The sequence below is a fragment of the Abramis brama genome, assembly GCF_963993115.1.
Source record: "Abramis brama genome assembly, chromosome: 24".
In the NCBI taxonomy this organism is placed as follows: Eukaryota; Metazoa; Chordata; class Actinopteri; order Cypriniformes; family Leuciscidae; genus Abramis; species Abramis brama.
Window position 1 is genome coordinate 17,368,623 of NC_139986.1, and position 286,324 is coordinate 17,654,946.

The 286,324-nt window shown below is 37.2% G+C and overlaps 20 protein-coding genes and 1 long non-coding RNA gene across 39 annotated transcripts; 10 read left to right on the forward strand and 11 right to left on the reverse strand.

The window, feature by feature from the left end:
- Nucleotides 1-4,379: 4,379 nt before the first annotated feature.
- On the reverse strand, nt 4,380-14,977 carry LOC311075403 (uncharacterized protein). 4 transcript variants are annotated; one of them, XM_084102795.1, is made up of 18 exons: nt 14,621-14,977; nt 13,671-13,714; nt 13,502-13,566; nt 13,292-13,407; nt 13,143-13,203; nt 12,680-12,881; nt 12,506-12,586; nt 12,337-12,417; nt 12,106-12,264; nt 11,582-12,021; nt 10,528-10,917; nt 9,766-10,347; nt 9,074-9,686; nt 8,796-8,854; nt 8,372-8,533; nt 5,502-5,662; nt 5,162-5,252; nt 4,380-5,077 (listed from the first exon to the last, which is right to left on the reverse strand). In XM_084102795.1, the coding sequence occupies exons 1-18, from the start codon at nt 14,627-14,629 to the stop codon at nt 4,983-4,985; spliced, it is 3,411 nt and encodes a 1,136-aa protein (XP_083958921.1). In that variant the 5' UTR covers nt 14,630-14,977; the 3' UTR covers nt 4,380-4,982. The 4 variants fall into 4 exon arrangements, with proteins under 4 accessions (XP_083958921.1, XP_083958920.1, XP_083958923.1 ...); XM_084102794.1 differs by having other exon boundaries at nt 8,781-8,854; XM_084102797.1 differs by having other exon boundaries at nt 8,781-8,854; nt 13,671-13,733; nt 14,621-14,975.
- Nucleotides 14,978-15,313: 336 nt separating this feature from the next.
- Nucleotides 15,314-18,297, reverse strand: LOC311075530 (uncharacterized protein). The gene is made up of 7 exons (XM_084103023.1): nt 17,955-18,297; nt 17,706-17,850; nt 17,496-17,609; nt 16,523-16,667; nt 16,281-16,429; nt 16,061-16,200; nt 15,314-15,956 (listed from the first exon to the last, which is right to left on the reverse strand). The coding sequence occupies exons 1-7, from the start codon at nt 18,052-18,054 to the stop codon at nt 15,802-15,804; spliced, it is 948 nt and encodes a 315-aa protein (XP_083959149.1). The 5' UTR covers nt 18,055-18,297; the 3' UTR covers nt 15,314-15,801.
- Nucleotides 18,298-20,425: 2,128 nt separating this feature from the next.
- On the forward strand, nt 20,426-21,517 carry LOC311074991 (cystatin-B-like). The gene is made up of 3 exons (XM_084102042.1): nt 20,426-20,606; nt 20,694-20,795; nt 20,964-21,517. Exons 1-3 carry the CDS (start codon nt 20,535-20,537, stop codon nt 21,090-21,092), a joined length of 303 nt encoding a protein of 100 aa, XP_083958168.1. The 5' UTR covers nt 20,426-20,534; the 3' UTR covers nt 21,093-21,517.
- An 877-nt stretch (nt 21,518-22,394) lies between these two features.
- Nucleotides 22,395-25,100, reverse strand: mix23 (mitochondrial matrix import factor 23). The gene is made up of 5 exons (XM_084103273.1): nt 24,649-25,100; nt 23,734-23,859; nt 23,434-23,580; nt 22,760-22,819; nt 22,395-22,671 (listed from the first exon to the last, which is right to left on the reverse strand). Exons 1-5 carry the CDS (start codon nt 24,697-24,699, stop codon nt 22,621-22,623), a joined length of 435 nt encoding a protein of 144 aa, XP_083959399.1. The 5' UTR covers nt 24,700-25,100; the 3' UTR covers nt 22,395-22,620.
- On the forward strand, nt 25,030-28,474 carry fam162a (family with sequence similarity 162 member A). Its single transcript, XM_084103272.1, has 5 exons — nt 25,030-25,279; nt 26,579-26,674; nt 26,998-27,109; nt 27,979-28,087; nt 28,163-28,474. The coding sequence occupies exons 1-5, from the start codon at nt 25,228-25,230 to the stop codon at nt 28,268-28,270; spliced, it is 477 nt and encodes a 158-aa protein (XP_083959398.1). The 5' UTR covers nt 25,030-25,227; the 3' UTR covers nt 28,271-28,474.
- Nucleotides 28,475-29,279: 805 nt separating this feature from the next.
- On the reverse strand, nt 29,280-40,800 carry kpna1 (karyopherin alpha 1 (importin alpha 5)). 3 transcript variants are annotated; one of them, XM_084103268.1, is made up of 15 exons: nt 40,669-40,754; nt 39,235-39,340; nt 39,009-39,145; nt 38,320-38,433; nt 38,127-38,226; nt 37,941-38,035; nt 35,775-35,906; nt 35,561-35,649; nt 35,385-35,484; nt 34,699-34,862; nt 34,116-34,194; nt 32,747-32,872; nt 32,526-32,653; nt 32,246-32,421; nt 29,280-30,964 (listed from the first exon to the last, which is right to left on the reverse strand). In XM_084103268.1, exons 3-15 carry the CDS (start codon nt 39,132-39,134, stop codon nt 30,777-30,779), a joined length of 1,617 nt encoding a protein of 538 aa, XP_083959394.1. In that variant the 5' UTR covers nt 39,135-39,145; nt 39,235-39,340; nt 40,669-40,754; the 3' UTR covers nt 29,280-30,776. The 3 variants fall into 3 exon arrangements, with proteins under 3 accessions (XP_083959394.1, XP_083959393.1, XP_083959395.1); XM_084103267.1 differs by lacking the exon at nt 39,235-39,340 and having other exon boundaries at nt 40,669-40,800; XM_084103269.1 differs by lacking the exon at nt 39,235-39,340 and having other exon boundaries at nt 39,009-39,142; nt 40,669-40,751.
- Nucleotides 40,801-42,014: 1,214 nt separating this feature from the next.
- Nucleotides 42,015-43,875, forward strand: LOC311075712 (thiosulfate:glutathione sulfurtransferase). The gene is made up of 4 exons (XM_084103271.1): nt 42,015-42,271; nt 42,958-43,080; nt 43,160-43,322; nt 43,450-43,875. Exons 1-4 carry the CDS (start codon nt 42,139-42,141, stop codon nt 43,502-43,504), a joined length of 474 nt encoding a protein of 157 aa, XP_083959397.1. The 5' UTR covers nt 42,015-42,138; the 3' UTR covers nt 43,505-43,875.
- A 1,574-nt stretch (nt 43,876-45,449) lies between these two features.
- Nucleotides 45,450-64,003, forward strand: drd3 (dopamine receptor D3). The gene is made up of 8 exons (XM_084103412.1): nt 45,450-46,066; nt 46,906-47,206; nt 51,168-51,280; nt 52,454-52,590; nt 55,782-55,972; nt 57,203-57,274; nt 60,470-60,827; nt 63,123-64,003. The coding sequence occupies exons 1-8, from the start codon at nt 46,056-46,058 to the stop codon at nt 63,317-63,319; spliced, it is 1,380 nt and encodes a 459-aa protein (XP_083959538.1). The 5' UTR covers nt 45,450-46,055; the 3' UTR covers nt 63,320-64,003.
- Nucleotides 64,004-77,184: 13,181 nt separating this feature from the next.
- On the reverse strand, nt 77,185-91,584 carry qtrt2 (queuine tRNA-ribosyltransferase accessory subunit 2). Of its 2 annotated transcripts, none has more exons than XM_084102537.1 (9): nt 91,512-91,584; nt 90,983-91,227; nt 90,545-90,600; nt 87,078-87,154; nt 86,641-86,850; nt 85,606-85,805; nt 83,903-84,054; nt 80,202-80,298; nt 77,185-79,774 (listed from the first exon to the last, which is right to left on the reverse strand). In XM_084102537.1, the coding sequence occupies exons 2-9, from the start codon at nt 91,180-91,182 to the stop codon at nt 79,537-79,539; spliced, it is 1,230 nt and encodes a 409-aa protein (XP_083958663.1). In that variant the 5' UTR covers nt 91,183-91,227; nt 91,512-91,584; the 3' UTR covers nt 77,185-79,536. The 2 variants fall into 2 exon arrangements, with proteins under 2 accessions (XP_083958663.1, XP_083958662.1); XM_084102536.1 differs by having other exon boundaries at nt 83,885-84,054.
- Nucleotides 91,585-93,971: 2,387 nt separating this feature from the next.
- On the forward strand, nt 93,972-102,361 carry ccdc191 (coiled-coil domain containing 191; the record flags this gene model as incomplete). The annotated part of the gene is made up of 14 exons (XM_084102675.1): nt 93,972-94,092; nt 94,191-94,349; nt 94,673-95,075; nt 95,790-95,934; nt 96,214-96,404; nt 96,602-96,845; nt 96,918-97,345; nt 97,902-97,993; nt 99,075-99,157; nt 99,232-99,333; nt 99,824-99,967; nt 100,533-100,685; nt 101,706-101,860; nt 101,987-102,361. The coding sequence occupies 14 exons, from the start codon at nt 93,972-93,974 to the stop codon at nt 102,156-102,158; spliced, it is 2,592 nt and encodes an 863-aa protein (XP_083958801.1). The 3' UTR covers nt 102,159-102,361.
- zdhhc23b (zDHHC palmitoyltransferase 23b) lies at nt 102,223-110,005 on the reverse strand. Of its 2 annotated transcripts, none has more exons than XM_084102682.1 (5): nt 109,722-110,005; nt 108,969-109,146; nt 107,541-108,233; nt 105,948-106,115; nt 102,223-104,713 (listed from the first exon to the last, which is right to left on the reverse strand). In XM_084102682.1, the coding sequence occupies exons 2-5, from the start codon at nt 109,103-109,105 to the stop codon at nt 104,440-104,442; spliced, it is 1,272 nt and encodes a 423-aa protein (XP_083958808.1). In that variant the 5' UTR covers nt 109,106-109,146; nt 109,722-110,005; the 3' UTR covers nt 102,223-104,439. The 2 variants fall into 2 exon arrangements, with proteins under 2 accessions (XP_083958808.1, XP_083958809.1); XM_084102683.1 differs by having other exon boundaries at nt 103,472-104,713; nt 105,948-106,106; nt 109,722-109,992.
- A 79-nt stretch (nt 110,006-110,084) lies between these two features.
- Nucleotides 110,085-122,572, reverse strand: gramd1c (GRAM domain containing 1c). 2 transcript variants are annotated; one of them, XM_084102676.1, is made up of 18 exons: nt 122,410-122,572; nt 121,590-121,688; nt 121,124-121,259; nt 120,879-120,979; nt 120,636-120,731; nt 120,471-120,551; nt 118,999-119,123; nt 118,739-118,898; nt 117,971-118,139; nt 117,756-117,893; nt 116,721-116,839; nt 115,589-115,731; nt 115,368-115,471; nt 113,947-114,117; nt 113,663-113,732; nt 112,599-112,718; nt 112,409-112,514; nt 110,085-111,552 (listed from the first exon to the last, which is right to left on the reverse strand). In XM_084102676.1, the coding sequence occupies exons 2-18, from the start codon at nt 121,677-121,679 to the stop codon at nt 111,484-111,486; spliced, it is 1,998 nt and encodes a 665-aa protein (XP_083958802.1). In that variant the 5' UTR covers nt 121,680-121,688; nt 122,410-122,572; the 3' UTR covers nt 110,085-111,483. The 2 variants fall into 2 exon arrangements, with proteins under 2 accessions (XP_083958802.1, XP_083958803.1); XM_084102677.1 differs by having other exon boundaries at nt 117,980-118,139; nt 122,410-122,555.
- A 1,593-nt stretch (nt 122,573-124,165) lies between these two features.
- atp6v1ab (ATPase H+ transporting V1 subunit Ab) lies at nt 124,166-130,351 on the reverse strand. Of its 2 annotated transcripts, XM_084102798.1 has the most exons (15): nt 130,235-130,351; nt 128,742-128,834; nt 128,434-128,562; nt 128,117-128,331; nt 127,761-127,898; nt 127,519-127,670; nt 127,089-127,251; nt 126,891-126,999; nt 126,681-126,803; nt 126,477-126,591; nt 126,282-126,345; nt 125,943-126,146; nt 125,702-125,796; nt 125,424-125,595; nt 124,166-124,833 (listed from the first exon to the last, which is right to left on the reverse strand). In XM_084102798.1, exons 2-15 carry the CDS (start codon nt 128,821-128,823, stop codon nt 124,741-124,743), a joined length of 1,854 nt encoding a protein of 617 aa, XP_083958924.1. In that variant the 5' UTR covers nt 128,824-128,834; nt 130,235-130,351; the 3' UTR covers nt 124,166-124,740. The 2 variants fall into 2 exon arrangements, with proteins under 2 accessions (XP_083958924.1, XP_083958925.1); XM_084102799.1 differs by lacking the exon at nt 130,235-130,351 and having other exon boundaries at nt 128,742-128,838.
- Nucleotides 130,352-133,075: 2,724 nt separating this feature from the next.
- On the forward strand, nt 133,076-138,894 carry naa50 (N-alpha-acetyltransferase 50, NatE catalytic subunit). 2 transcript variants are annotated; one of them, XM_084102800.1, is made up of 5 exons: nt 133,076-133,232; nt 136,055-136,191; nt 136,753-136,872; nt 137,097-137,163; nt 137,352-138,894. In XM_084102800.1, the coding sequence occupies exons 1-5, from the start codon at nt 133,225-133,227 to the stop codon at nt 137,527-137,529; spliced, it is 510 nt and encodes a 169-aa protein (XP_083958926.1). In that variant the 5' UTR covers nt 133,076-133,224; the 3' UTR covers nt 137,530-138,894. The 2 variants fall into 2 exon arrangements, with proteins under 2 accessions (XP_083958926.1, XP_083958927.1); XM_084102801.1 differs by having other exon boundaries at nt 133,084-133,232; nt 136,058-136,191.
- A 283-nt stretch (nt 138,895-139,177) lies between these two features.
- usf3 (upstream transcription factor family member 3) lies at nt 139,178-148,582 on the forward strand. The gene is made up of 7 exons (XM_084102879.1): nt 139,178-139,287; nt 139,983-140,067; nt 140,168-140,232; nt 140,550-140,581; nt 140,697-140,779; nt 140,884-140,980; nt 141,172-148,582. Exons 3-7 carry the CDS (start codon nt 140,186-140,188, stop codon nt 148,011-148,013), a joined length of 7,101 nt encoding a protein of 2,366 aa, XP_083959005.1. The 5' UTR covers nt 139,178-139,287; nt 139,983-140,067; nt 140,168-140,185; the 3' UTR covers nt 148,014-148,582.
- Nucleotides 148,583-149,442: 860 nt separating this feature from the next.
- boc (BOC cell adhesion associated, oncogene regulated) lies at nt 149,443-175,220 on the reverse strand. Of its 2 annotated transcripts, none has more exons than XM_084103090.1 (19): nt 174,794-175,220; nt 163,821-163,945; nt 163,130-163,411; nt 159,917-160,063; nt 159,027-159,170; nt 158,654-158,947; nt 157,593-157,865; nt 156,979-157,238; nt 156,696-156,861; nt 155,833-155,892; nt 155,424-155,633; nt 154,229-154,407; nt 154,018-154,117; nt 153,809-153,931; nt 153,513-153,695; nt 153,211-153,413; nt 152,991-153,079; nt 151,925-152,079; nt 149,443-151,600 (listed from the first exon to the last, which is right to left on the reverse strand). In XM_084103090.1, the coding sequence occupies exons 2-19, from the start codon at nt 163,927-163,929 to the stop codon at nt 151,464-151,466; spliced, it is 3,114 nt and encodes a 1,037-aa protein (XP_083959216.1). In that variant the 5' UTR covers nt 163,930-163,945; nt 174,794-175,220; the 3' UTR covers nt 149,443-151,463. The 2 variants fall into 2 exon arrangements, with proteins under 2 accessions (XP_083959216.1, XP_083959217.1); XM_084103091.1 differs by having other exon boundaries at nt 156,702-156,861; nt 174,794-175,005.
- Nucleotides 165,680-166,522, forward strand: LOC311075581. Its single transcript, XR_014604523.1, has 3 exons — nt 165,680-165,791; nt 166,069-166,169; nt 166,390-166,522. It is a non-coding gene; the product is annotated as an uncharacterized lncRNA (long non-coding RNA).
- A 26,918-nt stretch (nt 175,221-202,138) lies between the features above and the next one.
- LOC311075308 (uncharacterized protein) lies at nt 202,139-207,642 on the forward strand. Its single transcript, XM_084102610.1, has 7 exons — nt 202,139-202,455; nt 203,168-203,458; nt 203,553-203,591; nt 203,683-203,934; nt 204,068-204,172; nt 204,463-204,699; nt 205,528-207,642. The coding sequence occupies exons 1-7, from the start codon at nt 202,422-202,424 to the stop codon at nt 206,874-206,876; spliced, it is 2,307 nt and encodes a 768-aa protein (XP_083958736.1). The 5' UTR covers nt 202,139-202,421; the 3' UTR covers nt 206,877-207,642.
- Nucleotides 207,429-214,950, reverse strand: spice1 (spindle and centriole associated protein 1). Its single transcript, XM_084102611.1, has 18 exons — nt 214,826-214,950; nt 214,480-214,593; nt 214,251-214,298; nt 214,023-214,169; nt 212,838-212,940; nt 212,627-212,745; nt 212,470-212,552; nt 212,272-212,378; nt 212,041-212,160; nt 211,154-211,422; nt 210,937-211,068; nt 210,717-210,840; nt 210,466-210,579; nt 209,517-209,875; nt 208,354-208,534; nt 208,190-208,271; nt 207,960-208,023; nt 207,429-207,842 (listed from the first exon to the last, which is right to left on the reverse strand). Exons 2-18 carry the CDS (start codon nt 214,570-214,572, stop codon nt 207,789-207,791), a joined length of 2,199 nt encoding a protein of 732 aa, XP_083958737.1. The 5' UTR covers nt 214,573-214,593; nt 214,826-214,950; the 3' UTR covers nt 207,429-207,788.
- A 1,378-nt stretch (nt 214,951-216,328) lies between these two features.
- On the forward strand, nt 216,329-224,356 carry shisa2b (shisa family member 2b). The gene is made up of 2 exons (XM_084102102.1): nt 216,329-217,325; nt 222,488-224,356. Exons 1-2 carry the CDS (start codon nt 217,022-217,024, stop codon nt 223,066-223,068), a joined length of 885 nt encoding a protein of 294 aa, XP_083958228.1. The 5' UTR covers nt 216,329-217,021; the 3' UTR covers nt 223,069-224,356.
- A 4,268-nt stretch (nt 224,357-228,624) lies between these two features.
- atp8a2 (ATPase phospholipid transporting 8A2) lies at nt 228,625-285,736 on the reverse strand. 8 transcript variants are annotated; one of them, XM_084102094.1, is made up of 38 exons: nt 285,478-285,697; nt 280,465-280,566; nt 270,322-270,466; nt 267,284-267,383; nt 266,484-266,582; nt 266,300-266,345; nt 265,768-265,808; nt 265,419-265,492; nt 265,161-265,230; nt 264,079-264,206; nt 263,877-263,988; nt 263,324-263,492; nt 263,115-263,242; nt 262,625-262,702; nt 262,448-262,536; nt 262,254-262,298; nt 262,059-262,134; nt 261,853-261,958; nt 261,264-261,346; nt 261,119-261,168; nt 260,954-261,023; nt 260,481-260,565; nt 260,257-260,396; nt 258,595-258,733; nt 257,550-257,614; nt 247,871-248,043; nt 244,540-244,723; nt 244,212-244,322; nt 242,109-242,183; nt 240,779-240,901; nt 240,174-240,252; nt 240,015-240,076; nt 237,070-237,126; nt 236,073-236,180; nt 234,287-234,375; nt 234,047-234,151; nt 231,289-231,380; nt 228,625-229,822 (listed from the first exon to the last, which is right to left on the reverse strand). In XM_084102094.1, the coding sequence occupies exons 1-38, from the start codon at nt 285,518-285,520 to the stop codon at nt 229,728-229,730; spliced, it is 3,636 nt and encodes a 1,211-aa protein (XP_083958220.1). In that variant the 5' UTR covers nt 285,521-285,697; the 3' UTR covers nt 228,625-229,727. The 8 variants fall into 8 exon arrangements, with proteins under 8 accessions (XP_083958220.1, XP_083958221.1, XP_083958222.1 ...); XM_084102095.1 differs by lacking the exon at nt 280,465-280,566 and having other exon boundaries at nt 270,322-270,499; nt 285,478-285,680; XM_084102096.1 differs by lacking the exon at nt 280,465-280,566 and having other exon boundaries at nt 285,478-285,675.
- Nucleotides 285,737-286,324: the final 588 nt, after the last annotated feature.

Sequence of the window (286,324 nt, forward strand, 5' to 3'; positions counted from 1 at the left end):
ACTTTCAATAGGCCCACTAAGCTTAAGAAATATAACCAGTTTAGAAATGATCTCAAGCTGATTAGTGCTAAAACAACTATAATGAAATAATACTTCACAATAAATAAGTAAGGAATAATTGACAATGTGGTAAGGCGGCCACGACACAAAGCATTATTTTTCCCGGAGTCAATTACTCCGCTTATGGTTACCACACCTCAAAACATTGTTCAAATTATGTATTTCAAGACGTTTGTCAGGTTTTTGTCCTTCAAACGCTCTTGTGTGTGTGTGGACTAATTTCTTACGCATCTCATCCCAAGCCTCCGTTGTCAATTCCAAAACTTCATTTTAGAGTTAGTAACGGAGATTTGAGCCACTGATAGCAGGCAATGTCATTCCAAAAATTGCATGACTGACTTTCATCTGCGGAATATTCATTTCATGAGAAATGTTCATACAATGTGGGCTTTAATGTTGTTTTGGACCCCTTTGACTTTCATTGTACAGACAAAAACAGTTGAAACATTCAAAATATATTCTTTTATAAAACTAGCAATATGCATTGAGATACTAAATAGGCTCAATTTTCATGAATAGTTTCGTACTGAAATCAATTGATTGAAGAATGGACCAAAGGCTACTGGATATTTTATTTTATTTTAGTTTTTTTCCTTTTCCCCTTTATTTTTAAGTTAATAAAGGACCTTATTAACCTTATTTTAAGGTTTAGCTTCAGATAACCACCTCTATTTGGTGAAGAGAGAATCATTATTGCAGCTTTTGTAATCTGCACAGTTTGATGTCTGTATTATTGACTGTGAAAATGTGTGATAATTTCTTATTCTCTGGGTGTCTAAGGAGTTGAATGATGCTGTGCACAATCATGATATGCAGTGAATTATACATGTGTGCATGTAGCTCAGTAATTGACTTTGTTTCTGATAAGAGGTGGGTAGGCTGTATCTTGCTGGCTGGCCGAGGTTATTAAATGAATTTTAATATTTTTTCTTGTCTACAGGATAAAGAATTTGAAATTGAGGGGTGTAGTTTGTGCATCACCATAGGGTGCAATAATTGTATCGACAAGGACAAGGCTCATGTCCACTTTGGTCCAATTGCACCAAACATCAATAGAAAATCAATTGTCATCCTACAATACAAAGTCAGCATTTATCTGTTCAGAGAGCGAAGTATCCAGTGGCCTCAAATATCAAACAGAAACTATATGAAAAATGAAAGTTTGTGATTAAATATATATGCCGCTGAATGATCTCAAATCCTTGTCTGACAAGAAAACATGACATTTATGGAGCAGTTTTCAAATTGACGGGACAATGAACAATGAAAATGGAAGTTTTTTGGCTTTTAGTATGAATATGTTATCCTTACTTTCACCTATAAGTTAGTGTGCTCCAAAACAATGACAAAATTTGCATTTAAGAAGATATAAGCGATTTCATTCACAAATGCAAATTTACATATACAAGCCTCTTTCGGTGTTTGAGAAGAAGGTAAAATGTGTATGTAATTTCAAAATCTAAAAACAAGAAGTATTTATATATTTCTTTATTTATTGTTGTTATGTTGTAATGTACGTGAAACTTTCTACAGTTGTGTTATGATGATATGTTGTATATGCTATTCATTGATAATAAAAAAATGTTAATGAAGTCCTATATTTTACTGTTTACACTCACAGAGACTAACTATCACAAAGATCCATGTGATATGTGGGATTTTTCAACAGTTTTATCGTCCTCCAGGATAAAATCATAATAGCCCCCCTTAAAGACTTGAAAAAATATTTTAAAAAACTGACAATTTAAGTCTTAATTTGCTGTTATTTCAATACGACACATTTTTTTGTCACTGACAACAAGCTTTTGTGAATTGATTATTTGGATGTAAAAGAATGTGATTTGCAGAACACAAGATCATTTCCTGCAAATGAGGGATGACCATGTTCAAAACATGAACATTGTTCTGTCACACAGCAAGAATCTCATCAGATCAAAATGTTGCTGTGGTGTTGTGGCCTAAAGCTTCCTGGAACAAGAGAACATGAGAGACAAATTTGACAGTGTCCTACATACAGGTATATTTAAACAAACACAAGCATAAACCGTCATAGGCTTGAACAAGCTTGAACCTCATATTCACTGACTTTGATGCATTGCTCTGCTAGTTCACACAACTGTAAAAATAACTACATCCAAAAAACAGCAAAAGTACAATTCTCAGCAAAATTACATTTTTGGTACAAATTTTTACTTTTTCCTTAAAAGAAATCAACTGCAGCACAAAGAGCAGAAAGAATCAGCATTCATCTGGGTAACAGATCAGTCTTGATAAGTGTCTGACATTGGGAATTTCCTTGATTTGTTCAACGCTGCCAAGTCTGCCGTCGAGTTCTAAGCGACCGCTTTAGTAAAAGAGCCGCATTGTTTAGCTGATTTGATTTTAATGTGTTTAGTTAAAGCTAACAGATGTGTGCAGCACCAAGTGAAAATCTTCCAACAATGGAAGGAAGTTACATTATGCTCTGGATATCCTTTGATAACGTGCGGTGCCAGAATTTTGCTGTTCATAAAACCATCACACTGCGATTAGCGCCATCGTAGATACAGTTCTTGATAGACATTGGCATACAGAAAAGGAATGCATCATTTTAAACCATTAACTTGTCTAACTAAAGGTTAACAAAGTTGCATGACTTAGTAGTGACATATTAACTACCCCCCTAACACAACAAAACTATGCAAAACTCTCATCTAATGACCACTTTATTCATTTTATCAGGATTTTACCCTGCCAAAGTTGTACTTTTTTGGAAATGTTCTTTGGGGAGCAGTGATTTGTCCTCCTCCACATTTATAATTCACCCCCAGAATTTACAACTCACTGTCGCCTTGCGTCTGGTACCCTTTTAGAGCTTCTCTCTACCCTGAACCAAATCCTTTATCCATCTGCACTCAGGTTCACTTAGCACCACAAATGTGAGAGCACAGTAATCAATGTTACCAAGCGAAGGAAAGGGTTGCAGCGTTTTAATGCATTAAGCCTAGAGTGCCTCTACAAGCTTATGAAACTACTGAAAACTCACCAGCTTTGAGTTGTTTTCCCCTTTCAGCCCATGGCTAGTTGTCTTTGATTTAATTTTAGAGTTCCTCAGGACCTTAATTACAATTAGACTGTGAATACATGGAGAAAAGACCAACCCAAGAGGCTCTTCATGAAAGCCCTCAGTCCAGATTATAACTTTAAGCAATATTTTGCACACTGAAGAAAAGCACCTTACCTTTTTCATTCAGCTACCCTTGTGGGTCTCCATGCATGACCTTTACAGTGACACAGGAATACCAGATGTATGCATCAACAGCAGGATACAAACATTTGCCATTTCCAGTTAGCCAGACGCAAACGTCAATTAGAAATATGGAAAGTCATTCCATTTAACACTGCTAATCATTTAAGAAGGCATTGGTATGACATGCTTGCTCTTGACATAAAAAAGCTCACTGATGTGTTTATCCAGGAATATACTCATTCCTCTGGGAAAAATGATTCCCTTAAAGCAGAAAGACTGGATCCACAGGTGGACTTGTGAGATAAAGGTAATGAATTATTGATGCATGTAGCTAATGTTATTTCAGAAAGTTTCCAAGTGAGGCAGTATTTGTCGACCTGTTCACCTTTCTCCTGATTAGGGATTCAATATGATTAAACTGTAACAAAGTATGGTTTAGTGGTTAATTGAAACTTTTTTCAACCTTCACTATAGATTTGATTGGACAATGTAATCCTGAATTTACTGGAATTCGTGGTAAACAAACCATTTCTCTTCTTAGGCACACAATGAAAGAGGCTTTTGTGTACATTGGTTTGAAAATATCCGGAGAAGGATGGGGGCATCTTAACTAGAACCATATGGCTGTTAAAAGCAAAAATAATGTATTATCTTTATAAACAAAAAGTCTTTGTGTTATCAGTATCACACTCGTGTAAAATATTCTAAGTGGTGTCTTATGGCCAAGGGATAAATTTGTTTAAAGTGTCATGATTTGCTATGAAAAGCTGTTCTCATATTTTTCATGTTGTTCCTAATGCATGTCTGAGGTGAAAAGCATGTTGCATTATTAAACAATAAAAGGTCCCCAGGTCTTTGCAAAATGGGTTTAGAGTGAGTGACCAGGGGAAAAAATGGTGCGCAAAAGTGAATGTTAGACAAAAATGAGAATTAAAGTCTCAAGCATCTATCTATAAAGATAATTTAAATAAAAACTGAAACATCTGATAACTGATGGCATCCATTTTGCTTCTTTCAAGTAAAATTTTACTTAGTAAAAAAAAAAAAGCATATTTAGAGTGATATGAGTGATGGCAGCATCTGCACCTCATTGCTCAACATCAAAGGAATGACAAGCTTTAAACACAGCAACATTCAAACAAACATGTTTCTTGCAGGTCTATACATAAATACATTCCCAAATTGGGCTGAGGAAGAGTTCATATCAATATTACAAAAACGAATGCAGTGAAATCACACACACGAGATTACACTGATGGAAACTGTGAGGCTGTTACTAATGAATTGAAGGACAAATTTCAGTTTTTTCAAATAAACAGCACTACTTCTGAGTATAAAAACGAGTTGGACATGCAACAGCAATATAATATAGTAAAGGATCTGCTGACCCCTGCTGACCACCCAACAAATTTGCTCACAAAAACTAGTTGCATTCCGAGAGGAAACATGGAAATGAGCATGTATATTAATAAGACCATGGTTTTGAAAAGCTTTTTATATAGCATCATAAAATCATGTTTTACTGTCTCTTCAATGTTGAAATTTTCTTTAAGCTATTTACACACAAAAAAACAACTAGCTTTGTTTTTGAGCTTTGCCAAACAACTACACGTGTAAGACTTTTTGAAAGAAAATCTACAATTTTATCTTTAAAAAAATTCTGCCGCTGAATATTTCAAAGGAATCAGCCACATCATGTCAATCCGCTCGTCGCATCAATCGACAGTGTCCTGTGGTAAATCAGCACTGCAGGTTCCTGACACAGGTTGTGGATGCTATACGCTTGTCCTGTAACACAAAAATAAAATAAAATTGAGGAAATCAAGAACACATGTACAAGTAATTAATATTTAGTAATAAGTTTTCACTCACCAGAGGGTATCATAAACACTTCTCCACAATTGTAGACTGACTTTACACCATCAATATCAACACGCACACAACTTGAGATGATGCTGAATACCTTATTTAAGAGAAACACAGTAAGGTTAATATAATGTAAATGTAAACATAAATTACTTGCAGATAATTATTGATCAAACTGGGCAGCTTGGGATGATGATAAAAGTCAAATGGGCAGAAAGGGGTTTTAAACATGTCATGTAACCTTCTCATGAACTTATTTTTACAATTTAGATCTCAGACGGCTACAATACACTATTCCGGTTATGCAAATAACGGAGATAATAATAAAAAAACACTTTCTACTCACAGTAACCATATCACGATCCACCTGTGAGGGTTTCTTCATGAACGACCCCAGCAGAATCTTTCCGTGTGAGAAAGAGTGGCTCTGGAGGTCAACCGCGTGACCTATTGCTCGGCCTCCATGGGAGTGCCAGTGGAAGTCATCAGGACTAATAACTCGTCCGTCTAGAAAGGAAAAAAAAAACTGCATATGAACGAGCTATATAAAACATTTTTTTCATTGAAAACAAGCAAACGCATATGTAATTATATTCGATACAAACAACTGCCGACAGTATGATTGTGTCTTCGTCGCACATCCTGGGCTTTTATGTTTTATGTGATAAGCATTAAATGTGCTTCGCACCAAACCTCACAGCGAGCGAGGACCAATTATCTGTGTGGTGCACTGCATGACGCATTTGTATCCTACTGGGAATTTTCTAGTTTAATGCGCTGTGGAGGAAGTCAAACATATCAAGCAGCTGGACAGCCACAGCATCATAAACAGTAATGACAAGGAAAAGAGAAGAAAAAAGGTCACATGTAAACTCAAATGCTTACTACATAGCAACACCCTTTTTATTGACAATTTATAATGGTTTTACTGTGATAACACCTACAGTAGTAATTCGATTCGGGAAGAATACTTTGGTTATAGTTTCTAAATGTGTTTTAGAAACACTTAAAACCATAGTTACATTGGACGAGCAATGGTAGTAAGCCACCATCAATAAACTGATCTATGGTTAAGGTATTCGACCATGAAATCAAAATTGACCATTCTTTTTTTGTTATAGAACACTGCAGTATTCATTATAAATGATAAAATGAATGTGCCCTCGTAATCTTCATTCAAAATAATTTTCCCTCCCACTTGTAGCAACATCTCTTCTCTTCACATGAGATCACAGCAATAGCAAACCAGAACCATCCAATAATCCAATCAATTTTAGATGGACAAAATCAAATTCCACCCTACATTTTGTCTAGTTAAAAATAAACTAGATGCCTTGGCTATTATGTGAGTATAGGAGACCATAAGTCTGAGTGGACATCCATGACATGCGGAGTCCCTCAAGGCTCAATTCTTGCACCACTCCTGTTCAACCTGTATACAGTATGCTCCCAATGAGCCAAATAATGAGAAAGAACCAAATTGCTTACCACAGCTATGCAGACGACACACAGATCTACTTAGCCCTTTCGCCTAACGATTACAGCCCCATTGACTCCCTGTGCCAATGCATTGACGAAGTCAACAGTTGGATGTGTCAAAACTTTCTTCAATTAAACAAAGACAAAACTGAAGTCATTGCGTTTGGAAACAAAGATGAAGTTCTCAATGTGAACGCATACCTTCACTCTAGGGGTCTAACAACTAAAAATCAAGTCAGGAATCTTGGTGTGACACTAGAGTCAGACCTTAGTTTCAGTAGTCATGTCAAAGCAATAACTAAATCAGCATACTATCATCTGAAAAATATTGCAAGAATTAGATGCTTTGTTTCCAGACAAGACTTAGAGAAACTTGTGCATGCTTTCATCACCAGCAGGGTGGATTACTGTAATGGACTCCTCACTGGCCTTCCCAAAAAGACCATAAGACAGTTGCAGCTCATACAGAATGCTGCCGCCAGGATTCTGAGCAGAACCAGAAAATATGAACATATCACACCAGTTCTCAGGTCTTTACACTGGCTCCCAGTTACATTTAGAATTGATTTTAAAATAGTATTACTGGTATATAAATCATTCAATGGCATAGAACCTCAATACATTGCAGATATGCTCACTGAATATAAACCCAACAGATCACTCAGATCATTAGGATCATATCAGCTAGAAATACCAAGGGTTCACTCTAAGCATGGCGAGTCCGCCTTTAGCTATTATGCCAGCCGCAGCTGGAACCAGCTTCCAGAAGAGATCAGATGTGCTCCTACAGTAGTCACTTTCAAATCCAGACTCAAAACACTTCTGTTTAGCTATGCATTTACTGAATGAGCACTGTGCCGCTGTTCGTCCGACTGTTTGTACTGTACTGTATTTTATTTTTCTAAACTGTTTTAATTATTCTTATTTCTTTTTATTATTTTAATTTCTTCTATGTAAAGCACTTTGAATTGCCATTGTGTATGAAATGTGCTATATAAATAAACTTGCCTTGCCTTGCCTAGTTTGAGAAGCCAATTCACTTGGATATATATGTCACAATAGGGGAGAAAAGACTATTGCATCTTCCGTTTAATGCTGACTTTAAAGTATGGAAGACATGTTGTAAATATTCATAAAGCAAGTAAACAGAAGTCTGGAGTCCAATGAATTGTGGACCAAGCTATCACTTTTCATTATCTGTTCTGTTTTAATGCTTCCTGTACAAAAAAAACCCTGCTGACCATTAGATATTCAAATAGAAGATTTAAATCATTAATAATCTAGATGAAAAGAAAACAATATGTTAAGAGGGAGGAAAAAAAATATTTCCATAGAAGCACATTCCCAACTCAGTGAAGAGGTCCACTCATGGGTATAAGTCCCATAAACAAGCTGTAATTGAAGTTAGTTTCCAGCATTTTGTACTTCAGCACTTGGAAGTAAAAATCTGTATGGATTTCAAAAGGCTTCTAATGTTTAGACAATCAAAAATAACTGTTAAACAAAAAGCAAGTATGTTAATTAATGATTGTAGTTATGTAATCAGCCAACTCAGCCAACCACAAAGTTTCCAGGTTCAGGCCCAAATAAGGGGGAGCTCCTGTCCTGTCACTATCGTGCCCATGAATATGTCATTCAACACAAGGCTGTTCAGGCAATGTGTCCCTGTAACATGGCTACACCTGATATGTAAAATAGTCTTGCGTGTTGATTTATTTGTGAGTGTAATGTCATTACTTTTCGAGGCTGGGGGCCACAAGTGAGAGAACCACACATGTAGGTTGTCCCAGTCCTCATTTTCCAAGACAACTGGCTGCAACGGAGGCCCACAGAGATCACAGTGCGCCAACACCCGTGCAGCCTTTCGCACATGGGGTGTCACCCTAGACGATGGCAAATCTGAAAGAAAAGGAGTTAGTTACAAATCGTGCTGTTAAAGCTCTTAAATTGATAAGTGTAAAACGCATGGTTCTGTGGAACCTTTTAATTATTGTTTGTTTTAGAGGCACAACAGAGTAACATTGGCTCAACCGGTCGTGTGAGTTTGAACGCTTGGGAGTGTTTGGTAAACCTATTTTGCAATTCCATTTAGTGGCACAGAAATGACACACTGCAGATTTAAAATACATCGCACATGAATTCTCACCAATATCATCATCCCCTTCATCATGTTGCTGAAGCTCAAGCATTGATGACGGCCCACTTCTGAAAGCAACGTCACTACACAAAAAAAGCAAAAACACTCAGTCTTGAAGCACAGAATTTTAAACAGTGACTTTGTGCACTGACCTCACAACAGTTATTTTTATCCTAATGGTCTGGTGCAGGGGTTAGACAATACTGTATATACTGCAGATCTGCATCTTTATTATTAACACTCGGGTGCAAATAGCATTTGTTTAGGCCAGACATACATCTGCATTTTATAAATCAACTTACACATCAGATAAAGTGTTGGGTCCACTGGCTACTCGGACACTTGTTCTGTTTCTGGTCCCTGGCGGCTCCACGGTAACACCACTGGTGAAGCCAAAGGAGGAGCGTCTGTTTCCCTGCAGCTGATCATCACTTTGGGCCACGTTCTCACTCGAGTGATCTGACTGGTCCTCAAGAGAGTGAAGAAGGTTTCTGCGTCCCTGTTTTCTGCTTCTTTGTCCACTTTTTACCAAACTTTCAGGTTTTTCAGAAGCAAAAATTGCATTCATTGAGGCCAAAGATCGTTTAATTGACTTTGGTGTGTTGATTATGTTTCTTTTTAAGCGATTTTTAGTTTTTTGCAATTTTATTGAATTTCCCTCCTTATTACATGCACCACGAAGAGGAGTTTTTGATAGTTTGGACTTTTGTGGGGGGGGACTGCAAGGTGGTGGAAGACCATCAGCTGGTTCCTGAGACTGCGGCGCCTCCCACCAATTGGACGGAGCTTTTCTTTGTCTTTTCTGTGGAAAGTTGTCTGATGCAGAACTCTCTGGTCTTCTAAGAGAGGAGGAAGGTGGTTTCTGTGCAGAGCCATTTTCTTTTGAGTAAACCCAGTCAAACACTCTCTTCTCACCTGTTTTATTTATCGGAAGAAAGGGTTAGTTCAAAAACTTCAATCATACAAAGTAAAAGCTGTTTGGGAAAGAGTTTACCTGGTAGGACGTTGTGCAGTCTGTGAGGACTACAGAATTCTGGACTAATCTCATTCGGACAAGCTCCCACTTCCTCTCCTGACACATGAGCTGGTGATGCCACTTGAGGTTGAGTGGCTGCAGATTTTGTTTTCCTTCGACCACCTGTCTTCTTAGCGGTCTTCTGCTCAGCTCCAGTATCATGTCCATCGCTACCTGCAATCAACTTTTTCACATCGTTCAACACATTGAGAGTTTTTGGTTTCTTCTGATTACCCTGGGCAGGCCTGAGAGACTGTGTTTCTTCAGAATCAACAGCAGCTCCTTGCTTCGTTGACATTTTTGTACTGGTTTTCAGCCCTTGTGCCGTACCCAACACCTGCGTTGGCTGAAGCTCTGTGCTACTTTCATTTGGGCTGGAGAGCCACCATGCTCCTGGAGGTTTCCTTTTCCTCTTGGCAAACAGAGGACTGTCTGACGAAATGTCAGATGCAGTTGTTGGTGGATCCTTTGGTTTTTGTTCCCGCTTTTGCGTTACTTTTTTCTTCTGTTTTTTGGGTGGATCCACAGCATCTTCCTTGGTGGAAGATTGTTTATTCACAGCTACAATGTAAAAACAAAACAGAAAAGATTGTAAGTTTTCCGCAACACAGGACTGGTGGTTGTCAGGGATGCATAATCTGTGAGTCTGGAGTATTAGATGCCCGTCTAACCAAAATGACATAATTCTGCTTCATAATTATCGATGCACAGCATAATTAAGCAAAAGCCAGAGGAACTGACCTGTTCTTTGTTCCTCCTCTTGCTCATTGAGGGCAGGTGGAGGTTCATGCTCTTGCTCATCACAGGAAGGATCTATCTGTTCCAACTCTATTTGTTGTTTAGAAGTTCGTTTCTTTGCCTTAGAGACAGTTTCCACCTTTTTGCTGTTCTTTCTATTTTTATTGGATTTCACAGAGTTTGTGGAGTGAAGAGCTGCTGCAGCAGTGACTTTATTAGATTCCTTCTTCGCATTTGACCCTGACCTCTCCTGCTTAGATGATTTTGAGGATTTCTTTGTGGTTCTAGACACAGGAACTGGAACTTCTTGGTTGCCACCTGCATCCGTTTCATCTTTGTCAGAAAGTTCAGCTGGCTCAGGTGCTTTGCTGTTTGCCCGTTTCTTTCCTGTAACTATCACACAAAGCAATATTTCAAATATAACGACGTGTAAACTTTTTTCAATTTATCACATAATCTTCCATTTCCATCAATATTTTATAAATAATATAAATACTTCTCCATCAATGTTTTATGAATGTAAATATAAATGTAGTGATAAAGTATATGCACTAATACAGTATCCCCAAAATGTATTTGTGCACTTATGAATGTAATCTTTATGTAAAGTTTTCATAATGTAGATTACACGGGTTTGTGTTTATAGGTGAAAGTACAACAATTCTGATGAAATGTAAAAAATTAAATGTCTCAAATGACAACAATCATTGTGAATTGTGATTACAACTTTAAGCAAAATGATCATTATTATCATCTTAACCATTATGAAGCATGAAGAAAATGTGACTTCATTTGACTAAAACTAGACTAAAATGCCCAGACGTTTAGTCGACTAAAACTCGACAACAAAAACAGGTCAAGGTTTAATAAATATTGTAAAAACTAAAAAGTAAATTTGACACAGGACTAAGACTAAATTAAAAAATAGCTAACAAAATTAACACTACACTGCATGTGCACTGGCTGCACTGATCAAGTAGCCTATACTGCCTTTTTATACATCATAAGATTATAATATCATAAGATATTATAAAGATTTGGTAAAAGTGTGATTTACCTGCTTGTACTTCTTTGTGTTCCTGTACAGTTTGCGAAGAGGTCTGATCACAAACTCTGTCCTCATGTGCTTCGGTTACAGGGTCTGCTCCATCCTCTGCACCATCATGAGTCATAGAGTCTTTACCACTCTTTTTTGAAGCTTTTCCATGTTTTCCTTTCGTTTTTTGTTTACCAGACTCGCTTTGTGCTTTGTTTCTTTTAGCATCCGTCCCATGCTGATTTTTCGCCTCCGCTTCACTCTGCGGGAGCTGATCTTTAGAGTGCGTCTCTGTAAGAACATTCTCCTTTGCAGTGTCTGCTGGGACAGGTCTTTTGTTCCTGCTGACCTCTGCCTTGCGAGGGATGATGAAAAGAACAGGGGCCTCATCGTCCAGGATCATGAAGTCCTCCTCTAAATCTACAGGTGGAGGAGCTGGAACTGCTGCACGTTTCCTGGAACTTATCAATGGAATAAGAAATGTGTTACAAGAAAGTAACAACGGTGCATGTGGTTTATGTTCAGAACGTCACATTTAAACTCACCATGGGGATTTAGGCATCATGGCTTTTTTAAGCTTCTGCTGGAAAGACAATCCTTTGCCTGGATCCTCCATCACTTGATTTCTGCATTGCTCTGCCACCCGAAGTTTTTGTTCACTCTTCCGAACCAAAACAGGTGAAAGCTGACCAGGAACTTTATCCCTTAATAATAAAAAAAGTCAAAATCTGCAGGAACAATTCAGTTTTAACATTACAAAATTTAAGTTAACTTACATTGTTATGTCTTCCCTCTTTTCTGGAGGTGTAGACTGGGTGGCTTGCATTGACGTTTTAGTGTTTTTTGCAAGCTTCATACTAACAAATACAATTTAAGGTTATATTTCTTATTATAACAATAAAAGATGCAGATGTACAATACTGTTGTTATACATTAATAACTGACCTTAAAAAGGAACCCGCACTTGATTTAGCAGTTTTTCTAAACTCAAGCCTTTCTGGTGGTGATGCCAGAGACCCGCTATCCCTTTCAGAGCAGAAAAAATAACAGAACAGTTAGGTAATGAAAAAAAACAATACAAAACAAACAATACCAGCTATCAGACTCTTTTATTCTTACCCATAGAGGGATTCCTTCGGCGGTTCTGACTGCTGAATGCAGGACACCTTGCTTAAGTCTCCACCAATGGGCTCCTCATCCTCAACTCCAAAGAGAAGAGGATCAGCCACAGTTCTGACTCCATCCCCGGACTCATCCCTCTCTATTGCCAAAGCAATAGGGCTGGACGTCTTTATGGGAGCAATTCCTTTAAATGGACTCTCTTTGTAAGGAATGAAAGAAATATGACAAGAAGGTGGTGAAATATACAAAAACTAGCTCTATTACAGGGATCAAAAGTAAAGATGTTTTCTGATGATATCTTAATTTATACATGTTTTAAATTACCAAAATTATTAATTTATTTATTTCTTTTTTTTCAATCAAAAGTTTAAACATTCTTTAAAGATGATCGGTAATAATAGCAGGAAATTATACTCACGATAATACAACTGATAAGAGATTTTTGTGGATGTAGGGTTACCTTTGTCAATTATTTCATCCTCTTGAATGCCATTTTCTTGGATCAAAGAATCCTTGTGTACCTGACAATCAGAGTCATCTGATTAACAATCAACATCACATTGTGGCAATGAGAACATACTGATTTCTGATGATTCAATCCATGCGTACCTTCTTAGATGATGCCTTCATCTTTTTTGGATCACATGGGCTTTTTTTCTGACCATTTACACCAGTGCTTTTGGGCAATGGAGGAAGCAGAGGCAAACCCAGCTCAGAGTCAGCATCTACCAATAACAACAACATGGAATATGGTTTCACACAATGAATGGCACAATTCAAAATGAGATAGCAATGAGGTGAATGTAAGAATATAATTACCAATGTCATCGAAGAGAGTGTCAATGTCAGGCAAGGTGAAGACATCCTTGAGTTTAGAATGGGCTCTGAAAATCAGCAGCAACACGTAATGAAATGTGCCTCTTACTTGAGCTTGTTAAGATATTAACCTAATCCAATAGTGCTGTTTTGAAAGCGGCGCATTACTTACTTTTCCTGTTTTTGGAAATAATGCAGTTTCTTTTTGGCTTTGACCTGAAATAATTGATTCAAACTTCACAAGTTCATATGAAGGGGAAAAAATACATAAATAAATAACATATAAAACACATTAACATTTATCATAAAATTCACACACCTATATCTATCAATTTATCTACCATTCAAAAGAGTGGGGGTTTTGAAAGAAGCCTCCTATGTTCACCAAGGCTGCATTTATTTGATAAAAAATAAATATTTGTGTGATAATAAATATTTGCCATATTTGAGAAATATTATTACAATTTAAAAATAACTTGTTTTCTATAATATATTGTAAAATAAAACGTAATTTATTCCTTTGATGGCAAAGCTGAATTTTCAGCATCATTACTCCAGTCTCCAGTGTCACACGATCCTTTAGAAATAATTTATGCTGGTTTGGTGTGTAAGAAAAATGTCTTATTGTCAATGTTGAAAACAGTTGTGCTGCTTAATATTTTAGGGGAAACCGTGACATTTCAGGATTCTTCAATGAATAACAAGTTCTCAAGAACAGCATTTATATGAAATAGAAATATTTTGTAGCAGTGTGAACATATTTACTGCCACTTTGGATCAATTTAATGTCTGTGTCCTAGCTGAAAAAAGGTATTCGGTTTTTTAATCTTACTGGCCCTAGATTTTGAACGGTAATATACAGTGTATATATATATATAACAGATATTTTATATCAGTCTGAACTGTCACTTCACGCCTACTTTCGTTTCTTACTAGACATTGGCTCTGTCTCAAAACCTAGTGCACTGCTTACTCAGAGAGAATTTTGAGCACCTATGATGCCCAAAGAGCTGTCTAGGTAGGGAGCTCACTAGGTTTTGAACCGCAGCCACTGACAGACTCTGCTACAAACAACGATGATGATTTAGTTGATTAAGTACACTCGTAACTAACGTTACTGACCTGCGACATCGTGTTGAAGTCCACTCCCGGTTACAGAGACTGTGTGTCCGCCAGTGAAGCTCATAAACACGCAAATAGTCCAATTATTCGTTTTACTATCAACATGCCCATTACTGGTAAGTTAGCTGACCGCCATTCGCCGATTAGCATTACACTCTTCTTTGTTTACACAATTTGAAAGTCTCGATGCTAATGTATTCCTGTTACATTTACGATAGTTTTACGTTCAAAACAACAGAGAAATGAATTAATAAAATGTTAATACCCCACAAAAAGCATTAATATCTTTCAGAGTCCGTCACTGTATTTGGCCCACAACAACAACACAAATTCTCCCGCTCAATTTTCTTCCTGTGCGGGAGGAAGACACACAATGAAATGCTGCCACCTAGTGCCGTGGAGTGTCTCACAGCAACGCCACAGCAGTAGAGGAGGAATCGATACACGATCAAGGGGATGCCTTAAAAATAATGAAAAATAAATTAACAATTAAAATGGTCACTCGGATAAAATAAACCCTCATATATCTCAGACTACATTTTAAAATAATTTTTACATTTCTTAAAATGATTACAAATAAAAGTTATCTTTCTTTTTGCCTCCTTTTAATAAAAAAAACTAACATTTTAATTTATAAAGATATGAGTATACATTTAATATAAGATTTTAATATTTTAAATAAGATTTTCCGAATTTTTATAATATAATATTTTTTTATTCATCAACAATATCAATATTTTTTAAACAGATGTCACATGTAAGGATGAGTTATTAGACAAAACACAAACTGTTTTTACACAAAGCAAAACTCAATTCATTCATTTGATTGACATCTGATATAACAGCATTGTGATGATAGTAACTCTATATTCAATCACCCGACCAGCCTCTTGGAATCTCCTCTAAATCTTTACTATGATTCTCTAGTGAGTTTTATGATTTTATTGCTGTAGAAAAAAGTACATAACAGTGCACAGATCATGGTCACTGTACACCCCCTGCCTTGATAAGACTAATTCATTTTGTGTAACTCAGTTACACACGCTTTGTATTTTATTTTTTATTATTTATCAAAAGTACATATAAACAATGTACACATTTGAACAATTAAAAAAATAAATATCATTAATAAAAAATGATGATTACACAAATATACAATTCAATTATATGAACAGTTCAGATTAAACGAAGATCTTTTTTTGCTTTTCAGCGATTTCCATCGGTGACACGGCCTCGTCTGTATCCATGCCTCTGTAGAGAGGATATTTAATATGCCTCCATATGACCAGCAACACTTTGATGGCAAATAGTGTACAAGCCAACCCCAGTAGAACAGCTGTGGAATACAACACACAATATGGTTGTCATGAAATACACTACAGATTAAGAACATAACAGCAAAACTATTATGATGTCAATGCAGCACTTGTTCTGGCTCACCTATATAAATGCCATTGCGACTTGGATCCGCAGAGTTAAAGTTCTTCGTCATGTTTCCGCTCAAAGCCACAATGACAACAGGGTAGACTGTCAGAATGTATCGCAGGTGCTTCTCAAACACAAAGGTCTCAACAATAAACCTGTAAAAATCATTACGCATTAATCTCAAGATTAACATCTTTCATTTATTTCAAATAAGTTATGAGTTTTATGGTCTTACCAAGCAATAGCTTCACCCAAAAGAATTGAGAGAGAGACTGTTGCTGCATCTGATTGGGTCATTCCAGCGTCATATCTCAGCACAACAGTGAAGTTGATCAAGGTGGCAATAGTTGTCCATGTTGTGTATGTTGCAATGCCATTCTGAACCTGCAAGGTTGAAGATGCAACATTAAAAACTGCATAATGTTTTTAAAATGTAAGTTTGAGAAGCTGTTGAGTAATATTTCAATGTTATCTCACCAATATCCGAATGCACCAGAGGTCTACTTTGTGATATTTGTTTAACCAGGATCCATATTGTTTAAGGGCATGACAGGTGAAGATGATCAGCAAGTAGTTTGTGAAGGCAATCAAGACAAGGAACACAAATCCAGCAATCATCTCCCTTTAAATAAATGCAAGGAAATTGAGTTTTTACAAAAGATGTTCTTACTGTAGAAAAATGGAGCTTTCAAAAAAAAATTTTCCGTTAAATATACATGCAAAGAAATTGTATTTACAAAATGTAAAAATAAGTGCAATTACGAATATATATAAAGTATATATCGTGAATACATATATATAAAAAATTTATACAAATCGACTAATCGCATCTAACATGAAAGTTTTTGTTTACATAATATATATGTGTGTATATATTATTATAATTTTATGTATAAATACACAGACACGCAAACACACACACACCCAGACATATATATAATATAATAATATATACACACACACATATATTATGTAAACATAACAATATATATATATATATACACAGTAGCAGCCAAAAGTGATGTTCAGGAAAATGTACATCTTCACCCTTAATTTATAAATTATAAAATATGTTCAAGATTTTGTACTCGTATTGCGTAGTTGAGATTTGAGTCAATTGTTTTATTAGTGATAACGTAATGAAACAAGCCAAATCGTGTAGACATTATTTTTTGATTATGTAGTAGTCAATGTATGCTTTTCCCTGTGAGCTTTAGGTTTTTCTATGATTCCTTTGCATAGTAAAATAAAACCTTTAGCTGCAGTTTGCCTTTTTTGCTAAATATTGTTTTCAGATAAATACCTTAGTTTAGTGTTTTGTTTTACCTTTATATTTGTAAAAAAAAATCCTCATATTTTGATCGTTTAATCAAACTTGTAGGGGTCATAAAAAACAAATATCCCCTACGGACCGGACATATACAGTATATTTCAAAATTTTCCTTCTTACTCTCTGTCCCACAGAAGAAGCCAGCCTATATTCAGCAGCATGTTTGCAATCCAGGTGATGAAGAATCCATACGGCAACACAGCAGGACTGCAGTACATTGGACCATAAACAGTCCTGTGAGGACAATATTAAATGTCTCATGAACGTCAGCATATTATTACATACCACTTTATTTTTGGATATCATTTGATTCTAGCTCAGAGTTCATACCTCCTGCAGGTAGTGGAGAGGATGTAAACATGCATGAGGGACAGCCAGGTGTAGATGACACCCCAGATTGAGAAGGTCCATCCCGAGGGAGTGATTTCGGTATTGTACTTATTTGATATAGAACCAGTGGTGTTCCGAAAAGGACCTGTGGATGAGTAAAACTACATTGTAGCAATATATTCGACCAAAATGTACTTTTGCACCTATCATTTATTTAGAAACAGTATTCAGATGATCTGCTGTACGTACCTGTTCCCGGTCCAGCAAGTGCGTTGAATACGATGCAAATGATGTACATGACAACAGAAAGGACTATGAGTGCTAAACGGGCAGCGCTGTGATCTCCCATTGTGAGAAGCTGAAGTAAATAAAATGTAATGCGATCTTAAAATATTTAACAGAAGCGCACTCGACTCAGAAGCACTGCTAATAGTATTACTAGCCTATTGACTATAAACAAAAATCCACTAGAGTCGTATATAACCTACAGCTGAAAACACTCCCAGAGTCTGAAACCAAGAGCAAAAGAGTGAAGGAAGTTAACATAACACCCTGAGGACTGACTAACACAAATACTGTAGTACTCCCGTGTGACTGGTTTTATAATTGTGTGGGTTGTGTAACTGTACGAGTACACGTGCAGAGTATGACACAAACATACATGCGCACAATGGCAAGTTTTTTTCATTGCATAAATTTCTGATGGTTATGAAAAAGCCTTACACAACTTAGTGACCTTTACTTCCTTTACGAAAAATATTTTATGAAGTATACTTAAGTAATGTTAAAGTATATGTTTAAGTATACTGTATGTAGTAAGTATACTAATATCAATGTGTACTAGTAGAAAACTTGTAAGTGTACTATTTCAATACTGCTTGGGACTAAATTGGCCCACTTTTAGTACATAAAAGTATACGTTTAAGTGCACTATAAGTGTAAGAGTAGTAAACTTTAAGTACACAACTAGGTTTCTCATTTGTAATGCATCTGTACTACAAGTGAACTTTACTATAATTAGTATTTTTTTTTAGTTTATGAAAGTACACACTGAAGTGTACGCTCAGTAAACTACTAGTATAGTAGTTGTGTAATGTTTGATGATCACATTATTTTACATTTGAGTGAGCAATCTTCTATCACATGTTTCAGCTTCTTCTTCTCCTGTGTTTTGTTCCGGAGATTCTGCACTAGAAGATGAGTCATAGCGCCCCCTACCGTATAACAGTGAAAACATGGATAGCTGGAAAATTCAGTCAATGGTGGGGAAAAGGGAAAAGTAGAATTAGATTGAATTCCTATATACACTACCAGTGGACTAGCCTACACAAAAATTCAGATACGCAGAATTAGAAACATATCTGTTTTATATCAATATTCTAATCAATATTTTCAAACAATGTAAGTTTCATAAGACTGTATATGAAAAACTATGTAAAAAAAAGTATATTTAATTGGCTACTCGATCTAAAGAGTTAACACAACTACAAGTCAAGTATACTTTGAATACTTAATTATACTTTTAAGTATATCTCGAGTACAAGTACTGGCCAAATATACTTGGACTTTTCTCTCAGTATAAGTCAAGTACACTTAAGTTTAATTTTAAGTATATTTCTGAGAAGTAAAGTATATTTTTGAAAAGTATATAAAATGTAGACTGAAAGTATACTTTCTTATGTTTAGTTTAAAAGAAGTAAACTAATAGAACACTTGAATGAACTTCTTTTTCGTAAGGGTTTGCACACTCTGAATAAACAAAAATATTAATAGATGGAAGAAGGGTTTTATATTTCTTTAAGGTTGTTTCTTTAGTTTCTGAAGTAAAAACTAAACTTTTATCAAAGAGTACATGAAGTAAATGTTCTTTAGATAACATCTTGTATGGCTTAGTCATTAACCATGAGTGTTATGTATTTGACAGACAGTAAAGGGAACTGGGAGGGGATGAATGAACACATGCATGGACACATGATGTTGAGTAAATGATGGATAGACAAAAATGGGCAGAACAATTTCTCTAGACAAAATTTGAGGGATATCTATTACGAAATGAAATGTTAAAATATGAGTTGAAGGAGTGATGTTGCCATTTCTATAAATTTTAACAAGACATGTTCACTATCACGCTCCTGTTAGTGTTAGGGTTTTTGAGGTTTGGTTTGAGCTTGAAAAATTGCAGATTACCTTAGAGAACCTTGCAAAACTGGTTTGTGTGCTGGTTTCATTCAAATTAACTTTTAGGTTAGGTAAGTTAGGTAACTAAATTAACAATTAGGTAGATATTAAAAGGCAACCTCGCTGCGTATCAAGTTTCAGTTTTTGAACTTGAAATTTCACAATGAGTTTCAACAACTAAATTGTTTTCCCCAGTCATTTCAATGGCAATTGTGTCTCAATTCACGTATCGTGCTTTATCGTTATTTTAACTATGTTAAAATAATTTTTTTAATTTAAAATATTTCATTTTGTAAAAATGTCAGTGTAACTATCCACGCCCTAACCAGTAACATATGCGGTAATACGAGGTTCAAACCACTTTACGGGGGTGATGAACCATGAACAGAGATACATTAACATAAAGAAGATCGATGTTTTATATTTAAAGTTAAATAATTATAATGTTTAGATATATATTTAAGCACAACACCAGATTATATACCAGGTCTTTCTCTGTTGTTACACTACAACCCTCTTTGGTCTATTCCACAAAAATGGTCTCTTCCAATGTCTCGTGATATCCAGGAAGTAAACTTTCCAGTCAGTAAACCTTGTTGTGAGCAGACGTTCCCGAGTATTTTTTATTATTATTAACCTTCTGTATTCAAAATGCCTTTACTTTGTGGCGGAACATCCGAGGCGAAAGATGCCAATGAAGAGGTGCAGAAAATATGCGATGAGGTTAGTAACTTTACATTGCAGAAAACAGAAATAGTGATGTGATGTGTCATACAGTGACATTCACTGACAACTCCCTTTTTTCCTCAGGTAAAGTCTCATGCCGAGGATAAAGCTGGCCGCAAGTTTGACGCTTTCACCGCCAAATCTTTTAAAACGCAACTTGTTGCGGGGCAAAATTACTTTATTAAGGTAAGAGAAATGAATGAACTTATAGGCTGTATAAGTTCATTCGTAAAACCACACAGGGTTAGGGGGGACCCTGTTAATATACTGATTATATATGTAAAAGCAGATAACACTTACAGTCCTGAACTATAATGGTTTTTGAATGTACTGTTCTAAATGATCTGTTTTTAGGTGCATGTAGGTGAGGAGGACTATATTCATCTGCGTGTCTATAAAACCCTGCCCCATGCTGGAGAAAAGCTGGAGCTGCACAGCATACAGACATCCAAGGCTCATCATGATCCCATTGAATACTTCTGAAGTGAACCTCCAGAAAGATCAAATCATCATGAATATTGTCCAAAATACTCATGAATCCCACTGTTACCAGTTTTACACAGTAAATGTTATACTAACATCTGAAGATGAAACATGTTAACTCGTGTATGACGTGATGATCTAATCAATAATTGATTTCTTGACTAGTGTGTATAACTCATTGTGAATTAAGCAATCCTTTAAATACACGTCTCCATAATATTTTTGACATAATTGTACAATAACAGTTCGTTTTCCCTCCCTTACACTCAAAACATCAATTAACTCACATCTAGTTATCCATGCCTATAGTTTATTCTTCACATTTTGGGCTTTGTACTTAGTGATACTGATGCAGTAAATCGTAGTTTTATACTCGATTGCCTATAATGTATTGTATTTACATAAAATGCATTGATGGAAAGTTGTGAATGTTTTTTTGTTTGTTTGTCTTTGCATAGTGTACTTTTGGCATGTATGGATTTGTTATTCAAGTTATGAGTGCTAGGGAGTACATGAAAAAATCTAAAATATTTTGCTTTAATTTTTTAGAAGATTTTGGATTTAAATAAAAATGATTTTTAAAAATTTGATTAAAATAAACATGTCAGTCTAAATATTTTTTTTTAAAATTAAAAGTAATGTAACGAAATAGAAACAAAAGATTTTGATTTAAAAGATTTTAAATGATGCTAAAAATTTAAATTGATTTAAATTATAAATAAGTTAAATGTAATGTAACTGAATAGAAACTAAATATTTAAATTGAAAAGGTTTTAGATATAAATTAATTTTAAATGTTATAATGTAACAGAACAGACTAAATATTAGATTTAAGAATTTTTTTTAAATTTAATTTAAATAACTAATTTAAAAATAATTTGTCTGAATAGACTAAACATTTATTAAATGTAATGTAACTGAATTGAAACTAAATATTTAGATTTAAATAAGGGATTAAAAGATAATCTGATTTTAGTAACTAATTTAAAAAATATAAAATTAATCTAAATAAATACATAGACTAAACGTAGTAATGTAACTGAATAGAAGCTAAATCTTTTCCAAATAATATTTTGACAAATTTATAATATTCATTTTTCACAGTATAAATAGGGCCTTTATACAAGAACTGGTCTTTTACATTTTTAGGATGGATGTCATCGTGTGGGGGTCCGTGGTTAAACCCCTGCTTTAACCTTTGACACAAGTGGGCATGTCAAGGTCTGAGAACAGATCAAGAAACGTATCCTCCTCTTCAACTGAACATTCATCGCTGTGTTGCAAAGCAAATAACATTTCAGTAATTGGAAAACATTTCATTTTTAATAAAATCTTTTGTACAGTATTTATACAAAAAGGTTTACAGGACTAGGGCAACGGTAGTGTTCCTTCACTGTAGAAACACAAAGCCACAGACAGCACACTGGCGGAGGAGGGTTTGTGAGATGTTTGGGGTCAATGTCCCGGCTCAGCTCCAGGTGTGGTCCTCAGAACACTGTGTGGTTCATGTTGACAACAGAACTATCATTCACTTGATCTTGGGAGGGGTGTAGTGAATTCGGCACCTTTCGTTGAAAGCCTAGGGGGGAAATACCATCAGGGACATGTTTCTGAATGAAAACAGCTCATGTTCAATAGAATCAATAGAAGACACACAAAAACCTCACCTTCAGACTCCGGTCATTGACCACCTCTTCAACATTCAGCTCAGACTGCATGATTTTTAACTGTAGGCAAATTGAGAAGATTTTAGAAGATTTCGATTTCAGCCATTTGTGAACAGACTTCCACACAGTGCTATGTTAGTTTCATTATATAACTATTAATATTTTGAATTAGCATTTATTTTTATAGTTTTAGTTATATTCATTTAAGTTTAATTTTTAGAAATTTTGTTATGTGCGTTTTTCATTTTATTTGTTTTTTAAATACTACTGCTATTTAGGTTCAATTTGTTTTTATTTCAGTTGATTTTAGTTTTATTCTTTTCCACTTAATTTTAGTGCTTCAATTTCAAAATTTTCTAATTTTCGTTTAGTTTAAGTTTTTTATTTTATTTAACAGAAATGTTTTAAATAGTTTTAATTAACGATAATAACCCTTCTTTCAAATTATATAAAAGGGAAATTTAACCCATAGTGCAATATAATAATGTAAACAAAACTTTAAGCAACCTTGGATTTGAGAAGCACTTCTTCAAGTCTTCAGATTCACGTGGTTTCGCTTATTGTCTGTTATATATGTAAGTTGGGCAACGTCTATCGCTTTGGTTATGAGTCATCAGATAAAACTACATAACACTAGAGTTCATGGGTCCCCTGGTGGCAGACAGTGGTATTACCTTAGTTTGTTCTTTCCTGAGTTGCTTGATAATTGACAAGTTGTCACTATCTTTTGCTCTCTTTTCACGTAACTGTCTGACGACAGCAGAGGTCTCTGTAATACATGATTTTATTGCCTTATCTCTGGACAGATGGGCTTCCATGAGCTGAAAGACAGAAAATACAGGGAAAAAGCTTGTAATTAAACATCACATACTCGTGACAGTTCACTAAAATAAGTCATACATCAATCACAGAATTAGGGTATCTCTAATAATCATTTTAGATTATTTAAAAACACTTTGTAAGGTGATACATACAGATTCATAAAGTTCTTTGCAGGTCTGTGTGGCATCCACTTTGCCTGAAAAGGACACAGTGGGCACAGTGGTATTAAGGGCATGGACAATTCTGTCATCTATGGTGCGCATCCCTTTTAATACTTCCTAGAGGACATACGGAGAGATAGAAAAACAGCAGAAAATTTACTGTAAGCAATGCAATCGTTGTTCTGATGCCTTAATAATAATTGTATCCATTTAAGGAATATTAATATTACTGATTATTACTAATTTATCTTAAAGTAAAACCCCTCCGTATTCATCACATATTACCTTTATAATGTATACAATATAACTACACATGGATAGTTAACACCATTTCAAGCAGAGTCCTGCAGTGTGACATGTTATAGTTCATCTAAACCCACTTTTAAACTATGTTAAGTTATTGTATAATTATTATATATGCAGCTTTATAAGCTCATATTAACTGAGGGACACATACCGCAGACATAATTAACTGAACTGAAATAAATCGTACAATTGAAATGAAATAAGAGGTTATTAAAAAATTATTTAAAAAGGGAAAACTTCACCTTCAAATCAAATCCTGATGCAGAAAAAAGTTCACGAGTTCATGATGTCAACTACCCACATTTTACACATAAATATGTACTTAGTAGCTTTAATAAAAATAAAAAAAATTCTGTATATTGTTTTTGTGTATAAATTATAGGTCATTTAATGCATACATTTATATTTATAAAGAAAAGCAGTGTCATGTTTGCTCTGCTGCTTATTGAACCACACGACTGCGTGCATCAGATCAGAGGGTCATACATTTGTACATCTTTTCCTGTAAACATCATAACACCGTGCTCATAAAAATCAATGTGCGCTTAAGAATCCTGCATACTTTTTTATCCTAACCAGTGTCAAGTTCGCTCGTTTTACCTGAAACATTGAAAAGTCCTCACAGTTCAGAACTCCACCGGGCGCCGCCATACTGGACTCTGAAGAGGTCCTGCGCGCCGAGGGTGTCCAAATACTGCCTACATTATACTTACTACTAAAACTGTCGTCTTTGACACTAACTAAATAATGTTACAGATAATTACTGATTATTTTTCATACTAGTGTGAGACATTTTAACAGAGATTATGTGATGTAATTATTTCTCACTATAATCAGGATTAAACGTGAGCGTTTAAAATCCACAGGTGCTTTATGCGAAATATTATGAAGAACTTCAAATATTGTGCATATTATCTTATTTAACTATGCTTTTTACAACCACATGCGTGTTACGAACACATACGTATGTCCTTAACAGGCGCTCCTATGAGCTGTTTAGACTTCTCAGGGTCCTTCAAGTGTTCAGCTCTGCGTGCGCACTTTCCTATGGCTCTTTCAAGTACGAACTCGAACTGACTTTCATTCTGGTAGAGGAACTAAACCTAACGTTGTCATTTAGACAGGCTTTCATGCCTTAAATTTGGTATTTTTCTATCATTATATTTTTCTTCAGAAGTTATGATCTTCAACATGATCCGCGGGCCTCGCGCTGCCTTTGGCTCTTTAATAGGTCAGTATTTTCCATAAGTTTGTTTTGGACGCAGCATGTGATAACGTTAAGCTTTGGCACTGGGCACAGTGACAGTGAGCATTCTTGACACACTTATTAGCACAACACTAAGCACTGAACACATGATTATAAACGATTATGACGTAGTTTAACTTTTCGATACTGGCATGATTGGATTCATGAGGTTATTGCATGGATTTGATCATTTTAATTTATGTTTTATCTAATACGTGAAAACAGCCACACCTCTTGTGAATTTACGATTTTACAGCTGTATCTGATCTCTTTACTATAGTAAATAATTATTAGTAACAGCTGTGATAACTTGGTATTGCTCAGTATGTCATCAAAAAAAGAGGAATTGGAGCTCTATATCTAATCTCTTACAAAAATGTACAACTTACAAATGAAATATACAAAATACAACAATACATTTACAAACTTTTCTCATATATTAGTATGTATTATTAATATATATGTAATTGTTATATATATATATATATATATATATATATATATATATAGATCATATCAATATAATAATATACTAATAATATATTAATATAATTGTTATATATAATATTAATATATATTTATATTTATATATATGTTCAAACTATACTCAAAAATTAGAATATAGTTTCTTTCTATATTTACTTTATTCAAACTATATTAATACTCACCATAGCAATTATAGTTTCTGCCAAAATAATAGTTACAGTAGTATATATGATAATGACACAAAAAGATTGTGAAAGCTTGTTTGAAGAAGATCCCAATAAATAACAGGTTTACTGTAACTGAAATATTTTGTCCGAAACTATAATTGCTATGGTGAGTCTGAATATAGTTTAAATATAGTAAATATAGAAAGAAACTATACTCTCATTTCTGAGTATAGTTTGGACATTTAACATTTACAAAGGTAATGTTTTTATGTATGTTTATTTCTAACAAATTTGAAATGATAAATCAAATGTTCAGATTATCCAATAATTAATCAAATGATTAAAACAGCTGCTCAAATGAGAAATCAAATTCTTAAATGAAATTTCATGTCCTCATTTGGGGAACAAAAAAAAAGAAAGTGTTTTGGACTCATAATCAGAGCAAATGTAACAGGAAATAACATATTAGTTTTGTATAAACATCATCATACAGCCAAAATTGATCACCATGGCAGCCTTAAAGGGACAGTTCAGCTAAAATTGTCTTTATGTGTTCCACTGAGGAAAGAAATGTTGACAGAATTTACATTTTAGGCTGACCTATCCCTTTAATTGTCCCTTTCCCTCATAGGGCAGTGGCAGAGAGGCGTGATGAACACAGGGAGCAGAAGACTGTGCATCAAGCCTCAAGAAGGGGCATCTACACCCCAACAGACCACAGAACCGGGTCAGTTCTCTAAATATCCATTCACTTCTACCTGCCTGCATTAGAAGGTGTGGCATAGGACATGACACAGCACTCAAAATGACACAGCACTTTGATGTGCTTAATGAAATACGTCATTCCAGCACGTTTTGTCCCAGCAAAGCAAAACAAAACAAAAAGCATGTAGGCACACAACCACGTAATTACCTTGTAGAGCAAGAGAAGTTCCTGTTCTGGCTGTTCTACAAGGATCGGATTATACTAGAGGGAATTTGATCTTTTTCCCAACAGACCAACTTGTCCTCACTAACACCTTGTTTCTCATCTCTCGGTGTTGCCTTTAGCTCAACGGCTTGGGTTTAAAGTGCCAGGCTACCGCCCGACAGACTGGGATAAGAAGATGCTGATTTGGTCCGGGCGATTCAAAACCGTAGAGCAGATTCCAGAGTTTGTGTCGTAAGTGGGCTATTCCTCGAAACCCCCAGTTTCAGGCAATGAAACGTGTAGTTGGTTAATGAGGTCATATGCCAGCTTATTGGTGGAACACAAGAGCTGTCTGCTGTAAGGTTTAAATGAGATTTACTCCCAGTGTAATGACAGGTAATGAGTGTAATTCATGGTATCTGGAGGGAGATCAGAGTGGACTCTGTTTGTGATGGTTAGATGCAAAACAGAACAGGCACGTCCTTTGTGACCTTCCATACATACAGTTGCTTTTCACTAGGGATTGGTGAATATAATGATTTATTGATTAATATTTCGTTTTATCCTGATTCTTAAAATCCCAAGATCAGTATTTTTAGTGTATGATTATTTTTAGTAGCTTTGTGAATGTATATGTAAAGGCTTGTTCACACCAAGAACGATAACTAATACCGTAACTATATTAGCATCCACACACCAATGGACTATTATAAGTGTGCGCTGCAGTGATGTCATCTGGCGCTTTAAATGATTGGCTGTCAAGGTTTTATCGTTAATGTACCCCATTGACTTCCATAGTATGAAAAAAAAATACTATCAAAACATACAACAAAATCAGTGAAGCCCAATTAAAAAAGAAATGACTCTTGAACTTGTTCTTTTTAGTGAATCAAAAACATACTTTTTTTAATGATTCATTAAAAAATAAATAAGGTTTTTTGGGGTATTAACAATTGAATCCAATGAGAAAATCTGTAAATATGTCCTGCTCTAATCTTTCAATGTATTCCTTGTAAAATCACAGCATTATACAGTAGGACTTCACTTGTTTAAACATATCTTTGTGTGTGTACTATTTTATGCTAATGCCTATACTAATTAAAAAACGGTGCTGTTTTCAGTTTTGAGATGATTGATGCGTCCAGGAACAGAGTGCGCGTGAAGGCCTGCTATGTCATGATGGCACTGACCCTTCTGGCGTGCCTCGGTATGGTGATCTCTGGCAAACAGGTAATAAAACAGTGTCTAAATGAAATGGTGTCTTTTATGGCTGTCAGATTCTTTAATAAATGTCTTCTATGACAGGCGATTGGTCGGCATGACAATCTGACCGCTCGTAACATGGAGAAGAAGGCTCGATTGAGAGAGGAAGCACAGAAGGAGGCCGCTGCACTTGCAGAGAAAGCCCAGTGATGTGCGTTCAATCGAACGCCCCAAAAGCCCATCATTCACCATCCAGTTTTTCCAAATATCACATGCCACAACCCATGGGATCTCTAGTGGAGGTGGTACAGATGTTCCTCCACGACTTCTATAGTGTATAAAATAAAGATGTGAGATGTTCTCTGTGTGATTTTTGTATATATTCAGAAAAAATAAAATACTGGTCCAATGATGTTTATTTGCTTTACACCTATCTTTAGTCTCATTGTGAATGTCTTTTGTTTTTGTAGCTAATATTTAATAGTAATAATGCCAGAATTACATGACATGAAGGTAAAGATATATCAGCCGATATTAGAAATGAATTTATCAGTATCTGTCCATATTGGATATTTCCTATTTTTCTATTCAGATTAATGTAACAATATTATAATTTAATATCAATATTAAATCTTTGCAAAATCAAAATTAATATTATTTTTTCATACTGTACATTATAATGGTGTGATGGCTAAATTAAATTGTAGTGTTTAATAAACTTTTTTAATCAAGTTATACTGCAGCTCAAACAGAATGTTTGCTCACGATATCCCTAAATTATATAGAAAAACAATGAGTAGATGGTCAAAAAATAGGTTGAGAGTAGTTGAGAAAAACGTCAGCTAAACGGAAAGCCTGACTCAAATGCAAATTATAAGTGACTCAAACACACAGCACTTGCAGAGTAGCATTTACTGTAACAAAGTGAACACAGTGCTGTGCTTTACTCTGAAACATGCAGCACTATATATTTTTATAATTACATCACAACCGTTGATTTGATGATCGCACTAAGCCATATCACATTCTACAGTAATCAGGCCCCAACCAAACCATGTTTTTCTCGGATTTACGCAATTCACGTGGGTCATAAAACATGGAAATTCTTATAAATACGGGGAAAATCCCATCCCTGATGTAATGACTGGCCCTTTTGTGAATGAAGCAATGATGAGTGAAGTAGCAACAGATTTCATAGTAAATCACTTGACCACTGAGCTTCATGAAACAGCATTTATGCAAATGGCGTAACAGAGAACAGTTACACAATCTCAATACAACAGCAGTATTGAACAAAGAGCTGGTCATCTCTTGGGAAGAATCCGACAATGAAATAAGAAAAACAAAGTAAACAATCATATCTTGAGCTAATACCCATTGAATTTTATGTTTAAATGTGTTGATAAGTTTTTAGTCTTCTTTAAACTCCATTTGTTTGTCATTTTCCACCTCCATTTTTTAAAATGAGGATTATGGCACCTTCGGTATCAAGAGATTCTAACCCTCACAAAAACAATAAGATAAAACAGAAAACCAAAAAGTACTGAACAACTTTCTGCTCTGTATTTTGTCTTATATAGTTCTAGTCACATATGTTGTGTCTGAATGTGTGTGCGCATTCACCATGATTAGACATTAATATTAAAGTTGTCTCACAAACATCGGAAAGCTAAAGCCTTTCATCTCAATTTTCAACGGCTTGTTAAAATATGGTGGAAGCTTTGAAGGGGTCGTTTTCTCAGCACTCTTAAATACTTAGTGTTTACTGCAAATGAATCCCGTAATGCAGATACCATTCCTCTTCACCTTGATATCCTGAGAAGCGTTTCGAGGGACTAAAACTGACTACAGATATTCGAATCTAAACAAAGGGTCTGTTCTGAACGTAAAGTGCTGATGAAGATGATGCTCATGTGAAATTGTCCTTGAAGTATCAAATGGTTTTAATGCACAGGGTACAGGACCTGTCTTTATGTCTGTCCAGCAGTCTCAGTGAGCAGGAAGACTCCAACTCCCAGAATTCCAAAGGTGCAAACGTGTAACCCTAAAAGGAGAGGCGGAGCCTGTACAGTTCAGTCATTGTCGGAATGTTCAATGTGTGTCAAAAAGCAAAAGACAGTCTGACTGGCATTTTCAGTCAGAAAGCCCGGACCCCTTAGTCCGTCGTTGAGTTGTCTGGGTCAAATGGGAAGGTAAAAGTGCCTTGCCTTCAGCAGACGTCCTTCGGCGTACATTGGCCGTCACTTTTTTTTGGAGGGAGGGGGGTGGGGATTTTGGAGACATGCAAACACAGTCACATGGTCAGTCCAGTGTTTTACAATAGATGAAAAGTCAATATTGCAGTCACGTCACACAAGCTGTGCTTTTCCAGCTTCTATCAACTCATCGCTGGATGCAGTTTTCCTGAATCGGGACTGATGGGATACGCGTGCTTTGAAGGGCTGAATGAGAGTTTAATGAAGGAAGTGGGTTATTTTAGTCATAAGAAAATGTCTACTGGTCATGTTTTCTGCATGTCGCCATCGTTCCGGATCGGGCCAATGACATCAGGGAAGAAGGACAAGAGGGGGAAAATGGGTTGACCGGCAACACACGCTCTTGTATCACACTCTAATTGAAATGTTCATTTGTTAAATCCTTCGCTCTGTTGGGTCAGTGGGGCGTCTCTCACCCTACAGGGTGGATTGCTTGGAGAATAAGGGAGTGAGTGGAAGTGTTAAAGTTGGAAACCCTCCATGGGAGCCTCACACTGCTGGAAAAGGAACTGCTGCTGCTGGAGGTCAACGGCAGGTGCCAGAGCCGGATCTTCATCATCTGTGCTGAAGTAGCGTTCGATCAGGTCAAAAGCCTTTTGGTAGATCTCCTGGTTCTCATGACCCTGTAAGAACTCCAGTTTGTCCAACCCTGATGGAAAGCAATAGAAAAATGTTATCATAGTTTGTCTTTTTTTTGTCATATGTCTGGTCATATTTATTTTTAAAGTAATTTCACAAGGAGATGCAAAAAATAAAACAATATTTATTCAAACCTTTTATATATTAATATATGAACATCAAAATTTAAACATGAAATTGCTTGTGAAAATCTGATCTCCTAAAATCAAGTTTTCATCATTAATGACATTAAGATTTACACTGCTTAACATTAAAAATGATTTATTGTTGAAAGTTTGGGATTTAATGAAGCAACTGAAGAATGAAGATTGATGCTGGCGTATGACGTAGGACATAGCGTAGGAAGCGTCGTGACGTAGAACGAACGTAGAGTTTTGTTTTGCTCTGCTCTCTGACTGCGCTGTCACGTTCGTTCTACGTCACGACGCTTCCTACGCTACGTCCTACGTCATACGCCAGCATCCATCTCTGTGAACGCGCGTCGACCGCTACCGGAAGCCAGTTATTTTAGTTTATAAAGTTTTAAATATGTATATTTTTACGACAACACCGCACGGATTACCCTCAGAAGGCCTTCGTTTATCGCCCTGGAGCCGGATGGATTACTTTTGAGAAGGATGCATGCACATTTACTTGACTTGAAGGATGTGGACCCCATAGCTTCACATTATAACCACTGAAAGATCTAAGACATTTTCTAAAATAACTGAAAATATGTTTGTCTGAAAAAAGATTGACATATGGATCTCGAACGGCTTGAGGGTGAGTAAATCATGGGTTAAATATCATTTTTGGGCGAACTATCCCTTTAAGGACAAACAAATATGGAAAACTCTTTCTTCCCCCCCATTCAATAGAACGATACGTCAGAACACCGGCTCAGTTGAAGAACTGGCCAATAATGAGCCGGCGTTCTGACGTAGAACCCGGAGGCGCTGCACTGTGTTTACTACGTGAACAGCGTAGGAGATTGACAGGGAAGAGAAGAAATTGTTGAATAAAGTCTTTTTTTTTTTTCCCGCACAAAACGTTCTCATGGCTTCATAACAAAGGTTGAACTCGGGGGATCAGAAAGCTCTCAGATTTCATCAAAAATTTCTTAATTTGTGTTCCGGAGATGAACGAAGGTCTTGCGGGTTTGGAACGACATGAGGGTGAGTAATTAATGACAGAATTTTATTTTTGGGTGAACTAGGCTAATCCTTTAAAGCTCAAAGTATGTATACAGTTCACATTTCTTCATCAGCATAGTATACTTTGGTGTTAAACCAAAGTGTGACGGCTAACATACCATATGCCTCCTCAATGAGCGCGCAGTAGGGGTTGATTCCTCCTCCTCGTTTAGCTTCCAGCTCACCCAGTCGTAGGATGTTCTCCAAGCCATTTAGGGCCACCTGTACGATCTTTGAATCCATCAGAGTCAGAAGGTCACATAAGGGCTTGATGCAACCAAGCTCAACAAGATGCCTAAGGAGAAGATCAAAGCATTAGCCATCTTGGTTGCTGCTGCAGGAAGTGATCCGATCAAAAATGACACGTTAATACCAGGCTTAAGAAGTGATCTGTCTGACCTGATCTGCTCAGCAGAACCGCCAGATGTGGCGTTTGTGATGGCCCAAGCCGCCTCCTTTCTTGTGCGGAACTCAGCTACTTGCAGAATACTTATCAACGGGGGGAGCAAATCTGCATCCATCACCATCTACAAGTTACAAAGATCAAAAGAAAGAGTGTGAGAGAGAAAACGACACTCAAACTGAAGTTTATGTGTTGAACTGTTCAAACATGCACGCACCTGTATTTGTGCACGATTCCCAGCTGTGATATTGGAGATGGTCCAACATGCCTCTTTTTTAATGGACTCTTTCGGGCTACTCAGCAGGTGAAGCAGACTTTGCAGGGCAGAGCAGTTAAGAATCACCTGTGCATAAGAAAACAAATGAAAAGTTACATCCAAAGTATGTATTAGCTACAATAATATCGTAATTGCTGTTTTAACGATGTGGAAGCTGACATTAACACCTTGAGAGTGCTTTCACTGCATGATGTAGCCTAGTTAAACGCAGTTAGAACGCCCCAAAAACATTTTTAGTGTTTACACTAGGAAATCAATCCGGGCGAATGCATTTTCGACTACCTATGGAAGTGGTGGAAACTGGACATGTTCATAACGTTTTAGACCCCATTTACCTCTGTATTTAGCATTATACACTTGTGATCGGATTGATGAAAACGCTTCTTAATACCAGGTGTAAACAGGGCCTAGGTTACACCAACCCTGTAATCAAGCCATTCACACAGAATGCATTTTCAGCAGTGCTTTTCAAGGCAAACATGCTCTAGACGGGGATCTTTGACTGTTACACTCGCGTCTAACACAAGAGAGTCGCATGTTCAGAAAGCCATGTAAAGTTAAAAGAAGTTTAACTTTTAAAAAACATGTCTCAAGACTTTTCTTTCTAGTGATTTTACACAACAGCTCAAAAAACAAGAAGGGTTTTTGCTCTATTGCGACAACGAAAATTATTCCAAAGCCACAGAGGATCTGTTGTGAGTCTCAGAGCAACACACAGTTGCTTAGAGTTTAGTTCCTGAATGAATTAGCGTTTTTGAGCGAATGATTAAATGATCCATTCATAAAGGTGGTCACTTGCTTCGTTCCTGAATGAATCAGGAATAAATTACTCAACGACCTTCATTTTATTTTCATATTTAAAATTTTACATTTAAAAAAAATCATAGTTCAATATTCAAAATAAATTACATGACATTAATTTCATAGCATTATTCATGAAATTGTAACTGCAGTGTAAATACATCCAAATGCTTACGTTTAGATGGAGCTTATGTGCTACTGATACTGATTTCATTTGATTGGTAAAAGCCTAGTCTTGAAACTCTAATTGAACTTATTGATTTTGATTAAATGTAAGAATTTCACATGATGCATACACCTAATAAATTTAGAAATAATTGCCCATATAAAAGGTAAAACTGCCCCTAGAAATCTTTTTTTTTTAAACCAACAGGCCTAAACCAGCCAAGGTACCAGCACAAAAAAAAACACAGCAAAATATTGTTTTTATCAACAAAATGCCAGAAAATATTGAGATATCATTTTGTCAACTATAAAAAAGGAAAGAAAAAAAGCTCAATTATTTCACCTGAGTCTGTAGGTCATCTCCTGTGACAATGTTCCCCACGGCTCTTAGAGCAGGGGACACCACCTTATATTCTGCATGTCTGCAACACATGAAAACAACCTCAGAAAACTGTTTTCAAGTATCGACAATAAAAATACAAAGAAGAGAAGCCCTCTTAAAAGCCTAAGCCAGTGGTTCTCAACCCGAAGGGACTGGGGCCCAATGCAAACTTCAAGATGAATTAATCAAAATTAATTAAAATAATATGAATCATCATTCAAATCAACTAAAACCAAGATATTTCTCATTTTATTTTTTCTGTAAAGACCCCAGTCTTGGAAAATCTAGATACTGTATATGAGGTAGCCTAATTTTCAAAAATGAATGAAATACATTTATAATACACATTTTTATTTTTGGTTATGCCCAGCTCTAAAATAATTATTCGGTAGAAATTGAGTAAAAAAGAATATCTCTAATCCATTTGTAAATCACAAATGACTGTGAAAGTCAAGTCGACAATGGAGGACCTTTAAATCACAAAGGTTGAGAACCACTGACATAAGCTATTCATTATTCTTCCTATCTGTGTTTCATGTCTTACAGCAGCAGCTCCACTAGTCTGCGACAGACTCCTGAGTCAATAACAGCCTGGATCTTTTCATTGGGACCGTCGGACAGATAAGAAAGAGCCCAGCATGCATCAGCCAGAATGTCAGTATCGTTCACAAAGAGCAGCCAGGACAGAACGCTGAGACATGGTGACACCTGCATTAAAACGCAAATACAACTTAGATCTCACCTTAAGTTTAAAGGCGTGTATACTCATGTGACTTAATTATGTTTAAATAAATTACTTAATTATTAAGTTAATATTGATTTATATTTTAATATGTTAATCCACGTCAATATATTATAAAAGAAAACAAATTAACATTTTCATAAAATTATAAAATCAACATTAACTTAATCAAGATATTTAATTAACCATAATTATTGATAACATGTTCTAGTTTAAGCAAACATGACCATGATGACACACTCTAAAGACTAAAGTTAATCACTTTAAATATTTGAAGTGAACCTGGACATCCCACATTATAATGTACAGAATGAAAAAAAATTTTTTTAACAGTGTACATTATTAGTGTTTTCAAAATTAGTGTTAGATGATGGTAAAAATCATCAAAATGTAAAGATTAAATAATGCAAATAATATAATATTTTTTTTAAAGCACTATAGATATGAATTGTTTTTAATTGTGAGGAAATAGAAGAAGGAGATTTTACCTTGGCAAAATCTGGGGGTGGGTTTTTCCCTCTGCACAGGTTGGACAGAGCCCAGACGGCATTCCTCATCATAGTCAGACGATTTTGTTTAGCCAATAACCTGCAATGAGAACCTGCATCATTAGAACAACCATTCAACAGTATGGTTGTTTTAAATGAATGCTTGCATGACTTACTGTACTAGAGAGGGTAGAATATTGCAGTCCAGAACATAATCTCTGCACTCAGTGCTGTCCCCTGCGATATTGCCTAAAGCCCACACCGCCTGGAGTGAAAACAAAGACAATCACATCAAATTAAATATCAAATTACATCAAATTATGTCCTATTTTATTATACCTAACTGGGTCTATTTGTGCCCCTTCAATGCAAATGTGTACAGATGCTTACCTGCTCTTGTACATCCTCGAAATCAGAGCTGAGCATCTCAATGAAAATGGGCACCGCCCCAGCCTGGATGACCACACGTGTCTGGTGGGATGTTCCTGATGCGATGTTAGTCAGAACCCACGCTGCTTCAAACTGCACAGAGACAGAGTATGTGTCACCATACTGCAGAAAAGCATTCACTAATGCACCATTCAAAAGCCGAAGAGGATTAAATAAAGATCCCTATGAGACTTGCAAAATATACACATTCCAATAGTGCGAGCGTGTGCTGGGAGAGACTCATGCCGGATGACTCACTGTTGTGACTTAGGGCCTAAGACTGGCAAGTGGTTCTTCTGGCGCTAGACCGCATAGTTCATTTTAATTAGGGACGTGCACCACGACTTATTTCCATAATTTCCAGAAATTTTGTAAACGACTGGTCGTCTAGACTCTAGTCTAAGAAACCCCCACAGGACTGTCATTAAACAGTGTGTATAACTAAGCAATGCATTTGAAATGGGCTACTTGATCTATAAATCAACCAGTTAAATGCTGTACTGAATGCTGCTGAAAAATAGCTCATATGCTGTGCTTGTCTTGCATTATGATACAGTGTTAACTTAAAGGTAGGGTAGGCAATTTCAGAGAGGCTAGCAATAGCAAGTTAGCTTTGAAAGCATGAGATCCCACCCTCCCTTCAGAGAGCTCTCCAAAGAAAAGCTCAAGGTAGAACTTCACGGGTTGCCATCTCGTAATTACGGTTATGACATAGCATAAACGCAGCATAAGCTCATTGTTTTGGTTCAGGAGGTACTGTAAATGGCAGCTCAACGTCATCATACGTCATCAACGCATTCATGTGCAGACAGAGCGAGAATGGCAGGCAAACAGTTGTTTATGTTTGTTATTGTAGTACTGCTACTCACTGTACTTTAAAGTTTTCTCACCGGTGAATGACACATGATGTAATCCAATAACGTTGTCTCGCTTCTGGTCTGTGCACGTTCAAGTGTTTTAGAGGAGGCGTGGCTTTGGACAGCGATTTGCAGGGAGGGTGGGATCGTATGCTTTCAATGCTAGCAGGCTAAAGTTAGCATTTCCCAGATCACCTATTGCACCTTTAATATTTAGACCTCTTCTATTATTGATTGACCTTTAATCAACGTTAGCCAATATAGACATATTTATTAAAATCAACAATCAATTGGCAGTGCAGAACCAATAACTACAAACTCAATATTATTAACAGAATACCTGAATTAACAGTTAGTTTCTGCAACTAAGCAGAAAAATCAAAGACCAGAATCGAAACTAATCTTCATTAATCCAACGAAATGGAGCCAACCAACCCCATGATGTCACTGGTTGTAGAACTGCAAGATGGCAGCACCCTTTCTACAAAAGCTATAAAAAACATATTTTGGTCACACTTTTGTTTAGGGTCCAATTCTCACTATTAACAACAACTTTTTCCTCAAACTCCTAATTACTACTTATTAATAGTTAGTAAGGTAGTTGTTAAGTATAGGTATTGGGTAGGATTGAGGGATGTATAATATGGTTATGCAGAATAAGGCATAATATTTGCTTAATAAGTAATAATAAAGAGTCAATATCCTAGTAATATGCATGCTAATAAGCAACAAGTTAATAGTGAGAATTGGACCCTAAACTAATGTGTTACCAATCTTTTTTTCTTTTAAATGGCTACATTTATCGTGTTTGTTATATTATTTTTGATTAGAATGGAAATCCATTTACTAAATAATGTTAACCTGACTGACTGCTTCATTTCCACTTTAAGTGTATTCTATTCATTAGGATACCAATTTAGGATCTGTTGTTGTCAAGTATCATTCATAATTTTTCCCTTATAAAATTTCATACCAGTATTGACCCTTATAAACGGTAGTATAACAAGCCTATAAGCAAGCTTAATTGTTATACAGTTTGACATAACCTACACAATACTCCCATACAACACATGCAAGGTCTGAGGGAAAATCAAATTAACATGACAGTAATTTGAATGTAGCCTTTATAAATAAAATAAAAAGAGATAAATGTGTAAACTAAAAACAACTAGCATTTCCAATGTCGACTAACAGCAGCAGTATTGTTTAGTTGAATAGCCTCGCAAATCCCTAGTATTACTATGACCCAGATACAGCTTATTAAGGTCACCTGTAGCGTGCAGTTCTCTCTTCTTTTCAGGAACTCAACAAATCGCTCCACAACACCGGGGGTGGCAATGACCTCATCAATAGGGGGATTAGGCTCTAATGGAGAATTACAAAGATGCAATTAGCATCCTTTTATCAAAAATATGATTATGTAAATGCTAGTATTTTAGTCTTTGGGATCTTTCACCTTTAGATAAGAGTTTTCTGAAGCGCTGTGTTCCTATGAGCTGTTGTTCTGGGGAGCTAGAGAAGATCATCTGTATCATGTCCTCAGAAATAACATTTCCCTATAAAGAAGAAAAGACAAGAGGGAAAAAATCAATTTATTCTTTTCATCAGTTAGTAAAGACTATGATTAACTATTATTTTAACTTTCTTACTGTGATTTGGTCCATATTGTTGGCCTGTGATTCCAGGTATCCACTGTCTGACATCCCATCATCCTCCAGTGTTCCATCCTCCTCCACTGTGGCCACATTTCTGCGCTTGAACAGCTGTAAGAACACACAAAGTCTCAGATCACTGTGCTCGATAAAAACAACCAACATGTGCCGCATATCAGTCCTAATGTTGCATTTCTTTCTTTGGGAGAGGGAAGTGAGTTTTTTTTTTTTTTACATTCAAAAATAATCTCCAGCAGAATCAACTAGAAGTAAGGCATTTTTAGGCATATTTGCTACAAGCATAAATATTGTGGAGCTTTTAAAACATTACACTGTTTGAGCATCCTCACCAGTCTGACACAGCAACATTGTATAAATTATAAAACATCAAAGTATGTAATCTCTTAGATTTTTCAGATGTAGTTCAGTTCAAATAGTTAGGTCTATAAGTCTATTATGTCTATAATGTAACCCCTTCAACTATAAATTAATAAACACATTTGCTGGAAAATGATGGCAAAATATGGTTGGTTAATCATTTTCAACCCATTCTGACTGATGATACAAAGTTCTGTCAACTCTCCCAAAACTCCCTCAGTCCATGCTCTCATGTATCATATTTACCTTTATCCAAAACACCTAGAGAAGAATGAAATCATATGAACTCATATCTCCAGTTCTCTTACTTGTTCATCTTTCTTTTGTTTGCGAAGTTGCAGGCCTTCTTCCTCCCTCCTCCTCCTCATCTCATCTGTGTTGAGTGATTTGTTTTTATAGCTTTTGAGACGTGCATTGTCCTTCCCCTGACTCATGATGTTGCCTGCTGGAAAGACAATCAAAGCAAGATGAGCACAAAAGGAATCACCAAGAAATAGTGGCTTGATATCAGCTAAATGACAGGCTTTGACAGACCTCTTCAAAAGATCATTTAATGTCACTTGTTTCCTCAGCTGTGGACAAGTACACCAATCACAATGCCATATAAGCATTCATATCCACCGTTTGTGGCATAACTAATCTGACAAGATTAAGAAAACAAGCAAAATACACTGTTAAGGGTTTATTATTATTTATTTACACTTTATTCATTTGCCTCTGTAGATTTCAATTACATAATGTTTAAAGGCTATTTTCTCAAAATGAGCCAGAAATCTCCAGTTAAAGGGATAGTTCACTTTAAAATGAAAATTCTGTCATCATATACTCATCCTCATGTTGTTTCAAACCTGTATGAATTTCTTTCTTCTGCTGAACAGAAAGGAAGATATTTAGAAGAATATCAGTAACCAGACAGTTTCTGGTCCCATTGACTTCCATAGTATATTTTTTTTCCTACTATGGAAGTCAATGGGACCAGAAACTGTCTGGTTACTGATATTCTTCTAAATATCTTACTTTCTGTTCAGCAGAAGAAGGAAATTCATACAGGTTTGAAACAACATGAGGGTGAGTATATGATGACAGAATTTTCATTTTAAAGTGAACTATCCCTTTAAGTAGCACCTGCATACTTTCCAGTTTTTATTCCTATTTATACTCTTAAGGTTTTTAAAGAGGGGTTTGTTCATATATCATTTGCCTGATTTATTTAGCATTTTATTCCTATTTGTCCTGGTTGTTTTTCTGACCGTATTGTCTTATTTATGAGTATAGCATGTTAACATAATGAAACAAGACATTTGAACCTGGCTTTATCCAATGTTCAGATTTCTGTTCTAAAAATGTATGCAAATTTAATTAGATATTGCCCTAACTGCGTTTAATATTTATATTTAACATATTTCAGACCATTTAGAAATACAAAGCAATTGACCTAATGTACAATGATTAATCAACTGGGAAGGTTGTTGATATCTATTATTTAAAATTTGTACCCCATTCACTTGTGTTGTTATGCCTTAAAATACTAAAAAATAAGATAAGAAACAGCCAGATTGGAACCGAGCTTGTCATGGGCAGTGGCGCTTCAGCCCGCAGTGAAGGGTAGCGATTATCCAACCATCTCCACCAAAAAACACTCCGCCAAACACACCAATCCAACCGTACATAACGCCTATGAGGCGAAGACGGTCGATTCAAGGCAATAAAACGTAATTTTAGGTTATCACAGGGTAGTGATCATCGATTGAAGAGCAGGTTTGTTGGTAATATCGTCTTAACGCCAGACTCGCCTCTCCCTCCCAGATCTGCGCAGCAGCCTCTGTTAGCTCCCCTGCTAACCTACCCAATAAGGTTATCCGACAGCTGCTTTATATTTATGTTTAAACATTTATATCTATTGAATTTAACATAATATAGGAGTAATAAAACCAGTCACACACAAATAATCAACATTGGCGTACTGACCTGTCAAAAAAGTCTAGTTTATCCCTGTGTCGTTTAAGCTCTATCGTTCAGCCTCCGCCGGTATAGTGATACTGCGCATGCGCACTGGCAGAGGACATCGTGTGCGTACTGAAGCGCATGTCTAGTTCTCGGTGTTGCCAGTTTTGTGTAACGAACGGGGTTGCCATGTCCACTTTTTATAAGAAACCTGGGTCTTTTTATTTATTTAATAAAGGCGCTTATAAACATGGCCAGTAGCAGGGTGCAGTTTTTTTATAGCTTATTTACAAATAACAGTTGTATTTGGACTTGGTAATTATGATCTATTAGCCTATCATGCCCTTGAAAAAACACAACAACAATAAAACAGTACAATGACAAACTTGCTTATATTAAACAGAACGTTTATTAACGAAACGAATTAGCCTACCGGAGTTGGTTGTAACAAATAAATGAAAGGTCTTTAGATTTTTTCCCAAATTTGTGGTTCATTATTATTTTTCTGATGAAAACACAACAACAGTAAAACAAACTCAATCAGATTAAATTAAGAAATGCAACTTTTATTTAACAAAAGTTATATTGAGCTTTTGCCTCCTCCATCGTCCAGTCAGTCATCGCGCCTCATTCTCGTCACGTGACTCCAGCGCTGCTCCGTTGTCCAACTGAACTAAATGGATTTTATTTTTATAAAAATGCAAAACGAAAGTAATGGACACCATGTAACACCGGTAACATAATATTTCCTCCAGTTCCTTCAACTGTCAGATAGCCTCATCTGCTTCAAATGCTAACGTATATTTTTGAGCAGGTGTTTTTCCAGCAAGATCTGGCAACACACTGGTTAACGAGGTTTAGTTTTTTTTTTTTTTTTTGCTACACTGTAGGTTATCATGTTAAATGTTTCTCTTTTCACTACAAGGATATTATACGAAGATAATGGTTTAACCAAAATCTCCGTGTTGTTGTATAGCCTAGCCTAAATTAAGTGTAAAATAAAAGGAACCATTTAATAACATAGCCTAGCCTATGTAAAAGAATAAGCACACTATTGAATTTTAGCCTACAATGTAACGTTTACTTACATTATCGATATCGATATTTTATCTAACCAATTTAGAAAACAATCATTTGGCTAATGACTGATGGCAACCAATGCGATAATGCGATGCGCAACACTGTTGTTGTTGTTGTTGTTGTTTTATCTCATAAAAACCTTATACGCTGTTTTGTATAGACATCACATCATAGGCATATTTAATGACCAGGCTTAACGAAAGCACCCTAATATAGTCTCATTCTTCGTGAAAATGTCATCCAGGTGTTCTTTACCTGGACACGATCCTGACGCTAGAGGGCAGTTTTATCTGTCTAATCTAGATAATCTGTCCTATATCTTCCCGGACCCCAAACACACAGGCAGAGGCAGGTTACAGACAGACCAACATTTCATTTTCAGCACCAGTCACTGTGACTGTGCCCAGGTTAGAGATGTTATCTTTTCAGGTTTTACGTCGTTTGTGCCTTTTTGGAGTCACTAAACCGGTTTTCCATGGTAGAGTGATCTCAGCATGTGGACTGAAGACTTCCACCGTCAATCACAGTCACGGACAACCTGATCCAGGTATAGAGCAGCAAAAGAGGCACTTATCCTCACAAAATAAATAGGTGGATAATTTTTTTTCTAACTTTGTACATTTTTTGGGAAGATATAATAACTTTTAGAGGCTGTATTTCATTTAATCTGCAATGTCAGGTGAGTCATTTATTATAAGAACTTTGAACTTTGGTCCGTTGTTAATTATCTACTTGATAAAAAGCAATGATATTTAAGGAAAACACATCAAAGTATTCAATCTCTACACACTACACTCAAAAGTGTATGCCTACTGTACATATCTATTGTCATTTATTGGGATGGTTATATAATTATAAATATATAAATATAATTTCTAATAGCTGTTTTCACTTGGTTACAATGCATTATGCAGCAATTTTGAAAATGTCTAATTTAAAGGAAGAAACATGACTACTTCATGCTTTAAATTGTGGCTAATTGTACTGACTAAACCACTTAGCAATTGTTTTGTTTTTGTTTCTGCTGATTACAGCAAAATGATTGTTTGGCTCATCTTTTGTATCCCATCAGCCAAACAAGCAGCTTTATGTGTATAAAAACCATGATTAGCAGAATTTTTCTAGTAAAATGTTTTTTTTTTTTATCTTACATGATTTTCACTGACCTGAACATTATATTAATTGACAATAATAGAATTAGCAACTAAGATCAAATATGATCTTGCATTTCAGTGTCAGTTGTGACATACGAACAGCTCAAAGCTATGCTGGCCAATCACAGCGTACAGTTATTTGACGTCAGAAATCCAGATGAATTCCAGGCTGGTCGGATTCCTGATTCCATCAACATTCCATGTAAGTCGCTACTGAAGTGTATAGAATCAGTGTTTTCTTTTTTCTTTTTTCTAACTCTCGGTTTTAATGTATCTCTCAGTGGGACAGCTTGAGGAGTCGCTAAAGCTCCCACCACAACAGTTTCAACTGCAGTTTAAGGTGAAAGCCCCCCAAAAGGAAGATGATAACATAGTTTTCCATTGCCGAAGTGGGAAAAGGAGTTTGTCTGCTCTCGAAATTGCTCATCGTCTAGGATTCTCAAAGTAGGCTACTGAAAACATACACACACACACATACACACACTGATCTCATTATAAGCCTATACATAATATGATCAAATTAATTAAATATTCCTTGTTAGAGGTACTACTTGTTTTCTTCTTTTTTCAGGGCACGGCATTATGCAGGCGGATACATTGATTGGGAAGAGCATGAGAAAAAGTAACAGTACTAACTGGGCAGCATTTTTAATTAAATCAACTTCATATTACTGTAATATTCATAGATCTGGACCATTAATCTGGAAATAGAAGATAATATTAATTACTGACATTTGAAACTGATAAAACTGACAGCATATTTTGATGTGCATTTGAATGACTTAATATTAGTGTCATTATTAATATATGTTTAATGGTTCATCTATTGTTATTATTAATCAAACTTAATAAAGCCGAATATAGAATGGATGGAGCAAAATACTTGAAATAATTGCTGCTTCAGACTGAATTAGAAGAATTTAAAAGGCATTTGACTGTAAAAACCAGTGTGAATATATATTTACAAATCTGCTTCATTAAAATATTTTTAAAAAGACTTGGACATTTCTTAATACGTCTCACTGTAAAAAAAAAAAAAATCCACCTGTTTCGACTATGAACTTGCTGCCTTCATTTTTAAGTATAATCAACTTGGTTGTACAAGTCATTTCAAATTGAATTGTATTAAACTGACTTGGATCTCGAATAAATAAACAGCAACAAAAAAAAGTTGCTATGACTTACTGATTATATGGTTTTAGTTTGCCCTTCTGCATTCTGTGGTTGTTACCACTTGGTGGCAGTAATGCAATTAGGCAAAATAAGGGAGCGTTTAATGGCCAGCAAGCAGGGTTTCACGGTCACAGGTGCTCTGATGCTCATTTCACTGGTGGCTGTTTGGCTGTTTGGCTGTTTGGATGTGGTCGGCTGCATCTTAGTAAATAGCTGTCAGACTGATACTGAACACAGATCAAGGCTGGCACATTTTTCATTGGACTGCAGTGCAATCAAATCAACACCTTCCTTCATCCATCCTGGAGAGAATTACTTGAGTGTCAACCCATAGAGCACTGTTATTGAGGAGTTACAGGTAACAGTAATTGGTAGTTCATCAGATGTAAGCAATAGCTGTCCAGATATTGGATTTGGCACACGTTATCTGAGCCTTAGCCTTGTTCTTCCCTGAACGATGAGAACAGTATGATAAATGTGGCCGTGCCACTTTCACCCTAGCCATAATGGGCTCCACACCACTGAGCCGGTTTATAAACTAAAAAATCTAAAACTAATTTCTTTGTTTGCCACAGGGGACCTAAATATGCCTGGGGTTTATTTGCTTTCATGTTTTCTCCATATTCCAAATCTCGATTTCATTTTAGTTTCTCTCCTTTGCTCTTGTTCCTGATTTTCTGACCCCTTTGCTTGCTAAAAACCTCCCCCATATCAAATCAGTATAAGAGAAGATACTGAGAGTTGTCACATCTTAGTAACTAAAAAGTTTTGAGTCAAAAATACAATTTCACAAATGTGTTTTCTAGCAGTGGTTTTGTATGCTGGTTTTAAACACCAAGGTGAAAACCTTTTAAAAATCAATTTTAAAATATGTTTTCGAAGGGTCAGCTGTACGAATTTTAACTGAAGTGTTGAACTGTGTTATCAGGAGAAGGGTATTTGTCATAAATATTTGGTAGGGGTAAGTTGTCACATTTTAATGAAGTTATGTGTTTTAAATGTTATACATTTGTACAAATAAATAATTAATTACAATAATTTTTGGCCAAAATAATAGGCTATAAATGTAGGCTATTATTTGTTGTTTTGTTTAGGTTTAATGGCAGGTTCCATTGTGACACATTTCTATTTGAGATTAATAAACCCTCATTTATATCAGGTTAATGACAAATTACCCCATATTGACAACATGCCTAATTAACAGTATGTTTTTTTCCCCTCTGGGCAATAACGGTGAAAATATTGAATAGCTTTTTGCCAAGCCTAAAGAAAATGCCTATAATTTACTTTCAATAATAAACCTATACCTTGAAAATATTCAATAGTAAAAAGTGCGACCACTAGTCTCTCCAAAATCCCATAATTACGCAATTATTTTCTCAGTAAGAAATAAATTTGAACGTGCTATTATCAGGTGAACTATTATGTGCTATTATGTGGCTCTTGTGCTGTTAACAGGTTTGCTGAGTCTGTCACAGGTAACTGCTATTTTCAGACAGTCGTTATGATCACAGCCTGAGAGGGAACCGTGTAGGCTATAGACATCCTTCGAATCGTCAGCGGGACGCGAATACCGTTAGAGCTATGCCATGATTTGCAATTGGGATTTTTGAGATGTTGTTTTATTCTTTCACCTACCTGGATTCACTTCAAAATATATTTGATCTACCATCAAGCACTGAACTAACGAAAGCAGATGCTTCGTGCGTAAAAGACCTCTTGGAGATGGAATGAAGCTCGTCCCTCGGCTGTAACCAACCATCCGAATCAAGTTCTGTGCGAAACCATTTGGGTGCTGGTTATTCAGTGAACAAAAGCAACGAGTGGAAGTATTTATTGGAGCTGTGGTTTAATAAGTTTCACATATTGCGCTCGCCCGGTGCGCGTTAAGGATGGAGTCCCTTCCTCAGCATCAACGGCTTGCGCGAAAAGCGACAGGACGGATAACTTTAATCTCAGGGAAAGTGCATTCTGAGGTGGTTCTGTTTCGGTTCTTCGCTGGAGATGCTTAACAGGTAGACACATTGTAAATCGTGTAATCTGCCTCTGGAATGCAGCACATAAATGGATGTTATCCATTAACTAATTAAATGCATGCGTTAACATTTGTGCAGATTATCACCATGATTTGTTTCCCCTTGGAAATGAGTGTGCCTTTATGAACCAACATTGCAACTTTTAGATGTTTTTTTTTTATCTGCAATTCATTTTGGAACATCACGTATCATCCATGTTTAAGATTTAGTTAAATTTCGAGATTAATAAATTTAATTTTTTTTATAATAAATTTTATTATAGCTATATTTCTCTGACCTTCATAAGATTTAACATTGATCTAGACTGACTATTTTTTACTTGAATACATTTTCTGTATTATTAGCCATAATTTATTACTGAATTCCAAATGTAAAGGGTTGCATAATATGAGCTGGATGAGACTGGATGAGCAGGTGTACATTGTGGCAATACAATACAAGTTAGGCTATAAAGAATGGCTCTCCAAATGAGCCTTCACAATATATATATATATATATATATATATATATATATATATATATATATATATATATATATTTATATATATATTACAATGTCTTGTTTTTTATTGCTGCAATAAATAAATAGAAGTTTCAAAGGTATAAAATCTGCACTGTGAAGACACCAAGCAGCCTGTCATGTCTCAAGCAGTGAAGTGTTACCAAGTCTCTTTGCAGAATATAACATTCAGGGATGTCAGCATATAAACGCAAGGTTTCAAAGAGTATCAAGTCTCAATAGACACCCTAGAGATGCTACAATACATGTTGTCTATGTTTTTGATTCCCAAAAGTGAAAAACTGTTCTCTCTTCCCAGATCTTCCACACTCATGGCAATGTTTAGCAGCAGTGAATGGCTGTGGAATGAGTCAGAACATTATCTAACTTCTGGAGGAAACTACAGCCTGGTATCAGGCGTTGAAGATGGGAAGAGGAATTACCTTGCCATGCTCTATTCCCTACTTATCCTGGCTATTGTATTTGGGAATGTTCTAGTGTGTATTGCTGTGCTTCGTGAGAAGGCTCTCCAGACCACCACCAACTACCTGGTGGTCAGTCTGGCAGTTGCTGATCTCTTGGTTGCTTCACTGGTTATGCCCTGGGCCGTCTATTTGGAAGTGAGTACACACTTTGGGGGGGTTGTTGTTGTTGGTATTAACAATAACAATTACTAAATGTAAATGTAGCTGCAAGCTATATTTCAGGGTTCGAGGCCTTTAAGCACATTTGTAAAAAGATATTTTGTTTTATTTAGCAAGCATGTAACCTCTTAGATCATATGGAAAAGACCATTTACAGCCAATACAGGCAATTTATTAAGGAAATGTATGTTTTAAAGCTTTTTAACAGTTATCGACTTTGAGCCCAAAACCTAAGACTATAGTTTGCAAAAGTAGGTTTTTAAAATAATTTCCGATATTTAAAGGGATGGTATAATGCCCTTTTCACAAGATGTAAAATAAGTCTTTGATGTCCCCAGAGTGTGTATGTGAAGTTTTAGCTCAAAATACCCCACAGATATTTTTATATAGCATGTTAAATGTGTCACTTTTTGAGGGTGAGCAAAAATGCACCATTTTTGTCTGTTCCTTTAAATGCAAATGAGATGCTGCTCCCAGCACAGAGGGCAGAGCTTCAAGAGCTTGCACTCAACACAGACATGCACTGAAAATTTCAAAAACTTTTAGCCTTTTATGTTCAAACCAGATTCAGACAATGATTGATAGACTCAAGAAGAAGTGATAACATGTAGAATGCAACATGACATTTCTGAATGGTTAGTTGATGAATTTATGTAGCTTATGTGTAGTTATATTCTTGTCATTGCTTAGCATATTCTGTCTTGATAATCCATTAAATGCGTTCCTGGGGTCAGAGTTTATGTAAATGATAGGGTTGGTGATGTCACTAACCATGGAGGAATGTCATGTAGTCCCTACCATAGATATCATATAATAAAGGCTAGATGTCTCGTCCGCGCTGCTGGCCAATGGAGGTCGACGTCCGCACACGGCGGCCATCTTGCCACAGGGAGCTCGCTCACTCGTAACATGGTGCATGTACTTTTAAATAACCATAACTTGCTCAATTTTCTACCGATTTTCAAACGGTTTGGTTTGTTATAAACATCAGAGATGTAGTTATGACACTGCATACATATGAATAATTATAACAATGGACTTCCATATGAAAGAATTATAGCCACGTTAATAACGTTTGTAAGAAACCAAACCGTTTGTAAATCCGTCAAGATTTCAGCGAGATAAGAAGATTTGTGTGCGTGCTGATCACTCACCTTAATTCACAGCTTCCCTGTGGCAAGATGGCCGCCGGTGATGCCGGAAGTGACTCCACCTTAAAACATCTAGCCTTATATGGATATCTATGGTCCCTACCAGCCGTTTGTTGTAGTCCTTAAAAAGCAATTTCTTTAAAAGCAAATATCTCCCTTTGCTTTGAACTTTGAGCATTGCAACTTTGCAGATGTTGTTTATGCTCAAACAGCAACATTACACACTAACTAAAGTTAGAAAAGTTTAACCACAATCAACCACAGGTTTAGCTATTTTAGTAAAAGTGTCCACACCCACTTCAAACGTTTTGGCATCCTGTCGTGGATGTGAAATTTTGCCTTTTTAAAAAAAAATAATTATTGACAAACAGACTCCAGAGAATCTTTCTGCACTGGACAAGTTTGCAATAGTTTTTTAGAAAAATCCCAAATACCAGAAAATTTAGCGAATAGGGTGGGTCCTACCATCCCTCAAAAGTTTCAAGTCTCTACGATGGTTTGGTCTGTCCGATCACTTTTAGGGGAGAAATTCTAACAATTATAATAGGGTTTCAGTGCAAAGTGCTTGAACCCCTAATTAAAAGAAACTCAACAAATAAATTAGATAAGGTGTTTTTAAGTATTGCCTGGTAACTTAATGGCATGTGCAAGGAAATAGATTGGAATTTCTTGGGGAATTTCTTGTAGGCATTGTTTGTGGAAATTAACTATTCTTTTAAGCAGTTTTTTGATCAAGTGAGTGAATAATGTCAATTTGGGTGACAGTGTCAATCTTGAACAGGTAAATTTACAGCGAGTTGAAAACATATTCCAGGGACTCAAATCTGTGAATAATGTTTTTAATCTGTTCATTTACATGAACCATCCGAACAAACTGATTCACTAGAATGAATCTGACTTTCCAGCGTTACATGAGACATGAACATTTAGGATGAGCCGATTCACTAGAATGAACCAGACTTCCCAATGTTGCATATGAGACAGAGGGCTGTTTAGGATGAACCGATTCATTCCCTCAACTCAGAAATTAAAAATACATATGTAGTTATTGAGATCCACTGAACGTGGGAAACTCTGTACTGGAAAAGTTAAAGTACTTTAAAAACTGTTTTTTCATCACCATCACTTTGTGCCTTACACATAATGATTGAATGGACAAAGCCATGTTATGGTGCCGTCACATTCGTGAAATTTCATTGGCAAAACCAGGACAATTGTCTATTGGCAATAGTGTAGCGATGTGAAGCTCACACAGAAGTTTGGGCATTAAGCTCACACAGAAGTCACTTTCAAACCAAGCAGCTTTATGTTGGTCAACACGGTGAATCGTTGTGAAATCTGCTTGGGGAAATCTTACGTCCTCAAGAGAAATTCCAGATTGTGAGGATTCCTGTTGAAATGACTGCATTTTGTCCATGAAAATTCGCCAAACAATTAATTAAAAGTAATTAAAAAATAATTAAAACAAAAAAATCTTACAATTTAATTCCCACTGTCTCCATGTCTTAAGGGACACAAATCTGTGCTATAATCAGTTAAGACTTCCAATTATTTTCTTACATCAATAGTTGATTACTTGACATTGACACAAGAAACGAGACTTAAATCAATATTATCAGATAATGGTTCTCAAATCTGTCAAGTCATACTTCATTCAATATGTCCTCTAAGTCATCAATAATTAGTTACCCTTTGCTATGGTCAAAGGGTTAAACTCTTTAATCCATCAGAAACATTAACAGTTTTACTTTCAGAGCTACAATCCATTAAGCATTTGATCTACACAGTAAAGAGTTGTTAATTAGTATAAAATATTTTAACATTAAATGTTAAATTAAAGGTATAATTCACCCCAAAATGAAAATTCGGTCATCATTTACTCACCATCAAGTTGTTTCAAACCTGCATGAATTTCTTTCTTCTGTTGAACACAAAAGAAGATACTTTGAAGAATGTTGGTAACCAGAGAGTTGACTGTGCCATTGACTTAGTATTCCTACTATGAAAGTCAATACCGTCCACTGTCTGGTTACCCATATTCTTTAAAATATCTTCTTTTGTGTTCAGCAGAAAAAAGAAATTCATACAGGTTTGGAACAAATTGAGGGTGAGTAAATTAAGACAACATTTTCATTTTTGGGACCCAAATGAAATTGGCAAATCCCTTTAATTGACAAACGTTACACCTTTTGTTTAAATATTATTTAGTATGACTAAATCAACCTGATTAATTTTACAGTTACAGCAACTACACTATAATTTTCACAGTGTAATATCAAATTCCCTTCACTCTTCCCTGGGTTTGGTGGTTCACAGTTAAAAACATTCATTCAGACTGCATTCCTACTCGATTAAATTTGGCAGCACATCTTGTGAATGGTTGCAGTAGGAGGCATTGTGCCGCTCTTGATTAGTGCCAGTAAGGGAGAAAAGACGATTCTTCCTGTCGTGACGTTCTACACATACCTAGCATGATTCAGGAGCATGCAGCCCATTCATCTCTGCCGGAGCTTTATTATCTCTCTTGCCACCCGGATGGACACTATATCGTCGTAGAGATGGACCAAGAGTCTGTTTGACTAATGGAGCACTCATTATTTGCAAAGGGAGTTTGGAAAAAAAAACTGATATTCTCAAAAAGAGTTCTCTCCTTACTCGCATTGGAGAATCAGTGAGGCAGTGTGGCTAGAAATCGCTTAGTTAGACATATTTTATATGTATATCCTTTTCCTTTCAATTTTTTTGTGCATCTAGTCCCTTAATATGACCATGTTGTACCTGTGCAGGTGGTTGGCGGAGATTGGCTCTTCAGTCGCTTGTATTGCAATGTCTTTGTAACCCTGGATGTGATGATGTGCACTGCAAGCATTCTCAACCTGTGTGCCATCAGCATCGACAGGTAGGGGGATAAAAATAAATGTATACTTCATTTTTTTTTTTCTTTATTAAAAGAATATTCCAGGTTTTGTGAATAATATATTACGGCCCTTAACCAACTTTAGCTCGTTTAAAACCGACAAAAGGTAAGGACCGAACATATAAAAAATCACAGACGATTGATTGCATTTTTGACGTCCAATCACGCCATAAAGTTTTAATAGGAAAGTCAAACGAACAACAATTACACATAAGATAATAAACAACATCAAAGATTAACATTCAAATGTAATCAAATACTGGATCGCTCCAGAGGAGAGGCGGTGAGCGATCTCGCCATGAGGTGAGATACACCCGGCAAACAAAGAGGAGAAAGTGAATATTCATTTTTGTGATTATCAACAAATGCTGTTCGAGCTTTCAACCCCAAAATATTCCTTTAATATGGTATCAGCAAATCCCTGCAGTGACAGGTGCGTCATTAACACCTTCATAGATAGAGCAGGTAGGGGCCTATGTTTTAATTTTGACTGCATGGCATGAGTGTGAATACATATAGAAGTTTAATTAGTTTTGGGGGTGGGGGTGGGGTGGGGGGTGTAATGGCCTGATCAAATAGGACGAAATGGAAAGGCTGTGAGAAAACGATTCAGTAGAAAAGACAAAAAGTGGTATGATACAGAGTGCAGGGAAATGTATTCAGCCAGGGGGAGAGAAAGGCATATATTTAGGTTGATTATGCCTTTCAGACTAGCCTGGTTCTCCCCCCTCTTTCCTCTGGTATTCTACTTATAAAAGCAGTGTGCTGCTGCAGATATTAAAAAAAACTATCACGAAAAGCTAATACAATTGCATATCATCCTGCTGATAGGGGTTGAGCATAATTAATCTCTCTTCATTGCAAAGATGTTGCATGTTCTCTTTCGTCCTGACTTATTAATTTTTAATCCGATATTTTCTTTTTAACGCTTCATGGCAGATCCAGAAAACAAGCATTGCAGTGAAAGTTTATCTGAAATTGACTTTGATCTTTTCTTTCATATCAGAACGGATGTATATTCAAAAATATTTTGTGGGGTCATTTAAAGGTTTTCATTTAATCTCATAACTCACACTTTCGTGCTTCAGTGAGTGTGACCTTTTCCTGATCAGTATTCCCAAGACTTCTATGAGATTAATTCTTCCTTCTGTAAAGGTATACGGCTGTGGTGATGCCCGTGCTATACAACACCACTCACAGCTCCCGCAAAAGGGTTTCAGTTATGATTGCCACAGTTTGGGTCCTCGCCTTTGCAGTCTCCTGCCCTCTACTGTTTGGATTCAACACTACAGGTGAGCTCCAGGTCAACTGGTGGGCTGTGACTCAAGGGTCATTGGTGCTCTAATTAATAATGCTAAATAAAATGCAAACAAATGCAAATGACCATATTATTGTGCATAGTTAGCTTGCCCAATACAATCTGCTTCCTGAAGCAAAACCAGTTGAGAACCACTGCACTTGTCCAATAGTGTGAAATCATTGCTTCCATTGCTTGCAGGGATGAAATCTTGTACAGGCCTAATTCATAACAAATGTTGTTGGCTAAATATAGCTGTGGCCAAAAGTATTGGCAGTGGCATAAATTTGTGTTTTGCAAACACTGTTAAAAAAAAAAAAAAAAAAAAGTTAAATTAAGTTCAATCAACTTGAATGTTTAAGTAATTTCAACTTAAATTACATTAAACTGACTTAAAATGTTTAATCTTGTATATCTTATAAAAAAAAAAAAATTGCTTAACTTATTTTGATGAGTTAAAGCAATGTAAAAACATTTGCTCATTGATCATGTAATTTTTTACAGTGAAGTTTGTGGCCTCAGTATTTGTAGATAATTTTTTCACGTTTCTATGGTAGGCTATATATACACGATATTAGCTGACAAATGCACTTTTATCCTTGATTTATTGAGACAGGAAGGAAGGAAGGAAGGAAGACAACATAATGAAGGAATATGTTCTGTAATAGCCAATAGTTACCTCAGCCATTTGCTACTTGTTAGTACTTGTGAGCATTTGATTGGACAAAAATCTGAATCTAAAAAAAGTCATTTATGCTCACTAAGGCTGCATTTATTTGATCAAAATTACAGTAAAAGCAGTAATATTGAACAGCAGTTTTCTATTTAAATATATATTAAAATGTAATTTATGGCAAAGCTGAATTTTCAGCAGCCATTACTCCAATCTTCAGTGTCACATGATCCTTCAGAATCATTCCAATATATTTTTTAAATATACTAAAATAAAAAAATATTTTCAATTGTAATAATACTTCACAATATTACTGTTTTTATTGTATTTTTGATCAAATGCAGCCTTAATTGGTGAGCATAAGAGTTTAAATACATTAAAAAAAAATCTTAGTAGTAGTGTCATTTCCATGAACTCAAAACAACTTTAACTCAAATTTTAAGTTCATGGAGTTTTTAAATAGCTTTAGTCTAGTTTGCATCTTGTCTTTAATAGTTTGTATCTATTTTTTAAAAGGGTAGCTTGACTGTAAGTCACCTACTTTACACGCTTCCATCAGATGTCAATAAATTAGTTTGCAAAGAAATGAATCATCCATTTAATTAGAGTAATCAGTTAATTAGTTTCACGGTGGGATATAATGAATGTCATCTCTCACACACACGCAAGCCTCCTAGATATGCATGCGATTTGTTCTGCTTGGGCTGCATGTACTGCAGATGGGAGGGAAGGACTTTGAGGGTCTAATTATGTTGGCGCAGAAACAATTTTATACGTCGCCGATTACTGCTGATAAGAGTATTGATTATACTGACACAGCTGGCATCATTGCATACATCCACACAATTTATTATTTCATATCTGTGATATTCAATCTTAATTACATTGCTATACAATGGAATATTTTACAATAACAGCAAACAAAAGAATCACAACAAAATTCAAAATGTATCTACTGTTGCGTCGCTATCACGGAATGGTGGAACGTTCACGTCCAACACAAACAATAAAAAGGGCTGAACAGAACAGGAAGAATATATACACATAGTAATTGAGGAAACTAAACAGGAACAGCTGGACAAAGATGAACTAATCAGTAACCATAGAAACTAACGAGAACTTGTACAGACATGACAGGAACAACTAAACAGAACATAATCGTGACATTACGCCTCCCTCGGAAAGGAGCGTCCTCGCAACGTATAATGTCCAATAGAGGAGGGAGGGGGCTTTGGAGGTGGGTGTGGAGCTGGTGATGGACAGGGATGACCAGGAGAAGTCGGAGACAAACACCATGGTGGAGCCGACAGTGGGAGGAGCCAGGGTGGAACTTTGGCTGCAGAGCTGGGCGGCGGAGCAGAGAGGCTGAAGGACCAGGGCAACATCCACGGCTCGGAAGCCCAAGGTGAAGCTGCTGGCTCGCGGAGACAAGGACTCAGCTGATCAGGGCGGCGATGGAGCAATCAAATACGATGGAGAAGCCAGAGGGAAGGAGAAGCCTGGTGGAGCCGAAGGGATGAAGGGTCAAGGCACAGGCTGAGACCTGGAAGTCCATAGCGGAAGCTGTGCGCCGACCGACCGGGAGGGAGCCCAGAGGAGTCCTAGGGCAGACAGGCAATGGTAGAGATGAGGAACGCAGAGCTGGGATGCAGCCGACGGGCTGACAGGCCAAGGTGGAGACGAGGACTCGGCCTCATGCCGAGCTGGTGGAGGAGAAGCCAGATGCGAAGCTGACGAACCGCAAGGAGCTAGCGGCAGGGGCAGAGCCGAGGAACTAGACGACACCAGTGGTGCCGACGGATCCAGGGAACTGGCCATAACCAGCAGAGGAGATGGGACCAGGAAATCAGGTGGGAACATCGGCGGAAGAAGATTATCTCCGGACAGGAACGGCGAGGAAGACGAGGATTCGAGGGTGGGGACTTGATCCGAGGACCACAGATCTATAAGGTTTAGATCCGCTCCTGGCTCTGAGATGGACTGATCGGCATGTGTAGACTCTGGGGCTTTGATGTAATCCGGCTCTGGTTCTGGGACAACCTCTGTGGCTGCATTGGTTTCGCAGGCTGTGAGGGAGAGGCCGCCATGTCGTAGCATCCAGCTCAAATACCCCAACATATTCCGGAGGGGGGTGGGGGGGGGGGGAACGCAGTGCTGTTGATTCCATAGTTTTTTTCTTTTTACTCGTTTTCAAGTGGTCGGTTATTCTGTCATGGAATGGTGGCTGTAAAAAGCGCACAACAAAGGATATGATGAAATACACAGTCTTTACAAGCAAACTCAAGAGTAACATTCACACAAACAATAACCGACCAAGGGCTGACAAGAACAGGGAAAACATATACACGTAGTAAAATGAAGGAACTAAACAGGAACAGCCGGTCAAATATTAACTAATCATTAACCATAGAAACTAACGATAACTCATACAAACATGACAGGAACAACTAAACAGAACATAATCGTGACAGTCGCACTTTGCAGTAATGATGTGTCGCATGTGTTTCTTGCAGATGACCCTGCAGTGTGCTCGATTTCAAATCCCGATTTTGTGATCTACTCCTCCGTGGTGTCGTTTTACTTGCCGTTCGTGGTGACCCTTCTGGTCTACGTCCGCATCTACATCTTTCTCAGACGAAGACGGAAGAGAATCACCTTCCGTCAAGGTGGCAAAGTTCAGCCAGCATCCGCGCCACCATCAGCGGTAAGAGTAGATTTTCTCACATTTCACATCTACACATAATCTCCTCAAGCTGTTTTGGATTCTCTACTCTACTTAAAACACACATAATCCACCAATAACAGTGCATAATGACTAGAAGTATCTGTTACCGGTGGTAAGTATAGATTGGAAATGCATTTAAGCTCCAACTCTGGCTATCTTGGATCGAAACACCGCATTACATTTCACTTAAATTCAAAGAAGCTTGGAATCCAGTCTGTCTTTGTTAGGAAACATTACTGGGTTGTTTTATTCAGTGAAACAACATTCCAGATCAGCAGATAGGACCTTTGCATCATTGGCTTCATATGAAAGTGAGATGCACATCAGGTCTTTGGAAAAGTTCCAGCAAAGCCATTCTGCTGCGCGCCCTAGGAATTTTATTGCAAGATTTAGTTCCAGCTAACTGGAGCAAAATTTGATATGGAGAAAAGGCTTTGTAGACTGCCCTGAATATTTTTCTTCCTGTTAAAAAGACTGTTATCATCTTTTTTCCCTGTCCTTTCTAATTTTAATGAAGAAAATTACGTCCAAGCATAGACTTAAAGTATTTGAGCTATGAATAAAACTTGATTGATTTTGTACCATTAAGATTTTAAATTAAACAATCAGCTTTCAGTTTTTTTATTTTTTATTAAAGAAATAGTTCTCTCAAAAATGAAAGTTCTGTAATTTACTCACCCCGATGTACAGCAGTTCCAAACTTATGACTTTCTGTGGGACACAAAAGAATGTTTGGAAGACAAACACTGGACAAACTTGAAAAATGTCTCTCTTTTTTCATATGAAAAATGTTAATGGGTTCCAAGGTTATTTAAAAAAAAATAGGTTCATGGACTTTATAGGCATAACTTATAATTAAACAGGCGGACAGTACCAATGTTCAAATAGTTTCAAGGTTGCGGTTGTTATTGTGAACTAAAACTAATTAAAATTGTTGTCAGTGACTGAAATATGGATGAAATATAAAATAGATGATCCATTCCAGTCATATAATGAGCTTTAGTGAAGCGTCACAGCCTACTATTGGAATCCGGTGAAAACTGATTTTTCTGATTCTTTTTCCATAGTGCCCTACTTCATTTTCCCTGCCTTGCTTCAGGCATCTTTTCCTGTCTTTTTACATTTATAAAGCTGCTTCTCAAATTTGTTTTGCATGCTTTTGCATTGCCTTTGTTTTCCACCCGCTGACTCTTTAACATCTCTCCACAGGAGACGTGTTTACAAGATGGCACTCACAAAGAGAAAAGAGACCTTTCCCCCATCAGGATCAATGTGATAAATGTGCGTATACCATTGTGTGCCTGCATGCGTGTATAGAAATGTGTGTGTTTACTCTAATCTTGCATGAAATGAGCCTTCTCAGAGCAAAAGACTCTGTGAAGAAATCCTACAAGGTATTTTGAGATTGCTGGCAGCATTCTCCTTCCTGATTTAGCATAGCGGGTGTGTTTCTGTCGACTTATCCCTGCTGGCTGTAAGCTATGAACTGGAAATTTGTGGCTCTGACGTTTGGCCCCCAAGTTGTTCTGCCTGGTGCTTTACTCCCTTTACTGGCACTTCTGTTTGTTGAAACTGTATCCACAAGAGTCACTTCAAAGTTAAGGAGTAACAAGCTTTAGTAGAGAGCCATAGGAAATGCTGTCAATTCGGGTGCTTTTGTTCCGAATAGCACAAGTGCAAATGTGATGTTGATTTTAATAGTTCAATAAATAAGGAGTAAATATTGTGTTATGTTTTAGACACAATATTGTCTGTTTTTGCTCAATTTTGCCAACAAAAATATTACCTGCTAAAGCCAAAGCAGAACCAGCAGTGTTTTGTTTCTGAATGTATTCGCTTTTTGATCGAATCAATTGGGTGAACCAACGATTCAATGGCCCATTCATAAAGGGTGCTTCTCAGTGTCCCTCCTCGTCCCTCCGTCCTCCATCCTATGACCCGGAAACCAATCGAGCTCAGCCATCTTGAAGAACATCTCAATTCTCTAAGTGCACCGCGAGGAGGAAAGGGTCGAGGAGTGAGGAGGCTTCCGCGAGTCATAAGCGAGGATACACGGCCTTTTGTGGAAGAGTTTTATCGACTAAACGTGACGCACGTATAAATTCTCCTCCCCCTTCACATTGGTCACAAACATTTTAATTTATACTTTACCTTTGAAGTTCATATAAACCACACATCTCACATATTTCAACAGGGTATCTTGCTTTATTAATATTGATTATGAATTTCTTAAATAACCAAACTTTAACAACATAAGGGCAGATCCTTTGAGCGCTGCTGATGACGCTATGAAGTGACGCTCGAGTGATCAAGTATTCCAATGTATAAAAAAGCTTTCATTCGATTCCTCCGTCCTCATTTTCTTTCCTTGCAATCTTCCCTTGTATCCTACAGGGGGAGTGGAGCTGAGGCACGAGGAAAGGAAACGAGGATGCACAAATAAGAATTGAGAAGCACCCAAAGAGAACCATTTATAGCCTACTTCATTCCTGAATGAATCTGTTTGAACGAATCGAATGAATGACTCAATGACTTAGACCTACTCATTTAGACATTTACCGCCACCTACTGGCAGTTTTAGTTTCTTATTTAGAGTCTCATTTCATTAATAATAATATCGTAGTTTGCCCCAAAATTGTTTATTCTCACCCTTAAGTTGTTTTAAAATTGTATAATTTTATTCTTTTGTGGAACAGAAAAGATGATATTTTAAAGAATGTTTGTAACAGTCCAAACAGTTTTGGTCTATAAATCCAATGCTATCTCACGGCCAATTCGAACGAGTGAGTACGATTGTACGAATTCATCAGATTTGTCTAAAATTCAGTGATGTCAGTGATGGGTAGGTTTAGGGACTTGGTCATTCGTACAAATTCATACGAACTGGGCAACTCGTAAAATATGTACGATTTAGCAAAAAATCATACAAATTCTTACGAGTGAGGTCATTTGAATTCGTACGAATTAGCCACCTCGTAAAATCCGTACAATATGCTGTGAGATCGGGTTGATAAATCTACATAGCAATTCAGATGCACCTTCTGAAAAAAAAGAAAGAAAATATGGCCGTTGTAGACTAAAAGTTTGTGTAATTATCACGAGTCTTAGAATTCAAAGAGACTTGAAACAGATGATTTCACAAAACATCGCTTTAATGGGAAACTCAGATACTCAGGAAGAAAGCGGATAACTTAAACACGACTAACATAGAATGATCGACCTCAAATTGAACCAAACAAGAAGTAGGCTATTTATACAAAAGAAAAAATTATGGAAATAAAAAGGAACAGCTGGACAAGTTAACTAATTAAATGACAACAGGTGAACGAAATAACTAATTAAACAAACTGAAAGTCCATAATCATGTTAGTAAAATGTTAAAAGTAAAAAGTAAGAGTAAAAATGTTAATTAAATAATAAAGCTACTTTTTGTAATGTCTATTTAATGCTGTTCTCATTTAACACAACAATGGCTTGAAATTATCTTTTAGGAATAATTTCTCAGCCAAATTTGATGTGTGAATAATTTATGATTATTAGATTAATTAATTGGCACATCATGTAATTAATTAGATTTTAAAAATATAATCGCTTGACAGCCCTATTAAAAATATATAATAGAATAATATAATTTATAATGAAATAATAAAATAATATAAATTTACTTTAAATATTAAAAAGTTTTATATTCAGAAAAAAATGCCTAAAAGTGACTACATTTGTTACATGTATGCTTAAAACAAAAACTATTTATCATTAGGATGTGAAAAATTCAATAAACCTAATTTATTAGGAAAAATTTATGATATATCTGGTCAATTTATCTTGTTTTAGAGAGGTGTTAATATTTTTACTAGAAAACAAGACAAAATACTGATTAAGAAACATATTTTGCTGTGTGTTTTGTTGATTTAAGACAGACAAATGGCCACAAACACAAAGATATTTAAGGATAAAGATTTGTTCAACAAGTTCTTCAACCAGTTTTTTATGTTTTTCAACTAGTCCAGTTAATATAACTGTCCATAACACAAATCAGCTGAAAGACTTTCTATCCACTGGGACTGAAACTCAAAAAGCCTTTTAAACATTTAAAAAGTCTAATAAAAAAAGTAGTATATTACTCAATATTTAATGCCAATGCTGTGTTATAGGAAAGTACATGAGAGAATTGAATAAAATATGGCTGTAAAAACAACCTGAAGGTTACTGGCTCATTGCCCTTTCTTAAGGAATTGCAATCAAAAATAAAAGTGATCCAAAACTACTGCAATGTGTAAGGCGGTGTGAAATCAGCTTTGCATTGATAACAAAAATACTCAGTAGTCCTTGAGACGATATCATTCTATTCGAGGAAATGAGGACAGCATACCTCCTTGTGCTAATCAATTATAGTACAGACATGCTAGCAATTATAAAGATGTTTAGCACACCTTGAAGTTTGCATGCTTACATTTCATCTCCCTATGTGTTCAGGAAAGCACGGAGCAGGTGATGCGTCCGCGGCTCCTCTCCAGCTGCCTGCGGCGTAAGAGGCCTCAAACCGCCCCTGCCGAAAACTCACTGCTGCCCCCTGTGATCACGCTCAACTACTGCAGTATTAGCCAGGCGTCCTTTGCTCGCACTGAGCAAGATGGAAACCAATTGGAAGAGGGAGGTGGGGACGAGGAGCAGGTGGCAGTTAGGAGTTGTGAGGTGAAGAAGTTGTCAAACGGGCGGACACACACCACACTGCGTCCGCCCGGCAGCGTCATGGTGTGTCCCAGTCAGGTCCGGTGTAGAAGTATGCACTCCAAGGAAAAGAAAGCCACACAGATGCTGGCCATCGTTCTGGGTGAGATGTGATTCATGTACAAAATCCAGACTCCATTATTCCAGACTCCACAGGGTTTGGTTTTTCATTTTGCAGTTATTTGCATAATAAAATGTCATTGTTGTTGTTTTTTTACTTCCATTTGTCGCTCCGAGCATCATAACAACAGTGACTCAATTTAACTTGAAAATGGTCTCACTTTACATTCACCTTGTTACATCTTGATTTGGCCCAAAGCCATTTGTGTACATCATTTGGAAGGTTAAACACATATGTTTTCCCTTGGTGGCCTTGGCAAGATCATATATGTATTATAGAATACATTGCAACGAATTATCACTTAAAATTAAAAGGTCAAGGATACACATGAAGAGCTCGCTTAAATACCATTAAAAATGTTGGGGTTGGTAAGGTTTTTTAATGTTTTTTTCTCATGGTCACCAAGGCTGCATTTATTTGATAAAAAATACAGTAAAAACAGTATCATTGTAAAATATTACTACAATTTAAAGTAAGTTTTCTACTTTAATATATTTTAAAATGTTGGCAAATTAGAATTTTCAGTATCATTACTCCAGTCTTCAGTGTCATGTGATCCTTCAGATATCAGTTTAATATGTTGATTTGGTGCTCAAGAAACATCTCTTATTATCGTCAATGTTAAAAACAGTCGTGCTGCTTAATATATAAATCAGGATTCTTTGATGAATAGAAAGAGCATTTTATCCAGTGAATGAATCCCAGGTGAAGGTAGCATTTGGTTGCATTTTATTTTGTTATTTCATTGACTTGATTAACTCGACCTCTGTCGTACGTCATTATCAACACTGATATGAATCCCTCCTTCACGTCTAGCAGATGAGGAGACTTTTTCACGGACGTTGAGACAGACAGCAGCAGAAGTGAGAGGAAGTGGTGGGGGACGGACACGTAATTTAGGAAATTCATCATCTTGCTGATTGCTTTCAGCAAATTGATTTTCGCGATTTTTAGCTTCACTATTTCAAAATTGTTTTCCTTTCGTATTGGGTGTCCTGACAATTCCACCCACTCAACCCGAGCACATACCACCGTACTATTTTTTCAAACAATGATTCACTTTGTTTTTCATTTGACATTTTGAAAGTGGGTTGCAGAGTCGCTCCATGGAGCTCAGTCAGTCTGTGCCTGGCATGTGCAACAGTTTGTCAGATTGCAACCTGGGGAATAGTGAGGACTCTGAATGCCAGTAGCTTTATACAACACCTACAGACTACAGTAAGTCTCCAACATTTAGTTTTATAAAACATCAAGTACCAGACAACCAATTAGGCTCTATTAGTGTCAACTGATGACCCATGAGTCAGCGTTCTGTAAAGTGATAAATGACAGTGATGGTAATCTGAGATGTCTGCTTAATTGAGGAGGAAATTAAATCACACTCATGGAGACAGATGTCTTAGATCAAGTGAATGGCTCAGCTGCCTCAATTGGTCAGGGTTGTCACATGACCATTTTGCCTGTGGTCAGTTCAACAAAGCTATTTGTCATTTGCAAAAATTCCTACATGTAAAAAGACTTTATAATTAGAGGTTTGATGAGTAGTTCACCCAAAAAGGCTTTATTTCTTCTGGGCAAAAAAGCATCACAAAAATCTGCTGAAGTTATTGAATAGTTTTATGTGAGCAACAGACCAAAATTCACAAGTCATTATATACTGATACAGTTTGCCACTGCAACCGGTTCATTGAGTCAGTGAGAACTCAAAAATATTGACAATCTATTTCATATTTATTTTAAATACCGTAAATGATTTTTAATAGTTTTAGTTAAAAATAAAAGTGAATCGCTACCTATTTCATGAATTCTTAACATACCTAAACGTGGTCTGTTTTCACGGAGCCCCTAAAGGGACATGGAGGTGGAAGAAAAATATGAGATGGGAGGAAAAATAATAAGTCAATGCTTTTGCTTTCTCTCGCAAATGTTTTGCGTTCCCCCGAGAAATCTTGCGTTCGCTCGCATAAAGAGCTCATAAGGTTTACCAACGAATGCAAAATCTCTCTGGGGAACGCATTTGGGAGAGCATTGAAAAGCTCTCAAAAGCACTGACAAATTTTTTTTTCCTCCTCATATTTTTTCCCTTCACCATGTCCCTTTAGGGGCTCTGTATGTTTTTCACACGAAGCTTTGCACTGGTTTCAAAAGACTTAGGAATAAAGTGATAGGCACATTTATGATATTTCTGGTGCATGGAAAAGATCGACCAGCACCCTCCTCAATTTCCACTTTTGTATTCCACTGAAGAATGCTTTTCTTTTCTTTTTTGTCTCGCAGGGGTTTTTCTTATTTGCTGGCTTCCCTTCTTTGTGACCCACATCCTAAACACTCACTGCAGAGCTTGCCATGTTCCTCCTGAGGTCTACAGCGCCTTCACTTGGCTCGGCTACGTCAACAGCGCTCTCAATCCAATCATCTACACCACGTTCAACACTGAGTTCCGCAGAGCCTTTATTAAAATCCTGAGCTGCTAAAACCATTGGCTCCACTCCCATTATAATGCTCAATGCAGCTTCCAGACATTATGGATTCCAGTTTTGGATGCAAACTGCCATATATGCAGAGGATATGAATAAAGGCCTTGAATAATCTGAATGTGTTCAAGGTTATTTTACTTTCGCTACAAAGTACATTACGCTTGCAATTGGTGGATTAGCATTCATCCAAATTCTATAGTTCACTTTTAGAGGATGGACCAATCTGGAGTTCCAACTGCGGCTTTGCATCAAATAAAAAAAGCCTAGAATATATTCTAGACCTTTATCTCCATCTCAACACCTTCTCGCATACAGGCGAATTCTGAGGTCATCATGCGATTGCATGATTGAATTTAGCTGAGTTGAGTTTTGCCTGAAACTGAAACTCTTCTGTTTTACAACTGAAACTCTTCAGTTGTAAAACAGCTAAGAAAACAATTTATGTGGCAGCAAAGGCTAGTGATTTGTCAAAGGGAACATAAAGCAGGTGGACCAAAGGAGCGTGAAGTATAGGTAAAAGATCGAAGACTGTGTTGTACCTTTAATGGTTTCTCCCCTCTAAGGCCGGTCGGTGTCGTGATCCAACTGCATATCAGGAGAGAATGAAGAAGAGATGGTCATGATTGTTATGGATGAAATATGGTTTTGTGCTGTGAATTAAAGCTACATTGAATCTCCATGAGCCCTGGTGTCATCTGAAATATATACACAGAAGCATTATGCCCATTTTGCATTTGATTTGTGATAATAAATAATATAACTAACTATACATAAATACAAATACACATACACTAATGTTTCATTTGTATGGGGTCAGTAAGATTTTTATGTTTTAAGTCTCTTATGCTCAACAAGGCTGTATTTATTGGATAAAAAAAATCCATAAAAATTATTTTAAATTATTGTAATTTAAAATAACGTTTCTATTTTAATCTATTTTACGGAATTTTCAGTATCATTACTCCAGTCTTCAGTGTCTCATGATCCTTCAGAAATTATTCTAATATGATGATTTGCTGCTCAAGAAACATTTTTTATTATTAATTTTGTTGAACTGCTTAGTATTATATGTGGAAACCGTGATGCATTTTTAATGATTCTTTGATAAATAGAAAGTTCAAAAGAACAGCATTTATTTGATTTTTGTTGTTGTTGTAACAATTAAAGTATTTACTGTCACTTTTGATTAATTTAATGCATCCTTGTTGAATATAGTGGTAACTATAATATGGATAACTGTGTATTTGTATATGCAGTTATTCAAATCTCATAAGTCTTTACCATACCAACAAAACCTGTACTACTAGGAAAAAAAACATCTTGCACTATATCTTACATAGTATTGAAGTAATTTAAAAGTGATTTTTCATCTACCCTCATATCTTATTCATGCCTAAGAAAAGAAATGTGCCAGGACTACAATTGATGCCTCTCACAGAAAAAAAATAGATGCATGGCGCCTTTATGTGAACAAATACTGGATTGGGAAGATAGAGTATACGAGAGGTTGAAGGAGAAATATGAAGAACATAACCCAAGGAGATGAGTGTGTGTGAAAGCAGATAAGTCAGTTTGCTGATTTGAAGGAAGTGAGTGAGTGAAAAGGTGCGAGTGAATTGAAACAAACTATGAGAGCTTGAATGACAAAGCTTTAAACAGACAAGGAAAAAAAGACACTTTCAATTTCAAGCAGCATTCATGGAAAGCTCAGCTGGAATCCAGATGATTATTTGGAGAAAAATGATGAGTGAGAGAGAAAAAAAGTGTCATGCTCAAGTGTGACTTGACCCAAATTGTTGCTTTTCAAGACACACATGCGTGTGTACCCTAATGAGTGTCAGTGAGAGCTGGTTCAATAGAATGACAATGTGAGTGATGGATTCTTCTCACTAATTACTAAACACTGGTGAGGATCCAGGCCTCTCCTGAGCTCCGGCTTTAACGGTTGTGATTTGCACACACTCAGAATCATGGCTCTAACTTGCTGTCAGAGCGAGTGACAGCTAATGAATTCAAATTGGCATTCCTCTCACAAAATCCAGCCCTCTTTTGTTCCTTCTGTTCTGGACCCCTTCGTATCTGTCGAACACACTCACTTTCCTGCTGCAGATCCTGATCCGGCTGCATTGTGCGCACAAAGGGGTCCTGCCAGTTTGCAAATTGTTTCTTTATGAGAGAGTGTGCGCATACATGTCTTTGTGGCTGAACCCTGCTGGTATTCGTTCTAAGCTAAGCTACATTCAATAACGGCTCAAAATGGAGGTGGGCTGTTGGAAAGACGTGTGTAATGTTATATCAGCTTCTAACTTTCACAGTATGCCTCTGTCCACCCACCAGCCCATCACTCAAGAGTAGGCTCAATCACACCTGGAAAACAGGTCCATATGGGACCTCTCCATGTCACACACACACAACATAAATTCCATAGACAAAAGGATTTTTATACTGTACAAACTGTATATTCTATAACTTAACCCTAATCCTACCCATCACAGAAAACTTTCTGCATTTTTATAAAAATGAAATAAAAACACCACTTTACTGAATGATTTATAAGCTTTTTTCCCCATGGGAACCAAAACATTTCAATTTCCGTCACATAAGAAAAAAAATACTTTGGTAAATCATAATTGTGGCATTAAGTCATTACATTTACATTTAGTCATTTAGCAGACGCTTTTGTCCAATGTATCTCATTATAATGCATCTCATTATAATGAGATGAAAAGTAGAAACTATGACAAGTCGAAATTACGACATGAAAAGTCATAACTATGACTTTTACCTTATAAATTTGACTTTTTATGATTTTTTTTTATCTCAACATTTTTTGTGATAATTTAAAATTTAAATCTAAATTTGACTATCTCCTAATTCTTATTTAGTATCTAATCATTTCACTGTTTTATATCATAATTATGACCTTCTATATCATTACGATTTACTTTTTTTTCTCATATGGCGGAAAAAGGCTTCCATACCAATTCACACCCTAACAGAAAACGTTTTGCATGTGTAGAATAATAAAGAAAATTTTACTTCATATTTATAATTTAATTAGTGCATGACGCAACAATATACAAATTCTGCATGGCTGATACGATAAGCCAATACTTACCATCATCGATAAACGCTGATATTAAAATTGCATACAGTTTTGTCTAAATAAACTAAACATTTTAAATGCTACAAGTAAATGTATGCATCAAAACATAATTTTGATTATGGTAGAAATAATTGTGCATTAATTTTAATTATCTAATATTTAAATCCCTAACCCTCATTATGAGCAATAGTAATAAAAGAACAGCATATGTCAAAAAAGCACTTGACATTTTGACCGAAAAAGAAAGACAACATACATGTCTTCATTACTGTGTGGTTTGATTTAAAATTAAAACAGACACAAACAGAGGATTCATCTCACCAGTGGCAGTTAAATGACTATTGGATTTATGATCCCATGGTGCGTTTATACTGTAAATCTGCGCAGTTGCGAGACGGGACTCTGGTCGTTCGTTACCGTTATCTGCAGCGGCAGTGTTGTGTGAATTCTGATAATTATGCAAATCTCTGCCAATCCCCAGGAAAACTGTGAATGCCTATAAATAAACTCAGTTTGATGCCCTTGTTAACCCGAGAGATGCACCTTCACGACCACACCACCCGTCCCATTATCTGTCCCGCTTTATCCTGTATCTATCGTGCGATAAAAAGTGTAAAGAGTTGGAACTATACTTTCCTTCCGTGACTAACATATGAAGCTCCTAAAACAATGCATTTAAAGTGATTCACTGGTAGCCGAGTGGAGAGGAGAATTTAAGGGCCCATTTATCTCTGCCTCAAGGTCTTCTCTGACAAACCACACTGACTGCACGTTCTGGTGAGCATACGCCCTTGGATTTACTACCGGCATAATGATCATGTTCAAGTCTTCGCCATAGTGCATTTTATATTTGCCATTACGCATTTGGCATAGCTTGAAAGGATCATTTGCAGATGACAATGTATGTTGTGCTGACAAAAGGGAATGAAATGAGATGCTGTCAAACACAGTTCAGCTCCAAACTAACAGCGCCACAGGCTCTTTTCCACGCACTGCAGTTCTCAGTCAACCTTCTTTGCAGATCCGTTTAAGCGTTGCTACTGCAGCAAATAGATCTGCATTAGAATTGGCTCAAGTAATTATAGGACTAAATGCCCTAAGAGTATGGGAGGGAAATCATCAGTCAGCTATAGAGGAAGTGCAGAAAAACAGCAGATTTTAGCACTGCAAAAAGTTAGTACCATGGTAAATTAATGGTATTTAAAAACAAACTATAAAACAAACTCTTTTAAATCCCTCATATTTTCCCCTTTTCCTTATTTTGCTCAAAACACATTTTTTTGCCCAGTGTAACATTGCAAAGCATGCTGGGGACTGGTAATTCCTTGCCTGGACGAATTATTCATGTAGTCCCAACACAGATAGATTATGTCAACTATAGCTATATTTTACAACGTACAATGTGATCGCATGCAATGCGGTTAAACTCTGAAATACACTATAACTTTTGGCGAAGAGGAGTCTGGAGTCAGACTCAGATGTTTTTATATTCAGGCTATGGTTCATGTTTGATATTTTGAGCTGATTTTATGACACATTGTTTTTGTTTTTCATGTGTTTCCTAGCAACAAGCGCATGTTTCTGCATGAGTTTGCTGTGTTCGGAGCAACTTGAAAGTCTAGTGTATGGCCAGATTTTTCTGGAACCATTTACAATGTCTGTTGTAGCAAGTCGCAACATTTATTTAATTTTTTTTTCTTTCCATGCATGGCAAAAGACTAACATCTATTTTTCAAGTCTTTCTGGAGGAGTTACATTAAGACCATCTTTTCAACATTTTCTTTTTAAGGCTTGGTTTCACAGACAGGGTTTTGATTAAGCCAGAATTAGGCTTTAGTTCAATTAGGACATTTAAGTAGCTTTTATAAACATGCCTTACAAAAACATTACTAGTGTGCATCTTAAGACAAAACAATAGCACTGACATATTTCAAGATATGTTGTAACATGTATTTTAGTCTGGGACTAGACTTAAGCCTTGCCTGTGAAACTGTCAAAAATGTTGTAATATTTATACATGCTCTGTAAATAGAGCACGTTCTTCACCCTTGGTCCTAATTTCCTATGCTAACCCTCATTCTGTCAATACATCTCACCTTCTGAACGTAGGTCACCTCTGTCTTCCATGTGAACATGGAGGGATCAAAGGGAAAAAAAGGAAAGAAATGTGTGTTTGTAAATGAATGCAGAAGCAAATGCATCTTTAAGCAGTTCTGACGAGGTCCAGGCACTTTCATTTTCTCACCTATATCTCTCGTGAACAAATCCTTCATTTTTTACAGGGAACAAAGCGAATCCATAACTCAAGTAATTACCATATTCAAAGTTTTCATAATGCTGTGTTAATTACTCCCACGTTCATCACTCATCATGATGAGCCTGTCATTGCTCTGACAGGAAGAGGTTTATTTTACGAGTCATGATGACATATTCTACCATACAAAAACACACTAACAATCTGTTGAAATAAAAGTTTAATTTAAAACTTTATATATATATATGGATAAATATTCATGGACAGCATCACAGCTCTGAATCAGCAGTTGCAGGTTATTTGAGGAGGTCAAAGGTGCTAGTTTCTTCAGGCTGTCCATTCTGAAATTTTATTTATTCCACGTCAGCATATTGCATTTATAAATGACAATATAAAAAAAACCTACTTTAAATTCAACCTATTGTTTCAAAGCCAACTGTAAAAAGGCTAAGCGTAAGTTTAGCCGGTCTAGACAGACCATACTGAATCTGTACCCATCTGTAACAGTTTATCTAAGTCTATCTGCCCTTTTGTTCAAGGCCCTGCTGGTTTATGGAGAACCGGGACATTGTAAAAAAAAATACAAAGTGAGTTGATGAAATGTGGAAGAAAATCAACAGATAGTGATAAAGCACCTCTCTCTCTCTCTGAGGGATGATTGTTAATGGAAGTTGTAGATAAGGAAAATCAAGGTCTGGAAGTAAATCAACTGATCAGCAGCTCCGATCTCTTCACCATCCGCAATAATCTAATTATAATAGATCAGTGCCATCTCAGTGCACCCAATTTTGGGTCATTCCCAATTTAAGGAATTATTTCTAAAGGAATTATTTTCTTAAAAGGGTATTTCAGAAATGCACCAGACTCAGGCACTTAATTAATTAGAGCTCGATTAATTAAACAGGATGGAAATAAAGAGCGAAAGTTAGTTATGTCAATTTGATATTCCTTCTGGAATTATTTTTTCAAACAGGATTGAATGTTTTAAATTGAGGCAGACACATTTATACCAAGTACTAAACTAAAACCAATTAATAATTTTAATAATTTTCTCATCAAAAATTATATCACTTCCTGAGGGACGAAAGGGTTGTTACAGGATGGCAAGTGAAATTAAGAATGCAAGAAAAATTAATGAATGATAGAATGTTTTTTATATAAAAAATTCATCCTTGAATTGGGATATTGTGATTAAATAAAACTAAATGTGAGTTCAATATTATATACGCCACGGTACAGTAGTGGGCAAAAGTGATGTTAGCCTATAGGCTTATAAGCCTAAACGTATTAAACGTTTTATATGTTATCACAAATAAAACAATTATGTTATATTCCTATAGGAAACTTGACATTTTCACCTTTTATTAGTTGTGCTTGGTGTTTATTGTTTTATTTGTGATAACGGAATGAAACATGACAAATTGTGTGGACATAATTATTTGCCAGGTTGTCATACAAAGAAATTATGAAAAAAACAAAAAAAGAGAGAACCAACAAAATATTAATAAATGATTATGTTGTAGTAGCCTAGTCATGGTATATTAAAAACCTATGTGTGTTAGATAAATAAGGTTTAGTGTTTTCTTTTCCCTTTACATTTAAAATAATTAACATATAAATATTTTCTTCATATTTTGATCATTTAATTGAACCAAAAAAATAGGATAAAAAAAAAAAATAGCCACATTTATTGTTTTTTATATTTAGCTACAAATACTATAACCTAACCCTAACAGAAAAAAATTATTTTTACCAAAAATGTCCCCACATGGGAAAGGAAAAGGACATTTTGTCCTCATAACGTAGGGTTTACCACACACACGCACGCACGCACACACACACACACACACACGCGCGCGCTGCCTTGTTCTAATTTTCACTGCTCCCTGTAGTCAATAAGTCAATAAGTCTCTCTAGCTCTCTCTTCTTCTATCCAGGTAATGGAATCTTACAATTCCAGGCCAGTAATGGAAATTTACATTAATCTTTATTCTAAGGATAATGGAGGTAATGCTGAGTGAAGCACTCTAAGGATGAAATTACTGGAGCACGAGAAGAAGATATTGCAGGTATTTAGAAAAGAAAAGCTCAAAAGAGAGATCATAAAGGTCTATTTACGATGACACTAACAGAAAGTGTCATGTCAACACAGCTTATTTAATTTGACACAAGTGATAATGACACTGTGAGGAAACGCTGTGCACAGTTCAATTATATTCAGCCAAAGAATTATTTTGAAATGAAGATGAGAGCAGCAGAAACACATACAAAAAGATGGTATAACGCTAATGCGGCAACAAGTCAAACAACATACAATGCACACTTTTTCCAATATATTTCCAACTCGCAACCAAACATTCACCTGCGGCATTTCATTTCAGATTCAGTTCATGCCTGTCCTCATAAGATTAAAGTAATGAGGTGAGCATCAGGCTGTAGGCAATAGAGGATTTAAGCCTGTCTATCAGGCCGACTCCAAAACAGAACCAATAGTCTGACCTGCTCCAGCTCCAACTGAGTAACCCCATATACTGTAGTCCTACATCACTCCCTTCAAGTTCACTCTTTCCAAGATGAATGAGGAAAATGTTCATCCCTCCAACGACCAGGGAGACATTCATTAACTGGCAGATTAAACTGTTATGACACAGACACGCCAGACTTTACTTGATGTTTTGCAAAACAATCTTTATCTGGTGTGAGTGAGATAAGGGACATTAATGCCTATTTTAATTTATAATATTATAGACTCAAGTAATTTAGTAGTATATCTGGTTCCACTTTATTTCGATAGTCCACTTTAGACATTCTACTAACTATAAGTAACTTTACAACTACGTCAACTAACTGTCATTAGAGTATTAGTAGCCTGTTAGTAGACTGTTAGGGTTGTAGAAATAGTTGGCAAGTTACTTTATAGTCAGAAGAATGTCTGTTGGGGGACCATCAAAATAAATTGTTAGCAGATATTATGCAGAGAGTCTATTAATACTCTAATGACTGCTAGTTGACATGTAGTTGCAAAGTTACTTATAGTTAGTAGAATGTCTAAAGTGGACTATCGAAATAAAGTGTTACCGTATATCTAGTATATATTATATTTATATCTCACAATTCTGACGTTTTCATCAGAATTGCAGGTTTATATTGCGAGACATAAACTCATAAAATGTGATTGCAAGTGTTAATCTCACAATTCAGAGTTAAAATCTCTCAATTCTGATTTTATTTCTCACAATTCATGACTTTTTCGCAGTATTGTGAGACATAAACTCGCAATTGAGAGAAAAGTTGTCAGAATTGTGAGATAAAAAGTTCTCCGAATTTTTTTTTTTTATGGTGGAAACAAGCATCCATACTGCCTCAAATAAAACAGTAAACATAAGCTGTGAGCAACTTAATATAATATATACATATGTATATGGATTTTTTCTACCAATTTTAAATAAATTAATCAAAAAAACAAAAAAAACAATTAACCATTTCATTATTGAAAATTGTCCAATAAAATAAAATAAAAAAAGTTTATAATTTACATTATTTTACTTTTCACACTGCATCATCCCCATTTCCCTGCAATTAAAAATAAAAAAGGAATTAATGATTTGAAATTTCATTTTCACAGAGTAACTTTATTGATCCATATGGGAAAACTTGCTATAGAATGCTGCAAATTTACTAAAGCAGTATGCCATGTCTAATCTATTCACAAGAATGCTGCACAAATCAAAACAGGGTCTTACAGTCCTGGTTTCAATTTTATTAACATCGTCTAGAGAATTTCCTTCATGCTTTAGTTTGGCCAAATACCATGTTTTTTTATCTTTCCCTGGTTCCTAAATCCCTTATTGACCCTCTTAAACTTGAGTGAATCTTTTCCTGTCTAAGCCCTTATGAATAACATAAATTCACCTGTTCTGCCAGATAAAAGTAGTGAGGGGATTATTTCAAACTCATTTTCTATTCATAAAAACTCCAGCCAGAAAAACTATCCCTTTCCCTAACTAAACCTTTGGTCCTTTGGTGTTAAAAACCCCACAACTGGTGAACAAAAAGAAGAGAGGGAGAAAAAACAATGGCAGAAAGTAATGTAGAGGACTTATCGTGGAGAATGTACTGTTCCATTTTTTTGCAAAAAAGTGGGGCGCTTCCTACAAAGCTTCAGGTTCAACGTTACCCATATAACCCCACTGTCTCACAGGAAATGTGTCCAACTTCACCTACATTTTAACTCTTCTATGTGAAATCTATTCATGGCAAGTGACTTGAAAAATCCCAAGCCTGGGATATTTCAAATCACTTGCCATGAATATGTCACAAAATAGGGCTTCTATTCAATAAATGTACTTCAGCAAATGGGCAGTGGAAGGAGGTGATTTATTTTACATGTATAAATTAACTGAGAATTTTTAATCGCTGGATACGGTCAAGAAGATCAAGACCTCTGATGTAGGACAGGCCAAATTTTACCATTTTAAGGGGGAATACAGACATCTAATGTGTGTAACTATCTAGATTAAGTTTGTTATAGTTCAACTAACGCATCTAATAGTTATTTTAAAAAGTATTTTTAAAAACATCTGACTCTAATGTACGAGTAATGGATTATGGGGACATCCATTTGTATGTGAGAACAGTGTTGCCCTTTTTAAGGTGCCCGAGTGTGCGTGATGTGAAAGAGATTGAGTAATTTCCAAGACAACATTGCCTAAATAATTATCTATATTTTCTGCCTGGACGAACCGCTGATGGTGTTTAACCAAAGCATCAACATGAGACAGAGTGGCCGCAAAGTCACAGACTGACTGACCTTTTTTGATAATGGTGTCCTTCCAAAATTAAAACTGGCCCAGAGAAACCAGCTGAATTTCTAAACAAATATACAAAATAACTCACTAGAGGACATCAACAGAGCTCTCCGCCAACCACGCTATCAGTTAGCAAAAAGACATCAGAACATCACCAAAATTATTTCAGAGGAGGTCATAATTTTACTCAAATGATAACCCCCATGCTCAACAACTCTCTTAGACACTCCGAAGGACATAAGACACATTTGTTACCTGTGGAAGTTCAGCGTTCATCACCTGTTATCATTTAATCAAAAGGAATGTCCTGAAAACTTGCAGGCTGGTACAGATAAATCATTTTGCACCAAATAACGTTAAGAGATGAATGATGGATTGAGAGAGGTCATTTCTTCCTGTTAGGCCTTTTAAGCAACACAGACAATAATGACCTTTACCTCAACTTTCCCTAACCTTCCAGAAGTTCATGGGAAAGTGAGACAAGCAAAAGTGGAACAGAACTTCTGTAACACACTACTTACTCTGGAATACTCAATTTGGCATCCATCATTCCACTTATCAGGCACTTTCACAACTTACTAACTTCAGCTATAACTAGCATCCACACCAGCGGACGATATCATTCTGGTTATTCTAAGCAAGTGATGCAGGTTTTTAACGTAAAAAAAACTCACTGCTCTTGACTGAATAACTTTAATAAGGATTAATCGTTTAATTTATACAGTGAAGACTATCCAGTGTTATTTTACATTTGATTATTAAATTTATCTAGGCCCTACCTGAAAACTACTGTTAGATCTACCTGAAAAGCAATTTTTATTTAATTTGCATCATTGCATTGTTTGTAAAATCATTGTATTAATTTGTGCCATTGCTTGTAATTTGATTATTTGTTTTTATGTTATCCCTGTCTGTTTACTTGTCTTTAATAATGTTTGAAATGTATTAGTTAGGCTGGTAGTTTTGAAATCGGAAAAGAAAACTGTGAATTTTCACTGGTGTCTAAAATTTTGGTGTCATAACTGACTGTTTTTGCAAAAACAGTTTGATGGCCACTTAAAACTCTAATTGGCCCTGCTCATAATATTTAATCAAAATAAGTTCCCCTCCATCTTGCAGTGACATCTCTTCTCTGATGACGCGTTTACTGGCGTGAGGGTGGGACAACCTGTCAATCACATGACATCACAGCAATAGCAAACCACATTGATCCAATCAATTGCTGACGGGCATTTTTTTCTTGTTTTAGAAGCCGTTTCACTTGGACATACGTCACAAAAGGGAAGAGAAGTCAATAATAAGACCATCTCTGGAAAAGACTATTGCAGCTTCTGTTTCATGCTAACTATCCGGCACTACTTTCATGTATCTTGTATCACACTGCGGACTCTGGCTTGTTTCATGAATGCGATATCTCTGTTATTGAGGTTTATTGATGTTCTGTTTATTGTGAAAATTACTTCAGTGCATTTCAGTATTAACATTACTGTAATATTGGTGTGGTGTTTGTCTTGTTGCTAGGTCAAATGTTTTGTGCATTGTAATTGTATTTTTAATGAAATCTGAGAGCTTTCTCAGACTATAATTTTAGCTCAATATTTCATGTCCACATATTTATTTATTTTTTGGTGAGTAGAGAGATAATGAACAGTGAGGCAGTCATTAGCACAAAATATGTGATAATTTTTGGATAGTGACCTTCAGACTGTATGACCTTCTTATCCCAATAATAGGCTATCTGATTGAATAACAATGGATTAAATAGACACTTGAACTGGTGAAAAAATTGCCTTCTCTCCACTTTTCTTATAAAATTCAGTGAACTCACAAGTAATGTGAGGTGCCATGGGATCACTTCATCCTAAAATCCCTATGCTACAGTTCTCTAACCTCTTCAATAATTAAATCAAACCCTTAAATATACATATAGAATTTAATTCCCACTGACACTGCTCCTGATAAAATATGTAGGAAGAGACTGAATTTGACAAGATATGAGGTGAAGGGAGAATCTGAGCAATGCTTTAGAATAACTGCGTTAGCTCTGTGCCGTCAATTTGACAAATATATGTAACATCATAAGCCTTCATATATGTATAATTCAAGAAACAAACCATGTGGTGAGCCAGAAGACAGGATTTGCACTTAATAGAGCAGTTGAGAAGACTGAAAGGTCAAGTTTTCCCACAAGAATAACCCTTCAGTTTCATTTCATAGCTGTCTCTTTGCTTTTGAAGTAAATCTGACAAGGATCGCAACTGCCATTCGACTAAAAAAAAGAGCAAGATTATAGATTGAGACATACTGAACACTGCATTAGATCACTGATACTTGAAGATGAACAGTGAAATTCAAACACGATGAGATTTGAATGGAAAGAAGCTCTAATACTCTCACAACCTCTTCATTTATACATTGTACATACTTGAGTGACCCTTAAAAGGGCACAATTCTTCAGGAAATATCACCTTGGGTCTCAACAAAGCCGTGGAGAATCCATCGCAATCAAGCAGTAAATCTAAAAAGAAATTGAGTCGGGATTCTCAAGTTAAGGTTTCCCAAAGTCATTTCAAACTCTCCTGCTATTCTAAATGGGTCACAAAAAATATACAAAAAACATTATTAAAAAAATATCAAAAGGTACAAGTAAGTTTCATCAGAGAGAAGGCTAAAAGTACATCTTAATGTATTGGTTCAGATGGTCTATAAAATGCTAATTACGCAAAACTTAAAAGTTGGCTGTCAAGTTTATGATTAATAGGGGAGACTGGGGCTAGTTGTCACACTTTTTACTCCAGTGAATACTTTTCTATCATTGAAAGTCAGTTTCAAAGTCTTAGCTACATTAGCTTGAACATTTCAACCATTTTAGCTTATAAAAACACATTTGTGTAATTGACTTTTGCCTCAAACCCTCTGAGATAACGCCCTTGTGATGAGTGGAAGCTGGGTTTGGATAAAAGTGAAGTCTAAATCAAGTGCAGAGACTAGCAGTGGAAAGTAGTCCAACAGCTCAAACTTTTTTAATGACCTCTCCTGGCTCTTCGGAAAAGGTAATTGGCTAAAACGTGGGGAGGAACCACCTGCTGGGAAAGTGTCGCTCTGCTTTTAAATGGAAATGCAACTTGCCGTCACTCATACGAGCACACACACCGGGTTGATGTTCAAAAGTGAACGCGGGGTGCCAAACATATATAGTGGGTTTCAAAAATATGGGATCACACTGAAAATGTAAATCTGGAAATAATCATTATAAAGTTATATAAATTAGATATTCTGAAATTAATGTTTAAGAGGACCTATTATGCCCTTTTACAAAGTCTTGATTTTGTTTTTGGGGTCTACTAGAATCAGTTTTCATGCTTGAATGCATATTTTATATTATTGCAGCACCTCGAGAGTTCCCAGTCTGACAGTAACACTCTGGGGGTATAGATTGTACCGAATGTCAGTTTGCTTATTTTGCTCAAGATAAAGATTTATTAAGTCCACATCATGCAAAGAAGAAACTATGTTCATAAGTAACTACAGGTTGTGAGCTTTCGTTTTCAATGTTTGTGAATGTTCATTGGAACTATGGTTTTAGGAAACACAGACTTGTTAAACTATGCTGATATCGACTGAAATTGCAACCACAGTTGGCTAACAATGCTTTTGGGAAACACTTAAACAATGCTTGGGAAACAATGCTTTTGGGAAACCCATTTATTTTCTGTCTCTAGCCTTTCCATCCGAAAAGAACAATATGCTCTAACAATATGCCCTTTCCCCTTTTTTTGGTTTTGTCTTGGGCAGAAATTATTTTAAAGAGGATTGAGGAATATTGTGACGTGTGTTCCAGGAAGAAATCTCATGACTAAAATCGAGGCGTTTCAGGGAGTTCAGAAACAGTGCTTACTTTGAACAATTCCCTTTGGAGTGACTTTGCGCTTTGTAACTTTGCAGATCTGTTTAATGCTTAAACAACAACATTACACACTAAAGAAGTTAAAAATGTAAAAAAGTATAATGGGTCCTCTTCAATGCTGATATTATAATTTGCATTGAAAAAAATAATAATTATGTCTTTTTGTAATTATGTAATTATAGACTTTTGAGCCCCAATGTTTCTGTATATGGGAAACAATAGCTTTAGTTAGTAACATTGCAAACCATTGATTCCCTCTTTGATTTCCAATTTCTGCAGCTTGCACCTCACCAAAGATTTCTCACTTTAATGCTTTAGCACAATCTCACTCCAACACTCTCCCTTAAAGGGTTAGTTCATCCAAAAAAGAAAATTCTGTCATTAATTACTCACCCTCATGTTGTTCCAAACCCGTAAGATCTTCGTTCATCTTCAGAACACAAATGAAGATATTTTTAATGAAATCTGAGAGCTTTCTGTCCCTCCATTGGCAGAAACATCATTGTTAAAATCAACAGACATTGTTAAAATAGTCCATGTAACTACAGTGGTTCAACCTTAATATTACGATGCGACGAGAATACTTTTGTGCGCAAAAAAACAAACAAATAACAACATTATTTCGATATTACTAATGACGTTGTGTAAACAGTGCAGCGCTTGTGGGTTGTACGTCAGAACGTAGGCTCACTATTGGCCGATGCTGGTCATGTGTGTGATGCTGGCCAATAACGAGCGGACGTTCTGACGTAGAACCCAGAAGCGCTGCACTGTTTACACTACGTCAACAGCGTAGGAGAATGACATGGAAGAGAAGAGATTGTTGAATAAAGTCGTTTTTTTTGGGGGGGGGGGGGGTTGCGCACAAAAAGTATTCTCATAATATTAAGGTTGAACCACTGTAGTTACATGGACTATTTTAACGATGTTTTTACTACCTTTCTGGGCCTTGAAAGTTGCAATGACGTTGCTGTCAATGGAGGGACAGAAAGCTCTCAGATTTCATCAAAAATATCTTAATTTGTGTTCTGAAGATGAACGAAGGTCTTACGGGTTTGGAACGACATGAGGGTGAGTAATTACTGACAGAATTTTCATTTTTGGGTTAAGTATTTAAAGGAATATCCTGTACTGTTGCTCTTTTACGCCTACATCTCAGTACTAGATTGTACATGGTCAACTTTTAAACTTTGTATTGCTCCACTTATGTTATTGTCTCCTTAAGAATTGCTTGTTGCAGCATTCCTTATTTGTAAAAAGGTCTACCAAATGAATAAATGTTACAGTACTCACTTTTTAAAAATGCATGCATACATCCTTAATTAGGTCATAAAACAACAATTAAAATGGATTGTTATGACCCTGGAACCTGATTGGTCAATACAGCATTTTAGCAGTGCTAAAATATACACAGACATAACATTAAACTGCAATATAAAAGCAATAAGGCACTTTAGGCTGTGTTATGTTGTGGATATAGTCACAGCTAAAAGGTTTACAAGCACTCTCCTGTGCATTTATTGCAAAGTTAAAAATACATAATGAATAGGAATGTAAAGATCGGGAAAAACAAATACAAAAAAGTCAGTACGTTAGATTTGCATTGTGGTTTAAAGAAAAAGGTTTATAACTTAAGGGCAAAATGTTAATATAATCTAAACATCACAATTATATACAATAATAATAATGCATAATAATAAATATTACTATACAATACCATTATTGTATGAAAGAAAGAAAAAAAAGAGCAGCATTTTTCCAATATTAAATATGTAACTCGTCAGACAAATTTGTGCTGAGCAAAACAGCAGGTGGACATTTTTTCAGGGCTTGAAAAAGTGAGAATCTGAGCATGTGCTGCTCTTTTAAAAAGATAATTTCACAATTATGTATGCTCCTAAGTTAAATGGTTCATTTGATGCAAATTTAAAATCCATAAGAGATCTGTGTAGAGCCATGTGAATTTTAAAAGGTTTGCTGTGTCACTCACAGTAGCACTTATAATTTGCATGGCAAGAGCATGAGCATCAGAATCCAGCTTTATATTCATGAGACAACATATTTAGAAACCAAAGCCCTAAGTATGCTTTGATGTAGGGGTTCTTTTGTTCATTCTTTTTTGTTGTTGCCTGAAGTGCTTCAATCACCTTCTCTGCACTGAAGCACTCTATTTTTAAAGTCCTGCAGACGTTCACTGGCTATCGCCTCCCGCAGCGCTTTGAAAAAGCCTAGGTAATGTGCCATGTTGTGCAGCATGAGTAAAACACCAGCAAGCAGCTCGTTGGTCACCAGTAAATGATGAACATATGCTCTCATGTGCTTTTTACAGCAGTAGCAGCCACAGCCTTCCACAAGTGGGCGGAAATCATCTTGATACCTGAAAGTCAAACACAGTGTTATGGAGCTAATTTTCACACTAGGGAACCTGCACGTTTAGGGATTTTAAAGGATAAAAATGTATTTAAGTACAAATAAAAGGCAGTGGTTTGAGACATGGCTGTGGGGGTTGGAAAATCCTTTTGTTTAATATCCTTCATCGCTCCTTTTACCACTAATCTGATCTGACTCTAGTGATAGGAGCAATATTATGGAAATGCCCTCAGAAGCGAGAATGAATTACTGACATATAAAATGTATTAATTCTCATATACAAACTGAGGAGATTGAGATTATGAAAGATGTGAAAGAAAGCATTAGTAGCCTCATCTGATATGAGCAATGAAAACATGGATAGCTGTATGAGGGGGTGAAAGAGTATGTCCTTGTCTCCCTTCACACACACACACACACACACACACACGCACCTTTTATCTTTGAGGTTCATTTCAAAAGGCGTCATATTTATATCTCCATTTCCATTCAGCTTCTTGACAGCAGGCATGTCTCCATTGAGTTCCAGCACTGGGTCAAACATGTACATATGATTAAACATTCATCACAAGGCAAAACCCATTACATATACATTTCATGACAAGATAATGAAAGTGGTGCATTTTTTCATGTCTTGTGTGTACATGACAAGGAAATGTAATTTTCAAATTTAATGAAATTCTGGTAGTCTAAAGGCAGTGGCGTTTCTATTAAAAGAACACCAGGTCTCATTCACTAATAATTGCATGGATTATATGCATTTAAATGCACAAGAGCGCCTCTCACAAAATTATTTATTAAGTATTTTATTCTGAACCTCATTCTAATATTAATGAATTTGTTGCATTCAAAATGAGCTATGTTTGTAATTTACATAAAACACGTCCAAAAGTATCCATATAAGCACAACCGCACAACCGTTCATCACTCTCTAAAGACATGCTCTTGCCCAAGCAATGCCAAGTGTGTCATCCTCAAAACCAGTTCAAACTAAATAAACACCTTTTATAAAGACCAAGATTATAGACCTCTCTGCTCTAGTATAAAGCACATTTTCTGACTATTTTATTGTATACATGTATAATGAAATATTTATTATGAAAATCTCCTATACATTTTTATTTTAACATGTTTATAAGGCCACCCAGAATAGTTTCAGTTGTTCCTATATTTTTTTGTAAATTAAGAATTAATTTTAATATGAAAGATTAATCATGATTTGTTCTTGAAAGCATTTATATGCCGATTTCACGCACAAATTTGTGCATATGCATGGTTAGTGAATGAAAGACTGAAGGCCTTTCTCCCTTAAATTGTAGTAATGAAAATAAATATATTTTTTACAACATAATAAAATAATATTATCATCATGAAATCACCATGAAATTAAAATTAAATCTTAAATGGAATATTGCAGTATTTATTATAAATTATTTATTCGTGCACAATTATTGTTTTTAATTCATGTGCCCTCCAAATCTTTCATCAAAATAAGTTCCCCTTCCTCTTGCAGCGACATCTCTTCTCTGATGACGCGTTTACTGGTGCGAAGGCGGGACAACCACCTGTCACTTACATGACATCACAGAAATAGCAAACCACAATCATCCAATCAATTCCCGCTGGACAAAATCAAGTCTGTCCCGCCCTACATTTTTTCTTGTTCGAGAAGTCGTTTCACTCGGATATGTCACTCATTAGGGAATAAAAGACCTATTGCAACTTTTGTTTCATGCCGACTTAAAAAATAAATAAAATCTTACAGCATATCTAAAGCCATATGGCTATAGTCACGTGATCTCAACATGGCAGCCTCCATAAGGCTCCATGTTTTTAATAGGCTATTAATATGACCAGAATGTGAGTGATTTTAAACATTTATTTAACCATAAGATTTTAAACATTTTTCAGAAGTACTATAGTGCAACTAAAATTACTGAGTGCATGTTTAATTGTATATAATCATAGATGCCTTTCATATTCTATGAACAAATAAAATAATTCAAAATTTGCATAAAATATGTTCAGTGATGTAAATGCAAAAAAATGTACATGGAGCATGACGAAGAGAAACCAGTAAAAAGAGAAGAAAATAAGGGAGTAAAGACACATATAAGAGAGAAAGAAGAGAGCTGTAGAGAGTGTGCGAAAGACAAGAACAGTGTGAATTAAAACTTGTGACCTGTAGTGACAGAAGGCGGCAGATCAGGGTGAGGTTATGGCCAGTTCCCCTGCAGAACTCTCTAAGTGGCTGAGAGGATATCTCTTTCTTTCTTCCCTCTGCAAGTGCCTGTCCTGAACTCTATTACCATCCTAACACATCGATTAGCTTCTTCTTAGAACAGACTGCTGCACACCTAACAGCCCAAATCAATTATTTATGCCCTATAGTGATTTTTTTATGTCTCTTTATGTGATCCAGATACTTGAAGACCTACACTTGCATTGTTTTTCTCACAGAATACGCTTTTAAAAGTAAAAAAGCAACACAAAATTGTGAGAAACCATGATAAGGTTTGACTTCATTCAGTGAAGGTTTGACTCCTGCTGACAGTGAAGACGGCAAGACGGATTCCCAGGGCTCCGGTTCTGTTAGAAACGAGCCAATTATTTAATTTGACTGGGGCCTGAACAAACACACTCTCTCTCGAAGACTTGATTCTCTTAAATCAAACTTAATTATCTGAAACGGCTAGAAGAAGCACAGCTCCACTTCCACCAAGCCATACTGTGAAAAACAGCCTCACATGCAGCTCTTAGTTCCTGCTGACACTGATCTGGTAGCAAACACTTGAAATATGACTTTATTCATTCATATTATTGTGCTAAACAGCTCGTTTATATAATAATCTGAAACAGTCATCTCTTAAAATTAAAGTTTCAGTGTTGACATACAAAGGCAAAATGCAATAACTATGGCAATGTTGAAACTGGAAAATGCTATAAAATTTTTATTGATTTATTATCAATTCTCAATCTCAATCTCAATGTTCTCTACACAGAATCTGTTTAACCCTGTGAAGCCTGACATTTAAATAGTCAGAAAATGGAACAGTTAATAATAATAAAAAGATGTGCATGCGTTTTTTGAAGTGTAATTTTTGATGGATCAGGCTTTTCGCAGGGAGCTTGATTGACAGGCGATCTAACCAATCATAATCCGCCATCCGCCATTTTGTCCGACAAAGCAGTCAGGAGAGATAGCAGATTAACATAGGCAGATTAACATGGGAGGATTTGAATTTAAAAAACGGAATGTACTGACGCCTTTCCGCGGTTTAAAACAACATTCCTTCTTATGTTCATTCATGTTTATTTGATGCTATAAATGAACTAGAAGGAAGAGATGATCGGTTCACGAGCAGCTTTAACTGATGCTCTACAGCGATCTGTCAGACACATTTAAGAGCCACAAAACGGTATGTATCGTTTAAATTTCTTTAAAAAAAATGACCAAATTTGAAAGGTGAGACTTTGTTTAATATGTTTAATATCAAAAGTTACCGAAAAGTAACCTGGTCTGTCCTGTCTGTCAGCGTGTTGTCAGTCTCCTCTCTGCTCCGCGATGTATTTTTCACTGCGTGAGAACATGGTGTGGCGTGAGAGTAGCGTAGCTTGTCGGACATAGCGACAGTAACTAAGGGGGGCGGGTCTTTGCGAAGGGTCAATTTTATTCAGAATCCCAAACTATGTGCAATTTGGTGCAGTTGTTGACATTTAAATGGCAAAAATGTAAGATGTTGCCGAAGTTGCTTCAGTTCAGTAAGCGTTCATCTTCAAATATTACTAACAACATAAAAGTTATATTATTACGTTTAGTTTATAAAAATCACTAAAGATTCCCCATCAAAAAGAAATATGTACAAAAACCTGAAGGTGGACGTTTTTTTGAATTATACTAAAAAGGCCTTTTACTTGCTAAAAAAAAGTATAAACTATCAATCAGATGGCAGTAGGCATGTAATAGATTATGTACAACAGGTCTTTCATCAAAGTTTTGATCATGATGATAATTTAGAGGACTTAGAAATGTGTGTATCAGATGTGATACAGTAAGCTTTAAGTGTAGGAAGCCTGTAATATCTTTTGAATAGTGTAACTATGGGCTTCTGCACACCTGTAGGAGCTGATGTACCTGCCGTCTCAGGGTCGGGATCAATGGTGTAGTCGAAGGAGAGCGCGCAACCCCGCTCTGTCACCTGGAAGGGGAAGAAGCTCTCAAACAGGTCGACTCCTGCTTCAGCACAGCTGATGACCTCATCAGGACGGCCAATCCCCAACACCAACCTGAAATAAATGGCAAAAGCTTAGATGGAAAACCTTTTTTTTTTTTAGGCTTAAAGTACAATATACCAGTCAAATACAATGCTTTTCTTTGCCTTAATGGGAGTTATTATTAATCATTGATCATTGATCAAAAATTGATCATTTTTACATATAAATGTCAATTAAAGGTCATAGTTGTCTTTGCATGTTAAGCTGAGATAGGAAAAGGTATTTAAACATTGAATAAATTACACACTTCAGCAGGAACACATAATTCTAAAGCTTTGGATCTCACATTTTGGATCTTTCTGTTGGTTAGTGAACACTTTTCTCAATGTTCCTGAGAAGACAGATTATAGTAATAAATCAAAGCCAAGTTCAGCCCAGGGTAAATTGTTAAGTATTAATACAAAACATAAAGGTTCAACAGAGATCCAAAAGCTATCTCATAAAAACAATTGTTAATTGGTTAATTTGGGAGTTTGGATAGTTGAAACAAACAAATGAGGACCACAAGCACATCTACAAAAAACAAAAAGACAATTACATGTTTGGGGTCAGTTTTTGCTTTTGAAAGAAGTCTCTTAAATTCATCAAGGCTGCATTTATTTGATCAAAAATACAGTAATATTGTGAAATATTATTCAAATTAAAAATAACTTTTCTTTACTTTCATTTACTTTTATTTATTGTAAATTTTCATCATTACTCCAGTCTTCAGTGTCACATGATCCTTCAGAAATCATTCTAATATGCTTATTATTATTATTATTATCAATGTTGAAAACAGTTGTGCTGTTTAATAATTGAGGAAATCACAATTATTTTCTTTGATTAATAGAAAGTTTAAAAGAACAGCATTGATTTCAAATATAAATATTTTGTAACATTATAAATGCATATATTATAACTTTTGCTTATTTTAATGCTGAATAAAAGTATTAATTTATTTTAAATAGATAATTTTTTTATACAGGTATATATATATATATATATATAGTTTCATATATATAAAAAACAGCATATATACTGCAGCACAAAAACATCTTGTCCTGCTCTAAATCTAAATTATGTATCCTGTCCTCCAGCCTTTATGCCTCACAACCTTCTCCAGCTCCAGTTATTTGTGACCTGAGATACACCCAAGGGAAATGTCGGTTTCTGACTGTACAAGCCCAGTGGGAAGCAGCCCTCTTAAGACCCCGCTGAGTCCAAGGACACTTCCAGATCCACACTGCCTTACTTTCTGCCATTGTCTTGCTGTTTCTGTGTGATTCTGTAACCTCCCCGTCAATCTCCAAGAGAGGGAGATCAGAGAAATCAATCATTACAACACTAGGAATTTAAGATGAAGTTTCTTCCTGAACCATTTCTAACCCCAGCACTTCCATCTCTCCAAAAGGGTGGGGTGGTTGCTATGGGCTCGTGGTGGGATGGAGTGTTGCTATGGCTGCTGAGAATCGAGGTGCATAATCAGAGAATGATAAGATGGGGACGATTTATCCTCTCAATCTCCAACTGAAGAAATGTCTGAGCCCGTGAGGCAGAAATTTAAATAGACTCCTTTTTTACCTGGGTTTTTCTTGGGGAAGTTCTGCAGATGTCGCTCTAATCAGCTGAGCCCTCACATCCTGGTCCATGGCAGCAGAATGAAATCCATCCAGTACAAACCCGCCCACAGGACGCTTGGCAGTCTCTCGCGCCGACCGGAGCCTCTCCTCCATAATGTCTCCACCCTCCACAACCCCAAATATCTCTGCCTGTTTTAATTCCTGTGGACAAAGACAGTCTGTTTGCAAATAGTTTATATTTTAGTTTTATTATAGTTTCATGAATTAGCTTATATTTTTTATTTTATACATTTCTTTGAATTTTTAGTTATGTTCATTTCAGTTTACTTTTTAGTCCTTTCGTTATGTGCTTTTGTCATTTTATAAGTTTTTTTAATACTGCAATTAAGGTTTAATTTATTTTTTATTTTATTTCACATTTAGTCTTTACATTTTTATTTATTTCTAGTTAACAATTTTAGTGCTTCAACAAACTTATTTCAGTTTATTTCCAAGGCAACATTTCTAATGTTTGTTTAATTTTTCAACAAATATTACATTTTTATTTCATTTGAATTAACAGAAATGTTTTTAATAGTTTTAGTTATAAATTATATAATGATAAAATATATATATATACACGCATATAATAATAAAATATATTATGTATAACAAAATGTATACATGACATCCTTACTTTTTACTTTCCACTACATACTAAAGTGATTGAGACAAACCATGAATATATTTAAATTATGTAAACATATACATTATTACTTTTTAAGTAATAAAATGACATTGCATGTTATTGCAAGGCCATTTAGACTAACATTGTCCCTAAAATGGAGTTTCCCACGATTGTGTGCCACGTTTGCAATGTAAAGTCAGATTTAAAATCATTTTCTCTTGTCTGACTTTATTCTGTGGTTCTCTCTGAAACACTAAAGTTGAGCCCTGAAAACTATAGAACGATGTGGCATTTGCCAGTTTCATTGGAAATGTATCCTGCAGTCACTGACAGGTATTCAGAGCTCAGTCTGTGTTTTTGTGCACTGACCTGTGATTTCTGGTGCAACACCAGACATTCATCCAGATGGGCCAAAGTCCTGTCCACTGCTTTACGGACTCTCTTGCGAGAAGTATTGGCCTGCCAGGTCTCTCCGTCCGCCATGCTCTGATAGCAGTCCGGCTGAATAGCTGCCTGAATCGCCATGAACCGATCCGCCGTCAGCTCTATCCTTCCACCGCTGCCCCACACCGACACTGTCTGTTAAATCACAAACAAACCATTAAATTCCTAACAATTAACAATAAAGGGATGGCATAGCTTTAGAGGACACAAAAGCTCCCTCTCTAAGCCAAAATGGAGCAGTTGAAAACCAATTACATTTTACTAAATTGCCCTTTTAGACTATTTGTAATGATTTAATTGAATTTCAGTCCATCTCAGGGACAAAAGAGGTTGAAAACAATCATGCGACATAGTTCGCTAACCTTGTTGGTGACGTGACCGGCAGGGCTGGTGTTAGCAGAATCATGCAGAGAGCTGAAAAGCACAGTATCATGAAGACCTGCGTAAGAAAACCACGTTAGAGTAATAGCAGATCAGATGTCTATTGTAATCAGCACAACTCGAGAAACTACTTTGAATCAAAAAAGATGTCATTCATCTAAAATTAATCTAAAACGTTTTAACAGAAGTTTCAAAGACTGCAATCTCAAAGATATAAATGGTGCCAACACACACCATACGACAAACTGCAAAATACACTTGTTATTCATCCATCTAAATCCTCAGAAGTGATTGGCTGCATGAGAACAGTCCAATGCAATCAGGCAGAACACTTTTTGGCAACACTGTTTACTGGCGAAATAAACAACCAAGTGCTCAACTCATTATTCTGAAGATATAAAAATGCATTTATATGGAGATTAGGACAAATTGGAGCAAAAGTATACATTTGCAGAACTTGTACAAAGTAATTGCCAACTGTAGATAAGGTGAACGTGCACATGTACGAAAGGAACACGAGGAGGAATCTAAATTCGGTGGTACTGTGTGGAAATGATGGAGGTGAACTTTGGTGAGCAACATTATCATGTACACCAATTTTCTTTTTGTAATTATCCAAATGGAGCACTAGCCTCAAGTCATCCTTTGAAATGTTTCACGGTCACACATCTTAATATTGTAAACACAATTACCTTTCTCATTTCTGGTTGGATTGCAGAAGGCAATGACTGAAACAGTGCCCTTCTTTTCCAAAATGAAAACTGAAAACTAATTTTTCAAAAATGCAAAATGGTATGCAACCAAGAATGAATGCATAATTATTTCTAAACAGTCACTTAGTAGTCAGTGAGAGGAAGAGAATCTGTAAACATGCCTTCAGAACTAAAAAAATTAAGACAACACACACTGGGATTTGTTTTCTTTTTATGGTAGAAAGCTAAAAGAATATTAAAACAAAATCAATTTGATTGAATTTTTTTTAATATTTATTTTATTTTATTATACAATGACTTAGAATTTTTGGGATATTGAAGGTGTAATGGCACCAAATGGAATTGCAAACTGTTTGAGCAAGAGATGTGTGCTTAAAACCTTCTTAAAGCTTATTTTTGCAATATTGCTATATGCTATTTGTGCTGAAATTACACATTTCACCTTCAAGAGGAATTAAACCATAACTCAACTTGTAGTACTGAGAGTAAAAGAGATAATTGAATAAAATCTTTTTGCATAAAGTCTTTAGTCGCCATTAAAAGAAGTTGTTATAATTTTTTCATCCCTATTGGGACGTATATCCGAGTGAAATGGCTTCTCAAACAAGAAAAAATGTAGGGCGGGACTTAGTTTTGTCCATTGGGAACTGATTGGATTGTTGAGGTTTGCTATTGCTGTGATGTCATGTGAGTGACATGTCCCACCCTCTTTGACTTTTCAATGATCTTGAACAAACTTCTAAAGTGACAGTATAGGTGCTTCTCAATCAGAAGGTTGCATCCTAGTAAGGCTGCATAACTCAGCTATCACATCATTAAGCTCTGTCAAAGGACTTTGAAGGCAGTCTTCATTTCGCATCCTTCTTTCGGCCTGTTTTGAAGAATGCATCAAGCGTATCCTTTGCATCCTCCAATCAACCACAATCCTTTGCACACATTCCAATTCACAAAAAAGAACTAGGAGAAAATTAATCGGCACTAAGCTTGTCCAATTTCACTACGTAATACAAGACAAAAAAAAATATTTTGAAGATAAAAGGAACATGTGTGACGTAGCCATGCACACACTTACTAGACAGTTTAATGTTGAGGAGGACTCTAGACTACAAGCCTCAGAAGGACCAGACTAGGAAGAAACGTCGCCTCACTAGGATGCAGCCTTTCCGTTTGGGAAGTACCTAATGATTCTTGAGTAGAATCTGCAATGCCATTTATCTCAATTGCTAGACCCACTTGAATTTTGTGATTTGAAATATGCCATCTTTGGCATGGGACCACAAATGTTTTCAATCCAGTCAATCGCCTGAGCTGTAAATGCCATGTGACTATTCGCTTTAGAACCACAGGAAAATGATGTTGACAACAGTGGCTGATGGCACCACAAGAGCCCCAAACTATTTATCAATAACTATCTTCAGTTAAAGGGGTGGTTGATTATGATTTCACTTTTCTAACTTTAGTTAGTGTGTAATGTTGCTGTTTGAGCATAAACAACATCTGCAAAGTTACGACGTTCAAAGTAAAAAAAAAAAAAGGTGCTTTTTAAGGACTACAACAAACGGCTGGTAGGGACTATACGACATTCCTCCCGGGTTAGTGACATCACAAACCCTAAAATGTACATAAACCCCGCCCCCGGGAACACGATTTATAGATTATCATGACAGAATATCCTAATCAATGACAAGAAGATAACTACACATAAGCTACATAAATTCATCAACTAACCATTCAGAAATGTCCTGTTGCTTCTACATGTTGTCACTTCTTCTTGAGTCTCTCCATCATTGTCTGACTTGAAATTTTCAGTGCATGTCTTTGTGAGAACAAGCTGTTTTAGCTCCGCCCTCTGTGCCGGGAGCAGCAGCTCATTTGCATTTAAAAGGACACACACAAAACAACGTGTTTTTGCTCACCCTCAAAAAGAGACAATTTTAACATGCTATATAAAAATATCTGTGGGGTATTTTGAGCTAAAACTTCACATACACACTCTGGGGACAACAGAGACTTATTTAACATCTTGTGAGAAGGGCATTATACCATCCCTTTAAAAAATAGCCGACAGGAATAATAAGTCCATTTCACACTTTAAAAAATTATTCAGCCATCTGTACTTATAATGAAATATTAGTGATATATATGTTGCTTAGTGCTGTGATATTTAATTATTTATTTCATATACACACGTAGCAGGTTTTAATGGCCATCAAGGTAAGAAGATGCTTTTAGAACCAGATGGCCAAGATAAAGCAACCAAACATTGATCCCTTGGGTCCACTTACCTTATAAATGTGATATTTTTAAAGAAAGACATTAAGATTGGTGCCAGCACAAGCTGAGATATTATTACAGCCACGCTAACCTATAGAAGCTGGTTTCCACCACAGACTAAAAAAGTAAAGATAACTGTGACTTTTTAATCAAAATGTTTGTTTGTTTTTCTCACAATACTGTTTACATCTCACAATTACAAAAAAAGTCAGAATTGCAAGAAATAAACTCGCAATTGCTAGTCATAAAGTTGGATTTGCGACATATAAAAATCACAATTGAGAAAAAAAAGTCCAAATTGTGAGATATAAACTGAGAAAAAAGTAAACTGTCTGATAAAAAGTCAAAATTACCTTCTTTTTTTTTATCTTGTGGCGGAAACAAGCTTCCATACAACCTAACATCTTTTAAACCAAGAGAAAGCAAGAAACAAAAAGTTAGTAAAAGAGTGAACTTCTAACCTGCAAACTTTCTGACACCCTCTTTGAATTCCTCGAGAACCTCTTGATGCTCTGCACTGAAAAAGAAAAAGGGCTGAAGAACTGAAACTGCAGAAAAATTTCAGAGAACAAATCACACCGTTTCAGTGTGAAAAATATTTGCAGAACTTCAAGCGAGATTCTTCCATATAGCAATTTAACAATTATATTTATTTTATATTATACAGTGCAGTGCCTTTTAGAAACTCAAGGTCACTTTAAAGATGGCAAGAAAAATAATCATTACTCTCATACTTCCATCCACTATGAAGATTCAAGTTGTCACAACATCAAATGTTGTGAACCGAACCCAGATCTGTCAGCAAAATATGCCATTTTACAGACCGACATGTTTAGCTAAAAAGTAAAAATATTTGCCAAATATTTAGTGAATCCCTGAATGTATAACTACAATCTTACAGGCTATCCACAGACACTTGTGTGACTGAAGGCAGGTCTCTTAAAGTGTGTAATGTGTCCTGGGTCAGATGGGGAACAGTTGCACAGCGAGTGTACAGGAGACAGCCAGGCAACTCTAATGAGTGCTGCCCTGATTTTCCCAATCCAGTCAAAAACCCCAAGCGACATCCCTGTACCACTCGTGACAGTTCCAGCTTCATCCCACTTGTGGAGCTGTAGCTTCCTAATGTGAAGGTTTCTCGGATCTAAAGGGAGAAGAAATGACAGCTCGTTAACTGCAGAAATAATACGTTCATCATCCTTATTCTCCCATTTTCCAGACGGATACAGTGCTTGATATGCAAATATGAGTGAAATATATTAGACATTACTGTCTAGTTTTCATATTTGAATGTAATGTTCAATATATATGTAAGCAAGTACACAACACAGTCAGAACAGTACGCCGCGTCAACTTGTTAGCATTGAATAAAAAAAATATGTCATATGCGACAATACATAAAACGTTGTAACAGGCTCTCAAGCTTACCAATTTGCTCTTAGCTGCTTCAGAAAGCAGGACATGTGAGAACTTCAAGTCGCAGAAATATTTCGTAGTACTTTGACTTGCGTCTCACATTTACGACGTCATAACATTTCTACAGCATAGAGTTGTTCATTTGATTTACATTTTTCTAAGTCAAGAGAGCTTGTAAAACAGAACGCTTTCAGATCAGGGTTATTATAGTTAACTGATAGTTAACTAAAACTAAAAATTACATTGTAGCTAATATATATATATATATATATATATATATATATATATATATATATATATATATATATATATATATATATATTAGCTACAGTGGCCAAGGCAACGTTTTAATTTAACTTGATGTAGCCTGCTAAAATAAATAAAACTGAAATAAAATTAATAAAAACTATATACGTTAGACATATTAAAAAATGACAAAAAACATACAACAAATTACTAAAACTTTGAATAAAGTTAAAATGTTAACGGAAAAATATAAAATAAAAAATAATTCAAAATGTAAACTATTATTGTGGACTTATAAGCAGCTTAATTTACTGATATTTTTATAAAGGATAACATTTTACTTGTCATATATAAAGATGAAGATGAACATGTTTAAACACGCTATTTATCTGGCCGTGGTTGCTTAGTTGGATCTGATAACAGACGTAACAACTGTCTCCATGGTTTCAAAGTAGACGCTTCAGTCCTCATCAGCTCTTGTTGGGATAAGTAGTTCTTTTTAGGTACCAACTCATGCTACGTCACTTTGCGCAAACTACAAATCCCACAATTCCATTGCTGTGTGAAAAGTTTCTCACTGAAGTAACTTACATGAATGTTTTGATGAAGCTAAATTTTGTATAACCCATACTGTAAATTGCTGCTATATATACTTTGCAAACATGTTATAAAATATATTATATTATCTTACAATCCAAACGCATGTACAAAAGACCATGGCTCTCAGACCGGATATTTTTCGTTGGAAAACAACAAAGACTAAAACACCAAGCAGTAATAAGGCGAGTAAAACCTGCTTCCTCTTTGCTCACACAGTTCTTCACATTTAGCTTCTTAGTGGTGTTTCCCTTTTTACAATATTCAGCCAGAGGTATTAATCTAAATAAATGTCACACTCGGGTTATCTTTGGTCATGCACATTGGTTATTAGTAATGAAGGAATGTATTTGTAGCTCAGCAGAAAGATTTAGCTCAAATGTGCAATGCAAACCCATTTAACCCGCAAATAGAGCCAGTTTAAGGTGAGACGGCATATTATTAGTCAGGGAGGCCAGTGTGACAAAATATTCAATTTATGTTAACTTCAGGCATCAACAAGGCTGGAAACCTCTTGATTCAATGATCAGCTTATGATAAATTTTGATGACTCAGTCTATTTTGAATTGAAACAATGGTCATAGCTTCATATAAAATTCATATTTTATATTGCAGGTGCAGCTGAATGAGAATGACATAAAACAGTGGGTGAAGGTACATTTCAATCATTTAAATACATGTAATGCAGACAATTAATGTGTATGTATGCCATCCCTTGTGAAAAAGAAGTGTTCTTGATATTGAATGTGTACTTACATATAATATAATATTAATGAAAATCACATCAAGGGATAGTTAACTCAAAAATAAAAATTCTGTTCATTTTCTCACCCTCAAGTTGTTCCAAACCTGTATGAGTTTCTTTCTTCTGCTGAACACAAAAGAATATATTTTGTAGAATGTTGGTAACCAAACAGTTAATGGGCCCCATTGACTTTCATAATATGAACACTATGAAAGTCAGCTGCTACCGTCAACTGTTTGGTTACCGACATTCTTCATAATAGCCTATATTATTTTGTGTTCAACAGAAGAAAGAAACACATACAGGTTTGGAACAACTTAAAGGGTGAGTAAATTAATGCAGAACTATCCCTTTAAGTGTACTTAAATAGGATGCACTTTCATGGCTATATTTCTTAACGTACCCAAGTACACTTTAAAAAGTGCCCTCCGTAATATTTTTGTTTCAATTGCAATTAAAATTCCGAAAGTTTCCGAAAGCATCACATTCAGTTTGAACTTATATTATTTTAAAGTAGGCATGAAACTTAAGTTGCAATAGTTATTTCTTCCCTATTGTGACGTATCTGAGTGAAAAGGCTTCTCGAACTAGAAAAAATGTGGGGCTGGACTTGATTTTGTAAATCGGGAATCGATTGGATCATTGTCATTTGCTATTGTTGCGATCTCATGATGCCACTATCATGCCAGTAAACACATCATCAGAGAAGAGATGTCTCTGCAAGATTATCTCCACTTATAGTATATCATTTCTGTAATAAGTACTCTTTTTTTAAAGTATGCTAAAGTGTACTTCTTTTTCACAAGAGATGCAGTGTCTGTGTTTATGTATATATATTGTAATTAAAACTTTTGTTGTATTCTCATTCTCCTCAGAGGGTGGAGATGGCTTCAGAGTTCGCTGTAGCTGAGGTGTTTTCCATGAAGAAACCACGTGGTGGTAAAAACAGTATGGCGCTGCAGAGCGTAGAACAGCTACAGGATCATGATGATGCATACAGTGAAGGTAGTCTTTAACTTATTAATAATATTCAGCACTACACACATATTCAGATTTTTTAAATCAGAATCACACTGACGTGTCCTCATTCTTGTATTCCACAGCTCAGTCTATTCTAAGTGAATGGATGAACCAGAAGTTACGTCTGGAGCTTGAAATGGATGATGACGAGGAGGAAGAGGAGATGAGTTCCAGTAAAAAGGATGATTCAGAATCCAAACAACTTGTTAAGACTTCACAGCCTAGTTATAATAACTTTGATGGTACAAATGAACAAATGATCTGCCTTGTTTTCCTTGAAGTTTACCTTAAAGATCCTAAATCTAAACCAATGTTATTTAGGTATTATTTATTTAATATTAGTGTATTTATAAAAAAAAAAAAATGAATTGGCTTTTTTTTTCCAGAGATTTTGTTAGGTCCTTTTAGGTCATTATTTTAATTTATATATAGCTTTAATTTATTTTTATTTAATTTTTAGTAAAAAAATGTAATCTAATATTTGTATTTTATTTTATTTATACAGAAGATTTTCATAGTTAATAATAATTTAATACTAAACTGGAGTTTCTCTTTTGTTTTTTAGACATGTACTTTCACCTAGCGCAGGAAGAGGACAACTCTGTAGTGCACAATTTCCTCCAGGACCTGATGGACACAGAGGTGTTGGACTTTGGAATAATGGAGAACCTCAAAGTCGACTCTGACCTGAGTAAGAAGAAATGGAGGAACCCTAGCATCACTATGGAGGTGCGTCACAAGCAGGTAAAGGAGAGCCGCATGCGCCGAGATGCAGAGCGTGACAAACTGCATAAAGAGAAGGAAGTGCTAAGGGAGGCGCGAGAGGAAGCCTGGCAACTGGAACAGGAGAAGCAGAGAAAGAAGAGACAGCAGGCTCGCAGACAGGAAGAACTGATACAGCAGGAGATGATTCGCTTGCGCAGAGAGATGGAGGAGAAGAAGAGTGTGGAGCAGCTTGCACGAAACATGTACAACAATCACAAATGTATTTGGACACCCTAACCACCATTAAAAATGTATGAATGTCAACATATCAAACAAAGTGGCATCTACAAACAAATCTAAACCCTTTCTCAACTAACTTCACTTGTCATCTTTACTGATCACACGGTTATTTTTTGTGGTTGTATGAAGTCAGTTCCCCTTAAGTTTATACCAGGGTCTGATCAAAGGACCATGGTGCTTTGGGGCACAAATGTCCCACTATATCCACTGCAGTTGTTCTATGATATGCATGATTATTTAATAATTTAATGATATTTTCCTCAATTGAGGTTTTAGGACAAGACCGGTGGTGATCTGGAAGGATCTGGTTGTACATTTAAGGAGAATAAATATCTATATTTCTCACTGCTTGGGGCGCCTTGGAATCTGACACTAACCAGAAAGAGTCTAAATACATTTGTTTTAATTTTAAATGTAGTATTATAGTTTAAACCCTAACAATTTTTTTTAATACTTTAGATGTTTTATCTTGAAGAGTGTGCTTGTACTTTTTTTTAAAATAAATGCCACTTGGTTTGATATTTTCTTGTTTAATGAAATGACATGAATACATTTTTAAGTGTGTTTTAAGTGTCCTGATACTTTTGGGGGCCATTATCTATAATCCTTCCAATTGAAATGCCATTTAAATTTTTGAAGAGATGATTACATGACATTTTTATTTCAATCTTACACAGGGAGAGGGAAAAGCTCCAGAAACAAAGGGTCACTGAGTGCTCTGTCATTTCAAAATGTCATAATTCCGTACAGAAGAAACAGAACAAAGACCTCCAACTTAAGCTGAAGAACCTGGAAGCCAAAGTTCATCTTCTCAATTTGCAGGTTAGAAGATATTACAGATTAATTATATTGTATGCAATGAACACTTATGTTTTTTGGGTAGTACTTTATTTTACAGCCCTATTCCACATGGACATACTATGTACTTATTATAGTAATTATAATAACTGGGTAATAACTAGGTACTAACCCTGAACCTACCTCTAAACCTAACCTTAACCCATGCAGTTACCTTGTATTGCCCACTACTTTCTAAGTACACTGTAAGTGCAAGTACGGGACTGTAAAATACCGTTTTGTGACTGGTTGCATTTGTTTTAGTGCATGCACAGGCATTTTACGGCATGGTACTCTGTGATAATGGAGAGGAGGGTGCGTATGGGCAAGGCAGCGGCGCTGTGTGATTGGAGGAGGCAGCTGAGGGCATGGCGGGCATGGCGGGCTCTTGTTTGGGCCAGAAGAGAGGAAAAAGAGGCTGAAAGGACTGAAGAAGAGCTGAGACTGGAGCACAGGCAGGAGAACTCAATTTATAAAAGCCTGTCATTTAGGGCTTGATAAACATCTGGAAGAAAAGCGATGGCTCTTTAACTAAATGTTTAGACTAAAAGAGCATATTAATTGCTTAATTAAAGGTTAATTAAAAGCTTTCATTCATCTTGGCAACCTTGGCAGTCAGACTGGTTTTAAGTCATATCTGTCGTTCCCACAGGCGCTGTCAGCAGGCGGTGGAGAGTGACCGCAGGAGGCTTTTGAGGCGCTGCCTCAGTGATTGGCTTGTGTGGTGTCGGGGAGAATGTCATCGCAAGGAGCTTCTCCGACAACAAGAAGAAACCCGATGTAAAATGGCTGCCTTGATCAGTGCGGCTACTTCTGGGAAACTAGGGGCGGAAAAATCTCCACCGATTACCAACCCACCTGAAACACTCAGTCTTACGGAACACATCAGTCATCAGGTAAGGACATATACTGAAATATTTTTTTATTCTGATGAAAGTATTCCACAAACTATCTTCATCCCACCACAGGAAGTGCCAGCAGCTCCAGAAAGCAGTTCACCCACTGCACAAGCCACTAAAAGCACTGGGCGTTCAGAGGCCCCGCCCACCCAAGCATGGCAGGTTACGCGACGTCATGCCGCTCTCTCATCGGCTGAGCAGCGACGGGCCCTTCAGGGGCAACAGCAGAAGACCACCCGGAGTGGAAGCGCAGAGCTTAGCGGTGGACAGATCAAACACGGCCATGTGGACCTGCAGCAAACCGTAGCAGAGCAGAGGCGCCTTCTGAAAGAGCAACAGGAGCATATTCTGCATCTGCAAGAGAGACAGAACATTCTGGAACTGAGACATGAGGCAGAGAAATCGGCACTGTTAGCAACAGGACCTCCTGAAGCTATAAGCACATGCTGTCCACCTAAACCCAACACAAAGACTGCAAGAAGTACAGAAAAACCAAGGTACCCTCATATGTGTGTGGCATATTCCCAAAATCAAAAGAATTGTTTGTTTGTTTGTTTGTTTTTTGCATAAAGGCAATCCAGCGCTGGAAAGCTTCTCCGATATTAAAGGTGCAATAAGTGATTCTCTACAGAAACATTTGTTATTATGCTGGTTAAAAGTCTCCTCATATCCTGATAGCAATCACTGTGTTAAGCTGTATAAATGTAATTTTATGATTAGCTACAAGTGTGTTTTGGTGCTCGGTCCGATTCACTTTTCAATAGCGTTTTTAAAAAACCTGCACCTTTAAAATAGGCTTGATTTTATTTAATTTTTTGTGAGATTATTATTTGCATGGAGAGGACAGAATAAATATACTGTAAGAAATCCACCTTAGACACCAGAGTGGATCAGAATGTAATATTTGCTTATTTCAAGTGCTTAATGTAATCCCTCTAGATTTTACCAAAGGGTCACTTCCCACTGCTGTTCTATCCGTGTATTTGTGTGTGGGAGACAGAATGTTTGTTAGTCACAATTTCACAAAGATATTCATGATCCTTACAATCTCAGAACAAAGAGTGCCTCAAGAGAAAACGCCAGCAGCCACACCGACCAAAAATCATCTCTGCTTCGTTCAGCGCTTCCCCATCCTACAGTACAAGGTCAGTCGTACGCACACACAATCAAGCAGTTAGAAAAACTGTCACTATGATGGTTCCAAGCATGGAATATTAATTTCATGGCCATGCCCTAGATTTAAACACTCTGATGCTGAATGCATTGAATACAGATGCACATAATCGCTATACACTCATAATCCACTTTGCAAGCCCAGAACAATACCAAAACCACACAATACCTTTCCCATGTGCTAAACCTCAAATTTCATTGTTTTTGAACGCAAAGTCATATTTGTTTGTTAATCAGGGTTGTTTGAGAATCTGAGTGGGTTGGCGCACATGTCTGCGTGTCTCAGCGGGAGGTTGTCAACAGCCCCCTCAACTCAACATTCTGCTGAGTAAAAGCCCCTACCGACATCCAACATTTATGAGATTATTTATCAATCTGTGAGGCTGACTGTCGTGGCCTTGGCAAAACAAGACGACCAATGAGATGTTTCTCACACTGAAAAACTGACAAGTTATTGTCCTGCTCAGGGGTGCGTTTGCCAAAAGTATCGTTAAACAAAATATGGTCGCAAGTTCCATTGACCTCTGTTGGTAACAACAAAGCTTGTGACCATTGCTTTTGGGAAACGCACACCAGGTCTGATTCAAAATGTTCCTCGCCTTATATTCCAAACCCAGACTTTTGTACATGGTAATTGTGTTACCAAATGTTTTTCCACCTCCTATACTTAAAATAATATTAAAAAAAATGTATAAATGACAAAAAAATTATAAGAAAAGCTGTTGTTGAGTATAATTTTTTTTAATTCAACTTTGTAAGTTTCTCATTCTGGTGAACTTCACATTGGTGAGCTTGTATTTTCAAAACGGATATACTCCGTATATACAGAGGGGGGTAATTTCCCCCCCCATATTTTATATACCTGGAACATTTTTGTCAATTTTGTTGCCATTTTTGCTATTTATATATATTTCTGATTCTGGTTGCAATACGACTCATAAGATCAGAAGAACATACTGCAGAACTTCACAGTGACCCTTTATTCTCGCCCTTAACTGATGTCTCTGTCACCCCAACTCTGTCTCTCACCTTCCTTTCTTACGTTTCTTTCAGCCATGGAGGAACGAGCACGCCAGCGCGCCGAGCGCAGGAGAGAGATTGAGGAGCAGAGGAGACAGAAGGAGGAGGAGAAACTGGTAAGACTTGCTTCTCTTGAAGGATGGAAATAAGTGTATGTGATGACACAAACCTCTCCTTTTTTGTTCTTTAGGCTCAAATGAAGGCAGCTGAGGAGGAAAGGCTCAGAGCTGAGGAAGAAGAGAAACAAAAGGAGGTAGAGAGGAAGAAGGAAGAGAAAAGGCAGCAGAGGAAGGTCTGTGGCGAAACACATTATCATGGATTTATAGGCTTTACATAATTAGATTATGTAATTATTAATGGCGATTATTTAAATGGTAGCTGCTCTGCATGTGTTCCATACATGAGGGATATCTCAAATCTTGCGGCTTGTTAAGGAGAGGTGCGTTTTCACTTTTCTACAGGTAAATAACTGTAATTCAGCTCGTTCAGGTGATTTTCAGCGTTTAGGGATGATGGAATTGGTTAAAAATATCCCACGCCTCATCTAGGGACCAGAATGCCAGTGTGCAACCAACTGGAACGCCCTAGCAACTGATTAGAGTATGCTAAAAACCATTCAGAATAACTTAGCCACATTCAACATAGCCAACGAGTTTTGCATAAGAAAGCGCATCTAGAAAATCTAAACAAAAATGTATATCTAAATTATTCATCATGTTTATGCACACAGCTTTTTAGTTTATTCGTTTTAAGGAACTGTGTTTGTGTTTATGTGAACTTAGAAAGAGCTTGAGAAGCAGAAGAGAGCAGAATGGGAACAGGAACTGTCAAAGCGGGCGGCCCAGCACTACCTCAGAACCCTGTTACTGCACCGAGGCCTGGCACCATGGAAACTCCTGCTGGAGCAAAGCCATGTCAACACACAGGTCAGCTCTGCTGCAGACACACACACACACACACACATTCATGCCCTACAGTAACAATGCAGGCCATTCGTCTGCTTTCCAGACAGATACTCACACACTCAATTATTCATCCAAAGAGTTATGGCCGCTCACACAGACAAGAAGACCAGCTGTTGCATTGCATTAACTCTTGGCCCATTCCCCAAATTTTAATGATGTTTACAGTATACTGTTGCGTTTCCACCTGGCTAACCACCTGTTTTCAAAATAAATGACCAGAGCGGATATCTGAGATGCAGGATGGAGCGACTGAGAGGGAGAGACAGACAGAGAGAGAAACGGATGACGGAATGGCTTTGAATTCAGAATTTGCATTGTTGTTTAGATATTGATTCACATCCATGAGAGCAGAAACCTCAAGGTCCAATTAGTTGCATGTGCCTCTATCTTTACAGTTCTCACAGGAAGTCAGCAGGGAAAGTTTGCGATCCATATAAACCATGGGAGTACATGAGATGATGACACTGTTAATTAAAGCTGACAGTTATTTATGTTGCGGTGCTTTTGGCTTTTCGGTCTCCTCCAGAGAGCGGCGGATCATTACTCTCTGGCTCTGCAGAGAAGCTGCTTCTGCTCTTGGCGGCAGTGTGTGGATGAAGCCCACGCAGAGAGAGAGGCCAGTGCCAACCAGCTGTATCACAGGATCCTGCTTCAGAGGGCCGTGTGGAGCTGGACAAGGGTGAAACGCCACACACACGCATTACCTGTCAATGATTAGAAAAGATTCAGATTTTAAGACAGCTTAATTTGGGATAGCCACAATGTGTGTCTTATCGACTTATTATAAATAAATAATTTAGTTAATTTATAATAAATATGTATTATTTAGATATTAATTTTAGTTTTTTTAAATAGTCTTGTCGATTTATTATAAATAAATTAATAAATAATTAATAAATGTATTCATTCATTATTTTAATATTAATATTTTTATAGACATAAATAAGTGTATTTTTTTGTAATAAATTAAAAAAAATTCAGGCATATTATAATTAAATTTGGTACAGCCACAAAGTGTCTTATCGTCTTATAACTTTATTAAAATGTTATTTTATTCATAATAAATTAAATACATATTTATTGTTTATTAATTTTTATATTATTTTAATATTTATATTTATTTGTTAGTCTAAAAAGTCTTAAAAAGCTAGAAAGCTTTAAAAAGACAGGCATTTATTTATAGGCATATAAATAATTGTCTTGTTTATAATAAATTCAATTAAAAATGTGACTTATTTTTTTTTATAATAGCCAAATAGGCAAAAATTGTATTATCAAATTGTTATAAATATATTTAAAAGTATTTATTAATTTTAATACGAATATTTTTTTGTTTGTTGTAAATATATATGAAATTATATATATATATATATATATATATATATATATATATATATAATTTATATTGTATTATTTGTAATAAAGGAAATTAAAATTAATATTAATGAAATTAATACATTAAAAAAAAAATCTAATGTACTATATTTATTATCTTTACATTTTCTGAAGAAATTATCACCAGAACTCACCAACAGGGGAGCCATGTGGTTACTAATGTTTTCTGGGTAGTTTTGGCCCAAGCCAAAAGAGCTCATCGCATATTTATGTGCCTTAGTTTAATATTTAGGGTTAGTAATATTAATAAACCCCTATCCTTAAGTATGAGCATTTCTCTGCCTTTGATTTCAATACTTACCAGTTAAAAGATCTGCGCTGTATACTGGAAGCACGAGCCGAGCGGTTCCACAGGATACACACCCAGAGGAAGGCGTTCACGGCACTGCTAGATCACGCTACAGAAGGGCGAATAACAGCTTGGGACAACGAGCAGCGGGCAGAGGAACACAACAGCAGGTCTTTACCTCGTATTAGTGTGAATGTGACCGTTTACTGCACCATAAGGCCAAATCTAAAGATGAACTTGTGTAGTTATAAAAGAATTTAAAGTTTGCTCTGACTTTGGTTCTCTGGGCTTTGTAGGAGAGCTGTCAAGAAGTGTTTTGCTAGCTGGAGAAGTCTTCCTGTTGTCTTGCGAGAGGAGAAAGAAAGAGAGGAACGCAGAGATCAACTCAGACGTAAAGTCTCGGAGATTTTGCCTGACTTCCACGCCTCCCCTATTAACTCCCTGTGGCGTTCCGTAAATCCTCTTTAACCAGCACACAGGCTGCAACTACCAAGCTTTACATCACATCATTAAATGACATTGACAACATCTGCAGCTTGATGAGCCACCGTGTTTAATCTTTTTACGCTCGTTTATTTTTCCATGGTACAGTTTAATTGAACAACTTTTAGAATGAAATGCATTGCATTATAAAACCGTCTCACATGAGACAAATAAACATCCGGATTTTGAACAGCTTCTTTATCTGCTTCTGTGCTTAGAAGGCATTTAATGGAAGGAAACCAACTTTGATTCAAAAACACTGAAATGTAGCAGGATGGTAAGCAGCATAGATTTATGCTCAATTGAAGCACAAGATAAAGCTTGAAGAGCTCTATACGACATTAAGAAAAAAATCTTTGATAGTGTAATTCAGCCCATTGTGCTGTATGGAAGTGAGGTTTGGGGTCCACTCAGTGATCAGAGCTACACTAGATGGGACAGACATCCAACAGAAGCCCTACACACAGAATTCTGCAAAATTATTCTAAAACTACAAAGGAAAACACCCAATAATGCATGTAGGGCAGAATTAGGCCGATTCCCATTGATTGTTAATATGCAAAAAATATCAAGTCCCACAGAATTGCTACATTTTAAAGCACTTCAAACCCAAGAACTGAACACCGAAAAAAGTCCCCTCAGTCAGCTGGTTCTGAGACTTACTAACCGGACTAACTCTACTAACACTAACCAGTCTCAGACCAGCTCTGCTTCTCACAAACATCAAAATAAACCAAATTATCAAAGTGTCTAAAAATACATATCAGGAACATTGGGATCAGGAAACGCATAGTAAATTACAATTCTATCGAACTCTGAAATCAAATTATGAATTGGAAGAATATCTCCAGAGTGTGAGAGATACAAAGCAGAGACGGATCCTGAGCAAGTACAGGCTGAGTGAACACAGTCTAGCCATCGAGACCGGCAGACACAGAAAGAGCTGGTTACCCCGAGAGCAAAGGGTGTGTGTTTAAAGCACTTTACAGCCATGACTGAAGTAGAACAGATAAAGATCATACTAGGAGAGGGACAAACAGCAGCACTTGCTGCCAGATACGTGTGTGTGTGTGTGCCACAGCCTGAGAGACAGCAGGTGAATGTGTGTGTTTGACCTCTATGTGTTTCCCTACTGTCCACCACAGTGACCCTCAGTTATGTGTGTGTGTGTGTGTGTGTATGTTAAAACACTGTGGTATCAAATGTTCACACATATTTTAATTTGTTACACTGTTAATTTGATTTGTATAAATAATTTAATTTGTACATTTAATTATTTTGATGTCTTTATAATTATTCTATGTATTCCAAGCTTTGGCAATATTGTATTATGTACAGTCATGAAAAGAAAGAAAGGGAGGGGGGGAGGGAGAGAGAGAGAGAGAGAGAGAGAACAACAAACATGAAGCTCACCATAAAAGATTCATACTGAGATGACAGTTTCAAAGCTGTGTGATGTCTAGATATAGATGAATTGTTGCATCACTTCTGATGTCCCAAAAAATGTTTGACATTGAATGTGCATTCACATATTGGAGTTGAGAGATCAAATATTAGACAGTACAATCCATAATTGATCCAACTAGCAGTGAATGCAATCCAGAAATGCATATTTGTGGTAACAAATACTCTCATTTGTTAACATTAGTTAATGCATTAGCTAACATGAACTAACAATGAGCATTTTTTTTACAGCATTTATTCATCTTTGTTAATAAAAATACATTTGTTTACTGTTTGTTCATACTAGTTCACACAGTGCATTAATTAATGCTAACAGATCATTTTGATTTTAAAATTATATTAGTAAATGTTGAAATTAACATTAACAAATGAAACCTTATTGCAAAATTGTAAAAACTAAATAGAAATTCAAGTTTCAAATAGATCCTTCTGAGTGAAATAACTAAAAAGAATTTTGGATTAGAAAAAAGAAAAAAAAGTATTTAAGGAGACCTTCACATATTATCTGTAATGTCAAGTCAAGTGTAAACACTATCCACCGCAAATCATCTCCACGCCTGAGTAGTGAAGCACTCGATGATGAATTACACTAATAGAGATGTATTATACTACAACACTGCCATCTACTGATCCACAACATTCGCCTGACTCTTGATGAGACCTTGACCACAACGTTTCGAGCCATAAAACTGACTCTGGAATGGATGTTGAAGGCATTAAGTAGCACAACATTATACTTCACTGAGTGATAATTCACTTTAAAGACAGACTTTTCCATCAGAAGTCACTGCCAGTTTAATGTCTACACCAGATCTGATGTTTTATCGTTTGACAGCTCTGAAGCCTTGCTCATGGTTAAGAATTCAGTCCAGTTACTCCAGAAACCTCGGGAGTAGGTGCCGGTGTCGATGACCAGACCCCAGAGACGTCTGCGACCGGTTTTCTCTCTCGCAGCCAGGCGTGCCTCACGTTCGGTCACATTGAAGCTGACGTTGATGAGCTGTAAGATCAGCAGGTGCAGCAAACCTCCCGTCACAAGACTGCTGTACCAGGCACAGGTGAAACACAGAGCAGAACTGACCAACACAAAGACATACAAACGGGTTGATTATTATTAATACCTTAAATATGAAAAATGCTGCTATAAATCTTGTTTTCTTTAATGGAATATATGTATTATAAATGATTTATCCATGCACAGATTGCACAGCTTTTTTTAAAAGTCATATACCCTCATTATCTTTAATCAAAATAGCTTCCCTTCCCTCTTGCAGTGACATCTCTTCTCTGATGGCGTGTTTACTGGCGCGAAGGCGGGACAACCTGTCTTTTCTTCATTAATGATAACTTATAAATCTTAAAAGACAGATTGTTGCGAGCTACGAGGTTGTTAATCAATGGTATTAGCTTCTGTTGAAGCCGTCAGCCCATAATTATATATAATTAGTAGTTTTATATTTCTCCATTGTTTTTAATATGATCATGCTGTTCGCAATGCTTCATGGGATTGTAGTTCTTTCCCTCACTAAAGCCGTTAAGTCCACAGTCTAGTCCCTTTGTATTTTTGTCCAATTTTCAAATGTTTTTTTGCTTCAAATCAAAGTTTGTAATGTTGTAATTCACCTCGTTGCTGGTTGGGTTTGGGTCATGGCTTATAGCGCGTTAATTTGTGCAATTTGTTCCATGTTAAAGAAACTTTTAATTTGAGTTGTGTTGTAATTGTTAACTACAACTAATCCTAAATTATTACAAATCTTTTTTGTTACATATATTGTTTTACAATATAAAAATTAAATGAAAAACAAACTTAAAAAACGTTTACAAAATTAGAAATGTAGAGTTGGCAAAAAACTAAAATACTAATTCATTAAGTTTAAGTTGAGAAGTACTAGAATTATTAAAACTGAAATAGCTAAATAGAAATGGGGAAAAAAAAGACAAGATTCCTAAAACTTTAATTAAAATTAAATTAAAAAAAGAAAATATAAAATAAAAGCCAATTCATAATATAAATAAATACTATTATAGTATATAAAAAAAATATCTTAAATATTTGGGAAAGCCAGATTTTTGTTCTCTTAACCCTCAATGATTCTGCGAAACACTGATATGGTGCATTTGGAGCAGTTTACACAAACAGAAAAGCAACAAAATTGAAATTCCATTCAATTTACTATTTTAAAGTGACTTTCCAGAAAAGAAAATCATATTTTTCCATGAATAACTAATGAACTGGAAGGAACTGAAGTGGTGAATAGAAAGGCTTAAACAGCAGAAGCATTTGTGTGTGTGTTGTTGTTGAATCCACACCTGTACTGCTTGTAGACGTCAGGACAGTAGAGCAGTGCCGTCATCACACTCTGATGGGGACACACGCTTCGAAGAACCAAACTGATCCCGTACAGCGACGTCAGCAGAAAGAAAACAAGCATCAGAAGGAAACTGGGGTGATTGGCCTGTCCCACACAGCTGTTGATCCTACCACAAAAACAAAATGACCGACAAGACACCGAACTGAGACCTGGAGATTCACTTACACATATCAGTTACACAGAATAAGAAGAACGCAGAGGGCGAGATCAACTCACTGTCTCCGTTACACATATGTTTACATGAAGAACAAGATATTTCACAGGACACAAAAAACCTGATTGACTCGACAAGGAACACAGAAACATTTTTGAACACAAGAGGGTAATATGCAAACAAGACACACCTGGGAATGATCACAGAACTAATCAACTAGAAAAACTACAAAAGGACTACGAAAAAGACACACAGGACAGGGAACAGGAACAGAACCATGTCAAATGCAAACTAAAAGTCCAATTAACAAAGCACAAGAAACACAAAGCCGGGTAATACATAACAATTTCTCAGAATTCTGGTAATGCTAATTTTGTATTTGATAGGCTTGAAAAATATTGCATGAAAATTTACCATATTTTTTTGCACTGGGACATTATTTTCATGTGAAATGAAATTAAAATATTTTCAAAAATTCTTATTACATTTAAAATGTCTAATTATAAAACGATTAATTATAAAAATTATTATAATTATATTTGATGAATTGCAAAAACGTTTAAAATTAAATGTAAAATAAAACGTATATTATATGTACACATACATTACAATCTTATAAAAGCAGAAGCCAGTTTTATAAATACAAATAAAATTAATTAAATTACTAATTTTTTAAATTAAATGAAATTAAATGTACAAATTACTAAATACTTATTTTTCCTTTTTTGTTGTAAAATTATATATTTTTCATGCTGCAATAATGAGAACTTTGGGAGAAAATGTGTTGAATTTTATGTTTGTGTTTAAAATATTATTTTGACCTTATTTTTATTTAATTTGACATGAAAATATTCTCATATTTCTAATTATAAAATTATTATTAATTATAAAAACATTATAATTGTAAACAAAAAATACATTTACAAAAAATGTATTTGTAAAATTATGCGTAAAATAAAATGTATATGTACACATACATTACAATCAGCATAAATTAAAGGCAGAAGGCAGTATTATAAATACAAATTAAATAAATACACACAAATTAAATTACTTTTTTATTAAATTAAATGTACAAATTGCTAAATACTTTAAATGTAAAAAAGCACTTTAAATAATATCTTATTTTTCCTTTTTTTTGGTTGCAAAATTAGATCATTTTCATGCTGCAATATTGAGAACTTGGCAGAAAATGTGCTTAATTTTATGTTTAAAATAATTTAATACAAAAATACTAATGATGCTAATCACAGGCTTTATTTTCTTTATGCTTAGTTTTGTCTTTTGATTTTTGCATGAAATATGACCCAAACGTTACCTGCAGATGAAATTTACTCAGATAATAATAACTAAGACCCTCTTGAATAAGGAACCCACCAGACACAGTGGTGGTCCAGACGCAGGATGCAGACTCCACAGATCCTGCAGTGTCCGGCTCTCGGGGGACGCACCACTTTGCATACTGTACACCAGTTCCTCCTCTGAACACTCTCCAGTGCTGTCCCAGATTCATCAGTTTGTTCAAGAGGACCGGCATGATTGGCTATCACCACCTGGTGCTGTTCTCCATTTAGATAGGCAGCATCTACATCAGGTGGTGGTTTGTGATAGGTCACTGTACTATGAGTGTCAGATGGACAAGGCCTGACGTAGCCTGGCCCCCTCTTAGTGATTATGAGAGAAATGACCGTGAGAGCAACACCCGCCGTCACAGCGCACAACTGAAGATGATTCACATCACCGCGAGGGACGATTTCGGTGATGAAGAGGTAGAACATGTAGAAAAGGGAGAAGAGGGCGAGGCTGAGGAAGAATAAAGTGCGTCCTTTCTTTCGGTGAGTAAAGTAGTAGTACCAAATGACCATGATGGGCACTGCTGTTAGCACTACAATACCCAGCAGGTAGTGCAAAGCTGCAATGTGCAAAAAAACAGGAAGGAGAATAAGAGGAGGGATCAACGACAGATCAACTTGTCGGGCACCAGATATCCAGGGCACCCGCAGACGATCACTGATCGTGGCAACTACCCGAGACAGAGAGCCTGGATTTTGAGACTCCTTCTTCATCCATCTGGAAAATAAATGATTCGATCATATTCTTAACACATTTTACTATATTTAAGGGTGTGTTCACACTTGGCAGGTTTGGTTTGATATAAATGATCTCTGGTGCGATTGCTCTGATAGTGCAGTTCATTTGAATAAGCATTAAAAGCCGTCATCTGAACCTTGGCACGCACAAAACAAGTGGACCGAGACCCACATTTTCAGGGGTTCCAAATGAACTCTGATGCAGTTCGACTGAAATATATATGCAACATGGACCAAAGACACTCTCAAAAAAACAAAAACAGGACGTGATGTCACAAGATGCGTCCCTACAAAGGACAGAGTGCTCGAGAATATCAGATTTTTCTCGTAATAAGAGCCATTACAGTTTGGTACTACAGGAGTCAGGAGTACTGCAGCAGATCTTTGTGTGTGCAATGGAGGAATTCCTGCCACTGTTTTGACACCTTTACACATTTTATAAGCTGTTTGTTAAGATGCCATCATATAGGACATACAATGAGTGCATTAAACCCAGAACACAGCATTGTTTTGGATGTTCGGAAAGTTCTGTCTCAAATATATGTCATAAAATCTGTCCAAGCAGGTTGTGACCGTATCCTTATTCCTTTTGTTTAAATCTGATGTTAAAAAATTACAATGTGAACCAGGTGTATTTTCTTTTTGATTAAAACAAGAGAACCGAACTACAAGTGTGAACAGACCCCAAGTAGAAATCTATGAATCCCTCGCTCACCTGTCACAAGCCTCATCCAAATCCTCACAGTCACAGCAACATCCTGCCATGTGACTGCGCCCGCCATGGCGATCAATGTACTCACAACAGCACAGAGGATCATCCTGATCTAGTGTTCGACGGGATCTCTTCGTCATGACGTCAACTTAGAAAACATAGGTGAGGGCAGGTATCATTCCTGTGAGGGAAACAAATTGAAAATTTTAGATCTCATGTCTCGATTTATTAGACTTAATTTCCACATGCTTTTATCCAAAGCGATATATACGGGTACAATACATACAAGATAGGCCTATTCAATTGATCTCTTCATGCATTCACTAGGGATTGAACCCATGACCTTGTACTACATACATACATACATACATAAATGCATACACATATATACATTCACACACACCATAGACTGTAAAAAAAAAGATACATACATATATACATACATAAATGCATACATGCATGCATACACACATATATACACACACCATAGACTGTAAAAAAAAAAAAAAAGATACATACATACATACAGAAAGACATTTTGAATATATTTTAAATATTAACATTTAATAAACACATTTTTGTACGCGCAGGTTACGAGACTGGAAAGTTCGTCGGATGTAAAGCGATGGTGTTTAAACGACACACTGCCGTCTAGACCACGTCGAACAAAAGCACTCACTATAATACGTAAATAACCTCATAGGGACATAACGTTACTAAACGTAGCATATGTGGCATGCGTTGTTTCGTACTTACAGCACAAAACAGTCATATTGTAGTAGTTCCTTTCGGAAGTGCTGTCAGTATAAGCGCCAGCTGTAGTCTCATTCTCGGTATCGGAACGTTCTAGTCGGTTTACCACTCTACTGGTAAGCCGTTTTAACATTTAATCATTAAAAGAAGCTGCGCAAGAAACACTAAAGCAGTCTAAATCTACGAAGAGCACCAGGAAGTCGCGTAGCATACACAGCAACCGCGAACAGACAGCACGCGCTGTGTGTTTGCGTGTGTGTCGATTGTCGAATAGACTGCCTTCATCTTCCTGACGTCAGTGCAAACTTTTCATTTCCTCTGATTATAAACATTACTTAATGAACAGATGTTTTAAACAACAAAATATGATTTTACTTTATTTTTATTACAAGTTCATTGACAGAATATTTACGCCGCGTGACGTCATTGAGGACATCTGCACATCCGCAGCCTTTTAAAACACCAAAAAAGCTAGTTTTCTGTCATTTAATTCTGCACACATGAAATAAAACAAACTATAAAGTAATTTAAAATGTAAATGCACACTTCTTTGGGCATGTTGTCACAACCTATGGAGTAAGACAGCATCTGTTTAATCTGTTAAAGTCAATGTAATAATGTTGTGATATTTGATGTTACCAACATTAACAAAAATTGTTCATTAAAAAAAAAATCTCAAAAAAAAAAAAAAAAAACAATAAAATGTAAACTTCACAAATTGAGCATTTGAATTTTATTTATAAATAGTTTCAGAAGAAATGTCTTAATATATTCAGAGAAAAAATAGACATCTATACACAATCATCCACCTAATGTTTTTCTGTTTGGAATGCTTGAGTATTACCACACAATTTTTTATTTTCCCAAGTAAACATTTACATGAATGCGTCACAAATTTATTTTAGAGACAATACAGTCCCTAAAAGCTGTTGAACAACCAAAAGTGGTATTTAAAGACATGTAAACAATTTATAGGTAAAACATCACTCATCATTTACAGTAAATGTCAGAGATTTTATCTTCTCCATATGAACCTGTACTGTAAGACATTATTAAAATCCCGATGAGCATTCAGAACTTAAAACATTCTACAATTTTAATATGCACAATCATTTGTCAGTAGTGATCCCTGCATTAATAATGTTTTAAGGTGCAATCATTTACAAATTCTTAGAGGTATCTAAAGACAAGAGCGCTGTCTAAATCAAGGCAAAAAAGCCACATGAGGAATTTTAGGCAGATCTTTAACATGTGAACCGGAGGCAACGGGCCTGCATTGCCCCCTCCATAATCAAAATGAAGGACATGTGCAACTGCACTGAATCCATTACATATCTGAGAATTAAGGCTTTTGTTGTAGTCCAGAAAAAAATGGACATCAAATTAGCATCTGGCAGTTCAGAACATGAACACGAGAACCTTTTGTTTAAACCTGCTACATTTGCTGTTACCTTCACTTTAGCAATATCAACTCTGAAGGATAAGCAAAAGACACTTTTCTCCTACAGCTTCAAGTTCAAGTTTGCAAATTCAAGAGGAAACTCGCAAGATTTAGTGTGCTAGTGCGAAGATCCCATTCAAGACAAAAACAGCTTTGACAATTTAAAAAAACATCCAACCACAACAAAAAAAGCCCAGAGAGAGATGAACAACATGGCTACGAGTCTGCCCTGGGGTGACTAGCCCTATGGCAACACTCCTCAGCGAGGACAGGTCTTATGGGAAGAATACCCTTGTGTTGTCAGGTCGCCAAACCCAATGCCATTTAAAGCTGAGAGGAGGACCTGTTGTAGACCTGAAAGTTCTGCTGAAGCACCATTAGAGAACTGCGTAGCTGTGAAGAAGGAAGCAGCAGAAATATAAATAAATAAAATTACATAATAGACCTCTTATCCAAAAGAGATGACAAATGTAAATGTAACCCCTTCATATAGCAATAGTTTTGACTAACATCGACATTTCTGGTCAAGAACTGCCAAATTAGACAGGAAAGAAGTCTCACTGATGAGTAACTGTGAACAACCACAGTTTGTGTCATTGAAGGATGGGTTAAAGGAACACTCCACCATTTTTTCATATTAAACTATGTTATTCCTTTCATTAAGACGAGTTGATACATACCTCTCTCGTCTCAGTGCGTGCACTCAATCGCTCTGGTGCACGACGACACTTTGATAGCACTCTGCTTAGCCCAGTTCATTCATTAGGGACCAAACAGAGATAAAGTTAGAAGCAACCAAACACCTCCACGTTTTCCCTATTTAAATACAGTTACACAAGTAGTTACAAAATAAAACGTGGTGCTTTTCTAAGCGGGTAAAAAGGGTAACTATAATGTATGGCGGAATAGCACTTGGGAGCACTTAGACTCGGCGCAGTAAAAAGTCACGCCTGAAAAATCCTCTCCACCTCTCACTTCTGTCATTAGAACCAACATGACTTTTTACTGCGCCACGTCAAAGTGCTCCCAAGTGCTATTCCGCCAAAACGTGGAGGTGTTTGGATGCTTCTAACTTCATCTCTGTTTGGTCCCTAATGAATGAACTGGGCTAAGCGAAGTGCTATCAAAGTGTCGCCGCGCGCCAGAGCGATATGCATCAACTCGTCTTAGTTAAGGGAATAACATAGTTTAATATGAAAAACGGTGGAGTGTTCCTTTAAATAAGAGACAGTATGGCACCCAAACATACTTGTTCAAGAAGGTTAATGGAGTCCTGCAGTACTTCTTTCAGTAATTGTGCTTCCTCTCGACTTCTGAGTGGCATACCCTGTCTGGGCCCTAGGTCAGGTGCCAAACTACATAAAAACAGTTAGTAAGTCAATGTTGTTCATAAAAAATTACCAAAAACAAAATACAATGTCTTTTGAAAGAGCCTTTACCTAGACATTACTCTCTCCTCCATTCTGTGCTTGGTGTTCAGATACATACGATGAGCGACATCTTCCATGGCCCAAAGTTTAAAGAACAGCCCCAAGTTCAGAACCACCAGAACGAAAAGTCTGAAAGGCAAAACAATGTCACATTAAGTATTTGTCTCATACATAATTCTAAATGACCATGGTTGAAATGAATAGTCTTCCTTCCATGTTTCACACCACAGATGTAAGCAGTGCATATTTATGTTAACAGGTTACAGAAATCTCAGATTCTCTATTTCTATCTCTATTTTTCTATTTCTGAACTAAGCAGATAACGTATAATATATAATTGTATAGTATATAATCTCTTGCAATTTATGCTAATGTAGTGATGGATTTTTTTTTTTTAGACAATATATCTGAGGTGCACAGTGAAAGTTCCTGGAATTTTGGGTTTCAAACAAACACTTTCTATTCATTAAATCTGACTGAATCTAGATCGTTTAAGCTGTTTATCAAGTTAAAGTTCTGTTCCATGTAGATTTTTTTACCATTTAGGTGTAAATGTGGTTCCCTTCAAGTTTTTAATAACTTTCAATAGGCAAATTCTAATAGCCATTTAAGGATTTGAGATTTTTATTAAAGAAGAACTGTAGTTACGTATAGTAGTAATGTTTTGTAGCTCTGTTACACAGCAGAAACAGTGTTAGTATCAGAGCTCTAAATCCCAAAGCATACCTTTCTTTACACGTACGCAAGTTGTATGCATAGCCTTTCAAAGTATACTCCATTTCACGTTCATGCGTACACAGGCGGTCGACAAAAAAAAGGCAAAAAATTATAAAAAACATTTCTTTAACTACCTTGTGAAATTATGGCCCTGTAGCACTGTTGCCACCATTTGGACAAAAGAATCATTGCGCATGTGTGTGCGTTTAGAAAAATCAGGCTGCGCATACTGTAATGATATGGTATTTTTGTCATGCATACTGTACACAAACCCTAGAATACCTGTAAAAACGGCTTAATCTTACACTGCTTATGTATGAGGTGTGAAACAGGCCTTAGAGTAAATGAAGCCTTACATTAAGCTCATCCCAATTACAATTGAAGTGATGTTCCATCTGTGTGGTGTGTTCTTTATGGCCATGGCACCTGTAATGTAAAATGCAATGCACACAGAATTGTTTTAAGTCTAAAACACAATATATTCATGTTTGCTTGAATATAAAAAAGCATAGACCACCAAATGAGCACATCTGATTAGTATGAGTATCTGTTTCTAGGGTTTATCAGTATTTTATGGCCAGTAGCAGAGATTTTGGGATCAGATATTTAAAAAAAAAAAGATAGATAGATATATTTATACCCATGGTGCCGCCTCTCTGCTGATCAGAGTCTGCGCTGTACTGCTGCCCCGGCTTCATGTGTTCCTGTAGGGTGCGACTGTAGGTTCTTCGCCTCCTGCGCAAACCACTCGTCTTCCCAGCATCTCCGCTTCCTTGAGTCAACTCTGCCTCCTCTTCAAGCAGCTCTGCCTCTGGGATGTGCATTGTGAGGTAAAGATCATTGTAATTGCATTAATATGAGAGCCTGGAGGTCACTGGATTGGTTAGGGATCTGGCTTTTGGCATCCCTGTAGTTTTGCAATTAAATGGAGAAAATGGCCTTGCAGGCAATGGATCCAACTAATGCATTTCACCAATAGGAAATGGACACATCCATGCTGCTAACAGTGCTCCCAAGACACTCAGAGCAAGTCACTAATGTTCATTACTCATTTGATTCCCTAATCCAACATCCCATGGCACAGAAGCGATTAGCCAGCTTTCTTTTCCCAGTCGATAAGAAAAATATTGTGCAGTCTGCTGTTCTGCTCACTTTAATGAAACAAGAAACACTTATATATAGATTTAATTAGTGACATTAGGACATGTAGAAAATGGCCACATCCTACAGACCATGAAGTTAAAGTCCCCCTGCTGCAGTCAATTATTTTATCCCTTAAAACTCATCTTTGATCATCAAAATGGCATATTAAAAAAAAAAAAAATCCTGTGAAAATGTATTTTTATGCTTTAAAACAGCTTGAATGTAACACCCTTGCTTCACTTAGTATACGCAGAACCATGAATATGCAAATTAAGCCCCGCCTCTACTCAATCACACCAGCTCGGACTGCCTGATCCCATTCGGTCAACTACAGTAAACGCCACACAATGGCAAGGGGGAATATTGGTTTAATTTAGCCATATACATTTCAACCAGGAACTTGATTCGGAAGAAGAATAGAAAGAGCTAAATATACAGGGTCGTCTACAAGTTGATGTAATAGAATGTTAATGTGTTGTATATATCGCCCTCTACAACGTCGGGTGTATTAGCCTTTGGCTTGACTACATTATCAAACAGCTGATAATGTGTTGCTAATGTTACACAAACCATGTTCCCGTTTGCCATCTCAGAGTCACACAGCTGCCTTCTAAAAATCAGCATTCTTAGAAACGCTTTGAACAACTTATAACATCAGTGTTTTTGTGCTCACTGATAGGAAAAGCCCCACCCGGGATTTGTTACATTCTTGTGACAGTAGGAAACGGGTTCAAACCACATTTTTGAGACTGTACACTGCAGTTTTAAGGAGAAAATACGTAGCCATGGGTTTGTCTTAAAGCATACTGAAAACACCACATGGACATATAAAGAACAATAAAAACTTGGTTTTCGATATATTTTTTCAAAGAGGTAAAATAGAGTGTTAGGGCTAGTTAAAAAAATCATCATACTAACCAAGATGTCTAAAGTAGTCTTCAATGCCACTCCAGGAGTTTTTGGTGATAAAGGATTTAACAAGACCCCAGGGCTGCTTTTTGTATTTGACATCAGTGTAAATCCTGAACAGAGAGAGATCACAAGTTCAATTATTTACTAAATGGCTCTCACATCAAGAGATTTCAGTGCCATAGTCAAAACGAAAGAGGTTAGACACACAGATATTAAGACCAGCTCACCTGAGTCTGCACTTGTGCTTGGAGTTACGGATGATACAGAAGCGATTCTGAGTGTAGAAGTAGTCATGATAAGGGACATCATGTGTGTAGACCTCCGCATCTATCATGTAGTACTGACCCTCTCGTGACTCTTTATATAGTGTCTAGAATGCACAGAAATCAGAAAATATTCCACTTACACACAGAGGCTGCATTCACACAGCAGCACAATACAGCTGTCAGTCCTGTTTGGATTGCTAAATATGGTTCTGTTCATACACGGTTTAGTAAGGCCAGAAATACAATATCTCTTTTAAATTTTGGATAAAGTGATCCTTAAATATTTATGACTTGCAAATAAATATTTTTCCAAATATAAAAATTAAATCTTTAAAGTCACCTGTATGTCTAAGTCTATATTGACTAGCACTATCTGTCACCGTGTTTACATTCATTATATGAATGTAGTCATTAGGCCAGTCACCATTATTGCATTTAAACCTTATTGTGATAATTCAATCTAATTGACTGCATCGACTTTAAAGTGCAATCAACTCAGTCACAATTAGATCAAATAATTGGAAGAAGGTGGTTTTGTAATTACGGTCATTTTCTTATAAATGTTAATTGTTGCATAATACAATCAAACCAAAAACTGTCTATTGCCTAATTAACTGTCTTACAGAGAACAGAACAGTAGTTATATACTTTGTCATTCTATGCGTCACAGAACAAGAGCTGAATATTCTTTGCAGTGGAAATTACACTGGCAAACTGCTCTATAGTTTTAAGTTGAAAAAAAACTGACAAAGCACACACAACTAACTTGGATGTGGCGGTTTGTCAGATTTACAGGAGTGACAGATGCTAATATCACAAAAATAAACAAAGCACCCGTAACCCCTCAGAACTTGACAACCACAGCCACAGCTCCTTCCTGCCATCCATGTCTAAATATAAATGTGGCATAACCAAATACTGCACTTTAACTGATAGTGCAACCAAAGAAATGCAGCCTTTCAATAAGGTTGTTAAATCGTTTTTAATATTTGTTTGACCACAAACCGGTCACTTTTGAGGCTCCTGTGTAGGAAGTAAATAGTGGTGCAGCTCACTAGGTTTTGTGACAGAGCCATACAGTGGCGAATCTAACCTGGTACTCTGTGGCAGTGGAGAACTTTCCGACAAGGGGGTTAGAAATAGTGATGGTGTAGTTCAAAGTCCTTTTCATACCGCCAGAGGCCTCTCTTTGCCAAGAGGTAGAGCTTACACCTGTCAGGCAATATGCTTCCGTTACTATAAACAGTATGCCAAAACAATATGTGCAAAATACATTGTTTGTTATCATTACAGGTGCACTATGCAGGATTTATAAACTCGTACAAATAAAAATAATACCTCTCAATCATTACTTATGGCCCCCTAGAAATGTGTGGTGCTTTTATCTATAGAGGCAATGCCCTGTGCCTGCATTTTCAGATTTTCTTCTTGAACTGCTACGTTTCTGGGCTGCAACCTTTGGCCAGTGGGTGTGTAGCCCTAACTAATAACATTGTGCAGAGCAAGTGAGGGCGGGACTGTATCGTCTGTGTCTGACGCTTGGGAAGTTCTGTTAAGTTGTCGTGTCTCAACACAAAAACAGTTTGCTAATGTTGCTACTGACTTATTGACTACTATCTGTAACTTGACAGATTACTAGGCATTGTAATTAGATTTTTGTGATGACATGTAATTAATGTTTATTAGCGAGCTAGACTGAAGATGGCTAAATTTGCTCGCAAACAACAGCCAGTCATCTAACTATTAGCATAACTGCTCTTTCATATAATACACAAAAAAATGCTATTTATGCATGATGATAAGCACAATAATTGAAAACAATATTTGCAAAATAGCTCATCACTCATTTTCCTGCTGGTAGTTTCTTGAGTCAGTTGGGCTGCATGTGCAACTGATATTAGGGGACAGGGCTTGCGCTTTTGAGGGGCCAAGTGTGAATGTTGTGTTTACCAACAGTAACTGAAAATCATGCAGAGTGCACCTTTAAAATAATACTAAAACCATTAAAAATTGTTTTGGTAACTGAAATAAAAAAATATATAAATATTAGTTTAAAAATAAACTTTCAAAACTTAGAAAAGCACATAACAAAACTACTAAAATGTAAACTAAATTTAAAACGAAGTACCTATGATCTTCCTGACATCCATAAACCTCCGCATGAAATTAGAATCGGAGAAAAGCAGGTCAAACATCTTCTCAGCGCTGATGTGAAAGACCCGGTTCACATACAGCCTTCCCTGAGACACAGTCTCACATTCTTCCACTACAAGAAATCAATACTAATGTAAACTAAAAATGCATCAACACAGCCATGGAATGAGAAACAGGCAACATACATACTCATCTCACCCTCCTCCATGCTGTCAGATCTGCTGTTATCAGAGAGCTGGTCTTCATTGGCATTTAGATCCAGAGAGAGAGAGGAGCGTTTAGACACTCGTTCAGACCCCGAGCGGTTTAATGACAGATTTGGACTGCGCTGATGGGACGGGGTACTGAGAGAGTCGTCCTATTGAGGGTTTAACACAAATATCAACAACTATACATGTGCTCTACTTTAAAGACTTTACTATAAAATCTACTTTTCTTTCTTTAAAATAAAATAAAATGCTGACTACATAGCTTTATATTCAACAATTTAACAAGTTGACCATTTGGTAGGGTTGGGTAATATATTTAATATTGACAATATATTCACAAAGACTTTTCTGGCAATATAAAATTAAACAACATCAAGAATATAAATTATTTTATTGTCTTTTATTATGATATATTTTAAGAATTTAAGTTTCTTAAAGTCTGTTTAATTACAAAAATTTACACTCAAAAGCATGAACATGTTACGAGTTGGTAAGTTCAATTAATTTCAATGAAATCAATGCAAAACGTCTGTTTACCTCAATTGGTTCAAAACTCAGATTCATTGATTCTTTTTTTGGTGTGTGTGCGCGCGTGTGTGTGTGTAATATATATATATATATACATATATATATATATATATATATATATATATATATATATATATATATAACCCCAGCCATATGGGTCATTAGACAAAGCATTTTAGGAAGAATCCATCTGCCAAGGGAACTATATTTATCGACGTACCCCTCCATTTGCTGAGAGCATGCTTTGCAGTCCAACTGAAGACTGTGTGTCGTCTCCCTGTGTTGTGGTGGCCTCATAAGAATTCATCTCCCCTTGGGGAAGACGAAGCGATGTGGGCCTTTCTGGCCTCCCGGTGTAATCTTCTCCACGCATATTCAGACTGCAACAGAGAGATGAGACCTGAAACCCAAGTAACTGATCTCTCATTTGTCTAAACAGCTGTTGACATGTGTAGATGTGAATGGGTGTGTGTAGTTAACCTGGGCAGGGTAGGTGTGACAGTATCTACTGATCTTTGAGAGCTTTCCATTTCATCATGACTGAGTCCTAAATCGTTGCCATAATGCTGCCTTATCATCTGCAACAGCTCCAACTTGGTCAGTTTCTGCAAGAGAGGAAAGTTACATTGAGCAACATACACTTACTTATTTCCGTCCCTCCTATGTGCACTTTTTGTCTTATAAAAACTGAAACTATTTACTTAAGCATTTCTATTCAAGTTCCTGTGGTGATAATCTAAACCAGCACATAACAGCCCTAACCTGCTCCACACCTCAATGACCAAAGATCAAATCTGTTGGAAGGGCAAATGACAAGCAACAGTAACGTGAAAGATAGAGATTTATGAAGAACATTTCATGATAATGTATGGTTTCGCAGTAGCAACTATAAGTTTGCAGAAAACTACGGTTACCATAGAAATAAGGCGTAGAGACGTTTCAGCGACACATGTAAATACGTTAGACAGACCGTATCAGCGAACATAAGCAAGAGTTTGTTCGACAAAAAGCAACCGGAAAACTTCAACAAAAGCCATATGAAAAAGATGCATATAAAAAATTCTTCAATTCTCACCCGCGTCGTGTGAAAAAAAGTTTCTAAACAATGTTTCAAGGCCGTATGGCACGGACACAATCACACAACAAACCGAAGAGAAAACATTTTATGGATGTATAAACCTCCAAAAAGCCCCCACCTATTTAGAATAACATCAAATTTTCAAAGAAGCAGCTAAAACTAGAATATGTTCTTTAATCATACGCTAAATGATACGGTCAGTAAAGGCTCCCCATAGGGTCACCTACCTGCTGAACGCCAGTAACCTGTGCGCTTCCAGCGAACGACTAATGCTGAAATCAGGAAGCCACGAAAGGCCACCACTGCGCCGCCTAGTGGTGAGCTATTCATTTACTTTACCGGTAGGACTATATCTGGTTTTAGTCGTTTATCTCCATACTAATTTTCCTCCTATCATTTCAGCACTGTAATTCCGCGTGTATGAGAGGCAGCATTTTCTCTGTGTAATGTTTTCAGACGAAGAAAATCATGCCTCAATGGAGGTCAAAGAACTATATGTTCATGCCCTACTGGTTTAGGTTGTTTACACTGAAGCACATCCCTGAGCGTAGGTCTATAGGGTATTATTCTGTCTGTTTTCCTCGCATGGTATTAATATGCCACATTATTAATCACCCTAGGTTACCTAACACAAATAAATAGTTTGTGTTGGCTATGAAGACTCACTGAACACTAAAATTGATAATGGAAGGGTTTTTAAAACTATTTTATATTTGTTTCAGATCATATTTGAGAATAGGCAAAAATTGTTTTGTAGAGTAAAAACATACAGTAATTTACAACCAAGATGATATGCATATTTTAAGGAATTATTAGCTAACTTATCGGTCACAACAACACATTTTTGAACAGTACTGAAAAAGAAAGAAATTACCTTCTCCATTAGAATATTCTGCCAAAGCCGAAATATACTCTGGTAACTTTTCTCCCTTGATGGGAATGAGCTGAAGAACAGCTGTGGAAAATTCCAAAATAAATCTTTCCGTCTTCATAAACACAACAAAATTAAGAATTAAAAACATTGATCGTTGACCTTCACCTTTTCTGAATTAGTACTGATCTGGATAGCATTTGGTATCCATTTCGCTGTCTTCTCTCTTGACATTGAGGTGACATCCTTCATATTTACCATGATCTAAGTCAAAATCAGGTTTATTGTCATTTTTTGCAGAGCAATGGAATCTATAAAAGAAATTCCTAATAAAGCATATCAGATATGCTCACTATAGGTAATGGCATGATAATAATTCATAGATTGACAAAGTTTTATTGCACAACTCACTTTTGTACCACGAAAAACATGACTGTAGAAACAAAAACAATTCTCTGTAAGGTAGATGCGGCCTTGTAACAAGATGTCCTTCTGGAGAGCACAGGTGTAGTCTAGGAAAAAGATGGATCATTCAAACCACATCTAATATGGTTACACAAATATTGTATAAAACAAACATTTTGAGTTGACTGCATTTAAAAAAAAAAAAAAAAGTGTTTGTTTATTTTCTCTCTGTCTCCCTCTATCAGTCTTACCTGCAATTAGTTTCTCAGACTCAGGCACCTCTCTGAATAATTTCCGAAACTCGTCACTCCTCTGTTTATAACTACTGTAAAGCAATGCTTCAGGTGACTGAGGTGCAGCTATGCCCTGCCCACTGACTTCTGGAACCTGTGAGGTAAAATCACAGCAAGTAAATAAATAAAAATTAAAAATAATAATAATATTGTAATATTATATTAATAATATTTGTGAATCTGTGTAATACATACTGTAAAATCAGCAATAGCTTACTAATATCTCACAACATTTAGCAATCAATGCCAGTTGCGTAATCTCATCCTGATACAGTGTCTGTAATCTTTTGCAGGACAAAGTACAGCAAACTGTACAAGATAATTCTGCTTAAGATCATATCTATAAATTGAAGTTAATACAGTGTTGCCATGGGACTTCTACCAATGTAATCTGTATAAGTAAAAGCAGCATGTTAAATCTCACCTCTTTCTCTTCTGTCCATCTGACTTCCCCAGACTGACTGTTGTCCTGTGTGAGCTCATTGCCCATCTCTTGCTTTGGTATTTCGGTCATGCCTTTCGCCTGGTGAAGTAAACTTGAAGGTAATGATGTTTTACCAAACCACTTTTTGAATAATAATGGTCCGATTGATCTACCAGCTTTTAGTAAAACCAATAAGCACACAAAAGTATTTTATTTGAATCTGCATTACAAATGATCTAATTATTTAAAGCTTCATTCTGAAAAACAAAACAGACTATTGTGTGAAAAAAGTTTCCTTTTTTAGACATTGTTCACTGTAAATAAATAAATATAAAGTTGCTGCCTTCAATTTTTAAGTACAACCAACTTGAATTACATTAAACTGACTGAAAACGAGTTGAATCTTGTATAACTTATTTTAAAAAAAAGTTGAAAATTGCTTAACCTGTTTTGAAGAGTTAAAGCAATATAAAAACATGTTTTCATAGATCATATAACTGTTTACAGTGTTCAGTCTTAAAAATAAAGGTTCCAAAAGGAGGGTTTTGCCACAAGGAAGATCCATTTTAAGTTCCGCAACGAAGCTTTAAGTGAACAGTTCTTAAAAGAACCATTTTTCTTAGGACATTTTAATAATGTGAATCCTTTTTCTACTATAAATAACCTTTTTCAGGGGTTCCATATGGATGTTAAATGTTCTTGGAACCATTGATGCCAATAAAGAACCTTTATTTTTAAAAGTGTTGACAGAAACATTACAGAACTTTGAATGTATAAATAAAAGACTTCAGAAACTTGTTCTCATAGACAAAATACATACCTGAGAAGGTCGTGTTCAGTATTAGTCCTGGTTACATCCAGGTGTAAGAGCGTTACCATAAGCTTCAACCGTCGCCGATATTCCAAATGCTTGCTCGTAAACTTTCGACAGCAGTGTGTCGTCTGCGTGCTGCGGTCTTGTTGTCTGTCTCGTTGTTGAGAGTGAGACCGTCCTTACTCACACCTGGCAACCTGTACAGTCAGATTCCACCAGCTTATGAAGCAACATTCGACGCTGAGAACAAGCACACTTTTGTATTTACATATTTTACGTATGACAAAGGAGACTCCTTTTTTTGTGAAGTCAAATTCTAAGAAAGTTTAAATTAAGCATAACGCTTAAACTGGGACTCTGTAAAAAAGGAGTTGACAAAACATTATATTTAAAATTATATTTTATTTCTTTACAGATTAATAAAAGTTTAAATGTAGCCTATCATTTTGTATTAGTCTTTATTACTTTAGGATATTTGCAGTGTCTGTTCAGTTTAAAATGCATATTTAATAGCCTATATATGTTTCTGTTTGAATCCTATTCACCTATTACAGACACCTAGCAATTTTGGCCGCACTGTTTGTTAGGCTATCCTATCATGCTCGGAAAATCGGAAAATCAAGTTGAAATGACAGATATTGGCGTGACATATTTTCATGGGTGATGGATAAGCAAACATAATGTGGTGTAACATTTTATAGCGCTTTTGCTCCGGTTGAACAGTTTTATTTTAGGCAACAATTTTAAAATCATTGATCTTTTAACTATCATTAAAAGATCAAATATTATAGAATTTCTTTAATTAAATAGGTTTATGAGGTTGAGGCACTTTGGACATCTTTATTAATAAGGTTAGATTTACCTGTGGCATTTGATTTGAGTTCTAACTAACAAGATAGTAAAGTCAAACCTAATCATAGACAAGTTAGTTATGGCTATTTATGTAACACGTGGAGATAAGACTGGAAGATAGAAAGTGTTAGAAATGTATCGACAAGAACTAAGACGAGAAAATGCAGTAAGACCAGTTATGCAAACTGACATCACGCATAAGTATATATCCTAAAGTAAATATGGCATAGTAAAAGAAGACACCTCTGCTTAAACATGACATTCAACCTTTGAGAACATACCAAACTTGAAGGGTAAGAAATTGCGCAAGTAACATTGCCAAGAATACTGATCCATCGATATTTGGATGTATTGTATAGTTCTTATCTTAAGTAATGGCTACATTTGTAACCTACACGTTAAAATGGAGTTTATAGGAGCAAACGGTTTCTTTTATTCTATAGAATGGACAATGATATGGCATTTCATATCACACCATATGAAAATGGTAAGAAGTGCATTGTTCTTGGCTGCACAGTGACTTGCACCATGCTAGAAATACTTGAGGAACTACTCCCTACAGAGTGATGCAAACACAACACCACACAATTTATTTTTAAAGAACTATTTACACAGTAAATAGTGTAATAGTATTAATAGTAATCACTATTAATAGTAATAGTGTACTTCAAAACATGTGTAAAATGATGACTGCCTAAAAACCTTCCATGAGTAAGACGAGGGTGATAGTGGCAAGGAATATATTTTCACATTTCATTTTCAGAGATTATCACTTGTAGCTATGATAATCTTTCTTGCTCAAGTTTTATTTAGCAAAATGGCTAAAAGGCTTAATTTTCATTAAAAGAAACTACTACAAGTATTCTATTTGAACATGCAAGACCCAAAAACGCAGCCAGAAATACTGTAATTCACAATACTTGTAAATTCATTCATATTTATTTAATTTTTCAGGACTCAAACACATTTTCATGTGAGCAGTGAAGAGGAAGTGTACTGCATCCTCCAAAAAAAATATACAGGACAATACTGCAATAAACAGCCATACCAAATTTTGTAAACCATTAAAACTGTAAATATACCAGCTTTAAATATATCGAACCTCTGAAGTCATGTCTTTCAATCTTCTGTACAGATACAAATATAACAATAATTACATCAAATTATTTAATAACATCTATATCTATGGAGAGGATGGTAATATATAAAGAAGAACTCGGGCAGAGCAGAAGATTTAAAGAGGAAAATACAGATTGCACATATACACAAATGCGCACACACACACACACACACACACAAAGGTATTGGGCGGTACCTCAAGAACACTGGAGCATTTATAACACCACAAGATGAATGTAAAGCAGTGGAATGTATTAGACAGAGAAAAGGGACACTGACTGTGGGTGTGTTGTGCGAATGGTGTGGGGGGATTGGTGGTTTCTGCTGCCCTGCCCTGAGAATGATGGCTAAGACAAGACTCTTTTTTTATTCTTCCAGTGTACGGAAGGAGTTCTGCATGTCTTCATGGAGTTGGCCGTAATCAGCTTTGATTTTCTCCTCACCCTCTTTCACAGGGTCCTGAAATGCAGTTACAGACTTTAAAAAACATCTTGAAAATGGAATATAATGAATTTTTTTTAAACTAAAATAAAACAATTTAAATATATAAAAGAAACAGTCTTTTAAATTGAGTCTTGTTTTTATGTTTTATAAATAATTACAATTATTCAAGAAAATAATGACTCTTTCATAGTGGTTTCTCTAACAGTCCAAACCAATGAATGGTTTACTTATAGTTGAAAGCATGTTAAGCTCGGATAGCAGAAAGTATTTTCAAATAATTGTAAAATTTTAAAAAAATATATATATTAAAAAATATTTAAAATAATTAAAATCATTTTAATATTTTAAAATAAATCACTTCAGCTTAAAAAAATAAAAATAATTACATAATATTCAACCTCTGGCATGCAATATGATTAAATTGCACTGTTTGGCTTGTTCCTGATACTTGTGAATAATCAGCATAAAAGAGGAACCGAACTATTGACAAACCAAGATAACAGAAGTTCTAATAAATCAAGTGGCACAGACTATTTGGACACAATTAAGGTGTGATTCATTTCATCTGGGACGGCTCAAAAACAATCAGTGTTTGCATCATGTACCTTAAATTTCATGGCACTGATCCTGTAGAGAATTTCTCCCATGTGCTCCCGGATCATGGACCAGGTGATCTTATTGTCGCTCTGTGCAGTGGTCTCTACGGCATGACGTGCCATATCATAAAACGCAATCATGTTGGACAAGATACCTACTGTCTTATAGAACGGACAGAACCTGAAAATGAAATATAATCTTTTAGTTCCACACTATCCCATTAACCCGAATGCGACAAAGCTAAATAATCATCAGCTTATACACATCACAAGCATGTGTTCACTACCTGTCATAAGGTGTGTATCCATTTTGCTGTAGGAAATCATCCTTGATCAATTTGGCAACTTCCAGTGTGATCTTATCAGTTTCAGCCAATGATGCCTATAATATAAATAACATGTGTTGTATGTTCCAATTTAACTTACTGAATAATAATAATAATAATAATAATAATAATAATAATACAAAATCAATCAAGTGTAAGCGATGTGTACAAACAGTAAACACACATAAACCCACAAACTCACCTTCCCCACAAGCTGCACAATCTCAGCCAAGTCCTCCTCTTCCTGCAGGATCTCTTTGGCTTTGGTACGCAGTGGCACAAATTCAGGGAAGTGCTTGTCGTAGTACTCATCCAGAGCTCTTGTGTACTTGCTGTAACTAATGAGCCAGTTCACTGAAGGGAAGTGCTTTCTCTGAGCCAGCTTTTTATCCAGACCCCAAAACACCTGAAAAGACAGAATAAAGAGATAATATGAACTTTGAGACAGTTTACCCCTAGAAGAAAAAAAATTGTTTTTTTTTTTTCACCATAAGCAAGTATTAAGAGAGCAATGAGAAGAAAATCTAGAATCTTCACTTACTTGTACAATACCAAGTGTAGCAGAAGTCACAGGATCTGAGAAATCTCCACCAGGGGGAGACACACTGTAATTAAAACAAAAGATATAGCATATTAACAGTAACATATTTTGTTAAAAATATATCAAATATAAAAGAAAAACTTTACCAAAGTAAAAAAGCAAATGAAGAAAAAAAACATGGAATCAAGTACTTACGCTCCCACAATGCTCACACTGCCCTCTCTCTCTGGGTTACCAAGACATTTAACTCGTCCGGCGCGCTCATAAAATGAGGCCAGACGTGCTCCGAGATAGGCAGGATAACCGCTATCTGTGAATGAGAGCACACACACAAACACAAATTTAGTTTATAATTTATAATATTTTCCGTGGTGGCTGAGATGGTCACAGCACACATACCAGCAGGCATCTCAGCCAGACGACCAGAGATCTCCCTCAGAGCCTCTGCCCATCGAGAGGTGGAGTCAGCCATCATGCTCACATTGTAGCCCATGTCTCTGAAATACTCAGATAGCGTGATTCCTAGATGGAATAAACACCCATAAATGATGAGAACACAGCCGCTACATTTAAAGTGCACATTATTTCTATATCAAATATTCTTCAAACCTGTGTAAATAGAAGCTTCTCTGGCAGCCACGGGCATGTTGGATGTGTTGGCAACCAAGCCCGTTCTCTTCATGATGCTTTCCACCTTACCATCCACCTCCATGGTCAGCTATAGGACAAGAGAACTGTCAATCACTCTACTGAACCTTCTATTATAGTTTATGTGCTGTTGGTTCAATAATAACTGATGCTACTCACCTCAGGGAAATCTCGAAGTACTTCAGACATTTCGTTACCGCGCTCCCCACAGCCCACATAGATGATGACATCACTGTTGGAGTACTTAGACAGGGACTGAGAGATCACAGTTTTACCACAACCGAAAGCACCAGGGATGGCTGTGGTTCCTCCCTGCACACATCTGTCGAATCAAACAGGGAAAACTAAAAGATCTGTTGAACCAAAACTTCTTAATTATTTAAACCAATTATTTAACCACTCCCATTTCTGTTGATTGTCATTTATGAAGTCTTTCATTATTGTAAAAAAAACAAAAAAAACAATTTGGAGAACATTGGGCTAGATCCATGATTTGTCCATTATTTGTCATTTGAAAATTGAGTCTATTTTGGAAAATTATGGAAATATTAACATTTATTATTGAATTATTTTATACAACATGACTCACGGAAAAAGGGCGTCCAGTACTCGCTGACCAGTCAGCAGAGGGTGATTTGCAGGAAGCTTCTCAGTGACAGGCCGGACCTGACGCACGGGCCACACTTGCACCATGGTGAACTTCTCTTTCACTCCCTCAAACTCCAACTCCAACACCACATCCTGACAAACACACACAAGCACATTGACTTCCATATCCAAATAATTAACATTTTACTGTTCTTCACAAATTTAACCTGTTACTAGGCTCACCGAGACATCATAGTTTCCAGGTGGAGCCACATACGAGACAGTTCCTCGGCTTTTTGGCGGTAACATTATTTTGTGTTTAATAAGAGAGTTTTCAAACACCATTCCATAGATGTCACCTCCGGTGATGTGACTGCCAACCTGTGATGGACACAGAAACAGCTTAAAATCACTCAAACATTTGATTTGATTGATCACCTGACAGCACCTGTTGGAGCCATTTTAAAGTGGTCATATCATATATTTTCCACTAATAATGTTATTAAAGTATATTTGTTTGTCATATTTCACATCATAATATTGTGATTCCTCCATAATTCAGTACCTTAACTTAAAACTAAAACTAATCATTCACTTACACGCAAGCTCTTGATTGGAGTGAACTCCCATTTCAGATCACGGTTAAGGGCACCAATGTTGACTCCTCTGGGAATGTAGATACTTTGAGTGAGGTCATTGATGTCTTTGAGGGGACGCTGAATACCATCAAAGATTGAACCCATGATTCCTGGTCCTAACTCCACAGAGAGAGGTTTCCCTGTGCGCAGGACAGGGTCACCAACGGAAACACCAGCTGATGAAAGCTCAGGAAAACAACTAAACTATATAATAGATTCTACACCGCATAACAGCAACCGTAGAAAGCGTGTCCTTTACTAAGGTAAGAATAGGATACATGTCTCTTCATAGACCTGGATGGTGGCCATGTCACCCTCCAGCCTGATGATCTCTCCCACAAGCTCACAGTGACCCACTCGCACCAGCTCGTACATGGCAGCTCCTGCCATACTGGAGGCCGTCACCACTACAACACAATTAGAGAGTCAGTAACAATAAATAGAACCTTCACAATGACTTATGGACAGTTTAACAATAATAACAAATTAAATACAATAGAATAAAGCATCAAAAGCTCTGTTTAGTCATGACATAATAATACAAATAAAATAAAATAGAATTTAAGACATCTGAATTTCTACTAACCAGGTCCAGATACACCATGCACATATCCAAATTGTCCCTCACGCTCCTCATCTTGGATCTTGGGCAGCTTGGAGAAATCCATTTTGAGTGTGTCTAACACAAAATAATGTCAAAATTTAAATAAAAATACAATACAATCAAAATTTAAAAATCAGTGTAATTATAGAGATTACTATCTGGATTATTTCATTACTTTCTTATTTTTTTTTCCTGTCATCTTTTTACATATTTATATCAGAATATTTTTATTATTTGCAGTATTTATGTTATCCTGTGTAAAAAGCCCATCTATATTTATACAAGCAACATTTATATAGGCATACTGTGAGACAAAACATGTAACAGCGTCACATGACCAAGGGCACATGACACTGACTGTAAAAGAAACCATGCGAGGAAGTGGGGAAAATACAGTTGAGCAAATCTGGAAAATTTGTGTTTCGTTGTGCCATTTTTGGACAAACTGAACAAATCGTTTTTAATTTGAGAACTACAACTAAACACCCCAAATGGTCTATAAAAATAATGCATTACACTGACACATTTATTCATAAAAATAACCATCTATTCCTGTTATTAAACGCCTCAAGAGGAACCAGTCGAACTTCCAGGTTTTTGTGAATTTATAAATCACATGATGCTCCTATGACATCTGGGATCATTGTTGACGAATGATCCATTTAGTATGAAGTATGTTCTCTACAGCATTCACAGCATATATGAGCCCAACATTGAGGGGAACAACTATGAATTTGAGCAACATTCCTGCATTAAAAATAGGATTAAAAAAACAGACAGAGCTGACTTTTGAAATCATGAAATAATAATAGTAAAGTACTGTCAGTAAAGAAAAAAGGACATGTGGTGTGCAAACATAGAATGCTGTTGTTGACTGGAGAGAGAGAGAACAGCAGACAGTGGTTGTCTCATAGTGGTCAAAAACAAAAAACCTCTGCAGAGATAACGATTTGAAGATTAAATATTAAAGTATATTAATATTCTATAAACATTTTAATGCTTGTAGCTGTTGTATGTTGCAATGGAGATAGCGCTGCGAAGATGCTGCATGATCACATGATCACGATGCTGCTGATACGATTTGACCTTTGCTGAAAATCTAAGGTATTTTTTTTTCCTCCCAAAGCGCTACAAAATCTTGATATTCGGAAAATCTATCTAGATGATATATTGAAATCTCCCACAATTTGTTTAGCATTCAAGTGGGATATTCCTAGTGCTGCAGGGGAAAATAAACATGTCACGAAAGATGACTGAGGCGCGCGCAGATGCGAAGCGAACAGTGATTCAGCGACACAGTGTACACAACAGCACAATGCACTGCTAAATAATGGTTATTAAAGAATAAATAAACGACAAAGAAAATCTAAGAAAAAAATCTTATGATCATATTTTCAGCTTGATTAACCTAATAAGTACGGTATAATGCGGTCTCAGCACTAAAAAAAAAAAATGATAGTAATTTCCAAAAATACCTCAGATAATGAGACGGTCCTGTGTCCAGATCCTTTGGTGAGAGATGAGACGAGAGAAACGAGAAAAGTCAGCTGACTTCATTCAGTTGAGAGCTGACGTCACGGCCCGTTCTCCCTCTGCAGAGTGAAGAGTCTTTTGCTTTAAACTTCACATCGCCCCCTACTGTGTGCGCCGTTGCTTTCTATCGTTCTCTGGGTCACAAATATATATCATTTTATTTCTAAAGGAATTCTTCACTTGAATCCAGCAATCAAAGTAAACAAAGCGGTTTCTCTTATTAATACATTTCTCCGTTTTCTCACTGTTTTCTTTAGACTATGCAAGAAATCAGAAACTAACATATAGTGTTCAAGCAAAATGTTAAATCTTTTCAGGGATCATTTTTCTTGGCACAGATCTTTACTTGAAACATATGGGTTCTCAACTCTGGCACTCAAGGTCCACTTTTCTGTAGATTTTTGCTCCAACACTAATCATACACAGTGTAGATTACTTACTGTAATCCATTACTGAATACAAATTAGCCTATATATGATGAAATTATAGTAATACAATATCTATTAAATGACACATTTTAGGTAATATAATCTGGTCACTTTTTTATTACTTTTGACCTAACTCATTAATCACATTGTTTTGAATAAAATAATCTCATAGCATAGTGATGTAAAAATGCAAAGGGATATATTTTTTTTTTATTCAACACTTTATCAACAACGTGAAGTGCATTAAGCCTATATGCTGTTTATTTATTTTTGCTCTGGTTGGTTTTGTCTAGATTCAAATGGAGTTAGGCTATTTGAAAAAAAGAGAGACACAGGGCAAAGAGGGTATACTATATGTAAGTCTCAAAATAACAAAAATAAATATAATTATATAATATAGAAATGTGTACTACACATTCAAAAAAGTCAGTCAAAATGATTGTGGAGTTGTGTGCAACCATGCAGTTAATGCAGTATCTTAACACACAAAACCAGATCTCCTTCTCTGTGGATTTTATTTTAAGGGATCACAAGGCTGAAAAGTCTAGGCTAATTGCTGAACATCCAAACAGTAAGTCAACGTAATTCAACTAGATTACTTAAATATGAATGCTATTATGAGGTATTTGGTACTTGATATTCTCACATTATCACTATTATGTTCGTCTTATGGGAAATCTGGTTGTTAATTTATTACATAGAGTGCGTTGCGAAGGTATTCATACCCCTTACATTTTTTCCCCAAATTTAATTTTGCAGCCTTATGCTAAACTGCTTTAAATTACCTTTTTCCACATAAATCTACACTCCACACCACATAATGACAAAGCAAAAAACAGATTTGTGATAACTTTGCGAATTTATTAAAAATAAAAAACTGAAATAATTAAATTGCATAATAGCCTTTTCTGGGACACTTGAGCTCATGAGCATTCCAGTTTCACTGGATCATCTGAGATGTTTTCTACACTTCAACTGGATTTACCCTTTGGCAATTTCAATTGAATGGACATGATTTGAAAAAGGCACACACAACACACCTGTCAATAAAAGGAGCAAAAACCAAGCCATGAGGTCAAACAAACAGCCTGTAGTGTTTGGGAAGACTACAAAAAAATTCTGCTGCATTAAAAGTTCACAGAAGCGTGGTGTCTCCACAATATTTAATGGAAGATGTTTTGAACAACCAGGACTCTTCCTAGAGCTGGCCTCCTGGTTGGCCAACTGAGCAATCGATGGAGACAGGCCTGGGTTAGAGTGGTGACCAAGAAGCTGATGGTCACTCTGGTTGAGCTCCATGATGATATAAGATGGGAGAAACTTACAGAATGACAAACATCACTGCAACACCCAAACTCCATCGGTGACAGAATAGAGAAAAAAACCTTGAGCCAGTCGCACACTACAACACTTAGATTTGTCCACCTTTAAAGGTTTCGGTCTGTGACTATCCTGCAACAAGAAACTTAAGTGCACGGTTAACCTTCATCTCCCTCATCTAAAGACATTTTAAACATAACACTAATCTAAAGTTGTTGATTTTTAAAGGCTTTTGTGTCACAGTCCCAAACCCTTAACAATCCTGATGGCCGTCAATAGTGAAGGATATGCTCTTTCTTTGCACCCAGATGGTGTGGTTATGGCATCTAACACCCAGGTCTAATAGGGCCATGCTAGTCAAACCTCGACCTCTTGGATGTATCCATACTTTTGAGGTAGTTTTCACCTAGTAATACTGTGGTTACTGTGTAAAATTGAATATAATGTAAAAATTATTTTAAATGTAAAAGTCACCTTGACTAGAGTTCAAATATAAACAGTAAAATGTTTCCTTCAATTTCTTTTTTTAACACATGATCTTATTAATTTGTGTATTTTTCCTATTCTTAATGTAATGAATCAACTGGGGAAGTATAATGGTGATATCTATTAGTTAGTTTTTTTTACCATAGTCACCTTGGGTGTCTTGCCTTAAGAAACATTTTATTTTGTCGATACGTTATTTTATTTGGATTAAAATAATAAGACGGGACTTGTATTTTCAGGGCACAAAATTACCTAAACGTAATTTCCCGTTTTTCTGTTTCCTGTCGCTTGTTGTCAGTGGTGAAAGTTGACAGCAGCAGCCTCCCAGAACTAGGGTTGCCAAATCCTCTGTTTCGACTAGTCACTGATGTGAGATCGTTAATTTCCAAGGATTAAACGCGTGCTCATATCTATCTACATTACATTAACTGTTATAGTAAATTAGGAATATTTCAAAACAACTATAAAATCTTTTAATTTGGTCCTTATCCTGATTTAAATTGTTTGCGGCGATTTATTCGCAAAGATCTGGCAACCCTCGGCCACAGCACAGAGGCAAATGCGGACTGCTTAGCTAGTGTGCTAGCAGCATACATGTGGAGGGGATCACATCCCAAACTCTGCCCAAATTCCCCTTTAGACTGCCAAATACCGCCAACTGCCCCTGTATCCCTCACAACAAACGTGTTTTCTTCAACATGAAAGGGTGAGTAAACAGCTAAGAAGAGTCTATTCATTTCAAGTAAAGTTTTCCCCTCTATTCTCTCTTTTTTCCAGTAGGGGGGCAGTGGAGTTGGTCTAATGCTAGCTGCTAGCTCTCTGCGCGCTTAATGTGGAGAAGAAATATTTGCGCCGCATTTTCACACCCAGCCTTTAGTCATTGCCTTACCTTTTTCACCAGTTGTCCGAAAACGCCTTAAAAATCCCTTATATAATCAAGCGTCAGATTTATCAAAATGCCAGTACAAATGGCACGAGTTAAGTCCGTGCCAAACTGGATCGTGTGTCGAATCTAAATCCGAAAATGTTGAGTCAGTCTTCAAGTTGCTATCTTGGTTAGCCAGCCACGCTTAAATATTCCTCTGAAATGAGCTCTCATGGATCCTGAGGCCGTTAGTTTGACATTAAAGCTTGTTGTCATGTTGATTTCTTTCATATATGTGAATATTTTGATGTAAAAATTGAGAGATGTGACACACGTGATGGAGTGAGCTTAGCCACATAGCATATCCTCTTTGGAAATGTCAGAACACGTTTAGAGGGTTTTAATCACTTAATGAAGGCTGTTACTTTAATTTTGGTGGATGAAATTATTGTAATAAATATATAATGGTGCGGCATGATAGTTTCACTGAAGTGATGCTTTGATCAGGTATAAAGAAAATTAGTGAAATTATTGCCTTTCTAATTCTCTTTAAATACTTTTCATTTTAAGTGTCACATTTTTTTTAATTTTTACATGCACATCTTAAATACAGTGGTACCCAACCCTGTTCTTGGAGGGCCTCCAACAGTAACTTGCACACATATCTGACACACCCATTACAGGTCTCTGCTATGGTGCCGATGAGAATCAGGTGTGTTTGATTAGAAAAACATCTAAAAATGTGTATTTTTAAGGGAGCCTCCAGGAACAAGGTTGACCATAGCTATAACAGTCCCCGATTATGTTTAGAAGGTGATTTGATAGTATTTGAATGAACTGTCATTCTTGCTTAACGACAAAATGGGAGACTTTATCTTCACTCAAGCTTACTATTTGAAACCAGTGCACTTTGATGTGATGTTTGGGAATCACAAGGTTTTGTTTTGTGATAGTAATGGTCATCCGCCAGTATGAGGCGACAGGAGAAAACATGGACACTAAATATGGGTTACATATTTAGTATCCATGTTTTTCTCCTGTCACCTCATACTGGTCGTTCAAGTGGCAGCGGTAAGCATGTGACCAGCAGCTGTTGTGTTGGTGCTAGGCTTCAGCATGCTGCCTTCCTATAAATACCTGCTTTATACACTGCTGGTTTACAGTGATCATACATTGATCCAATACATTTTTGGTCAGACTTTAGTTTAGGGTTCAATTCTCACAATTAACTAACTATTAAAGGAATAGTTGACTTAAAAATGAAAATTCTGTCATCATTTACTTACCTTCAAGTTGTTTCAAACCTGTTGAACACAAAAGAAGATATTTTGAAGAATGTCGGTAACCATACAGTTGATGGACCCCATTGACTTCCATAGTATTTGTTTTCCTACTATGGAAGTCAATGGGGAACATCAACTGTGTTCCTTTTCAGCAGAAGAAAGACATTCATACAGGTTTGAAACAACTTGAGGGTGAGTAAATGATGACTTAATTTTCATTTTAAGTGAACTATTCCTTTAATATGACTTTTGCCTCAATAAACTCCTAATTACTGCTTGTTAATAGTAAGGTTGTTAAGTTTAGGTATTGGGTAGAATTAAGGGATGTAGAATATCGTCATGCAGATTAAGGCATTAATATGAGCTTAATAAGTACTAATGAACTGCTAATATGCATGCTAATAAACAACTAGCTCATAGTGATCATTGAACCCTGAACTAAAGTGTTGATTTTTGGTGGGTGCGCTGTTTGGATGGCACCAATTTAAAAAAAAAAGTAAAAAGACAGAGACACACTGATACTAAGGATGCTTTCACACTGGCAGTTTAGTTCGAAACGGGGCACGGTTCACATGAAAAATCGGTGACAGCTGTCATGTGGTTGTGCTGGAACTGTGGCGTGATTTGCATGAATGTGAAAGCATTACGGCTGAACACTTGTTTAGGAAGTTATAACACTTGTTTATAAGTTAAAAATAAACCGCTAAATAAAACAAATCAGTCGCTTAAGCCATCAAAACATGATAGAGTTTTTTTTTTTTGGCTGCAGGGTGGCTCAGTGGGTAGCACTGCTGCCTCACATTGAGAAGGTCTCCGGTTCGAACCCCGGCTGAGCCAGGAGTTCTTTCTATGTGGAGTTTGCATGTTCTCCACGTGTCAGTGTGGGTTTCCTCCGGGTGCTTCAGTTTCCCCCACACAGTCCAAAGACATGCAGGTTATGTGGGTTGGATATGCCAAATTGACCGTAGGAGCGTGTTTGTCCCTGGGTTGCATCAGGAAGGACATCTGGTGTAAAACCTGTGCCAAATCCAATGTGTGTGTGTGTGCGCGTGGATAATTCAGATGAAGCAGACCTTGCAAATAAGCGGGATTAACACTAGGAAAAAATATATATTTGTGTTTTAAATTTAAGTGAGCGTTACATGACAGAAAAGAAAATCAAAATGTTCTGTAATCTGTAAAATGATATACATATAGCTACTATTTGTGTGTGTATATTATATGTATTGTGTGTGTGGGTATATATATAACTATTTCTGCATTCCTAATGGTAAAGCTATAATACAGATATTTGTAGAGACTGAATGCTCTCCTGACATGTAGAGAGATGGAGTTAGTTTTTTTGTGTACAGCTAGTTGACCATTCTGCTTTTGTTCTAGTAGCCGGATCGAGTTGGGGGACGTTACACCCCACAACATTAAACAGTTGAAGCGTCTGAACCAAGTGATCTTCCCTGTCAGCTACAATGACAAGTTCTACAAAGATGTTCTTGAAGTAGGAGAGCTCGCCAAGCTAGGTAAGAAACAAAGCTTCTGTGACCTCCTAATGATGCTTTTGTCATTATATGTAAACTACCGTTCTAAAGTTTATGGTTTGTAAGATTTTTTCACACCAAGGCTGTAATTATTGAAAACGCTAATATTGTGAAATATTATTACAATTTAAAATGATTCTTTTCTATTTTAATATATTTTAAAATGAAATTTAGTCCTGTGATGTCAAAGCTGAATTTTCAGCATCATACTTCAGCGTTCAGTGTCACACAATCATTCAGAAATCATTCTAATATGCTGATTTGGTGCTCAAGAAACATTTCTGATTATTATCAATGTTGAAAACAGTTGCAGCTTAATATTTTTGTGGAAAGCGTGACACTTATCAGGATTCTATGATAAATAAAAAGTTCAAATCAAAAGAATAGCATTTATATGAAAGAAGATTTTTGTAACATTTATAACTTTTGATCAATTTAATGTATCCTTGCTGTCTAAAATGATTAATTTCTAAAATCGTATTGGCTTAAACTTTTAAACTGTATTGTAAATAGATTCCCACTAACCATTTGAACCTTCTACAGCGTATTTCAACGACATCGCAGTTGGTGCCGTGTGCTGTAGAGTGGATCACTCTCAGAACCAGAAGCGACTCTACATCATGACACTGGGTTGTCTAGCACCTTACCGCAGACTTGGCATAGGTAAGATTCGTTTTCTGACCGTTTGTAGGTGCTTGTGTGTCCTCAGTTATTTCAAAGGGCATTCAGGAGTCAGATTCCCTGCGATTGAATGCATGGTTGCATAATCAGATTATTGTCTTTGAGCGATGCCTGACTTGTGTAATCCACTAGAGCAGTGATGTTTGAATTTTGTTATTTGAACATTTTCCAGTTACTGATATGTATCTTGCCATGTTTGTTTGAAGGAACAAAAATGCTGAACCATGTGTTGAACATTTGTGAGAAGGATGGCACTTTTGACAACATTTACCTGTGAGTCTGAAAACGGTCTTGTGCTTTATTTGTTGTGAAACATCCATCTGTCTCACATTCATATAATGTTTAATGTTGATACTTGAGTAACTATGTAAAGTCTGCTGCAAAATGAATCACTGAATATGTAAAGAGTCTTCTATATACTAAAGTCACATGGTTTCCGTTTCTCTTTCATGTCTTCACAGTCACGTGCAGATCAGCAATGAGTCTGCAATTGACTTCTACCAGAAATTTGGCTTTGAGATCATTGAGACAAAAAAGAACTATTACAAGAGGATAGAGCCAGCAGACGCCCACGTTCTTCAGAAAAGCCTGCGCAGCCCATGTGCGCCCCCAGCAGGAGAGCTGCAGAAAGCCAACTAGGGGTCGAAGCGCAACACCACATTGGTTTCTTCCCCAAATGGAACTGTAACAGATGCCCCAGGGTTGACACACTCACCACTTTCTTCAGAGGACATTTTAGACAGAAAAAAAATCAATGACGTATTTGCTGCATTTATTGTGCAAAAACTTTAGTCCCCCTTCAATTTTTTGTTTTTGTTTTCATCATTTAGAGTTGAAATTACATGGAGGTTTTCAAGCAGAATTCATAAGTGCTCCAAAAAGCTGCTGACTTCTTATTGATCTGACATGGTGAAGGTTGTTTTCAAAGCATACTGTTTGCATTTTTTTTTTTTTTTGGATTTGTTTAAGATAAGGGGACATCGCTTTGCTTGGACAAAACAATAGAACAAAAGAGGTAAAGTCTTTTTAAAATATGACTCGATACGCCCCAGCTGGCAACCTTGGAGGGATTGTTTGAATCGTCTTAGGGGCACTTGGAATCCGCAGAACTCAATCACCCCGCCATCTGAGCCCTCGGACACGCGGCAAGGGGATCTGCAGGTAGCTGAGACCTCCTGTTTCACCATACAGGCAATATGCAATGTCGGAGGGTTGCATGTGATGCAATGTCTCCTTGTGATGTCAGCCGCCTCAGTCTGTGTTGAGGCTAACCCAGTGAGGAAATGAAGCGTAGAGCCCCCTCGAACAAGAGAGTGGTACTGTTTTAGTATGGAGGAGGTTAAGGGGAGTAAACTCCACTTGTTTGTGAATGTTTTGTTTTTCAGCCCATTATTTAATATCCCCATCTTTTTTCTTTCTTTTTTTAATTTGTGGATTGAGTCTGGGCTTTTTCTGGGGTTTACAGTGATGCTGCCGGTGAGATGTTACAGCTTCAGATAGACAGATATGGCTTTTTATAGGCCTTGACGGTTGCATTGTTTATGGTGGATGTGGTTCTCAAATAATTTTTAATCCACCAGGACTTAAGTTAGAGTTTAGTAGTTGTTGTTGTTGTTTTATTTGAAAGAAGTTTCATTTCCCACCACTCATTACCTGCCTGACTGTTTCTAAATTTAAATCCCAGCTTCTCACTTAACGCAGCAGAAATAAATCCTCCCACAATGCAACAGTTACATTTCAGTGATGTTCACTGACCACCACCTATTTCCCATATACAATGTGGGAGTGTAAAAGGTTAGTTCTACAAGTTATTGTATAGGACTTACAGAACCAGATCCCAGGAAAAGCCTTGACTCAGTGCATGCCCAGGGAGACATGCCCTCTCCATTGTAGTAAAAGCATGTTTTTTGTTCCTCCTTTCTTTGGAAAATTTTATCTTTTTCTGGAGCTCTATATTGTATGACTTTTAAACCTCTAAATAAAAAAAAAATACTATTTGCATTATTTTTCGTTTTTCATTATTTTTGTGGACAACTGGGCCTAATCGTTATGCAATATACTAGTAAAAAATATTTTTTTTTTATAAAATAAAGCTTTATTTTATTTTACAAGGTTACAAAGTCCACTCTACTGGGGGACAATAACAACAAACATTCACCTCTCCTGCGTTGTGTGCTTTTTCCGATGACCTCATCAACAATACGCCCCTTCAGCACGGACTCATGATCTGATTGGATGCAATCTCATTCGTCTTTACTGTGATTGGACCAAACGGAAATCCCGCCTCACTGTTTTGTGACTGGCAGGTTTATGCTAGGTCAGAGATGGAGTAAATTGGTCAGGATCAACAAAGTTTTGACGAGGATATCGTCAGCTCAAAGAATGGACAAGCAATCGGTAGGTCCTTGACAGTTGACAGAACTGCTGACATGTTGTGTTAAACAGATTAGTGATGCAGGTAATAATCGAAAACCATGGTGATGTGTTAGCTGTCGTGTTAGCTCAATGCCAGTTAACCACTCAAGCTATCTTTGTACCTTAAGGGCGTGCAAAAGGAGACACTTAAAAGAGTTGTACCGTAATGTGTGTACAGTCAGCTATATTTTCATCAGTCTGTGTTTTATATGTTCAGTCTATTCAGGCTTTGAGCTCAATACACATTGTTTAGGTTTCAAAGCTAACAAGCTAAGTCTGTTAGCCAAGTGTTAAAGAGCTTCACATGCTCGTGGTGACAGGCGAGTCAAACGGGCTTTCTTGTATTATATTTACATGTATTAAAATTTAGATTTAATAACCAAGCTCAGTTGGCTGCAATCTGTTGTTTATGTCTGTATTGCTAACCTCTGACCTCAGTCAGATTCCTCCTTACTGCTGATGACTTGCAAGTAAATACAGTGTCCATTTCATTTCATGTAAATGCGTATAACCTTTCTACATATGTCAAAACTGTCAGTGAAACTCTGTACATAATATAGTGAACAAGAAGTTCATTGACAATGCCTCACAATCATGTAATAGTGTTTGATGTAAAGTTATGTCATAATTTAGTATTAAGACTTAAGAGCATTTATTTTCCCTCTTCTTTACTACAGTTTTTTATGGAGCATAGAGGTGCCTGGATCTATGGTCTTCAACATTGAGCTCACACATACTTAGCTGCATGCTTAGTGCTGAAAGGTAATATTGCATTTACCTCCAACCACAGCATATCCCCTTACATATTATACTATGAGTTGCATCCTTTTCAAATAAGATTTTGTTTATGTGTTATTAACAGGCTGTACAGTGTGCCAGGATGCCGGAGATAGTACAGAATCAAACAAATAACTCAAAACCGCCACGGTACTGATCAATTTTTGCTTAAAGAGTATATTGAATATAAAAGTAGTTCTGACTGAACCCAATTGTTCTTTCATTAAATTGATCATTTTTGGGCTGTTTGTTTTATAGGTGACACTTTACAATAAGGTTCTATTTAATGTTTAAAATACTTCGATTTAATTATGCGTATGTATTTGCTAATTAATAAATTGTGTAATACAGTGTGATATTTTTTTATTTATTATTAGCTAGGTAGAAGTGGGCTAATGTGGACTGTTATTTCTTATTTACTTGAGTTCAAGTTGTATACCATTTATTCATTTTCTGTGAAATGTTAGGCGGAAGAAAAACAAGGAGATTCATAATGCAGGTGAGAAAGTTTTATGGTAAAAAACAAAGTATGAGTGTGAGTAACTGTTTTCAATCTTTGTTTTTAAAATGTAATAATTATTTTTATAAGTAATATTTTTTCCCTAATACATCAGTGGAAAGACATCGTAAAGAGAAAATCAATGCTGGTATAAATCGGATTGGAGAGCTTTTGCCTTGCTCTCAGGCCTTGAAACAGGTAAACCCATGTAATAAAAGTATAAACTAAGCACAATTTTAAAAGCTGTTTTATTATTGTTCTTACAGAATTCTCTGTCTGTAATATTTTGCTTTTCCTTATAGAGTAAAAATATGATTCTGGGAGAGGCTTTTCGTTACATCACTGATCTAAAGCGACAAAGTGATGAAATGCTGCTTAATGGAGGAGACAAAGTCCAAGGTGAGCCATGATCACAAAATGTAATTGTATAACTTGCGTGAATTTAAATATGATGAATTAACATTTTACTTATTCCTTATGGGACATGGTTTTATTAAGACAAGTATTGAATTAATTTCCTGCCAGTGCATTCTTTGTAGGCTTTTGTGCAGTCATTCATTTTGATATCTATGTTAAATATGTCTCTGCAGCAGAGGAGATAAAGCGCTTACGGCACCAGGTGGAGGACCTACGCAAGGAAAGCGCTCATTATATTGAGCTCCTCAAAGCTAATGGCATTAATTTCCTTGATGACCCCACTATACACTGGAAAGGGAAGCAGCGCAGTGCAAAAGTAGCCAAAGTCACTCCAACGCACTTAATGTCAAAGGGAATAATCGTATACTCCAATGGCAACAACTGTCCAACAAGCAAAATCTCCATTCCACAAAATCCAGTTTCTCATCTTGATAAACAACCGGCAAATGCTGTAACAGTCCAACCATCATGTGATATTACATTAGGCACGGGCCAGACTGTTGGTATTATGAATGGAGCACCAGTCAACAAAGTTGTAGTCACTTCTGCATCTTCCCACATACCTGTAGCAACTATTATTCCTGCTGTATCCAAGTCATGTCTTACAGTTGTGGAACAATATTCTCCTCTGGCACCTACTACTCCATTAAACCCTCCTATGAATTATATTACTGTTCAAGGTTTATGTCCCCAGCCTGCTGTCAGCACCCCACTCCCTCCACAACTTCAACCAGATAACCCAACCCCCAGTCTCACTTCTGCTACCTGTCCGGCCACGCCTCTCAGACTTCAGCATATGCTTAACCTATCTTCTCTGCCTCAAGTTGTGATCAGTAACTCAGTGGTTCCTGTTGCTGCAGCCCCCACCATGCTCTCACAGAATTCTGAAATCCAATCTGTTAGCACTATATTACCAGCAAGCTCTACCCTTCTTAGAACCAGTCCAACTAGTAGCACACAGACTACATGGACAACACTACAACTGGCAGGAAATACAGTGCAACCTGTCTCCCAGGCACTCATCACAGATGGTGCCAGCATTTCACATAACCCTCAGCAACTTTCTGTATGTTCAGTGGGGACAAAACACCTTGATGAGCCCACTTCTATCCATTTGCAACCACAGGCTCCTGTTCAACTGCAAGCCCCAACTTCAACTTGCATTCCTGTTCAGCCATCTGGGCCAAGACCTCCTCAGATATATTCAGCAGTTGTGCCATGCCCTCAGACAGCCATAGCACAACAGTCATCAATTTTATCGGTGCCAAGCATTGTATCCCAAGCTATAGTGGTCCATCAGCCATCTGTTGAAACACAGACAGCACAGTTGACCCATCCACAATCATCTGTTCGAGTGCAACCTGCATTATTACCAAAACCTCAACGCAGCTCAGCTCTAATGACCACCTGCAACCCCAACCGGCAATCTAAAACTCCAGTTCAGCCTGCTCTGCCATGCCAGCCTCATTCTCAACCGACAGTGGTGCCCCAAGCCCAGTCTGCCGTTGTGCCTCAACTGCATCTCAGTGTGGTGCCTCAAGCTCAGCCAATCATAAATCCACCAACTCAGCCTGCCCTTGTGCCTCAACCACAAGCTGCCACACTGCCAGTGTTACAGACGATGCAGTTATTGCAGGTGAATTCTGATGAAACACCAGTTGCTGTGACCTCCTCTCCTCCAAGTAACTCGCATGTTGTTATTCTGCAACAGGGAAGCTCATGTTCAGCACCACAAGTTCTCAGAGAAGATGTCACTAGTCAGACACCCTGCCAGCACATTGTCATTATTCAGACACCTACTATGACTCCTGCACCACAGAGTCATCACACTGCCATTGTGTCAGCTGCAACCCCGACTTTATCCAGTCAAACGACCACTTTGAACCCTACCTGTACAGCTAGCATGCAGCCTGCTGGGACGAAGCAGTTGGTACATATTCTTCCACGTCCATCAACCCAATTGCAAGCACAAGCACCTCAGACTATCACTGTGAATGGACAAGTATATGTTTTGCAGCCTGCAAATTCACCAGAAAAGGGAGACTCTCAGTCTGGACAAAGTGTAACTCAGATCCTTCAGCCCACCTGTGAGGAACCCACGGCCAATGTTGCTATGAATTGTTTAGGTGCTCTAACTAGTCTTAGTCAGAGCATTTCAAAGGTTTCAAGTCAAAGCAATGTGCAGATATACACCATTACTCCACCTTCACTCAGTACTGTGCAACCTCTTCCAACGTGTGCTTCAGAAGTCAGCACTGCTACTGAAACTTTTCTTTCTTCCTCTGTTCCTGTACCATCAACTGCTGCTGGCAGTGCAGTTAAAATTCTGCCAAAGAAAGGTTGTGGGACCTCTGGAAATCAAACCAGACAAAATTCAGTCAGGAGAACCAGACTGGTTAAACGAAAGGAACCTAAACCTGGGCGAAGTTTGCGTAGACTTGCTGTCAAGAGTAAGGATTTTGTTGCAGATGATACTTGTTCTGAGATGTCAACTGCAACAACGGGTGTTAATTCTGTAAATTCTTCAAATAAAGATACGGTTAGTCATGATGCTAATACGCAGAGTACACCTGCCTCCGATAGTGTTATTTCCACCAGCAGTAGCCCAGCAATCGTTAGTATCAGTTCCTCCAGTGAAAAATCAGCAGACAGTTCTGTCACGGCTTCAGTGAAGGGATCCATTGTCAAGTCCCCAGTTGCTGGTGGAGAAATTTTAAAGACTAAAGCAAAATCTATGGATGATGTCAGCATGCATAACAATGTAACAGTTAGCAGTGTATGTTCAGTAAGTTCCACTCAGGGTAACGTGGTCGTTTCTACAAATTGTGGCAGGATGAGTAAAGAAATCTTTACTCCAGATATTGGTCCCCGGCTTAACTGTTCAGCGGTTAGTGCTGATCTCTTATCACAGTGTAGCTCTGTGGATACTGTTGTAACTATGTCAGATGCACCATCAAAAGTTCATGTTAACTCTTCATGTAGTGCAACATTTTGTAGTGAAACTACTGGTCAGAACAAGGCGAGTAGCAGTAATGTTTGCACCAGTAACGAAGGCAGATTAACAGAATCAAGACCCAGTTTTACAGAGAGTTCCACTCTGCTGACCACTGTAACCTCTATCCAAAACAATTCAAAAGTTAAATCTGTTAATTCGCACCCAGCACCAAGTCATATATCCACACTAAGTCAACCATTGGGCATCAGTACTAATTCAGTAGAGAGTGGGCCAACAGTTTCCATCATGACAAGTCAAGCCATTTCACAAACACAAGATAAGTTCGCTAGAAGAGAAGAGTTGACTGACTCTCCTCAAATTCAGGCATCATTTAGTGTACCCTCAACGTCAACTCCTGGCTCAAACACCTCTATGTCCACTCAACCTGTTCAGCTTCCAGAAACTTCCAGGATTTCAGACCCTTTCAAGTCCCTAAAACGACCATCCTCAATGAATTTGTCAATGGCAACCAATAACCAAGGGAACTGTACAGACTTCAAGCTGCCTGAATCAAATATGAACACACAACCTGTCAAGGATGGACAGTCTGATGGCACCACAGAAAAGGCTGTGACAGAAGAAGGTGCTTTTGCTCAGAAAGTTCATCCACAACAAGTATGTACATTGGAAAATGATTCTTTTGAGCCTCCACTGGGAACTAATAGACAGACTGATTCACCTCTGGCAGGAGGTTCAGGCGGGAGAGGGTTTTCTGTTGCATCATTGCTTCCAGCAGGCCACAACATCAGTGCCTCTTCAAGTACATTTGGTGCATACACCTTCACTTCTGAGCAGGCAGAATTATTAGCAATGGCTGCAAGAGCCATATTTGAACAGGACAGTCCAGGCAAGAGGGCTGCTGGATGCAGTGTTGACAACCCAACAAGTACTGCTGCTACAGGGTGGGACCTTCCAAAAATGCAGCCAACTCCTTCTAACAAGGAGATTGTGACTGACCATCTGGTAAAACTGACAAAGCAGGCTGATTTGCCCATGTCAAAACCTTCATCTCAGGTCTCTACTCGAGTTCCTCCAGGTGAGCCTTTAGCCAGTAGCACTGCTGGCATCAGACTTCCTCAAAGCATAGCTTACTCGCAGTCTCAGCCTAGTTCTGTCACTAGCCTTAATGTTAATAACCTCATCAGACCAAGCTCCAACCAACCTTATCCAGGATCGCCCAATCTTGCACAGCAGGTCTCTGCTCCCTCGTCAGGAGTTGCTGCCGTTATGGTGTCTCAGTCTTCCTCACAAGTTCCCCAAACCTGTTCTGGCCCTGCTCAGCCTAATGAATATACACCTTTAAAGAATGCTCTGATGCGAACCCAAATTGGTGTTGGAATGGTTGAACGTCATCAGAAGGAAATGTCAAAAAGGTCTGCCCGAGATGACCTTGTTCTTCCAAATAAGCGTTCAAAACAGTGCCCAGCAGGGAATGTTGCAAGAGTAGACATCAAGGCTACAGATCACGTGCAAATGATGATTAATCAGATGCCCTCAAGTACTTCTGCAGTTATGCCAAGGAATCACTCTGATGGTGTTGGGGCTCTGTTTTCTGGTAATACATTCATGAGCACTGTGCTCCGCCCTACAGAAGGACACTGTTCTATTCAGGTGCCAACACATGAACAAACTCAGCCAAGTGTGGTGCACCTGCAGCAAGGACATATACAACATAATGCTCCACAGTCTGGACAGAACTTGGGTGGAAACCCCTACCTCAAACATCAACAACAGCAAGAACAAAGACACCTTTACCAGCTTCAGCATCACCTAACACAAACAGAATCTCAGATCCATGGCATTCATCAGAGGAACCTGCTGCAAGACCAGCATGTGCAAAAAAAGAGAGGAGTGGTACGTGGTGGGCAGACAGGACCAAATATTGGTTTGCAGAAGCAACATCATTTGGAAAAGAGTGGTGTGCAGCATCAGCAACAACAGCCTCCTCAGCAACACCAACAGCAACAGCAACAGCAGCATCCACAACAATCCCAGCAGCATCAACAACAGCAGCACCATCAACAGCAGCAATCACAGCAACAGCAGCAAAAGGCACAACAGATTCAACAGCAGCAACAATCACACCAACAACAGCAACAGATGCCACCACAGAACTCACATTCACGTCATCAGCATCTTCAGCAGCAGATTCAGCAGCAGCACTTTGGGGCTAGACAGGACAAAAACTGTGAGGCTCAACAGGCAGGTCAGAGGGCACATCAAAACAATCATTTGGGTCAGCAGGAGCGTCCACCTGGACAGGATCATGGGGCTATGCAAAGGCTAATGGGGTCTCGTTCAATGGAGCAGCAGTTGACCTCTCAGGCTAGCAATTCATCACGTCAGGAGCGACACCGTCTCTCTAGTTACTCAGCAGAGGCTCTGATAGGGAAGTCTCCTGCTACTGGTGAACAACGTATGGGTGTGCACCTGCAAGCACCTCGAAACAATGCACAGGACCAGTCAGAATTACGAGGCTATGTAGACTCGTCACGTAGTAAAGGTAACATTGCTCATAATCCTCAGAGCAGGCTACCACCTGATCATGCTAATACCACGGACACCCAAAGAATATCAGATTGTGGACCTTTCAAGGCTTTGGTTAGTGGGCATCAACTTAGTAACTTTGAAGTGCAAGTGTCTCGAAGTGGTGATATGTCCAGTAAGTCTGTACCTCAAATCCAGAGAGGTCCTCAGCAGCAAACAGGATTCAGAATGGGTACAGGGCCTACAGGGGATGTGCGTTCACGTGGGACATATTCAGGTCCACATCCTGTTGCTCAAGGCGTGCACATAGGAGCAGGACTGACAAGAGAACAAGAGGGATGTCACCAGAGCTTTATGCAAAGTCTTTTGGCACCTCATATTCCTGAACAAAATGTGCACCAAAGGGCAGCCCAGGGCTGTACCCCAGGGAGTATAGAATACAACTGTGTTCCCGGGACCTCTGCTGGAGAACTTCAGGCTAAATCTTCTAGTCCTAATTTGCACCCTGCACAGAAAGCTGCTCCCATACGTCTAGGGGACAACAACAAAGGACATATTTCTCAGGTCAGTGCAAATTTGCATGGTCCACCTGTGAGAACAGGTCCACCCCATCCCCCAACACCACACAGCAGTTCAGACACAGGACGCACTCAAGGCTCAACCAGGTCACTCTCTGTTAGTCAACGCCCCCATCATATTGGACCAGATCCACAAAGCACAAAGATTCGTCCAGGAGATCGACCCCGGTCAGGGAACTTGAGACCTGGAAATCCCTTTGAACCAGAAAGCTCTTTGCCTCTTCCATCAGGTGGAGGTGTGATACTTGGCCGTACTCAAACAGGAAGTGAAGCTAGACGAAGTAGCATTGTGCGCTTCATGGCAGATAGTGCACAGGTCAGCAGTGACAACAGTTTGGTGTCTGATCGCTGTGCTGTGTCTGATCTCACCCAGAACTTTGGCTTTCCTTTCATTGCTGAAGGAGGAATGAACCCACCACCTCCCATTAATGCCAATGCATCATTCATCCCACCGGTCACACAGCCCAGTGCCTCTCGTACCCCAGCCCTCCTTCCTGTGGAACCTCAGAACACTCTGCCTTCATTTTACCCCTCATATTCCCCTGCAGCTCATCCTAGCCTTCCAAGTGATATCCCTTTACAGTATTTCCCTAACCAGATGTTTACAAGTCCAAGCACTGACAAGAGCGGCAGTGCACCCCTGAACAATCGCTTCGGTTCTATTCTTTCTCCCCCTCGACCTGTGGGCTTTGCACAGGCTAGCTTCCCGCTTCTCACAGATATGCCAATGCCAATTACAAACTCTTCAGGCATCACACCTCATTTATCCAACTTCAACCTGACCTCTTTGTTCCCTGAAATTGCCACAGCAATGCCCCCGGATGGCTCCTCTATGCCAATGTCACCTTTATTGTCTCTTGCCAACACTACTTCCTCAGACTCAAATAAACAATCTAATCGCCCAGCCCACAACATCAGTCATATCCTGGGACATGATGGGACCTCTGCTGTTTAAGATTACAAAAATTAGAAACACTTTTGTGTTTTTCTGAGAATTGTATTGCCCTCACCTTGCCGTAGATTTTGTAGTAGATGGCCATGGTGTAAAGGCTTTTATTTCCTCAAAGAAAAATAAAGCGTGGAATGTTCTCAGGTCCCAAGTCAGGATCACTCTGTGAGGAAAGTAAAATATTGCATTATGTCTGTTAGCCTTTAGTAGGTCTCCTTTGCTTGGGTTTTTTGCTGATAATTTGGTCTGTCATGGTTCTACATGATGTATAACTTGTCTTTATTTTTCTTAAGAACAGCTCCCATTGTTTAATAGAAAAATGAATAATGTGTCTCTAAGTTTTTACACTGTAGCAACAATAATAATGTTACAGCAAAAAAGTTTATAATTTTGCATTTAATGCTACAGTAGATATATCTGAGCTGTTTTGTTGTTTTTCAAATGTTTATAAATATTTTCCTTCTCCTGCAGAATATCATTCCAGAAGAATTTTTGCTTATTTATGAAAATGGATGTGTGGTCTGTAGATATTTGTAAAAATGAAAAGCTATTAAAGTTTCTATCTAATCTAAGAAGTTGAAATGTTTTTTTTGTGCGTCTGACTGACTTTTATGTCATTGATTTGGAGGTACTTTTTTTTCTCTCCCAGATGTCTTGTTTTAGCACGGTAAATCCACCAGATGTCAGTGCCTTTCAAAGATTTTGTCATACCTTTGATTTTAGGCTAAAATAAAGCCTTTGTGTCACTAGATTTAAACTGCTGCTTTTAAATGCTAAGTTCTGTTCCAAAAACAAAATAGTTTTCTGCACAGTTAACAATTTAAATGTGACAAAATTAAAATGTGTCAATTTCTTTAACTACATTCTGTGGCTCAAAAAAGGCACTGGACTTACTTTATGCATTTAGTTAATACAATGAAATACACCAGTGGTTATTTTTCTAGTTATTCTACTCCTGTGAATTTGAAGGGAGCACGACCTTGAGAACAGCTGATTACCCACATTTTTTTTTATATCTAATGCAATTCAGACATTTTTAATTGTGACTTAATGTGTCCAAAAGTTTCGGGGGGAACACTGTACATTTCCTTTCTAGCTTTTGGACTAGCCTTTGATATTTAGGAAAGAATTTACACTTTATCTCAAGCAATTTTTTAAAATTGTTACTTAATTAGTTTACAGACCGTGTTCGTGTCCTGGATAGACAATAGACATGGATAAATATTTGTGTGTGGGTTATGTATATGTTGATCTGCATATGCTATGATTAATGTTTGTTGTGCCTGACTAAAATATGCAATTTGGCAACACATTACATTAGAATTATAACCATAGAAAAATATGCATCTATTCTACACAAACCATGCTCAAACAGTATGCCTTCAAATATGCTATTAGACGCACAAACATAAAAGATAAAAACAACAACAAGAAATATGATTTCTTTAGCTTTATTTACAGGCAATAGTGCTCAATCCATGTAACCATGCAGCTACACTTCTAGAATATGTTAGAGATTGATCGTTTCCTTCATATTTGGGAAGAAGCTAATACTGATGCAGGAGAACTGCAGGTCTCCAAAAGTAAAAGTACAACTATACAAGCTGACTACATCAAACCAGTTTTAGAATATAAAAATCAGCATATTCCAGGTAGGCGTGTTTATTTTAAGAATGTCTCGCATCCAGGCTACTGAAAAACAATAAATACCTACAATATGGTCTCTTTTTCATAGTCAATATTACTACACACAGAAAGCTTATACTTTGCATATATTTGTTAACGTTTTTGTTAATGATGAAAATAGATAAATCTTAGTAACATATGTACAAAGCTGTAACACACTGCATCTCCATTCAAAAACCCTTACAACTGAGGACGCATCTGGAACAAGTTACAATCAAAAAGTTCTAAAACTGTTTATTTGTTGTGTGTATCTGAGTGTTAAAACCTCACAGTAGCATCTACATGCCATAAAGCTATTAAATGTTCGTGGATACAACATACTGTGCATAAAATATGTATACATATAAAGAGTACATATACACACAATATATTGCCAAAAGTTTTGGGACGTCTGCCTTTACAAGCACATGAACTTTAATGACATCCTATTCTTAATCCGTAGGGTTTAATATGGAGTTGGCCCACCCTTTGCAGCTATAACAGCTTCAACTCTTCTGGGAAGGCTTTCCACAAGGTTTAAGAGTGTGTTTATGGGAATTTTTGACCATTCTTCTAGAAGCACATTTGTGAGGTCAGGTACTGACGTTGGACGAGAAGGCCTGGCTCGCAGTCTCCGCTCTAATTCATCCAAAAGGTGTTCCATCGGGTTGAAGTCAGGACTCTGTGCAGGCCAGTCAAGTTGGAAAAGGAAAGGGCCATCCCCAAACTGTTCCCACAAAGTTAAAAGCATGAAATTGTCCAAAATGTCTTGGTATGCTGAAGCATTAAGAGTTCCTTTCAATGGAACTAAGGAGCCAAGCCCAACCTCTGAAAAACAACCCCACACCATAATCCCTCCTCCACCAAACTTTACACCAGTCAGGCAAGCACCGTTCTCCTGGCAACCGCCAATCTCAGACTCGTCCATCGGATTGCCAGACAGAAAGCGCGATTCGTCACTCCAGAGAACACGACTCCACTGCTCTAGATCTTAATTTGAAGGCCACACAAAGTTTGGAGGTCTGTAGCTATTGATTCTGCAGAAAGTTGGCTGACACCGCTCTGTGTTTTTACTTGGCCTACCACTTTGTGGCTGAGTTGCTGTTGTTCCCAATTGCTTCCACTTTGTTATAATACCACTAATAGTTGACCGTGGACTATTTGTGGAAGGAAATTTCACAAATGGACAATGCACAGGTGGCAACCTATCACGGTACCACGCTTGAATTCACTGAGCTCCTGAGAGAGACCCATTCTTTCTGCATGCCTAGGTGCTTGATTTTATACAACTGTGGCCATGGAAGTGACTGGAACACCGGAATTCAATGATTTGGAGGGGTGTCCCAATACTTTTGGCAATATAGTGTACATCGGCGTACAAATAATTTTAAAGTCAATTGTCCCAAAGCACTGCAAGTTACAACATTCTTAATGAATGGATCATTATCATAATGCCCAAAAAGCATTACATTTCCCACCAGCTGTACTTCAAACATCAAGAGATGCTTGCCAGTGGAAAACCTGGAGCTTATTACTGATACTGTATGATGTTGAGGTGTCAGGTTGTTCCTATCTCACATGAGGATCAATTATACAGCATACTTATAAAAACGTCCTGGTGGTAACAGACAAACATACCAAAATATGTATAACATCTGATATAAACAACCAATATATACATTCTAAAAAAATGTACTATGTACAAACATAAATATATAAATATAGCATCTGTTATACAAAAATAAATATTTTCTCTTCCCCCCCAAAAAAATCCCGACTGTTTTTCTAGTTTCATCCATCTTTTGAATCATCCCTGGTCCCTTGTTCCTCAAGCTGCTTCATGTTCTGTGTTGTTCCCACTTCCTGTTGCTCAGCATATAGGAGCAACTGGTTTATGCCCGCATCAACTGTTGTTAACAGGGGCAAGTCTGTGGGGAGAAATGCATTCAGATTACTCATCTACTCTCTAATAAAAAAGTATTAGGTGTATTTTCGAATGCTAAATTTGATCATGTTTGACAATTTTCACCCTCTGCATAATTATCAATTATATGCATTTAATTAAATACTTAATGTACAACAATTTTTCTATAACAATCTAAAAAGAAGAGTGGCGAACGTGTGTAGCTGCAGGGTGCAGCGGCCCAGGCCAGATAGTATTAATTCATTCACCTTAATTCATTTTGTCTCATTTTAAAATCACAGTTATTTTTGACATTGCTTTTGTTGTAACACAAAATAACCAAACGCACCAGCAGTGACCTCCCCTTCCAAATGAACTGCTTCAGTCAGGGAGTGATCGGCCTGCATGGAGTCAGGAGATGGATATGTAGGTCCCGATAAGCTGAGGACCTGCAAGGGGGAACCATCAGACACATAGCATCCCTCTTCAGGACAACCGGAGACCCTAAAAGTAAGAAAAAAATACTAAGTTCAAATTTAATTTCAGGGTTTCCCTAAAAAACTTAAATGTCACAGTATAACAGTCACCATGAAACAGCATTCGCAACCCATTTTGACTCCATAACGTGACAAACAATCAATATTCAATGATGAATAAAAATGTAGGACAGGACTTGATTTTATCTATCAGGAATTTGTCAGATCAAAAGCACGTATTTTGCTTTTTTATTGTACCTTTCCTTTAGTGTGTGATATAGCTGCATGTGCATGTAAACGATCTGTAAAGTAACAAAGCACATAAAATGGAGTTCATCTTTCCAACAGAAAACACTTGCTGCCTCATTTGTAGTCTTGCTGAATTTGCTGTGTCACACATTTGCATACTGCCCGCCAACTTGCTGCTTTGGCCTGCCCTCAAAGAACAAGTTGGCTGATTTCACTTTGTCTTATTATTGGACTCTGAAACAACAATACGGACGCCACAGTTACCATAGATATAATACGGTTTACAGCTACTATGAAGTCTCAGGAGCTGAAACTCGATTATGGTAAGTGGTTGAACAATCACAACAGACTAGGCCAGCTGACCAATCAGAGCAGACTGGGCTTTTCGGAAAGATGGGTTTTAAAGAGATACGATCTAAAACAGAGAATTTCAGGCAGAGGGTTGAAAGAGGTTCTGCAGCAATGTACAGTATGAGACTAATTTTCTTTTAACCGTTTCCTAGTTTCACAGACAGGGCTTAGATTGAACCAGGGTTAGGCCTTAGCTCAATTAGGACATTTAAGTAGGCTTCTGTGAAATGTATTCAAGCAGACCCCAAGAAATTAGATTATTACCTTTAAAAGAGCACAATATGGGCACTTCAAAGGGGTGATTTCTATAATAAAATGAAGCAATAGTACAATTCTTACCCGTTACAGTAATTGTGGATATGTGGTTGCTGATTGGGAAGTTTCTGAGGTAACAATGCATCACACTCCAACTCATTGTCAGCATCCTCCTACAAAAGAGACAAGAGATTGAACATCAATGCAATACAATACCTTCCTTCGCTGGTCTAATTCAGCAGGCCAAGAAGTTTATTACTGTGCTGAACATCACAAAACATTGAAGGTCAAAGTGAAAACTTACCCGGTGTCCAGGGAGGCGCTGTGTAGTGTATTTCCCATTGGGAATGTATTCTCCTTTAGGAGCATAGACAGTGTGGGCAGATGTCAGGTGGGGGTCTAAAGGACAAGGCCGACCTAGAGCCAATCCTTGCAGGGGTACCATGGTGTACTGGCATGGAGAAACTGTAGCTGCCAACGTTGGAAAGCGCATGTCTAAAGTTTGTTCTGAAATAACGAGAAATACAAAATTCATCCAGGGTTCCTTGTCTTAACATATCTTTGAATCACTAATGACTGTTTTAATTTTTCTAAAACGGCACTCACTTTGTTTGGCCCAGACTCTCCATAGACAGATTGGGATGAAGGCTACGATGATGAAAACGAATGCTCCGAGTACCACACCCACAATGAGGTAAGGCAGATCACCAGGCCGAGGAACAGGGTTTCCTGGATGGTCGGGTCTGGACGATGAGGTCTCTGGAGGTGTGGTCCTCTGGTGAAGGCGAGCTGTAAGTACACAGATGTTCACACTTAAGATCTGTGTTGTCAGAAGAGATCTTTGTTCTAGAAAATGGCTGAGGTGCGGTTCGGAATGTGAGTGTGAGGAAAAGGAAACGAACCTTTAGTTTCTAAAATGACGACATTTCCGAACTCGCTCTCGCCCCCTTCGTTGAAACACTGCATCTTAATGTCGTAAGCCGTCTCAGGCTGTAGGTCAGTGATGGAGTGCCAGTAGCGGTCACCTAAAAAGAGCGCCAGACCATTACATTTTATATTCCTTTAATATATAGTTGAGAAATTAAAAAATAAAAGGAAGGACACGACTAACCTTCCACTATATCCTTTTTGTAGTCACTGTCATTGTCGCTATCGGTGGGTCGGTAGAAGATGTAGAAGCCGTAAATGGGGGTGTTATTGACTGCTGTGTACTGCAGAGAGAAAATAAATATTTATTTCAAGGTCTGATAATCTTGTGACAACAAACAGGTTGCATTTCTTGAATTTGACAATGTAAAAATGTTTAGTGAGGAAGTGCTTACCGTCCATTTCAGGATGACTGTGGTCTCATTGATGGCTTCAGTGTAGGTGATGTAGGGTCCGTCGATAGGACGTCGGTTTGGTGGACCACTGCCCACCACTGTGTAGGCTTTAGAGGGAGCGCTCGCTGGACTCTCTCCCAACACGTTAACGGCCAAAACTCTGAACTTGTATGATGTTCCTGCGATGCAATGGAAAGAACAAGAAATAAGTCAACTGCAAGTGAATCTCAACAGGTTTTTAAGATCATGGAAAACATGAGTTTGGTCTAGTGTGGCAAACTAATTAGGAAAAGCTACTTGCCAAAGTTTTGTTTAAAAAATGAGTTATTTAAAAGTGACAGTTCACCCAAAAGTAAAATTCTATGATTAAATACCCTCATATCGTTTCAAACCCGTAAGACTTTAGTTCATCTTCAGAACACAAATGAAGATCTTTTAGGTGAAATCTGAAACATTTCTGCCCCTCCATTGACAGCTACGCAACTAACACTTTAATGCTTCAAGAGTTCATAAAGAGATTGTAAAACTTATCCATATGAATTGAGCAGTTTAGGCCAAATATTCTGAAGAGACTCGATCACTTGATATGATGAACAGACTGAATTTAGGCTTTTATTCACATTTAAACATTGATCAGCGAACAAGCTCAATTAAACCTGCTTGATGGGCAAGAACAAATTTCATTGGTTCTCACATGTCCAGCAAACATGCGTGAGCTTCCGTTTACCACAACTGATGTGTGAGTTGATGAATGTTTATATGTGAATAAAAGCTTAAATTCAATCTGTTCATGATATAAAGTGATCGTGTCTCTTCAGAAAATTTGGATTAAACAGCTCAGTTCATATGGATTAGTTTTATGATCTCTTTATGAACATTTTGAAGCGTCAAAGTTGTAGTTGTGTAACTGCCAACAACAGGGACAGAATTTTTTTGGGTGAACTATCCCTTTAAAAAATTTGATTTTGTTACATTTAACTAACATTAAAAGTTTAGAATTCAAAAAAATGTATTATCAACTTTTTTATTACATTAAATTAACTTTTAAAACAAATTAAATAAACACTTTCAAATATGCCGATTTATTTGACAATTTTAAAGCAATATATTAGTGTGACACTCCTGATTCACCATATTTTTGTCATACCATACTATCAGCATGATAGAACTTATGTGAAAATGATCTAAATCTCACCTTTCTCCAGGCCTGTTATCTCGACTGAGAGGCGAGAGGGAGGGATATTGTTTACAGCCACCTCCCACTCTCCACTGCCTTTCTTCATTTTCTTGTACTCCACACGGAATGACTGGATGGGGAATCCACGGTTCCCGCGAGGGATCCACGTCACATAGGCTGAGGTCTCGGTGGCCATGGAAACAGTGGGTCTGTCTGGAGCTTCTGGAGCTGAAAAGACAAAAAAAAGTTTTTCAATAGAGTAACAGTGATGTTAGCATAATTAATAATCATAATATTATTAATCAGAACAATGAATGACATATTTTAAGCTGTATTTAATGTTACAGTTCCTCAGTACTTTACTGCAGCCTTAAAGAACTACAGCAAACTCATTATATTATAATCATAGGGGCAAATGTATACTCACGTGTGAGACGAGGTGGCGCATCTGGTGTTTTTGGAGGCCCTACGGGTCCTCCTCTTCTCCCTGCAGACCAAAATTAAAGAGACACTTTAATTCACCATTTCACTCTTTTTTTCATATTACAGCTCAGATATTTAAAAAAGTGTAATTTGTTGCACAACTCTCTGAATAATTGATTCTGATTGGTCAATCATTCTGAGGTGAAATATTTTTGTATAATGACCACTAAATTGTAAATGATTAATATAACTGACTACCTTTTTATAACAAATTAAATAAACAGTTTTATATATGCATATTTATTTGTCAATTTTAAAAGTGATTTATTAATTTTACAGTTACATTCGCTCTTTTACATACCACTATCTCTTGATTATGGATCCTGATTGGACAATCATGGCATTCTGCAGTGAAATATGATTGCTAATGCTACTAAAGCACTACTTTAAACAAATTAAATAAACCATTTTAAATATTCATTATTCATTTTTAAGCAATAAACAGTTGAAATATGTCTCTTTTTTCAATCTGATTAACTTATTTACATTTTATATATTTTTCTTATAAATAAATTGATAATTGCTCTTTTTCATACTAATATCTCTGGAATTCTGATTGGTCAATCATGGCATTAGTCGGTCAAATTAATTTCAAACCCATATTTCTTGCTAATTAATTTTGTTATAACTTAAGTAGACAAGTATTAGGTGGGATAAAATGGGTCATTATAGAAAAATAAACCGCTTCAAGAAGATGCACCTCCTCTAAACATTTGGGTCTTGACCTTGAGTTTATTTAACATTAGAAACACAAATTTTCAAATGTTGATGCAGAAAGGTAATCTTAAAGTAGCTGTATGGCTATACATTTGCCTGTTCTAAAAGTCATCATCGCGGGCTGCCCAAGTCCAGCGCAGTTCTTAGCGGCCATCTCCACTTCATAGAGGCTGGCAGGCAGCAGTTTAGTAAGAGTCAGCTTGTGCTGGAAGCCTGAAATGGTGTTAGTGGTCCACTCTCCGGGAGATTCTCCAGCCTGCCAGACAGAAAGAAATACACACAATGAATCAGAGGAGTAGAATCACATGACAAACAAATTGTAGAGTGAAACGAGGCAGATCACACTGTACAAATGAACTGGGCAGTGTTGTACCTTTCTGTACTTGATGACATACTCCAGCACAGGTGTTCCTCCATCATGACGGGGTTTCCAGGTAAGTTCATAGTAGTCGGCCTTTCCTGTGCGTGGCTGACTCAGGATGACTGGAGCTTCGGCGGGAGAGACTCTGACCTCAGAGCAGTCGAAAGGCAGCACTGCACTGGTGGCCACAGGCTTCAAAGGTGGCTGTTCCCGCAGCACTTTATCTGGGCTCATCGGTCGAATCATGGGCAGCTTACCTGACCGTGACGGCACTGAAATAAATAACAAATTGATTAATTAAAATGGAAAACACACACAAAAACATGATATATATATATATAAAAAATGGGTTATAAATTAAAAAAATTAAATACAACTGAATAATAATTATTATTATTATCATTATTGTTATTCCCTTTTATTATTTATGTACGTATATACTATTTTATATTTATACTTTAATGTTATTATATTGGGGATTATTATATTCTATTCACTTTTGTTTATTAATTATAGCATAATAAATAACTACTACTATTATTATTAATAATAAAAAGACAAAAGTCACTTTTTATCTAATATAATAATATACTAAGTTTTATCATTTTCAATGAAGTGTTTTATACCTGTTGGGACAGTGAGAAGTCTTGTGGCTGCCTGTGAGCTGCCCACGCCATTCTCCGCCATGCACTGGTACATGCCATCGTCCTGCGGCCCGACTTGGAGCACGCGCAGCACCTGTGAGGACATCCGATGGCGTGGTGACGGGCTCAGGGGCTGAGCGTTGTGGAGCCACACCACAGTGGGAGTGGGCTTGCCACTCACCTGACAGCTTAAACGCACCGTGTCGCCCCATGCAACGTCTTGCTGCTGGAGCTCGACACGCACCTGAGGAGGTTCTGAAAGACCAAAGAAGAGAATTTCAGAAAGATGTGTCAAAACATCAAAAAAAATTGAAAAGCATAAAACAACAAGCATTTGGATGGTTTAACAGCACAAAACATGAGTGCTGTTTGTGATGGCATGCTGCTGCAGAGGAGTCTGGGATAGACTGGGTTCTCACCCTCTCCAAAAACTTGATGGTTGGATGCTAGTGAATCAGCTCGAGCTCATTAGAGCAACAGCCAGAGCGGCTTAATTAATCACAGCTGCCGTGAGACGAGCCCACAAAAACAACCTCATCAATGTCTCAGAAACTCAATCCTTCTCACACACACACTCTTTCTGTTCAGTAAATGTACTGTGGGCTCTTTTAGATGCTTATTATCACATTTATTCACTAAGCCCTCTGGTTCTGATACACGCTTTTTAGCTTGAAGCAGGATTAAATGACTGGAAATCGAAATTTCCACACACGTAAAATGTTCCATCACTGCCCTGGTTCCTGCTTTTCAAACCCCACTACACTTGAACAAATAATCAAATAAATAACCTAAGGGCCACTAGCCAGATGATGTTCTGCCAGTTGAACAGCTACAACAAATACAAATGTTTTTTTAAGAACCATGAATTTTAACATTACACAGTTATTAGAGCAATTATACAATATTTTAAATGGATAGAACAAAATAAAAAAGACTTTAATGCACTTTTGAACTTTCTATTCATCAAAGACTCCTAAAAAAAGTATGATGGGCCATACACAACTCTTAGTGTTATAGTCTTTCTCTCTTGAAATCCTACTCACCAAACACCTGCACGTCGTACAGCACCCTAGCAGAACTCGCAGAGTCGATGCCGTTATCAGCGTTACACACGTAAGTGCCCGAGTCGCTCTCGCTTGCTGCATCAATCAACAAGTTGCTCAGTAAGAAGCGGGTGTTGTTGAGATTTCGCAAGTCCAGACCGTCCTTAGCCCATGTGACCTGTGGAGTGGGAATACCGCTGGCCACACACTCAAGCACAAGTCTCTGGCCTTTGTTCACCATAATGGACCGAGACGCAGGTGGATAGATGATACGTGCGGCCTCGGATGTTGAACCTAGACAAGATAATACGTGTCAATTTTATGTCAACAAAATTGACAGAATGTGTTCATTTTATGCTTTGTGTTCACTTACGTCGTATTCGGAGACGATCGGTAGAGGTGGAGGTTTTAACTTCCTGGGTGACAGGGTTGTAAGCAGCACATATATAGGGACCCTCATCGTCCTGTGTAGCATTAGCTATTTGAAGGTTTCCTGATGGCATGATCAGGTAATTCCCTAGGACACAATCAAAGAACCAATGATTAGCATCTTTAGGCCAGGCTAGTATTTTTCAACAGAATTTAATTTAAGAATCTAGAACATTCCTTAAGGTAATTTCCTTAAATCTAAGCTGTGATCTTCCCCATCATTAAACTGAATATTTGAACAGCTAGAGTAATTGCATGAAAGACAATCATGCTAACAGGCAGCACTTTGTTGAGTGGACAAGACCAGACAACACGCAAAGACTTGATGTCTCTCAACAAGACAAGAGCTGCCAAACACTCAAATACCAGAATCGGCTTGTGTGCATTTAAAAATTTAGAATAAATAATTGAAGCAAATCATATTTGAATTCAAATGATGTGGCTTGTAACAGATCCAATGATGTAATGATTAATGATGATAACAGTGGGCTTAAATTTTAGCCATAAATCAGGAGAGACAGAAGCTTACTTTCTACATAGTATACTACAGAGTTACAATGTCTATGCCAAGCCAATAGCTACCGGAGTACTACTTAGCTCAGTAGTACCTAGGTAGCGAGTTAGAAACATGCACAATTCTAAAACTTATTTGCTCAGCAAGATCAGTAGTTAAAATGAAAGAGAAAACTGACTGCACAAAGACATTAATGGCCATTACATAAAATATTAAGCCATCTTGTACCCCCCTTAGAAGTGGGCTAAAGTGGGCCCACTAGTGGGTCACAGGACCCTTGGCTGAGAACCACTGGCGTAGAGTATGTTTGTAAAACGCACCTTTAGATGTCTCCAGCCACTCCTGTTTGACACTGTAGCGGACCTGAGCTTTAGGTTGACTCTCAGGCAGATGACACTCGATCACAGCTGTGTTCCCTTCATCCACCTCAATTTCCTGCTGGTCATCTGGCTCAAAATCTCGCAGTTCTGCACGGAAACAAACAAGAGTTATCATACAAAGTTTCTCAAACATATAGCATATTTAATAAAATAGGAAAAGCAATGGAAATCTCAAACGTCCAAATGCTGGTTTTGAGCATTTCAAAGCTGAAAGCCTCTTTGTATTCCATTCAGGAAACTGAGAAGCTTTAGAGTGCATATGCTTAGGACTTTTACTGGGATATCGAATGGGCAGACACCCAATAGCTCTGAAAAACAGAGACAGAAAGTCTAGCTTCCTTAAGCTCAAGTCAGCCCAGGCTAAAATGAGGTCAAAGGCTAAAGGTCACCCATCTCTTGAGTTTCAAGAGAGGAAAAGCAGACTGGATTGCAATAAAACAGAATAACTCTGTCTAAGCGAGTCTGTGTGTCATTCTGTGAAGGGAATATTTTCCAAAGGCAGACAGGGAAAATTGCTCAGCGCTGTCCTGAAAACCCCCGAACTTAATCAAATATCTCCCCAACTGTTCATTACTCCTCTCACAAATCAAATTGTTTCATTGTTCTCCAGAGTTTAGTTATATTCCTTGGCGTCTGAAATGTCTCTAAGTTATGTACAACAGAGCCAAAAGATCCGTGAGGTAAAGATTAAAAAAGCTCTTTGTTAAGTATTCCTGGAAGCAAAGACATACAATGATGAATGAGAAGAGCACTTAAATAATCACCATCTGATAAACTCTCTAACACCAGCTGCATCTGTAATCTCAAAGTCATAATCGCCTGGTTTTTTGAAGTGAAATGGTTTTTGAAATAATTTTTTTGGGAGATGAGAATTCCAGGATCCATTTGCTAAATCAATCAGGGTCTTTTTACAGCCCACCGCCCCAAACCTCTCCTAAATTCCTCAGTACACAGCTTTTACCCCTCCTCTGACTGACTCCCCCATTTACCTCCTTCTCCTCAAAACATTCCTCCTCCCTTCAGGTGTGTGAAGGGGGGAAAAGGAGAGGAAAAAATAGGGAATTAACATCTTGTTAAGTTTAATGTAATAAAAACTAAATAAGCCATTTACGCTTTGGGGTCAGTAAGTGTTTTAATACTTTTATTCAGCAAGGATGCATTAAAATGATCAAAAGTGACTGTAAAGACAATGTTACAAAAAAATGTATATATGTAATCATAGAACATCAGAAGACTTGGAATATAGCACGTGAGTCAAATGGACTACTTTTTTATGTTTTACGGTGAACAAATGAAATAAATTGAAACAACAGTGGCAGACTATAAGTAAAAACTGTGAAACACACGTTTATATGTTTCTAATATGTTTGTATTTATATGTGAGGAGGTAAAGGGTGAATATGTGATTTTTTTTGCACGTGTGCGGTACATTATACGTCTCCTGGAGGCATGGAGAGCAGGGAATGCTGGGAGCTGTGCAGAATTAATAGTATTTATAAAATAGATCAGATGAGTTTCCAACTCCAATGCATGCTGCACGGTTACTTAGCATTCATCATTTTTATGTCTGGGGCCGCAGAGCCTGTGCGTATGAGCGCTCATGTTTATATGACATTTAAAACTCATACTGGGATGATACAGTAACTATTGTGTGGAATATCACTGGTCAGACTACGCGTAGCCCTAAAAGATGATTAAAAAAAACAGGTTCGGCCAAGAGTTTATTGAGAACTTGTTAAGCCATGTATTAAAAACATATGTGAAGAGGTGTGCTTTTTGTGTGAGCAAGAAAAAAAATGGGAGAGAGAGAGTGTCGAAGGAATGTTTCTTGGCTCGAAGGACACGGGAGGCTCGCTTGTCTTTGGAGGAATTCAAGAGGAGAGTTTGAAATAATGCTCAGGCAGGCAACGGCCTCCCCGGTGGGAGACGCTTCAGACAGGATTCCTACAGAGACGGATACCAGGGAGAGCCAAGCTCTTTCACAGAGCAAAAACAAATGGGCAGACCTTTGAAATATGGAGACATGAGACAACTTCAGGCTCGCGATCACACGCAGCGCCCTCCCAGAAGAACCGTCCAACCCCTGGCAGACTAAGGGAGGAGGTCTTTATTAAATTAGAGTGAGGGGCCAACGTGGGATCATAAGAGACGAGGGGCCCCAGCTAAGAGCTTGCATCTGTAAAGCCCCTAGCTCTCGACTCCCAATTCATAGACCTTATCAATTACATCTCACACATGTACGAGAGTCAAAGTAAAACAAGGCTGAAAGTTAGAAAAAACAAATGAGCAGTGAGAGGACTGAAATCCAATGCACCATTAAATGCCATGAGTAGAAACGCAGATAGTTTGAGAGAGCGAAGTCACGGGGGTGAATGATGTCTGCTTTGTGAGGTGAAAATGGTGTCAAGAATCTCATGTCGCGTCTCATCTTGACAGAATATCCTGCCTCGACTAGTCTGCCAAACCTGCGCTCCTCATACTATCACACAAACAAGCATGCATCCGCACACAGTTCTTTAGAATCTCGTGTGTGGCACATATTCACAAACTGGAAAAAAAATTAGTTTCTTTGTACAGACAGTAAGATGTTCTCACTTCCATTTAGGTTCAAGACATTCTTTGGGTCGTTCTTAAATCATGCTGGAGAACATGATCATAAGCCATTCAATTTACTGCATCCTTGCTGAAAAGTATTTTGAACGGTAGTATATGCATGCACAAACTCACATTCGCCTCATTATACTAACAAAAAGTTGCTCAGTGTTTCTTTTTCTGTCTTTCTTTTTCCGTTCTGTCTCTGTGTAAGAAGACAGAAGCAGTGGAGAACAGGGAGGAGGCCCTTCATTAATGGGGCCCGTGGTTTCACCCGTACACACACGCACAGGCATTATGGTGGGTCACATTACACACCCCTTCCCGTGCTCCAACACTGACTTAGGACAAACACACACACACACACACACACACACACACACACACACACACACACACACACACACACACACACACACACACACACACACACACACACACACCAGCAGTAGAACTTGGCCTGGAACACAACCGCACACTGTACAGCCCTTTGAATTCAGCACAGAAAATGTTCAAAGTTCATACCAAGTGACTGGCGCTTGCAAAAGTGTGTGTACTCACTAGCTGCAGTAACGTTGGCTGGCACACTAGCGCAGGACCCGACGCTGGTGGTGGCCACACACTGGTATCTGCCTATGGTGAGGTTTGTAAGGGAGGGGATGTAGAGAGAACCAGGCCACACCAGCACTCCCAGCTCCTCGTTGCCCCCAGCTGGCAGCTCTCGACCGTTTAGACGCCAGCTGATGTTGGCATGGTTAGGCAGGGCGCTGCACCGCAGGGTCACGCTGCCCCCCAGTTTCTGTACCACAGAAAAAGGCTCTTCTGTGAAGACTGGGACATCATCTAGAAGAGAAAGTGGAACACAAGTATGGTGAATATATATTTTCATTTTACATTGCTAAATGATTAAATGTAGATGCTTTTATCCAAAGCAATTTACGAATGAGGAGAAAAATAGAAACAATCAAAACAACAGTAGGGCAACAACATGTAAACGCTGTAACGTCCCAATTAGTCTAGCACAGTACACGTAGAACCACAAGGTGCATTCACTTAAGTCTGAAGTAGTGAGTTTGGGTATAGGGGTGCAAAGCTAGTGGTTGTTCTGTAGGCAAACATCAGTGCCTACAGAACAAGTATATCAGTTATAAAAAGGACTATAATAGGTGCTGGATTGGAGTCCAGCTTGTTCCGGCTCAAATTAAGCTTTATAAAGTTTTAATGAAGCAGAACCAAGGTGTGAGAAACCCACCTCTAACAGCAGCACTATCCTGCAGGCAGCACAGCAGAGCACCCAAGGCACACAGCGCTCGAAACTTCCGCTTTCTTTCCCATGGTATCCAGTCCAATATCCCAGACATCTTCCATGCACTACCCCTGCGAGAGAGAACGAGAAAGAGGTTATCAGCTGAAAATGTCGATTCGAAATTGCGAATAAGGAGAATATAGTAGTGAGCCAACAACACATACACATTCATATAGTTGACAAAACAAAAGACTAAATTCAGAGCAAAATCCATTTAAGTCAAGAATGCTATGCATTACTTACTTCAAAGGCCAATGCAATTAAAGTGAGCACTTTTCAGGGGAGCTCATTTGGAGCACTCTACATGAAGACACACACCAATTCAAATGTTGGGGGTCAGCTAGTTTTTTAAGGAAATTGGTATTTTTATTCAGCAAGGATACATTACAATGTTCAAATTGACAGTAAACATTCAAAATGTTACAAAACATATTTCAAATAAATGTTATTCTTTTAAACTTTTTATTAAAAACATTATGGAAAAAAATTATATATATCATGGTTTCCACAAAAATATTAAGTAGCACAACTGTTTTCAACATTGTTAATAATAAGAAATGTTTCTTGAGCAGCCAATCATCATAATTATAATGATTTCTGAAGGATCATGTGACAATGAAGACTGGATTAATGATGCTGAAAATTCAGCTTTGCCATCACAGGAATAAAAGGCATTAAATATATTATAGGCTAATTTGTAACAATATTTTGCAATGTTATTGTTTTCACTGTATTTTTGATATAAGTAAATGCAAACAAAAAAATTGACCAACCGGAAACTATTGAATGGTAGTGAACATGACTGATCACAACACTAATCACTTCTGAATGAAATGCAATGACTCTGAATAGCAAAGTTTACCTTTAAACATCATACAAATTTAAGTTTACAGCTGTTAAAATTGTTGTGAAAAATATTGGTAAAAATTATTCCCTCTAGGTACTCTTTCAGGGAGATTTTAAATTGTGCACCGTCTCAACAAAAAAAAAGAAAACAAAAAAAGAAAAAAAAAAGAATAAAAAAAGGTGTGTTTTAAGATCCTATGTCAGGTCTTAAGCTTTAAATGAATATCACTCAGGATCATATGATCATTAACCGCAAAATTACTTTCTCAACGTGATGGCGCTCTGTACACTTAAAGCAGGGAACTTTGTGAAGGGATTCTCTTGCTCACTTTCATTTGGAATGACCCTATGAATAGCTTTCCCATTGTGCCTTCAAGAGCGCAAAAATGGCGTTCTGCTACTCCTGAATCAATCTTTCCTTACAAGCTCACAGAACTCATGCTGAAACACACATCCGCTGGAAGCCACATACAGCAGGTCGAACTGTTGAGACGGGTGCCCGGATAAGAAGAGGGGGAAATCTGAGCCCCCTCACTCAGGTGTAACCGATACCGGCGGGTTCAAAAGAAAAAGACCTGCACACAAAGAACAATGGTGTGGGGGTGATATCATTTGTATTTTCTGGAAATATTGAGTAGTGTGGTGTGTTCTCTACAAAGACGCAAACCGAGAAAGAAAGAGAGCGAGTGGAGAGGGAGAAAAAGAGTAATGGTTAGTGTATTAACAGTTAATGCAGGAAAGGGAGCATTTCTCTCCCTCGGCTCTCATTGCCAAGTTTCCCGAATTCTTTCCTGTCAGGTTAAACTAACAACTTCCCGTCAGGAGGAGGAGGGTGGTCCATTGCTCCCAGACTGCAAATCTCTCCCTCTCTCTCTCTCTCACATACACAAACACACACACAACTCTACTCCCATCAATTGTAAGTAATGATTAATGAAAGCTCACAGAAAGATTGAGAGCTCAAACATGGGAGGGAACCACACGACGCAACTCCAGAAAAAAAAAAGAAAAAACTCTACAAAAATAAATGAAGTCTACGTCTTGGGATTCAGAGTTGTTTTCCCGGAGCTGGTAGGTACATAGCCGTTAGCTATTAGCCAAACTCTGCTGACGGAATAGAATGTGTGCCATTTACAGACTTTGGGGTTGGCCCTAAATAAATGTTTTTCCGTTTCCAACACCAGAAATAAACAAGTCTTGCTGTCTGAATAACGCTGCAGAGAGATGTTATTTAGTCTGACTGATCTGGAAATGTTGGACTAATCATTTTAATTACCGTATGTGTTAAAACGCTGATGGATTTTGCTGTCCGATACAACATTAGCCTGTTTGTTTTTCATCTCTGAAGTAGAAAGGGCATGACGCTGATTCCAGGCACACCGGGGAACCTCACTGGGTAGATCATCCTGACCCAAGCAAACACTCAACAACTAGTTTCTACAACATTAAGTGAGCACTTAGTCAAGTTAGTCTATGTTAAGTTTAAGCTCTGTCACGATTCGTCAGCTTTAATCAAGTCAGTGATAGGCTCATATTACTGCTGTTTTTAATATTACAGCTAAATGATTTACTACCTTGTCTGATGCTATCAAACTTACTAAGATTAGTAATACTACAACTTGTGACATTGCTACTAATACTACAACTACATCTATTACTTCTTCTGTAGGTGCAGATGATTGTTTCAGTTGTGTTTTGACCCACAGTGACTGTGAGGGATGGAAGTACAGTCAGTTGCTAAACATTCAGCCAATGAAACATTGAAAATATGTCTTTCTACAAACTTCCAATGGACAAACACCCAGACAAAACATAAATAAATTATTTTTTTCTGATGGGCTGCTCAAGAACAAAGTTCAGAATCGTTCAGATTTGTAATCGCTCTGCCAATATTTACACTAGCACAAAATAAATGAATAAACAAATAATAAATGAATACATTTTAGCAACATTTTTTATTTTTTCAGAGAGAACCTAATGTTTAATGAAAATATTTTTCTTTGCAAATAACTTACTCAAAGTGATGACCATGAACATTATTCTCACAATAAAAAAAAACTCATTTAAGTTAGCCAGATATAGCATTGCCTTGACCACATATTTAAATCCATAGTCAAGTTCTGTTGTGTACCAGCTGGGTATCAATCATTTAGCCAATGAAATCTTTAAAAAAAAAACTTCTTTTCCTAGGCTGGTAGAGAAAGTAGTACATAATTGCCCAATGCCCAGCCAATATTTTTGTTAGCTAAATAAATATATATATAACAAAATGTATATATATATATATATATATATAGACATATATACATTGACAAACACACACACGCCACAGAACTGACTCGATTAGGCAAGACAGCTCTGTTATCCAACTTGAAACTCTGGGCCATCCTTATTGATGAGCTCTACTGAATTGTGGAAATTAGACTAGATGTTTGCATCAAAAAAACACTAGAACTACTCAGACTATCAGGCTCTTTGCAGCCAACTAAGCTGTGCTGTCAACAGGAACAGGACAGCTGCCCTATAGGTTTGGAAAAGGCAACAATAGTCTCTCCTTGGCTGTCAAGCCACCTGTCTCAGGCGTCAGAAGTTATCCCCTTGAACACACTTGCTTTATTCAGACACACATGCGCAATCCAGCTCATGTCATCGTCTTTGAGACAAACACTTCACATTCATATCAAGTCGCAACTGTAATGGAAAATAATTTATAGCACAGTCATTTTTTTTTTTTTCATTCTTCACCAAAGGGCACAGGGGCAGGGGGAGTCAAATGATACTGTAAGTGAAAAATGTGATGCTGTATAAGTACGTGACCCCTTCAGAGAACCAAGATCGCATTGATCTGAGCATCTGGATAAGGGCTGTACAAAGGCATGTGCATTTAGACTGTTTATAGGAGAAAGAAAGAGAGACAAAAAGCATAATACTGAAGTGACTTCATAATGCCTCTTTGTCACTAAATGGAGTCCTTTCTTCTAGGGCCACTCTGGTCACTATTGTCCTCCAGCCTGTGTGAAATTCATTTTGACAACCCTACTAATTGGATAAAACTGCTCTCTGCCGACTGTGGGCCTCCCTCATACCGTTCACATTCCATCTGCTTTCCACACAGAGGGAGGAGAAGAGTAACGAGGAGGTGAGGGGAGGAGGTGGGGTCTAGCTCCTTCTGAATATTTATCACCCCGCTCCCTTCACCCTATTTATGTCCTTCAGACCCCCCCGACCCATCCTCGATTCTCCAAACATCACAATACCCCCCCTTTAGATAAACACATGCGGTGTCAAGTGTGAGGAGTGCTGGGTTCAACTGCCCGCGCGGGCCCATGGCCCACAATGCCACAGCACATATCTACCATGCGGGAGGCCCGTTGCTCTGGGCGACGGTAACAGGCAGAACGCACCTTAATAGAGTGGAGAGTCATTGTAAAGCAGTGAGCCGGCGCACGGACAATAACCCCACGGCCCCCTGTGAAAGGAGAGACGTTTCTCAGAAGGACCAGAGGAAGAGCTGATGGGGGCTGCTCAATGGACAAGTAAGGGCTGCAGTTTTGGGCTGGAGGAGGAGGGGGGGGGATAGCCAACAGTGGTTAGTGGGTGTAGGGGGGAGATCTAAGCTTTAGGGATCCAAATTAGAGAGTGGATGTCAACTGGTGATTGACCGAAGAGGGGGGGAAATTGAGATGGTGGATAGTTAAAGTTTGCTGGCCATTTGGCTGAAGTAGCCAAAATGGAGAAAGTACAGTTCAGAAGGAGAGCACACTTAGCACTAGGACTAAGCGATACAGCTAAAAATGTATCTTTCACTATTTTACACCCCTTTATATTCTGTACACAGAACATCTCAAGAAAGATTTATGCTCTGCATTGGCAGAAAATAGATATTTTTCCAATCAGAGGAACCACCATTTTGACCAAACTTCCACTGATGTACAAGAGTACAAAAGTTTGGGGTCGGTATGATTTTTTTAATGCTTTGAACGTTTTTTCTGCTCATCAAGGCTGCATTAACTTGATCAAAAAATACAATAAAACAGTAATATTGTGAAATATTATTGCATTTTAAAATAACTGATAAAATGCTATTTATTCCTGTTATGGCAAAGCTGAATTAGTGTCACATGATCCTTCAGAAATCATTCAAGAAAGATTTCTTAGTATTGTCAGGTTGATATTTCATATGATCAATATCTTAATATTTTTGTGGAAACTATGATATTATTTGTATTAGTTTGTTTGATGAATGGAAAGTTCAAAAGAACAGCATTTCTTAAACTTTTAAAACATTATAAATGTCTTAACTGTCACTTTTGATCAATTATGCTGAATAAAAGTGTTAATTTCTTTAAAAAAACAAAAACTTTTGAACGGTAGTGTAAGTAAATTTAAACATTGAAACAAATTTTAAAAATGTTCCACATTGTTTTTTTAGTAAATGAACAGAAGGAAGAATTTCATTTCTTTGAGTTAATCTAAAAAACACCACAAACAGTACTATTTACCTGCATATGGATTAGGTAAACATTAGGATTTGATGATGATCCTAAATCATTGTAATAAATGAAAATGTAGTGCAGAATCTTCAGTAAAAAAATGTTTTAATTGATTATGCAAACAAATAATTTAATCAGAGCTCTGAATTGATTCACTAAATCATTTAAACTGATTCACAGAAATGAATATTTTTTTTATTAAATCAGGGACACAATTAAAAGACAAAGAAGGACTGTGAAACTAATCTAACAGCATGGTCTTTAGGAACTTTATAGCCAAATAAAATGTGCATTGAAATCATTGCAATATTTTAAAGTGCTGATTCACTATATGTCACCAGCAGATTCATCATGAATATCCTTAACTCTGGGCACAGTTCACCTGCTGCCAAAGCCATGACTTTACCTTCAGGGCTCTTCACCATCACTAATCTTCTGGAACATTCTCATGGCTCTCAGAACAGATTAACAGGTGTAAGCAAAGTAGAATCTTTTCCAGTACTGCCTAGACTCCCACAATACACCGGAGAGACATCAGTCGTTCCCATGCCGGAAAATTAAACATCAAAAGCCACTAACAAGGCCAATACCCCCGCCATCACCGTACCCTTCAGTGTATTAATGAGCAACATCCACCCCTGCCCAAAAAATACAATAATGAGACCCACTCAAGGGATTAACGAGCAAAAGATCGAGCCAAGTCCAGGGGCTCTAATCAATTAAGCACCCTGATATTTGCATAATTCATATAACAAGGCAGCATTAACTAGCACACGCTAATTATTGAGTTCGGGCACTAGGATGTGAGCAGGATGGTCACATGACCGCATACCTCCGCTTGGCCAGACGATGGGAACTGTCAGTTAGGATTAGACTGACTCTGTTTTCATGCTGCTCCCCACCAAGGCAGGTATTATAAGAGGTTCAGTTCACAAAAAAAATCCATTTACAAAACTGCCTTGGAGATGCTTATTAGAAAATATTGTCAAGTCAGGCAATCAGTAAACAGGTTCAATGAACTTTCACACGCATCTTAATACAAATGAAAAAAGAGCGATTGGCTCAAGAAAACAGTTGGTTTTAACAAAATAGCTAAAAGTTGATTGTGTTTAACTCCTGTGTGAAGGAAAATATGCCATGAGGATATATCAGAAAAAAGAAAAGTCATTGATGGATCTGAAAATAAATGGTGTGTGTTCATGTTTTTCTATCCCGTTGGGGACTTTAACCTAAATGCACACTGACTCATGGGGACTTGTGTCACCGTGGGGATCTAATTCGAGGTCCCCATGAGGAAACAAGCTTATAAATCATACTGAATGAGTTTTTTTGACAATGTAAAAATGCAGAATGTTTTCTGTGATGGGAAGGTTTAGTGGTTTAGTGTAAGTGTAAGGGGATGGAATATACAGATTGTACAGTATAAAAAAACATTAAGTCTATGGAGAGTCTCCACAAAGATAGTGTTTGTGTGTTGCTCTAATTTAAATAAATAATCACTTTCATAACTTTTAAATAGCTTAAATACAGACAAAACTACAACATATTCAAAAATCCAACATAGACCTTTCGACTTTTCAAATTATGACCAAAAACTTCACAGGGGGAGGACAAATGTTCTGGCTCCACAAACACTATATAAAGTTCTTTACAAAATAAAGAACAGCTATTAATACAGAACATATTTTCTCGTAAAATCAGACAAAGCTTGTAGCTGTGCAGATGAGCGGTCTGAAGGAGAAGAGAGCAGAAAGAGAGAGAGAGTGAGAGAGAGAGGGAAGAACGGAGGGGCCCCTGTTGCTCTGGCAGCTTTTCCATCATAGTGAATGGAACCAATTATAAATCTAAAGCAATTTCTCCACATTATTCAACAGGAACTCAGTGAGCTTAGACTGCTTGCGTGCTCGCCAGCAAGAGTCCAGAGCCAAAGATCGGGGAAAAACAGGCAGAAAGGGAGAGGAAATTAAAATATGCAATAAAAATCAAATGTACTAATATTGTTTGTAAAGTACTCATGCAATAATGCTCTGTTGCTTGAGTGAATGGCTGTAAACAGCACTGATTCAAGCAAAACAGTCGATAAGCAAACAAACTAGGACATTTAAAGCTGAAAAGTGTCTAAAATGCCTTTTAAAAGGTTTATTATGGTTAAGGGTCAAAAGACTTTCAGAGCCATAGGTCTGGCTTTGGCAGAGGAAGCCCTTGTCAACTGTAAACACCTGCAACATTCATGACCACACAGTTTGCAGACACATCAAAAGAAACACCAACCACATAATAAACAAACCCTAAACTGCAAAACAATACAGTAGCTTTTGGATTTTGAAAATGGCGTCCAAAAATCATGAAGATGAAGAAACAAATGCTTTTTTTAAAAACTCTTGCTGCAAAACAAAACTGCGGTGCTGATGGATGTGTCACCGGCATCAGATACACAACTTTTCAAAAGTTTGGGGTTAGTAAAACGTAAGTAAGACTAAACAGTTATTTTACTCTGTTTTAGATCAAATAAACCTTGGTCAGCATATGAAAAATGAAAAATGTTACCGACCACTTTGAATGAATGTAGGCTAGGCAGGGCAAAAATCATAATGCACACGTATACAGGCCTCCCTATGTTTAACACAGACAATTTTGCTTTGGTAATTTGAAAGTACATTTTCAGATTAGCATTTTGCATCAAAAGTGATTTTGACTGATTTATAAGAATTATTCAGAACATGAAAGTGGCGTATAATCTATACTCGACAGATAATGAAGACAACTAACAGAGTCTGTGTGTGTGTGTGTTGTTTCAGAGCATGTGTGTGACTGACAGTGAGCTATAGCTCTCTGAAGGCGAGTTATCGAGAGAGTGTGAACGGTCTTGTGAGAGCGTCTCCATTACTCCGTGCTTGTCAAACGATCCTTAATCTTTGTACAAATATCAGCTTTACACACACTGAGCTGTTTGTCTGCAAACAGTCGCTGCTTACTTACCAGGGTCTGGAGTTTATCAATGATCTCACCGCCTTGCAACAGACACACTGACACAAACAGCAACGTGCCGCTATGTTTGTGCGTTTCCTTGATGTCAGAGACAACTCTGGTCAAACAAGCGCTTGACACGACACAGTTATAACAATGACTGGTGAAATGACAAGGTAACACATTAGCGAGATTTCATAGGTTTTAGAGTCAAATTAAACATACGACATGCTCGGGTTTTTCCAAGAAAACATCAACCAAACATGAGAAAGTGAGAAAGCCAACAGGATGTCCAGGTGTTATCATGGGCCTAACGAAATGGAGAAAGCCCTGAAACTACATTACCTCGGCCAGGTGCGGTCCCAAAAGAGACTTTATACTTTAGAGGCAATTATTCTTCACTGCGGGCTAAAAATTGCCTCTTGACAGCTGCCATACTTTTGAGCTTTGGATAATTCAAAGAGCGTTTGGAAATAGCAAACTGACACCCTGTGCATTCCACTATGAGAAGATAATCCTGATTGGAGAGCATCACACACACACAAACCCGCAGATTGTTGCCTTCGGGCTGTTATGACTGCATGAATAAACCCGCTGAAACAGACACGAAAGCCGACCTGAAGGAGTTTTTTTTTATTACGTAGCCTTCTTCTGCAAATTAACAGAAAAGTTACACCCTTTAAGCAAACAATAAGTCTGTCCAAAAACCTCTGAGGCAACAATAAACGTTCACGTCCAACAAGACTAATCAGCTCTCATTTGGTCACACACTAGAAATCAGTTCATTATGCTGATGATGTCTACAGCCCCGTTGTCTATTTTCCTATGAAAACAAGACATATGTCACATCCCTGACATCTCTACCACGCTTGATACCCGATCAGCCTCATCCCTCCCATCTAATATGCCTTTATCAAGCTTTCCAAATCCCCAGACGGGCCTCTCTGGCTCAGCTATGGGATACCTGTTACACTGAAAGAATGCGGAGCAGTGAGGGCATGTCATCTGAAATCTGTGCATCCATCTGTGCATAGCTAATAGGCCTTCCCAGCATTATAACCAAATAAGGTCAGAGGCACTATGAAAGCCAAAAAGATAATCAGACTGGAATCAATTATGGAACAATTTTGATCCACCCGACCACCAATCATCTTGAGCAAAAACCAGCTACCACAGTTTTTCCTCAGATTGAATTCTTGGCATCCGATTCTGAGCAGAGTGATCTGGCTCACAATAATCTATCAAACTAGTTTGAAACAAACGCAAGGTCAGCCAGCATTCCTCTCAGTTGGCCAGTTTTCCTTCTTTTTCGAGAACAATGCAGCACCTGGGCTCAAACATTTTGAGGCGCTGATAAACTTCATTACCAGCATTGTAACTGTATCGTCTTGTTATGACTCTATGACAACCATGACGGACTGTATGAAGTTTTTCACGCAGAAGAGGTGTGCACAAATAAATGAGAAATCAAACCTCTAGTGGTTCATCTCAATTAGGTTTGGTTTCATTCCCACATTAAAGCATATAATGAGCAAATTACATTTTATAGACCAACATTATAGTTTTGTATGGGCTGTGTTGATCATTTTCATAATAACCAAATCATTAGACTACTAGAATAAAACACAATATGCATTTGGGGATATTTTGTTAAATATTATTTATGCATTACCATTTATTTATTATGCATCTATTATGTGCTTATTAAGATGTTTTGCAATCTAAATAGTGGCAATTTTATTTTTGTTCTAACAGTTAGCTATGTCTGACAAATTGATAACAGATTAAGAAGAAAATGTGTGAATATCGGTAAATAATATCGGTTAAAAATAATAATCGCTATTTTAGCCCTTATGATGTTTGTAACTGCTACAACACGATTTGTAATTGTTTACAATGATATATTTGACCAACAATCATCAACATTAAAAAACATTTATTCTGAAAATAAGATATCCAGACGTCCAAATATTAATAGAATAACAAAATATATAGAATACTAAACTTTGAGTTATTTTTTCAGTGTAAAATTGCGTTGAGCACAGTAAAGTCAACTACTATACAGCTGAATGAGGCCTGTAAAACTATGCCAAAAGTTTTCATGTAACGTAGAGATGCTCTTACACATCATAATACTGACAATAATAGCAATAATACATCGATATAAGCATACAATATGAGCTTATAAATACAGACAAATACAGAATTTTGCTTATGATTAGCATTGGGGAACAATGAATATTACACCCGCATCCAAAGCCCATTTAACTAACTTTTTACTGAAATACCGTCACGAATACGATTACTAAACCATTTTCATAGAAGAAAAAAATAGCAAACATAACCTCGAATCTATTACAGGAATCTGATAAGAGTACGTCGAAACAAAATAGCTATTTTGCTAACACCCGCATGCTTTTACAAAAAATATGTAAAAATGCATCTTCTTGAGATTAACAACACGCGATCATTTCTACAGGTAGAGTGTTCGCAAAAGTACAAAATGTAGGAAATTTTATGCAAAGTGAAGAAAACTCGAGAAATCTATTAGAATAGCATGGTGGGGTTCCTAAAAACAAGAGATGTTTTGGGGGGGAGGAGAGAGAGACTTACCAAAAACGTGCAGTAGTTTGCAGTTGAATCCACTAGTTTTTCGTTGGTCGACTTTTCCCAGTGTTTCTCGCTGTTTAATCCAAGAAAACTGCAATTCCTCTCCTCCTTTTCTCCGCAAACCGCTACTGCTTTAGTAATTTACTACTGCAGCAGCACCGACATTTTCTTCGGCTCCCCAACTTCTTGCATTGAAAGGACGTTTTTGGATGACTGAGTCTTGGAACAATTCTCCCTTTTGCGAGCAACTTTTCGGGTCCTCCCACTTCCCAAGAAGGAGGAGGGATCAGAACAATAAAGATTCCTTCCCAAATCTCAGCGCAGTTCACGCTTGTCTCGCCTAAAGAAATACGTTTTAAAGCCTGAGTGGAACGTTCGTAACGAGAACTTTGCGTTATCTTGCGTGCGAAACCTGAACGTTCACAAAGTTACGTGCGCAGGATAAGGAGCCCCTCCCCCTCCCGTTGCCTCTCTGTTCTCCCTGATTTGGTATGCGCTCGTACCCGCAGGGCTCGCATTGACCCCAGTCTATTGAAGCGACAGTCCCGCAGGCGCAGCTGTGCCGTGTTGTGCGGGAAAACCTCACGGTGAAACGTGAGGACCCCCGTATGGGTCTCTCAGAGCCACTGGGTTCATTAATAACCGGCCATTCGGGCACACATCACACGAGAACAGACGCGGTCGGTGGTAACGGCACTAAAAGACCTCCCACACTATTTACCTGAAGGGGCATTTCAGCATTGAAAACTATGGCAAACAGTTTTAGTAGGCTAGTTATTTCTTAAAACTAAAATTATAAATAATTATTACAAATGTTAGGCTTACTTATAATTATTAGTTTTTAAAATGACTATAGATAGCCTCTTCTTACTGTAATATTCCTATAGTTCTAGTTCTTATTAATGAGACACAAGTATAGCCTATCCCAAAATAGCTTAAAAATCACTTTACAACAATTAAGTTACAATAGCTTTTTTTCTAATCAAATAGCTTAAAATCACAGTTTAAAAATGAATAGATATATTTTAAAAAAAATTTATACAACTATTCTTTTTTTTAATAGACTAGCCACTATTGGAATAAGTAGCATCTAATGCATTATTATAGTTTCAATAAAACTGAAAAAGATACTTCTGTATTTCACTGTAAAAAAGACATGATCAAATAGTCATGATAATATGATTTTATGAAGTTAGGCCATTTTAAACTTTATTTTAAGTTATACGAGATTCAACACATTTTTTAAATGACTTACACAGCCATGTTTATTGTACCTAAAAAGTTTTTTTTTTTTTAACAGTGCACTTAATCTAGTAACAAGATACTACGAAGTAATTAAGTCTAAAAAAAATATACTAAATTCCTTGTTTGCGTGTCACCTGTTGCTCCTCAGGTGAAAGTTGACGTGCATGAGCCTGTTATATGGCGATGTGTGTGGTTGGTCTTGCCTGGTTTTTTGCATGCCATGTCAGAGCCACATGTTTTTCTTTTTGGTTTGCTTGGCATGAGAGCTGGTGTTATAGCAGAGGATGAATTAGACTTGCATGCTTATTAGCTGTGCAGGCTCTCTGCCCATGTGGACACAGCTGCAGTTGACACACCAACAATCAGACCCTCTCCAATTTACACACACACACTGCTGGCATGCACACATGCTGTAATTGCTCCAGTAATTACAGGAACCTCAATACTGCTCATTGTTCAAATCATGTCATCAGTCTTAGTATGCAGGTGGGTCTAAGCTGTTACCACTAATAATAAAAAAGTATTAAGGACCTATGTGTAATATACTATGCCTGTCTGCACAGTTTTTAAATTCAAGTTACTGTGGTGATAGAGAACCCTAGTTATAGCCTCACAAGTCATCTCTTGATTAAAAATAATTGAAAAATGTAGTATACAGTTATGAGGAGTTGGATTCTAGACCAATTAGATGTCATAGTGGGCGGGGCTACTCACAATGACTGCAAAAAATGAAATTAAGCAGTCAAAAGATGTGCTATAGTCCAAATAGTAGAACTAGAAACTCCAAGATGGGGGGATTAAATACAATAAAAATATAGAGGATAAAGTGTCTGCCAAATGCATAAATGTACATTGTTCCAAAGTTGTTGTGTTGTCAAAATTTAGACAAAATAAAATAAAAAATTGTTTTTGCACCAATAACATAAGACACTAGAAATTCAATGACAAGATGATAAGATACACTGTGGAATCACACATCTAAACACATATGTTTGCAACGGAATTTGCATTGCACCTTTTACTACAGGTAAAATAAATGGATGGCATGGGTTCCCACCACAGCCTCAAAATTGTACTTTATTTTATTTTACTGGTTCCCTCTGAGAACATTCATATAATTTGAATATAGCAATCAAAAGTTCAAATGAATACGCATCAGTACAGAATTTCGGATGCAGTGATGAGAAGCTTGCTGTCCTGTTCGGCTAATTAGATTTGTCTCAGGTAACTTTTAATATGAGATATCTGATGTCATATGTAGTCTGTGATAATGTATTTGCTGTTTTAACATAAATAAATCCACAACTGAGAGGCAGCCATAAAAAAGGGATGGCTGTGGCTTGTCTTTTGTGGTTTTTTGTGAAGTTTATAGGTGATGTACACGGCTCGGCTCTCTGACGCTGGAGATGCGGATGTTTGGAAGTGTGTACGTTACACTGCAATTTATGGTTCACGTTCGGCATGTGCGGATTCGTTTGGCACAGTCGCAGTGCAAATACATGTGGGTGCATCTGTGGTCTGAGGTTGTTTATGCAAAGGATTACAACATTTGTATATATGCTGCTGTACACACAAATCCTATGTATTTATTAGTAAAATGCAATGTATTTATTATTTTCTTCTGTATTATATAAATTACATTAGCAAAGGGCTCATTTTAACATGGCTGCAATATTCCTCTAAAAGGTTCCCCATCCCACAGAGAGGTGCAGGGAGGATTTTAGGCTCCGGGTGCACTTTCCCTCCTTACCCTGTGCACCATAGGCTGAATTAGGCACAGACAAAAGCCTTTGTGGCCCAGCCATGAAAGGGCCATTAACCATGCTGCTGTTTCAGAGGCCAAGCCTGCAGGGGAGCTCCTCCCAGAATGCCTCTGGCCCAGCATGCATCATTCCCAGCATGCATTGCTCCCCTCTCACCAAAACCTCCATCAACTTCACAGCTTCATAATAAAGACCAACAGATTGATATGTAGATGATTGCAGTGATTATAGAGGATATGTTTAAAATAGCAGGGCTCTTGTGGCCTAAGGCTTTTCACACTTGTTGCTCAAAGAATTGGTATGTAAGGCAGTTGTGTCTTATAAATGTGTGTGTGTGTGTTCTATTTGTGTATAGTGGAGCAGTACTCACAGTGTGGAAGGTCTGAAAGTGTTTAGCACCATTTGATTGTGTGTATTTGTGAAGTGTGCATGTGTGTGCACGTGTGCCTTTGAAGGAATGCTAAGAGTCTCAGGGTCTAACCTTATTACTCGACACGGGCGCCATGACAACGACCCCCGGGCACCATGTCTACCGCTGACCTTAGCAGCTGTGTCACTTCCTCAGTGTGACAAAACTAAGAATGAGTCGCTGTCAGTGCCTACATTTAGCGCTTAAACAACACTGTTTACTAGTACACCACATTTAAACTCACAAGTCACCCTAAACATTTACTGAACGACTTAATCACTATTAATAATTAATCAAATAGTTAATTAATTAACTAAATAAACCATATCGAATAAGCATTCATTCATGGCTAAGCTCCACACTGCACTTAGAATAGTAAGTTTCATTCATTCATGTATGCATGAAATCTGTGTGCTAATGTTTTTACAAACAAATTATGATTACATTTTGTAATGAAAAAAATTACATCCTAAAATATTTCATCCGAATACTATTTATTTCATCACATACACTAGCGCTGCTGAAAATTCAGCTTTTCCATCACAGGAATACGTAAAATATATAGTCAAATAGAAAACAGTTGTTTTAAATTGTAATAATATTCCACAATATTACTGTATTACTGTTTTTTCATTAAATAAATGCAGCCTTGGTGAGCATAAGAGACTTCTTTCAATAAATATTCCAAACTTTTAACCGGTATAGTGTACAGTAAGAGTTAAAAAAAGTGCATTATCGCTCAAGCAGAACCCACACCTATTAGTCGAAATAGCTCAAATATATTGTATTATTAAAGCTTAGAAAGGTTATGTAAACAAACAAATTGTGCAAATGTTCATGCACACACACTACTAAAACATGTAAATCACAATCCTCGCAGCGAAACATGTCACGAAGCCACATTTCATGCTGATACATACACAGTACGGCCTGCACAAAGCTCTGTGATCCTGTGCCCTGGCCTCTGCGACTCTTCATTTCCTGCTGTATTATTGCTGTTATTATTTTTCTGGATGGGAGAGTTTATGTGTGTGCGTGTGCGATATGCTTTTATTGTTATTATTCCTTGTGTCGTCAAAACTGGGGCGTGTGTTGCCCTGGCGCGGTTGGATTGGATCGGCCTGTTAACTCGCTCCAGATGCGTCTGACTGCAGTAATTGGACCTGGAGCCGTTCAAATCCTAGCGTCGCTCCACTAGACTCGGAGCAGAGGAATGGGGGAAAGCATTTCAGAATGGCTGACCCGGTCTGCCCTGGACTTAACCTGGGCTAATGACCTCTGGATTTTTTTCATGGAAAGGTGGTATTTTCATTTGCAGCCTAGTTGCAAAAAAAATAATGATGTGGTTTTAGTTTTTTTTGTGTTGCGTTCATCAAGTGGTACTTATTTGTTATTGTGTCTCCTACTGTGTTTTTATGGGATTTTTTATTATAAGCAACAAGGGCTTGATTTTTAGACAGAAATCGTTAAAAAAACACTTTGATATGTACTTCAGAGATTTTGAATTTTAGTCTGCCAATGCAAACATTTAGAAGAACTAATAACTAAATAAAAATAGTTTTCAGTAATTAAAATAACGTTCAAATAACATAAAAAAATATAAAATGTATAGACTATAATTTTTAAAATAAATAATAAAAAAAACTGAAATAAGTTGAAGTTGAAGTACTAAAATGACTAAAATTAAAACTGAAATAACAAAATTAAAGCTAGAAATATTTTAAAAACACACAAAATACTAATAAAAATAAAAGCACATAACAAAATTACTCAAACTTAAATGAACATTTACATATAAAAGCTTAAAGCTATAAAATATATAATAGTATATAAAACAATACTAAAATAATATTTAGGTTCATAAATACATTTAAAAAGAGATTTAAAAAAATGTCACTGTTGTTTTGGATCCAATTGACTTTTATTATGTAGACAAAATCAGAAACGTTCTTTCACAGAAAAACAAAAGTCTTACAGTTTTGGAACAACATGAGGATGAGTAAATTATGAGTTTTAATTTTTTGTAAACTATCCCTCATAAAATGTAACATGTAATATTCAATATTGCTGTTCAATAAAAAAGAATGATATCTGAACAATAATTGATGGTGTTCAGTGTCAAGGGGCTGTGATAGGAGAATAATGTTTCGTCTGTGATGGAAGAAGTCTGGTTTCCAGGTTGGATGTCTGGAGAGGTTGCAGTCTGGCAGATTTAAGGTGGACTGCAGAATGTATTAGAGGGGAGTAAAGATGACATATGTTGGAGATTTAAGGTGTCTTTTACCCTTTTCCATTGACGCACCTGGTTTTATCATCCACATTCCCTGCCCTCCTACACAGAGCTCTCTATCTTGATTCCTGTCTCTCCTGTGCCGCCCCTCCCTGTCTTACCCTCACTCTTTCTCCATTCCTCCCCCCTTCACACTTCCTGGACCCTGGGCTTGCCAGACGGTCATAATTAACGAGGAAAACGATAGTCCCCATGGTCCTCTGGTTCTCCACTACACTGACGGTCCACTCCCAGTGTGTGTGTCCTCCTCGGTGAATAAATGTAGCTCTGTGTCTGTGTGTATGGTTGTGTACCTGAACAAGTGTGTGCGCACTGCGCAGACCTCTGTAAATCTACCTCTCTTCGTACGTGCGTGTACCTCTACTCTTGGATAGGTTTCTTTTTTACTCAATGCCTCTTTATGTTCAGTGTCAGCAGTGGAGCATGATCTCATCCGCTACAAATAACAGGCTCGGAAAATGACTTCTCACAGAGCCTCACACACAACCTGGGAGCAATGGCTCACACGCAAGCAAAATTACCTTCTTGACAAAGCATTCAATCTAAGTGCAGGCCATATGCACCCAGGGAGCTCGTAGACTGTTTATTTTACAAATGTGCGCACGATGCTTTAGCTTGTAACAGAATATGCACAAGTGAGTGTTTCAATGTTATTTTTTCAGGCATGGAGTTACAGTTTGTCGGTAATCTACATATTTAGAATCTGTTTTGAATATTTATGAATTGTGAATGTTCCTTTGTGCTGAGATATTTAAGTCTCTGCACGGAACTCAGCGAAATACCATCATAATAACATCTTGGCACGACTTCCCGAGGCCCGGCATTGTAGAACAGTCTGACCATTCCAGAGAAACTTGACTGATAAGAGCCCCTCTGATCTCTATCTGTCACTCATAGCCAGAGGCAGGGTTACCGACAGAGTCACAATAGTGAATAAACAGATGGAAACAAACTCCCATTTCTCTTACATTCCCTGTTTTTGACTTTCGCTCTCTTTTCGCAGTGCACACACTAAAAGCATTTTGATGAACATACAGAGACTATTAGAGAGAGAAAGACTGGCTGAATAGCCTGAAACACTTCCTAGACAAACATTTTGACTGATTACATTGTCACCAGAATTATTTGTTTCTCATCAGTTCTCTTAACTTGTGGGGTCCCACAGGGCTCAATCTTAGTACCAATTTTGTTTTGCTACCCGCACACCCCTTTTAGACCATTTCATAGATAATTACAATATCTTTGCTATCATTCTCACTGATTATGTTGACATTTACAAGGGTGGTCTTGGTGGATTTTTCCTTAATAAAACTCTTAAAATAACACACATTTTATTATATTGCCAAATACAACAGGATTAGCAGCGAGAAATTCGCTCTTGTTAATTACTCCTTTTTAATGCTGGAATCATGAGTAATTTAATGATTTTGGTTTCCTAATGTTAACATTAATAATTATTTTATTACTTTTATGAAATAAATATTTGGGAAAAAATTGCATCCATTGTTAAATTATGAGATGTTCAATAATGAATACATTTAGAACAGCTCTTGCAAAATGTGTTAATACAGAGTTTTTGATGACTTTTCATTGTCCTTTCAAAGGCAGTATAAAGTATTCTTATAACCAAACAACAATACTGAACAAACAAAAAAGTTTGCTTCACTAAAAAGTACCGCATCAGATGTTCATGAATCGGACTACCTGTATTCCAAAAGTATCGAATGCCAAAGTAGATTGTAGAAACCATTGGCACCAATAGTCTAAACGATCTACTTGTGCTTTCGATGCTTTTGGGAAACGCTGCTCTGGTTGCTCCGTATGGATTTGATTCACTAAAAAGAACTGGCTCACAAGAGTCGTTCATTTGGGAATCGGACTGCACTGATTGAGCTTTTTTAAAGGCGATATTCCACATTCAAAGCTCAAACCTATTTCATTAAAGTTTTACGGTGGTTTTAATAAAAAACACATTTGTTAAAACAATGCCAGTCTTTCCTGATAAATCTGCACTTAACCAACTCAGTCACACACACATAAGAGGTTAAATTCAATATGAAATAGCATTTGCAAAACATTTAGTTGATTTTATGCTGACTTTAAATATTGATGTGACATTAATTTGCAATCTAATGTTCATATACAACAGTTCTTCTTCATCTTGGCCACAGTTAGAGATAGAAAACAGAGAAAGAGAGAAAGGAAGAGAGAGAGAGATCGGGAAGTGAGAGAAAGAGAGAGGGGTGTCTAATATGATGTAAACAGTGATGTAAATATTGTGTTGTGCTCTAGTAAAAGCTCCTTCCTGAAGGCTAAGCAACAAACAACTCAACTGTTTATTTTCCCTTAAGACGGACGAGTTCTTATCAAATAAGCAGACAGAGTTACAATGCGCTGTCCAACAACTGGCTTCACACACGCTCTGGCTTTGTCCCTGACTCCACCTCAGTGTCACAAATCAGTGCTGCTCCCCAAAACCACACAGAAGCCTATACTCAAGACAAATAAACACATGAACTTACATACTACCAATTCTGGTACAATGGAGCCCAATACCAAATGCACATGTGTCAAGCATTAAGTCACTTACATTACTTTAAACAGTGACTTAAATTAATGTTCTAAGTTATACTTCCATGTAAAAAATAAAAAAAAATAGGTAAAATATGAAAATAAAATTGGATGTAAAATATGGAACTCTGGGAAATGAAGTGTTTTTCCACCATGTATAAATAGATACATTTTTATAGTTGGATTTTCAAACATTAATTATTAATATTATGCAATGTTTTTGGGAGACCCAATGTGTACGGTCTAAAAAAGTCTTCGAATTTGATTTTCGGACAGATGTTTTCCCCATATTTTAAATTACCCATTGTATTGTGTTATGTTTTGTATTGTTAATGGAAATGTCTGTGAACTTCATAATTTGTATTTCATTCCATTTTAATTCATCATCCTTAAATTCAAATTCAGTTCTGCATCCTTTTTTCTCATTTCTCATATCTCATTTCAAATACATTACATAATATTAATAATCAAAGTTTAAAAATGTAATGACATTTAATAGACTTTTAATAAATGAATGACATTTAATAAATAACTTATGGGAAACAATATTTGATATGACTTTAAATGTGGTTTAAATGTGAAGCTTACAGATAAATCACAGTCAAACATATAGTCATACTTTCACGTTATTAAAGTTAAACCTTTCTGCACAAACAAGTTGTCATCAATTTAGTTTATAGAACATTACAACATTATTAGTTATGAATTAAACTGAAAAGAACCACAACAACAAAAAACTTTAATTAGTCCTCTGTTGATATGTACTAGAGTAATTCTTTAACCACTGAACTCTAAAAAATAATCATCGTCATGCGGTCCATATTTGTCTCCTAATTAACGGACGAGGATTACTGAACACAGCGCTTAAAAATTACACAAACGACCCAGATCTTTATAACTCAACCATCATGCCCTCACACACACTGTGGTTCATCAAACCCTCTCCCAAAAACACACACACACACACACAATTTGGAGGATATGCGTCAGTGCTGTCACAGTGTGAGACATATCAGGCCTTTCCCATGTAACCACTGCAATCAGTGTAGAAATAACAGTATGATAAGGGATGAGAGCTTGGAGGAGGTATTTATGAGCCTATCAGGGGAGCTGCCTGGAGTTTGATCTATGGGCTACAAAGTTAAAAGGGAGAGTTTTAGACTCCTTTCCACAATTACTCCCCCCTTTTCTTGTCTTTTTCTGATAGGGGTCCTAATCAGAAACACCTGGCGCACAGTTTCCCTTCTTACAGGCTTGTAAAGGAACTCACACACGTCAGTTTTTCTTTTAGTCTCAATAAAGGAATAACTTGTTTAAATGTCTTCAATCCAACTGAAATCTTACCATTATGGGTTTTGCGAATTCTGTCATAAAGCATCTTTGGATGTAAATGAATTGGATAAACGTATTCTGTGTTGTGCGGAGATATGGAGACTTGCTTGATTCACAAAAAATTGCTGGCAAGTGCAACAGTGCCCATCTGCTTTTTTAACGGCCTTTTGCTGCGTTCCATTTACCTCGGAAGAGGGATGTCAGAGCTGGGAATGATGTCACACCCCAGCTGACCTCAGGTCGGAAAACTAAGATAGATGCGGTAAACCTTTGTTATGCTTGCTCTTTTGGAAAACAAACACATAAAAAGTAGTATTTTGCACAGATAATGCTGAAGTGTTATGTCCACAAATAGAGGTTGGAGAGTAATGTGTGCACCACTGAGTTTATTGAGACACACACAAACAGAAGTGCTAATAAACTATATATTATACTGTTTCACTACGGTTGAGGCTGGAGCTGCTATGCTGTTGGCAACTAACAACAAACTCTTGTTTGTACTATTGTGTACCGTACATTTTTTGTGGTTCCTTGTCATTTGTTCATTATCTGCGCTTTATTTTTTGTGAAGCATTATTTTGTTGCACTTCTGCTATAAACAGACATCTACTCTTGGATTGTGTGTGTAACGGAGGCCAGCTAGTGAGAGTCGCGCTGACGATTGTTAGCGCATTCGCCTCGCATGCGGTGGGATCGGGATTCGAGACCTAATCGAAACAGGGCGGTTAGGATTGGAGAGTGAGTTTTGGAGGCGGAGCAATGAAGAGAGGGGTGTGTTTGTTTGGGTTGATTTCAAATATCAACAATGTCCAACAGTGTTTTTGAAATATCGCTTACCCTACCTTTAAAATCTCCTACTAGAAAACTAGAAATTTCCCATTTCTGAGGACAAATGGAACGCACAATAACAGTCCCGGAAGTGTTTATACAATTAATTTTTCCCATAGGGATTTTTAAAAAGTATTCAGTAAAGAGTTATAAGCGATGAACGAAGCCAACCACAAGACGGTACACTTAAAGGTGAACAGTTTTGGAGTCATTGGAATAGTTATATGACTTGTCTCGCACCCCCCAAGCGCCTGTGAGCCGAAAAACCACCCTTGCAACTTTGGGCTGGCGGGCTGTCGCATGATATCAGGTCTTGCGATGTAACGAATTGCTTTACGGCAAAAAAATCGTAAATACGGCATTATTGCGCTCCCTCACGCTGTTCGAACCCGAATGAAGAAGACGTTTTAAAGAATGTCCCATCTGCTTTCATGTCGTTGATCTACTAGCCTCTGGTATTTGAGAGTCGCCAACGAGTTTTTCCACAGTATTGTCAAATATCTATTCCGAAGCTGTAGGGGGAGCTCTATAGAGAAACCTGCGAGCAAAAAGTGAGAATACAGCGAAGAAATTCCCGAAACTGCATAGCCCTGCTTTAAAGGCTTTAATGAGGGAAAGAACTTTCTTTAAAGGTTTATAAGTTGTATCGCTAAAAATCTATTCCCCTATGGGGAAAATAAATATTATTTTTTATTTCCGGAACCCGACTGTTGTACTCGATATAACTGACTTTTGTCCCAGGCAACCAGTGCTACCTGGTGTCATATCTCTTGTATCACTCGTTTTTTTTTTTTTTTTTTTTTTTCATTTACATTTAAATCTATATTTAATGTTCATTCATTTATTTATTTGGTAACCAGCCATTAAATACACAAGTTAATGTACAGTCTTTATCATAAAATATACCTCTACTAATATGTGTAGATGTGTGAATGCAAAGCATCAAGGCATTTTTGATCAAGGTTAAAGAGTGTATGTGAAGGTAAGAAGGGCCAGTACACGACATGCGTGTTTGTATAATCGTGTTCGGTGTGCGTTTGTGTATTAACATACACACACTAAGTTGTGAGAATAAATAAACACGCCGCAGCCATGGCTCACGTGGCTGTATTATCTCAGAAAAGACAAACTGTTTTTTTCCACTGGTTTGATTCATACTACAACTCACTATGACCCACCACAGCAACATCCCCCCTATCCAATCCACACATGGCTCCAATAAGAAAGTTATTTTTAACAGTTTGCAATTTATTCCAGAATCTGATTACGGGTTTTGCATCTGATAGGCGCTCTGGATTTATTTGGATGGAACATGTATCCACAAACACAAAGCAACAACTTTATGGACTAACACTGTTTACTCAAACACCTCGTCATCCAAACTGGCCTTCTGTGAGTGTGTGCGGGTTTATGTGTGTACGCATGAGCATGCATGTCGGTCGTGTTGCTTTTTTACTGTGGAAGCAAGATTGCCGTCATGTCCACAACAACCCTGTGATTGCGAATGTTTCAAAATGGCGAGCGAGCAAGGCAAACACAGGCACTTTGTGGATACAGTGACTTTGAAGATAAAAAACCCTCACAAAAATAATGTGCGGTCTCTGGAAAGCCAAAAGAGAACCACACACTCACATACACACTGACTCAAACTCTCTCTCTCTCTCGTTCCCTCATTCTCTCCCACTCTTTTTTTTTTTTAACTCTCAAGCACACACACACACACACTCACACACACACACTCATTAATCTAGGCAGACTCAGGAAACCGCTCCACTGAGCTCAGTAGAGGCCCACAAATGGGGGGGTGGGGGGGATCAAAGCCAAGACAAGAGCAGCAGACTCACTGAAAAGAAACAGCACAAGGAGAAAATGAGAAGAAAAGAAGGTTTGGAAAAGGAAGAAAAGAGAAAAGAAAATTTTCCTTTGCTCCTTGAATTGAACACAAGGAGAGAGGATCTTAACCATCAAAACTTAATGAACTAACAGTACGTGTGTGACAGTGGGAGCGAGTGTGTTTTTACATCCATAAGGTATGAATGAAACGGAGGCGAGTGTGTGTGTGCTCTTGTGTCATCCTCTTGGAAATATGACTAAGCTCCATGTGTCCTCAATAAGTTTGGATTTGAACAAGACTGACTTTAGTTAAAAGCACACAGCAAAAAAACATGTACATCGAATATATATACGTGCTGTCAAATCGATTAATTGCGATTAATCGCATCTAACTTAAAGTTTTTGTTAACATAATATATGTGTGTGTATATATATTATTATATTTAAATATTATATTTGTGTGTGTGTGCGTGTCTGTGTGTATATACACACATACACATACACATACATGTATGTATAATATATAAGTATATATATATGCACGTATATTATGTAAACAACTTTTACATTAGATGCGATTAATCGCAATTAATCGTTTGGACAGGACTAATATATATTATATATATGTGTGTGTGTGTGTGTGTGTGTCGCCTATATATGTCGTCAAACACACATACACCCACATATATGTCGCATATACAGGCTAAATATATAATATATATGTGTGAGCGCAAACACACAAGCACACGTTTGCAAGTACATATTCATACACATCTCTTTTTCTCCTCTCCTTCCACCAGACACACACTCACAGACACACACCCTCTCCTGGGAGCCCTTCAAGGAGGGTCGACAGTCCTTAAGAAAATATTCCCCAAAGCTCTAATTAGAAAAACGATGGTGCTCGTTAATAGCGCCCCCACCTCCCCTTTCCCCCGTCCAACCTGGAAAAAAAACACGCGCACACACACACACACAAAACAAAACCCAGAGAAAATCCCGTGGAGCAGAAGGCCTGCTGTTCCAATGACTGGGCCCGGGTCAGAACTCTATTTACCTACCGCAGAACTACCCACCCGTTTCCCGCTCCCTCTCTCCTAATTTCTCTCGCTCTCTGCTTCTCACTTTTAACACACAAATACACACACATTCTTTCATAATCTTCTTCGCTTGTCTCCCTCTGTATTACCCTGTCTCTCTCGCTCTCTCTCACTCGACGTTTTAGTGCCCCCCTAGTAACCTGAGCCCTCGGGCCCAGGAGCTGCATATGTTCCTGCTTAAGAGGCTTGGGCCCAAAAGTGAAACTCAACCCGTGCTGCTATGCCTCCCATTTCTCAAGACTTCATTAAAAATGAGAATAAAAAATGCTGGCGTCTTTTTTCCTACTCCCCTTTTCTTTCCCCCTTGCTCTCTCTGGGCCTAAAGAAGTTGTAGAGCAAAAAGAAAAAAAAAAGAAAAAAAAGGAGTCGAGAGCCTAGCCAGGAGATTCTTGTGGCTTGTTTTATTTTCTTCCTGGTCCTGTGCCTGGATCCGTTGGAAAACAGAGAGTGAATGATCACAGCCAGACTGAATCAGACTGTGTCAGCTTATCTGTGGAGAGATATCTCAATGAATTAACATAGCGAGTCACTCCTTCCTTTCGTCGAAACCGATGCCTCCTTCTAGTGCCGTACCCCATAACCCAACCAACCATTACTTTGCCACAGAGGCTCTCATTAAATGTATATATAGTTATAGTACCAGTGCCGGAGATAGTTCAAGCTGTTTTTCACACACAAAAAAAATGTGTAATACTCCGATATGGAGTAAGAACAGCATTCGTTTTGCTGAGGTGGATGAACCGTGCCCAGTACTGATGTTTCCGATTTCCCACGAGTGGATAAACATAGTTGACAGAACAGAGTCAGAAACATTGTGGCTCAAACATGTGCATATGTACAATACAGCACAGTCACAACTGGTCACTTTCAGCACAAAGATGCTTTAATCAGGTTACATACTAAATTAACACCAATAATTAGATCATGTGTTTGAATGAGTTAGAGCTCAAACTTGGGCTATATCAGAGATGGTATAAGGACGTGACATGCCATTTGTTGAAAAATGAAAGGAAAAAAAATCACAATTCTCAACAAAACTGCTAAAAGAAAGGAAACCCCGCCTTAAAAAAAAGATCGTCATGTTGGAAAAGGCATTTGCAACCCATATGGAATTTTGTTTTCTGGTCTAAATGTATTTCATATATGCTAAATATATGTTTAAAACAGTGTGTACACAGCTTGGCTTTTTAAACTAAAATACATTTGGATTAAACCTTCAAATACCAATATTACAAAATTACTTGAAGATGCAAGAAAATACATTTCCAATCATGAGTGAATGCAAATTAAAAAATATTTTAAATGTATTTTGGACAATATAAATATACATTACCATTCAAAAGTTTGGGGTCAGAAAGCTTTTTTTTCTTTTCTTTTTTTTTAAATTATACTTTTATTCTGCAAGCATTAAACTGATCAAAAGTAACAAAGGCATTTCTATGCTAAAAAAGATTATTCTATTCAAAAGAATTTTGAAAGTCAAATCAGCATATTAAAATGATTTCTGAAGGATCATGTGACACTGAAGACTGGAGTAATGATGATGAAAATTCAGCTCTGCATCAAAGGGATAATTTTTTTTTTAATATAGAAAACAGTTATTTTAAATTGCACTAATACTCCACAATATTACAGTTTTTCTGTACATTTGATCAAATAAACGGAGCTTTGCTGAGCATTATATATATATATATATTATGCTCAACATTTTTTTTTTTTAATGGGAGTATATCTAGAAAATAAAGAAAATATATTTATATATATAAAAATGGCTGAAAAATAAGCAAGCGCAAATGTAGTCATGTCGAAAACATCAACTAGGGGACTAGTCCTTTAGCTATATATATATGCTAATATATATGAGCCAAAATGGCTTTAATTCGGTGAGTGGATCTCCATGGTACTTCATGTAATCGCACCTCAGTAGATCCAGAGCGGTCATCACGGCTAACGCTATCTGCATGTGTATCATTTTTTTCTCTCAGCCCACCCTCCGCCTCTTCTCTGTGGTGATGGCTCATTAGAATGTCTCACTTAGGCTGACAGTGTTATTTCTGTGTTTGTAGGCGCTCATGAGAGCCTCTTTCTGTGGTGTTCGTCTTGTCGGCTGCATGAGGGAGCAAGAGAGAGAGATGGAAAGGGTGAGAGGAGTAGAGTGACTTTCCAGATGTGCTTTTATGGGCCTGTTAAGGGTGGGGTAGGGGTTAGGGGTTGGGGGGGTGTAGAGTCGGAGCCGATAAGGGAGTAGGAGCCAATTATGGTGCCATGTGTGTACATGTTTGTGTGTGTGTGAAGAAGTAGAACAGAAATTACTGGCATAACGCACTCCATTTTATAGGTTCAGGTGTATGGAGCATCTGGAAGCAAAACTAGTAAAGAATGAGACATGCAAGCTCCTGTAAAGGTGTGCAATTGCCTTCATTAGTAGCACCTCACATCCGTATGTGTGTATGGCTGATGGTTAATGTGACTATTGTGTTTTTAACCTTAATTGAACCAGCTTTAGTGAATTTACACAATTAAATTAAGTTCGTTTGACTATGACCAGGCCCACATGGAATCTGCACCCGGAGATTTCCGCGCAATTGGAATGCCATTCCCAAAGTTCCACACATTCCATTGCATGTTTGCTTATTAAATATTTTGTATTTCAGAAACCAATAAAAGTGAAGTAATCTCAGCTCCTTTTTAAGCTGGAGTGTTTTTTCATTGTTAAAAAACTTTCTCTTATCATGTTATAAGTAAGCCATTAGGCTGATTTCCCCAAAATGTGAGAACTGTCACTGTGGTGTTGTTAAAACATTACTCTGTTTGTTTAAGCATCCCAGACAGATAGTTCTTCCCCAAACACATATCATTGGTTGAGCCAGATCCCAGTCCGTCTGACAGCAAGTTGTCAGGTGGATTGGCATCTGGCTCAACCAATGATGTGAGTTTGGGAAAATCTGTCTGGCCGACCAATGGCAGATAGAGGATTGTTAAGGAAAACCTTTTGGAAACAATCATTGTTTAACAGTCCATTTCATGGTGCTAGTGATACAATAATTACACACTTCAGCTTCAATCTATTTTAAACATTTAAATAAGTTCTGCATAATTTACACAGCTTTATCCCCCATATCAGCAAAGAAAATGCTAATAAATGCAAGTTACTTTGTTTTCCCATGCCATGACAGACAGCTCCCCTGTCCCGATGTTGAGAGAAATCGAAAGTAAGTGCAGAGGCGTTGTGTGCGCTGTGTAAACATGGCGGTTATTGTAGTTCAAGACTAAATGTGAGCAGGCATTTACTCATCTCACTTGCATAAAAATACATTCAGTATTCCTTAAAATTAATAAAAACTGTGAAATGCAAATACTCAGAATACCTAAAATACCTACAATAATTAAATATGTTAAATTACACACTTTATGTATTTAATCTCACTTTATTAACCAATGTCTTTTTGAACTTAAAGCATAATCTCAAATAATCTCTGTTTTTATTGCTAAATTAAGATTGTGGAACTTTCTTATTCATTTCATTTTTGGTGTGAAAGAGCCTTTACATTTGCCAAAAATAGAACTTTTGTTTATTTGTTATTAAAAATCAAACAAGCAAGCCCAGCTCAGGTGAGAAAAAGTAACAAAAATGTAAATAAATTAGTACGCAATTCGTTTTTAGGGAGTAACGCAATATTGTAACGCATTACTTTCAAAAGTAACTTTCCCCCAACACTGACCATGAATGTGCATGAACGCATAATCGCATAAATCAAATAAATCGTGTAAATGCGTGTCTGATCTTTAACAAACCTGCATATGTTTACCGTATGTGTGCAGGTACATTAATGTTTGATCTTCAGATCTGTGAGGGGGTATGAAATAGTGCTTTGGTCTGTGAAGAATTAGCTTTAGGCATCCATGAAAGAGCACGCACACATGGCAATAGACAAGCATTAAACAACCATGAGAATGTGCATCAGCCAGGCCTGCAGCTTGTTAGTTACGATCGTTAATAGTTGCTCGTTTTACTGGCAATGCCTTCAAAGCGCTGCCACGTCGATTTATCCAGATCTCACCTGCTCTCAGCTCCGACTGACGAGGAAGAGGAGAAAGATCAAGAAATTCCCCGCGAGCACATGCCACCTTCGGCCCTGACTTTGACACTGAGAAGTATGTGACCCTTTCCCTTTCTCCCCTAAACCCTGAGAGCGAGAGTGTTGCATCAGAACCAGATGTGTCCCCATGTGCGTAAGTATGCATCTGTGGATTAGACCGTTGGGTCGGTGGGGCCAGAGTGACCCCCCGTGACCTCAGAGCCTGCAGCCATGCCGACAGGAAGGGCTCGCAATTGGCTTCAGCTGTGACCCGCCTCCTCAGAGCTCATTAAGACAAACTGTTTTTAAAGTCTATATGGCTTACGCTATCATCAGCGCTAACACTCTGCAGCTGAGAGAGTCGGGGGTGGAAGGGGAGGAAGAGAGAACCGAGGTACTGAAAGGCGAGAAACAGCAGTGACGAAAAAACTAAAAGTGTAAAGAAGGAAGAAATGGGCTAAAGTAAAGGGAGGAAAATCTGTGTCAGTTCTAAACATGCAATATAGTGCATCTCAAACCTACTGTGTCTAACCTTATCTAGATGGATATTAAAATAAATAATTTATATATGAGGAGCAATATTACAATAAAAGTTACTGTAAAAAAAAAACTTTATTTTCCAGTGCATTCTGGGTAACCACAAATGCCACAGTACGCTATTTGTAGGCTGTAAATGCCTGGACTGTACACTGTTTATGGTGCATTTTCAAGTATGCATCTGTAAATGCTTATTCGTGCAAAAGAAGGGGAGGAATTTGTGACTGTTTAGCTTTTCAAAAATATAGCACATAAATATGAATAAAAATACAGTAAAATTTGTAATATTCTGAAATATTATTACAATTTAAAACTGTTTTCTATTTTAATGTTTTAGTAAAATCAGATCCAAAGCACGCACATCCACAGCAAAGCAATATGTTCTTCAAATTGGGTGCTCAACAAGGAAATGAATAGAAAAGGAAAAAAGTCGGCACACCATGGCTCCAGAAATGTGAAAAATTTAATGATAGACTCACAAACAGGTGGTAACGTTTCGAGCACATCGGCTCTTCGTCTGACGAAGAGTGTGTGAGTCTATCATTAAATTTTTCACATTTCTGGAGCCGTGGTGTGCCGACTTTTTTCCTTTTCTATTTTAATGTTTTAAAATGTAATTTATTCCTGTGATGACAATGATTTTCAGCATTATTACTCCAGTCTTCAGTCTCAGTGTCACATGATCCTTCAGAAATCCTTCTAATATACTGATTTAGTGATCAATTAACATATCAATGCTGAAAACGGATGTCCTGCTTGATATTTTTGTGGAAACCTTGATCATTTCTTTTTCCAGGATTCTTTGATGAATAGAAAGTTCAAAAGAACAGCATTTAATTTAATTATTTTGTAACATTAGAAATGTCTTCACTGTCACTTGGGATCAATATAATGTATCCTTGCATAAAAAAATCTTATATATACAGTATATATGTGTGTGTATACATTTGTATACATATATAAACAGTGTTGGGGAAAGTTACTTTTAAAAGTAATGTGTTACAATATTGCGTTACTTAGTTACTTTTTGTGGAATACAATGTTATGTTACATTTGCATTACTTTGTCTCACCTAGGCTGGGCTTGCTTGTTTGTTTTAACAAAAAAAAAAAACAGTTCTGCAAATTTGAAGGCCATTTCACACCAAAAGTGAAATGAATAATGAGTAACTTACGTTACTTGTTTGAAAAAGTAACTCAGATATTCCGTTGTAAATTTAAAAGTAATGCAATACTTAGTTTCTTGAAAAAAGTAATCGGATTACATAACTCATGTTACTTGTAATGAGTTACCCCAACACTGTGTGTGTGTGTGTGTGTGTGTGTGTGTGTGTGTGTGTGTGTGTGTGTGTGTGTGTGTGTGTGCGTGTGCGCGCGTGTGTGTGTGTGTGTAAAACAGCCACAGGATCCAGCGTTAACATTATCAAACATAAGTTACATATTTAAGAAAACAAGTTTTGGTTTTCATTGGAACATTGTCCAGAGTCTGGTTGTGAGCAATCAATGAGAGCGAGTATGTGTGTTTGAGTACATACTCCTGCCATCACTCCTTTTCTGCTCTGCCATCGCTGGTTTTTACCACAAGTTCTCTCTTTCATATGCCTGTCCGTTCATTTTTCCATCCTTTCCACCCGTCCTTCTCTTTCTCTTTCATCCAGGATGAGAAGCAGCTCCCCTCTGAGCTTATAGAGTGTGTTTTTGGCAGTTGTGTCCAATTCGCGTATGCGAGTGTGTGCGTGTTTGTGAACGCAAAAAAGAAAAGGAGAAAAAGAGAGAAAGACAGAGAGTTCTGAGTAGAAGAGCCTGCTGTGCTAGATTAATACTGGACGCTCGGAGGGGGGCTTCCCCCATTCATTACTGACTGATGCCCATACCAAATTGATTTATGGAAGCGGCCCTTAATCAATTATGTGTGGAGAGAGAGAAAAGAGAGAAGAATGCAGGGAGAGGGCAATAAGAGAGCACAGAGAGGTAAGATAAAATAAGAGAGGTGAGGAAAAACGGGGCAGGGAGGTGTTGATGTAGTTTGCCCCTGGAGTGCACCATGGTGGGTGAACTAAGCGGTGTGGTTTAGAGCTGGTTAGCAACATTGTGCGGTTGCGATGTGTTGCTGTTTGTGAGGGGATGTTATTTTTTAGAGGAGGTTTGGAGTGTTGTGTTGAGTTTGCTCTATATAGTGGTTTGCAGTAACTGGCTATATAAACAGTGTTGAGGATTACACGTATCACTCCTGAACTATGTGTTTGTGCGTCAAGTGCTCAAGGAAGCCAGTGTTGGGATGTCACAGGAAGCACTTGAAGCTACAGGTTTGAATGGTGTATTTGATGAAGCTCTGTTTAAAGTTCGACAATTTCAAAATGTAAACTAAGTTTTTACATATTTTGAAGGAAATGCGAGTGACTCACCTCACAAAATTCTGGGGTGTTGAGGGTGTGTTCTGTTGCTATGCCTTGAAAGTTGCTAGAGTGGTCTGTGAGGTTTCTGGCCTGAGTCAAAAGAGCTGATGATCCGATAGGGCACACATTTGTACTCTGTAGAGGGGGAAAAAATGTTGAAATGAAAAATTCTGTACAAGTGTTTGCCTTACAAAAGTTGCAAAACTGTAAGAGTTATGAATGATTTGTAGCGCACTACTATCAGTGCTGGGTAGTTACTGATTACATGTAATCTGGATTACGTGATCAGATTCCAAAAATTAAGTACTTGTGATTAGATTGTTACGTTTTAAAATACTACAGACCACAGTTACCTTTTTATTGATTGATTACATATTCTTCTCAAAATGGCAGTACATTATTAATAATGCATTGATTCACCCTACTACTTCAACTACTTCCTTTTTTTATAAAAGTCTACTGCTAATATCTGTTGAGAAGGTCTTCCAGGTTTGTGGAATTGCACACACAGACCAGCCACTAGTCATGTGACTATCACTAAAAACTGAGACACACATGGCAATTGATCACTGCATTTACTTTGTGTTTTCTCAACATTGCGTAACTAATCAGCTCCTGATGAACACATTAATTATTATTTGAATTATCACTCATTGAGCATTTTAACCATGTTTTACTGTCTATGGAAGGATTTTTGTCTTTCAAACACATTAAAATGTACAAATTTATTCATTTCATTATTTACATGAATTAAGTCATTTCATATTTACATACAATGCAGGGATTCCCCAACATTTTTGTCAACTGAACCTCTTTGACCCCAGAGATTTGAAGTGAATAAGTTCGGTCAATAATAAAATTAGGTCCATAATGATAATAATAATAAATAAATAAAATTAAGTTTATGATTCTCTGATGTCGGTTAATGGTCACATGACATGCAGGTTAACAAATAATTTAAAATCTTTTTAGTAAGTGTTTTATTTTGATTGTTTATTTTAAAATTAGTTATTTTAATTTTACATTTTTATGATTTAACTACTTAATAGCTTTTCATTAAACTCACAAACCCACTGCAGTTCCATCACAAACCTCAGTTTGGGAAACCCTGATGTAATGTAATATTTAATGCACTTCATGATGTTGATAAAAAAAGAATGAAATTTTCTCTCTCTTTGTATTTTTATATCAATATGGTAGAAGATTATCCTATTCAAATAAATGTGATAGGCTAAATGAGTTAAGTTAAAAGTAATCTAAAAGTAATCAAAAAGTAGTGTAAAAAATGTGTAATGTAATTGATTACATTACTAACTACAATTTTTGTCATTTAATCTGGAATCAGTAACCAACTACAAATTGTAAGTGATCTACCCAGCACCGACTGCTATGTGGTCACTAGCTGTGATTCCCTTTGCATCATGGGAATTTTCTGTGACGTCAAACACCACATACAGAGATTTACTGTATTTTCTTTTTAAATGTATGTATATCTCTATATTTACCATAATGGCATCTTTGGAGCCAATGCATCATTTTTTTAATTTTTATTTCTCTCATTTTTGACTTGGGTCCCTCATTCGATGTAAGGATTTTATTCACCTGTTTTTTAGGTCACCGCGTGTAAATCTTCATTCTAATCACTTTTAATCGCATACACCTCATGCACACCACAAGTTGCATGCTTTTAGTTATCTTTCATGTCTGTAATGCATGCTAAAGTTGAATACTTAGAGTTATGCGTTTGTTAAAATCCCCCACCCTGAGTATGTTTAATTGTAATAGTGATGCTCACAATCAGAAGACTTTACAAAGCTCTTGTCAAGCTAGCTGTGTTGTGCATAATATGATATAGTTATAGGGTTTGTGCGTGTCCACATTTGTGTGACAGACAGAAGAGTGGAGTGTATGGAGTGTTTTAAAAAGCTCTTGTCATGCTGCTTCTATTGTCTGCTGGAGAGGGCAAGGGTGTGTGTGAGGAGGGGGCCGTTCACGCTGTGAGCCCGTTTCTCCGGCCTGTCAGAACTCTATCTGAGACTCAGCCGGAACTAATCAACTCCAATAGGCCTCCCCACTACCCACAATGCACCGTGCCTCGCTGGGGGCCGGTCGGTGGGAACAGAAGGAATGAGCATAAAAACCCCTCCTTCCTCTCACACACTCCTGGTCTACACCCCCTTTTCGCTGGCCCGCACGGCACACAACACTCCCACTGTCTCTCAGTGCTGTAATAATAAACACTTGCAATAATATTTTCACAGCAAGCAAAAGCCGGCCTCAGATCACAGCTCCGCACAGCTGCGGCGGACACTTGCCTGGACACACACGCAAATTCATGCACTCCTCTCACACACACAATCAGATATGTGGAAGTAAACTGTACGACATATGCTTCTGGGTACAAACATTACACAATTCAAGCGTCTCTGTTTGGTTTATGATATCTATAACGCACAAGCTACACTACTGAAAACAATTTGTTTGTTCATGCATTAAGATGGTTTACAAGACTTATTAATATTAGGAAATCATTACATGCAAACTTTATACAACAGATTTTACAAGACCACAGTTCACTTTGTGGCTTCTGATTGGTCGATACAGAGTATCTGTACTGCTTAACTTTTGATGTTGTGTACAAACACCTTCAGGACAGAACATTAAAGAGCATCTACACAAAACTTCACATGTAACAAACAAGAGGAAAAAGTACAATTATAAATAAACATGATTTTAAATATAATATCAAAATCAAAATCAGTATACTGATAAACCCCAAAAATATTGAAACACTTGAAACACCTGTTGAACAAGTTCTGTAACATCAAGAACTATCTTCAGATGGAAAGATATACTTAATTTGAATTTGATCAGAACTGTGAAACACTACTATTCAAAAGTTTGGGGTAAGTCATTTTTTAAAAGACATGAATGTTTTTTTTCAGCAAGGGTGCATTCAATTTCTCAAAAGTGACAGTAAAGACATTCATGGTATTAAAAGATTTCTATTTCCAATATTAGGATTATTTCTGAAGGATCATATGACTGAAGACTGCAGTAATGATCAGCTTTGCCATCACAGGAATATATTACATTTTAAAATATATTAAAATAGAAAAATGTTATTTTAAATTTTAATAATACTTCACAATATTACTGTTTTTTTCTGTGGTTTTATCATGTAAACACAGCCTTGCTAAACATAAGAAATCAATAACATTTAAAATCTTAATAATTACAAACTTTTGAACAGTAGTGTATAAAACAGCTAGCAAAATGCTGTTTAAAATTTGTAATAGATTAAATATACAGCAACTTTCCGAAAGTATTGTTTAAATTTGGAAGTGAAGACTGGAATTAAACGCAAACTCATGACTTTGACGTTGCTAGCGCCATTCTCTACTGTTTGAGATAAACAGAGGTGGACGAAGTACACAACTTCCTTACTTGAGTGAAAGTATAGATAGGCTACTACTGGTCAAATATTACTCCGTTACAAGTAAAAGTTGTAAAGACCTATTTTTACTTAAGTAAAAGTACAGAAGTACTAGTTTTTAAAAGTATGTCAATGCATTGTTTTATTATTGTTGCATTGTTGTATGTAATACTTAAGTATCGTATGCCTCTGAATCTATGCCTGCATACCTACCTTCATGTCAATATCAAATTTATTTCTATAACACAGTTCCAGTAGTGGGATTGAATGTGAGATTGAATAAGTGCACTCAATAACGTCCACAATGGTTTCCCGTTTATGTTAGCCTTACTGTTATCTATAAGCAAGTGTGCTCCAAAAAAGTGACAAAATTTGCATTTAGAAGACCAAACCCAGCGCTGAAAATGAAAATCAGGTTTATGTCAGAATCCAATGTCAGACTGACATTGATTTCCTACGTTGGACAGACGTTGTATTGTGGTTGAAAATGAAAATCGGGTTGACGTCAGAAACCAACATCAGTCGGGTTCTGACGTAAACCCGACTTTCATTTCCAACCAAAATGCAACCCCTGCAACCAAAATCATCCACTGACTGATGTTACTTTCTACTCAAGGACCTTGACAGATTTGTAGTGGAGTAAAAAGTATGATATTTGTCTTTAAAATGTAGCGAAGTTAAAGTAAAAAGTTTCCAGAAAAAATAATACTCAAGTAAAGTACAGATACTCAAAAAGTGTACTTAAGTACAGTACTCAAGTAAATGTACTTTGTTACTGTCCACCTCTGGAGATAAAGGAATGCTTATATCATACCAACTACACAAACACAAACGATAAAGATAATAAGGGACTTATAAAACAAATTCCTCAAGGTGAGAGCATGAAAAAACTGAGCAAAATTCCCCTTATAAATCACATGCAACGGTGATTGTCCAAAGCACAACAGTTTCTACCGCCCTCTTCTGGCGACTGACATTAACTCTTAATATTCAGACTGTCACCATCATGATGGGAATAAGCACTGACAGAAAGACAGAGGGAAGTGAGTCGAAGAGATAAAATCTCTCTATTAATTCTCACAAACTATACATTATAGCCAAGTCTGTAAATGTTTAAATTTGTAATGTTTAGTTGTACACATTAGCATGACCATGAAATATGCTAATGTTGACAAATCAGGCAAAATGTCAAAGACATTCTCTTGGCTCCTCCAAGCTCATATGACTGACCAAATCTTCCATCAAAGTTTCCTGTGTGTCACTCTTGCCACAGAGGATATTGCGTCAAGTGCTGATGAAAGAGAAAATGTGAGTGAATGTGCTTCATTGGGAAGTGAGAGGGTGTTGTGGCTCTTCATGAAGGTGAAGTGGGTGTAGATTTAAATGTGTTAAAGAAGAACCAGTCAGCCTCATCCCCCCCTTCTCATTATAAGAGCTCCTTATTGTTTTAAACAAGTGTGCCAGTGAATGCATGGGTATGTGAACATGAATGAATGTGTATTTAACCCTGCATGGTTTTGAGTGTTTGAAAATGGGAGGTGAAGGGTGTTACTGAGGGCACAAGTTTAGGAATTCATGCGTTTTCAAGAGTGAGAAATTATAAAGACTAAAATGTGTTGACTTTACCATTTCATTAGGAGCTCACTTGTTTTTAGGATTAATAAAAATGATTATATTGAAATGAATATTGCTAATAATAATTTATCAGTTATTATAATGAATTGTAAACACACTTATGTGTGCATATGTTCATTTATATGGACTGCAATGTTTTTTCAGTGTTCATGAGTGCATGTGTGTGAGTGGAGGTTGGGGGTGAAGCAGACCTATTGACTCCTGAATGGATGAAATAAAGACCAGCACATGGGAATGAGCTCTTGGCTCTTGGTGGGAACGGAGCATTGAGATGCACTGGTGTGGGATTAATCCTCTATTCAGCCTCTCCTCCACTCGACCGTTCTTGCCACAATGGGCCCCACCCTGTGTATGAAGGGTTTCCGTGACGACCCCTAACCTGGCATTTTGCACTGCTATTCCCAACCACTTTATGAGAGCACACAGTTACTTTGTTCAATATTTACTCCTCCTCATATCCCTCAGATACCCCCTCCCTTCCAAAAACCACTAGGACATATTGCATAGGGTAGTGATCAGTGAAGTGCCCCCCTGGTATAAGGCGCAGTGGAAGCTGTGGGATATTGATATTAAGCTGGACGCGGAAATGGATCCGTTTATCAAGCACAACATGCATGCAATCAAAATTCTGTAACCATTACCTGACATTTCCATTCAAAGTGATTAAAACAGAGTAGAGAATTCCTCTCTGTCACCACAAGGAGCCTGTTTAATGTCATATCCCATGGACGCCGCCTTTTTTCCCCACATGAAAAAAGTGTTATATCGCCATTACAACACTGGGACATTAGGAACCACATAGACCACATGGGAAGCGCCCCCTGCTGGCCTCACATGTTCCTGCAGTCTTCTTCACCGGTAGATGTCTCTCAACTTGCATGTTTAGCACGGCTTAGCTTCAGTAACCAATCGAGAGCTGCAAGGAAGTGTTGTTTTGGTATTTTTTATGTATTATTATAGAATTTATTAACATTTTATTTTATTTTTTATTTTCAGTTTAAGTTTTAGTAATTTTGTTGTGCTTTTGTCATTTTTGTTTTAGGCTATTCATTTATTTTTATTTCAGTTTTAGTTTTAGTCATTTTAGTACTTCAACTTATTTATTTTCATTTAGTTGCCAAGGCAGCATTTCTTGTCCATCTAATATTTATATTTTATTACAGCGTTATTTCAATTACTGAATCTTTTTTTAAATAGTTTTAGTTAACAATCACAATGCTGTAAGGTGATAGTTGCTGACTAAAAAGCAAAATATTAAATATAAAAATATACATAAATGTTTTTGTATATTGGTAAATTGCTTCATGTGTTTTAAACGTTATAGCGTTATATTTGTTTATATATATACAAATAATATTGCAATGAATACATTGTATAAATATAGGTATTTATACAATGTATTCATTGCAATATTATTTGGCCAATATTATTTGTTTGTAGGTTTACTTTTTGCATTTTTGCAGTTGAATGAATTGTTTTGTTTCATAAATAATTGTTTTACAGTTTACATACAATAGGCGATATATAGCCTATATATTATTCCATTGTTTCAACTTACGTCATAGTGTGACAACATGCCCCGCAACAATCAATGTGTTCATAGTGAACTGTATTTTATTCCTAGGCAATAACAGATTATATAAACTAAAATTATAAATGAAAGTTGAAGAGTAGGCTAGTCAGGTATAATTAAATATTCAACGTTTCAGTCCTGAGACTGTATCATTTCATCTCAAAATCAGACTCTCCACTCAAAAACCCCACGTTCATTAAGGACTCATTTTCAAAATGAATCTTTAATGAACGTGGGAGCTGAGATTTTAACTGTTGATTATGAACATGAAAATTTGTTGACTGACTTGATTCAGACTTGAAGTTGTCACTGATAGCTCACCACTTCCAGGAAGTGGTACACTGAGGAACTCTTCGAGGCACTTCATGTCATAAACGTTGGCGTTTAGCCGATACATTGATTAAACTATAAGTAGGCCTATATCATTTTTCTTTTTACATAGAGAGCGAGTGCGTTTGTTATCGTCGATTCTTCTGTATCAGCGCGTTAAAGATTCTATCAACTGAACTGACATGGATAAATCGCGTGGAATATAAAAGTGAAACATTTGAATGAACTTCTTATAGTTTGAAGATGAGTTTCAGTTATGCCCATAAAATATTGTGATGTCTTCCTCACCTGAGAGACCCCACAGTTCGGGTAAGTTTCATGTTGATATATACAGCCTATACTCTATATTTGATCGAATGAAATAAGTTGATCCCCAAGGAGGGATTTTCTTCAACTAGGGGCACTTTTAGCCTTGTGAAGTTGAATAAAAAAACTTGTTCTATATTTTGTAGAAAAAGTAATATTGATAGTGGTCTCACATTAAATACTATAATGTATTTTCATTATTTTACTAGTGTTTAATTCAGGTACATTAGTAGTTACCAGATAAGTGATATTTTTAAACTGTATTTTCATTGTTGAATTTAAAAAGTCTGGGTGTGCGACAAGGAGAAAACAGTGATTTTGACACCTATAAGGAGGTTGAAAAGTATGAAAAAGTTTTTAAGGTGGTTTTATTGTTAGTTTGACAAAGAAAGAGGAATCTGTCCAATTTTATATGTATTTTTAAAAATATGACCAAAGAACATAAAAGTGCCCATAGTCTAAGAATCACCCACATATATACAGTATATATATATATATATATATATATATATATATATATATATATATATATATATATATATATATGTATATATACATACAGGACCAGTATATCTATATAAATATATATTTATATAGATATACTGTTCCTGGAGAACTTTCAAAGTTATATGTCTGTCTTATCATTTGAATTGATAGGAACCATTCTGATATCTAAGGTTAAAAAATGGCTCATCTTACCCCGCTCTCCCTACAGGACCAGAGGAGAAGCCAGCTGTGAAGGCCCGGCTCCTGTCTTCACAGATGCTTCTGGTGGATGCCCTGTATCAGCTGGGTCCTCTGTTAGACTGTGTTATATCTGTAGGGCTGCTCTCTAGAGAAAACTGTTATGAAATTGAAGCTGAGCGAACGCCGCCCAACAAAGCCCGAAAACTTCTAGAGATTGTTGATGCTCAGATGGACGAAAACGGTGCCTCTAGATTCATGGAGTGTCTGAGGAAATGCAAGAGATATTACCCGCGTCTACGAACCTGGTTGACAGAAGAAGGTATGCTATATCATGCATAAAGTTGCACTCTGTCTTAAAGCACAAATGCAGTAGCATGATGTAAATACTGAAACGTTTTGTGCTCTCATATTAGATCAGCCCCAAACAACAGTTGTTCAGCAAAGTCCAACAGGTAGGACGTTACATATTCTCAGCATTTTCACTTTTACTAAATGTTCATGCTAATGTCTCCCAGCCCTCACCATTGTCATGTCTCCACGCAGAACGTCATCTACAGGCTCTGTTTAGTGTTCTGAGCTCACGCTTGGGCTGTTCTGTTCTTCCGGTCTCCTACGATCTCTTCTCCAAAGGCATTCTGACTCAGTTGGAGATGGAGAGTATCGAAGCCATACTTATTCCAACCCAGCAAGCAAAAACCCTGCTGTCCATCTGCCTGAAGAAAGGAGAAAAAGCATGCAAGAGCTTTTACACAGCGCTACAAAATGAGGACAAACAGCTAGCCGAGGAACTTAATGGTCAGTAGAACTGACCATTATCTATATCTAAACGGAGAAGATCTAAATGCATGCAATATTATAATAATTATTATTATTATGCCACAATCAGTCACCTGTTTTAAATTTGTCTTTCAAATTTTGCATTTTTCAGTGAAAGGTTTGGTGGAAGACCTTAATAAAGAGCCTGAAGGCAACAGTGTGCAAATAGCAGTGGAGGAAACCAGAGGTCAATTGAGGGCAGCTTTACCTCTGTCAGGTGATTCATATTTCAGCATTACCCATTTTGTTGAAAATATTCAAGAGACTGACTTGTGATAAGAAATATACTGTATATATGGCTTGTAAATTTGCTCAAAGGTAACCAAAATTTGGTTTGGTTTCCAAAATCAGTGGCGTACACACTACAGACCTCTGCTGGGGGGTTAAATTGGGCGGAGGTCCCCCTAGGCCCCCCCCAACGGGGAACGTCACGCTTGGGCTGTCCAAAATGAATGTAAGATCTACGTTTGCCGAACTGATGTCCATGTCTGGTCTTGTTTCCATCAGGAGGCCTGCAGCAAGTCATGGCTCAGCTGGGATTGACTGTGGGGGATGAGATTAGGTTTAATGTCTGTGAGGTTGGTGTGGCGGTGGGTTTGCCGCGTCGGACGGTCAGAGAATACCTTCTCGAAGGCGTCGCAATAGAAGACTCAGCCCAGCTTGAGGCTCTAGTGTCCCTGTATATGGAGAAGACGCAGGACGCGGGCAGATTACTGGGCAGAGTGGCAGAACTCAGCCCTCAGTGTAAGTCATGGCCAATCCAATCCAGAGAGATCCATCTTGGGCTCGAACTCAGATTCTGTTTGATCCATCATTTTTAAAGGCATAATTCACCTAAAAGAAAAGAAAGTCACACAGGTTTGGAACCACATGAGGATGAGACAATGATGACAGATTTTAAGTAGAGTGCATCTTTTACCAAACCAGATACAAAGTTGTATTTCTTATTCCTTTACTGTTTCCAACAGACAAGTCTTTCTCTGAATCAAAACAAGATTTTATCTTTAGAAAGGTCTAGTGATTATGGGTCAATGACATGACACATTTTTTTTGTCTGCATCATTTACATGCAATACATACGATTTGAATATGCCTTGTATGATTAATTTCTAATAAATAAATAAAAAATATTTTTTGAGGGTGTAGTCACAAATGTCAGGGTGATACAACTGTCATGATATAATGAAGTCGCATTAAACATTCTTGAGAAGAAACCTTAAGTAGGTTGGCATAATCTTTTTATATATTTTTTTTAGAAAATATAATAAATTACATACTACAATAATATATATACATATACATTTAAATGCTTATTAGTATTTTATTAAAGTTGTGATGCAACCAACATGCAAAAATATGCAGACATTTTTTTATAGAAGAATAAAATTATACAAATATTTTTAACCTTGAGAAATATATTTCAATTTTTTGAAAATAATGATTAACATGTACATGTATTGAAGGTGTAAGTTCTTTTTATTTGATAGTTACACCACATGACAATACATTTTATTGAAAATGGCTTAAAAGTTTTGCATAACTACATGAAACCAACATGAATGTCATCTGCAGGGGTCCAGCTCTCTGAGAGGGGGTGTCTGCTGTTGAGGCTGCTGCAAAAGGCTGAGACTCTCCTCCGCAGTGGGATCCACAGTCACCTGCACAGCTGGGACCACCTGCACGATCAGGACCACTTACGCAGCTGGGACCATTTGTGTCTTGGTGACTGCACGGATCAGCGCACGGTGTGGGCCATTTTCAGTTTTCTGGTGTGGGACTGCATGGCAGAGGTTCTGGAGGAGCCCGAGGCGAAACCTAGTGGAGGCATATTAGGCATGATCGAGCAGCTGAGCGCCAGCGGCAGAGTGGAGGCTGCTTTGCTGCGGGAAGTGGAGCAGTGCTGGACTGAAGGAGATGCTGAGAGTCTGCTGCAAAGCGTGAGAGTCCTCGCTCAGGTGCTACGAGACCTGCATCCCCTCCAGGAAGGCCTCCAGCTATCCTCTTCAGTCGAGGGGCTGTTTTCCTGTAGGCCCAGCAGGCTTCACCGGGTCACTTCCTTCCAGGGCGTCTCTGCACGGGTCATCCGTAAAGCTCTTAGCAGCATGGTACCATCCATCTCAGACCAGGATGCAACCCCTCTAGCTAGACAGTACGTGGAGGCTTGCGTTCGTATCGCTCGTCTCCTAGAAGTAGTGCAGCCCACACGAACCACCATTGACTTTTCAAACGCCTCCATTGCTACTGTCACTCAACACGTGCGGTTTGTCTTGTCAAATCCTGCTTTCAACTCCGAAGCCTTTGACGCTGGAGTCCGACATCGCTTGCTTTCTGTGTTGGAGTTTAATCCTGCGCAGCTGGGCCTGGGCTCTCTTATGCAGCTGCACCAGGAGACCCTATCCGAATTGCAGAGCTACTTACAACTCGGAGAGCAACACAACTTCCAGTTCATTCTGGAATCGGTACGGATAATCGGCCCCGCGAAGCTGTTTTCCGTGAACAGGGTTCACGGGCCTGTCGCCATCGATAATGGGGTGGAGGAGGTCTTGCGTTTTATCACGTCAGAACCCACTTCCTTCCTGGTACGGCTGCATTGCCTTTGCTATGAAGAGGAGAGAGGACGTTTTAAGGTGTGTGCGCCACGCTGCGCATGTATGTATCTGCTCAAGGCAGAGGGGCTGCGAGACATGCAGTGGTGCGGTGGCAACGTTCTGGTCGAGGTAGGTGGGAAAGTGTGGGTCAGAGAGGGAGAAAGTGGCAGCTGGGATGAGCTACAGGCGCTGGCTCAGAGACACTCCGCTCAGCTCAGGGATGAAGGCTGCTGCTTTAAAGTCAAGACCGACGGTTTAGAGTGCGAGGTCAAATTCATATATAGGAGTGGAAGGCTGTGGGCTGTGCCACATAGGGACTGTGATGTAGACTAAAAATACGGGTAGCTGACATGTTTGACATGCTGAACTTCATTAAAAGTATTTGAAAGAATATTTCTCAACATTTATAGATTGATTTTATGACCTTGTATTAAAGATTACATGGAATATTTGTACTTTTAAAAATTGAATTTAAGTGCAGAAACAAAAGGTGATTAAAACTGAAAAACACTTTCTATCTTACATAAAGTATAAAAAGAATAGCTAAATGGGATATACATTTTAAACTAAAATCATACTGTTTAAAGCATATTAAGGTATTTCTAACTGCATATAAAATCAACTCTTCCCATTGTTAGGTGGTTTATATGGTGCTATGATACTGAAAATCAATCAATAATCAGGTAAGAAACATTTATAGAAGACTTTAGTTTTGTTTCCATACCAGTGTTACAAACTAAAAGTTGCTTGAATATTCAATGAAATTCTGAAATGTCAATTCCTATTGGTTTTGTTACATTTTTGACCGCTTTGCTTTTTGTAATGTCCTCAAAATCAGAAAAATAATGCCTATAAAAATGTGAAATACAAAACCAACACAAAGCATTTAATTATCTAAAATTTATTGTGGCATTGTGCACTTATTTTAAAAATAAAAATAAAAACAAAGCATTAAATAAAGTTGAACAGTCCGTCAAGATTGTCTACATGCATACTGATATTTAAAACACTTCATATGAGGATTACACACTAGGTTAAACTGTCTGCAAAGAAGACTTAAGTCATCTAGTGTTTATTTATCTATCTGATGACACAAACACCTGTTACCTTGTGCAAGTTCCTATGCATAGGCAGGCCCACAAGGCATCACAGAATCTTAACATGAGCATTACACGGGTGTAGCCAGGATGTGATTAAAACCAAATATATTTGGAATGCTATTATGCATAGACGATATTCCTCAAGTCACTTGATATGAGATGACAATGCAAACCACCCCTCTCTTTTAAGCTTTTCCACCTGTCAGAAATAAAAGACAAGTTTGCAAGCATGAATATGTAAAATGATTAACTTGTTATTGATAGAAAACAACTACATATAGATGGTTATATGTGCATTAAAAATGATATCTCATACTTGATTCTCAATGCTCTGGATTTCCACACTATCTAAACTTTGTGGTGAGACTCTTCCCGCTGACCTAAGAAAAGAGCATTAGAAATGTCACTTAGCTTGGTGTAAAAAGCAACACACCAATTTGGAATATGCCTTGTAATTATACTGGTACAGTTAAGTCGCTTTTTCGAGTCCAAGTTGAATATATCAAATCTTACAAGCAAATCTGCTCTTGGCTTTTCATAACTCACCTTCGACTGCTTGCACTGGGTTGTGGTGAATGGCTTCTCTCAGGAAGTGTTACAAATTGCTCTGGAGTAAACCCCCTAACAACTGTAGGACATCAATAGTCATCATATAGATCTCATTTTGAAGGTTGAGAGATGATGTAAGCATAATTTAAAGACACACACACCTGTATGAGTGCTGCTGGAGTGAGGAGGTACTGGGGAAATGGCAGGGGAAACTCTGAGGGAGGTGCTCTGCTTCTGTTGTTCAATGAGCTCTAGTAGTCTAGCTCTTGCTTCGGCACTTCGACGGTTCAACTCCTGCAGTTTTTGTTCTATCTCCATTGAGGATCTCTCTACACAAACAGACTGAACAAAAAAAAAGATGTCAATGTAAGAACCTACCACTTTCAAACTCACTCTGTACTATGGAAGCTCTATCCACCTCAAGAGTAATTGTGAGAAGGTTTAGAATAAAGCAATAAGGCCCAAGAAGTATTGCTTTTATAAAATGGTTACTACATATACCTGGCAAGATTTTCTAAAATAAACATACAGCAACAAAAAATGTAGAATTGTTCCAAGCAACGTGGTTCTTCAGCAATGTTTTAGAATGAGGTCACAGGTGTGTAATATATATCAATAATATATAAATAGTATAAATATGCAATTGTGACATTGCGACTATTGCTCTTAATTGTGCCTTCATATCTCCACATTTATGAAAAGTAAATTGTGAGAAAATGGTACAATTATGAGAAATCTTGGCAAATGTGAGAAAAAAAGTTTAAAGGTTTGGAGTCAATAAGATTTTTTTTTAAAAGAAATTAACTACTTTATTCAGCATGGACATATTAAATTATTCAAAAGTGACAGTAAAAGGAATTTATAATGTGAAAAAAGATGTAAATTTCAAATAAATGCTGTTTTTTAAACTTTAAATTCCAAGAATCATTTATGAATTAAGCAATGATAATATAATAAGCAGCACAAATGTTTAAAATGTTACAACGACGCACTTCCCAGAGCTAAATCAGCAAGTTAGAATAATTTCTAAAGGATCATGTGACACTGAAAACTGTATTTATGATGCTGAAAACAGGGAAAAATTTGTAATACTATTTTGTAATACTATTTTTCAATATTACTGTCTTTACTGTATTTACAGCCTTGGTGAGCATTAGAGACTTCTTTAAAAAACATTAAAAAAAATCTTATTGACCACAAACTTTTGAACAGTTGTGTCACAATTGTGAGATGTAAAGGCACAATTATGAGAAACAAAATTGAGAGATAATTAACATGAAAAACAGACTACTACCTTACACCAATTCCACAATATGCAACTAACCTGCTGTGTGTGCTGTGGCTCAGTAGAGGGCGACACTTGTCTAACTACAGAATTTGTTGAGGACAGCCGGTCTACGCTGTGTTCCCTCGATACTGAAGCTCCAGTAGGAGACGGACGGTGCTGCCCCAACTGGGCCCGGATCGCTGCGTTCTGACGGGTCAGTTCGGCGATCTCCCCTAGCATGGCGTCCTGTGAGAGGTCGTCCAGCAGAGGAGCGGGCCGTGGTAGGCTGGCAAAGGAGGAAGGAGAGATGGAGATGTCGAAGTCCTCAAGTGAACCCTGGCTTCCTGTTGTCCCCGAATAGGAGCCACTGTAGGGCAGTGAGGTTGCACGTGAATGTGGACGACACGCTGGGAGAACTAAGAAAAAAATACTGGTGAGTCATACATTCATGAGTCATTTAAACTTAAACTTTCAAAAAAGAAAAAAAAGTGAGTGACTTCCTAAGACACAAATACATACGTTTTTAACCTTAAAACTCAGTTGCTGCTTAATCATTAAAATGTCCTTGTTGATAAAGTTATAGAAAGCACACCTGCAAAACGCACCTGTCATTTTTTTTCTGAAAAAAAGTGAGTTGTTTTGCTCATGCAAACCCACCACCATCATGCTAAGGTGATTGCCAGGTAGCCCAAGTAATTTTTCTTTTTCTGAAGAAAAAATGTAACCTAGTATTTGCAAATTCATCACTAAGGAGTATTTTTTCAAGGGGGTTGCTAGGGGATTCAGAATGGTTGCTAGGTGGGTACTGTTGAAATTGTTCAAATTCTTATGTATGGGACCTCTTTTCAATGTCTGTGGGGATTTTTGTGGGGATTCCACAATGTTAAGTGTGAACTGTAAGCAAGTATGAACAGCAACAATAGTGATGTCTGCGTTGGTTTTAAGCCCTCAACACTAGTTGGTGTAAATTAACAGACTGAGGGATCTTTGTGCACTTCAGACTGACCAGCGGGAGGCAGACCATCTCTTTGGCGAGGAGGAGAGAGCAGAACAGCTGCAGAGACAAAGTCCTGTTGCTGTAGATCCTTTTCAGTACAACCAGACTCCAGATTGATGCTTTCTATAGAACACAACACACTCCTCTTAAACACTGTTCAGATACACACTCAAGATAACCAATCCTGATCAAATAATAATCGATGGTAAGATACTTCAAAACAGTGCCTGATAGGTTGATCTACAGTTTGTGATAGTTACTTTGAGCTGTGTTGTCTGTGATTTGAACGGTTGTGTGTGGTTCTGCAGAATCTGGTCTTCCCACCACCAGTACTACAGCATGTAGACGCTGCTCTAGTTCAGATATCTGCTGTTGCAGCCTCGTCTGTACGGAAGCAACAAGAAGCACCATGGATCAAAAATGGCATCTGAACGAACAAACCAGCAAATAATTTCTGGATAATAAGGACAAATAGTTCACCTGCAGGGTGGCGCTCTCTTCCCTCAGTGTTAGTGACTCCACAGTCAGGGCGTCAATCAGAGCCCGCTGCTCCTTCACCTCTTCCTCTAGCCGCCTTCTCTCCTCTGCCTCTCTCAGAGCCTCCTCTTCTCTCTGTGTGCGAGTGATGTCAATGAGGAAGTGACTCGACTGAACGATTTCAAAACAACTTTTGGATTTCACTTATGTGTGGCCTCACTTTTCTGATATGTCTGGCTAGACGTCCAAGTGTTGCCACTAGAGCCACAGAGAAGCCGGTGAGGCCCTGTCTCTCTTGCTGCGGTCTGGCTTCAGAGCTCATGGGCCTCTGGTGGTCTAGAGAGTCCAGCTCAGTCTCCACTTGCTCAAGCATACCCTGCAGAAGCTCCATACTGGACTGGTTTCCTGACAGAGAGCTCAACCCTGAACCATTCAGGACAGATGTATGCCCGGAGCGCCCCCTATTGGCTTGAACTGACTTTCTCTTCCCTGAAAAACAAACAAACAAAAAAAGAGGTTTATCTGGATGAAATGCAGTTATTGCCATTTAATCTAGAATGTTTAAGTGTAGAATTTTATATATAATAATAATAATAATAATAATAATATTTAATATACATTAATATAAAACAATTTAAGTTAATATTAATATTTAAATTAGAATATTCAAATTATGTGAGTGTGTGTATAGCCTATATGTATATGTGTATATTTACACACACACACACACACACACACACACACAACCATTCAAAAGTTTGGGGTCGTTAAAAACGTTTTTTTAAAGTTTCTTTAAAATTTTCTTTCTATACATTTCTATTTTGCTGATAATATACTGAATTCATGCTCAATAAACTTTTTTATTATAACCAATATTAAAAACAGTTGTGCTGCTTAATATTAATATTATGCAAACAGTGATACATTTTTCAAGAAATATATGAAATCTTTTGTAACATAAATGTCTTTACTGTGACTTTTGAGCAATATAATGCATCTTTTCTGAATAAAATTATTAAAAACACCCCCAAACCGTTGAATAGTAGTATAGTACCATTCAAATGATCTTATACATTTATAAAATAGTGTCTGATAACAGTGTCCTACCTGGTTGAGAGGAAACAGGCTCTGGGTTCAGAACCTGGTTGACTAGTGAGGAAGACTGGTTTATATCAGGATGAGTCTGTCTGGCTTTCACACGCTGTACAGCCACTGTGGCATTGAGGGCTGGGCAAAAGGAGCAGAGATGTTTAAAATAAAACAACAAAGTTCAACATGACATCAAGGGGACATCACATCTAATCTGAAATGATATAAAGTATATCATGTCTTCATTACCTGCCTGGTCTTCTCGGACTCCAGTATTACATGGTGTCTGGGGTAGATCTTGCTCCGGGTGGTCTGAACCCCATGGAAAGGACTTTGACCTACACTGATTTCTCTTCCTGAAAACAAGCATTAAAAAAAGGCATGTTAAAGACAATCAAAACAGCATTAGAAGTTGTTTATTGAGGAGATATGAACAGTCCTTCACACCTGTGCATCATAGAGCTGAGGTGCACCGAGGAATCATGGACTTCATCATGATCCTCTTCACACTCCTCCAACTCATTCAGGGCCTAGAAAAGATTTTTTTCTAGGATTTAGTTTTATTACAGAGTAAAAGCTGTAGGTGGTGCTCGTGCGGCAGTACCTGCTGATCCATCATAGACTGGCTGAGTAATGACAGCTGTGTTGGAGGATCAGGTCTTCGATGAACAGGAAGCTCAGAGTCAGACTCACAGTCAGGTGCCACAGTAATGGTGGGGAAGCCTATAACAAAAATGTATGAGCTTGTATATGTACATAATACTTGTTTAATCAGATAATGGCACATCAGTTTCTACTGAACAAGAATGGACTACCTGTACGACGACGGGGTGCATCACCAAACAGGTCTTTCACCACAGCCAAAGCTCTGTCTGATCGTGCAATGACATCCTGCAACTGACACTGATCTGAAAACACCTAAACAAATAGATTTTCATAATCTTTTTGTGATCTGATATGTAAAATGGTGGAAACAAAATGTTAGTATGAGCTTGTTTCAACCCTGACATGAAATAATGGTCAGAAAAATTTGATTTTTTTAATATGGAACAGTTTACTGAACCTTCTAAAAAAAAGTTTGCATGTGTGTTTTTGTTGGGTATCATATCTGATACATTAGGCTTTTATGGCTGATGTTATGACTATAGTATGATACATTATAGGAGAATGTGGAGTTCATACTTGAGTATGAAAAAAACATTTTATTCAGAGGCCAAACTGAGAAAAAATAAGAAATTTGGTGCAGTTGCTGATATTTATATGGCCAAAAAGTAAAATTTAATTCTGTAATGTCAATAGGTTTATATAGCAAGATTTATATAACAGTAGACTACTTACATAAACTGCATATAAATACCAGTTGTCACTCCATATCTTATAATAATATGTCTTAAATGATAATTAAATTATTTGTTTTATGATCAAAACTCTGTATTTTGTATTGTGGGGGCAAAACATATAATGCAATGCAACGATGATTGAGAGATTAATACAATAAACTGAGAGTAGAAATAAACATTCATCAAAAGCCTGATGTATAATATTTGATACTCATGTTTTAACATGATTTTTTTCTAAAACAAAAAATAAGTGACGTATGGATAATTAAGTAAAGTTGCTTCAGTCCAGTAAGTGTTCATCTTGAAATATTACGAACATAGGCTACAAGTTATTCTTACATTTAGTTTATAAAAATCACTAAAGATTTCCCATGAAAAAGACAACAACCTGAAGGTGGACGTTTTTACAATTCTAATAAAAAATAAATAAAAAAAACTGTCAATAAGGCCCTGTCCCTGACTACAGAAGGCATGTAGTGGATTGTGTCCATGATGTTTTTCAGTCATGTTTCCATCATGTTGATAACTTAGAGGCCTAACAGAAATCTGCACATCAAATATGATACAGTACATAGGGCTAAAACATGTTACATTTCTTTCCAGCTGTAGTTATTGTAGTTATAAGCTTAATTCTGCAAGCAGTCAGTGATCCATACGCACCTCTCTGATGATGTTGAGTCGGGCTCTATCAAGTCCTGGAGGGCTGGAGGGATGGTTTTTCCTCCGTCTGCGTGTGAGAGCTTTTTCTCTTAATTCCCATTGTGCCACGACTTTATTCTGAGATCTGTGCATCTCATGACGTCGGGCCTGAGAGGAGATCAATGCAAGGAGAAAGATACATTAATAAATGCATAAGAATAAACTTACATGCTTTAACAGTCAACTTACCAGCTCCTCTGGTGTGGCTCTATGCAATGAAAGATCATTGACTGTGCCCTAAAAGAAAAAGGGAAAGAGAGAAATTATAAGGCACCACTTCCAAAAAGAAGAAGAAGGAGATGAAGAAGAAGAAGAAGAAGAAGAAGAAGAAGAAGAAGAAGAAGAAGAAGAAGAAGAAGGAGAAGGAGAAGGAGGAGGAGGGTTTAAACGTGTAATAGGTTGCATGAAGGTTTCTCACCACCCATTCTTTCTTTGGTGCAGACACCTTCTTGGTTCGCACTGGTCTTTTACCCACACCATATAAAGGACGGTTCATTCGCACTAAAGACATCTCACAGTAACAGACAGTCACCTATGGAAACAAAACATATTATTGCAAGACAAAATATACGCCGTGTTTACCTAATGATAAAGTCTGCACTTGTATCTTTACGAATTATGAAGCTTAATCTATTCATTATTTGGAACATAACGTTACTACGCTAAAAATTCAAACACAGCCTGGCTAACTGCTAGCTAGTCGTTCTATAATGAATGACCGACACAAGTTCGCTTGATACTGACAAAATATACACCAATTTTACCTGAAACTGACGGATTAACGGACAAATTAACGGACAAAGATGTTACTGTTTGTTTTCGTTGGTGTTGTAGTAACAGGATTGAGGAAGCGTTGATCGGGACAAATTTAAAAGCACCGCTACAACACAGTTTAAAATAAAAGTCCCCGCGCTCTGTGGCTATAAAATAACAGGTTCATTTTGTTTCTCAAAGACTATAGAATATTTTTTTTAAATTAATAAAAAATAAATAAATAAAAAATTGGGAAGGAAATATCATAAGAAGCTAAATATAGATAGGCTTAATGCTGTCTTTGTTTGATAGGTTTTAATATTTTATTACGTTCCTGAAATACTTAGCCTAATATTTGTCCACCAGAGTGCGCTGTCGCCTTAAAATTCCCATTGTTTCAAATGCCATTTTATTTAGCTCTGCAAGCTTGCCACTTGAGAAGTCTCGAAGAACAAGGTCTTTTTGTGTTTAAATAGAAACTAAAATAAATGTAATATAACACTGAGAACACTCCGAACCATTTTTTTTTTTTACATTTTACAAAACTGAAAATGCTGTCATCATTCACTCACCCTCATGTTGTTCCAAACCTGTATGGATTTCTTCTGTTGAACACAAAAGAATATATTGTGAAGAATGTCTTTAACCAAACAGTTGATGGACCCCATTGATTTCCATAGTATTTCCCCCCCATACTATGGAAGTCAGTGGGGCTCATCAACTGTTTGGTGGTTACATATTCTTTAAAATATATAATTTTGTGTTCAGCAGAAAAAAGAAATTCATACAAGTTTGGAACAACTTGAGGGTGAGTAAATGATGAGAGAATTTTAATATTTGGGTGTACTATCCCACTTTGTTCAAATGTAAAGAGCATGTAATAGGCTATTATAAATAAATATGATATTAATATTAAAGTGGCATCCTTATTTCTCTTTATTTATGATATAAAAGATTGCACTACACTACTGTACATAATTTATCTTTGTATTATTTGTGTTAATATATTAATAAATATATATGTATTTATTTTCCTGTCCGTTTGCTGAATATAGGCATATCCTACCTTTTTATTATGTCGGTTTAAATGTAACATGTTGTTCATATACATTATTATTTTATTTTATTTTTATATTAATTTAGTAGTATAATTTGTGTTAATTTTTTTTTTTTTTTTTTGTCCGTCTGCTGTTGATAGTGGCCTTTTATTCACAGAAAGCGATCTTCTTCTAATCCTAATTGCGGGCCCTAATGGATGTGAGCCACCGGCGAGCTAAATGCATTACAATACGGCGTTTCCGTCTCTTTTGTGCTGAGGGAGATCCCCACGGGCACCGCTAAACACCCATCGCACAGAAGCCGCTCCTGAAACGCCCAGGGGCCGCCGCCAACATACAATGACACTTGTTTGCACTGTGCAACTGGCGGAGAAGCAAAAAGTCAGAGCTCCAATCTAAGGCACGGCACTGCGCATGCGCAGGTTGACGGGTAGCAGCAGCTACCCTCTGGATGAAGGAGTTGTCAGTGGGTCACTCTCAGTCTATCAATCCCTCACTATGCACTGCTGTCCTGCTTGAGATATTGACAGCTGACTAGGAGCAATTGAGTGCTCTCTTAAATATTATTAAGCTGGACCTCCCCAAACTTAACTGAAAACAGCATGATATGGATTAATATGGAAAAACTTCCTTGACTGGGAAGAAAAAAAGATTTCGTGAGAACACATTGAAGAATCGAGCGTATGGATTACAAGTGAAGTCAGTGCTGGTTGCTCCGTCTCTCAGGGGAAGACATTTGAGAAGTGGCGACATGAAGATCCGTTCAGAGCGGGATTGATGCAAAGTTTGTCTGAAGTCCTGGATGTTTCTCACAGGAATATATGGGATATTCTGAATTTATGGTTTATGTGCATAAAACCCCATCGGTTATGGCTCTTATGCGTTTTCATATGTGTCGTATATGCATTCAATCCGAAACAAAGCTACTGGAAGTCTTGTGACGGAAACAGTGGATACTTGTCTGGAGCAATTCTGCTGGATCTATTGAATTAACCTCGGAATTTCTCTGCCCAATGACATTTCCAAAGTTGTTAGTTGGGCTCCTTTTCACAGCGTCTCCTCCTTTTATTAGTTTCATTTGCCGAGTCATTAACTTAACTGGTCCTGACCAAAACCTGAAGTGTTTTCGTTGCGCGGGTTTGTGACAGGATGCGGGGATGCACGGGATTCCCGATGGCCGTCACGGTGGTATTGACACTTTTGACCATCATTAACGTGAAGGCGAGTGGAGAGTACTGTCACGGCTGGCATGACTCTCAGGGCGCGTGGCGAGACGGCTTCCAGTGCCCGGAGCGCTTCGACAGCGCCGAGGCCATCATCTGCTGCGGGAAGTGCGAGCTCAGGTACTGCTGCTCCAGCACTGAAGCTCGGCTGGACCAGGGCTCGTGCGATAATGATAAACAGACACAAGACTCCAACACTGGGAACAAGGACGACAAAAACTCTGGTGCAGGTAAGCTGAGACGAAATCTGCATTGTTTTCTGGTAGAGTAACTTCCTCTGTCTGAAACAAATTAGGCAATTACTGTGTAATCGAATTGTACTCCAGCTAAGTTTAAATGGTTTAATTCAATAGCTTTCAGAGCAGCAGCAGCAGCAGCAGTGTGTAACGTATATCGACCCACCCGTTGTGTCCCTCAGGCGTTTTGTGAGTAAAAGCTCCACTATATGAGAGAAAGTTTGCTGGGTTGAGTTTCGTGTTCAAATCAGGTTAAAAACGCTTAAGGTTAATGTTGTTTGGCTGTTTATCTCCAAGAATCCATCTAAGCAGAACTGGGGTTGGAAACGAAGCGCTTTTATTCACGAGCGAATGATTCTTATGAACACAAGCCATTTTAGTGAATCACTTTTGAATCAGTTGGAGCCGTTGAATTAATCGGACTCGTCATTTCCGACTCGAAATGAATTAATGTGTTTCACCATTATGATTTTTTTTTGTGTGTGTGTGCAATAAGTAGCATTATATAAAAAATAAATTAATAAATTAAATTCATATAAATAAATCAATGCATGAATTAATCAGTTAGCTTTTTATTTGTATATATTTTTTATATAGGTGGCATACCAAATATTGGATTATTTAGAAATTATTGTTTTATTTATTTCTAATAATTTATAGCTGTTTTGTTTAAATCTGCAATTATATCATTTAGTAATATACTGTGTTGAGGACTGTAAATGCGTTTTTTTTTTTCCTTAAAAGTACTGAAAGAATCATTATCCGGAAGTGGATGAATAAGGAATCGGAACCAAAATCGTTAACGATTCTCGCCCCTAAATATAAGGGTTAAATGTCATTGCTATCCAGGTTTTGACAGCTGCAGTTAAATTAGCATCCAAATTGACACCTAACCGTCCACTCACTCACAAATGGTAAATGGCACTGCGCGAAGTTATAAATAAGGCCTAACTAGTTGGCACAGTAACGCGCGCGCGATATCCAGTCGTCCGGTTCCCCACGAGGATCAAGTTCAGACTTGACCGGATCCGCAGTGCGATGTGCTGACAGCCTCGTTCATAAAGCCAAGCCAGTGCATCATTTCCTCTGCCTTTGTGCAAGCTCAAAAACTTTGAATTCAAATGGAGTCCCCGAATTTCCCCTCAGCTGAACTAAAAAATAAGTGCACACTCATTGGGGACACCGGGGCTAGTTGTCACGCTATTTAGTCCAGTGAATATTTCTTAGAGTAGCTGCATTTTATATAGGTTCGGATAATTCCACCGTTACTGACCCTAAAAATGCAACAGTTTATTGAACAAAATGACAAGGCGTGTTGTCACACTGTGGGGTAAATTAATGCACAAATTATTGCACATTATAGATTAAAACAGGAAAACAATAAAAACATTAAAATGTAAAAAAAATACTAAAACGTTGTTTTGGCTAACAAATATTTTAACTAAGAAATTGTTTATTAGTTAAAATATAAAATTTATAAAATTGAATTTATAACATTTAAATCAAAACACGTGACAGCAAGCGCTGAGTTGGAACATTGTTTTTGTCCTGAGAAAACTGTTCAAACATAATAGGCCTAAATTGACAAACCCAACAGACAAAAACAGCAGTGAAATAAAGACTTTACATTAGAAACATAGGGTTTTTAGACACTTATAATGATGCATATCTGAAAAGCAAGAGGAAATGGTGGTCTGCTATGAAGTTTGACAGAGCTTGTCTGGCAGTTGAAGGCCTGGCTCCATATGGACAATAATGCAACAGGTGTGAATTCAAGTTAAGGGAGCCCAAACCTTTTAAGGACATGAGGGGGCCTTGCTGGTGTCCATGTGAACTTCACTGATACATTGGCTGGATCCACTAATAACATTCTTGATTTGACTTCAATTATCCTATATAGGCTAGTTTTATTTTTCTCTTTTTGATTTAATGTTACTTTGAATGGATGTGCTTATCTAAATGATACAAAGAATAAAAAATACATATTTTACATGCTTTAACAAAACTACTGAAAAAGTCCTGGCTTGACTGTGTCGCCGTCCATCTCATTAGACACCTTTTGTCACCACTAACACATTTTGGATTATAACAGGGAAAAGCGTAATGTCACTCAGGAACAATAAATCTATGGAAATAACCTGTAGTAACAGATTCTCTATTGTTTTTCCACACACATTTGTGTGTAACTGTGAATAGTGAGTTAAAAAAAGAGGGGGTGTTCGTGTTTCAACTGCCAAAAAAGCAGTGATTTTCAAAACATGCACGCAAACTCAAAGCTTGCCAAAATTCAGGTCATTTACTGAAAAATTCCACTGTTATAGTAATAACTACCAAAGCACAAAAGAGCTCCTGTAAAAATGACTCCCCTGTCATTTTTTGCTCAGCATTCATGTTTGATTTAATAACGTAGTAATAAATTGTTAAACAATGGCTGTTTTTTTTTTAAGTTATGGCTGAAGTGGAGTTTGATTTGCTCCTTTAATAAAATCAAATTCAGTTTGCATGGCTATTATATATGATTCGATTCAACTCAATTTCAGAGGGTGAGAGATCCTGAGCAGATGCAACAAAACAAATGCTGAAAGCTTCCCCCAGGGGATCAGATGTCTAATTAATGTCCAATTTACCTGTTGGAAAAAGCATGCACATGGTCAGGCAGTGAGGGCAGAGAGGTCACCGCTGGTTGCAGGAGATTAGAGCAGATCAAAACTGTCTTAATAAGTGTTAATGAGGGGCCCTGGACCCCTGGGGACAAGTCACTGGTGCAACATCTCGTCTTTCATTTTTGCTTCTCTCTCCAAATCCCTTCACCTCACATGGGCCAGCAGGTTACCCATCTGTGAGCGGGGTGGAAACATGTGAGCGCTCTGTTCTGTGATTTAAAGATACACGTGTGGAATATTGTGACACATCAACAAGGTTCAGCAATGCTTTAGGCTTCAAACTTGCTTATTGTTATTTTTAAAGGTGTAAAAGTTACATGGAGCTCAATCACACTACTGATATCCCAGTCTTCCTTAAGGCTGCGGAAGGACAATTGCTTTGGATGCGTAGTGGAATTCAAAACGGATATGGGCTTTCTAAAGTGACGGAAAAAACGTTGCTCAAGGGCTATGCACAAACAAAACTCCCCAAAGTCCTCCAGTGTGCTACCATTCCAGCACTTTTCTCTATTTTTGTAATTTGGGAAGCCTGATACTATAACATTACATTTTTTAGTATCAATAGCAGTGAATACAGCTGGATGACCTAAATACATTATAAAAGGTTGTATTGCAAGCACACATTTTAAAAAAACTTTAACAGTACCTCAAAACTTTGGCAGCTTGTTTTCTTTCAGTTTTTTGACTGATGGATGGTAAAAAAAGGGCAAACAAATTCCCAAAGAATAACACTAAGGCAGGGAGCCGAGCCATATTTGGGTTGGTTATTTTTGCTTGGATCAGTAAACATCCACCTAGTCACTCCAGAATGCGACTACTGATTACAAATGCAATAAAAAATAAAAACAGCGACAATAATTTGTGTGCGAGTATACATGGTTTTATCTGATATCGTCTATTTCCTTTACCGTGCGATGAATATGCACGAGCCAGGATGTTCGATTTATGAACAAATGTCTCTTATGAACAGGTTATGTTTTAATAAAAGAGCCAAATGACATCTAGTCCCTCACTGAACCGTGAGTCATTTTTCACTCATGTTCTGTTTGAAATGAACCGTTATTGTGAGGTGTACTTTAGTTTTGTGCCACCTGAATCGGTTAGTTTACAGTATGTGACTTACCCCCGGTTCCACAAATAAGATTCAAGCTAGTCCCAGGCTAAAATGCATGTTTAAAATGTTTTAACTGAAAGCAACTCGCACTGACATATCTTAAAATATGTCAGTGCCATTATTTTGTCTCAAGATGCACAACAGTAATGTTTTTTCTAAGGCACATTTATAAAAGCTACTTAAAGGGTTAGTTCACCCAAAAAGAGAAAATTCTGTCATTATTTACTTACCCTCATGTCGTTCCAAACCCATAAGACCTTCGAACATCCTTGGAACACAAATGAAGATACTTTTGATGAAATCCGAGAGCTTTCTGTCCCTCCATTGACAGCAACGTCATTGCAACTTTCAAGGCCCAGAAAGGTACACTGTAAACCCGAATAAGTTAGCAGAACTCAAAAAATGTAAGGCAATCGATTGCCTCAATTTTTTTAAGTTTTGAAATTCAAAGTTTAAGTAAGCAGAACTGGCAGATTTTAAGTTTGTACTTAAACATTTGAAGTTAAGAACAATTAAAATCAGAGTACACTATTTCATACATTTAACTTAAAACCTTCATGTAATCTCAATGTGAACACTTTCATTAGTATTAACTTATAGTTTTAACAAGCTAGTTTGCTAACATACTATTATGTTATCATGCTAACAATAGTATGTTTTACAGCACTTGCTGCATGAGTGCAACAATATAAAGATTTTATTTGCTCTCAAATCAAGCCGCATGCACCACTTGTCACCATGATGGTAACTATCCTAAAACCAACATTAACAGAAATTCTTCTAAATTAGCATAACAAAACATTAATCAATACTCAATCTCCCACTTAACATTAATCTTGCACAAAAAAAACATTATATTACACTTAATTTTAGCATTTACTCTCCCATTCAAGTGCCATCGGCAAAGCATGCTGGGAAATAGACATCCCAGCCGTTTCAGTTAAACTTAAGTTTGTTTAAATTAAAATAAATCATTTCATAAAAATCAAAACAATGAAACAGTTCAGTTTACTTAAAATATATCAGTTCTGTGAACTTGAAAGAAAAAGAAAGTGCTAAATACTCATAAAAGTTAATTTGACTGAACTAATTAGTTTAATTTAAGTTTGTCCTACTCAAACCAATTAATTATTTTGAGCGTTAGGGTTTACAGACATCGTTAAAATAGTCCATGTGACTACAGTGGTTCAACCTTAATACTATGAAGCGACGAGAATACTTATTGTGCGCAACCCCCTCTCTTCAATGTCATTCTGCTACGTTATTCACGTAGTGTAAACAGTGCAGCTTATATATATATATATATATATATATATATATATATATATATTATTATTTTTTTCTGAGTTTGTCATAATTTTCTTGCTTCTGCTTTACAGTACCCATCTACGTGCCCTTCCTGATCGTTGGCTCGGTCTTCGTGGCATTCGTGCTGGTGGGCTCCGTTGTTGCCGTGTGCTGTTGCCGCTGTCTACGTCCCAAACAGGAGCTTACGTCAGGTGGCGGCTCAGGAGGAGGGTCCAGCAGCGCCCGTGTCCTCGAGACGATTCCCATGATGGCCAGCACGGGTACGTCGCGAGGCTCGTCCTCCCGTCAATCGAGCACGGCCACCTCCTCCAGCTCTTCGGCGCCTCCCGCCGCTCCCCGTCCTGCACCCGTCCCCATGCTACGCGCCCAGGCCTCGTGCTGCCTGCCGCCAGACGCCAGCGTGTACGTGAACATGCCCACCAACTTCTCAGTGCTAAACTGCCAGCAGGCCACTCAAATTCTTCCTCACCAAGGCCAGTTCCTGCATCCTCAGTACATCGGTTTCGCCCACCCCGTTTCTCCGGGTCCAGCTTTCCTTGACCCCACTCAAGCGGGATACCGCCCATTGCAGTCTCCGTACCCTCCGCCAACCAGCGTGGCTAGTGTGACCAGTGTGTCCGGGGATCAGAAATACCCTCCAATTACCATGTGAATGCCACTGGGACCATCATAGGAAATAAATTTGAATTGAAGTCACAAGAAGAACACAATGAATCAATTCAGAGCACAAAATGCCTGTTCGTTGGCATGAACACACACTTGCGTCCAGACTTTCAAACTGGTTCTGTGATATAAAGGACACAGTGCTTAATAAAAATGGCTGGAAGTGTGTGTAACGTGCCTTAAGTTACTAACGGTGCCGTTGTAAATGAAGCGTGTGTGTGTGTACATATGCAATGTATATTTGTGTTGTATAACCGTGCTTGTGCATTCTGTACGTGACTGTATAGGTGCGTTGGTTTATGGGATGCAGTATGTGAATATGTGTGTGTGTAGTGCACTATATGTTGTGTGTAATGGAAATCACAGGTGCTGTAATGTGAAAAACAGTCCTTGCTCCCTATTGGATGCTTAAAATCTAATGAAGTGAACACAGGACAGACTGTGACGCTCCACCCACTGCAACACAGACACACTCACTTACATTTTCACATATACACACTCACATTCTGCAGAACCAAAGTTTGCGTTTTCGCATTGCCAAGGAACAGAATAGAAAATATACAAAAATATAGGCCTGTGTTTGGAAAGCGATGTGCGAAGGTCAATTACGCAGTAAAAACTGTCTGCCAACTGTTCCCCTTCACTAAGTCTCTGCCTTGTGAAAGGACTGTGTATGTGTGCCACTTTTCCTCCACTTTTTTAGCATAAGGTACACTCGAGGAGCACCAAAAGGGTTCCAGGGCATTTCATTTGAAGTGGGTCTCTTTCAGCACGCTCAATGGCAGCAGTTTAGCGTGGAAAGAAAAGTCCCAGACTCCTTCAGCAGAAGGCCATCACCCGTCTGAACTTGAAAACGCCAGCATTAGATCTCAAACTGGCAGAAAAATCACAATGAAATGAAACGATGCCTGATTGAAAATCACCAGTCTAAGTTATCTGGCTTTAAGTTGAAAGTTAAAACAATAGTTGACTCAAAAAATGAAATTCTGCGGAACACAAAAGAAGATATGTTGAAAATGTATTTTTTTGTTGTTGTTTTTTTTGTCCATACAATGAGAGTCAAGAGTTGTTCTGAAAAAAAAAAAAAAATCTGAAATAAAATATAAATATTAAATGAAAAATGTAACTTAAACGAAAATTAGAACTACCTGAAATATAACAAGTTTAAGTTAAAGTCCTAAAGTTACTAAAATTAAAAATAAATGAAAGCTAAATAGATATGTTTTTTTTAAAAGTAATTAAATAAAAGCACAAGAAAATTGCTAAAACCTCAACATGAAAAATTAAAACTCATTCAAAATATTAATACATACTTTTAATAGTATAAAAATAATACTAAAATAACTGATGAAATGTTGTGGTTGTTTTGGACCCCATTGACTTTCATTGCATGGACAAAAACGGTTCAATCACAAAAAACAATCTTCCACAGATGAAAGAAATTCATTCAGGTTTGGATTTTCATTTTTTGAGTGAACTATCCATTTCAATTCTGACAAGACGGTTTCTCCATGTACCCTTATAAGAAAAGTAATAAGTCTTGACAGGGAGCATGTCTTTTTTTTGACTATATGGGTATCTGTGGGCAACTTGACATGCACATCAGATCTATTTTTGTGTACGATACATGTGCGTTTGTGGAACTGAATGAGTATTTGAGTGAATGTTCCTCTCTCTCTAAAACCAGGGTGCGATGTGTCTTTTACATATAAAATATATTAATAATAATAAATATTTTTAGAGACTGTGAAGTGTCACTGGGTTGTTAGTTAGAGATGCTGAGTGCTGCTGTCAGCGGTATGTGTGGCGTCTCAAATGAAGACATGCAGGACCTGTTTGCAAGACTGCCATAGCTAAATAAAACCAGAATGCTCCTGTTACACATGGACTTTAAGTGCTCAGACTTTCATCACTCTCAACACTCATGATGAAACCGAGACCAGGGGCTGCGTCCATAAATCTTTGCATAGCTTCCATGCTAAGTGTTTGCATATACAGAAAGACAGTTAGTCAAAACCTTATGCACATGCACTCGTATTTCTTTTAGATCATTAGGATAGATATAGATACCGGAGCCCATATTGAATCAGCCTGGTCTGACGTCATGGTTGAACAGCTATAAATTATATTTATACACTACTGTTCAAAAGTTTTGGGGTCGCAATGATTTTTTTAATGTTGTTGAAAGAAGTCACCAAGGGTGCATTAATTTGATAAAAAATGCAGTAAAAACTAATATTGTGAACTATAAAATGTTCAATTTATTTAAAATATGTATTCCTGTGATGTCAAAGCTGAATTTTCAGCATCATTACTCCAGTCTTCAGTGTCACATGATCCTTTAGATATCAGTCTAATATGCTGATTAATTTCCTTTCCCAAAATTTTTTAGTTTTACAGTCAAAGTAAAAGTCGTTTTTTCTTGTCTCTCTGAAGGATACTGCTAAAATAGAAAATGATGAATGACAGTAAGTTCTGGCGGCTGTCAACATACAATTAAGAATAAAAATGGTCAGATTCTTCAAGTTGTTGAAAGATGAAGTGCTGCCAGTTCAGAAAGACATATGCTGTTAACATGTCTAACAGAGAGATGTTAACAGGCTGTGAGTTGCATTTTCTACAGTGATAGAAATCATCAACTTACTAGAGTGAAAACTTGTTAAAATTACAAATATTATATGTATGTGACATTTTATAATAAATATCCGACCGCTTATTTTACCTTTATTAAAACACTTGTTTTAAACACCTTGAACAAAACTAAAAATATCAATTTTCACTCACAATGTATGTGATCATTTACCTACAAATACCCGCAACATTTAAAAATGATGTTGTATCAAATGACAGTTGAATCAGAACTCACCATATGTCATTGCATTGATGACCTCACGGATCTGAAAACTTAATTTGTGCCTTTATTACTTTAATTTTGTACATGCAACAAGTTTTAAACATAAGGCCCCAGCAGTGTAAAAACTCATCAGTTGAATGAACTTAATTTTAAGGCCACGGGTTTCCTCACTTTTTTAAGTAAATAAACGTAATTGAAAAAATTGAAAAGTTGTGTAATTGTCAAGTTCACAATTAATTTTTTTAAAGTTTATTTGCTTAATAATTTTAAGGCAACAGGTTTCCTCACTTTAAAATAACTCAACCGATAACTTTTTAAAGTGAGGACAGTTGTGTTTAGTTAGTAATATTTGATTACATTCAACAGTACACAAATGAGAATTTGAGAGTTGAATTTAAAGAAATATTACTTGAAAGTGCTAAACACAAATAGTTCTTCATAGTTTAGTTGATCTTGTTAGAAAGCACATTTAACAGCACAAGTCAAACTTTCCACCCAGACAATGGCTGCCTACAATTATAATATACAAACAAAAAACACAATAATTGCTGTTGTTAGTAAAGTCAGTCTGTGTTATTGGCATGTTATATGGAAACTTTAAGGTCAGACTAACGTTCGGGGAGTCCTTGGACGGAGTTGAAATGGATCCATGTGGTTCTTGCTGAGGTGGAACAGGAATGGATTCCCCATATTGGAGGCAGTGGAGCTGGACAGAGCTGGCTCTTATTCAGAGACATGGGTGTGGACTTACTAGCAATGAGGGATCATTGAACTGATTGAGGTTACAGGGTCACACACACCCTTACAGTTTTATTAAGACTTAAATGAACTCGTATTATTCTCAATAATATCTAGTCGTCACTCCCATAAATAATTCAAAACATATATCTATTTAAGCCAGGAAGTGTCTTCCAAAATACTTCACAGGATGTATCCTGCAAAGCATGTTTTGGAAAGATTTAAGCTTAATATTTCATATACCTGTGAATTTTGTGCACAAGAAAAAGAAACTATTTTGCATCTATTTTTTCCACTTCATTTAGTCAAGATTATTTTGGAAAGACTTAGAAACCTATATTAGTAGAAAACTGAAGTGTATGATAGAAATGTGTGTATTTGATGTGCTTTTTTATACTCAGAATGACAATTTGGAATGTAAAGAACAATTACACAATTGTTTATTTTGTTTCCATATACATAAAAAGAAGTGTGCTCAATGCAAACCAAATTTTTCACATTTTAAAAATCTTTTGGAACAAACAAAAAAGCGCTGAAAACATGTAATGTTTTGAAAGCACTGAATTTTTTGTAATATTTCTTTTTTTCCCCTGTAATTTATTTATTTTCTTTCTTTCATTTCCTGGCAGCTAATGTAATGTGAATATGTACCTCTTGTTCTCAAGGCATTGAATAAAAAAATAAAATAAAAATAAAATATCTATTCGAGCCGATTTGCGTACACTGTAAAAAAAAATATTTTCCTGATTTATCACTTTTTTTGTTTGTTAAATCAACTTAGATAGTTTATGTAGTTCAGATAACATAGTATTTTGAGTTTATGTTGATTAACCAATCTCCTTCATTGAATTAACTTAAATTTTTATTTTCCATGAACTCAAAATTAAGACAACCAGGTTTCTTACGTTTTAAGTTTTTTTAAAACATAAGTTCTCACATAGATTTTCTTTCACATACAAATTTTTTTGGCAAATTTGATGATTCAGGGTTTAAATAAGGCAAGACTTACACATGTTGTTAAATGTGTTAGTGCTCTCCTTTCTTTCCTGTCTTTAATCTTACGACAACACTCCACCTCAGCTCATTTCCTAACCTGTAACTCTGACTCAGCTCCGAAGCTCACTTCAAACAAACCCGGCCGGAGAAAGCACAAATCAAACTCCACTTATAAGCCTGTAGTGAATGTTGGCTTTCACCTTTTAAAGCAGCATATAAGTGAATCAAATCACGCTAAGCTCATCTTTTAGCTCTGCAATTTTAAAACGAACTCTCTTCCTGAGGCACGTGAGCCCTTTTGACACTTTCTCACGTATGCTGCTATTCATTAAGTTTGGTAATCCCTTAAAAACCTGAAGAATGTAGTAAATTCGATGTTATTATTAACTCACCACTATCATTCAGAAATAATGTCTAGTCCGGAAAACTCTTTTCCAGGCGTCAGATATAATGCGACTTCGAATCGCGAACAACTGACTCTTATGAATCGGTTCTTTTAAATAAGTAGATTCAAAAACCAGACTCGAACTGATGAGTTAGCTGACAGACTCAATCAGTCGACACTCACTGAATCGTGCCGTTTACTTCTCACTGTGACTGAACTGTGAGTCATTTAATTTATTTAAAGGGATAGTTCACCCAAAAATGAAAGTTCTGTAATTTACTCACCCTCAAGTTGTTCTAAACCTGTATATAGTAGGAAAAATAATAACTATGTAAGTCAATGGGAACCAGAAACCAAAATTCTTCAAAATATCTTCTTTTGGGTTCAACAGAGCAAAGAAACTCAAAATACAGGTTTAAAACAACATGAGGGTGAGTAAAATATGACAATTTTCATTAACTAAAAATAAAATAAAAATAAATAGGAATATAAAAAAACTATCCTGATAAGAATGAGTCATACTTGGAGGATGACAAAACAGGACAAAAACAAGCCTTAAAAAGAGAATGACACAGAGTCACAAGTCCAGTTTATTTAACAAAATAGTCCAGAAACCCGACAGGTTGAGTGAAAGCGGACAAAGCAAAGCCACAGCTGTGATCCACAGCAGCCACTTAATGGAACAGAGAGGGAATGAACGGATAACTAGACCAAGAGAACAAGGAGACATGGAGATTGCTGATCTGGAGAAAGAGAGAGGGAGAATAAAAGAGAGAGGTAGACAGAAGGCGAGAACATGAGCTCTAAGATACAGAGGCCACCATTAAGTAGAAGATTAGGTGAGACAGAGAGTGAGAGAAGGTGTATTTGTGTGTGTGTGGTAAGCTGGGAAGCTCCATGCTGCAGGGTGGGGGGTTTCGCCTCAGAGGAATCGCTGTGTGTTTTGGCAGCCTCGCTGGATGGGAAGGAGGGGTAACGGTGCATGCGTGTGTCTGCTGCATCTGTAAGCCACACCTCCCCCATCTCAGGTCTGCAATGGGCATTTCTCCAAAGTGTGTATGCATGTGGGTGGGTATTTTTTGTTTGTTTTTTCAGTGGCCTCCCCTCTTGAATCGCGGTGGTGATGACGGATACGCCAAACTCCGATCTCTGGAGACGCAGACGTTAGGACTCAACAAAAACACACATGCAGACGCACCAAGAAGCACACCAGCCACCCTAACTTACACACAAACAAGCGCGAATGCAACAGACAAGACATACGCACATCCTTCCCGATATATATACGCTCACATAAACGAACGTGCAGATGCATACACGCACCCACATGATATAGAACCAAATGAAGCAGTCTTGTGACTCATGATAGTGATATAGGCACCATTGTCTCTGGCTTCTGCTTCTGGATGCTACTCGGCTCCTTTCACCTGTCCGTTCATGTGTAGTGCATTTCGACTGGCCATTTCGGTGTGAGAATATGCCCGCCCACCCCAACCCTCTGTCTCTGTAAATCCACTCCCTCCGGCCTCATTTGGAGGTGGTGTGTTATGTAGCTCGGCCGATTGTTGCGCTAGCTGTGCCCAGTTCAGTTTAGTTCAGCTTAAAGGCCACAGCAGGATCAACCAGCACAGGTGTGTGTCGTTAAAGTCTTTACCAGCTGTTGCTGTGGTGACAGCTACATACTGGGCCGCTGAACGGTGGTGTCATAGGAGCGTACAACCTGGGATTGAGACACCACGCCATCCTCCTCCTGTGAGAATGCATATCCATCTATTGGGAGAAAGAATAATCAATTGTTAGCTTTATTATAGGGAGATTTACATGCATACTAGTGAAAGCACAAAACTGTATAGCTGCGATGATTTAATGATATAATCGAAATTATTTTTCTCACAATTAGTGCTGTCAAATTGATTAATCGTGATTAATCTAACATACAAGTTTTGTTTATATAATATGTGTGAGTATATATATACACTCACAATTGTGAGTATATGCGATTAATCGATTTGACAGCACTATTTACAACATTTTATTGATTCTTAATTTTAGGGCGGCAGTGACTAATAGATAAAACTGATCATGAAAAGAGTCAAATTAAATTCTCAATTGGGTCTATGAGTTCTCAGTGGAAAGTCTTTGTCAGTGACGTCAATAAAAAACACATTTTAAAATGGCGGAGGTCAAAGAGCTGCGAAAAGAAAATTGGGAGGACAAACAGTTGTTTTTGTTGTAGAATGTAATGTTTATATTTTTAACCTTTTCTGTGTTTATATGTATAGCGTAGTTTAAATTTATACATTTATATATTTTTGTCATACATTTACAATACCGTTCAGAAGTTTGGGGTCAGTAACTTTTAAAAATGTATTCTTTTATTCAGCAAGGATGCATTAAATTAATTAGAAGTGCTGTCTTTTGAACTTTCTATTCATCAGAGAATCCTGAATATTAAGCAGCACAACTGCTTTCAACAGTGATAATAATAATAAATGTTTCTTGAGCAGCAAATCAGTATATAGAATGATTTCTGAAGGATCATGTCACACTGAAGACTAGAGTAATTTATGATGAAAATTCAGCTTTGCCATCACAGGAATAAATTAAATTTTAAAACACATCAACATAGAAAATGGTTACTTCAAATTGTAATAATATTTCACAATAGTACTGTTTTTACTGTATTTTTGATCACATAAGTACATCCTTGGTGAGCATTAGAGACTTAGAAGAACATTTAAAAAAAATCTACTGATTTGGACAATAGTTTATTTGTGTTTTCTATAGGTTTCAATTTGCACATTGAAGGAGAATATTGGTATGTGGAAAATCTTTTTTTCCCCAAAGAAATATAGAAAATCAACTTTTAATAAAGCCTTTTTATATTTGATTAATCGAATAAATTGACAGAATTTTTCCAGACAGGATTGTGTAAAGTTTGGACAAGAAACCCATAATATATAATTGTTTTCTGACAACTGACAGGTTAAAATAACCATCAACTGCAGTCCTACTCCAACTAGAATCTATATTTTTTATTTCTGTCCACAGTTCAATGAACAATAAACTCGTTTGGATGCTGGTGTGGGTTTTGTTGGAAAACAGCATGGCTGAGACGGTTCGCCTGCTAGACAAGCACTAACTAGCCTAGTCAAGTTGTTCATTTTAGTGCTGCACACAGAGGCTCTTGTAGCTGCCAGTGGATGTGAAGTGTTAACAAAGGAACATGCACTTACGTGACACTGTCTGCTGCACTGAGTTTGAGCGTCCCACGCTGGAAGGCGCTTTCCTGAAGACCCGTGTCAGCAGGTGGGCACGCTCGTTCAGACTGGATAGAAAGAGACAGGCGGGTTATGCCACCAATCACAGCGCAGTTACTAGCTGATATGCTACAGACATGACAGCTAGAGGTCAAATCACGTGCATTTCTACAACACAGTGCTCTACTCTGCCACGTGGCAATCTTGGCGATGCCAGATACTGTTAATGATGTTAACTCGAGCAGAACATACATTTACACACATACTCGCACGATTCTAAGAAACGGCTTCCCAAAGCACTCATAAACAACATTAAACTTAGCCCTGCGATCCAAAAACCTCTCTTTCAATATTTCCACCGCACTAAATCCTCAAACTTTCCAATCCTTCAAACAAAAACGATAAATATGATAAGTATTCAACAGCTCTTTATTCTAAAATGAATGTAGCCAATAAAGTCGTCTCTGGTTGCTAAATTAAATGGCAAAAATTCAGTTTTGGAAATCTGATGGCATTTTGCGGCCAGTTTTGAAATGAAGAGTAATCGAATAATCCTGACCCCATCTTTGATAAACACGTTCAATGTAAAACAAATCAGTCTATGATGTTTCCCTGTAAATCAGATGAAAGCGGTCTTTCCCCTCATCCAAAAAAAAAAGTGATCCAAAAACCAGTTGTCATGGATGAGGGCCAAACTTCTCAAGGTTACAGCTCAAACTCATATTGTGCAACGAAGGGGACCGTTTGCACTGTTATCGTTGGGAAGAACGTGGCATTCATTTGGCTGCTTAGTAAAACAATTGGACAACAGTATATGGGATATGGCAGAACATCAGCCAATGAAAACTATGTCTGCAAAACAGATGACCGGTTGAAAGACAGGGATGATGAATGGATAAATAAAGAAATAAAAGGATGGAATGACGCATAGGCTCGCTGGTAACCGGAGCTCTTTCTTCCTCTGTCGTTTCTCTGGAACTTGGACAATCCTTGGAATATCAGACAGTTGTTTTGATTAATAAAATTTTCAATAACTTATTTTCCTCAGACTGTCCCTTAAGTACGAGTCCAGGCTTGGCTTATACTTCGGAAAATACCTCGCTTTTGTCCGGCAGGGCTAGTTGGGGTCTTCTTGGGTAAACAGATCTGCAAATCTAAACGCCTAGGATGTACTCTTGAATCGTGTCAGACTCCGCCCAACGAAGCTGAATTCAAACTGATGATTAATCATTCAGCAGATTTCCACACTCGTTCAGGATGACTTACAACCATTATGCTTTTTACAGCTGGATATTTACTGAAACAAATGAGGTTAAGTGTTCTGCTCTGGGGGAATGAGGGGGTAAACCCAAACAGGGCTTACGTCCAACATCCCTCTGATTAGAAGTCCATTCTGTTAACTCCCTGGCCATAAATTAGTGGCCTAAAGACCACGAAACACTCAAAGGTATTACCAAAAAAAAAAACTGCATGAGACTACACGTCCGTCTGCCAAGTTCCTGTCTCATATAGGGCTGTACACCAAATGCAATATGTAGCGTAATATCTCTGGGCTAAAACTGTTAAATCCATGCAAACGCTTAACTCAGTCAGCCTCAAGTCCACAAACACACAGCATGAAAACAAACACATGCACAGAGCTACGATCTTAAGGAAGCTACACACACCCAGTTCTTATACCTATGCAAACCTGACCAGCTCATGGCCGCCTGACATGGCAGAATATAAAATGGAAAGAGAAAAGTGAAAGAAAAGTCATGAGATGAAGATGACGCTGAAAAGGAAGGTTCAGGGAAGAAGGAAACAGAGGTCACTGCACATCCCTATAGACTATAGAGGGTCACATTCAGGCAGGCTGGTTCTACCTGCGTACATGCCTGCCTTTGATTCTACGAGTCTATGAATCCTCAGCATTGGGCCTGTGGGTGTTCAGGCAGGGGTTAGAGGATCACAAGGAACACAAATGCAGTCTCTTTCCCAAACACACATCCACAAACTAATTCAAAAAACAATATGAAGGGATAAATAATAAACACAATAAATCAGCTTTAAAACCTAGTGAGCTTCCTCCATAGGCATTTTAAGGCATCGTTGGCCTGACGTGAAGGCTGTTTAAAAAATCTCTTCTTTTGACAAAATTGTTGTAGCGTTGCATTGAATAGAAGCACACTGCAAGAAGCAAAGCAAATAAAACAAAAGTCTAAATTTAAGGTATAACTATATATTATATATATATATATTTGTAAACAAATTAAACTGTAAATTAACCTATATATATATACAGTATATATATATATATATATATATATATATATATATATATATAATAAATAAAAAAATATAATAAAAAATAATAATAATAATAATATTATATATATATATATATATATATATATATATATATATATATATATATTTTTTTTTTTTTTTTTTTTTGAAGCATAGAAAATCCAAGATGGCAGACAAAGCAAAAGAATAAATTAATTTATTCACAGTATTTAACGTTTTAAAATTTAACTTGATATTCATATGAGTTACTGCCTATGTAGAGTCACTTAAGGAGGACCATTGCTGTTGGTATGTGAGTCAGCTCAGTAGGTTTTGAAGCAGATTATGATTTATGTAACAATTATGCATTTGCCTACATTTATATTAAAACATATTGAAAATCAATCAAGCTATTTTATCAGAGTCAATGGGTTAATTTATTTCAAAGCATATTTGAGGGACACACCTGCGGCCGCTGGCATCTCTGAGGACAGCTGCCCTAGGGTCCACAGCTCGAGCTTCCAGTTCCTGCACTTCCTCTAGCAGAGTCTTCCTCACTGTGCGTCTTCCTCTGAACGGCGACATAAACAGACTTAACAGTTTCTTACGGTCTCGCTTTCTGTGTATGTCAGTGGCTAATATATATTGCCAAATTACACTGTATTTTCTCCATAAATACACTGATGTGTGCATGTGTGTTACTTACGCATTCCATGCCACATCTTTGAGTAAACATGCTGTTGGCACCAGTATCAGGCCCAGCCAGAAGCTCCAGCATTGCATTACCCTGCCAGCCTAAAACAGAGATAAATCTCAGCAAATGTCGCAACACCCAATCATGCTGGATTTCTCTCTCCTTGCAACAGCTGTTGACTGACTGTGTCACCTTTGACCTGTTTGAGAGTTTAATTACCCATTTACCAACCATTGCCGTCTGCTGTTTGCTCTTCTTCTCCGCTGTCTGTTTAATGGCCCAAATTAGAATTTTTTTCCACCCTAATGAGTTCCTTCTTACAACAAACCATTTATAATGACTAATACTACTTAAATTTATTGCTCAAAACTGTCTGAAAAAAACCCTTTTAGTAATAAAATTATATATATTATATATAACACACACTCACACAAAAAGCCAAATATCCGCTAGTTTTGTTGATTCATTTAATTGTTTTATTAACACAGATGGTTTTAAAAGTCTTCTGCTTAATCGTATTTTCCTTAAAGGTATAGCGGAGGATCTTTCCGAATTTTAGATAAGACCCGCCCTCTCCACTTTTTGAAAAGTTTGATTGATTCACCAGAATGATTGACAATTAGGAGGACCAATAGTATAGGCATTCCACCCGGAAGTAAAAAAATCCTCCGCTATACCTTTAAGTAACCTTTAATGTTAATACAACAGGCTTGAGAAACTTCACGGTGTGCAATCAAGTGATCCCACTTTTAAGGATCCTCCACAGCTGATATCACAGACGGAATCTACTAGACTCCGAAAACCATTAGACGGCATCTCCTCGCGACAGCTGCGCATACACTCCCAGACCCAGGCCAACCCTACCGAATTCTCAGACGAGCAGACGCACAAAATTACACACACTGATATACAGAGCTGGAAAAACATGCATAATGTGTGCTCCCAGCTTGGCCTACATGGAGAGATGGAGAGATTAAGAAATGAACTGCTGGACAGAGAGGGGAAAGAAAAGTCAACGCTGCAGGGTAAAGTGCGAGGGATGTCCCTTCTTTTTCTCTCCCTCCGAGAGCAGCTGCTGTGATACTTGAGCACATTCCTGATTTCTGACACAAATCCAATTAATGGGCTGGAGGGCTTCAGAGAGCTCCATCCCACCCCTGACTGCTCCACACTCCCACAGCACGCACACACTAGCTTTGTTCCAAAATCCAGCGATCCGCCTCCGTAGATTGCATTTCAGGGCACCGTAGACATGCTTCCAATTATTATCTTCTAGAGAAATGTTGATTCTAAATGTGCGGACACAAATTTAATGATAAACCAAAAAAAAAAAAAAAACCCATTTTACTCATATTTTACTTTCACATATTTGTGAGTGCTGAATGAGCATATGCTTATTTGAGAGTTTTGTTAGCTAAAGTTTAATTTCATTTAGGATGCAGCCTATGTAGGCAGAAAACAGCGAGGCGGCTCACTGGGTTATGGAACAGAGCCACTTTGTTTATATATCCCTGTGAAGACACGAGAGAAAACTTTTCAAGAGTATTCCTCACACACTGATGTCTGTAGCATTGCACAAACCAGCCCACTCGCTTAAGTCAACACTTCCAGGGTAGGCCGTAAAAGCCTGGGGCTCGGGTGACTGCGTGGCAGGTGCAGGGAGACTGCGAAATGGGACGACGGGCCATAAATCTGATACGGAACACCCAGAGAGCAAGTCATCCAGGCGCCGGGCTGCAGTCAAATACAGGAGGTGAGTAAAGCACAAATATGAGTAGGTGTGTGTATTTGCACTCACCTGGCCCAACATATCCGGTGCTATAGGAATGGTCGGCCAGATTGCAGAATAGACGGCAAAAAACAACATCCAGAGCACCATGCTACCCCATACAGCCAGATGAGAAAACTAGAATAAGAAAAAAACAGGTCATGGTCAGTTTCATACTGAATATAGACTTCTTCAACTGTAATGGACACTGTGTGAATACCAAGGCCGCTCTACTTTATCACAAGATCTGGTGTGTGGACAGCTGAACGGACGGGGGGTGTCGACGTCTCCTCAACACACACGGCGGCAGGACAGAGAAATGTCCTGACATAGCAACGATACATGTTCCCCATCTATCTAAAGCACTTCCCAGAATATATATGACCTTCCTACAGAATCAGACACATAATAATCAAGTGAAAAGTGTTCTATAATGTGATCTCCTTTCAATTCCGATATAACAAATGCTTTTTTTATAAATTGGATGCTTTAGAAGGCGCTTTCATTCGTTTTCATAGTATTTTTTGACGTTTTTCATTACAAAATTCTCAAATCAAGACACATACTTGAAAAGGAAAATGACTTCAACTGAGTTTGTTTAAAACAAGAAAGGTCAAAGGGTTAAGAAAAATAATCTTGTTCTTCCTTCGAATTAAGATTAATTTTCTTACACAATTAACAGATTTTTTTCCTAGTTTTAAGCATAAACACTGTATATTAAAAGTAATTTTGCTTCTCAAGTAAATGTATCTTGATTTAAGAAAGTTTAAATATTTTTACTGGGAAACGAGACAAAAAAATATTTTTTTGAAGTATGATTATAGAATCAGACACATATCAAGTGCAAAGTGTTCTATAATGTGATCTCCTTTTACTCCAGATAGAACAAATCTTTTATAATAAATTTGATGCATTAGACAGCACTTTCATAAGCGCTGCCAGAGACGCTCATTGCTCCAAGCTGTGACGGCAGGCGGTGAAGAGTGTGTGCGTGTTTGTTTGTGTTGGAGGATAGGAACTGACGTACCCTTGTCCATGCTGTGGTCTCCATACCGGCTTTCAGACATACAGTTACCACCACATACTACACCAGGAAGAGAGGGAGAGAAAGAAAGAGAGAGTCAGTCATAAATAACAGTAATGATATGCACTCATCATCCTGGTAAAACGTTCTGTACAGCTTCAACACAAAACCAGATGAGGGCTTTCACACAGGCATCGACTTACTAATCGCCTCTAGCGACGTACACTGCTTTAAAACGCACAATTACACATTTTTTATCCCTTAAAGTAACACTCGTACACACATACAGGCACACAGAAGCCTGCGAGGAACAGAAAAGGAATACCAGCACACAAAGACTTCACTCCCCATGGGACTCATTCATTACTGTTTTAATGGCTTGAGTCTAGTATCGCCTCCAATGTACTGTATTTAATAGTCTGGGTCACACACATACACACATGGCCTCATTTTTATAATGCTTGGCGAAATATTGTTCACTGGAGCGAAATACTGTTTACTGATTGGCTAATGGGGAGGGAACACTAATGACATCTCATATTAACTGTACAGATCAGTGTTGTTTCCCATTTAGAGGCTGAAAAGTGGCATGAAAAGATGTTTTTAAACCAAGTCGGGTTTACAGTCTGTATTGAATGTGAAATAATACAACACATCTATCTTCTGCAGGCTGCATGCAAATCAAACATACAGTGTCATTCATAATTCTTTATCAAAACTTCTCTCTGGTGATGTATGCAGGACTATATATGTATACAGCTCTGGAAAAAATTAAGAGCCCACTGCAAAATTATCAGTTTCTCTGGTTTTACTATTTATAGTTATGCGTTTGGGTAAAATTAACATTTTTGTTTTATTCTATAAACTACTGACAACATTTCTCCCAAATTCCAAATAAAAATATTGTCATTTAGAGCATTTACTTGCAGAAAACGACAACTGGTCAAAATAACAAAAAAGATGCATTGTTGTCAGACCTCGAATAATGGAAAGAAAATAAGTTCATATTCATTTTTAAACAACACAATACTAATGTTTTAACTTAGGAAGAGTTCAGAAATCAATATTTGGTGGAATAACCCTGATTTTCAATCACAGTTTTCATGCGTCTTGGCATGCTCTCCACCAGTCTTTCACATTGATGTTGGGTGACTTTATGCCACTCCTGGTGCAAAACTTCAAGCAGCTCGGCTTTGTTTGATGGCTTGTGACCATCCATCTTCCTCTTGATCACATTCCAGAGGTTTTCAATGGGGTTCAGGTCTGGAGATTGGGCTGGCCATGACAGGGTCTTGATCTGGTGGTCCTCCATCCACACCTTGATTGACCTGGCTGTGTGGCATGGAGCATTGTCCTGCTGGAAAAAACAATCCTCAGAGTTGGGGAACATTGTCAGAGCAGAAGGAAGCAAGTGTTCTTCCAGGACAACCTTGTACGTGGCTTGATTGATTGATTGAAAACTTTATTGAACAACAACAATCAACACGAAGTGTTCAAAAGGATAAAAACACAAAAAACCCATAGGCTTGTTTCCATTGTGGTCCTTAAGATGGAAGATGAGTAACAGTACATGTACTAACAACATTGAGGACAATGAAGAAAGAGAGAGCTTGATTCATGCGTCCTTCACAAAGACAAATCTGCTCGATTCCAGCCTTGCTGAAGCACCCCCAGATCATCCACCAAATTTCACAGTGGGTGCGAGACACTGTGGCTTGTAGGCCTCTCCAGGTCTCCGTCAAACCATTAGACGACCAGGTGTTGGACAAAGCTGAAAATTGGACTCATCAGAGAAGGTGACCTTACTCCAGTCCTCTACAGTCCAATCCTTTTGGTCTTTTGCAAACCTCAGCTTGGCTCTTCTTTGCTTCTCATTGATGAAGTGCCTTTTTCTAGCTTTGCACGACTTCAGCCCTGCCCCTAGGAGCCTGTTTCGAACCGTCCTCGCCGTGCACTTCACCCCAGCTACCGTTTGCCATTCTTTTTGTAGGTCACTTGATGCCATCCTACGATTGTTGAGTGATATTCGAATGAGTTGGCGGTCATCCCGGTCAGTGGAGTGTCGTTTTCGCCCCCTCTGCCGGTCTGTAGCTTTGTTGTCCCCAATGTCTGCTGCTTGGCCTTGTTCTTATGAACCGCCGTCTTTGAAATTTTAAGGATGGAAGCAACCCGACGCTCACTGTATCCCTCTGCCAGTAAAGCCAGAATTGAATTGAATAATTATTCCAATTACTTCTGAGGTACTACTAGCACTGTTTTTGCCACCCAGCTGGTCCTATTGCAAGAGGATAGTGATGACCACAGCAGTGGTTTTTATACCTTTCCTCATTCAATTTTGGTTTAAAGATTTGGTTCAGGTGATCACCTAATCAGCACCTCTGAATGAGGTGTGCCTGTGTTGGAATTCTGGAATGGAATGGCTGCCATACATGTAGAGATGCTGATTTAAGAAAAATTTGCAGTGCTCTCTTAATTTTTTCCAGAGCTGTGTATGTATATATATATATATATATAATATATTTTTTTAAATTCATTGCTAGCTTTTCATTGACTCATAAACCCCAGTTTGGGGTTTTGAAAATATATAGTTTTTCATATTAAATTAACCATTTCAAGCATTTTAAGTAATAAATTAGTTAAAAGACAGTCATAAATTCTAGAGCTGAAATGCAGAATTTAAGTCATAAATTGCCCACAAAAACCACTGGTGAGCGGCCTTGTCTGTTCTGATCAGTTTCCTCACAGAGATCCTGTCATTCTTGCTTTGAGTTGTGGGATCATTTCACAAGGACTTTTTTCAAGAATATCCAGCGAAAAGAGACATTAACAAGTTTACAGTGTAAACACTGGCGGCCAGCGAACGGAATAACAGCTCTAGCAAGGAAATGATGTGTGACCTCTCATTGGCAGGGAGCTATGGAGAAGCAAATGCCACGCTGAAAACTCACCGTGTAGACGATGTTCCCCACGAACAGGTAGTCGACACTGTTGCCGTTGTCAAAAGGAGTGTCTGAAGGAACAAAAGGGGCGATGAAAGATACTTAGCAATTGACACACTCAAGCCGGAGTGGTCTACATGTGTGCTTGTGAGTGCTTGAGATAGTTACCGTGCTCCAGGACTTTGAGTGGAAACCAGAAGAGAATAATGGAGTGAATGAGAGCATTTATACAGTGACCCCAAAAGACCTGGAAAAAGAGAAAGAGGCAATGAAAGAGAGAGGAAGGGAGGGACAGAAAGCAGGAACGGGAGAGGGGGAGAGTCAGTCAAGACAAACTAATGCCAAGATACACAAAGCCCACACAAACAGCTTCTCTGCAATTGCACAGCTAGTGTAATGTCCCCCAGATCACCCCGAAAACACACAAACACACACATACAAACACTGATCCTCAGCTATAAATGAATGACTGTCTTATTTCAGCCTCATGAATCTCATTATTATCTGGATGGCAGCAAAGCTTCTTCTTGCACTGCTGTTTATCCACAGGGAAATCACAAGTCAAACAACACGCTGACGTTGTAAACCACATCAGACCGTGATAATCAATTATAGCACAGGATGTAGACAAGCGTGATGATCATAATCACACATAATCAAACAGTCACTGCAGACAGATTTATATGTCTCATAGTATTTGTTGTGTCAGTATGAGTAATTTGTGACTGAAATTGTGCATTAGTTTTGACTACTGAACTCTCGGTGTACGGTACCTTAGTGTTAAAACCTTCTGCGTTCTGTGTGATGCGGTACAGCTGAGGGAATCGCAGCATGTTCTGCTGACTGCATGGCCGGTCAACTATCCCCAGCGTGAAAGGAGGGAGAGCAGTAAAGATCTGAAACATACATGAACTTTCATGAAAGTGTTGTATATGTATCTGATATATGATATATACTGTATATATGATAAATTGGAACTACAGCTCAGTTCTAAAAACAACATTGACTCGGAATGGTCTGATTGCAATGAATTCCATTAGCATGTTGCTAAGCTAACTATGCCATACCATAATACGAAGCATAAAAATACACAGCAAACAAAACTCATTTTTTTATTAAAGTAAACTATTTTAAATTGTGGCCTTTGGTGTATTTGTAAAATATTTTTGTCGACCAATAGGTGTTTTTCAATGGCTGATGCTGATCAGAGGTATATGTACACTACTGTTCTAAAATTTTTTTTTTTTTTTTAAGAAATGATAATTTTATTTAGCAACAACAATGTATTAAATTGGTCAAAAGTGACAGTAAAGACTTGTAAAGACACTTGACAGTAAAGATTTTTTAAACGTTACAAAAGAATTATATTTCAAAAACATGCTGTTCTTTTAAACGGTCTATACATATTCTATTAATTTCAATTTAAGAATACTTAAAAAAGTATCAAGGTTTCCACAAAAATATTAAATATTAATATTAACTGTTTTCAACACTGATAATAACAAGAAATGTTTCTTGAGCAGCAAATCAGCATATTAGAATGATTTCTGAAGGATCATGTGACACTGATGTCACTGAAGTAATGATGTAATGATGCTAAAAATGTTGCTTTGCCATCACAGGAATAAATTACATTTTAAAATATATTCACATAGAAAACAGTTATTTTAAATTGTAATAATATTTCACAATATTACTGTTTTTACTGTATATTTGTCAAATAAATGCAGCTTTAATGAGCATAAGAGACTTGTTTCAAAAACATTAAAAAAAAAAATTTAATATATTTTAATGACACTCAGCAAATTAAATACTTATTATACATTATAGTTACAAAGTGGACCCTTTTATCTTCTGATAAATAAAAACGGGTCAAAGATAGGCTGATATTGGCCTATCACTATTAATGACAATTATCTTGACCATGTTGGAACTTTTTCCACAAAATTTGCTGCAGTGCATTCTGGGATTGTCTTTATGAATGATACATTTGATGCTGCCAAAGCCTTGTCAGGAGTGCACCTAAGATGCCTTAAAATGATGTATAGGTAGGCAGCTCAGATTTTTGAAACATATGAACATAAAAATGAGACACACACGTACCACATTGTACAGGCCAATGCACCACCGTTCAAACAGGATCTGTCCAGAGAAACCATTTACAAATGCAAACCAAAGCTGCGGGTAAAAGAGGAGGAAGATTGTTAAAAATACAGAAGTGAAGATAACCAATACTGTGATAAATAGATGGCACGAATAAGATGAGTAACATGGAAACCCTCTAGCAAAGTGCTTCGGACAACATCAAACTCAAGGCAGAGGTCAGTTCATACAAACAAAAGGCTACACACACACACACTCATACACATGTACACTTGCTGTCCATCCCCCATAATGTCTCTGCTACGAAGACAAAGACATTCTGTGAACTTTGACCTTTAAAGCTCTTCTTTGCTGGAAGCTAATCCTCAGTAAGACCCCCAAAACACCCCTCTCCCCCAAATACACTGACAGATGTGCACAGACAATCGCATTCCAAAAATATAGAGACATCTAAACATTTAACCTTTACCCAGATCTTCCCGTAACGCACACACCCACCCACATCAGCACACAGTCCGATACACAGAGGCCGAGTCCTCAGGGGGGGTGAGGGGGCATGTTTCTGCACCTGCTGCCATTTTAGGGGGTGGCACAGCTGACAAATGCTCCACCGGACAGCATGGTGACCCTGTCAGTAAAGCTCACACTCTACCTAGCGCACACACACACACTTACACAGCTCTCGGATGACAGTGTATCTGGTATGCAGTTTTGAACTGGAAGGACCCAGCCACTATAGATAGGGGTCAGCGGCTCTTTGTCTGTGCCTGCGAGTGTGTGTGTGTGTGTGATGGAAAGCAGAGACTAGTGAGGGGGCATCTCATTTATCACTGTCAAACACTTCCATAAACAGCTGCAAGCAGTCTACTTAATGTACGCAAGGGTGTCTGTGTGAAAAAAAAGCAAGCAAAAGGATCAGGAAAAAAAAAAAGGAAAAAAAAGAGTAAGCAAGCATGTTTGTGTTTGTGTGTGTGGATAATGGCTCATTAGATGACTCTCTTTAAAAAGTTTTGAGATCTCATACCATGCAAGTACAACACATTCCAAAGGCAAAACTATGTTGTTTAAAGGAACAGTTTGCCAAAAAAGATAAATTAACAATTTACTTGCATTCATGTCATTCCAAACCGTATGACTTTCTTTTCAAAAATGCATAGTGCAAAAATTAATTGTGTTTATAACATTTTTATCTATATAAAAGGTATCCACACATTTTGACCAGTTAATTTCAGATTTTTTGATGATACTTGTAGCTGTTTGAGATTACTGGATAAGGAACAAACCTTTTTAAAAAACTGCATGCCCAAAAAGCTATTTCTATAAATAAATAAAAAAAGGTTTACAAGCACTACTTTTTTGGTTTTCAAGGTTTACAATCAGAGATCTCGCTTATCAAAACAATATTTTTATTATCTTTCAAATTCTAAACAAGGTAAATTGATAAATAAAAGTATACTAATAAAACAAACTGGTACAAATAAAGTGCATCACGTGCAAAGTATGCAATGACTGATGAAGCCCTAGAACTTTCAGTGCATAGAAGAGCATGTCCCAGTCATGGGAAATTCCCTTAACCATTGAAAGGATACTATGACAAAGATATCGCTTTCTTCATTCAAACTGATTTTTTCCATTAATATATGATTGTCCTGAAGAATGAAAGCTGTATCATATACTTGGAAATATATGAACAATCTATGGGAAAAATCGCTCTGTATTTATATAAAATGGACTGCAGCGTTAATTTGCATAAAATTATTGTATTAGTGTTTTTTTCAAAAAAATTAAATACTAATTTCATAAATATTGTCTTTCAATAATTAAAGCACTAAAGTACCTCTTCATAAATATGACTGTTTTCAAGGGTTTAAGGACTTCAATCACTTTAAGTACAAACCCTGTATCTAGAGAGTTCTGTTCATACCTAACACAAAGCATGAAAAGAGCAGCATGAATCTTTCATGTGATCTTTTGTGTTTAAAAAAAAAGTAATAAAAAAATATGGGTTGGGAACATGATGACATATAAGGACAGAATTTTTATGTTTGAGTGAACTACCCCTTGAAAAGTCCCACACATACTTGATTGATATTATGTACGCACCTCTATGATGTACAGAACCACATTCTTATAGAAACAGTACAGTATACATTTGGTGACCCGGTTGTAACTCCAAGCCCCGTGAACCAGTAAAAGCTTCTCCAGGTATGAGAACTAAAGAGAAAGAGTTTGAGAGAAGAATTAGTTTGCCCGCAGGAACACATGTGAACCATTACTGCAGGATCAGCTACCCGGATACAACAGCGCTGTGGGCAGAAGACTGCTGTGTGTTTTGTGCTGTGGTAGTATAATTACAGTTTTAAGGATCAGATGCGTGTGTGTGACCGAGTCACAGAATAATGAATTACATGAGTGTGTGTGTGTGTCAGACCTGAGCTATAGAGTAGTCAGATGAGTTGGTGGCCTGCATGCCCTCATTCCCGCTTATGCCAACTCCCACGTGTGCCGTCTGTATCATGCCTACGTCGTTGGCTCCGTCTCCGATAGCCAGTGTGATGGCCTTCACATGCTTCTTCACCATGTCCACAATCTCTGACTTCTGCAGTGGAGACACCCTGAAAGAAAAATATGACAAAAGTTAGTCGCTCAAGTTACATATCCGCAAACAAGCACTAAACAAATTCACATTTGTTCTTAAAAACCTTTTATAATGTACATCAATGGGCAATGTCATGACATTGATGATGTCATCAGACAGCAAAAGAGAAGTGTAAAGTGACCGAGAGATTCGGTGTCATGAACAATTTAGACGCCAAAGTGATTCCATTGTCTAAAAGAACTTTTACTGGAACATAATTCACTTTTAATGGAACAAAGCATTCAAGCGCTTTGTTGTTGGAAAGAACAGGAATCATGGAGGACACCAGACACCATTCTTGCTTATCTACTGGGAAAATCTTATTAAAACTATAATTATATTTATCGTCCCATACATTGACAACCATTTAAACAATTAGGCCTACCGCGTTATCTAGATAGCTTGCTGACAGTTCTGGAATTTCAGTCAAATACAGGCTATTTGGCTGCGCATAAAACATAATACACTTCAAATGATTATTTATGTAAATATGCAGTACTTTAATGAAAAGGAGATGCAGCTGTTGTGGGAAAAAATTAATAAAGAATACCAGTCACAGAAGCAATCCTTTTCCCTCCGCCATGTTTAAAGTTTATTCCCAACTCGGGAACTTGGATATCAATTATCCCCGAGCTTCCCAGTGGTAAATCTGACTTCAGAGGGCGTTCATGTCAAGTTTTTAACTAGGAAACTCGTATTTATGATAATTCGGTGAAGGCAGCATTAGCATACTGTACCACTAACCAATTAAGCCTTCTACCTCAGTCTATATCTTAAACGCGTTAAAATATATTTTTATACAAATATACATTTTCGCCTGATCCGGCACTACAAAAGGCTTCAATTGGGGTCTTAGGCGGATTGTTCCTAATTAGCTAGTTATTGCCATAACTATACACTCTGGAACCATAAAAAACATCTTTCCTTATTGACAGCCATTCAACATTAGTTGTATATTCTGATGAAATATTTATGCCAAAATTATAGTACCACCATGTATTTTTTCCAAAATAACTTGTTTTGTTATTTGGGACATTTACCAACGTATTTTGAAGTAAATGTGCTATGGAACACAGTACCAAAACATCAAAAAAAGAAAAAAGAAAAAATATTTCAAGCAACTTTTAGTGAAGCCTGGAGACATGTAATCAGGAAACTATCATTAAACTATATTCTCTTTCTCCCAATGGAAGTTGTTGGATGAGATTTGTATTTTAAAGGAAAATTAATGATCATTGACACACATTTACATTTATTCATTTAGCAGCTGTTACACAAAAATTGAGAAATGCTACAGCACAAATACTTAACCAAAAGGAGTCCGTAATATTAGAAGTGCTGCAATAATACGTTTCAAAGTTGGCCAGAGAAGTATGAGCTAGTACAGACACGTATGATCTCCCTAATATCATGAGCATGGTATACCCATAAAAATTTAAAATCGAAAAGACAAATCCTCCCCAAAGCACTTTCTCTTGTCATTGCGTTGATCAATTCCACCCTTTTTCCACTATAACTCCATAGCTCACAGTGAGCAGGGGGGAGATCGGAGGCCGGAGGCAGATGAAAGGCGGGCTAATGTTCTCCATGGTGGAATTGAGCAGAAAATAAGAAGGTTAAAGCAGCTCTTTAAACAAACAGAGTGTGAACTCAGGAAACCGTGCGTGTAACACACACACAGATGCAAACTTTCTCTCCAACACACACACATTTGTGCTCCTCTCTGCTGGTTGTCTGTGAATATATGCAGTTCGGGACAGTGTGGGGGGTGCTGGAAGGGCTGGTTCAGTCGGTTTGTAGGGCCTTGGAGACCACAGTCCGGATATGGGCTTCATGCAACAGCAAGTCAATTACTCCCTCTCACAGATGGAAACACACTTTATTATTGAATCAGAGCTGTCTGAAACTTACAGCACACTTATTTATATTCAGATTATGTTCAGATAAACATTTACAGTAATCAACAATGTGATGTGAATGACTGCATTGTCTACCTGTGTGTGAGAGTATGTGAGAGTGTATAATGACAGTAAGTGAGTCATTAGTTTGACATTTGCACAGAGCTCAGTATATTACATTACCTCTGCACAGCCTCTCTGTTCTGGGAGCCAAGCGCTTATTTTCACCAGTTATTTAGTCACCCAGGGCAAGACACAACCTTTTACTTAAAGACGCACACACAAGCACGGCTGTTCAGTGCTAATGCCTGAATGAATACCCATAACAAATACAAACCCCAGAGAAGATCTCTTTAAAATATTAAATGTCTCTCCTAGAAAACAATGGGATTATATAGAGAGCAAACTGAGACTCATGCTTATTATTTTTTCCTGATAAAAATAAATAAATAATAATCTTACATGTGTCTCCTCTAGAGTTTCAAAAAAGATGTATGTCTCAAACTGCTCAGATTAGCCAAGATAATAAAGTCTGCATTCCAAGTCGATTTTAATTTTAACTCAAATATTTTGCATCAAATTATTTGATATTATTTGATTTATATATACAACTATTGTAAAAGCAGTACACTGTGTATAATACTGTAAAAATAAGTAAAAAAACCACATTACTATATATATATATATATATATATATATATATATATATATATATATATATATATATATATATATATATATGTATGTATGTATGTATGTATGTATATGTATATATATGTATATATATATATATATATATATATATATATATATATATATATATATATATATATATGTATGTATATGTATATATATATATATATATATATATATATATATATATATATATATATATATATATATGTATGTATATATATATACATATATATATATATGTGTGTGTGTGTGTGTGTGTGTGTGTGTGTGTGTGTGTGTATGTATGTATATATATATATATATATATATATATATATATATATATATATATAAAAAAATCAATAATCATGACAATAAAAATGTCAATAATTTGTTCCTATTTTTCTTTCTCTTAAAAACCTGCATTAATTCGTCAAAGCTTCAAGTGCAACATCTGAGCAATGGCTTCTGGGTTTATCATTAGCTTGTTTATTAAGGCAGTGATGTCGATATATTTGTGGGGATGTTTATGTGTGTTTTTGTATATATACCTGCAACATATGACAGCCTTGCAAGACAGCGCAAGGTCGAGGAAGGACTGTCGCACTTCGAAAGAGAGGGCGTATTTTAGCGTCTGTCCGTCTATGATGAGCGCCAACTCGTTCTCCTTCCTCAGAGAGTCGCCCAGCGAGGAGCAATGATCTGTTAGTGTGGCCCTGGTAGCCTGGGGGGGCAAGAAAGGGAGAAAATGTATAACCACACATACTAAAAACCCATAAATATATTACACTACGTTCATATTTGTCATTTTTACAGTTTAATTTCTAAACCATGTCCATAGCTATATAAAAGTACTTCAATCCCTTCCTGAGAAACATGCCAGCACACATTTATTTCTCTAACACTACACTTCACGCACTTCTCACGCACACACATGGATCACACACACATATCAGAGTGTAGATGTAATGCCAAAGGAAGTTGAAGGGGATGTTTTAAGTGGTGTCATTGGGGCTGTTAGCACCACAATCTCTCTCACACACACACACACACACACACACACACACACACACACACACACCTGTTACACATCATCCTGTCACCCGAGACACTCTAAGCCCTTAAAGGACTCGAAAGCATGAACTGTTGGCCACCAACAACTTTATATGGGGAGAGAGAGTTAGAAATATGATAAAGGATGGAGGAAGGGAAGAAAGAAAAGGAAAGTTTGTCAAGAAATTTGATGTTAGCTAGTTCGCATTTTTTAAAAACAACAGATGTCTATGGTATGTCCGCATTTAGATAAGTAGGCAATGTGTGAGATGAAAAGACATGGAGAGATAAAAATTGTGCACGTTTATTGAATTGTGGTTGCAGGCGGTTTTTGATTGAGATCTTGATAATGGGGACAGAATCACTAATAGAGAAAACAAACATCCTTCATTCTGTAACGAGAACCATGTGGACGACACAGCACGCAACAAGGCACGGCGCTGGCGGCCACACACGCATACACACACAAACATACATGAACGCAGCTGTTGAAGTCTCTGTCAGCGCTACGACAGCCTTTGTGTAACACAGAGAATGAATTCACTCCATACTGCCAGCTCTAATCAATATCTTGCCAAAACGATTGACTTGCTTCAAAACTTAGTGAGCTGCCTACATAAGTAGGCATTATATCTGTGCTTTAGACGCAAAGACTGTTCTAAAAGGTAGGAAACCTAATTATGTTCTCTTCTAAGAGCCACTGTAGCAATAAAGGCAATCCCAGAATGCACCGTGCTGACCTTGTGAGAGAGAAGTGCGCTTGTAGATGTAGTTTACAGTACACTTATTTTTATGTGTCGACTAAAAACTAAAGCACATGCAAAGCACTTGATTATAATTTTAAACTGTAGTGTGTTATTCAATATTACATTTTAATGTTAATATATATTTTAAATAAATTCAAAAGTTTAATTACAATTCAATTTAAATACATGGTATACACGTTTCAATAGAAATGACATTAAAGTTGATTTAATTACCATGAATGCTTGACAGTACATTTGACAAAATATTTAAACCATATTTCAAAGACAAATTATGAAATTGCATATTAAGATGCAAGTTCTAAATTTAAACTATAAGATATTTTAATTTAATTGTAAATAACATGCATTTAAGTGTTAAAAAACTGCATTTATTTGGCATTTTAAAAGATATACTTATCTTTGTACTTGTGTAAAGATAAGTATATCTATGCAAGTACATAATTTCCATATGTACTATTTTTAAAAGTATGCCAAAGTGAACATCTTTTTCACAAAAGTGAGCTCAGTGGGAAAATAAATATTCAGGGATGATTTCATTTGATACTAAAAAAGCATCACTAAAATAATATTTTATTTAATATTTGTCTGTATTTGTATGCTTATGATGATTATTGAATCGTTAGCTTAGCAACATGCTAACATCAATCTCTATTTAAACTAATCGCAAGTTGAGTCTCATATGTGGATGTGTGGTACGCAATTTATGTTTGTGTCTATGTAGAGCATTCCAAGATGGTTAGGATGTTCCCTCAGAAGGCAGCTGTCTATGTAGGCAGTAGGACGAGAAGCAGCTCGATAGGTTTCGGAACACCGTTTATAGCGGAGCTGAGATCATCCATCAAGATTCCTGAGTAACTAGAGCTCATCTCCTCTCCTCAGCTCAACCCGAACATGTTTTGCCTGTGTGTGTTTATCTTTTCATTCAGGAATTCCTGTTTGCTTTCACCTTTCCCAGGAAAACATGAGGGGAAAAAAAACAGAAACGTAATGAAAGAATTAAGACTGATTATGGATCAACTGAGTGCTGAAAGTGTCTCAGTGTGTAAACAGTGGCCTAAGAAAACTGCTACTGGTAATTCATTACCGACAAAAATTTCCCAGCTAACTCGGTTTATTATTAAAGACAGCTCTCTCTTTTCCACTCTCTCCATTAGACACTCACGGCTGCTTAGATTTAGTATTAACTTCAGACAGGATGTGTCAATGTGTCTCTCACCAGGGTGTGATTTTAGGGACTAACAGGACTGTTTGCACATCTTATTTATTTAACAATTAAATGACCACATTAATGACCTTCTAAATCTTTGTGTATGAGTGGGTGCGTGGGTTTGTGTGCGTGTGAGCAATTAGCTTTGCGTTGCAGTAAACATCCTAATACTCCAACACAGAGGTGCTAATAAGCCTGAAGAACGTGCCAGTCAAACCTCTAGCTATCACGGCTGCTAGCGCTGTGTCCATGGGAACCGCCAACAGTCACTAAATCTTAATCCCTGGGCAAACCAGAAACCACACACTGAACACTGAATTAATCCTCCATTCATGCAAACTCAAGCCATGCAGTTTCACTGTCCATAACCTTGCCAATACTTTAGGAAAGGGGTTCCTGAGCAAACTTTCAAAATTCCTGCCTGAGCAAACTTCCAAGGGGTCCTCAAGATGAAAAACGTAATTTACTGTACCACTATTTACAAAATATGAATCTCCAATGCACGTTCACACAATAAAGTTTGCTCTTGCGACAACGAAACATGCACGCATCGTGGTGCTCTTGTGAACGCGAGTTGGAGATTATAATTTAGTTAATTGAGTGGTACTTTTTTTTTTGTGCACAAACAATGCACTCGTGTCGTGAATTAAACCACTGGAGTCACATGAATAACTTTAATGATGTCTTTACTACCTTTACTAGCCCTTTAACTCTTTCCCCGCAATTGACGGAATTTTCCGGCTTTCTCACTGTTATACAGTAGGTGGCGCTATGACATCTTCTGAAAGATTACTGAATCCCCTGATTAAAACACATGTGAACGAAGATGCAGAAACATATGTAAGCAGATGCATATGTAAAATAATGCAATCACCAACATTAAACAGCATATAAATCAAAACTGCCAAATGATAAAATGTCGACTATAAAGGCCCGTTCACACCAAGGACGATAACTATAAAGATAACGATAAAGATATAATTCTAAAAATCGTTCTCCATATTAAAGAATAACAGAGTTCACACCACAACTATAACGATAAAGATATGAGGAACGATATCGTTGGGATCACTTTCAGAACGATTTTTTTTCAGCTGTCAAACGATAAAACACTGACAGTCAATCAGAATCCATTCTAATTTAAAGGTCTCGCGCATTTAAAATGGGGCGCGCGCGCGCGTGCTTAGAATAAAAAGACCGTTATCGTTCGTTGGTGTGGACGCATATATAGTTATCTTTGTCGTTATCTTTATAGTTATCGTGCTTGGTGTGAACGGGCCTTAAGACTGTGCAAGCATTAGGAGTGTTGATGGACTCGATCTACTCCAACTGTGCTTTGATCATTGTTCTGAATCCGATCAGGATGTAGTCTTTGACAAAAAATGATAAAAAACACTAAACTCCATAGGCATTTTATAAAGTGTATACATATGAATACAAAAGGAATATCCTCCCAATATATTTTATTCAAAATGTAGTCAAAAATATTTGTAAAAATCTTTCCTTATTTAGTAATTCACAAATGACTTAAAGTAATGGGATTTTTGAATATTGTTGTGGACAGTGGGGGGCCTTGGAGTAAATAAATAAATGCAAGAGTAGTCCTTTATGAATAAAAAATAAACAAATAAAATGGTAAAAATTTACAATAAGGTTGTTAATGTTAATTTATAATACTACTGTTCAATATTCATTCATAATACATTAATGTTAATATTTAAAACATAAAATATACTACAATAAAAAACACATTAGTATATGTGTAATGTTCATTGTTAGTTTGTGATGCCTTATGCGTTAACAAATGTTAATGAAATGAACCATATTATAAAGTGTTAACACTAAAATATTTTGCAAGCAACATAATTATTCAATTGTATTACAGTAGATGTTTTACGCTCTTAAAAGTGTGAAATGGCAATCAAAAATGTCAATGCCACTTTTCTATATAAAAAAAAACAAATTTTAAAATATGTAAAAGTAAAACAAAAATATAAAACTTAGACCTTTTTTTTTATGTAAAACTAGAGTTAATTATTATTCATCATATTTAATGAAAGATTAGAACATTACTTAAAATAAATGGTAAATAAATAAATAAATAAATAAATAAATAATATGAAAGACTAGTACTAGTGTCTCCCAAATTCTGTGGGACTCAGCCATGTGTTGAATAAGTTCAGGTGGTGAAAAGTGTTTGACAGGATGGGATGAGTGGACAGACACTATTGGACAGCTGCTGGTGATGCAGTTTTATTGTTATTCTATAATTTCTATCAAGACCTTTTGCTAGGAACTCTTGAGACACTCTAGAGAAAACTAGAGTTTTACCCATTAAGGACTCATTTAGACTCCAGACTTCCCCTATTTTGGATGTGCTGTACATTTTTCTATGTCATTCCCTGACAGATATCAAAAGTGAATGTATTTCATGATCCAAGGTAAATGTTATTTTCTGTATATCTTTGTGCTGGGAACTGAATAGAGTACATGTTCTCACAAACACACATACATTTATAGAACACACTACTGTACAAGCGCGCGCACACACACGCACATACTGGGGCTTTGTTGTGTTCTCAGGTTCCTGCGAAAGGGATCTTATCACATTTATATTTAGAATAGAGAGAAAGGCCCCTTTGGTGTTACATATCACAGATCACATTCTCCATTCATAGAGAAATCTCACACACAGACACACACACACACACACACACACACAGTTAGTGAGACATTAAGGGCAACTGCTGTGACATATGACAGGTCACCTTATCTGTTCAGTGGCAGTGTAGCATGGCAGTTGTGTCATAAACAGCACAAGGCAGCGAGGACTCTCTCTCTCACACACACACACGGCTTATATTAAAAAAATCCCAACCGACCACAAACTTTTGAACGGTATAATTGTGACCCTGGACCACAAAACCAGTCACATGGGTCACAATTTTGAAATTGAGAATTATACATCATTTGAAAGCTGAATAAATAAGCTGTCCATTGATGTATGGTTTGTTAGGATAGGACAATATTTGGCCGGGATACAACTATTTGAACATCTGGAATCTGAGGGTGCCAAAAAATCGAAACATTGAGAAAATCGCCTTTAAAGTTTCCATTTATGTTCGCGATTGTTCTGCATTCACTCACAAAAAGAAATGTTTTATATATTTATGATAGGAAATTTACTAAAAATTTTCATGGAACATGATCTTGACTTAATATCCTAATGATTTTTGGCATAAAAGAAAAATCGATAATTTTGACCCATACAATGTATTGTTGGCTATTGCCACAAATATATCCGTGCGACTTGTGACTGGATTTGTGGTCCAGGGTCACATATATAAAATGAAAGCCTGTGCCCATAATACTTTTATTACATAGGAACTTTTTATAAAAGCAATAACATACAAGAGGCTTTGTAATAATCTGAATTAATCATGACTGAAGATTGCTGTTATTGTAAAGGCATTTTTTTATTTAAAATACCCTCAGAAATTGCAAGTAATGTTCTATCCTTTCAATAAATGACGTATAATAAATAATCAAGATTACATTCACAATACAACAATTTCAATGAGCTTAAATGAACACTGAACTTGTATGGCAAGAGACAAACTTTTTTAAAGTGAAGCTCTAAAAAAGGACAACAAAAAAAAATCCCATCACAAGGTTTCGACATAAAAAAAGAGTCGTATGAACCAGTTTTTTAATGGTACTTTTAAGTTGTTTTTGTAGGCGCTATGATCTGTCATTGTATAGCAATAGCTGCATGAACCTTCAAAAATGTCTACTTTTGTGTTTGATAGACAAAATAACCTCATAACAGGTAATTGGTATAATAAATGGTAATTTCTTAAACGTTAAGAATTTTCATTTTAGGGTGAACTATCCCTTTAAATGCCAGAAACACTCCCATACCTATAAAACATAAACATACTGGATGCCTGTAATGTTCTGGCCCCTAAATAATGTGCGTGACAGATTTCGATTACATGTCAGCCGTCTTGCGCATGTGCTGACCTTTTAGTTCTGTGTATAATATTCATATTACACATAGGGATGAGGAAAGAGCACAACCTGTGTGTGTATGATTAATGACGACTACAGTGAGCATGTTTGTGTAAGTCATGTAATGCAGGCTGTGTGACAGCAAACGTGGAATGCAGCCTATCAGAAAGATCAGACAGACAGTGTGTGTGTGTGTGTGTGTGTGTGTGTCTGGGAAAGTGAATATGTGTGGGCCACGGAAAGAATATGCACGACAAAGGAAGGAGGCAAAGAAAATGTTTGGATAAGAATAACTCCATGTGTGTTACAAGGACACCAGCTGTCTGAATGGGACCGTGTGTGTGTGTGTCACAGCAGAGTGACAGATGGAACTTGTCACAGAGTCTGAGTCAAAAGCCATCATGTTTACCCAGGAGGCTTTGCTGGCAGAATTTGTTTTGACGAGATTGAGCGCCAAAAGGAGATCGCGTTACTCCTCACTCGACACACACACTTACGCTCGAACACACTCTAATGCACACCCTGTTCCTGTAAATTTGGGAGCCGCTGACAGACGGAGGAGGAGATGTGTGACAGGAGAGACCGAGAAAATTGACCAATCACACCATCAACGACGGCGAACAAACTTATTTGTGCATTATATAGATGACAGACAGAAAGAAAGGAGGAAGACATGAAGGACCGTGATGTGTTGGCCCAACTGTGCGTTACATGAAACGGCAGCTGACACACACACACACACACACACACACACACACACACACACACACACACACACACACACACACACTACACTCACACCCTCCACACAAACACACACAGCTGTGACATTAGGCTCACCCCAGCAGTGTCTGAGGTATTGTGGGTTATTTTAAGAGCTCGATAAGATAAGAAAGAATTCTTTAGGAGGTTTTAACCAAGACGAAAACCGCCCATCTCTTTAAAATGTCAATCTTTTACTAGTGGCATAAAATGTCCAAATAAAAAGCCATTAAACACTCATTCAATAAATCCTATTATGTAGTTGGACAATTTTCAAAAGTACAATATTGACTACCGTAAATGGCGGCCCATTAGGGGCAGAACAAAAACAACACTATCATTTATTAATCACCACCCATTACAACCACAACATCTTGTTGCTGGGCTTTAGATTGAGCCTAATGGGACTATTCACAATGAGCCTGAATTTTCATCACATGTTTTTGAAATCAACAAACAAGTCAAATGAAAAGACTTGGCAAGTAATACTGATAAAATGGGAATGGTTAATATGCCCTTATAAAATAGATAAAGTGCTGGATGCTGATTGGTCAATTCATCCTAGCAGCTGCGCTAAACCATGTAGAGTAAATAAAATGCGCCTAAAAAAAAACCCATTCCATTCTATATTTATCCGTTTGATCAGGATCAATATTTTTTAATATATTTCTTTTCATCAACGAATCCTGAAAACGGTGCATCACGATTTCCACAAAAACATTTAGCAGCACTGTTTTCAACATTGATAACAATAAGAAATGTTTTCAAGCAGCAAATCAACATATTAGAATTATTTCTAAAGGATCATGTGACACTGAAGACTAGAGTAATGATGCTGAAAAGTCAGCTTTGCCGTCACAGGAATAATTTATATTAGTTACTATATAATAGTTACTTTTTTTTTTTTATTACATGCAACATTCGGCACTTGTGCAAAGCAAACTCATGCTTCTCATCTGCAAATGGATATGCGAGTTTAAAATAAGCAATTTGATGCTGGGGTAACAATACCCTTCAGCCATAATTATATTTACAATTATAGCATGGCCTCTTAAAGCCTCAATCCAGCAACAACTAAACCGACTCATCTGAACATACTGTTTTCATTTTACAAACAAAATTACTGGAAACAAAAAGAGCCAAAAATCTGCCAACTGTATTTTTACAAACCGTTATCAGAGTTTCTAAACAAGGGGGAAAAAATTAAACGCATAACAGTCATCCTGTTTCTTCCTGGGAGCTTTTGTTTCCAGATCTCTGCTCAGTCTGTGTGTGTATGTGTGTGAGTGAGTGATGCTCTGCTGTCTGGCTGACTGAGAGATCTGAGACTTTACAAGCTCCCTAGTATGACTATCTTTGCCTGGAAGTAATTAACCTTGTGTGTGAGAAAAAAATAAGAGGAGCGGACTAGTTGTCCTACAACCGAGCAGAGGAAAAATAAGGAAAACATTATCAAAGAGATTGATAGCTAAAATTGATAGCTATTATAATTCACCTTTTAAAACTAGATTCATAAGCATTCCTTAAAGCATTCTTCCTTTAAAATCAACCTAGGGGACAGAAATGTTCTTCTAATTAAAGATACACCTGTGTGTGCTATTCAGCTTTTTCTCAAGTGCTTAATGAGTGTGTGTCCATTGCTGCGTCCCAATTCGCATACTATCCGTCCCAAATAGTATTCGAAATTAGAATTAATGTGTCCCAAATCATGTTGAAATGAGTATTCCAAAGATATCAGGCTGGTCTACTTTTTCCGGTTAGAATCCGAAGTGGAGATCCCTGCACGCTCTAACGGCTAATATTACCCACAACCCGTTGCGCGTTGGACGAGGATTCGATTAGAACTACAAACAAGAACACAAAGTGTTAAAAAGCTACAAACACGACGGATGTGCGAGTCCGACGGTTAAGTACAGAGGTTTAGATAAGGGGGTTTGAGTGATTCATTATCAGTGTAACCTGACAAAAAGACTTTTATTCAATGTTCTCCACACTATATTTAATTTGCAACAGCATTGCGAACTTTTGTAATAATACCTTTGGTCATTAACTTTTAAATGCTTCATTATGCAAAATGCAAACACACAAGGAGAGTTCTCCACATGAGAACTACTACATTTCTCTCTGAAACTGTAGGAAAATAAATTATATTTTAACCGTGACAAGATGATTGACAGGGCAGTTTAAACTGTGACAGCATGCACATAACTATGTCCCAAAGCTTGCCAACTCTTCTGTTACACACTCAAAAGTATGTAATTTTTCACAGCACATATGATCCATCATGGCTTTCATCATGTACAGGTGAAGGTAATTAAAGTGTCTGGTGTCATCATTGAGAACAAGAACAAAAAGACACACACTTTCTTCACCCGTCCACACCCAACGTCCTCCAGAGACAACACACACACATGCACAATATGTACTTACATCCAGGGAATCTTCATTGACGATGATGAGGGACATGCCATGTGACACCAGCTTACAGGAGTAACCTGAGGCACAGAGGGGTTACAGTAGAGGCGTTACACAAAGCCACACGTACACACCCCAACAACAACTTAACCTCTTTGTATATCTGTCATTACCCACTAATGCCTGTCTGCTGTCCAGTGCTTTATCTCCAGTCTCACCCAATTTATTTTGAGCTGTCTGTCTGCAGCGCCCGCCTGACTGCCTATCTGACCTTCCTTCCACGTCTCCATTAATCTGGGAGTCTGCTTGTGGGTTTTCAATCGGTGTCTGTTTGATATTGTATTCTATCATATGTGTGTATTTATATATATAATGTCAATTATACAAAAAGTCTCCTAACAAACCAGTAATAAAACATGTAATATATTAAAAAGAGAAGCTTATTTTCCAAAAAAAGGTGTGTCTTTAAGTCATCCATGCTGAGCTTAAACCAGCCTAAGGTGGTTTGCTTGTCTGGTTTAACTGGTCTTCCTGTCCAGCTGACAAGTGCGCAAATCTCTTATAAAACCAGCAAAACAGACCAAGCATTTTGACCCACTGATATATTTTTTTTTGCATAGGACTAAATGTTTAATATTAACCTGGGAACTGCCATGATTGTCAAACACCCACAACTGCAAAACCATGTTATAATCAGTCATAGTTTTCCAACTCCGTGTCTGTGACCAGTGTTTACTGAGCTTGATGACCGATGATCCGAAAATAAGTTGACTATTAAAAAGAACAGCTGAACACCAGTTCACAAATAAAATATATTTTTTAAATTGTTACTTTAGTTATTTTTTTAGAATAAATGTAAAAACACTAAATTAATGAGATTTATACTTAGTGTTAATAATTAGAACATTAATTACATTCTTAGTGTACAAATACAAAGTAGAATTGTATTTGGTTTCTTTTTTTTCTTATTTCTTTATGTTTATTTCACCAGGAAAACATGAATTCACCTGGGACATGAATTTACATTTGATTTTTATATACACATGTATGACACACACACCGATATTGATGGCCGTCTCCTGCTTGTCTCCAGTCAGAACCCAGATCTTGATGTCGGCCTTCATGAGTGTTGCTATGGTTTCCGGGACTCCCGCTTGCAGCCGGTCTTCTATTGCAGTGGCACCCAATAACAGCAAGTTCTGCGTTACAAAGAGATGAATGAAAACAATTGAAAGAGGAAGATGGAAGAAGAATAAAAATCTAAATTGTAACCTCCCCTCATAAATATGAATTGGACTTTGAATTTAATTGAACAGTATTCATTTGATTAGATTACATTTATTGGTCTAATTATTAATATAGTCTTGTTTCTGGAAAATATACCACATTGTGTGTATGATCAAATGTTTATGGATGATTTATAGTGTAAAATTATATGTATTTAAATTCAAACTAAAATTACGCAGAAAATAAAAACTATTTTCATTAATTCTTTGTTAAATTTCAAATTCTGAATCTTGTTCACTAACTTCAGAAAATGAACTGGATTATGATGCAAGGGTGTTATGGGTGGTGTACTAGGGTGTTACTTGCTGACCCTGAAGTCTTATATCCTGGTTTCTAGATATTGCTCGAGTTCTACGGGATTTTTAAATTCTAATTTATTCTCCACAGGCAAAAATCCTGAGTGTGATTTCTTAGAAAAGTGATAGCACAACATTTTTTCGAAACTTTCTACTAAATAAAGCCAGGTAACACAACACCTCAACATCTTTCACACCTTCTCACTCCATCTGCTCTCATTTACTCCTCTTCATCTTTTACCATTTCTTATCCAATTCTTTCTATTTTCTCTTTCCCTCCATGTATGTGTATGTAAGGGAATATTTGTGGAGTGTTTAGTGTATTTATGTGTGTGTGCAGACGTAACACAGCAGTGTTGTTGACTCTGGTTTTATGAGGCTTTTGGCAGACCGGTGCAGGTAATTATCCTCACTGTGGTATACCAACCCGTCCTCAGACTACTAATCTGGGCCAGAGCCCTGAAAAGCACACAAAACCCAACAAACTGGATTTTCACTGCTCTATATAACAGCGTCTGTGTCCTGGGGCTTAGATCTCTGATCAGTAAGTTCCAAGTTTTGCAATACTGTGTAATCCGGCCTAATGGGGAGTCAGTGAGTTAATAGCTTGTAGCAGTTAATGAAAAAACAACAGAGTACCACCTTCTGCACAATATGAGTTCATAGCTGTGAAAATGTAATGTTACGGTGCCACCTGTTGACCAATCAAAGCACTGCAGCTGAAGCACACCCATTTACAATCTCAGCATCAGACTATCTATCTATCTATCCATCCATCCATCCATCCATCCATCCATCCATCCATCCATCCATCCATCCATCCATCCATCCATCACCATTTCAGTTGTATCCGACTCTTGGTGATTCTATGACCATATGCGAGAGACAGTCCATGAATTTTCTTGCCAATTATTCCTAACAAATATACAAGATATCCTTTCATAGTTTTGCTCAGTTCTGTCTAAGAGGTCCGATTTCAGATCTACATCGTGTGTAACAAAATGTGGTTCATCTATGTGAATCAGTCCTGTAGTAAAAAGGCTGGATTGGTGAGAGTAAACACACACTCTCTCTCAAACAATCCCTTGATCAAATATAATAGCTGTTCTCTAGTGAGAAGCATGGCATATATTATGCACCTTCTCTATGAGTTCGTAGCATTCCTCCAGTTTCTGTGCCCTGTCCTTTAGCACAGTGCTGATACGATTATACTCCTTCAGCCATTCCTGATACGCCCCCTCCTCAAGGTCCACATACGCAAAACAAAGTGTCCGCAGCCCTGCGCATGCAAACAACAAACCAAAGTTAATCCAAAGAGAAGATAAACTGTGACAAACAATGACAGGCTTGAGAAACTCTTCACCTTCTGTGGCAAACTGCTCCAGATGGGCCAAAGTTAAGTCTTTATATTGTGACGTCTCATTCAGACGCTCAAAAATCACATTGTCCTGTAATAAATGCATAGCATCATTACATTGCTAAGGCTTGTGTAAGCTTTAACATCATAAGGAATGATTAATTATGTGAAACTAACAAAATATGAATGTATATGTACTGTAAACACTACCATTCAAAAGTTTGGGGTCAGTAATATTGTTTTCAAGAAATCAATACTTTTATTCTGTAAGGATGCATTAAAAAAATGACAGTAAAGACATTTATAATGTCAACATTTTTTATATATTACTGTTTTTACTGTATTTTTGATCATATAAAAGGCAGCCTTGATGAGCTTGAGACAAAAACATTTAAAAAAAAATCTTACCGACCCCAAACTTTTGAACATTACTGTACATTCTGTCTCCACGCTAATTATGTGGTTTATGAAACACTCACCGCTCCCTTGCAATAAAGTCGAAGTTTACCCGTAGGTGTTCTTACAATCACTGACATCCGTTTGCGATTGCTGAAAAAAAAAAAAGACACATGCATTGAAACACAACAATGTGTGTTTGTGATGTTGTATGTGTGATGGTGTGAGAGTTCACAGCTGTTTCCTACCTAGAAAATTCTAGTACATTAAGAAGCTCATATGTCTGCTCTTTTTCTCTCTGAGAAACAAACACAATAAAAAAGCACAAATTTAATACATACAAACAGTACGTTTTGAGTTCTTATTATTAATGGCAAGAAAACACACACTAACCGCCTCTATGATGACTGAATGTGGTGTTCGTGCAGTAAAAACAAAGCCCAGACTCTTGGCACCTTTAACCAGCGCTCCTTCATCTGAAAACACAAGATTATGGAAACATCAGTCAAAAGTCACCAAGGCTGCATTTATTTAACGACAAAAGCACAGTAAAAAACAGTAATATTGTAAAATACCAATTCAAAATAACTGATTTCTATTATATTTTAAAATGTAATTTATTTCTGTGATGGCAACACTGATTTTCCAGCATCATTACTCCAGTCTTCGGTGTCACATGATCCTTCAGAAATCATTCTAATAGGCTGATTTGCTGCTAAAGAAACATTCTAATTATTATCAATGTTGAAAACAGTTGTGCTGCTTAAGATATTTATGGAAACCATGATACAGTTTCTTCAGGATCTTCAACTCATGTTGAATGATTAGTGAAATTTTGTTTTGTGACAATGTTCTATGTCAATCAATTTTTTCAATTATATGAAAACGATTTTAAGCGTGACAATTAAGTGGTTAACTACTAAATCAAACTGAAGGAGAAGCTTCAAATACCAATCAGAAACCAATAAGAATATTGTGGTACCTGGTGAGGAAGCCTGGTAGATTAGTTGGTCTGCTTCTCGCTCGGGTACAACAGTGTGACAAACAGCCATCATGGTCAAAAACTCACAAATCTGGGGGCATGTGGGCTATAGAAAAGGACAGATTTGAACTATTAAAATACATGATACACAAGAACCTGTGTTTTAATATCCCAGGTATAACAGAGGACAGCTAAAAAGCTCTTACATGGTTCTTCTCAATGTTCTGGATAAGTGCAGGATCATCAAACTCAGTAGAATTATGACTTGTAGAGGGAAGGTGACTGCAAAAAGACAGACAGAAATAAGATGTAATGGACAACATAATTTCATAATGCACATTATCCTCTTAGACCTGCGTAATATTTGCCAGATAGGACAGATAGAATCAGCGGCATCTGACCTGAAGTCCTCCATGGATCGATCGCATTCCAGGTCTGGGAAGTGCCTGGAGACAGCGTTATAGATCAGTGGCCACTCACACAAATATAAACAAAAAGTAACAGATCAATGCACTCTAATAGAGCCAGTATGATGCAAAGCACAAGGATAATGTGAGTGTATTGATGTACGAAAGCAAAAGAACACCACAATTACCCGTATGTAATTCCAGCTATGGTGCACTTCTTAAAGTGCATGATGTTGCAGGTGAGAGTGCCAGTCTTATCTGAAAATAGATATTTTACCTGAAAAAGAAAAAGACAGTGAATGAGGCGTATTGGAGACAAGGTAGATTAACATTTGTAAAAGTTAACAAGAAGAGCTTCTCCTCACTTGGCCTAGTTCTTCATTCAGATTGGATGTTCGGGCCATAGCGGGAGTGTCTGTCTCGGCATAATACATCTCAACATCCTGTAAATACGCATGAAGAGCAAAGCATTCATTCATAACGGTTGAAATCCTTAGGTTTCAGTTTGAATCACAGTTCTCTGCTCATGGTTTTGGTACCGTTTGAAAAATGTATTTTAACATTGAGTGAAGCAAAAAATAACTCTAGAGAGGAGCATTTTGATAAATATATGCACTGTATTACATATTCATTATGTTTTTTACTTAACCTATTAGTGATGTATTCATTATTTAGTGTATGTTTGAATAAATCTGTCATGAAAACAAGTTATTACAGTTTACTATCATTTAAATTTTTATATTTCACCAATCCCACCATCCAAAATTTTTGGTTTCGGCCCAAAATTTTCATTTCGGTGCATCACTAGTGATCAGTTGATCACAATGTAATTGGTGATATTTAGTCTTATTTTACCCAGTTAATGAAGAGAGCCTGTGTGAATTTGACCACTTCTAGAGTAACCAGTAGGCTGATTGGTATCAGGTTGTTATAGAGGATGATGAAGGTCAGCAGATTGTACCAGAAGTTCAGGGAGATGTCACCTGTGAACAAGTGAAAAGGTAGAATAAATATTCTAAATCCACATCTAAAAGGGCAAAGTAGGTTTCACTGTGTATATTTACCTGCACGGGAAAGGTACCAGCAAGCCTTATCCGTGTGCTGTTCGTTCCATATGGCGGCCCCGATGGAGCTGACCAGCGCCATGACCAGGAGAATCCCGAAAAGAACCAGGATCTGCATGTTTGTCACACGCTCCACATTAGAGCGTTTCAGTGGCGCTTTAGTGGAATTCTGCAGGATGGAAACATTATATTAATGCTCTATACCAGTGGTTCCCAATTCCAGTCCTCATGACCCACTGCTCTGCACATTTTGTATGTCTCCCTTATTTAACACACCTGAACCAGATCATCAGCTCATTAGGAGAGACTCCATGAACTGAACTGAGTGTGTCAGATAAGAGAGACATACAAAATGTGCAGAGCAGTGGGTCACGAGGACTGGAATTGGGAACCACTGCTCTATACACTACCGTTCAAAAGTTTGGGGGTCAGTAAAAATAATTTTTAATTAATTTTAATAATAATGAATGCAGCCTTGGTGAGCAAAAATTACGTTACTTTAATAGTTTTAGTTAACAGTAACAACACATCCAGCTTTTTTGAGATCACTTACCTGCATGAGTTTAGAATCATGTCCAGTGTAGACTACAATTCCCACAACCCACTGCGTGTTCCTGAGCTGGGCACCTCGTAGCAGCACCTGGTCCGGCCCAAGTGGAACTGGGCTGTAATTCAAGCACATGGTCAATGAATGAAGTGTGTGTATGTGTGTTATATTTTAAATTCACACTATTTCAAATAGTGAATTGGCGTACTTGAGGTTGTCTAAGCGCAGTGTTCCAGTGAAGTCATACAAGTGTCTGTTTGGCCCCTCACATTCAAGACGACCAGTCAAAGCTATCAGTTCCTCCAGAGACTGAAAACTAGCTGTGAGTGAAAGACCCTGGAACACAAGGAACAAAAAAACAAGTATGTTCAGAGCTCCAGACTAACATTTGAGAGCAATAACAATGGTGCCACAAAGTTTGTGACTTTTCCTACCTCATACTTCAGTACAAAAAAGTCAACCTTTGACAAAAAATAATTTCTTGATGATTTGGTATTTTATAATAGTAATTTCATAATATCTGAATATAAACTCAAAAGCAAAAAAAAATATTAGAAAGTGGTAACCTTTTTAAATAAAAGTGTTTGTTTTCCTACATCTTGAAACTTTTAGTTTTACAAATGGGGACAATCTTTGAAGGATGAAAAACAATTTTTTTTGGTAACCACATTAAACATAACATTTAAATTGGATAATATTTAGAGCTTCGAAGTGCTGGAAAAAGTGTGAAGCACTTCAAAGTCCTTTAAAAGTGCTTGAATTTTACTCTCAAAAGGTTGTAAAAACCCTTAAATGAATAATGTAAAAACAGCCGACTGTTTCTGCCACAATACCATGGTTACAGTTAGTGCTTCTACATTAAATCCATGGTGAATGCTGGTGATTTGTGGAGTGAAAAGCCTTCTATCACTTGTCCGTTCATGTAGTCGTGCTTCATCGTCGTGTAGTAACAGTATCACATAATCGAGATCGCCCCGTGAGTAAACCTGTTCTGAGCTTGCGCTGCGATGTCAATTCTTTGTCCGAGCTGATAAACAGTCTGTGCAGCTCAAACAAGCAGAGAGGTTTCGTTCTGCTTTTGTTTCGTTTGGTGTTTCTCACATGCAACAGAAATAGCAGCTCTTATCAATTGAGAAACGTGGTGGTGGCACCAGTGTGACCTCTAACTAAATTAAGTCGGACCAACAGGGAAAAAGGTTGCAAAATGCGACCATTTGCTCGCACTATGCAGCCCTGATGTTACACTCTTAGAACACATTATACAAAACACATGACTTTTATCATATGTACCTGTCGGATCTTTAGGTTGGTCTCGCCATCTAAGTTGGATGTTTCAGTATAGCACATCGCCTGAGGCTCACTGTGAGAAAAACAGCCGCAGATTATGAACTCAAAACAGCACCACACAAATATAAACACAACACACAAATATTTAACTGAAACATATTCCCCAAATCACAATTACAACTTATTTTTTCAGAGTTATAAAATCACACTACAGCACGACAAACTCCACGGATACACACACAAATACACTGCGGTGCTGACCTGGAGGACACTATGACCATGTCAGCCGGGAGATGCTGGCCATTAGTCACCTTGACTATGTCTCCCACTGCCACCTAGTGGGCAGGTGCAGCATTGCAACAGCATGAGGAGGGAGAAAATGAGATTAAGAAATAGATTGCAGTGCTTGGAAACAAAGAAAAGAGGAGCAACAAACAGCAGGATGTAAAAAAATGAAGAAAAAGTTTAAAAAAAGACAGCAGTGAGAGGTGAACTGAAAAAAGCAGGTGTTACAAAAACATAAATGAAAGCATCATTGACCGAAAGGAGGGAGATACAAAAGAAGTAGAATAAGAAAAAAAGATGCAGAAAGAGGCAAAGACAGGGTTACCTGCTTCCATATGATGGTCTGCCATGCTCCGTTACGCAGTACTAGAAAACAATGACATCATCAGAAAAATTCATATATAAAATGAATATACAGGTATAGAACACAACTAGAAATTTACTTTATAAGAGGCTGTATTTGCCCCTAAATTGGCTTTTTTTTCTAAATAGCTATCCCATTGAGTGTTAAGTCAAATAAGAGTGTTAAGTAAGCTAAATGTAAAAACATTTAAGTATTAATAATGATTAATATCGTATATATTAATGGTGTTTTCAGAGCTTTAATTAAAAAACACTTCATATTAGCTGCAAGTGAATATAGATATTTGACAAATATAGGTCACTACCATGACTGCAATGATTAGCACTAAACCCATAACTTGAGATGCCAAATATAGTATTTCCAAATATAGAAAATGTTACGTAACAAAGACCTTCTAGCTCTCAAATTTCCGTTACTTCAAGTGGCATTTTTGTTCTGAGTTGCCTTAGTTCATTTTTAACCCAGTTACACAGATATGATTGTAACACTCAACCTGTTGTCTTCTTCTTGTTCACCGTATTGTCTGCTTTATGTCTTTTCTGTGAGGACACAACACGTGACATTTCATCAACATTGTTCGTACAAAATTTGAAAGACAATGCACTTATCCAGTGTTGTCAAAACAAGATCTGGACAGTTTAACGTCAATGCAGCGCTCCATTCAGCAGAATACTCACATAATCCTCAATGATCTCCTTGATCCCAGCCACTGTCAGAATAAAGATAAGGGGCACCAGCGTTGTGTAGCGACCCGTTGGGGAGACATCAGGGATTTGCTGCATTTGAAAATGTACGCAAATAAACATAAAATGAGATACTTTACTCTGGTGGTACAACAACATGCTTTGGGAAAGTCCCATTTACAATGAAAAAGATAAGGTAGCAAAAACGGAATCTTAATCTGTATGGCTTCACAAGATCTGGAATATAGTGTACAAGTTGTATAGACCACTCTTATGATAGTTATGGTCCTTTTAGAAGTTTAAAAGCTCTAGTCATCTCCCATTGTTACGAGTACATTATCAAAATATATTCATTTGTGTTCCACAGAAAAAGAAAAAATGTCATACAGATTTGGAATGACATGAGGGTGACTAAGCCTTGGAAAGCACTGTATTGAGTAAACAACATGACACAAAGAAGAAACCTTTTAGCTATTTAGCCTTTTTGCTCACTCTTTTTCCATGCAATATTGGCCTATCTAGTCTGATCACGTGGCAGCGGTTATTGAGAGTGGATAGTGACTCATAGTGGATGAGAGTAAAATAGTGGACCACTTCCAAAAATGGATATAATACACAAATGGACGTGTTAGCAAATTAACGAGAAGTCAAATGGTCAGCATAAGCAGTATGGTTCCTCAGATGGATATCCCTTTTGAAAGAGACCAACATGAGCAACACATTTTTTACTTTGAGGTTCTCAAAACAAAGAAGATGCAGTTCATACAGTTATCTGAACATCCCAAGTGTCATACCTGCATAAGAGCGATGAAGAGGAAGAAGGCATTAGCCGCTCGCCTGATCTGTTCGTACAAGAACCGTGGCAGGAAGGTAAGGATCCCGTATTTAGCCGTGCTAGAGGGAGAAAAGGGAAAATTGATGAGTTTAAAAGCAATCTATCAGCTTTAAACTATTTTAAAACATCTATATATACAACCAGGGCCACAAGAGCACAAATTTAGGATTAGCTCTACTCAGGCTTCTATTTAAAAAAAAAAAAAGCACTCGTAAGTGTTTTGATACGAGCCAGGATCCATATGCTTTCACAAACACCTGACAGTTCATTGCTCACTGCATTAAATTTAGATAAACAATCCCAAAATAAGTGTTTGGGCTGTTAGGATGGATGTTTCTCGGCATGTCTGTCAATTATCTGTATTGATCAAACTCCTAAGTAGCTCTTGAATAGCTGATTGCGGCAGTAAATGTTTTACAGTCATTAAAATAGCTGTTAAAATCCCTAAAAATAACCTCCGGGACTACAAATTTGCCTCCGTCCCAAGGCTGCCCATCTAAATCTAAAGAGGAGTCAGTATTACTTTGTGTGGGTGTTTTATATCCGCATCTGGAGGCACTTATTGCGTAAATCAAATCGTAAGCATGTTTCTAAAATACAGCATGTGTTCTTGTGCTAGCGTGGTCCTCTTTGTAAACATGACACCCTTCTGGGCTCATAGGCAATGAGTTCACAGCCTAACACACCCAGCGTAACCCACACTAGGCATCAAACAGCAGCTCTGTAGCTGACCTGGAAGTACGACAGGCTATCGTTGACATCAAAGAGTGGCTGAAACCATTCATACGATCCCCTTCATTAACATTCAGCGGCCCAATCACACACACAGAAACCCAAACCGGCGTCGCCATAATGTGTAGTACCTGGGGTTACCCTAAAAGACTGATATGGATGATTGCTCCGCTGGATTTGTTGATCTGGTTACTTTGTGATTGACAGCTGACCATTTGATGCCAATGCAATGGGAAGCAGAAACCAGATGGTAAATAAAACATGAAGATTAAGGCATAAGATAATTCTTATTAAAATTTCCACTGCTCCAGTCAGACAGGCATTATGCTGAGAAACTGATGAGCAGAAAAGGTCAGAGCTCCACCTGAACTGAAATTAGCCAATGACAAAAGAGCTACGGATTTCTAGGCCCGCCTTCATGTTGTTGCAGGAACCAAAATAGAGCCTTTTAGAGCAGAATCAAATCTTTAGAATATACTGGTGGATCGATGAAGTGTGTGTGGGTGAGTGTTTTCGGGACTGAGAGGTTGATTTTGTATGAGCTTCCATATTATGGCACTAATATGAAAGTGGTCTGGGATCCAAATCTATCAGGCTTTGGTTACAAGTATTGACCTATCATTTTCAGAACACAATCATATACATAAAGATTCAAACAGTGCCATTTTGTCATCAGCAATTTCACATATCAAACGGATTTAATAGCCATCAAACAGATAAAGAAACACTCAAGTCTTTAGAGGACTTGGGCACTTTGGAGACCAAAAGGACTTTTTGTTCAGGAACTGCAGATGAACTCTAGCCAAGCACGGCCCGGAACATGACCTTGGTGTACTCACAGGAAATCTCTGATGGAGTACTTCACTTAATGGAAGCTATTCAGATGTCGCGTTCAATGCATACTTGCATACATTAAGCATGGAATTTCCCTGAGGGAAAGCCTTAACTTGATTAAAGCAGTTTCTGTAATCAATCTCATAGCATTAGAGGTTAATAAAATGATCTTTACGTTGGACCATAAAGTGCATAAAATGCACTTAATTAATAATTATTCAAGAATAACGGGTAAAAACAAAAAAGTCGAGAGTGACTGCGAAATACAGGAAAAATGGGAGGAGTGACTGGCTGATCACACTGTCAATGGGATATTGCCCCTCTTTGAAGTGCGCAAATCTTTCAGAATGAGTCAAACTGGTGAAAATGGACAGGATAATAATTAAGCAAACAACTTAATCACTCTGATACCATCACTTCAGGTCATGTCCAAATTACAAATTACACACTAAATGAACTGTGAACGAGCTGCTTTTTGAAGGGAAAAAAATTAAGAAGCATTTCAAGCATTTCACTGAGAATCTGACATCTTAATTTTGTATAGCTTTAATTTATTTGATAATAAAAGATATACAAAATCTTAGTGTATTATTTGAGTTATTTTTGAAGCAACACAAAATATCGTATTTTATTATTATTATTATTTGTGTGTAAAAACACAAAATTGATGAGACTGAAATGTTCATCAGTATATTCACTACCGTTCAAAAGTTTGAGGTCAGTAAAAAAAAATTGTTGTTGAAAGAAATTAGGCTAATACTTTTATTCAGCTATGACGCATCAAATTGATCTAACGTGACAGTAAAGACTTGTTACTTGATTTCAAATAAATGCTGGGTTTTTTTACTTTTTATTCATCAAGGAATCTTGAAAAACAATTATCTATGCATCACGCTTTCCACAAACCTATTAAGCAGCACAACCTTTTTCAACATTGATAATAATAAGGAATGTTTCTTAAGGACCAAATCAGCATATTAGAATGAATATATATATATATATATATTTTTTTTTTTTTTTCTTCAAATAAAGGGAGCCTTGGTGAGCATAAGATACTTCTTTCAAAAGCATTACTGACCCCAAACTTTTTAACATTAGTGCAAATAAACAAAATAAGCAAAAATATTGTAGTATTGTTTTCTTGTTGATAGTGCAAGTTAAATGCTGATCCTTTGCATTTATATTAGACTAACAACAAAGAGGGGGGTCTGCCTTAGAGAACTGCAACAAAGATACAATTGTTTGTAGTATCTTTAACATTCTGTTAAAACTGCAAATTTACAGTCACAAAAATACCACAATAACGGATACTTGACCATGTTCAGTTTAAACAAAGAATTCACTAAGAGCTCAATAAAACAAGCTTGAATAAATTCAAACTGCAATGTAACATTTTCCTGTTCGGTACAATAAAGACTTAAATGAACTCACCTGACATGGTTGTCACAAAATTTGGTGGTTTGGGCTCGGTTGAGCAGAACGATCCGCGCTGTGGCATCTATCGGGTCCGCCTGTGATGTGGTTCCGGACATCTCATCCTCTGCCTTGCGGTAGCCGGCGGCCGAGCACGCGGGTCCTGCACCGTTCGAGTGATGGGAGAGAGGCGAGGCTAGCGTGAGTGTGCGTGGAAGACGACAGGAGGAAGAACAGACATAGAAATGTATGTAGTTTACAGTTCAGTGCGCTGGCCACTAAACACTACTACTGTGTGCTGATGCAAGCCGCCCCTGGTGTCAATGACGTTTCCCTCTGTGCAACGCCCTCCCCGTCTCTTTCATTTCCCCCCCATCCTCCTCCTCATCATCATCGTCCTCATCATCATCCACGAGCAAAAGCTCCGTCACCAATACAGCAATACCCGCGACGCCCACGGGACCCCCTGTATAGAATGTGCTGATGGGAGCACAATGGCGCAGCAAACACCTTTGTAGGAAACCTTGTGCATTTGTTTATCTTTATAAAAGCCTCTTTATTCCGTGGAAACACCTGTTTATTCACGTTGCGCTGAAACGAAAAGCAACGAGACAATGTCTGTGTCTCAAAACCTAGCAAGCTGCCTACCTAGACAGCATTTTAGTCACCATACGCGCCTGATTCGAACATTTATAATACTATGTCGGAGAGTCGGAGTCATAACGCGTAACGTAACGTTGCATCTTTCCCATTATAAAGCGTTGCGTAGCCGTTTTGTTTGTTTTGTTCTGACTCTGCAGAGCTACTCTAACAACTTCATTTTCGCCGTCCGAATGAAATAAAATGAGTTTACAAGTAAAATATAATTAAACTTACGTTAAATCTGCAGTCGTAATATTTTAATATAATAATTATATTTATAATAATCATTTATATAAAATAATATTTAATTTCTAACCATGTGTATATTAAATAATACTTCATTTTAAAATGAATTAAATGAAATAAAATAAAAAATAATATAAATGAATCGATAAAAATAATGTTATTTATTCAGGAGTAGCCTCGAGCTTACAACTGATTGGTCCGTGAGGTAAACGTTATGCGATGACGTACGGCTTCTATGCGTCCAGAGTAGAAACGATTGCGGCGCGTCGCGTGGGGTTGTTCTTGTTTTGAGACGCAGCCACAGCGATTCCCTCTCAAATGTTGCAGCATCACAGACCACTGCCAAATGATTATTTCCCGCACATAATAAATAATGTACGCTCGGTAAATAACAACGCTGTCTGGATGTGACAGGAGAGTTTACCCAGCTGCTGCATGATCGAAAGCGGGCGTGGAGAGATGGACTACTCGCGTCACTTCTCCCATTCCAGTCAGCCCCTCTAATAGACAAGCCCCAAACCCTCTCCCACCGTGTCATTTGGGTCAATCTGTAGACGTTTTTGTAACGCTCCACTCCGTTGTGTCTTTGCAGTGACAGAAGATGGTTTCCCTCCAGACAGCGCGCTTTCTCTGTCCGTTTCTAACTACAGCACTACCCGCAGTCAGACAACACAAAAACCTTACATTTAAAGGCGCAGGCACAGCTCGGGAGTCACACCGGTGTCCACAATATGGATCGAAAGGCACTAAACGTGCTTACTTTTACTTCCTGTTCATTTGCTCCTCCTTGTAATGTGGAAATTTTACCTGAAGGCACAAATATGCTACGCTGTTTCTCAAAGGGTTCGTTTTTGAAGGTCAAATTGTCAATATTCATAGCAGCAGGCTAATAGGAAAATTTAAAAGGTTAAGACAGTTTACAAAGATTAAAACAAACGTGAATAGGGGAACAAATAAAGGTTTAAGAATACGTAATTAAAAACATATACACCACTGATCTGAATATTGTGGGATTTATGGATTATTAACATGCTATAGGCAACATATTATATTATTGTTAACCAAAAGATTTTGCCCTAATACACCATAAAGATATTGACGTCAACAAAATAATTATATCAGCCTATTTAAAAAAAATAAACATTAATTTTGTGATAACTGTGTTTATGTCATCAACACTATAAATAAATACTATTTGTTTATTTTATTATTTGCATAAGACAGTTGTCACAGCAAATGTGGATAAGTGAACAAATGAAAAAGTTAAAGAATATAATTAGACAATTTCACATTCACATATCTTATATAGAAAGAGATTGAAGCAAAGTTGGAAGTAACAATATTTCCCGTTAAAATGTAAAATTTATAATGCATGTAACTTCTCATGGTAAAGGTAAGGAAGTACAATAGAAGACATTATAAAATTATATTTATATTAGTGCTTTCAAATCGATTAATCGCGTCTAACAAAAGTTTGTGTTTATATAATAGATGTGTGTGAGTGTGACACATACATAATATACAAAAACTTTTATGTTAGATGCGATTATTCGCGATTGATCGATTTAACAGCAGTATATATTTTTATGAGGCTCCACTCTGTGTCTTTGCAGTGACTGAATATGGTTTCCCTTCAGAAAAAAAACGAAAAAAACAAAAACAAATAATAATAATAATAATGATGAATAAATAAATTATATATATATATATATATATATATATATATATATATAAAAATTTACCTTGTATGTATTTGCTGCTAATTTGCTTGCAAGTAAACAGTAGCCTATATGAATGTTGCGTGAGACTTTTTCCCCCATCTTGAACCATATCCAACTCTTTATCTGCAAGTCAATCTTGCAAAACCATAAACCACAAAAATCAGCAAAAACATACCCACATGATCATGCTGGGCTGTATCTCCATCAGATCTTTTTGCTTTCTGTAATCTGCATAGTTCTCTTGCTTGTAAATGCATGATCTTAAGTTACGAGGTGCAGGGTGTAAATATAGCAAGCACCCATCTCTTTAGTGTCAAAGCCCAGCTTGACCACTGATAACTATCTTGTCACTAACTGAGAACTGTGTGAACTTATACTTATGTTCAGTGCTGTGTATATTAGTGCAGAAGACACTGGCCCTTAAAAGTGTTTTTATGGAGTCATAGATTATGTCTAATGTCTCTTTCAAGGTGACTTCAGACTTAATTGCAACAAGAACTACAGCTGTGAACTAGTGGGTATAGTTTAAACTACAGTGGCTCTCAACTGGTTCTACTTCAGGATTCAGATTTTACATTGGACATCAAGTACCATTATCATACAAAATGTATAAATATATAAAAATATTCTTAAAATCAAACATGAGACATATTAATATTACAATTATTAAAATGAACCGCATAGATCCAATAATATACAGTATTTTTAACATGACACTGGGCCAAATATTGTATTATTATTAGGCAAAAGATTTTGCACTAAATAAAGTTTTCCGCATATTTAAGGTTCAAAATAAATAAGCCGTTTATTAATTTGTATTTTTTAAATTAATAAGAATATTCATTTTGCTATCCTAACTAGCATGCACAATTATACACTCTAAAGGCCCGTTCACACCAAAAAAACTAACTATATTAGCGTTCACACCAATGGACGATAGCATTCTGTTTATTATAAGCGCATGCTGCAGTTACATTGTCTGCCACTTTAAATGCTCAAGCTCTTTAAAGTCTGGGTGATTTGATTTTAAGAACTATATCATTATTGTTATAGTTATCAAATGGTCCTTTAAAAGAAAAGGTTTATATAGAACCTTAAAGGGTTTTGTCAGGCGCTTTATCAAGAACCTTTTAGGGGTTCCCATCATAAGATCATTTTATGGATTTCGTTTTAATTAATTTTGTTGTAATTCTTTATTTATTTTGATTTGATTTTAAGAAGTGATCTTTATCATTAGAATAAAATGAAAGTGTTATGCAGTCATTTAAGACATTTCTCCTTATAGAACATTTTTGGCTTTTAAAATTGGTTCTTTAAAGGGGTCATATAATGGTACATGCACTTTTACAAGTTGATTGTACTGAAATGTGTGTTGGCAGTGCCTGTACACAACCATCATAAAATGATAAAAATCCATCCAGTGTTTTTTTTTAAATCTCCTTATATGTTTTCCCCGGTCTCATATCAAGCCGTTCGATTTTGTGACGTCACAAAATCGACGCCCCTCCCACGATTGTTGATTGACAGCAGCGTTTCAACACAGACCCGCCCTTGCCCGTGAGCGAGCGATCAATCATAGTCCGCGCGGACCGGCGCGGTCATTGTTGATACGCTGGAGCACTGTCTATGAGCAGAATGGTGTCTAAGCGATTGTGGTGTTCTGTTCTTGGGTGTAATAAGGAACACAGCAGTCATTTTGATGTTCCTAAATCTGAACCGCTGAAGACGCAGTGGCTGAGTTTGTATTCGAAGGGAATATTCCCCATGATCAACGTCAATGCTTTCATGTTTGCGCGAATCATTTCACACACAAGACTGCTTTACAAACGAGGTCAGTATAAAGCTGGTTTTGCTAAGAAGCTGCTCCTGAAAAAAGGATCAGTACCAACTATTCGTGTTCCTGCTGCACCTCCAGAAGAAGAAGTGAGTGTAACGTTTTATTAACCTTTATATTAATATTTATATTAATCTTTGCAAATCGCTTGCTGCACACTTCACGATGAATGCGGCCATTTACACTCAGGGTACATTACGGCATGTTTTCTATGTACGACATTCTCAATATAATTCATAATCCCATGTTTATAATGAACAACGCGTTATGGTTATTGTGTTATTATTAAAAACGGTGTACGCACAGAACAGAGGGGCGGGGTGAGCAAAGCTCATTATCATTTAAAGACACATGCACTTAAACGGCGTGCTGAAAACAGAGCTGTTTTTGATCAGGTAAAATGAGTGTTTTCTTACAATACTAATGAGAATTTTTAATTAAAGTACATTACAAACTTTTAGACCCTAAAGAATCATATTAGCTTGTACAAAAATGGCATTATATGACCCCTTTAAAATTGAGTCAAGCCACAGACCACAGAACCCCAATGAACCTTTTTTTCTAAGAGTGCTATTTTATTATTTGCATTTAGCATTATATTTTCCCTTGTGTGACCCACCAGTTAAGAAGCACTGCTTTAAACATTTCCAGATAAAGAGATCAAAGCAACCCTGACCATAGATGGACCTAGGATGTACTCTGAACTAGGGCCAAAGAATCAGGATTGACACACTTTTCATCATGCATCACATCTCCCGCACTTTCATTTTCTCTTTCCTATATACTTATTCTTCCAATCCCAAACTCAGCCATTCAATCTTAAAGATCGATACAAGACCCATGAGATGTGGCTTAAAAGTTTATTCAGCAACAGATGAAAGCTTCAGTTACTCACTAATGGCCAGACCGGCAGACACTTTGTACCTGATAAACATCACAGAACCATGGAATCAGCAACACACTGGTAAATTATGTGCAGTACATAGACTGGACACAACACTTTCATAAAGGACACGCAGGCCCTGGTTAAGATTATCAACAAGTACTCAATTCACAAGTTTCCCAACATGTGCTGATAAAACTGGGAAGCTAAGAGCTGCACTGACTTTTGCCCTCAGATAAAGTCCAAGAAAGAAACAATATCGTTCCGTTTTCGTGCGACTAAATCACACCCAAACACTGTCAACAATTGATGAAGAAAAGTATGGCACAACATTTCAGCTCAAAACATGATTGAACACTTGATTTCCAAATATAAAAAAAGATATCCTTACAAAAACGTAAGAATATTTTAATTTCTTTCTGCATCTGCGAGACGCAATATTCATTTAATTTACATTATATATATATATATATATATATATATATATATATATATATATATATCACTGAGTTTGACCCTAGGCCCAGCATGGGGTGAGTGAGGAGATTTGGCCATCCGCCAGGTTTTCACCACTAAAAAGCAGCATGCTTTTAAATTATGAATAGCCCTGGGTTGCATTATTCATCCCAATGCCTTTGTAACCGTGCTCACTTTACCCAACGCATTCTCTTATACCTGCATGCATTCATTCAGCGGGCCTCTCTTATTCCATGCAATATCACTGCACATCTCTCCGTCTGTATTATACTACTCTGATTAGTCAGACTTTGGTCGTGCTGTTCAAATGGGTGTCAAATTCCTCTATTGTCTAGAATTTACTGCTACGGCAACACAATGGCAGTGGAATGGGTTCAAGAGGACAGTGAACCAGCAAATCTTTATAGTGGTACAGAGGTCATTCAGACAACCAAACAAAATCCAAAGAAAGAAAATATGACATGCTCAACGAGGCTCTTCATTTGCAAACTGAGTGCATACAGCTACAATCTCCCACTAATGGGCGAGTTATTTATTCAATCCTACGGCAAGTATTTAAACATATCAGTGCTGAAACCTCTAATAAATGTAAAGTTTTTGTGATTTCTGAGGGTAAAGTAAAAATTAATAAATGTGATTTTTGACTGAATATTAACAAAGGCACCCTCATGTCGTTCCTACAACAAAATTGTCTTTCTTTCATGGAAAACCGTGAATAGCAAGCATTGCTGTCTCTGTTTGTCCTCGGTCATTATCAAATTTTGGTGACAAATCTGTCCCTTGACTTTTCAATTATGAAAAAGATTTCATAGAGACTTTAAATATATAAAAGGCATAATGTTATGTTTATTAAATACTATGAAATTGACTTTTTATTTAAGTATATTAAGTGTCCGTATGGATGGATCATTTTGCTTAAAGCTTAAAATACGTAAGAATATAACTTAAAATGCTTGTCCCTTGATTTTTTTTCTTTTTTGTTCTGTTCTCAATGTTAAAACTTAAAAATTTGTAAAACTCTTAGGTCAAAGTTCACAGTAAGAAGAGGTTGCTCAAATCAGTTCATTAAAATGCTATTGGTTTTACATTGTTTAATGTTTGTGTGAAAGATTTTCATAGAAAAATATTTGTATGTAAATAATACATTTATTATAGTCTGATTAGAAGTATTTTGACACCATTTGACAGTCTGATTTGAAGTATTTTTTAAATTACATTTACTTAATGTGTGAAATAAACAATAAAATTCAGGCTGTCCTTCCTTATTAATAGCAATAATGCCAATGTCAATGTTAATAAATACTTACCATCAACTTATAAGGGAGAAAAATGAACTGAACCAGTATTTTTGGAAAATCAACAAAATTTGAATTTTTTTTGAAGAATGACCCTGCTGTGATGACTTGTGCTTTTCAGCGTTCTGATCATCTGGAGATAAGATACACTATCTAAGTTCTTTTTCCCTTTAAACCTAATGATGCATATTCAATGTCACGCTAATTAAATAATTAAAGCATTCTAATAAACCAATGAGGATCGATTTTATGTGGATCTATCCTAAATGTGGCATCGGTGTCAGAAGTATCAATATTTCAGGACCGATCCGCCCATCCCTTGTTCCCACATGCTCACGTGTGGCCGCTCCACCAGAAGTCCAGAAACCCTTTACCTACAGAGCCCCTCCTAGACCTGTTGCGCCCTCGGCGTGGCATGTTGGTCCCGTAGCCAAGGTGACCCACAGGTCCTGGTGGCCCCCAAGGGGAACGGGGGATGTGTTCGTAGCCTGGGTCGCTATGCCGATGGAAAAGGGTGAATGAGGAACGAAAGCCTCTTACAGGCACAGTGACCAGGGAAGGTAATCCTCTTTCTGTCAGCTCTGCAACTTCACCTGTATCTAATCCTGACCGGGGTTTATCCCGGAGCGCAGGTGAGATTGTTCACTTACACCACCAGGCACGTCAGCCACCCGTAACCTCATGCACAAGCCATGCAAGCGTCACAATCTGACCCCTGGCTTACTAACTAGCATCAACACCAAAAGGACTGTTATTTCTGTAATGCATTGCATGCATTTTGGTGCATCCCTTGACGCATACCATGTCTGTGTGGGGTCATTCATACAGTTTGGTGGATTTTATGTCCTCATGAAACAGTACATATTTTGCTGATCAACTTTTCATGCCACATGGTTTTCCATGCATAGAATGATTAGTACCTAAGAATAATTATATATATATATATATATATATATATATATATATATATATATATATATATATATATATATATATATATATATATATATATATATATATAAAAAAACTCAACTTCACTTTGAAATCAAGGTTACATGTATATTTTTAAACTAGCAATTTTGAGCATTAGTGTGCAAATTCTTTGACATAAAAAACATAATTGTTGTGATACATATATTTTAAAGGTGTAAAACCATTCCAGTACACCCTGTTATAGTGCTACTTGCCCTTTAAAATCTTAAGCACATATGCTAAATCACATGACTTACTAGAAGAGACATCATTTCCTTGGAGGAAAAGCATCAACAAAGGCTGCATCCGAAATCGTATACCTTCCCTACTATAAAGAAGGCGAAAAACAGTATGTGACAAAATAATGTCCGAATTCACAATACTCATAAAAGAGTATATGCAAAAAGTACCCAGATAACCTACTTCTTTTGAGATTCTAAAGTGCGCATGCGATGGACACTTTACTATCCCATGAGGCCACGGGAGAGGATTTGGACAGGAGCCGACATAAAGAATCATGGCTAGGGAAAAGTTTTGTACTCTCAGCAATAAGAACGTTGAATTCACAGAATGCCTCATTTATTTACTGTTAATGTTTTTTTTGCAATATGCAATTATATGTACAAAATTCTGTGGTATGTGCATGTTATGCGTGTTGAATGTTGCTCCTGGAACAGTCTATGAAAACAAATTTCCTATCGAGGACAATAACGAATTAATCTGAATCTGATTTGTCAATGGCAGTGAAGTGACATAACTGATGCTGTTAGGTCACATGAGAATGACAACATGGCGAATGTAGTACGTCCAGATTACATTCATACTACACACATTCATACTAGAACATACTTTTTAGCGGTCATGAAGTAATTACTTATTCAAAATAAGTACACTCTCAGAAAAAAAGGTACAAAAGCAGTCACTGTGGCGGTACCTTTTCAAAAGGTACACCTTCGTACCTAAAGAGTACATAGTCCCTCAAAGGTACATATTGGTACCAAAAGTGTACATATTAGTACCTAAATGGTACATATTAGAACCCTTTTGAAGGGTACTGTCCCAGTGACAGCTTTTGTACCTTTTTTTCTGAGAGTGTACCTACTCAAGAAAGTATGTGATTTTGGATGCAGCCAAAGTATTAGCAAAGACTTTAGATATACAAAGACGGTGCTCTCATATTACTAAGCCCTGCTTTCTAAATAAAAGAATTGGTCAATTCTTTGCCTCACTGCAGCTGCCTGAAGAAGCTCCAGATGTGCTTATGAATGCACATGCGCATTGGCTGGTCCAGCCTGAGAAAATGTGTTGGGGTTTTTTTGTCATGATTTGAACATTTAGAAACCAAATTTATGAGATGTTTGTTGTCAGATTTCATTGGTGATTTCAAATATGAAATTTAATCGTAAGCTTGGTGAATAGCTTTGGAGAATTTGATGTTTCCCAATTCAAAGAGACAGGAGCTGTACTTGCATTAATGAAATAGCTGCCCGAGAGGCGTTTCAAAGATGGCCGCCGAGTTAATAGACTTGCCTTAAATGGACTTTGGTTGAACGCACTTTAAAATAGCGGCGGTGCTTATAGTGCTTAGGGAAGCCCAAGTCAAAAAAAATGTCTCTACCTCATTTTTAGAATACTTATCTAAAAGCATAAAACATGTCCACCACCCTGTTGTGTCAATTTATACTGGACATAAAAATGTTTATTTTCCAATTTGATTTTATGTGTCAATTAAAATTCTTCCTAAATGTTAATCTTCTGCTAGCATATATTTCCTAGCTAGTAATGGGCTTCATTATAGCTTAAATGTTCACAAATTTTCAGAATTCAGAATTATTAGGTTATAGCCTGGGCTTGACCAGTGAATAATGGTCAAGAAAAAAGAATAATTGAATTATTAAAAAGTTTTCAACAAACCTGCTCAGTCCAAAATTCACCAAACTGTAGGAATGACCCTGTGCATGAAAGAGTGCAGAGAACGTTAGCTGTATCAGTCTATCCATGCAGTGTGGGCTGAAGGAAGAGTGGCTTCATGCTCCTGTGAGGCTCCAAGCAGTAGCGAAGGGCAGCGGCCCGCTTGGGCAGGGCACTCACTTTTCTCAAACCTGTCTGCCAGATGGGAGCACATGTTGGATCCCACGGGCTGGTCCTGCCGGAGGGGGGAGTCCTGGCTAAGAGGGGTCAACACTAACTGTTCTGGAGGAGCCCAACAAGAGTTGCCATAAGAAAGAAACAACACAAGATATCAAGTCAGTAAGACCATAGAGCAAAACACTCTTAAAAATGAGCTTTTGGGGATCAGAAATGGTGTTCGATACAAGCATTACTATGCAAAAGAAAGCTTTCTTAATAGAAATAGCTTTTTGTAGCGTAAAGGGACTTTCGGCATGTCAAAAAATGTCTTGTAATCTTGTTGGTTATATACAAAAAGGCTGTTGGATAAAATATATTATCTTTACCATGCTGGCTTCCATTTGCCTCCTTTAAGATATATATTAATATATACCAATAATATTCCTCATTAGACAACACAAAACAAGAAAATTTTCTCACTCTCCAACGGTCACTCTTTCATTGTGTTTGGTTCTCATTTTAGGACTTGTTTGCATCCTGTTTCTTTTGTCCTTCCCGCCATCATTGGTTTCCATGGTTATTCATTAATTAGCTCACCTGTTTGTATTCAGATTGTTATCGTGTGTGTATTTATACTCTTCAGTTCCTTTTGTTCATTGGTCTGGTGTTGACTGAGTGTTAATACTCACTGTTACGTTGCTTTATCGTGCCGGGATATCTGCTTTTTGTTTATTTTGATGAAAGTATTACCTTATTCATACTTTCATCATCTCCTCATCTTCCTCTTTGGACTCTACACGTTACACTAACATGATAAACCACTCTGGTACATGAAATAAAAAGGGCACAGCTTCGTTAAATGTGTGCTGACTTCCCTTTTCAGTTCAAAATAGAATTTAAAAATAAAATTCATAAGTAAATGTACGTTTATTTTGGCATATTCGTTTACTCTAATGTAATTCTCAATTTTTCTTGCTCTAACATGATAAACCACCAGATACACGAAATAAAAGGGCACAGCTTCATTAAATATGTGCCGACTTCCCCTTTCAGTTCAATTTGTTGGACATAATATTCAAGAAATAGACTAAAAGTGTATGGCTACTGTGGTGCCTAATGCGACAAAGTATTATTCAAACTGGATTTATTATTATGTGAGTGAGCAGACTTGCTAAGGTTAATTAAATTAATTAAACAATTAGAAAATGTAAGGTTAAATAGTAAGTTGACTTAATATTTGTAATTTTTCTGTACATATTTGCACAAAACTCTGCTGAACACTGTAAAAAATGATCGTGATTTTAACAGTAAAAGACTGTAAAAATGCTACAGTGAAAATCTGTTAATTGGTTAACAGAAAGTTTCCGTACTATATACGGTAAATAACTGTGATAGATCTAATGGTACATTTAGTCATTGTATAATTTACAGTGAAAAATCGTAAATTGACATTCCCACAGTTCCCTGCGTGACACTTCACATTTGACGTATTTTTGTTGAAATAACTATATTTCATCATAGTTTTCTTAGTTTTTTTATAATCAGTTATGTACATTAGGGGTTTATGTTACATTTAATGTTGTTAAATTAATCTTTATTGTATTTTTAAAATTTCATGTGTGTTACCATTATGGTGTTTAATGTTTGTGTGAATGACACTGTGCACCTTCTGTATATTAATATTAATTTTCTTGTGGAAGTACTACTTGTGATGAGCTTTAAGTAATCATGTAACTCTCATTACTGCTGAGATTGTTGGTTTGTAAGTGTAATACTATGGTACAAAACAGATATTAATACTTCAATAGGTCGTATACCGTTATATCATATTACTGAAATCCAATGTTAAATATACATGTTTAAAATGTTAAATTTACATGTAACTCCGTAAGTATGTTTACGGTTTGATGTGTTTTTTACAGTATTGTTCTGGTAACCACAGCTGCCAGTTTTTTTCCGTAAAAACAACGGGATTTTTTTTACAGTGAATCTTTATTATGTAGATGGTAACACACAAGCTATACTATCAAAATAAAGGCATGGATAGGAATGTTATACTAATGGAATGCTACATCTTTAGAGCTTAAAGCAATGAATGATATAAGCAAAAATAGTTTTAAGCTCTGTCTTAATCGTTTCATGTATTGCATTTGCAATCATATTTTAATGTAGTTCTATACCTTTAATTATTTTAAAACAAGAAGAATCGTTTGACTAAGCATTCTTGTGTATAAAGTCTTGATCTGAATTCTAATTCGGACTTGTGATGCAGCCGGAATCATAATGACACCATGTTCGTTCGTTGGCCAAGAGAAGAACTGCCCCCCCTACATTCTCCATTCTGTCACTAAACTTACATGTGATTTTTTTTACTTTATTTTTTTAAATTGTATGAATTATATTTTTATTTACTTGCATCATGAAGAAAGCTGTGTTTATTTCATATAAAGTTTTATAATTTGATGTAAATAAAAACGCTGTCATCTGCATTCAGTCTGTTTAATATGATATATATCTGTTCAATGTGATATATATATATATATATATATATATATACATATACATGTATTTAATGTTAAAATGTATAAAGAAATCATCTTACTTTTCCGCTCTATAATTTAAGCATTTAATTAAAAGTAACCGAGCAATCAGTCTCCTACCTCTGGAATGGACCATGAGCGACACGTTTACAGATGCTGCCCTCATGTGGCCTTTAAACTGATGCACAGAAACACTACAGTCACTAAAACAGGGTCCTTAGACAAACCATATTGTTTTGTGCCATTAATAGAGTATTTTCATTTGTCAAATGACCAAAAAGTTTTTAAAAGGACTTCAGATGACGCAAACTCTGAATCAACATGCACCAATGCTACAATTTTCTATATGTCATAATCATTTGTTAACAAACAAGTATTCATTACTTCAATGAGCTCATTGTTTCTGCCTTAAATCATTACATTGTTTAAATTAGTACATTTTTAGCTAACTGTGATTTGTATATGTACATTTTTGAAATACATAACTTAGACAGTTACCTGTGGACTCATGCAGTTTCTGTAAAGCTGCTTTGAAACCATGTGTATTGTGAAAAGCGCTATACAAATAAATGTGAATTGAATTGAAATGTGAACACTATGCACTTGATTGGACAAGCATGCTTTTTTGCTGATATAGTTTTCAATTGTCCCATTTCCTAACTCATACATAAACTGAGCATATGGAGAGCAAAGTCGACAGAAAACAGCTGTCAGTCATCTGTTGAGATGAGCAGAACTAAGTGGATTACTGACCTTTCTACTTACAATTACAGCAAACGGCTTTCTTGTATGAATGGCTTCTGAAAGATAATTCTTCAAGGCATATAAGACGGATTAAAGATTTCCAGAAAAAGCCCAAATGCAACTTTAAACTCAATCTAACTGATAAGACAACCCAGAGTCACACGTATACGTTTCACAGAATTGAAAATTAGGGTTACCAAGTACGTCCCCGGCCCTGCATGTTAATTCTGGAACGTGCTGGGTTAGAGCAGGGCAGGCCAAACAAACGCTCTGAACAAACGTTCAGTGTATTCCACAATGCATATGTGTCAGTCAGTCAAAAAGACGGCGTCATCACCCCACAAAGCTCTGCCGAATAAACACATGCAGGAAAAGAAACAAGCTGCCAAAACACTCTGCAATCTCTCAAGTCTGCCACCAACATTCAAATCTCAAGAGCAATGTACTTGCGATGTACTCTTGGCCACTGTTCGGTGCAGTAAATTGACGTCTGGAGAATGATATATACAAGCTTTTACTTAGATTTGTAATAATACTAATTGTCTCAATGGCTCATTTTCATTCAGAACAGACTGCAATGTTGCAGTCCTTGGATTTTAATCTTGCACTGCACGTATTTAGAAAGCAATGCTTTCTTGCATAAAATTTTCTTGCTAAAATAAAAAACTAATTTTTACTAATAACAATGATAACAATCTTTTTATTTCAACTCTATAGTGCAAGCATTTTTAAAGCAATGCTTTCTTGCACCAAAAGGACCTCATTGCTAAAATCAAAAACATTATTTTACAAATAATAATCAGTATGTGTTTTTTTAAGTATATTGCTTGGGAAAAAAAAGTCTACATTATTATATTATAACTTCTTTGTAATTGTGCATTTTGTTTTATACCATTCAAGACTTTACAGAGTTTAAACTCAATATTAATGATATAAATTCAAAGGGATCTTAGTGATTTTGTTGGTAGATTTTTTTTTTTTTTTTTTTTTTTTTGTGGTTGATTTTTTTTTTTTTTTTACAGTGCATAATTAAAAGAAATGTTAAAAATGCTTTTATTTATTTGAAGATTTGTAATGAAATTGAGTGACTAAAAATTGCTAGTGTCAGAATACTTCAAATATTTAAAGATAAACCTTATAACTATAACTATACAGTCTGTACCTGCTATATGACAATATCTAATATAAATGATATTTTACTTAAATGTAAAATAATTAATAAAAAGGTCAATAGGCCTACTTTACTCGGGCACACATGACCTCAACAGGTGAGGTAGACCTGTCTATGAGCTTACAAAGTTAGATCGCTTTAAACAGTCACGTGATGAGCTAAATAACCACTAATAGGGGAGTTTCTCTCTCAAAGGTCAAAGCAGATCTGGATAAGATTAATTGTAACCGCATCACAGCTTATCTCTGAAGAACAGTTGACCCTACTCATCTCCTCCGCCAACTGGTAGGAAACAGAACCTGGTAACCCATCTGTTTACACAGCGAAAATGACAGGTCACCTGCAAGAGAGCGTCACCAACCGGGACAGGTGGAAGATAACTGATGCTGGACGATCACAACATGACCTTCCTTTTCTAATATATAATTAATAGTGTATATAAAGTCTACAATAACGAATAATTTACACATAAAGTAACATCCGAATATCCAATGGTAGGCAACAACAACATAGCACCGAAGAAAACACACGCGTAAACAGTTCCAATATACGTCGCCCATGTCGGCAGATTATGCTTACCTCCCTCGCTGTGGATCTTCTTCGACCGTCTGTTGAAATACATTCTGCACGCATGTGTGGAGCTTCCAGCAGCGGGAGCGAGATGATGGCATTCGCATACTCACGCCTCAGCGGGTGTGTGCGGGACCGAGGCGCAGGGATGCGGTGTTTGATGGAAGTAACATAGTTCCTGATGATGGGTCACCCTCAGCCGCGCGCACTGTGCCGGGCGCGCGCTCCTGCCATCCTGCTGATCCGTCCCAAATGCACAGACGAATCCGCGCGCGCTCCGTCATCAGATCCCGCCTGGACACTTTAAGCTGTCCATTTGGCCCTTATATGGTCTGGTCTTCAACAGTCTTATTCAACTACTAATATATGTACATTATCGTTTATATTAATATTCTACTTTAGAGTATTTTATTTGGTTTATTTGGTTTACTTTACCCTGATTTAATAATTAGCCATTTTTACCTTTGACACCGCATTGCTTAAAGGTGGCCTTATGGATTCATATTTAATTATGTATGTTTTAATATATATTTCTGCCTTAAAATCTATTTATATAGACTACCATTCAAAAGTCTCATGCTCACCAAGGCTGCTTTTATTTGATGAAAAACAAAACTTGTAGTTTTCTATTTTAATATAATTCCAAATGTAATTTATTCCTGTGATGGCAAAGCTGATTTTCATCAGTAAACACAGTATTGAAAGTATTGAATATTAATATAAACAACAGTTTGTCTTTGAATGAGACTGTTGAAGAAAATCAACTGTTATACAGTTATAAAAATAAAATACTCTAAAGTTGAATATTAATATAACTGTAAAAAATTTATTTTAACATGGCAATTTAAATATATTA

What these genes read in the sequence shown, in the direction of transcription:
- LOC311075403 (XM_084102794.1), bottom strand. An exon ending in GGATGAAATAATTGACAAAG is followed by an intron (nt 12,882 to 13,142) that starts GTAACCCTACAT and finishes TTCCTTACAAAG; the next exon opens with AGAGTCCATTTAAAGGAATT. An exon ending in GTGGCCCCCAGCCTCGAAAA is followed by an intron (nt 5,663 to 8,371) that starts GTAATGACATTA and finishes TTTCCTTTCTAG; the next exon opens with ACGGACGAGTTATTAGTCCT.
- LOC311075530 (XM_084103023.1), bottom strand. Translation starts at nt 18,054, where the DNA reads ATGGGAGATCACAGCGCTGCCCGTTTAGCACTCATAGTCCTTTCTGTT. An exon ending in CTTCTTCTGTGGGACAGAGA is followed by an intron (nt 16,668 to 17,495) that starts GTAAGAAGGAAA and finishes ATTTATTTAAAG; the next exon opens with GGAGATGATTGCTGGATTTG. An exon ending in TCGCAATGGCATTTATATAG is followed by an intron (nt 15,957 to 16,060) that starts GTGAGCCAGAAC and finishes TGTATTCCACAG; the next exon opens with CTGTTCTACTGGGGTTGGCT.
- LOC311074991 (XM_084102042.1), top strand. Translation starts at nt 20,535, where the DNA reads ATGCCTTTACTTTGTGGCGGAACATCCGAGGCGAAAGATGCCAATGAA. An exon ending in TGCAGAAAATATGCGATGAG is followed by an intron (nt 20,607 to 20,693) that starts GTTAGTAACTTT and finishes TTTTTTCCTCAG; the next exon opens with GTAAAGTCTCATGCCGAGGA. An exon ending in GGCAAAATTACTTTATTAAG is followed by an intron (nt 20,796 to 20,963) that starts GTAAGAGAAATG and finishes ATCTGTTTTTAG; the next exon opens with GTGCATGTAGGTGAGGAGGA.
- mix23 (XM_084103273.1), bottom strand. Translation starts at nt 24,699, where the DNA reads ATGGCGGCGCCCGGTGGAGTTCTGAACTGTGAGGACTTTTCAATGTTT. An exon ending in GCAAAGAACTTTATGAATCT is followed by an intron (nt 23,581 to 23,733) that starts GTATGTATCACC and finishes TCTGTCTTTCAG; the next exon opens with CTCATGGAAGCCCATCTGTC. An exon ending in TCAGGAAAGAACAAACTAAG is followed by an intron (nt 22,820 to 23,433) that starts GTAATACCACTG and finishes ATTTGCCTACAG; the next exon opens with TTAAAAATCATGCAGTCTGA.
- fam162a (XM_084103272.1), top strand. Translation starts at nt 25,228, where the DNA reads ATGATCTTCAACATGATCCGCGGGCCTCGCGCTGCCTTTGGCTCTTTA. An exon ending in CAGATTCCAGAGTTTGTGTC is followed by an intron (nt 27,110 to 27,978) that starts GTAAGTGGGCTA and finishes TGCTGTTTTCAG; the next exon opens with TTTTGAGATGATTGATGCGT. An exon ending in TGGTGATCTCTGGCAAACAG is followed by an intron (nt 28,088 to 28,162) that starts GTAATAAAACAG and finishes CTTCTATGACAG; the next exon opens with GCGATTGGTCGGCATGACAA.
- kpna1 (XM_084103267.1), bottom strand. Translation starts at nt 39,134, where the DNA reads ATGAGTCAGGGGAAGGACAATGCACGTCTCAAAAGCTATAAAAACAAA. An exon ending in AGACTAGTGGAGCTGCTGCT is followed by an intron (nt 34,195 to 34,698) that starts GTAAGACATGAA and finishes CATGTGTTGCAG; the next exon opens with ACATGCAGAATATAAGGTGG. An exon ending in GAGATGACCTACAGACTCAG is followed by an intron (nt 32,873 to 34,115) that starts GTGAAATAATTG and finishes TCTTATGCACAG; the next exon opens with GTGATTCTTAACTGCTCTGC.
- LOC311075712 (XM_084103271.1), top strand. Translation starts at nt 42,139, where the DNA reads ATGTTATCTTTTCAGGTTTTACGTCGTTTGTGCCTTTTTGGAGTCACT. An exon ending in TCACGGACAACCTGATCCAG is followed by an intron (nt 42,272 to 42,957) that starts GTATAGAGCAGC and finishes CTTGCATTTCAG; the next exon opens with TGTCAGTTGTGACATACGAA. An exon ending in CATCGTCTAGGATTCTCAAA is followed by an intron (nt 43,323 to 43,449) that starts GTAGGCTACTGA and finishes TTCTTTTTTCAG; the next exon opens with GGCACGGCATTATGCAGGCG.
- drd3 (XM_084103412.1), top strand. An exon ending in GTTTGGATTCAACACTACAG is followed by an intron (nt 52,591 to 55,781) that starts GTGAGCTCCAGG and finishes TGTTTCTTGCAG; the next exon opens with ATGACCCTGCAGTGTGCTCG. An exon ending in GATGCTGGCCATCGTTCTGG is followed by an intron (nt 60,828 to 63,122) that starts GTGAGATGTGAT and finishes TTTGTCTCGCAG; the next exon opens with GGGTTTTTCTTATTTGCTGG.
- qtrt2 (XM_084102536.1), bottom strand. Translation starts at nt 91,182, where the DNA reads ATGAAGCTGGAACTGTCACGAGTGGTACAGGGATGTCGCTTGGGGTTT. An exon ending in CCGGTCACGTCACCAACAAG is followed by an intron (nt 86,851 to 87,077) that starts GTTAGCGAACTA and finishes GTGATTTAACAG; the next exon opens with ACAGTGTCGGTGTGGGGCAG. An exon ending in AGGTACATCAGCTCCTACAG is followed by an intron (nt 80,299 to 83,884) that starts GTGTGCAGAAGC and finishes TGTTTGACCCAG; the next exon opens with TGCTGGAACTCAATGGAGAC.
- zdhhc23b (XM_084102682.1), bottom strand. Translation starts at nt 109,105, where the DNA reads ATGACGAAGAGATCCCGTCGAACACTAGATCAGGATGATCCTCTGTGC. An exon ending in TTGGATGAGGCTTGTGACAG is followed by an intron (nt 108,234 to 108,968) that starts GTGAGCGAGGGA and finishes TTTATTTTCCAG; the next exon opens with ATGGATGAAGAAGGAGTCTC. An exon ending in CTGGACCACCACTGTGTCTG is followed by an intron (nt 106,116 to 107,540) that starts GTGGGTTCCTTA and finishes TTTTTGTGGTAG; the next exon opens with GATCAACAGCTGTGTGGGAC.
- gramd1c (XM_084102676.1), bottom strand. Translation starts at nt 121,679, where the DNA reads ATGACCGAAATACCAAAGCAAGAGATGGGCAATGAGCTCACACAGGAC. An exon ending in AAGCACAAGTGCAGACTCAG is followed by an intron (nt 115,472 to 115,588) that starts GTGAGCTGGTCT and finishes CTCTCTGTTCAG; the next exon opens with GATTTACACTGATGTCAAAT. An exon ending in CCATTAACCTTCTTGAACAA is followed by an intron (nt 111,553 to 112,408) that starts GTATGTTTGGGT and finishes CCTTCTTCACAG; the next exon opens with CTACGCAGTTCTCTAATGGT.
- atp6v1ab (XM_084102798.1), bottom strand. Translation starts at nt 128,823, where the DNA reads ATGGATTTCTCCAAGCTGCCCAAGATCCAAGATGAGGAGCGTGAGGGA. An exon ending in GTACTGGACGCCCTTTTTCC is followed by an intron (nt 127,252 to 127,518) that starts GTGAGTCATGTT and finishes TTGATTCGACAG; the next exon opens with ATGTGTGCAGGGAGGAACCA. An exon ending in TCAGTGCCATGAAATTTAAG is followed by an intron (nt 124,834 to 125,423) that starts GTACATGATGCA and finishes ACTGCATTTCAG; the next exon opens with GACCCTGTGAAAGAGGGTGA.
- naa50 (XM_084102800.1), top strand. An exon ending in AGGAGAGCTCGCCAAGCTAG is followed by an intron (nt 136,192 to 136,752) that starts GTAAGAAACAAA and finishes AACCTTCTACAG; the next exon opens with CGTATTTCAACGACATCGCA. An exon ending in TTACCGCAGACTTGGCATAG is followed by an intron (nt 136,873 to 137,096) that starts GTAAGATTCGTT and finishes GTTTGTTTGAAG; the next exon opens with GAACAAAAATGCTGAACCAT.
- usf3 (XM_084102879.1), top strand. Translation starts at nt 140,186, where the DNA reads ATGCCGGAGATAGTACAGAATCAAACAAATAACTCAAAACCGCCACG. An exon ending in GCTCTCAGGCCTTGAAACAG is followed by an intron (nt 140,780 to 140,883) that starts GTAAACCCATGT and finishes TTTTCCTTATAG; the next exon opens with AGTAAAAATATGATTCTGGG. An exon ending in TGGAGGAGACAAAGTCCAAG is followed by an intron (nt 140,981 to 141,171) that starts GTGAGCCATGAT and finishes ATGTCTCTGCAG; the next exon opens with CAGAGGAGATAAAGCGCTTA.
- boc (XM_084103090.1), bottom strand. Translation starts at nt 163,929, where the DNA reads ATGTCTGGGATATTGGACTGGATACCATGGGAAAGAAAGCGGAAGTTT. An exon ending in CAGTCATCCTGAAATGGACG is followed by an intron (nt 154,118 to 154,228) that starts GTAAGCACTTCC and finishes TTCTCTCTGCAG; the next exon opens with TACACAGCAGTCAATAACAC. An exon ending in GGAAGGGGAGGTCACTGCTG is followed by an intron (nt 151,601 to 151,924) that starts GTGCGTTTGGTT and finishes TTCTCCCCACAG; the next exon opens with ACTTGCCCCTGTTAACAACA.
- LOC311075308 (XM_084102610.1), top strand. Translation starts at nt 202,422, where the DNA reads ATGTCTTCCTCACCTGAGAGACCCCACAGTTCGG. An exon ending in GCTAGCCGAGGAACTTAATG is followed by an intron (nt 203,935 to 204,067) that starts GTCAGTAGAACT and finishes TGCATTTTTCAG; the next exon opens with TGAAAGGTTTGGTGGAAGAC. An exon ending in GGCAGCTTTACCTCTGTCAG is followed by an intron (nt 204,173 to 204,462) that starts GTGATTCATATT and finishes TGTTTCCATCAG; the next exon opens with GAGGCCTGCAGCAAGTCATG.
- spice1 (XM_084102611.1), bottom strand. Translation starts at nt 214,572, where the DNA reads ATGTCTTTAGTGCGAATGAACCGTCCTTTATATGGTGTGGGTAAAAGA. An exon ending in CACCAAAGAAAGAATGGGTG is followed by an intron (nt 214,299 to 214,479) that starts GTGAGAAACCTT and finishes TTTTTCTTTTAG; the next exon opens with GGCACAGTCAATGATCTTTC. An exon ending in CTCAGCTCTATGATGCACAG is followed by an intron (nt 212,379 to 212,469) that starts GTGTGAAGGACT and finishes GCTTGTTTTCAG; the next exon opens with GAAGAGAAATCAGTGTAGGT.
- shisa2b (XM_084102102.1), top strand. Translation starts at nt 217,022, where the DNA reads ATGCGGGGATGCACGGGATTCCCGATGGCCGTCACGGTGGTATTGACA. An exon ending in CGACAAAAACTCTGGTGCAG is followed by an intron (nt 217,326 to 222,487) that starts GTAAGCTGAGAC and finishes TCTGCTTTACAG; the next exon opens with TACCCATCTACGTGCCCTTC.
- atp8a2 (XM_084102094.1), bottom strand. Translation starts at nt 285,520, where the DNA reads ATGTATTTCAACAGACGGTCGAAGAAGATCCACAGCGAGGGAG. An exon ending in CCAACCTAAAGATCCGACAG is followed by an intron (nt 264,207 to 265,160) that starts GTACATATGATA and finishes CTTGTGTTCCAG; the next exon opens with GGTCTTTCACTCACAGCTAG. An exon ending in TCAATGAAGATTCCCTGGAT is followed by an intron (nt 248,044 to 257,549) that starts GTAAGTACATAT and finishes TTGCCCCCCCAG; the next exon opens with GCTACCAGGGCCACACTAAC.